The 288,358-nt window shown below is 46.2% G+C and overlaps 9 protein-coding genes across 20 annotated transcripts in view; 6 read left to right on the forward strand and 3 right to left on the reverse strand.

Annotated features, from left to right (window-relative positions):
• Positions 1-483, forward strand: part of SMIM13 (small integral membrane protein 13) — a 10,845-nt gene extending 10,362 nt beyond the window's left edge. The window contains exon 4 of the mRNA XM_078855594.1: positions 1-483. This exon is cut by the window's left edge and continues 1,452 nt beyond it. The gene's annotated coding sequence lies outside the window, so the exon portion shown is untranslated.
• Positions 484-5,988: 5,505 nt separating this feature from the next.
• Positions 5,989-28,220, forward strand: LOC144931295 (aldo-keto reductase family 1 member B1-like). Of its 2 annotated transcripts, XM_078855100.1 has the most exons (10): positions 5,992-6,259; positions 8,435-8,602; positions 10,219-10,335; positions 11,731-11,808; positions 13,203-13,319; positions 14,499-14,605; positions 17,438-17,525; positions 19,967-20,050; positions 21,675-21,763; positions 27,595-28,220. In XM_078855100.1, exons 1-10 carry the CDS (start codon positions 6,182-6,184, stop codon positions 27,629-27,631), a joined length of 963 nt encoding a protein of 320 aa, XP_078711226.1. In that variant the 5' UTR covers positions 5,992-6,181; the 3' UTR covers positions 27,632-28,220. The 2 variants fall into 2 exon arrangements, with proteins under 2 accessions (XP_078711227.1, XP_078711226.1); XM_078855101.1 differs by lacking the exons at positions 14,499-14,605; positions 17,438-17,525 and having other exon boundaries at positions 5,989-6,259.
• Positions 28,221-34,790: 6,570 nt separating this feature from the next.
• On the forward strand, positions 34,791-61,922 carry LOC144931579 (uncharacterized). 3 transcript variants are annotated; one of them, XM_078855596.1, is made up of 10 exons: positions 34,791-38,107; positions 40,597-40,696; positions 45,109-45,205; positions 52,096-52,151; positions 53,238-53,297; positions 55,603-55,726; positions 56,659-56,686; positions 58,510-58,608; positions 59,413-59,493; positions 61,407-61,922. In XM_078855596.1, the coding sequence occupies exons 1-10, from the start codon at positions 35,537-35,539 to the stop codon at positions 61,470-61,472; spliced, it is 3,282 nt and encodes a 1,093-aa protein (XP_078711722.1). In that variant the 5' UTR covers positions 34,791-35,536; the 3' UTR covers positions 61,473-61,922. The 3 variants fall into 3 exon arrangements, with proteins under 3 accessions (XP_078711722.1, XP_078711723.1, XP_078711724.1); XM_078855597.1 differs by having other exon boundaries at positions 34,791-38,101; XM_078855598.1 differs by having other exon boundaries at positions 34,791-38,005.
• Positions 61,923-68,821: 6,899 nt separating this feature from the next.
• TNIP2 (TNFAIP3 interacting protein 2) lies at positions 68,822-84,714 on the reverse strand. 3 transcript variants are annotated; one of them, XM_078855617.1, is made up of 6 exons: positions 84,121-84,714; positions 77,995-78,231; positions 76,899-76,994; positions 75,530-76,117; positions 73,518-73,622; positions 68,822-71,335 (listed from the first exon to the last, which is right to left on the reverse strand). In XM_078855617.1, the coding sequence occupies exons 1-6, from the start codon at positions 84,616-84,618 to the stop codon at positions 71,162-71,164; spliced, it is 1,698 nt and encodes a 565-aa protein (XP_078711743.1). In that variant the 5' UTR covers positions 84,619-84,714; the 3' UTR covers positions 68,822-71,161. The 3 variants fall into 3 exon arrangements, with proteins under 3 accessions (XP_078711743.1, XP_078711742.1, XP_078711744.1); XM_078855616.1 differs by having other exon boundaries at positions 73,512-73,622; XM_078855618.1 differs by having other exon boundaries at positions 71,175-71,335; positions 73,438-73,622.
• A 4,020-nt stretch (positions 84,715-88,734) lies between these two features.
• XPNPEP1 (X-prolyl aminopeptidase 1) lies at positions 88,735-124,216 on the reverse strand. Of its 3 annotated transcripts, XM_078855601.1 has the most exons (21): positions 123,987-124,120; positions 123,729-123,868; positions 118,033-118,161; positions 115,360-115,423; positions 113,152-113,256; positions 110,302-110,394; positions 109,121-109,264; positions 106,489-106,584; positions 104,591-104,672; positions 103,577-103,793; positions 102,389-102,478; positions 101,240-101,290; positions 100,697-100,755; positions 99,792-99,869; positions 97,877-97,948; positions 97,316-97,376; positions 94,971-95,040; positions 93,997-94,170; positions 92,460-92,536; positions 90,290-90,388; positions 88,735-89,360 (listed from the first exon to the last, which is right to left on the reverse strand). In XM_078855601.1, the coding sequence occupies exons 3-21, from the start codon at positions 118,147-118,149 to the stop codon at positions 89,244-89,246; spliced, it is 1,866 nt and encodes a 621-aa protein (XP_078711727.1). In that variant the 5' UTR covers positions 118,150-118,161; positions 123,729-123,868; positions 123,987-124,120; the 3' UTR covers positions 88,735-89,243. The 3 variants fall into 3 exon arrangements, with proteins under 3 accessions (XP_078711727.1, XP_078711725.1, XP_078711726.1); XM_078855599.1 differs by lacking the exon at positions 123,729-123,868 and having other exon boundaries at positions 123,987-124,216; XM_078855600.1 differs by lacking the exons at positions 106,489-106,584; positions 123,729-123,868 and having other exon boundaries at positions 123,987-124,216.
• Positions 124,217-132,295: 8,079 nt separating this feature from the next.
• Positions 132,296-180,728, forward strand: LOC144931581 (attractin-like protein 1). Of its 4 annotated transcripts, none has more exons than XM_078855602.1 (29): positions 132,296-132,919; positions 134,163-134,246; positions 136,562-136,675; positions 140,564-140,692; positions 142,320-142,525; positions 142,982-143,156; positions 143,395-143,485; positions 144,612-144,873; positions 145,820-146,003; positions 147,425-147,579; positions 148,289-148,373; positions 150,178-150,395; positions 152,047-152,162; positions 152,918-153,056; positions 154,232-154,413; positions 155,645-155,855; positions 156,863-157,054; positions 158,666-158,884; positions 159,467-159,604; positions 168,306-168,399; positions 169,141-169,193; positions 170,494-170,588; positions 171,563-171,638; positions 173,562-173,710; positions 174,394-174,455; positions 176,736-176,814; positions 178,689-178,796; positions 179,075-179,189; positions 180,135-180,728. In XM_078855602.1, the coding sequence occupies exons 1-29, from the start codon at positions 132,705-132,707 to the stop codon at positions 180,236-180,238; spliced, it is 4,050 nt and encodes a 1,349-aa protein (XP_078711728.1). In that variant the 5' UTR covers positions 132,296-132,704; the 3' UTR covers positions 180,239-180,728. The 4 variants fall into 4 exon arrangements, with proteins under 4 accessions (XP_078711728.1, XP_078711732.1, XP_078711730.1 ...); XM_078855603.1 differs by lacking the exon at positions 132,296-132,919 and adding an exon at positions 133,880-133,987; XM_078855606.1 differs by lacking the exons at positions 154,232-154,413; positions 155,645-155,855; positions 156,863-157,054; ... (10 more) ...; positions 179,075-179,189; positions 180,135-180,728 and having other exon boundaries at positions 150,317-150,395; positions 152,918-153,029.
• A 5,468-nt stretch (positions 180,729-186,196) lies between these two features.
• SUPV3L1 (Suv3 like RNA helicase) lies at positions 186,197-206,922 on the reverse strand. 2 transcript variants are annotated; one of them, XM_078855607.1, is made up of 16 exons: positions 206,816-206,922; positions 204,408-204,717; positions 201,998-202,075; positions 201,035-201,142; positions 198,897-199,011; positions 197,796-197,964; positions 197,213-197,324; positions 196,152-196,229; positions 195,132-195,223; positions 193,237-193,417; positions 192,383-192,476; positions 191,048-191,267; positions 189,658-189,738; positions 188,793-188,969; positions 187,879-188,027; positions 186,197-187,436 (listed from the first exon to the last, which is right to left on the reverse strand). In XM_078855607.1, exons 2-16 carry the CDS (start codon positions 204,688-204,690, stop codon positions 186,920-186,922), a joined length of 2,454 nt encoding a protein of 817 aa, XP_078711733.1. In that variant the 5' UTR covers positions 204,691-204,717; positions 206,816-206,922; the 3' UTR covers positions 186,197-186,919. The 2 variants fall into 2 exon arrangements, with proteins under 2 accessions (XP_078711733.1, XP_078711734.1); XM_078855608.1 differs by having other exon boundaries at positions 206,791-206,832.
• A 2,404-nt stretch (positions 206,923-209,326) lies between these two features.
• Positions 209,327-229,663, forward strand: KIFBP (kinesin family binding protein). The gene is made up of 7 exons (XM_078855609.1): positions 209,327-209,842; positions 210,761-210,859; positions 211,014-211,093; positions 212,514-212,697; positions 214,359-214,440; positions 216,869-216,981; positions 221,921-229,663. Exons 1-7 carry the CDS (start codon positions 209,327-209,329, stop codon positions 222,845-222,847), a joined length of 2,001 nt encoding a protein of 666 aa, XP_078711735.1. The 3' UTR covers positions 222,848-229,663.
• A 5,499-nt stretch (positions 229,664-235,162) lies between these two features.
• Positions 235,163-279,408, forward strand: SH3BP2 (SH3 domain binding protein 2). Its single transcript, XM_078855189.1, has 14 exons — positions 235,163-235,248; positions 257,197-257,333; positions 258,304-258,406; positions 262,364-262,481; positions 264,674-264,744; positions 266,032-266,138; positions 269,663-269,701; positions 270,015-270,080; positions 271,739-271,913; positions 273,881-273,914; positions 274,619-274,680; positions 277,147-277,213; positions 278,444-278,503; positions 279,211-279,408. Exons 1-14 carry the CDS (start codon positions 235,163-235,165, stop codon positions 279,406-279,408), a joined length of 1,323 nt encoding a protein of 440 aa, XP_078711315.1.
• Positions 279,409-288,358: the final 8,950 nt, after the last annotated feature.

Raw genomic sequence — 288,358 nt, forward strand, 5'->3', positions numbered from 1 at the left:
CTCTTAACAAATGTACAGGATATACGGTACTGTATATTGTTCGTCACGCACACCCAATTGATACATTACCTATACTGTATTTGCATTTCAATGGTTGGTTGAAATGGGGATATTTAGTGATTTTTGGGTCCATAGGACTGGAGTTGAGAACCACTCATGGTTAAATAATTTACTTGGCAACCTATTTACATGGCTATAAACTTTGTTGGATTACTGGAGGATCATGTGCATCTACAGTAAAGGAAAAGCTGCAAACCTAGCAATTGATTGAACACTCAGGCTGTGATATAATTACCTCAAGTTGCACAATATTTATGTATTAACCCTACGTGTAATATGAACTACTTGGCTAACTGGTAGCCTTAACATTGTTGCAGCTGTTAAGATACTTGTAAAATGAGAATGAGTTCCAAAGTGAAGAAACAGTACATGATGTTCAGATGTGCATTTTCAAAGTCATGGATACGAATGTACATAGCTGTGGCTTTGACAAAACATTTGGCGTTCTCCTGATTTGTGCACAATGAATGGTTTGTCTGTGCGTACCTTCGGCAGCAGGTTTAATTCATGGAGGGCCATCTCCTGACAGAGCCGTGTGTCCCCGGCATTTCAAAACCATGCTTGAGCGGAGCTGTAATCCTCAGAGCAACCTCGTGTCTCCTTAAAATGTCTGGAGACAAAACCCGGACCAAACGTCCATAAGCACACAGCAGTTTGTTTTTACGGCTGATGGCAAATGAGAAATCTGCGACGAAGAATTCTTACATTGAAAAGAATTACGTGCAGTAATAACTTTAAAATAACCAATATGGCGCTTGTAATGTATTAATCTGTAGCAACTATGATTTAATGTTTATCCAGTTTATAAAAGCACCCCCTCGAACGTTTTTAATACGCAGTACATTGTAGAAGAACAGGATAAAAACAGTGTTATGCAAGAAACAGGCTCTAGTTGCATAAAGTAGCTTATCTCATAAAAAAGAAACATGCTTGGCCATTGCAGGGTTAGTTCCGGCTCATGTTGGCCAGAACTTTCTGGTGGATCGTGCAACCCATTGAGAGCTACCAAAATGGATCCCACTGCGTGGTGTATTGGCCACCGCGATGGAGTTCCACAAGGTTTAAGTCTTGGGCCTCTCAATCTCTTAATATACAACTACTGCCATGCCGGTTGCAAACCAGTGGCATATCTCGATTGATTGTCCGTTCTATCGTCATGCATTTATCGGTATCTTGGATTTGTGCTCAGATTTTCACCAGGTGATTTTTTCCAATAACTGAATCTCCTCTTGGAGGAAGAACACATTATTAAAAGTGATCGTTGGGCAGGTTTCTCTTTGCCATGAGCCTTGACAATCACCACCAAGAGCGTGTGCCCCCCCCCCTTCGCCTGCAGTGGAGCACAATTCATGATTATTGATGCAAGGCCAGTAATAGCATACATGGTATTAGAATGCAAAATAGCCATGTCCGGATAAAGATACCATGGCATGTGCAGCACTATGTAGTGCACCCCCCCCCGTGGCCTGGTGCTAGCACGTTCACCGCTTGTTGCAGAGGTTCACGGTTCGAATCCAGCGAATGCCACGATTTTACCGCAGCTGTAAACACGTTCCTTCGGAGTGGGCAGGTAGGAACTTGGTTGGACAGCGCATTCGTGCACGACAGACAAATAATCCCTGGTGGGCAGTGTGGAACCTGTCGTTCCTACCTGTATAACCGCGATATGATGACGTTCTGTCTGCGTCACACGGCCTTGACACAAGCCGAACAAGGCGGTGGGACTGACTGCCATCGAAGCCCGGGGCCACAGCAGCACCGCGTCCACGCCAGGGGGCCCTACGGCCCCTCCAGAGCACGCGGGGTCGCGGCGCTCTTGGCCCCGTGTGTGCGTGACCGCGAGCGGTGGCCCCAGCAAGAGGCTGTGTTCTCAAGCAAGTGGCCTTCCGTGTTTGTTGATAAACGAAGCTAATGGCAATATATAGTCAACCGTGTATATGTATTTTAAGGCAGTGTTATCCACGATTGTGTTGGCTTCAATGACTTCAGTGGTGATTTATTTTTCTCTGTACTGAAAAACTAATTTCTTCACATCATCATCAACCATGATCAATCCACTGCTGGATGAAGGCTTCCTCCAAGAGGCCGCTATCTTTCGTGATTATAGGAAACCAGACGAGTGGGAAGGCAGCCAGAACCGGCGCCATCAATTGCCCAAGCTCTGTGGCCCTATATTGTTAGGATATTTGACCAACTCCATTAATACGTTTTTATACATGGAACAAATAGTGGCACCTATCCCATACAGATGGAACAGCTGGAGTCCACATTTTTGCTGTCCTGGCCAGTCAGGGATACGGGAAGCAAGCGTCACGACGTTTGTGTGATCCACCAACCCTCTCTGCCCCCCACAGTGCTGGGTTACAGGCGCCCAGAGCCACCATGCCCCGGCATAACGAAGAAAACGGATCGAAAAGGTTGAAAAGCTTAGAGATGTTGCATGCTGGGAATTATACTGAGAGAAAGGTTAACTCATGGAGGTATTGGCGACATGCGCAGGTTAGAAACATCACTGAAGAAAAGTGGTCATGGCCAGAAGCGATGGACCCCGACGGTTGTTGATAATGACGGAATGGCAGCCAGAGGATAGAGGAGCGACTGGACATGTGAAAAAGCTTCATAGCTCACCGGATTCCTCCAGTATATAAATATATATTCTGATAGTACAATTCGTCCTGGAGGTGACGTACACGGTGGAGATGGAGCAATGAAATCAGCTTGTGTGCAGGTGAGTATCGTATATTTACTGATAAAGCAAAATCGGACCAACGACTCAGCAGGTGCCATGGGTTGACTGCTGTGCCAGTCTATGCGCAGGAGGTCACGGGACAGACCGAGGTCCCATGGGTTGACTGCTGTGCCAGGCTAGGTGCAGGAGGATGCCACGGGACAGACCCAGGTGCCATGGGTTGACTGCTGTGCCAGGCTAGGTGCAGGAGGAGGCCACGGGACAGACCCAGGTGCCATGGGTTGACTGCTGCGCCAGACTAGGTGCAGGAGGTCACGGGACAGACCCAGGTGCCATGGGTTGACTGCTGTGCCAGGCTAGGTGCAGGAGGAAGCCACGGGACAGACCCAGGTGCAATGGGTTAACTGCTGTGCCAGGCTAGGTGCAGAAGGAGGCCACGGGACAGACCCAGGTGCCATGTGTTGACTGCTGTGCCAGGCTAGGTGCAGGAGGAGGTCACGGGACAGACCCAGGCTCCATGGGTTGACTGCTGTGCCAGGCTAGGTGCAGGTGGAGGCCACGGGACAGACCCAGGTGCCATGAATTGACTGCTGTGCCAGGCTAGGTGCAGGAGGAGGCCACGGGACAGACCCAGGTGCCATAGGTTGACTGCTGTGCCAGGCTAGGTGCAGGAGGAGGCCACGGGACAGACCCAGGTGCCATGGGTTGACTGCTGTGCCAGACTAGGTGCAGGAGGAGGTCACGGGACAGACCCAGGTCCCATGGGTTGACTGCTGTGCCATGCTAGGTGCAGGAGGAGGTCACGGGACAGAGCCAGGTGCCACAGGTTGACTGAGATCACTGCCAGATGCAACTTGCTGCACTTTATCCGCCCGGCATTCCGCTCGTTGTTGTGAGCGTCGCTCCTCAGCCCTTTGTTGTTGCTGGAGGGCGACTGCCTCCAAACTGTCCGGTGGCAGTGTCCTTTACGAGCCTCCTTGTCCACGGACCGTGCACAAGTTGTGTGCTGCCGCAACAACAACGACAACAACAACAACACAGGTGGGGACAGCTGCCACTCGACACGGGCCCATCAGGATGCTGAGGAAGATCGGCAGGCAGCCTTCACGCGGCCCCCCTCTGTTGAGTAACGAATTCCATGAACAGGACGACTCGAACAGCGATGATCATCGATCTCTGCAACAACATCATCAGGATGCGGTGACGTGCATCGGCAGTTAGTGAATTATCATGGGACCTTTTTTGCCAGTATCAAAAATTAAAGAAAGGTTTTTACCCTTTCTGGCAATAAAACAACAGGTGTTCAGAAAGTCAACACCAAATAGATCGCCTTTTGCAAGGAATCAAGTCTGCATCGACCACACACAGTGCGTGTGGTGAACGTGCACGCAAAAATGCGCTGATAATGATGGGCGTTGTCTTTGAAACTATTTGGCCACCACCAGCAGAGACAACCGCATTCTTTAGGGCCCAGTCTGGCCATCAGTGGCAGGCCAGAGAACGCCAAGAGGCAAACAGTATAAAGGCATACTCTTTGGTTATTTCGGTAATGTCACGTAGGTAGAAAATAAAAATTTATTTTTAGGTATAAAATAAAAAATTTAGGTAGAAAATAAAATTGTATTTTTAGGCAGAAAATAAATTTTATTTTTAGGTAGAAAATAACATTTTCTTTTCTTTACCGAAAGAACCAAAGAGTATGGATCATTGCAGTCACGAAAACTTCAAATCTCGAAGGGAGTACAAAGGCAATGCAAGTATTAGAGGATGAGACCTCCTTTACCAGTGGCAAAATATAGTGATAGGTTTTTACCCTTTCAATTGGTACAAAAACTGACACCTTTATACAAGGCATCATGTTTGCAATAACCACAACACAAGCAGTCAAAATGCAAACAAAAATAAACAACTCTGATAATGGTCCAACACTACGCGCCTTTTGGCGTCATCTGGTCCAACACCAATGGAGTCTAGGCTCTAAGAAAAGCTGTCTCGGGTGTGGACCAATCAATTTCAAGGACAGTGCATATCATTATCAGAGTTGTTTCTTTTTGTTTGCATTTTGACTGCTTGTGTTGTGGTTATTGCAAACATGATGCCTTGTATAAAGGTGTCAGTTTTTGTACCAGTTGAAAGGGTAAAAACCTATCACTATTAGAGGATGACCAGCTCGGGTTGAGCAGCTATAAAGAAGGCTGTCTCTGGTGTAGGACAATCACTTTGAAAGACAATGGCAGATATTACCAGAGCATATTTGTTGGCATGTTTTGCCACAAGAAGCATGTGTGCTTAATGCAGACTTGATGCCTTGTATAGCTATATAAGGTATCTTTCGTGGTGTTTGAACATCTTTACACCTCCCGTTCTATTGCCAGAGAGGGTAAAAGTCTAGTTTTATTGTTCAGTCGGGGAGCTACTGGCAAAATGATTCCCCCAGGACCCCATTAGGGCTTGAACAAGGTTGTCTGTCGGTGGCCAAGTGGAGTGACTCATGCTGCCAGCATTGGCTGCAAAGTTTGGTCGTACATGTTATGTCTATAGTTTATTGTTACATTTGAATCACAGTCCCTATTATCACTGTTACATTGTTTTTATAACTTCCTTATGGTGATATTCCAAAATGTATGGTTAAGCCATGTTTGTGTTGTTGAAGTACGGAGTTCGCCTGATAATTTTTTCTCAATTGTCTTATGGTTGTTATTGTTCGACTTGCATCCCACTGGGATCTTTGCACACAGCGGTGATGTACGGTTGTTTCTTGGATGTTTCTGTTGCGAAACGTCACTTTAAGGTGTTTCTTTGTTCACGATTTGTTTTGTTGCGGTTGCACCCGAGTCAAGAGCTTCACGGCTCACAGGGCTCCACCTCATAAATAAAAACTGAAAAAGTGATGAGAGCGGTGAGTGGCAAAGCAGCTCGCTCGTGAAAGGTTCGGCACTGTGGCACACACGTGGTGGGGCGGGGTGGCCAGCACCACGCCCGGCCGCCTTTGTCTCCCCGATGCTGACTACACACCGCAAACAGCTACTCATTCCTAGAGGGGAAGCCGGTTCGGATCATCGTCGCCGGTGTTGGGTGGACCACGAGCGGGAATCGCGGCGCGCTAACCGCTGCACCACCGCTCCCCCACACCGCTGCGTGTCATACAAAGCCAAAGCTCCCCCGTGTAGCCTTTGACAGGATGTTGGGTCAAGTGCCCTAAGCAAGCAGCACCCGGCGACTGCCGCCCTTGGGAGCGGTGAAGGGTGGAGCCGCGGTTCAGGGCGGAGCTGTTCCGTGGTTGTTCGCATTGAAGACGCGATGATTCAGAGAATTGTGTTTCATTGTTAGCAGGCCAACCCAGAGCGTTGCTCGCTGATTTTGACTTACTCCACAAGTGATAAGTAAAGTTTGACTTTCTCCCATCTCTCTCTCTCTGTGCACTACGTGGCCATGACCAGCGTGACCACAGCCGTCACGCGGCTCAGCAGCGGCGTGGATATCCCCCTCCTCGGCCTCGGAACGTGGAAGGTACCGATGGACAGAGAGACACTCTCTGCTTGTGTGTCTGTCTGTGTGTCTCTGTGTGTGTCTCTCTCTGTGTGTCTCTCTGTGTGTGTCTCTCTCTGCTTGTGTGTCTGTCTGTGTGTCTCTGTGTGTGTCTCTCTCTGTGTGTCTCTCTGTGTGTCTCTCTCTCTGCTTGTGTGTCTGTCTGTGTGTCTGTGTGTGTCTCTCTCTGTGTGTCTCTCTGTGTGTCTCTCTCTCTGCTTGTGTGTCTGTCTGTGTGTCTCCGTGTCTGTGTTTTGTCTCTCTCAAATTTAGCATTCTTTGGAAGAACGCCATCAACCAGGTGGGGTGTTGACTGTTGCGTTAGCTGACTCTCTGTGTTGTATTGCATTATATTTCTAAGTTTATTTTGTTTACACTATGAGACCTCTTTTACCAGTGGCAAAGTAGTGATAGGTTTATACCCTTTCAACTGGTACAAAAACTGACACCTTTATAGTGTCAGTTTTTGTACCAGTTGAAAGGGTAAAACCTATCACTTTACTTTGTTTTCTCAGTCATTCTTACCTGATGACGGTTGCTTGTGTTGCAATAGAAACGTCGTATTCTATTATTATTTAATTTCTTTCTACGTGACTTTACCGAAAGAATCAAAGAGTCATTCCTGCAGTCACGAAAGCTTCGAATCTAGTTTGAATGTATCGTTCAACCCACGAAACGTCGTACTCGAATGGTAAAGGTTGTGGGTTTTTCTCTCCAACACGCAGGTGTGCAGAACCTGACTGATTGGCTGTGTCGGGTGGTGGCGGGTTTAGCGACGGATTTATATTCATGCGATCTAACCGAAAGTAAATCTATTATGGTGAGAATATTGGTCGCGAAAGTCTACGTGCTAAGCTGTGCAAGGTTGACTTGAGCTTGCCGTGGGGATGGGGCCCTGCACGCGTGGTCGTCACAACTCGTTGTGCCACTTTTGAACGAAGCAAAGCTTATGGAGACATCACGCTTGCACTCTTAACTGCAGAAAGTTGGGTGGGTGCGAGTTTTATCATTTACACCATTCCTTTTTGAGACTGCACTTTTCTGCAGCAGAGATGCCAGACCCTGAATCGTAGCATGGCCAAGGTTTACACTTACCTTCTTGGTGTTGTTAAAGTAACGATACATTCTTTTTGCAAATGATGCTTGCTATTCATCATTGCTAGTTTTTCTGATAAATAAACTGGGATGTTTGCCCACGTGACAACTTGATTTGATTGACTCTGTCAGATGGTGCAGGGTTACATTTAAATAGTTGAAATGATTCCAACATATAACCTAAAATAAAACTGATTACGTACCATATTGTTGACGAATACAATATATGTTTATTTAAATAACAGTTGCCGAGCACGGTGACCAAGATGCCCAGAGGCCAATAACAAAAGAGTACGATTATAGTTGTGTTGTTCCGTACTTGATAAAGAGTGAACGTGAGTGTCCTTAGTAGTTGATGGATATGGATTCTACTGCCCGTACTGCATAATCAGGATTGGAAACTCATTCCTTTCAAACTAATTTTTGTGCTTAGCTTGTTGTCCTTCCCCCGCAACTCCGATTAGCACGGTTGGCTAAGTACGGTGCGAAAGAAGTTCAACATACGCACCACACAGCCCTTGTGTCCATCCATTTCTGGATGAGGGTTTCCCAACCGTGGTGGGTCCTGGGGTCGTTGTCTGACCATACTTCACCATGGTGGGCAGGGCAGGTTGTGGAAGGTGGGGAGCATAGAAACTGGAAGTTAGTCCAACAGTTTGCTGCTGCACTGCCCTCTGCGGACAGGTAACCCCACGTCTATTAATTACCGTCACGTCGTAAAGTACTCTACAAAGTCGCATATCCCACTTGCAAGAGACTGCGGTATAGGCACAAATGTAAACATATCTAGAAATGTAAAGTTATGTCAGTGAGTCTTCAGCTCTGACATGACGCACAAATGCAAAGTATATGGAGGGGGTCCTTCGCCCAAAACGTCGACTATTAAATATTTTTCCCATTTTAAGGCTGCGGTGGCCTTGACGAATGTTAAATTTGGCGTTAATCGTGCGCCAACGCAGCAGCGAGGGCAGCATCGGCATCGCCAACCGCACAATTTGTTTTTGAGCGATTCGGATGGCGAAATTAGGAGACCCCCTCTCCCTTTCCCGTGTTGTTGTGCAGTCCAAGCCAGGAGAGGTGCGCGCCGCGGTGGAGGCGGCCATCTCTGCCGGCTACCGCCACGTGGACGGCGCCTTCGTTTACGAGAACGAGGCGGAGGTCGGGGCCGGCATCGCCTCCTGCCTCGCCAAGAAGGTCGCGTCGAGGGAGCAGCTCTTCATCGTCAGCAAGGTGACGTGTGGCCCACGGCGGTAGCACCGGTGGCCCCCTCGTTTCTCGTGGAGGCCGCCCCGCCCAGGATTAATCCCGCGAGTGTGTTAACCGTGGTGGATAAAGGGACACCTCTACATACGAACGAGTTAGGTTCCAGAGGTCTGTTCGTTAGTCAATTTGTTCGCAAGTCCAACTTTACTCCGGTCGATTCCAAACATGTTGTATGGCGTGTACACTCAAGAGGGGGGATGGCTTTAAAAGTTTTATAATCTCCTGTAGATGTAGATGCCACTGGTTCTGCAGATTTTGCAGATGTAGATGCCACTACTGCCATCTATTGCGCGGTAGTTGAACATCGACTCATAGATGGCGGCAGTTGAACTTACGAATCTCGGTCCGAACAGGCAACTGGACATATGGACAGGTTTGTTCGCATCTCGTAAGTCGAAAGTTCGTAAGTACCACAGTCCCTGCACTAGGCCGGCACGGCACACGAGGGGGTGAGGGGTCAACGCTGTGCCAGGCCACCTTTGTCTCCCCAATTCTGACGCTTCCACATTGCATTCAGGATCCCGTGACGCCTTTAACGAGAGTGGTGCCATTGCGTGCCGGGGTGAAGGTGCAAATTTGCCACGTTTAAAGAAATTGTGCCTGCAAATTTCTCAATTAGCATTGTACATGGCAGCGGTCAACCCTCACTCCTGCAAAAGCTTGGCAGCACCTCTCCTGAAAAAAAGAGTCTTTCGTCTCGGTGAGGTTTTTCTTGGCAAATAAGTAGAATCATAAATAGTAATAATAAGAAGAAGGACAATTGGCCAATTGTTTTGCTCTCAAAATGTGTGTATTTTGAACTTCTTTCGCACAATGAGTGATATAAGTGCGCTTCAGTTGTTTTAAAGTAACTATTCAATCCACTTGTTTACATTTACCATGCTTCCAGCTCAGCACGAGGAGAGAGGTTCATTCCGGTAATGGGACACAGAGAGAACCAGTTCAACAACCAGTTTCTCGTGTCCTGTGTCCCTGAAGCATAATATCTTAAACTTATGCAAGGGGCAAGCTGAGCCGAGGCCATTTGGTTTCACAGGGAGAAGCGTAGCCTTCCCAGGTCGACTCAGCCTTAAATGATTACCTGGTGCGATGCGTAAACATCACCACTGGGGAGACAAAGGCGGCCGGGCGTGGTGTGTGTTGGCCACCCACCCCTTTGTGTGCCGTGCCGGCCTTCATAGGTGCTCGCTAACAGCACTTGCCCCTACAGTCTGTTAAGGCTGTATGGGGGATCTTTGTTTTCGTTTTCTGGGGTGGAGCGGTTGCCTGGTGGTTCAAGCACTGCGCTACAAACCTGGTAGCCTGCATTCTAATACCGGCCATGGCTAACATCGGTGGCGATTATCTGAACCAGTCCTTGGCCAGCCCTGCGTCGACTCATCCTTAAATGAGCACCCAGTGCGGTGTGTAAACATCACACTGGGAAGACAAAGGTGGCTGAGTGTAGTGCTGGCCACACCACACTTCGCTCTCATGCTCCATTCTGGCATTCATGGGTACTACTCGCTAACAGCACTTGCCCAAATAGCCTGTATGGCTACATGGGAGATCCTCGTCTTTGTGTGTGCGCACGTGTTATGCAGCTCTGGGGCAAGTTTCACGCCTCAGCAGACGTGAAGATCGGGTTCATGAAGACCCTGACGGACCTGAAGCTTGACTACCTGGACCTCTTTCTGATGCACTCCCCCATGGCATTTAAGGTGAGCACCTCTCTCCGTCAGTGTGGTGTGGATCTGTGCGTCTCCTGTGCAGCAGCTGCGGTATCTGGCGGAGGGTAGAAATCGTTGGCGAGGTGCGGTCGCCTCAGCGACTGTGGCCATGGTGTATTTGTTCTTTATTCGTGAAACGTTGCCTTCTCGAATATGACCGCATCTCTCTCTCTCTCTGTTTTCATGAATTAAAAAAGAAATGTTTTAATTTCGTTATCTTCACTGCGTTTTTGTTATTATTGTAACATACATTTTTTCACGTAAAAAAAAACAAGTGTGCTATTTGTCCTTCACTGTGACTTGGTCCGATACCCAGTAGCTTCTCGGTATTGAGCCGAATAGTGGTGCTGCTGAGGTGTAATGTGTATGTATGTTGAATTGCTTTCACCCTGTACATAGCCAACTGTGCTCATCACAAGTGCGGGGTAAGGACAACAAACTAAACACGAAAAGCAGTTAGAAAGAAATGAGTTTTCAGTCGAGATTTAAAAGTGCAAAGCTCCAGTGTTTTCCTAATATCAGAAGAGTGTTCCATCAGAAGGAAGAACGATCCAAATAGTCAGCACGCTGGACACGAGTAATCCAGTCGGCCGCCTGTTCAATTCAATCTCCTGGCACGGAAGTTGAAACAATTGGGGCAAGTTACTTGAATCCCCCTGCCTTTGTCCACTCAGCAGTAAAAATGGATACATTGGAGTCAAGTCGATTGGTATGTCGTGTGTGGTGGGGTCAAATGTGAGTCCTCCCACCTCTTTCAAGATTCATACCCTTAGGTTTTTCGGTAAAGTCACGTAAGTAAAACATAAATAATAATAAATAATAGAAATAATAATAGAAATAAAATAATAAATCACGACGTTTCGGAAGCAACACGAGTCTCCGTCATCAGATTATTATTTCTATTATTTTTTTATTTTTTACCTACGTGATTTTACCGAAAAACCTAAGAGTATGAATCCTCCTTCAAGATGTCTGCCCAGCATAGAATAGACCCAAATCGCCTCTAGAGGAGCTTTATAGCTCCCTGTGGTGGAGGCCCTATTGCCAGCAGTGGCTTGAGCAGGAAATTGCAGGGCTGCACCTTTTAACTTTTTACGTGAAAAATTATAGCTAAATGAGATTTATTTTCATAATTATATTGTAAAAAAAATTGGACCCACACATCAAATTCTTGCGTTCAAAAGTTTGACTGTGTTTGTTATGTCTGACCGATACATGATCGTATTCGTGATGGCTTCTGTACAAAACTTGCTATGGTATTCAGCTGCCTTTGGCTGCCAAATGGTTGATATTTCCCAACAGTTTGATACATGTGTTTCAACGTAGGACCGTGTGATGCTTTACGTGTGTGGAGTAGATGTTGCACGTTGGTTTCTGTGTCTGCAGAATGAAGGTGATGACCTCTGGCCAACTAAGGATGGAAAAATTCTGGCAGCAGATGTGGATTATGTGGACACTTGGAAGGTGAGGGTATATGACTGGTAGGAACCCACTGGTTCCACCAACCCACAGGGGATTATTGTGTCCGTCCATCGTGCAGGGATGGGCTGGGTGGGGAGGGAGGGGCTGGGTGGGGAGGGGCTGGGTGGGGAGGGGCTGGGTGGGGAGGGGCTGGGTGGGGAGGGGCTGGGTGGGGAGGGGCTGGGTGGGGAGGGGCTGGGTGGGGAGGGTGGGGCTGAGTGGGGGTGGGAGGGGTGGGGCTGGGTGGGGAGGGGCTGGTCACCCCGTGGTGTCCTTTTAAAACTCAACCTTTAACCTACTCACGCCGGCTTGTACCCGCCCTCACAGTCGGCCATATTTGCGGAATGCACCACGCCGCCGTTGACCCTGGCCATTGACCGAGCAACCCAATGTTCCTACCAGCTCTCTCCGCAGGAATGTGTTTTCCCCTGCTTTAATTATCTGGACTCTTTACTTAAATTATAATAACCAGAACAGAAACAGGCCATCATCCCTTGCAGGGTTTACTTGATATAACCTGTGAAGAGTATATGTTTTATATGTATGTTGGTGGATGGGCGCGGGTTAAGGATTGTGACTGGATCGGCCTCTGCTAGGCTGTCGAGGCCTCATGGGGCCCTTCCTGCTTGCCTGAATGCCACGCAGGTATATGGGTGGAATGGAGGCAATTTCACACTCATAGCATCGGCAATGCCTTGTAATGATGATTCTGGCTACGTGATATCAACCTGACTTCCCATTCTTGCAAGCTAAATTTGCCAATGATTGGTTAAGCTAAGCATAGCCAAAGCTGAACGAAGTTGGATTTGCAATATAACTACAATAGAATCCAAACACTTTTCATGGCAAACCCCTGCCAGAATACTGTTAATCTCAATGAAGATTTTAATATGGGAATCACGCATAGAAGAATCGCGATTCCTGCAGGAATTGTGCTGATGGAGTTATATAGCTCCTTCTTGGTCTGGGCAGATATGTGATGGTTGGATATGCAACATGTTGCTCTGCCAGAGATGTAGACTATCTGATATTTAGATTATTATTTGGCTGCTATAAATTTCCACGTGATAAGCCACTTCGTTGAGCTATAGTTTGTGGCCAGGTCGCTTCTGAAAAAGAAGCGAATAGCTCAGTGAGCTTTACTTGGTAAAATAAAAATAGTTTATTTTTATTTCTTTTAGTGATTTGCTTAAATGTTGTATACTTTGCACTCCTATCGTGTTTTGTGTTATTTGCTATTGTAACGTTTTGACCCGCCCCTACTGGACATCTGTAAAACAGAGCTTCATAGCTCATCAGAATCATCCAGTATTCCGATATCACACAATCTAGCAACCTGGCGTCACGTGGGCTGTCGACAGCGCATGTGCTGAAGGCGGTGGTCATGGTGTGCGCAGGCAATGGAGGTGCTTGTGAAGGAAGGCCTCGTGAAGTCCATTGGCGTCTCCAACTTCAACATTGCGCAGCTGCAGCGGCTGCTCTCAGTGGCCACGATCAAGCCAGCGGTGAACCAGGTGAGGCTGAGGAGTCGTCAATACAACGCGAGTTACGACTCGCCACGTGATGAGCGGCGTTGCCACCCCTGAAGTGTAAAACAACGGGGACGTACCGGGAGGGAGAAGAAAATATCACAATTACAGAAGATGGGAGAACTACGTGTAAATGACAAAATAATTAGGCGGACAACATTTCTCCTTCACATATTCGTCTGTCCACATTCAAAATACATCCCATCAGCCGCCTGTGAATGCATTGTCTTGATTGGTGTATTATTACGTAGTTGACAATAATCAGGACTTTTACTGTCCTGGGAATACGTACAGATTTCCCAGCGTAGCCACCTTCACTAAGAGGACGATCCTGGGAAAAGCAGGACAGGTGGCAACCCTAGATGGGGGTGTGACATTAACATTGAGGGTCCCACGGACCCTTCATTGCTTATTGAACATAGGGACCTGAGCCAATGTTCATGTGATATTTTTCTGGACTGGTCCTAAGTTGGCAGAGTCCAATTACGATAATTTCACGTGGCCGCCGATGCAGTACAACAACAGTTCTGAATGATGTAGCCATTGAAATGTTTTCTGGAGGCCAGTTACCAGGGGGCACAGGAATACGGCATCACGTGGTCATAGCTGGAGCCCCAGAGGTACAAAAGTCAATTGGCTTTTTTAAAGTCGTAAAGTGAAGTTGTGAAATCGAGTACAATATTCTGACTTTTTACAATGTAACGTAATGCACATTTTCTCTTGTGGACAGACCCTTAATATTCTCATTGCTCAATAGGGTCAACGGTTTGTGTTTGAAGACTGCTCTGTTTTGTAATAATTTCCAACTCCGGTTGAAAGCATTGATGCATCAGCTCTCTATGTCCGTGTGTCCATCTGCAGCATGGGGTCACAAGAACCCTCCTGACATTAGCATACAGTTCCTTTGCTATGAGCTATTTATCCTTGAGGAGACTGGCCAAATTGTTCAAAGGGTGGCCCCAAACTTGGAGATGCAAACCAAAGCTTTTAAGTACTGTGCTAGTATTTGCAAATAATGCCAACGTGTTTTGCCTGACAGCTGCCCTTTGACTTCTGCACTGATCCATCACTGCTGCCGAAGACAGGCGCACGGTGGAAAGTGTTGCAGAATCCATGCGTACGCATGATTTTTCCAAACTCGTGTGCGTTTTATTGCCTGTGCAGGTGGAGTTGCATCCGTACCTGCCGCAGCCCGAACTGATCGAGTTTTGCCAATCGAACAATGTCGTGCTGACAGCCTACAGTCCGTTTGGCTCTCCTGACAGGGAATTGTGAGTGCTACCCTAATTGGTGTCTCTTAAGCTGCTCACATCTTAGCTTGTTCATAGTCTGGTTTCGAAATTGCAAGAGACCTTTTCCATGTGTAGTGATACACTCAGAGATACGAGGATTATGAGGCACTCCATTTATTATAGCCTTCACAGGGTACAAGGGGTTACTTCACTTTCAGTCAGGACAGCTCACAGACTGCCTGACTGACAACGCCGAGAATGTGAAGATGGTGACGAAGACTCCAGCAGCCCGTCAGGATTCCACTCCCAAGCAACAGCCCTGAAGCTTTGCTCGGGGTCCCCTTTTATCCTCCTGGCGTGGCCTTGCTCCGCCCCGGCCACGCTCCCCTTCTAGAACCTACTAGTGGGTTTCCGGGCTTCCCTCACGTGCCCCCCCCCCCATCACCTTTGCCCTACATCCCTCTTTCTGCTTATCACGTGACCTGCTGACAGACAGGGCTGCTGCAACCACAGATCCCTTTCTCTGCCAGCAACCAGCGCTATGCACCATAGTGACCCATTCCATGTCACTACACATGTTTCGGATACTTTTTGCCAGCGTAATATCAGAGTTAGGAGGAGCACACTTAAACTTGAATCTCTTTTCACAGTAGACTTCTTGCCATCGAAGATGACTTTGGTTTTGTGAATTTGGTTTTGGCAATGTCTAGCTGGAAGAGATTTAAACCGATCCGAGATGAGACCCATTCAGGGCAGGATGCGAGAGTGGACCCTGAGGTTGAGTCTGTGATCAATGGATGTGTGGAGCCTGGTGGTCATGAGCATGAAACTAGGGTCGTTGGTAAAGACGAAAATACGCTCTGTCAAGTGGAGGGAGACAGAATGAGAAACGAAACGGGCTGAGGATCATCCCTTGTGGGTTTGTGGGAAGATAACCCCTTGCAGAGACATGCAGGCATAGTAGCACTTTTGAAAGGGGAGAGTGGAATCGGGAGAGAATTGTGCCAGACATGCCTGCAGAGTTGTGCGGGCATTCCAGTAAGATGGAATGATCAGTGGAGTCGAAATCAACAGGGAGGTTAAGGAGGAGTATGGGGGACAGAGATCCGTAGCCATCTTGATCTGGTATCGAGTGTCTTTATGAAGAGATATATTGGGCAGGTGAAATTGTGTGCCTGGTCGAGAGCAACATTCAGAGTCTTGATTTAGACTGGAGGAGGAATCCGATGAGCTATGAAGCTCTTTTTCACAGATGTCCAGTAAACGATACAACAAACGATAGAAGTGCAAAATAAAGCAAATGGTAAGTTACTAAATATAAATAACTAATGCTTGTATTTATTGTATAAGTACGATTTATAAAAATTGGGCAAGGCTGCAAAAACAACAAACACAGTACCAGACCACACCAAGACAACACACAGTCCCTGATGTAGATTGTCGTACTCTATATAAATATTACAGTTTGCTCACCTGCTCTAGCAGCTCTGTTCACACGGTTTATTTGGATGTATACAAATCTCACCTGCTCATAATTATCAGGTTATGTGGTGATGCTGCTGCTGATGCGGCCATGGCGCAGGGGTGCACAAGCACAAATAATAAAACACTCCCAACACATTCAACAGTAACACTGCTGCCTTAAAATGAAAACAAAAATATAAAACGTATATAAAAGACAACATTTCAGGCAATGTCCTTTCTTCAAAGCCTTAAAAGTAAAAAAAAACCGTAGGGTCATTGCACAAAACGTCGCACATTATAATATATATTGTCCTCGTTGACTAATGTGAGTTGTTACCTCATTACAGGGACTCCTCTACTTAGGAACGAGTTAGGTTACAGAAGTCTGTTCGTAAGTCGATTTGTTCGTAAGTCCAACTTCTGTCGATTCCAACATGTTGTACGGCGTGTACACGAAAGAGGGGGAATGGCTTTAAAAGTTTAATAATCTCCTGTAAATCTAGATGACACTGGTTCTGCAGATGTAGATACCACCACCGCCATCTATTGCGCAGTAGTTGAACTAATGATTCATCGATTGGGTTTGGTTGAACTTACGCCTCTCAGTCCGAACAGGCAACTGGACATACGGACAGGTTTGTTCGCATCTCTGAAAGTTTGTAAGTCGAATGTTCGTAAGTAGAGGAGTCCCTGTATAGAGATTTCAGAGTGCATACACCACCCCCCCTTCCTCACCCTCCTTCCTCCGCCCCCTTCCTTCCCCTCCTCCTCCCCACTTGCCCTGCTACCATGAGGTGTCGTGCCCCACCAATATATTTACGCACCGGCCACCACTGAATACCAGCCAAGCGTGTGTGCGTGACCCAGTGTGGGGAATGGGGAGCGGTAGTGTAGCGGTTAGCGCGCTGCACTACGAATCTGGCCACCCAGGTTCGATTCCCGCTCACAGCCAACACCAATGACGATTATCTGAACCGGTCCTGGGCCCTCCCTAGGTCGACTCAGCCTCAAATGAGTACCTCGTGCAATGTGTAAACATCGCCACGAGGGAGACAAAGGGGGTGGTGTTGGCCACCCACCGCCTCGTGTGTCGTGCCGGCCTTCAAAGGTGCTCACTAAAAGGAATTGCCTCAAGAGTCTGTTAAGGCGATACGGGAGTCATTGTGTGTGTGTGTGACCGTGTCTGACACAATAGGGAGCACAGGTTGTGCATCTGCCAGTCGTCTCAGTCGGTCAACCTATGGCACCTGGGCCTGTCCCGTGACCTCCTGCCATCGAGCCTTCGAGACAGTTCACGGGGTCTCAAGGGGGCCCTAGCCTGGCATAATCGCTGTGGTGACGTCACCGCCACTTGGTGGCAGACTTTGGTGGTTATTGCGGTGTGGCCGTGTGGCGTGCTGCGTGCAGTAAGAACGAGAAGAATGACCCGTGCAGCCTCCTGCAGGACACCGTCGTGGAGGCCATTGGTAGCAAACATGGCAAGACCAGCGCCCAGGTACCGGGGCCGTGGAAATACACGCACTGTATGAATAGCCTCGATTCAGAACCCAAATTACAGCCGATTTTTTTTTATACGAAAATTGTGGTATTTGCATCGTGAATTTTGAGATGAAGAATCGATTCGGAAGTCTCTCAGAAATATCCCGGCATTGTTTTGCCCTTGTGTCAGAGAACGCACCGTGGAAAGTGATCGCTTTTGGCAGGAGTTGTAAAAAATTCTAATAGTGCCGCATGCGTCAGTTACACGGTCAGGAACGCACTCTCTCACGAGCTGCGCCCGCCGCGCGACAGCCAAACCAGTCTCAAGTGTAGTGGCCTTCGTTCACGTCAAGCGTAGTGAGTTGATGGTCTCAGCTAGGCTACCAATGGCCACGTAGAGAAAAAAAACATTAAATTAGATGTTTCACAATGTGGCAACATTTCATCTGATTTATTTTATCCTCAAGAGCTAGATTAGCAGATTAAACGAAACATAGAATTAACCCTTTCCTGTCCTGATGACGTTACGATTACATACGCTTACGCCATCGGAACGGAATCGATTCTGAATGGAATCAGAAGTAAACGGCCGTGCGTGTGGCTCAGTTTGGCGCCAGCTATCATAGAGTGCAGTGGTCGTGTCCCTACAGTTCTCTGCGGTGAGTACAATGTCTTTAAAGACGGTGCTACGCCTCTCTAAATCAATGTAACGCTAACCGCTTGTGCGTTTCGAGATTCAGCGATGAATGGGACACCCACACCTTGCAACTTGCAGACGTCTCGCAACGGGAAAGGGTTAAATGATGAAGAAAATCAATCAATTGATTTCATACACAACAATCTCGCAACATTCTGGCTTTAAGAATTATAAACATGTGTTGGTTTGGCTGTCGTAGAAGGAGCAACTCTACGACAGATGCCCCGAGTATGGACGAGAGGTCACTGCAAGGATCTCGGAAGTCGTTCATGGGATCATCTTGATGACGAAGTCATTGGGGGGAAAAATGTGGAAAAGTACTTTATAAAGTTCTAATCCACATCGCCTCCCATTCTTGAATGTTTTAGTTCCGTTCTTTGATTTTTTTAGTTGCTCTGGAAATAATAATTACAAATTAATTTCTCATCCGTGGTTATAAATCAGTGTCCTTCATTGCAAGACCCGCGGGGCCACTGGCGGCCCCTGATGGCATTTAGTGCCGCACCTGACGTGCGGCCACCGACAATACACAAATGGTAAAAACATCATCATCGTGGTGCTGTCAAACCCCCAATGGTTTCAAATGTGTGGTGGCTCTCACACTGATGATGTCTTATTGGCGAACGTGCCCCCACCCCTCCCCCTCCCCCCCCGAAAATTAGTAGAGAAAACTTATAACTCATGGTGGGATTAAGTGAAATAGACGTAGGAGTAGCGTCGTATAATGGGGAAATAAATTCCCTGATAGTGCATCGTCTTTGTCGTCTTCGCCTTTTGGTGTTCTCTGGCCTTGACACTGGTGAGACAAAGCCCCAAAGAAGACCGTCTCTGGAGTAGGCTAATCAGTTTAAAAAACATTGCCATGTATGACCAGAGCATGTGTGCTTGCATGTTCACCACAAGCACGTGTGGTTAATGTGAACTTGATTCCTTGCTAAAGATATCTATTTGGTGTTTGAACATCTTAACACCTATACTCTTTGGTTTTTTCGGTAAAGTCACGTCGGTGAAAAATAAAATAAAAAATGAAAACAACTAAATTAAATCACGACGTTTTGGGCGCAACGCAAGCGTCCATCTCTTAGACACACTTAAGCGGTTGTGCTTTCGCTACGTTGTCCCCACCTGAAGACGGACGCTTGTGTTGCGCCAGAAACGTCGTGATTTAATTTAGTTGTTTTTCTTTTTTCTTTTATTTTTTACCTACGTGACTTTACCAAAAAAAAAACAAAGAGTATGGATCCTTGCAGTCACGAAAACTTCAGATCTAGAAATTTAACACCTCATGTTTTATTGCCAGAAAGGGTAAAACCTATTTCTTATGTTTCCATTCAATGGATGTTGCTGTGCTGCCCTCTGCTGACCAGCACGAAGCTCCGCAGCAGCCAATGACAGCAGTGGATGTCGTCACATCCCGTCAGCGACGCGACGTTGAGCCCGGGTAGTGATTGGACAGTGTAGAGGGTGGCCAAAAACTCAGTACACATAGGGTGATGTTTCTTTTAACAAATCACGTGGGATTATTCAATTTACCTCCGATTGGCACGGTTGGCTGCATACGGTGCAAAATAAGTTCAACGTAAATACAACAAATGTTCAAACTAACTCCCATTAAACATTCATACGTGCATCAATTCATGGATGGGTTCAGGCCACTCGCAACTGGTTACCCTGACTAGTTGTGGTCACCCTGACTAGTTATGGTTACCCTGACTAGTTGTGGTTACTCTGGATACTCATTTTTGTTCTTTCTTTTTCAGGTTCTGCTTCGTTACCACACTCAAAGAAACATCGTGGTGATCCCAAAGAGCGTCACTCCCTCGCGGATTGTGCAGAATGCCCAGGTGGGTTGACACCCTGGGTATGCACCCCCCACCATCTGTGATCTGTGATGGGATAACCCTCATGAGATACCCTTTACAAGCAACAATCAGAAACAAGGTTCACAATATCCACATATACCCCTGTTCCAATTGAATCACGAGACCCAAACAGGCCCAATATACCATCGTGACAAATACTGTTGAAGCCACCACATCTCAACAATGCTTTCTTCCTTCTGTTAGATTCTTAAACGCATGCACTGTTGCAGCCTATAAAACTATAAACTTTATTTATTTTACTAGGCAAGGCCCCACTGAGCTATGTAACTCTTTCAGAAGTGATCTGCCAACAAATGAAAGCTCAACGAAGTGGCTTGTCACGTGGACATTTATAGCAGCCAAATACTCTAAATGCGTGTTTATAAATGCGGAGGAAAAAACCGGAAGACCCGGAGAAAAATCCACACGACCACGGGTAGAGAGACACGCAGACTCCAAATATACAGCAGCAGCAGTCATCAGGGTCGGGATCAAACCCACAACCTCCTCCTGTATACCAGGCGAGGGAGACAACATCTCCTGGACACCGTGACGCCCCATGAAGGGCCTCTTTTACAGTATACTGCCATCTGTATTTAGCTCTTCTCCATTTTACCGACCTCTGCGTGCCCACCCGAGGGCCTGTCCCTGCCCTCCTACTCCATCTTCTGCACCTGACTCACCAATCACAACCTCCTCTTACCGATCACATTCCACAATGCATTCCTACCACATTCCATCTGCCTAACTTTAAAGTTACACGTCTCTCTCACCGTGAAATTATTTTCATCCTCTGCACGCAAAGGGAGCCTACTTTTTTTTTACCACTGGTGGAAACTCTCATGTCATGCCACTCCACTTGCGAGCGTAGTTTGGCACCGATTGGCTGGGAGGAGTGGGCGGAACCCATATCTGCTCCGCAAATAGCAGCCAATCAATGCAAGAGAGCAGCGTGGGGCTGCTGCCACAGCATTGTGACATCATCCCCATCTGCAGGCCTGGCTGATCAATCGGGCCCAAGTCCTCCAGACACACGCGCACAAACATGGGCGTATAGAGGGGTTAATGCACTGCGCTACGAACCCGACTGATTGGAAAGCTGTCTCTGGTGTGGACCAATCAGTTTCAAGGACAATGCATACATTATCAGAGTATTGTTTTTTGTTTAAATTTTGACTGCAAGTATTGTGGTTAATGTAAACATGACTCCTTGCAAAAGGTGTCAGTTTTGTTGCCAGAAAAAAGGGGAAAACCCCTATTAGTATGCCTCTGTCTACCCAGCAATAGATATGCACAGACTTAAGTCAACTTCTCTTACTCTTGTTTTCGGGTTGTGTCGCGTATTGTTCGGCACGATGTCCGACATTTTGCTCCACATGCTGCGATCGAAGCTCCCATTGCTATTGCTATCATGCTCAATAAAATGAGGTACAATCAGAAATCACACGAGACAGATATTCCTCCCAGCGGCGAAAACCTACGCAACAGTGCGATAGCATCATAGTAGTATTTCGTATTTGCCATAAAAAATACAATGTCCCTTTTTACACAGACCCGAATCATGGTTGATCTTCGTATTTCTGCTGCCACTTGCTTTGCGCTTCAGAGCTTTGACTTCACGCTGGACGGGGAGGACACGAAGAAGCTGCTAGGCCTGCGGAGGGACTGGCGAGCCTGTGACTGGGACGCTGACACGTAAGACAGCACCTCGGTGGCCACCTTTTAATACCTAAAGCATTCGTGTGCCCCCTTTCAGCCAGGATGGTGGTGGCGCCAGTCTGTAATCCAGCACTGTGGGGGGAGTGAGGGTTGGTGGGTCACACACACGTTTTCTTCTTCTTTCGTATGAATTAATAGCAGCAGATTCAAGATGACATTTTAGATCTTGTTATCCACTCGATTATCTGTTCAGACGCAGAGTGGATCTCTTCCATTCCTCCTTTAAAGGAGTGAAGCCGGCAGCAGTGGCGAAGTGTTTACGATGCGGTCGATGGTTTGGGATTCGTGGCCGCACACTCGCACGCCGCCGAATCTTTGATGCGCAATTTGTGCGTCGTCATGTGGCCACATCAGCCGCATGCCCGGTCCTGATTCGGTTGATGGTCGACCATTGGCGGCGTGGAAGGTCGAAACCGTGAGCTTCGATGGTAGGGTCGCTGTATGAGATGTTTATTTTTGACGTCGGCCGCAGTCCAGACTTGCTTCCAAGTGTTGTTAAAACTCCCTTTCCCGTGGAAGTCGAGGAGGTGCCTTACTCTAGCTTGCCAGCTAGAATCTCTACAGCAAATTTGGACTCCACCTGTTCCATCTGTAAGTGACGGCGTGCTGCACTTGCATTCGTGGGTTGCCTCCGGGTTCTCCGGATTCCTTCCACATGTAAACACCCATTAATTTGGCGATAAAGCTTTCATATATAGAGGACCGCAGATCTTGGGGTGGGGGGGAATTTTCCACCTGCTGCTACCTTCCCACTCGTCTGTGTTTACTCCTCGTACCTCCGAGTCGTTCTCTGTCTTCGTGAGAATACAGTGCACGGTACAACGCTGAAATAACTATAAATTATTTGGATTATTATTCCACCAGCCCATCTGACTGGTGCCAGTGACAAGAGATTTTATCAAATTTGATCCCAAGATTATTGAGAAAATCTTGCCCTCCTTTGATTATGTCAGGCTTCAGAACTTGGCTCTTTTGTTATTAACTTTCAATCAAATGATGACACAATTGTGTGGTCAATTCCAGTATACAGAATCCGAGTAATTGGACATAACTCGAGTATTAGAGGTGGGGAAGATGCGTGAAGGTTGTGTTTATTAGGAAGTGACTTTAGAATAAAATTGCGGTGTACATAACATCAACATTACGTAATATTATTCCTGCATTTTACTGTGGTACAATAGTCACCCATAATTGTCAAATTAGGTAATACATATGGACTGTTTGTTTACAGAATATTGGTGTTATGAGACTAATGTGATTGTGCAAATTTGAATATTGTTTACACTGAACTCACTCCCATTACATGTGCATATGCCCATGTTGTACACAACCACGTAAGTTATGCAAACTGTGTTGGCATGTAATAGCTCTAGAGTAAGTGTGTCCGTTTCGGTCATTTATACACAACTAGCTCACCTTTTTAAAGCCCCAAAAAGCTTCACATCGCCAGAATAAAATTTTATTCTGCTCCAAGCATCCCTCGGGACGTTTCCCCCACCATACATGTGCTAACTCTTTCTTATGTTGCGAGGTTTTTTTTAGACCGCAATGTGCCCCGTCTCTACTGTGGTAGCATTATCTCGCTCAACGCTTAGACGTCATTAGCGATACCTCACAGAGACGCGGCCATGGCTCCTCGCACCTCGTGCCTCTCCCGCATTACGTCTCTGCCTCTCTCACTCCACGGATCTCTTGCCTCTCGCTCGACAAATCTCCACGCCATGTCCATCTCCGTGGGCCGGCCTTTCACCAACACTACGTCGCCATGACAGCTTTTGCTTGAGGCGTCCCTCTGGCCGTGTCATTAGCGAGCGCTGCATCGCTGCGACTGAGGTGGAGGCGGGTGCAGAGTGGGGAACGAGAGGAGCAGGGAATCATTTAGTTACCTTCGCCATTCACGTCATTATCATCGTGCAAGGCTATCACCGAGGTGCTATGTTTCACAGCCATAGACTGTAGCAGTTTTAGTTGCGTGTATAACCAGTTGATTAACCTTTAAAACAATGTGGCAAATTTGGACCGTGACGTCAGCATACAAGGGCGTATGCATTTCAAATGACATCAGGGGATCTTGAACGCCCACTGTGAAGCAGACAGTGCACATTTTACGGTTAATACACATGCAGTATTAACCAGTGGATCTGTCAAGTTCGAACTGCGAATCTCTGGAACAAATGGTAAATGCGCTACCATTGGGGGTTGTGTCACGACCCCCAATGCAACGTGGGAGATGTGTTGAGTGGGGGGAGCTAAACTATTGTTTTTATTTTACCAGGCAACACTCACTGAGCTATAATATCTCTTTTTTCAGAAGCGACCTGGCCACAAATGATAGCTGAACGAAATGGCTTATCACGTGGAAATTTATCGCAGCCAAAAAATTTAAAAGAATGTTGATTATAAATGTGGAGGGAAAACCGGAGGACCCGGAGAAATGTCCGCTCGACCACAGGGAGAGAGACACGCAAACTCCAAATATACAGCAGGCGTCAGTGTTGGGATCGAACCCACAACCTCCTGCATACCAGGCGAGGGCGATAACACCACGGCGCTCCATAGAAGTGAAGAGGGGCACATTGTAGGAGATGTGGATTGAGAAGCCGGAGATATACGTGTTGAGAAAATTGGGCCTAAAATCCTAATATGATATCCAAATTTTTTTTATTTGAAACTTATCCAGAATAAACACCTCAGGGGGTGGGGGGGGGCTGAAAAACCGCGATCGTGAAAACTGAACGTTTCGGAGGAAGCTTTACTGTTAGACTGTCGTTAGGTTCAAGCCAATGCTAAATCGTCGAGAGGGAATTGCCACGTTTCAAAATACGTGATTTTGTCCTTGCCGTAGCTAACAAGACAGATAACACGGAAAACAACGTGACCTTCCTAGTAATCAATTTTTGATGGACATGAGTCGTCGCATGGAAACTGCTTGTCTGTGATTTTGCTGGTCTGCCATTGAGGTTACCCCATGCCCCGCTCCACCGATAGATAGGCTGTTCAACGAATACACTAGAAACCTGATGTGACGATCAATGGCAGCTGTGCTTATATCAGAAGTTGCCGTTTGCCTTCCCACCTACCTGGGCAAATGCAAGGATATGTTGCTTATATCACAACAAACAGAAAAAGTGACCGATATCTTTAATCAGCCAGCTGAAACGATATATAGTATGCTTACATGTTATGCATATATATTTCAATAACTTAAACAACAGTGACGTAAAGCATCGTAAAAATGACGTACAAAGAGATATTGGAAGTATGTATACATCCATACGCTTCGTGTATTTTTTTTTATCAGCGAGAAAGTGTGGTTGCTTATATTAAACAAAAACTCATTTACCTGGTAAAATAAAAATAAATCAAGTTTATTATAATAGTTTATATAAGCTTCAGGCGATTTAATTCATGAAGCTGCCGGGGTGGAATGGTAATCACAGTGCTGTGCCATCCAGAGGTCGCCGGTTCAATCTCCCGCCCCCGGCAGTTTAAATCATCAGAAAGTTTCTTAAATAACACTGGTCAACACACTTTTTCTGGCATAAGGTATTCCAACGGTGTTAAGGTAGTTTTGGGGTGCTGATTCCAAATCTGGCATCAGTTTTTGTCTATCACATCAGGTTTATGAGATATCAAATATTGCATTTTCAATAAAAATTGCAGAAGAAAAATATTAAATAAATGTGGATATCTACATAAAATGATATTATAAACACACTATCCTAAAAATACAGCACCATATTTTAACACTAAAGCAGTCACTGACTCGCAACAACTTGCAATCATTAGTGACAGAGTTAATTTCGGTTAAAATCAATGAAAATGGGGTATGCCGCTAGCATAAAAATGATGTGATAGAGCAAATCTGAGATCAGATTTGGAATCAGCACCCTGAAATTAGTCTAAAACAGCTGCAAAAGTCCAGCCAGAATTTCTTTTGTTGACCAGTGTAATCAGCAAGTTTCTTAAATCCCCCCCCCACCACAACGCTGTCCATCCACGAGTATAATTGGATACGCCACAATTTACATAACCATTGAGTAATTATCCGCTTTAAATACAGGTAGTGTTATTATTTGATAGTGCAGCATGTAAACCTTTAAGTATGCAATTGCCCGAATTGGCAAACATTGCATATACTATTCATAGTCTCGTATATACTGCCACAATTGATGAGCAGATACGAGAAAAATCATGAAGCACCTGGCGCTGATTTTTTATCCGCCGTGTTGATGTAAGGCGCTCTTGCAGTGCTGCTGTGTTTGCTTACTATGATTTACTCACTCTTCATATTCTTGCCCTTCAAGCTCAGTATCGTGTTCATGTTCTGGTACAATAATTGTAAGCTCTCTCCTGGGTGACTGGAGTGGTCAAACCTGTTAATTAAACGGACTTCTCGAATGTAGCGAGCTGATAAGTCGCCGATTACTCTGCAGACACAAAAAACCCATTACATAAAATGTGGTTCTGCACTGAATACCTTCCAGCTCTGGGTACAGTATGAAGCATACATCAGCGCGACTGTTATGCAACGAGCATTGCTACTTAGCACGCAGGCTTGCGCGACCAATATCTTACATAATACAGGTTTTTTGGGGGGGTTAGATCAAGGCAAATCTGGCTGTCGCCCGATGAAGCTAGTTGTAATTACTGGCGAAACGTCGTACTCAGATTGTAAATGTTGTGTATTTGCTCTCCAACACACCGGTGTGCTGTACTAGTAACGAATTGGCCACGTTCTGTTTACGTGACAACCCTTACTAGTTGGCTGTGTCGGGTGGTGGCGGGTTTAACGACACATTTATCTTTCCGCGATCTAACAAAAGAAACCTGGATCATGGGAGCATTGCTCCTCTTGGCGGCAGACCGAGTGGGGAAGTGCTGCCCCCTACTGCGTGTAGACCAGAGGTCACGTGCTCTGTGGTATTCCCCTCCCCGTGGACACCGTTCTGTGACACCGGTCGGAGCACTGCACCGCTGCAAGAGATCTGAATCGACGCTTCTGTCTCGCGGCGCCACGCCGAGTTGGGATGAAATTGTGGGAAAAGACAAGCAAAAATAAATAAAACATACTCCTGTTGTAAACACCAAAGTCAGAATTGGGATGCTAAATCCATCTATGTATGGATATATGTTGAACATCTTTCGCACCGTATGTTGCCAACCGTGCTAATCGGGGGTGCGGGGGAAAGATAACAAACTAAACACAACAACAATAAGTTCTGAAGAAATTGGTTTTCAATCTAGATCTATGCATCGGCTTCACAAATCTGCCGAACGTCCTGATGCCATTCCACTATATTGTCCCAACCCTGCAAGCTGTCCCCAGCTCTTCCTCCCATCCCGGCAGCTCGCCTTCACGTGGGGTGGGGATTAGAATCGGGTGGGAATGCCTTCGTGTGAAACTATCCGTGCTTCGTGGTCATTGCCTCCAACATTGGAATTGATCCCTTAGAGCAGCCGTGGCCAACTGGCGTCTCCCGAGCAGCATGCGTCTCTTTAATCCACCGACACGTGGCTCTGTTGAAGGGGCATGACGTGGAACGTGCTATCACAGTAGTGAAGAATGTCTCCCGTGCTGTGCCGAAAACTGTCAATATATACACACATATATACACTTTGCTCTTTGCAGAAATCCTGGGCACTCTTTAGCTCTCGGTCTGTTACAGGTTGGCCACCCTGCTTTACACGTTACGCTCTCCAATGTGGTCTGCGTGCATTTGGTGATCTTTCCCCACTTTGCCGAATGCTGATATGAATCCTCATGCACTAATACTGATACGATGTTTTTGTGTTTTGTCTTGCAGGGCTTCTGGCCACCCCAACTATCCGTTTGACAGTTGAACGAATGAATTCATACGGCAACAGCAAAAAAAATTCTCATTTGTCGTGTTAGCGCTTTCAATGCGTGACAATATGCTTCGTCTAAATACTTACATTTACAAAGGAAATAGCATTACAAGGATAACATAACGTTACATATTCACCTATGAATAAATTTGTCTTGTTATAAATTATATAAACGCCAACGTAGACAAAATCCTCTTCTGATAATGCTAATGTTTATTTTATTAACGGTCGAGTTGTTGTTTACCTCGGGAGGGCCCAGAAGTAGTTGTGATATCACTCGACTGCAGTGTTAGCCTCTGCTGAGAATCACAGAGGTCGCTGGGATGATGACACAGCATTAGCAACCAACCCCCTTGTTGCACAAATCCCACCTAAATGCACACAATTGCACGCGTCTGCATATAAGACAACAGTTCGCAACTGCACACGCCCGCACGCAGAAATCTAGACACACATCCGCGCTGACCTGCACGCATGCACCTGCTTATTCGACTGAATGTGCACACACCCCCGGGTACAATCGCATAGGTGGCAGTGGAGCGTTTGCACCTATTGAACTGTGACTTTACGACTTGTGGAGACATTAAAGGGCTGATGGCCTCTTCTGTGTTTGTGCGTGGTCGTGAGTGACATCTGTGAAAGAGGGCTTTATAGCTCATCGGATTCCACCGGTATAATACATATTCTGATTCTGAGTAAAAAGTGATCGTTAGAGGATGTTGTAAGTTTTTACAAGAGGCCCTGAATTAGAACGTGAACAGAGCCACCGAAGAGAAGATATAACCCTGCAGAGCTTACACATCTCATGAAACCCATTAAATGCATTTATTAACCTTGCCATACAACTGACATAGTACTCTCTGGTTCTTTCGGTAAAGTCATGTAGATAGAAAAATAACAAAAGAAACACGACGTTTCGGTCGCAACACAAGCGTCCGTCATCAGGTGAGAAAAATATCTGCTGTTGTGGCTTTATATAGGCACGGGAGTGGGGGGAAGGGGGGGGTGTAGAGTCGTGGCTGCAGAAGTTCACGGGGGGAGAGGGGAGAGGGTTTGTGGCGTGCAGGGGACGAGTGGGGCTGGAGAAATAAGCATGTCAATGAGCTTGAATTAGTAACCGAAAACCAAGACGACACGGGTGGGTGAGTGAAAATCACAGCAGTTAAAACTTGACGTGGTTTATCACGTCCTTCCAGTCCGGATGTCTATAAGCTGAGTTGTGTCTGCTGCAGCAGTTACATTGGATTCCTGCAGTCACGAAAGCTTCAAATCAAAACTGACGTAGTATTTCCAAAAGCAGTTTTTTTTAAATAGCTGTAGGAATGTTCGGAATTGGTTTGAACAATTTTATAACGCGGATATAATAACTCAACGATTACATTACCATCGCTGCCAATTCAACATCCCATAATTGCCTTCAATTAGTCAGTTTCATTTATTTGGTATAGCCCTGTGAGCCATTCGGCTATTGAATCGGGTGCAACCGCAACAAACAAAAAACAAAAACATTGAGGATTTGGGAAGGGGGAGCGGATGTTTAAAAGCAAGGTTAAGATGAAGCAATTACAATGACACACTGGCTATGACTGAAACTGGCTTCCTGAGCCGTGCGCCTTAACACTAAACCTGAGAAATTCACTAATGCAGATGTGTGTCAATTTAGCTTCGTGAGGGTTCAGCATAAGATCCGTGTGCACGCCTGTGCAATCTGCTGCGCAACCAAATCGCTCTCAAAATCGCGCAACTTCCATCACCTGCAACTGCTTTGTCCACATCTGGGCGAATAGTTGCGCGACGAGGAAATGCGTTCAGGATTGTTCCAACCAACCGCAAGATTGTAAATGTGCGTGCCCCACAAATCACAGCATATCGACACCTGCATGAAAGTAGAGTGTCTGGCTGTGAGCAGTTGCAAATGCTCGCAACCGGTTAGATCCGTCCACGTGCGATTCATTTGCATGCAATCAAGTTGCACAACGGATTGCTCGGTTGTGGAGCTGGTCGAACACGGTTCTGTAAGAAAACTGATTACATTTCCCCACAATGGTTTAGTGTCAAACGTCCATGTATGAACGATCCAGGCAATATGTACTTACTGCAAACTGGATTATTTTTTATTTAGGCATAAGGCTGCAATAATTGAGATATGTTAGGTCAAGGACGTGTTAAGGGGCCGTCCATAAATGACGTCACGCACCTAGGGGGGGAGGTCAGACATTTGTGACGATGTGTGACGAGAGGGGGGTGGTTTGAGAAATGTGACGTCACATCAAAATGCGCAACTTTAAATTAATATAGAATTGTTATATCACTAATTGTTATAACAACACTCCTACAACATCCGAGTGCAGCGCCACATTAAATACGCACTACAATGACAATAGTTTAAAGCGATTTAAAGCATGTTTTATTTTAAAAATGGAAATATAGTTTGGGGGGGGGCAGAGCTTTGTGACGTCATATTTGAGGGGGGTCTGACTTTTTGTGACGCCGTGTGACGAGGGGGGGGGGTCAAAAATCGTCCAAAGTCGATTGACGTCATTTATGGACGGCCCCTAAGAGTAGCAATACACCCATACAGTTAAACAACTGAAGCTACCAATCTGAGGGAACACAACTTGCAAACACAGCAGAGCGCGTATCCCTTGGGCAGGAAGATATTGAAGTTGGCCCGGGATCACAAGCGAGGAAATAAACACGCGGACGAAATCAGATTCGAATGTGTTTGGACATCTGAACTGAAAGATGATTAAAGTCTTTTCTTTTAAATACATATGTTAAACGTGCAAGTGTTATTATTTATTGCTTTTTAACGGTGACGGTAATAGCCGCTGTGGCGTTATCAGTTCCGTCTCGTGCAAGTGTCTGGAGGGCTCTGTGTGTGTGCTAATTGTTTACGTAATTATGCAAATGACATGCGCATTGGTATACAAGGTAAAGGTGTAGCCCTGCAATCGCCTGCTCACGCCACTGCTGACACTGCTAGCAGTGGCGTGCTCAGAACTTATCGAGAGAGGGGGCAATTGGCCTTCTCTTCCACCCTGGATAGGCGCATTGGAGGTAAGAGTACCCACACTTTACCCCACCACACTCGACCTGCCATCAATATACTTGAGTGTGAATATAGTTTAGCCAGATGGTGAATATACCTCATAGTGAATATACTTGAAAGTGAATATACAGTCCTTCAGAATGAGAATATGTATAGTGGAGGAATCCGATGAGCTATAAAATTATTTTTTCCACATATCCAGTAGGGGCAGGTAAGAAGGTTACGGAAACATGATATTACTCTTTGGTTCTTTCGGTAAAGTCACGTATAAATATAAAATAATAAATTAAATAATATTTTATACGTGACTTTACCGAAAGAACCAAAGAGCAATCCCCGCAGTCACAAAAGCTCCAAATTAAAACATGATATTCTTAGGTTTTTTCGGTAAAGTCACGTAGGTAAAAATAAATAATAAAAATAAAATAATGGAAATAAAATTTTAAATCACGACTTTCGGAGGCAACACAAGTCTCCGTCATCAGGTGGGACCGTCACAGATAAATTTACTGTATCAAGTGAGGCAAAATTCCACCTGATGACGGAGACTTGTGTTGCCTCCGAAACGTCGTGATTTATAATTTTATTTCTATTATTTATTTTTTACCTACATGACTTTACCGAAAAAACCTAAGAGTATGAATCCTTGCAGTCACGAAAGCTTCAAATCTAGAAGAAACATGATAGTCGTGCAAAGTACAATAAAGGTAAACAAATCACCCAGACACATTCAAATACAATTAAACCATCTCCATCCTTCCAGGCAAAGCCAACTGAGGTTCTTAATAGTTAATGCATTTTTCTTGGATCTTTCGGTAAAGTCACGTAGAAGGAAATAATACAATAATAAAAAAATATTAAATTCTCACGACGTTTCGGCCACGACACAAGCAGCCGTCCTCAGGTGAAGAACAGAGCTGTCGCAAAGACAGCGTCCTAATGAACGCCGCTAAGCTTGGCAGCGTATTTTAAGCTGGGTGGGAGGAGCAGAGCGCTTTGACAAAGGAGTTTACATATCAACAGAGGAATTTAGCATATTGACACTAAAGAACTGCTTCTACCCTACTACCATACAATAAACCGATGTGAAAAAAAACTAGGTATAAACTACAATATATTTTGATTTAAAGCTTTCGTGACTGCAGGGATTCATATTCTTGGTTCTTTCGAATTTTCTTGCTGTGGATTTCACACCTGATGATGATTGCTTGTGTTGCAGTCGAAACGCCGTGAAAATTTAATTGTTTTATATTTTATTATTTTATTATTTCCCTTCTATGTGACTTTACCGAAACAACCAAGAATATAATCAATATACTCTCCAATATATACTCAATATGCTCTCTTATTGGAGAGTATATTGATTATATTGATGTAGTTTATATTTTAGTTTTTTATCGGTTCACTATATGGTAGTCATTATATAGTGTAGTGTATACCCAGTTACTTAATGTTAATAGCTCAGCTTATTGGAGAGTATATTGAGTACATTGATTATGTTGATGTAGTTTATACCTAGTTTTTTCACATCGGTTTATTGTATGGTAGTAGGGTAGAAGCAGTTCTTTAGCGTCAATATGCCAAATTCCTCTGTTGATATGTAAACTCCTTTGTCAAAGCGCTCTGCTCCTCCCACCCAGCTTAAAATACGCTGCCAAGCTTAGCGGTGTTCATTAGGACGCTGTCTTTGCGACAGCTCTGTTCTTCACCTGAGGACGGCTGCTTGTGTCGTGGCCGAAACGTCGTGAGAATTTGAGTTTTATTTTTATTTCCCTTCTACGTGACTTTACCGAAAGATCCAAGAATATGAATCCCTGCAGTCACGAAAGCTTTAAATCAAAAGTTAATGCATTGTAATTGGTTTTTACCCTTTAGTCTCACATGGTGTTGGACCAGATGACGGCTCTAAGAAAAGCTGTCTCGGGTGTGGACCAATCAATTTCAAGGACAGTGCATACATTATCAGAGTTGTGTTTTTTTGTTTGCATTCCGACCGCAGGTATTGTGGTCAATGTATACATGACTCCTTGTAAAAAAATATGTCAGTTTTGTTGCCAGATAAAAGTGTAAAAACCAATTATCATATTTTGCTAGTGGGAAAGGAGGTTCCAATGGTGTTAATGCATTGTACTCGATAGCGAACGTACGTGAAAGTGAAAAAGACTTTGCATGAATGCAGAGTACTTGACAATATTGGTCACATTCAAAGTACCGTACTTGATCGTGAACAGACGAGTACTTAATAGTGAATACACTCGTCAAGACCGACACTGGAGGAGGAGGATGTATCCACAACTCTGTTGCCTGATGAAGCTGCTGCTGGTAGCAGTGGCGGCTCCTGCAAAATCTCTCAGGGTGGGCAAATGTCTGGATGATTGATAAGGGTAAAGTCCACCCATGCAATGGATAAATTAACAGCTTAAGCATGTAAAGGCAACTTCACTTCTTTAATATTAATGAAAAATAAAGTGACTCTTACAATACATCTTGTTTGTTTCTATACTCACTATTAAAACAAACCACTCAAGTTTCTTTTATTAAAGATTCCACTAGGTGGCGACAAATTATATTGTTGGATGAAACGTGCTTACGTATGATGACGTAAACACATATGATGACGTAAGCACGTTAGGGCGAGCCCTCCCGGAAGCCATAGAGAATGCATTGCAGCGCCCCCGTTCGAAAAAAAACATCTTTGAATGTAAGTCTATGGGACCACTCGGGGCGATTCTCAGCTGGAGGGAAATCGCCCAAAAAGAGGCGGTACTCCACAGAACGTAGCATGACGCTGATTGGACTATATCCAGAGGCACAGTGACGGCTAGCGTGACTCTGTGGTTTAATGACATTGGTGGTGCGTCGCCCAATCGCCCTAATGAAGAAACCGCCCCTGGCTGGTAGTTGTTGTAAGTTGCGGGCTACTTTAACTTGCATCCCACTGGGATTTTTGCACACAGCGTTGCTGTACGGTGCCTTTTCTGCAATATTTTGCTGTCTTCTTGGATTTTCTGTTTGCACAGTCACATAGTCACTTTAAGATGTTTTCTTGTTCATGTTTGTGTTTGTTGCGGTTGCACCCAATTCAAGAGCCGAATGGCTCACAGGGCTATACCAAAACACATTCCTGCGGAGGGAGCTGGTAGGAACGTTGGGTTGCTCGGTCAATAGCCAGGGTCAACGGCGGCGTGGTGTATTCCGCAAATATTCCAGACTGTGAGGGCGGGCACAAGCCGGCGTGAGTAGGTGACCAGCCCCTCCCCACCCAGCCCCATCCCTCCCACCAGCCCCACCCTCCCCTCCCCACCCAGCCCCACCCTCCCCACCCAGCCCCTCCCTACCCAGCCCCTCCCTGCACGACGGACACAATAATCCTCTGTGGGCTACGTGTAACCAGGAGGTTCCTACCAGTATAAATGAAACTGAAACTACTCGAATTGCAAATGTTGTAGTTCTGGGATTTCATCTCCAACGTGACGAACCCTTCGCTCATTGTCCTAGGCGGCGGCGGTGTTGAACGACGCCTTCATACATCACGCGGCCAGAGCCACACAACAAGAACCTCTCTCCCCTCTCTCTCGTGGCGCGGACGCACACGGCGCAGTCGACTCAGTGCCACGGTGCCGCTACTACGCACTCTGGGTCTTTCGGTAAAGTCACGTAGGTATAAAATAAATTCAAATTGTATTTTATTTAAAAATAAAATAAATACTTTTATTTTATACATTACATTTTTCTTTTCTTTTGAATAAAATAAATTAAAATTGTATTTTATTTTTTACCCACGTGACTTTACCGAAAGAACCAAGGAGTATGGATCTCTGCAGTCACGAAAACTTCAGATCTCGACTGCACCGCTACAGTCGTTGCAAGACCCCACAGCGGTGACATCGTTCGCTCGGCGACGTCACCGCGTCGTCTACGCAGTGACGTCACAGCACACAAATACGTCACCGCGTAATAAAAAATGACGTCTCCGCGCAAAATACAACGTCACCGCGTACAAATGACGTCACCGCGTACAAATCGACGTTGCCGCGCAAAATTCTACGTCACCGCGGTGGGCGGGGCCCCGAGAGGTGGGGGGGGAGGTGAAAGGGGGGGGGTCGACCCGGGCCATTCACGCGGCGGCCACACGAGGCGGCGGCAGCAGCAGCGTTCGGCGGTGAGGAGAGGGGGGCCACCACCATCATCATCATAAAGCCCGAGGGAGGAGCTCCAAGCGAGGCGAAACCGCCGCCCCCCCGACCCGCCACCTTCTCCTCCTCATCCTTTCCCCCTTGCGGACATCGCGCGCCGGGGGTTAAAATAAAAAGTATCGAAGGCGACGACGACGACGACCACCACCAAGTGTGTGGGGCAACTCGGCACCCTGATCGCGAGCGCCTTTGTCTCACCCGCACGACGGAGGCTCATTGTTGCGTTTCTTCTGCTCGTCACCACCACTACCAGTGTGGTACCCTCGCTCGGGTCTTTTTGTGTGTGTGGACGAGTGTATCGCTGATCACATCGCGCCCAGAGAGAGAGACAGCGAAGAGAGAGAGAGACCTCTGGCGACGTTACAGAGACCGATCTCTCTCTACGTTTCGGCTGCTGCTGGTTGTGGTGGTGGTTGTTGTGGTGGTTGTGGTTGTTGTTGCTGCGCAGTAGCGATGCAGGCCTCGCTACCGTCGGCCGCGCCGCCTTCTCGCCGCTGAAGCCGCCCTCCTTGGCGCCTCGCCGCGTGCGTGGCCCCCCCCCCCCCCGCGGGTCGCTGGTCGTGGGGGGCACAGGCCCCCCCCCCCCCCCCGCGGGTCGTCGTGGCAGGAGGAGTCGGCTGCCCCCCAAAGCTGCTCGGGTCGCGACTTCGAATGGCGAACGCCGCTCCAAGTAGAAGCGACTGCGGCAGCGGAACGATGGTGGTGGTGGCATCACCACCAGCATCACCACCACCAGAATCACCACCACCATCAGCAGCATCACCACCACCAGAATCATCATCAGCAGCAGCATCACCATCAGCAACAGCATCACCATCACCAGCATCACCACCACCAGCAGCATCACCACCACCAGCAGCAGTAGCAGCATCACCAGCACTCCAGGAGATGGAGGATGCATGCGTGTCCGAGCAGAGCGGAGACTCCTCAACCATTTCCGCTTCCATCACCTCATCCATCTCATCCTCGACCATCACCTCATCCATCCCGTCGACCATCACCTCATCCATCTCATCCTCGACCATCACCTCATCCATCCCGTCGACCATCACCTCATCCATCCCATCCTCGACCGTCACCTCATCCATCCCATCCTCGACTGTCACCTCATCCATCCCATCCTCGACTGTCACCTCATCCATCCCATCGACCATCACCTCATCCATCCCATCGACCATCACCTCATCCATCCCGTCGACCGTCACCTCATCCATCCCGTCGACCGTCACCTCATCCATCCCGTCGACCGTCACCTCATCCATCCCATCCTCGACCATCACTTCATCCATCCCATCGACCATCACCTCGTCCATTACAATAACCATCACATCATCGTCCATCCCCACATCTTCCATCCCATCATCTAACTCCACGTCTTCCATCTCATCCACATCCATCACCACATCTTCCAGTCCAGCATGCATCCCTTCCATCTCCATATCTTCCATCCCATCATCTATCCCTTCATCCATCACCACTACTGACATTACATCCTCAGCCATCACCACCTCATCCATCAATGCCTCTTCAATTCAGTCAAACATCATGTCTGTCCCATCATCCCTGACAACTTACATCCCATCTTCAAATGTCACCTCATCCATCACTTCCTCCGCTATCACCACATCGATCACCTCATCCATCCCAACAGACATCACCTCATCCATTGCTTTGTCATCCGTCCCATCATCTATCTCACCCATCCCGTCCTCATTCACTTCCTCATCCTGTACCTCACCATTCACCACCTCCTCCTCACCCGACTTCATGGCGGATGACAGCGAGGACCCACTGGCCATGGGCGGTGGTGACGTGCCACGGGGCACCGACCCGGCCTGGTGCATGACCAAGAGCGGCCACATCAAGCGGCCCATGAACGCCTTCATGGTGTGGGCGCAGATGGAGCGTCGCAAGATCATGCAGACGGTGCCCGCGGCGCACAACGCCGACATCTCCAAGCTGCTGGGCCAGCGCTGGAAGGAGCTCGGCGCCAACGACAAGGCCCCGTACGTGTGCGAGGCGGAGCGCCTGCGTCGCAAGCACAACGCGGACTACCCCGACTACAAGTACCAGCCGCGCAAGAAGATGCCGGCCCTCATGCCTCCACCGAGGAAGCCCGATAATGGACCTCCGTGCGTCTTCACCATCATCGCCACTGGGCCGCCACAGCCCAGCACCACCGTGGCTACTGCCACTGCTGCTACCATCACCAGCGTGCAGCATCGGCAGCAGTTTTCTCTGGAACCGGAGGATAACAAGTTCGACTTGAAGATGCCGGTGCCTACTTTCCAGTTTTCGATGCAGAATATGTTTAAGGCAAAGGGACAGTTCGACGGCAACGTTGCTATGGCCAACCCAACCAAACTTTGGTTCGGTTCGCCCGCAGAACTTGGGCTCGTTAAGGTCTCTGCCTCCGGCGGGGTGCAACACAAAGTCATTTCGCAGGTACCGACCAGAGCGATGATCCCAGAGATGATCTTCACCGAGGTCCCTACGTTCTCCCGAATTTCGGGCAGATTCCCGGAGACCTCGTGCGTCCGAATGCTGCCACAGAGGGCCCCAATTGAGCGCCAGCATATAGTATATCTCCCAGATTTCACGCTATCTCACGGCATTTCTGGGAAAATAATTACCAAGGTTGCTTCGGCCACCCTCGACTTCAGCGGCCAAAAGAGGCCTGCCACCACCATGATGATGCAGGGCCCCGCGTACCCCACGGTCTCGACCAGGTCTCTGGAGGCCCTTCTTCCTGGCCAGCAGCAACAGCAGCAGCAGGAGGATGATGTTGATGTCACGGGGCCAGGTCACCCAGCCCTGTCTCCCACCGAGACACCGGTGCCGCCGCGGTCCGCGTCCCCCTCGTGCCTGTCCTTCTGCTCGTCGTCGTCGGGCGACGAGTTGTACATCGACATCCCGGACGAGGAGGAAGAGGAGGAGATGGAGGAAGAAGCAGCGAACAGCGGCGGCGAAAGCGCCGGCGAAGCGCCCGTCAAGGAGGAGGATGTCGACGATGCCCCACGCCAGGCGACGCCGCGGGGTTTCTCGTCCCTGGAAGAGCAGCAAGGTGGCTTCCCCGGCACCGCCGACTTTTACAGCTCTTCCTCGCCTCCCTCCATTAAGGTGGAGTTCCCGGACAAATCCGCGGAGGGGGGGGACCCCCCAGAAGGCCACCGGCTGCGTGCCCACAATCTCCTGGACGACTGCTTCATGCCGGAGGTGCACGTGAGTTGTATGGTGCTTGTGTAGTGGCAATGCTAAGCGGGTACTTCGGTGCGAAGGATCGTTTGGCACCTCCTGATTAGGCCCCCTGTTTGGCTACGTACGGTGCGAAAGAAGTTCAACATACGGCACACGCGAAGCCCGTGCATTTGCATGATGTGCACATCCGTTGTCATTTCCATCGCGGGGCAGTGCACATTAACATGTGCTGTATCGGTGGCCTTCTGATCCGGATCAAGTGTTCATTATTTGGTTTGACCGATGCGCCAGATCGTGGAAGCCAAGCAGGGTAACGCATGTGTATGGGTGATCGCCATGCCGGAGAGACCAGACAGGTGTTGTATGCGATGTGTGCAGTAGAGGGCAGAGCAACACAATCCATTGTTATAGGCTGCTTTCACCAACCTGACCAGAGTGCAAGGGGCGGGGGGAGCCCTAATGGGCCGCCACGGTGGCTAGGAGATGTTAACTACTTCGCCTGATATACAGGAAGTCGTGTGTTCGAAGCCGACCCTGACGTCTTTTTTATCTTTGGAGTTTGCGGTGTTTCTCTCCCCGTGGTCGCGTGGATTTTTCTTTGGTTCCTCCGGTTTTCCCTCCAAATTTAGAATCAACATCATGTGTTTAGAGTATTCGGCTGCTTTCCATTTCCACGTGATAAGCCACTTCGTTGAGCTATCATTTGTGGCTGGGCCGCTTCTGAAAAAGAGCTATGTAGCTCAGTGGGCCTTACCTGGTATAATGAAAAAAAAGTTTAATATAGCAGGTCATTGACAAACGTGGTGTCCATGTACTGTGTATAAGAGAGATGAGAGGTGTTAGGGGAGAGAGAGCCTGATGGGTGACGTAAGGGTTAGGTGGGAGGTGCCGGCATGGGCTCGAGGTGCAGACGTTTAATGAGAATGGACTTGTCAATCGAGGTGACTTCAGTTTTGGGCCACGTACTTAAAATGGGGAAACGCTACTACACGAGAATGGACAGTGAAGTCGGTTGTTTTTGGGGTCAATGGCAATGTTGGAGCTGGGCTTCATCGGCACAAACGTTTGCGGTCTGTTTTAGCTAGAAATAATTTCGTTAGGTGGAAGGAGTTTAACACGTCGGAGGATTTCGCGACCAATATTATTCATAAGAGGTTGTTTTTGGGTTATAATCGCGTAAATATCAATGTGTCGTTAGACCCGCCACCACCCGACACAGCCAATTAGTAAGATTTGTCACGTGAACAAGACGTGGTAATTACTACTTCAGCACGCCGGTTTGTTTGAGAGTAAATCAACAACATTTACAGTTTGAGTGTTGTGGCGTTTTGCTGGTAATTACAACCGCCTTCATCAGGTGGTTTGCAAGAATTGTCTAGCGGTCTATCTTGTTCCGGCCTTAAATAGAGCAAATGTGATGGCATTTGGAAGGAGATAGAATATAAATGTCAGAACTGGTTATCGGTGAAGCATGGAGTTGATTTTGTCAGGGCTGAGGTGATAGATTGCCAACGTTCCAACCTTGTGGCACACTGGAGCATAGGGGTTTCCTGGAGAGGAAATACCAGTTGTACGTATGTATATTGAACTTCTTTTACGTAGCCAACATTGATAATAAAAACGTTGATGGAGAGCAGTATGATCGAGAGGACGTGTGTTTAGTTATGCAGACGTTCGAAAAGGATGGCATGTGTTTAATGGTGTCAATCAGGAGTCGGGGTGTATAGGAGTGAAGGCATCGACGATCGTAGGGGAACAAGTGATTGGCCAGCCTCGTGGACATCAATCGGTCTCGAAGCAGTCGGGCACCAGAAAGCCATTCCTGATTGGACTAACCTCCAAAAAATAGGAAGCAAATAGTTGACACTGTGCAGCTGACGGTGAAGCAGAGAAGAAGCCAGGTTCTTGGAACTTTGGAGGGAGATTACATCGATTAATTGTACTAGCAGGTTCACATATCTGTTTAAAACCTTAAACTTTATGTACAGTCCATATGGGCACACTCACTCAATGTTTGATGTGCATTTGCTGGTTCAACAGTTCAGAGATACAGTTTGATTACAATGCTCACTGAAATAAATTTTCATTTTCAGCACTGCAAACCGATGCTGGATTTGTGGCCTACCCTTGCCTTTAGGTAATGGGAGTTGTTTGACCATACTTCACCACACTAGGTCGTAATGGTTGGTGTGGGGGCCCCAGAACACATTTTAGATATATCACTTGCAATGTGCTAACCACTGCACCACCACTCCACCCATACATGATCGACACTCAATCCTTCCTTGCAGTGGCTTGTAAATAATTCGGGCAAAACATGCAGTTGTTATTTCACAGGAATAGCAGAACTATTTTATAAGCAGGATGCACGTAGACATGAAGATCGATTCCAAGTCAAATTATTGACTTGGATCAAAATAATGTCTTTGGGGTGATTTGTCTGGTTTACGTGCGGTTGTGATGATTGTGGGAGCGTGCTGCATTGTGTAATTTTTGCCGTGTGGGTTTTGCAGCGGGTGGTGAGTCTGGTGGACGTGAACAGCTTCATCACCTGTTACCTGTGTAAGGGATACCTAGTCGACGCAACCACCATCACCGAATGCCTCCACACCTGTGAGTATCTTCCATTGAAAGTCTTCCAACTAAGGTTGAAAGCATTCTTGCATTAGTTATGTCGTTCTGTCTGTCCGTTGGTCTGCAGTGAGGTGTCGGGGTATGTATGTACGTTGAACTTCTTTCGCACTGTATATAATCGGAGGGGCGGGGGAAGGACTACAAAGTAAAGTATTAAAGCGGGTTTTTTTTACACCAGGTAAGGCCCACTAAGCTATATGGCTCTTTTTCAGAAGTGACCTGGCCACAAATGATAGCTCAACGAAGTGGCTTATGTGGAAACTTACAATGGCCAAATACTCTAACATCATGTATCTAAATGTGGAGGGAAAAACCGGTAGACCTGGAGAAAAATGTACTCGACCAGCCGGAAAACATGGAAACTTCAAATATACAGGCATCAGGGTCGGGATCGAACCCACGACCTCCTGCTTATCCGGCGAGGTAGTTAACATCTTGCCACCAACCTAAATACATAAAGCAGAGTTAACATTGGTGAAGTTATCCAATATAAATAACATTTTTGTGTAAAGTTTTGATGTTTTAGGGAATTATTTTGTAAGAAACCAGCAAAAGTGATCGAAGGGTTGCCCCAAATAGGGTAATGAAAATCAGAGATACATAATAAGGCTTTTAAACCAAGCTGATGATGTCAGAGGCTTGTAAGTGTGATATCCTCAATGCTTTTATATGGCTTGCTCGTATCAGAATTATCTCTACCTCGTAAAGTAGATAAAAAGTTACGAAGTTTTGGGTGAGTATTAGATGAAGCAATTTTTGCAAAGTGTAACTTTTAAGAAATTCATTTACAGTGTCGTAGTTGTATTGGCAGATAGTTGTGTGAACAGGTGAGATTTGCATGTATGTTTATTTTTCCCCGTAGGTGCACTTTAATGGCATTAAGCTCCCAGAGTGTTGTATGTTCGAATTAGCCACCGCCAAGAAGCCAGAACCAGTGGTGATTCATAAATTCGTTTCCACATTGCAGCTTTGTTCTTCAATAAATGTCACTTGCGTCTACACCCTCGGAAGACGACATTTTTATAACGTCTTCTTGGTTCTTTCGGTAAAGTCACGTAGAAGGGAAGTAATAAAATAATAAAAATAAAACATAATAAAACAATTCTCACGACGTTTCGGCTACAACGCAAGCAGCCGTCTTCAGGTGAAGAATGAGACACTACCAAGCTAGGAGCTTATATATACAATGGGTTGGAGGTGTAAGAAGAGCGACTTAACAAAAAGAATGTGCATATGAAGAGGAATTTAGCATATTCATGGGAAATGCGTAGGAGGTGGGCGGGGGGGTTTCAAAGTCATATTATGCCCATGCATTATGCAGGATCAGCAGCACCAAGGGAGGGTGTACGGAGTAGCATTAACAAAGGAAAGGAATGTTAATAGTATGTAGCTGCAGTTACTAAACAACCACGTAGATAACTAAAGTATAAACTACATAAAAAACTAAAGTATAAACTGCATAGCACCATCAGTGTACTTACTATACTCTACAATAAGCTGAGTTACTCACAGCAAGTAATACATTACAATTTTACGTCGTAAAAAATTATATAATATGCTTCCATCTAAACTGTATTCTCTTACATCACACGAGCATACACCGTACTATATACTGCCATAGATAAACCCAACATTAAATTATATACTGTATTGCTGTAAACCACCCTATACTTTATACATTTTAATATAACACTATGTATTATTCAACTCACCCTAATGTGTATCGAAATGGTTTATTACGTCCTTCCAATGATTGCTAAGCCTGAATCCATCTTCTCGGTTAAAATTGTCTCTGTGTTTGTATATGTGGATCGCCTCATGAACGAATCTCTCATGATAGCCAGATGGCTTGCAGAGAACCTCCGTCTTGGAGAAGTCAATGTCATGTGAGCCCACTGAGTTGTAACAGTGGTCTGCCACGGCTGAGGTGTTTGTCCTACCGTGTTTTAGATCAGCTTTATGTTCACGAATGCGGTCTGAGACGTGTCGTTTGGTTTCCCCAATGTAACTGCTACCACAGAGGCAACTTAGTTTGTAGACGCCAGGGTACTGTATGTCTGGAATCACATCTTTTACAGATGGTACCAGATCACGGATTTTATGTACTGTGTTGAATCGGACCTGGATCTTGTGTTTAATCAGGATTTTGGAGATCTTTTTTGTGACCCCAGCAATGTAGGGTAAGGTGATGGTCTTGAAAGGCTCCTCAACAGGATCTTTCTTGATGGTTGGAGTGATGGCTTTGCGGATTGTGTAGTCGGAGTAACCATTAGCCTTAAGAGCTTGGCGTACGTGTTTGAGTTCACTGGAAATGTGTTCATGGTCGGAGATGCATTGGGCTCTATGATATAGAGTCTTGATGAGGGAATTCTTCTGGGATGGATGGTGGTGGGAATCCGGTTTTAGATAAGCATCCGTGTGGGTGGCTTTCCTGTAGACAGAGTGGCTCATTGAACCATCAGGTCTCCTTTTGATTAGAAACCAAACGACACGTCTCAGACCGCATTCGTGAACATAAAGCTGATCTAAAACACGGTAGGACAAACACCTCAGCCGTGGCAGACCACTGTTACAACTCAGTGGGCTCACATGACATTGACTTCTCCAAGACGGAGGTTCTCTGCAAGCCATCTGGCTATCATGAGAGATTCGTTCATGAGGCGATCCACATATACAAACACAGAGACAATTTTAACCGAGAAGATGGATTCAGGCTTAGCAATCATTGGAAGGACGTAATAAACCATTTCGATACACATTAGGGTGAGTTGAATAATACATAGTGTTATATTAAAATGTATAAAGTATAGGGTGGTTTACAGCAATACAGTATATAATTTAATGTTGGGTTTATCTATGGCAGTATATAGTACGGTGTATGCTCGTGTGATGTAAGAGAATACAGTTTAGATGGAAGCATATTATATAATTTTTTACGACGTAAAATTGTAATGTATTACTTGCTGTGAGTAACTCAGCTTATTGTAGAGTATAGTAAGTACACTGATGGTGCTATGCAGTTTATACTTTAGTTTTTTATGTAGTTTATACTTTAGTTATCTACGTGGTTGTTTAGTAACTGCAGCTACATACTATTAACATTCCTTTCCTTTGTTAATGCTACTCCGTACACCCTCCCTTGGTGCTGCTGATCCTGCATAATGCATGGGCATAATATGACTTTGAAACCCCCCCGCCCACCTCCTACGCATTTCCCATGAATATGCTAAATTCCTCTTCATATGCACATTCTTTTTGTTAAGTCGCTCTTCTTACACCTCCAACCCAGTGTATATATAAGCTCCTAGCTTGGTAGTGTCTCATTCTTCACCTGAAGACGGCTGCTTGCGTTGTAGCCGAAACGTCGTGAGAATTGTTTTATTATGTTTTATTTTTATTATTTTATTACTTCCCTTCTACGTGACTTTACCGAAAGAACCAAGAAGATGAATCCCTGCAGTCACGAAAGCTTTAAATCGAAATTTTTATAACGTCTTCCAGTATGCAGTTCTGCACGAGTGCCATCACACACAATGTCTGTGATCTCGTGGAAAGGCCGGCTCCAAGGCCATTGCGTGCTTCATTGCATTATTTGCCAAAATTGCACTGATCGTGCTACTTGGTGGTTGTGCTGTCCAGCTCTCAGATATGTTTTTTGGGGTCGTGCTGCGTGTTCACCATGATGTCCGATGTTTCGCTCTACATGCTGGAAGCTTTTTTGGGAACTGACGCTGCCGGCGAGATGTCGGATGTCGTGTCAGACTACGCGGGGCACAACCATAAAATACAATGGGGATGGGGGCTGTGCTGACATGATAATTAAAAGTCTCTACTTTTTGAAATCTAATTGCAAGGTTCTAATTAATTTAGTAAAATTTTAAACTGTTGTAACATTGGCCGAGACTGACTTGGTTGCATACTGACTTTAGCACCTCGACTGTGTTTCATCCTGCTACTAAAGTAGATATTCATCCAAAAAATGTATTTTATGTTGAATATTCTTTGGTTCTTTCGGTAAAGTCACGTAGATATAAAAATAAAAATAAAGTGAGTAAAAGTTTTACAAATAAAACAAAAACCACGACGTTTCGATCACAACACAAGCGATCGTCGTCGTCCTCCTCCTGAAGACGATCGCTTGTGTTGTGATCGAAACGTTGTGGTTTTTATTTTAATTTGTATTCACTTTATTTTTCTATGTACGTGACTTTACCGAAAGAACCAAAGAATATGAATTCCTGCAGTCACGAAAGTTTTAAGTCAAAATTTACGTTGAATGTTTTTGGTACCAGTTTATAACAAGGCTACGTTAAAACAATAACTTGAGTATTTTTGCCCGTTCTAATTTAATTTTAATTCTGTGTTTTCTTATGTACTTTTCAAAATAATAGTTTGCAAGAGCTGCATCGTGAAGCACTTTGACTACAGCAATAGATGCCCGCAGTGCAACGTGGTGGTGCATCAGACTCAGCCACTCTACAACATCAGGTGCGTATCTGGGGTGCCACGGTGGCTCGGAGATGTCAACTACCTCGATTGGTACACAGGAGGTCGTGGGTTCGATCGTGAACCTAACTCCTGTATATTTGCAGTCTGTGTGACTATCCCTATGGTCGTGTGGATTTTTCTCCCGGTCCTCCGGTTTTGCCCTTTCACATTTAGAAACGTGTGCATAGTCAGACGTCTTTGTGCTATGAACACTTCCTTAAAAGACACATTAAGACGGGCAATATCAATGTGAACACATGGGAGGACATGTTTGCCAACCGTAATTAGTGGGAGAAGTGCTGTAGCCGACTCGTTCAAGAGGGTTGAAGAAAAAAGGGAAAAAACCTCTCAGCATCGACACCAGCAATGGCACAACACAAATGCCATTTGGCAGTCGAGCAACTCTTGCGCACAGTGCAGCCGATGCTTCCGCTCAAGAGCTGGCCTCTCATCTCACCAGTGCGCAGGAAAATGCTAGTTCTCCGCAGTCATCAACGTTCACGATGGACAGCCGAAGAAAGTAGGGTATTTGGCTGCTCTAGATTTCCACATGACGTGCCATTTCGTTGAGCTGTCATTTGTGATAGTCAGGCCGTTTCTGAAAAAGATGTCTAGCTCAGCGGGCCTTACCTGGTGGAATTAAACAATTTTAGTTTAATTTAATCTGTGCTGCTCAACAGAGTAGGCAATGAGAGGACCTTTACTCAACACTTATTGGCTGGCCCCTTTTGGGTCATTTGTCAAAGCCTAATAAGATTAAATTTCACACGTAAAGTTTAAATGTAATTCAGGCATTTTGGATAACTGTAAGCATTCGTGATACTGCAACGTATTGTTGTGAGACTATCATCCTTGCCTCATTGTCAATCCGGCAGTTTTCATCCGAGTCTTCTTCTTGGTTCTTTCGGTAAAGTCACGTAGAAGGGAAGTAATAAAATAATAAAAATAAAACATAATTAAACAATTCTCACGACGTTTCGGCTACAACACAAGCATCCGAGTCTGTTTAGGCAACTTTTATAATCCAGATAACCCATTTCCTGTTGTTGGAGTTATTGTGGATCTTTTTTCAACTCATATTCCATCACAATAGAAGCACTGTGGCCCTTGAAGCTTTCACTTTGAGTCGTGTTAAGTTTTTGTCAAGCTGCAGATATGAATTTGGATTATGCACACTGCAATGGGCGTATGAGCACTCGCACTACTGTACAGTGTCAGTTGGGTGGGACAGGGGAGAGGGAGAATGGAGGCACCGTGGCAGCGTGCTGGATCTATTTATCCCTGTGGCTATTGCACAAACAATGCAAACTCTTGACCGTTTTCAACTGGACTGAGTTTGATCAGCATGGGGGTGGCCTGCATCTCTTGCGAATAGAAGTACATCATATACTGTGGATGTATGACATACTGAGAACAGAATATGCACATACTAACTGCCCACCATATATATGTACGCTTGCTGTATATTATCTCATGTCCTCACCAGCTTCAAACTGTGCCCATTCCCTCTCTTTACCACCGTTCCAGTCCTTGACTACCATATTTAGATAAGCCCCTCCCCCCTCCCCTTAACTTGTATTTAAGCTTGGATTTCTCCTCACTTGATACAGTAAATTTAGCTGTGACGGTCCCACCTGAAGACGGGAGATTTGTGTTGCCTCCGAAACGTCGTGATTTAATTGATTTATTTTCTTTTAGTATTATTTTATTATTTATTATTTTTTACCTACGTGACTTTACCGAAAAAACCTAAGAGTATAAATCCTTTGCCATCACGAAAGCTTCAAATCTAGAATTAGCAGTGTCCATTAGGACGCTGTCTTTCCGACAGCTCTGTTCTTCACCTGAGGACGGCTGCTTGTGTTGTGGCCAGAACGTCGTGAGAATTTTAGAATGTTTTATTTTTATTATTTTATTATTTCCCTTCTACGTGACTTTACCGAAAGATCCAAGAATATGAATCTCTGCAGTCACGAAAGCTTTAAATCGAAAGTTAACGCATTGTGCTCGATAGCGAATGTACGTGAAAGTGAAACAACTTTGCATGAATGTAGAGTACTTGACAATATTGGTCACATTCAAAGTACCGTACTTGATCGTGAACAGACGAGTACTTATATTGGTAGGAACCTCCTGGTTACACCACCCCACAGGGGATTATTGTGTCTGTCCGTCGTGCAGGGAGGGGCTGGGTGGGGAGGGGAGGGTGGGGCTGGGTGGGGAGGGTGGGGCTGGGTGGGGGGTGGGGCTGGGTGGGGAGGGGCTGGTCACCCCGTGGTGCCCTTATAAAACTCAACGTTTAACTTACTCACGCCGGCTTGTGCCCGCCCTCAGCCGGGAATATTTGCGGAATACTGGCCATTGACCGAGCAACCCAACGTTCCTACCAGCTCCCTCCGCAGAAATGTGTTAAGCGATTCCCCTCAAACCTGAGACAAGCTGTAGGCTTTCTGCTGTCTGAAGTTACCTGTACGAGTACAGTGTTTGACTGTTTCACCCTCGTATATAACGTAAACGCTATTGCCCAAAATTTGGTAGCCAGTCTCTCCTTAAGTGGGAGTCATAGTGTCTGACTTGGTGGGTGAGTATCTGTTGCTATTCCTATTAATTAACACTGGATATAAAGAACCGTATGGAAAACTCAATCTCTTTATAATTTTGTTATTCACTCAAATGGTATTCCAATCGCCGGCGGCATATGTTTAAGAGACAATATCCAATCGGATATCTAACAGAGCAGTTCAACCCTTTGTGTGAGTAAAAAGCGCCCATGACGAATTAAGTCCAGAACCTGATTTTATGTAACGCTTTGCTTTTGTGCAGTTGTTGGTGACTGAGTTGAGAACATAAACTCGCTGCATTGGAGAAGCCGGTTTAATAACATGCGGCTGAAGCCTGACTTCAAATCCTGGATCTCAGTGGTGTCAGCTCACTGTTGTCACCTCTGAGCCACATGGCCGCTTCCAATCCCCTCTATTTAAAAATGCTGTTCAAAGCAAATATTTCGAGCAAAATATACCAACGTAAAAAAAGAAGTTTATCTTGTCAGATTTTTCTAGATTTTTTTTTTTTAGAAGAAATCTGAATTTATTTTTATAATTTGTCATTGGTCTACTCCTCCTACCTCATGGTATATGAAGAGTTACTCTTCGACACTTCCAAGCCACAATGGATTTCTTATGTATCTATACAGAAATTACTCATTATAATTAAATGTGTATCCTAATATATATGTAGGGCTGCATTATTTTAGTTTTGACAAACATTTCATCTTCATTAAATTAATATTTTACTGTGACTTTTATGAATTTTAAAACTAGTCGGTTGACAGAGGACATGTGTGCCTTATAGGCCATGCATTCTGTTTAAATCATTCATCTCTCTTAATGGGTACATTGAACAAAAAACATCATCTACATCTTTAAATTTTTTATGTGGTTGTTGAATATGCACGATCATCATTGCCTCTTGTCGCTCATCCTTGCCTTTAAAGTGAGTGTTTTTGCATCCGGCTTGGATTGTTCAGAAAGGTAAAGCATATCTGACATTACTCGTTGGTTCTTTCGGTAAAGTCACGTAGAAAGAAAATAAATTAAATAATAGAGTACGACGTTTCGAGTGCAACACAAGCAACCGTCATCAGGTAGAACTAAATTTGAGAGAGAGACAAAACACAGACACGGAGTCATATCATATCTGACATGTTGAGTTATTTAGTGGGAAATGGCAGGAAAATAACTTGGTACACAAACTCATTAAGCGTTGCCATGGAGTATTATAGGTGAAAGCAAATATAAGCAGAGAACTCCATTCTTTGTCCCAGCGAAAAGAGATTTTTAGTCAGGTCAATTAGCTTTCCAGACCGATGTTGAAAAACAGCGAGCATATTCTCGTCTCATCGGCAGAGAGTGGGTGAGAGGCCGTAGCCTTCTCACACCCCACCTTTTCCTTGTTTTCATGTCACCTTAAACACAACTAATACCGTCATCGAGGAAGAATGGACATCGTTAATTTGAACGAAGATGTGATGAGTAGAGCTAAATGCCCTGATTAAGGGCCACAAACCGATGCGGACGAGGCCTTCTAGTGTTCCAACTACATTTTTAAGGACTCTTCAAGACTTTAATGCGACTTCCAGGCCAGAAACCTGAAGGAAATTAACACTGACGTCATCGCTTTAAAGGAGACGCACATTGATGACAGCACTCGAACGGCGAGTTAAAAAATAAATGGATATCCTTGTTTGTTGCCATCTACCACCCTAGATATGGCCTCGACACATTCATCAGGCAAGGCCTATAGATCTATGCTTTCAAATACACAGAAAAAGTACCCCCTGTATAGCCTGAACAGGGGGAGGGCGGCCAACACCATGCCCTGCCGCCTTTGTCTCCCTAGTGGCGATGTTTACATACCGCACCAGGTACTCATTTGAGGCCGAGTCGACCTAGTACACCACCACAAGCAAGGTCACATTGATGAAAACCGAGCAAGTTGTTAATGTGACCGTCATCAACTTATATAAACTCCTAAATAAGGAATGGCCATCACCACCTCTGCCAGAAGCCGCTCACCCGGCTATACTTGTGGGTGACTTAAGCAACCACCACACGCAGGTGGGACTGCTCAGAAAATAGCGAAGCCGGAGAGAAACTCGGGGAATGGTCGTCGGCAACAAGACATGTTTCTTATACATGACCTTAAACAGCCGGACACATTTCATTTGGACCGATGGAAAAAAAATACTCCATCCCAATCTTTATGGCTCAACTCACAGGACAAGAATGCACAGCCGTATAATTGCTCTGGGGAATTTTCTGAAGAGCCAAGAAATATGAGCAGTCACTAACGTTGGATTACTGTTGCCGGTCATAACCTCAAAACCACAGCCACTTTTGGGGGCCTTCAGTCCACCAATTGGTCCAATTGAGAAAAATAAACCGAAACCCAAATGAAGAACCGGGAGCCAAAGCCTAAACATTTTTTACATTCAATCATTAAAATTGTCACATTTATTGAGCAAAAAGAATAACATCCCAAGTTGTATTGGAATAGCCACACACCATCTTGGCAACCAAAAAGAGAACAACTCTTGCAAAAGTTCATGATAACTAGTGCCCGAGACGAGAGGACCTCACTGCTAGCATCCCTGAATTCTGCACAAAGAAAACGTTGGGAAGATTGTCACGACAAAACCTGGCAGCTCCTCCAGAACCTAGAAGCCTCAACTAAAGGGGCACAGGTCATGAAAAACCACAGTAATTGCTGTGGCCTCCCTTATGCTTTCCTGCTCAAAGGCACCCAGTGGACATAGTGCGCCAAACAAGATGTCCAGAAACAACTTTCCATCACCTTTAGCCGATTCTCAAAAGCGACATATCTAACTAGGCCATGCACTGTCACTAAAGTGGAAATGGCCCTCAAAGGCCACAAAATCCCAATAGGCACTAGAATATGATGACCTACATCCCAGGTTCCTTAAGAACCTGGGACTGTATGGACAATAATGGCTTGTAAATGTCTCTGCGCAGGTTAGGCAAAATCCTGAAAGCATGGAAGCAAGCAAAGTCAACGCCATGAAACCCAGAAAGACGCAAGACTCGCCCTCCAGCTACAGGCCCATGTCCCTCCAGCTGCAGACCAATATCACTCCAGCTACAGGCCAATATCGCCATGCTACAGAAACGGGCAGGAACGATCTAAGGTGCCTCGACTGATTTTCTGTGAACTGCAGCCTTATCGCTATATCTACGCGGTAGCAGAGTACTGCGCTCCAGCCTGGCCTAGGAGCTTCTACATAAACTTGCTAGATACAAAATTGAATAACAAGATGTGCATCATAACCGGAACACTGAAACCGACACCAAACCCTTGGCGAGAACATTCTGCTGCCAAATATCCGAAGGTTCCACGTTTTCTTGCCTTTGACAACCTTACACATCAACGAAGACCTCAACAGCACCACTCCACCGACTAAAGTCCCAATCCCGCTTCTGGGATCGCCCTGCTGTCGACATTTTAGAATTTCACCCAGATCCGGAAGAACGCTGGAAAACAAAGTGAAGCAATGCGCAAGTCCGGAATAATCACCTAATTTGAGACCCAAACATCGCACCACTTGGTTTTGACGCTTCTCGAAGACACCGCTGGTGGAACCATCAACCGCATCAAAACATCAGCCGGCTGATGACCACATCTCCTTCATACCTGGAAAATTTTAGACACAGCCACGGTGCGATTATGGCCATGCAACCCAAACTATGGACCAGACACATTTATTTTCTCTTGCGTATCTGTCTGTGGAGGGTTGTTTTCCTCTTCCTTTTAATCTTAAGGATATTTTTTTACTGGGATTGTGTTGTAAAGCCCTGTGACGCCTCTTGTGTGAATGGTACTATATAAAACTGGGGTTTACTTACCTATAGTAAACCACTAGTCTTTGCTTCAATGGAGGAATAGAAAAACTACAAAGATTCACTCCTGAAGCCCGCTCATGAATATTAGACTGCAAAATTGGCATTTAAATACTGGACATATTGCCACATGCCAGAATACAATCGGCAGTCAGGCGTGTTATATACAAAGTGCCGCTGAATTACCAGATGCTATTGGCTACAGCAGTCCATGTAAAATATGAACCCCGGTTCAGCCCATTTTTAAAATCAATATACAACTTGGACATTGTGCACTTTTCAATTAATACAAATAATTATCAAGCTTGTTTTCACTAGTCTTGTAACTAGTGCATTGTAGTTATGGAAAGCAGGATAGGTAAACATAAGTAACATGTTTGTAATCTTTAAGTGCTATGTGACCTTAACTTAATGATTTATGTGTTGATTATACTTTGATGACCTCAATGGTGCACCTTTTATTGCTTTCTGACACAGGTCGGATGGAACTATGCAGGATATCGTGTACAAGTTGGTGCCGAATCTGGAAGAAAGTAAGTGTGCGTGTGTTACAAGAAATGACTATGCAGAGTAGTTCTTTGGAAATTTGTTTTAATTTGCCCGAGACTCATTTTACATGTGGCTATAGGGTTACTTCGTAGAACACTTGTTTTTTTACTTAAACTTTTTTCAATTTCAAAGTATTCCTAGTAAATCTTGACTTAAAGCTTTCGTGACTGAAGAAATTCATATTCTTTGGGTCTTTCGGTAAAGCCACGTCGATAAGTTGAAAGAAAATAACAAAAAAAGAACAAAAACGACAACGTTTCGATCACAACACAAGCGATCGAAACGTCGTAGTTGTTGTTTTTTGTTATTTTCTTTCAACCTATCTACGTGACTTTACTGAAAGACCCAAAGAATATCTATTTCTCGTAAGTCTAATACTTTGTTTTGGCATACAAATTATAATTGCTATATAGTTATGTAATATAAATGTATTCTTTTGATATTTGGCTTGTTGCTGCTTAAGAAACCGCTGCGGTTTGAATTTTGTCTTGGCATTTGCAGGCTGATAGCCACATCGCATAAAACACGTCCCGCTTTATATATTTCACCCACAAGCTTGGTGGCTCATAACTCAGAGGGCTGAGCTGGCACCACTAGGATCCTGGGTTTTCGAACCAAGGCACTGCCGGTGACACACTGCCGGTGATTAAAAAGAGGCGCTTAAGAATCTCGAGTTGATGGTCTCAGCCCGGTCACCCAAATGCTTGCACAAAAAAAATCACGGCGCTAAATTTGGTTGCGCTTTTAGTTCATTCATCAACGTGGCGAACATTACTCGCAGTGGCAGGCCGATTGAGAAAGCGCTGCCCCTCCTAACTTGTGGAGCAGTGGTCCTCTCAAAAGGAATTTGGTGACATCCGCTACCGTGGGCCGTGCTGCGCGAGTGATCTGCACGGATAATTAATCTCTTCACGTGACATCGATAGCACAATTTGGATGAAATTATGGAAAAGGACAAAAAACGGGGGGAGGTTTACATTCTTTTTAGCCCTGCGGTTTCTCGAAAGGAAGCGACAGCGGTCTCACATGCCCCTGGATGTGCTAAGAAGGACGTGCCGTCTGCTTTTCAGATGAGAAGCGGAGCATGAGAGATTTTTATCTTTCAAGGGGATTGGAGCTTCCAAAACCAGGTAACTGTCATCTGCTCATTCCTTCCTGCTTAGTTTAGTTAAAGTGCTTACAAGAAAACAGCCATTGTTTGCAGGTAACGGTAATCAGTATTGTGTAAACAGCGATCCTGTTCCAAGCTTTAATTGATGTACAGTTAGCATTGTACCTTTGTATGTTGAACTTCTTTCACACCTTACGTATCCAGCCGGAGGTGCATTGCAGGACAATTGGGGGATAATTGCTTATTAATTTAATTTCACCATCTATGGACTGCATGTAGGACTAGTTAAGTACATCTTTAACCTATTAAAGGTATTTTTTATCTGTCTGTCTGTCCGTCTGTCTGTCTGTCTGCATGTGGCTGACACTTGCGAGGGATTTGGCTCACGAACCGTGGGGTTAAGTTTTAAAAAAGTACCCAGGTAGCACGGCGCTATTCCGATTTAACGTCCATCACCTTTAAAGTAATTTCATTAGCGATTTAGTGCTGTTTTTTGTTATTTATCTATTCCGTTGCGCCTCCGAGCGCGTGCCAAAGCACGCATCTGCGCATGCGCATCCCTCGCGGTGGTGGGGGGGGGGGAGTGGCATTCTCGTTAAAAATGCAACAAAAAATACGCACAAGACAGGTATATTCTTCAAAGTGTGATGTCCTCTTCTCCCCCCCCACCCTAATGTGTGCAATTACTACTATGTGGTCAGGAGATACTAATATTATAGAGCTTACGTACTATTACTGTAGAGCGGGCGGCAGAATGGTTGGGGGGGGGGGGTAGCGGCCCAGCCCCAGCCTGCCAAGGTGCCATCTCGGCTGGCTGGGCAATCTAGGCGAAAACTAATATTAAAAAATTAATGTGTGTGTGTAAGTCGATGTGTGTGTGTAAGTAAAAATACAAAAAATATTGCGTGTACGTATAAGTCGGTGTGTGTGTGTACGTCGATGTGTGAGTCTCTTTGTGTGTGTGTACTTCGATGTGTGTGTTTGAGTCCATGTGTGTGTGTCTTTTTCGCCCGGGCAACGCCGGCTACTTGCCGCTAGTCCTCAATAAACGCTTCCCTTTACACAAACAACAGCTTTGAGGCTTGGTAAGATACCTCTAAGATGCTCTGTATGCAGAGAGCTATCTAAAGCAACTTGTATATTAATAAACATGTATTAATAAACACGTATTTGCATATTGAAACAGCCGTGTAGTACACAAACCTACATTCGCGTACACTCAAAATCACATAATAGTGCACATAGAAACACAAAGATCTGCCGTGTAGCCTTTAACAGACTGTTCGGGAAAGTGCTGTTCGTGAGCACTTATGAAGGCAGGCACGGCACACAAGGGGGTGGGTGGGTGTCAGGCACCACGCCTGGCCGCATTTGTCTTCCCAGTACTGATACGCCTCAAAAGATACTACATTTATGGCTAAGTCGACCTAGAGGAGGCCCACGACCAGTTAAGATATTCGTCACCGATGTTGGTTTGCGAGTGGGCGAATCTAGGTCCCGAGGTTTATAGCAGCACAGTGCCACAGTGCACTCACCACTGCTCCCCAGAAACACACGTGCACACTCACACAAACACACTCAAGAGGTTGTCATGGTGAACCGCATTGCTCTTACCACACCTGGTCATTGCTTATCTTATTTACCCACACATTGCAGTCAGCGTGAGTCACCGGCTGCTGCTCTCTTCCTAATCACCCATCCTGCCCCCCTCTGTATTGTTACTGTGCCAACCCCCCACACTTCACATCCTCTCTTGCCTTATCACGTGCACCCTCACACATTGCTTGGCTCCAGGGCTGGGGCGATCAATCGGTTAAGTCCATGAATTGACTACAAATCGAAGGTGCCAATGGGGTTATCAGGCCTCGCCCATCGCCCCCTTGTCCAGCGTCACACACAAAGTTTTTGCCACAAGTGAACCACAACACCTTGCTGATCTCGTCAAAGAGCATAAACCATAATCACGTGAACTCTGGTCATCCTCGCAGCGGCTTTTGGCTAGACATCGAACAAAGATGGTCACTGCATCGCGCGCTTTCAGATCTGCTTCTGAGGCCATTTGGAACATTCTACCTTCCAATATTAGGAAGCCACTGGAGCTATGCATTTTTAAATCAAGATTGAAAACTCATTGCTTTAGAACTGCTTTTTGTGTTTAGTTCTTCTCCCGAACCTCCAATTAGCACAGTTGGCTGCGTATGGCGCAAGAAGTTCAACATACATGCACATGGAAGAGGAGATGATACTTTAAATATCTCCTGATGTCGTGTTCTCTCTCATATGCTGCCTCTTTGTAACCGCAACGTCCCCGTGTCCCCCTGCAGCGGTTTACTACGTGGCGGCAGGACCCGGAGAACGAGGCAAGAAGGCGGACAAGCGCAAGGGCCTCAGCTTCACAGAGCCCAGCGCCACCCTCGCCTGCGTCTCGCTCGTGCTGGAGTGCGGACGGTGCGTTGTCCCAACGTCTGGTGGGCTTCGTTTGGTTAACTTTGCATTCGAGCTGGGCCGTCTACCTTGCCTGGTATACAGGAGGAGGGCGTAGGTTCGATCACGACCCTGACCATGCCTGGGTTCGATCCCGACCCTGATGCCTGCTGTATATTTGGAGTTTGCATGTTCTCTGTTCCTGTGGTCGCGTGGATTTTTCTCCGGGTCCTCCGATTTTTCCTCCACGATTAGGAACATGCCTTTATATTGTTGTCCTTCTCCCACACCTCCGATTAGTATGGTTGGCTACGTACGGTGTGAAAGAAGTTCAACATGGTAAAATAAAACTAGTAAATATTACTTGAGGAATCGATGACGCTCTGTTCGATTACTCTATTTTTTGGGCAATTTTTTTTACAAAAAAAGTCACGGGTGTTACCATGCACGTGCCGCTGGACGCGAGATGATTGGCGGGCCTTGGTGATGTCACCGGCATCGTGAGCTATGTCACGCTGGGTGTGGCTTATTGGGGGTTTCCTGCCTTTGGGGAGGTGGGGAAGGTAGTCAGGGCTGCCACAATTGTTTAAAGGGGCCCTGGTAATCGACCACAAAAAAAGTAGTCAACTGCAATATTTAGTCCAGTGATCGAGTTCGGTGATAAACCGTCCCGGCTCTACTTTTAATTCCATCCGTGTAGTCTGTAAGACATTGTTGTAAAGTGTTTAATGTCTCGGCCGTATAGGTTAATCTTGTACCATTGTCTTAGCCTCACCTTTTATTCAATAGTTTAGAGTTTATTAACAAACTTTGATTTTAAGCTATGCACCTGTCCTAGCCCAAACTTAGCTATTCATCTACGCCAATATATCTAATGATAACTAAACAAGCAGTGGTAGATGTAATGCCACCGACTTGTTCTTCAGACACTTGATCTCTACTTTTCTTTTGTACAGGGTGGAGGCTGGGATCCTCAACTATCAGGTATGAAATGACTTTTGGCTCCACATGACTTATACAAATGCATCAATGGGTCATTGTTACACCATATTGTTCCCCATTATCCAATGGTGCTTTATTTCTGATGCTGGTGTCATGTTATGAGATTAATTAGGATTTCGCCCTTCATATGATTATGCATTTAATGATTGTACAGTGTTGTGCGGATGCAATTCGCAAAACAAAATCTGTAATTATGATTATGATGTTATATCGGATCTTGCACAGCTAGCAGTGCATCACATTGTGTCAAAGAACATCCCTTGAATATAGCATCAGAATCGCTTCATAATTCCCTTGAACGTTATCCATACCCAGGGGTGCAATTAAAAAAGTGCCTGTCGCATGGTCATTTGCGATGAAGCCAATGTTTGTTTTAAACAGCAAAAATAATCTGAACTAAGCAACACACCACATTTAATGATGGGTTTCCTGAGCATTCATTGGTGACCAGAATTATAACATTCACTCATTACACTTAAGATCCCAGTTAAAACAATCACTGTTTGCTTCGATTTCAACCCAGGATGTCATTGGTTGTACTTTGGGGTGCTGCGGTGGCGAGATGTTTGCATTTTTTCTCTGTGGTCGCGTGGATTTTGGGTCCTCCAGTGTTCCCCTCCACATTTAGAAACATGCGATTTACAGCGTTTAGCTGCTATAAATTTCCACATGATAAGCCACTTTATTTGCGCTAACGTTTATGGCTAGGTCGCTTTTGAAAGAGAGCTACATATCTCGGTGGGCATTCTGGTAAAATACAAAGTTTCGTTTTAGTTTAGTAACAACACTCTGAGCCACCCATCATTTCAGACCCAAAAATAAGAAACTTGAAAACATAAGTACCCATAAAGAAGTGGCTGAATGACTCATGCTCATAATCTGGTTATTTACAAAATAAAGCTGTTTGCGGAAGGGTGTTGCGGTGGTAACACTAATGCTTCGGAGCAAGAAGGCCCAAGGTTCGATGTCCTATTCGGGAAACTTTTTGCCTTGAAGTCCACACGTTGTCGGACACCCTGTTCTGCAGGGTGTGAGTGTGCATGTGTGGAGAGCAGTAGTGTAGTGGTTAGCGCACTATGCTTCAAAATCAGCAACCGAGTTCGATTCCTACTCACAACCAATAACAGTGGCGAATACCTGAATAGGTACTGGGCCCTCTCATAGGTCGACTCAGCCTTAAATGAGTTTCCTGGTGTGGTGTGTAACCATCAGCACTAGGGAGACCCAGGTGACTGGGCGTGGTGTTGGCCTACCACCCCCTCGTGTGCTCATGACGATGGCTTTAATAGGTGCTCGCTAACAGTACTTGCGCAAACAGTCTGTTGAAAGCTATCTTTATCCTTGTGAATGGTGAGTAGGAAGGGCTTATGAGCAAGTAGGTGGGGCCAACATCATAGAGTGAGATTGTTTGCTGTATGGATGGTCCTCGTGACTGAGTAGGCGTGACTTTTTAAAAGTGCCAGCTTGCTCCGTGTCCTGCTCGAGTCTGCCAGAAATGTTGGTAGCTTTGTGAAGAACACAAGCTGCATCCTCATGAAGTGGAAGTTTGTTAAAGTAAATACATGTTTTTTACATAAACTATGTTCAAAAGAAACATGATCAGAAGTCCCATAATGCAACGAAAGACTGCCAATTGGAAAAGCATCGTAGGCTTAAAATAAATCATCATATTGATGAGAAAACATTGCATTCAAAAAAATTACATCTAATATGTAAATATGCTTATTGTTTCAAATGCGATAACTTTTTGTTCAGGTGAGTCCTGAATTCCGAATGTCTTAGAGCCGGTGTTTTGTCCGTTTCAGCCACTTCAGAAGAAGTACGTGCGGGTGTCTGGAGAGGCCACGATCCGACACGTGGAAGCCTTCCTAAGGAAGAAACTTGGGCTGGATGCCTTCTGCGAGGTGAGCGGCGCGCACGTCATTTCACAACAGTTCCGCAATGTTACTGTTGCAAATCCAGGATTGCATTGAAGATATTTTCGCAATGTAATTATTATTTTATTACAAACAAACCGGTGACATGTAACATGTTTATAATGTGCTGTATTCAAATAAACTTAAATGGTAACTATACATAATTTGTTAATCAATATTTAAACTTTTAAATACTTTACTCAAGAATTGCCGTTACTCATCACACACCCTGTCACCATACACACTGCCACCACTCGCCACACACCCTGCCACCACTCGCATGGTGCGGGTGACCATAGGAGTGGTGGCTGTTTACTTATCACATATTTGTTTTTATTCACCCCAGTGAGATGATGGGCTGTATTGACTCAACTGCAATTTCAACTGATGACCTAATTATAAGTCAAGAACCTCAAGCCACAATGCCAACTATTACCAGACATTGCTACCAACCATATCACTAAAGTGCCACATTTGCTTATTAAAACGTTTTCAGCAACGTTTGTACCGTTTTACAAGTTAACATGATTTAAAAATGGGGTTCACGTCATAACAACACGAATACATGATGCCCTCACCTGCAAAATAAGTGTTGGTAAAAACAATATTATGCTTCTGTGTTCATGTAATTGTAGTGTACGGTACAGGATAATGAATGGGCTGTTTTTTGTGGTGCACTTTGAAGATGAGTTTTTTTTGTAGGTTGCCGGTGTTGCCTCTGCTCTGTAAACCAGCTTCATTTGCGGCGGTGTTGTCAGCTCACTCAGTCGTGGTCTTTGTCACACCATGCAGGTCAAAATCACGTGCGGAGAGCGCGTTTTGGATCAGGATTGCACTTTAAGCGGCCTTCAGTATTCTGGAAACACCAGTGAGGTCAGTACTATTTTATATATATACACACACCTTGACTTAAAGCTTTCGTGACTGCAGGAATTCATATTCTTTGGGTCTTTCAGTAAAGCCACGTAGATAGAAAAAAATCATTAAAATATCACGACGTTTCGATCGCAACAATCGTCCTCGGGTGAAAAAATAGCGAGAGAGCTGCTGAGGCAGGATGTTGTAAAGGTTTGAGATGCCTACTACAGTAATTTGTGTTTCTTACTGTGGTTGTCCCACCTGATGACGGAAGCTTGTGTTGCTTCCGAAACGTCGTGATTTAATTTAGTTCTATTTTTTTTATTCTTAATTTTTTTTTCACCTACGTGACTTTACCGAAAGAACCAAAGAGTATATAGTTTGAGATGGGTGTAGCCCAAGGGTCATAAGCGAAGTGGCCGGGGCTAGTGAAGAAATTTGCATGTAAATGTAAGATCGGAGAGCTGCGCGACCTCCACGACGACGAAGCTGCGGAGGTGGCCCTTGTATTGTGAGAGATTAGCATGTCAATGTAAGATTGTAGAGCCACGGCCACATCAAGGAAAATGAGCAACGATGGCTGTGTTAGTGAGACATTTAACCTGTTAATGTAAAGGCATTTAACCTGTTAATGTAACACCAGAGAGTCGAAAATAACTACTGAACATCACAGGCAGTTATGATTTAATCTGGTTAATAACGTCCTTCCAGTGATTGCTCAGTTTGTACCCATCTTCTCGGTTGAAATTGTGTCTGTGTTTATATATCTGGATGGCTTCATGAACGAATCTTTGCTGATAGCCAGTGGGTTTGCAGAGTACTTTCGTCTTGGAAAAATCAATTTTGTGTTTGCCCACAGCATTAAAACAATGATCAGCCACGGTTGAGGTATTGGTCCTACCGTGTTTCAGATCTGCCTTATGTTCACAAACATAAGGAGATTGATGTGTAGACTGGAGGATTCTCAGTGAATAATGCATTTTATTAGTAAAAGCCTCTATTTGCTTCACTTGGAATTTGCATTTACGGAAGTTGTTTTACATGCACATTTTGGTTTTAGCTTTTAATATGATGAGAAATGTGCAAAAGTGAAGGCATTTCAGTGTGTGTTTGTTCAATGTGCATGAGTTGTTCATATTTGGTTTTGAAGTTAATATCATTACATTTGTAGTGGGTTGAATAACTAGAAGAGAGCTTCTCTGAGGCAACACAGTTTTTATTTAACAATTAACACTTAACACAGAAGGGTAACAGCCCCTCACACCCGATACTCTATGGAGGGTGCCCCTCCAGACTAATATGCCTCTCACTGGCTAATCTACGAGTCCTCCTTGAGTGAAGCTTGGATTTTCACTGGTATAAAAGCTGGAGCCGACCCTTGCCAGGGGTACGGCTCTGCCCTTGGGCTCTTCAGTCTTCAGGAGGCTTCTTGTCTTGAGCTGGACGACGACTGACCCGGACCGTTCAGGGGTCCGGCATTTATGCAGGGCCGTGGCTCGCCCCGGCCACACCTTCCTTCCCGAACCTTCGAGAAAGATCTGGGGATGATGTCATCCCCCAGCCCCCCCGCCTGGGGTCTGTCGCTTTAACATACCGTTCCATCGGGTAACCGTTTGGCCCTATGGCCCATAGTCTCTGGGCACTGGGGCTCAGCCCCTTTGTTGCCCCCTATCGGCATGTGGCCGGTACTGCTGGCAACTGCATGGGAACGGCGCATCTTAGCCCAATAACGCCGTTACACATTTATAAAAAACAAACTTTGCAGGAGACTGATGTCCAGCCTATTGTATCTTACATATAACCACACGGATGCGTTCGGTGATGTTCGCACGTGACGCGCTTGATGCTTAACGTGATATTTTTAACAATGTCAAGTTTCCATGTTTGGTGGTTGTTCTGTCACTAACACAGCTGTTTCTCTTCTCCAGGATGACCTGTTGATTCTGCACTACTGTCTGGCTGCACCTCAGCAAGACAACTATTACTCCGATTAGAAAGAGTACCCAGTTTGAAAGGTCTAGGCGCTGTAATATTAAGCGACTACACTTTGTTTTGACAGGACCACGCAGTGTAATATATTGAATGGGACGTAATGGGACCTGGTTGGAAGCAATGCTTTCTATTTATGGCTTTTACAGCCTCCTGTGCTTTAGACGCAGAATATAATTGCGTGATGTTAATGCAGTGGTTGAAATGTCATTACATGCTCTGCTAAACAGTGGGAAACACCCAAGGCTTCCTACAAAGATTGTTTTTTATTGTGTTTGATATAGGTGCCTTCCCCCGATATTTCATTGGAGTTCACAGTGGTTTTTGCTAGTGATCATTCCCACAACTGTGCATATTAATTATTATTTGTTTCTTTCGGTTAAGTCACGTCTAAAGATAAAATAATAAATTAAATTAAATAATAGAATACGACGTTTCGATTGCAACACAAGCAATCATCATCAGGTATAATGAAATAGCGACATAAAATCTAACCAGAAAACTATAGACAGACATATTAGCAGACAGATATCACCCAGATACATAGCGAGAGCAACACAGGTAACAGAGAGGGGTGATCGTCTCTGTGTGGTGGCCTTAAATAGACAGAGTGGGGGGCGGAGGCAGAGAGAGGGAGGAGGGTTAGAGAAAAAATTAGCATATCAATGAGTGGTCAACAGACGTGGTGCTGCGAATGCGATGGCACGGCAAGCAAGCCTGAAAATCAGGAGAAGGACACACTAAAATTAAATAACCTAGTAAAATATCGAAATGTAATGTAATACAACACAGAGGGTCGGTCAACACACAATTAACGCATAGCCTGGTTGATTACGTATTTCAAAGATTGCTAAGTTAGAATTTAAGTGTGAACTCTGTGTTGTATTACATTACATTTCGATATTTTACTAGGTTATTTAATTTTAGTGTGTCCTTCTCCTGATTTTCAGGCTTGCTTGCTTGCCGTGCCATCGCATTCGCAGCACCACGTCTGTTGACCACTCATTGATATGCTAATTTTTTCTCTAACCCTCCTCCCTCTCTCTGCCTCCGCCCCCCCCTCTGTCTATTTAAGGCCACCACACAGAGACGATCACCCCTCTCTGTTACCTGTGTTGCTCTCGCTATGTATCTGGGTGATATCTGTCTGCTAATATGTCTGTCTATAGTTTTCTGGTTAGATTTTATGTCGCTATTTCATTATACCTGATGATGATTGCTTGTGTTGCAATCGAAACGTCGTATTCTATTATTTAATTTAATTTATTATTTTATCTTTAGACGTGACTTAACCGAAAGAAACAAATAATAATTTCTGCAGTCACGAAAGTTCTAAAATTAAGATTGTGCATATTAACATTTGCATTGGCGATGGCTTTTTTGCTGTTAAACAGTAGGTTTAAGTTATCCGTCACATAATGCCTGTGCCAAAATTAAAAATCCTTTCCACCCACTGTTTGTCAACATTTATGACATCATTACACTTTCTGGGTAACATTTAGTTTTTATTTTGCCCTCCCGCCCCTTGAAAATATTTTGTCTAAATATTCAGGTGATATTTTGGAATTTCTGCACCAATGCTCGTTTGAAATGTGTTTTTTTTATATACAGGATGTCCATATATATGCATTATTAAAGCATTATAATTAGACAACTGTTTTATCCAAGTTGATAATATTCTGTTCATGCATTTGGTCGGTCATATGTGTTATCATTAAAGCAGTTACTTCCGTCTTAACCGTCACATCTCAACTCAAGCATTTGGTGACCCGGAATTGATATTTGAGAGCTCCTGGTGTTTAAGAACATCTCGGGTGTGATTGACACTACAATATAATCCTGTCTAATTGTAATTATTTAATCATGAAAGGAACCTTTATGGACACCCTGCAGGATAAATCACAACACACATTGTTATACCGCTTACGGTCAGAAGAACGTGGACTTGTGTTTGCTTTTTCTTTGCAGAAGAGGCTTAAAATTTACCCTTCGCTCCAATTAGTGCGTTAATCTCATGAAAATTATAATTCCTACCCGAATAAACCATAAGTCAACAATTCTGCTCTGGTACAAATGTACACATTTAAACTATTGTTTTCAAAGTAACATACAGTAAATTGGAGAACTTGATATGCTGTAATATAATTTGTTGTACAATATCAACGTGTTTTTGCCTTTTTTGTTAACGCAATTCGTGCACGGTTTGTGTTTACTGAGTAGCTGCTGCATGGCATGGCTAGTGAATACATAGCCCTCAACAAGGCCAAGCACACGATCGGGGAAAAACACATTTCAAGAGTCGCAGTGGCATCTTTTGGCCCAACCATCAAACAAAGACGGTCACTGCATGGCGCACTTTCAGATGTGCTTCTGCGGCCATCCGTAATCCTCTTCCCATATTTGAACGCCACTGGAGCTCTGTGCACTGTTCCGAAAGTATTTTACTGAACAAACTATTCGGGTACATAGACGGCATGCATGGATGCACTTTTAAATCTAAATTGAAAACATGTATTTAGAACTGCTTGTGTTTAGTTTGTTGTCCTTCCCCCGCACCTCCGATTAGCACGGTCGGCTACACACGGTGCGAAATAATTTCAACATACAAGAGTGGTTAAAACAGTTTTTCTTGCAACTTTGCTCGGCACAACTTGTTTAAAATGTGCACCTCAAATCAGTTCACACTAACGGTGACAAGCCACTCCAAGAGTGTACAACCCCTGGAGCATGACTTTATTTAAATGGTGGGAGGGGGGTCATACAAAGCTCATGACACATTAAATGTCAAACTTTAAACGTGTTCAAATGCTAAACTTAATGAGAAGAAACTAAACTACTATTTTTATTTTACCAGGTAAGGCCAACGGAGCTACATCGCTCTTTTTTAGTAGCGACCTGGCCACAATTATAGCTCAACGAAATAGCTTATGTGGAAATGTATAGCAGCCAAAGACTATAAATACATGTTCTTAAATGTGGAGGGGAAAACTGGAGGGCCCGGAGAAAAATCCACGGGAAGGACATGCAAACTCCATATATACAGTACAGGCGTTCCGGTCGGGATCAAGCCCACGGACCTGTATACCAGGTGAGGTAGTTTACATCTCACCACCGTGGTGTCATAGAAGCAGATGTTGGTGTTGATAAAACATCTGAAGGAAGAATCCTGAGAAAGTATTTCGACTGTGTGGCTTTGCTGTATCGGTGTTTATCATGCATTTTGCTGGAGCTTTTGGCCCCTGCCAAGCCCGTCGGTTAATTTTACTTGAATTTAAGCGTGCATTTTTTGTTGTTGTCTAGCCCCATCACGAATACTGCACTTTGTGTATTAAATAGATTTGGCTAAATTTAGGAGGGGCTGATCCTTCGGCAAGCAGCGATTGGCTGAGCCAACCCCGGCGCCAATGAGTTTTCAATTCGCTGGATCTCTCGCTGAACTTTCGTTCCTGTCCATTGCGAGTGGGGTTCGTGGGGGGTGGGGGGGTGGAAACGCGACGAGGATCGCGAGGAAGCTGCCCCCTAGTGGACGCGTTGTGGGAGCCGGCCTGATGGACGCGAGCCAGGGGCTGAGGTGGAGCAGGAACACGGGAGGGAAGGGAAGTGGGGATTGGAATCCCATGTGCTATACCTGGACTCCGGGTGCACCTCGACAACATGCAGTGGTCCATGATATGAACTATTTATTTATTTTACCGCGTAAGGCCCCGACGAGCTATATAGTTATTTTCGTCAGAAGCGACCTGGGCTACAAGCGATAGCTTAACAAAGTGGCTTATTGTGTGGAACTTTATAGCAGCCGAATACTCTAAACGCATGTCGAGAAATGTGGAGGGAAAAAAACCGGAAGACCTGGAGAAAAATCCACAGGACCACGGGGAGAGAGAGACACGCAAACCCAAAATATAGAGCAGTAATCATAGGGAATCGGGATCTAACCCACGACCTCCTACATACCAGGTGAGCGAGTTAACATCTCGCCATTGCCGTACCAACTTCTGGGCTTTGCATGCTGCTTGGTACAGCATTGGGCAGCTGGGGATGCAGGTGCTGTGGCTCGATAAAGTTAGTCCGTGATGTATGGGTGGCATTGTGCATGCATGCCAATGGGAAGTGTCGATTCCTTGATCGCTGCATGATTATCGCTGCATCGATTGCAAACAACCGCAACACCTAAAATCCAATGCTCGACTTCGTGCTCAAACCCACAGCACCTTGTACCCCATGCCTGAACCCACGAGTTCCTGGGTTCGTACTTAAGATACGTACACACCCAGACAAAGATCCCTCCTATAGCCTTAAACTCTTGTGGTAAGTGCGTACCGAATAAAGCCGGCACGAGGAGGATGGGGAAGGCCAACACCATGCCCGGCTGCTGTTGTCTCCCCAGTGTTGATGTTTATGTGGTGCCAAGCACCGTGACTCCCGGCCCCTGCACTAAACACACACCCACACGCAGCACACACATGTAGTGTCCTGGCGGGGGATTGCCTGGCACATCGGGTTTTAATCCGAATGGCCCCTAGAGGGAAATTCCCATGGTTTCCCAGTGCCAGGAGATTGGCCGACCCTTGCAGGACAGGTTACATTTCGGTGCCCCTAAAATTGTATGGGTGCAGCCAGAAAAGGTTCCCTGGGCCAACCACAATGAGTTACAACATTGGGGGGGGGTGACTGAGGGTGGAATATTAAGCAAGAAGAGTGTAAGGTCAGGAGAATCGCCGCCCTACCGCCGCCCCTCATCTCGGCCTCACCGAATACTCTCGCGGGGTTTGTGTTCGCCAGCCGGGCGCCTTTCTAGACAATGGGCAACGAGGGACAATGGGTGGCCGGTAACAAGGGGGCAGAAACCACAGGTAGGCGCACGATTGGTCGCATGGGACAAACGCCATCCCGGCCCTTTGAAGTGAGGGGATTAGGCCACGGGAGAAAAAGCTCCAAAGCCGCAACAGCGCAGGTAAGCGCACGATTGGCTGCGCGGTGCGACGTCACCCTGGGCCGTTGAAGTTTAAGGAATAAAAGAGTGACCCAGGACGATTTTCGGTCTCTTGTCCTCAACCTCTGGGCCGTCAAGACCCACTCCCTTGCTCCCAGCATCCATGTGATGAGTGCTGCTACGAGGCAGTGATAGGTAAAGTTCTCTCTCGTCCTCCCTCTGACTCTCACAGCGTCCGTGCGACGCCGTGAGTACAGCTTCGAGGTACGTGGTAGGACGTTTGAGTGCTTGGGTAGGTAGGCAGAGTTAGGCGAGGCTCTTCTCGCGAAATATTTCCTCCGGGCAGTGCAGAGTTTTTTGCGCCGCGAATAAAGACATTAGCACAGAGCATCGGTGCAGTGTGATTTGTGTGTGTGTGGTGGAGCAGCTGCGTGGGCGGACGAGCGGCGAGAGTGAGGGCAGAGCCGCAGCCTGAGCGCTCGTTACAATAATCGCCTACAGGTGCGCACGTGTTCGCGCCGCTGTAGCATTAGCGTTGGTGTGTGGGTGTGGAATAACCCCACGCGGCGGTGAGCCAGCGATTTAGCGATGTCCCTCAGAGGGGGCGCTAACGCAGGGGGGCCCGATCACCCGGTCGGCGGGGGCCGATCGACGCGGTGGAGGAGGGAGTGGAAAGGGCGGACGTCGGCCCCCACATTCACACACCAGGCACTTATTTTAAGGCTGATGCCCAGAAGCGGTTCAGATATTCTTCACCTATGTTGGCCGTGAGTGGGAATCCAACTCGGGTCGCCAGGTTCACAGCGTCGTGCTCTCACCACTGCACCACCACTCCCCACTGATGTACACACAAAGATCCCCCATATAGCCTTAACAGACTGTAACAGCAAGTGCTGTTAGCGAGCACCTATGAAGGCCGGAACGGCACACGAGGGGGTGTGGCCAGCACCACGTCCGACCGCCTTTGTCTCCCCAGTAGTAATGTTTGCACATCGCACCAGGTACTCATTTGAGGCCGAGTCGACCTAGGGGAGGCCCAGGACCGGTTCAGATAATCATCACTGGTGTTAGCCATGAACAGGAATCGAACCTGGGTCGTCAGGTTCATAGCGCAGCGCGTACACAAAGACACACACCAAACGTACACAATGGCTCCCCATTCCCCACGAGTTGACGATGGTGGCATTGACTTTGCTGGCCACCCAACACCCTCGTGTGCCGTGCCGGACTTCACAGGTGCTCGCTAACAGCACTTGCTCCACAAGTCTATGAAGGCTATATGGGGGATCTGTGCCCGGTGGTCGACCATCCAACCACTATCCAGGTTAGCTCCTGATCTCCGATGGGATAAATACATTCCTGGTGACTTTATCATGGGTAGTCACTTTCAAACATTTTTTTAAATGAAAATGGTTATATATAGTCACAAATCAATATTACTTTTAAAGGATTAATTTTCTACCAAATGTCTTAAAAGGTGTTTACATCATTTACAAACATTAAATAATCTTTATTATACACCACAGTGGAGGAATCTTTGAGCATGTTACATAAAATAAAATTTAGATGAATTCCCAACACTTGTAATATAGAGAACTAGCATAAGTACCCGGCGTTGCTCGGGTGAAAATTATATTTCTTAATAACCTTACATATATATACACAGATGGGCTGCTACCCCTGCCCCCCCCCCCCCAGCCACGATCTCCTGGGCCGCTGTGCAGTAATATGTACGGCCTATAGTGTGGTGGGGTGTCGAGGCCTAGTACCGTGCAGAGCCTCCGGCCTCGCCTAAATTGCCCGTTCCGGCTGAGGCTGGGTACAGGGGCCGTTACCCCCCCCCCCCCCACAATAATGCTGTCTAATCGCTATAATTTTATTATCTACCGACCCTATAATAGTAATTGCACACATTGTGGTGGGAGGGGGAGTGAAGAGGACGTGAAACTTTGATGAATTTACCTCAGAGTCGCGTGGTGGGTGTCGAGGCCTAGTACCGTGCAGAGCCTCCAGCCTCGCCTAAATTGCCCACCCGGCTGAGGCTGGGTACGGGTGCCGTTCCCTCCCCCCCCGCGCTACAATAATACTGTCTAATCGCTATAATTTAATTATCTACCGACCCTATAATAGTAATTGCACACATTGGGGTGGGAGGGGAGTGAAGAGGACGTGAAACTTTGATGAATTTACCTCAGAGTCGCGTGTTAATGCGTGCGCATATTTTTTACGGGAATTAAAAATGGCGTCCACCCCGCAGCGAATGCGTCGCTACCCGTTGCCAGGGGCAACCGCCGTGGAAAACCAAACAGACCAATCGTGTTTCGCAAATCCCTCACATTTCGTCCAATGAAACTGCGTATGGTCCGGCGACACACAGACAGACACACACACAGACACACACACAGACAGACAGATTTGCGATTTTATATATATAGATACAAGCCATTTTGTTTAAAATATCAATGTAACTAAGGTACTATAATTTAAAAGTAATAAAGCTGAATATTATAAATAAGACAGATTACTACAATCGGGGAAAAAAACACGATAACAGTAGATACCCAGAGCTCCCCTCGTGGAGGTGGACTCGTGTACGGGTGAATTGCAGAGGTGTGGGTGGCTTAGACGTGAACATCTCATGTGCTCCTCTGGCAGCCATCTTTAACATTTTAACTTTCTCAATGCCACCACACTTGAAGTGTGATTCTCCAACCACAAAATCGATTTATCCCCCTCATCTGAAGAGAGGCCACCACCAAAACATCTGATATCTAACTTCGTGAAGGAAAAGGCAGAAAGAATATACAATTTCAATCAAGAAACGATCAAATCAGATTCTGTGATTTGGCCATTTTGTTTGCGAGCTCAATAGGAACTTACTCCAACTCATCGATAATAATACCCTTGATCTCGAAGATGACCCGTGGCTGCTTCGCCCCCCCCTCAGCTCTGAATAGCATGTTTGGCTATGTACGGTGCAAAATAAGTCCTACATACATTGCTCATGATCATCATCAGAAATGCAGCGTCCAACGAGACGCGTGGCCTCGGCCGATGGCGGCGGATTTCTCGCTTCCACGGGGGGCCCTGAGCAGGCCTGGACACTGCACCGGGCCCAATTATAACAGCTCCTTCCGAGTACTCCAAGCGCACGTTCTGAAGAGATCTGCAGCAATATTATAGACTTGAAGCTTTCGTGACTGCAGGAATTACTCTTTGGTGCTTTCGGTAAAGTCACGTAGATATTTTCTTTCTACGTGACTTTACCGAAATAACCAAGGAGTAATTATAATAGATATTGCACACAGAAAAAAAAACCCAATTTGGATGCTTTTATCAAAATGCACAATGGTGTTTTGAGTACAGCTTTTCGCTCTTATTCGCGACGAAGGATACGCTCCGGAGATGCTTGTGAATAGCAAATTCCGCGGTAAACGATATTGGCCTATGGTTATCGTACACGCAACGTCTGCAGACGCTTCTAAAACTTTGAGAAGTTCTCTCTCGCTCTCTCATCACTTTATCTCTTTCTCTTGATGCAGTTGCCGTGTAGAGTTCCAGATGCAATTCACGGATAGCCAAAATCGTGGATAGCGAGTTCGCGAATAACGAGGGAATACTGTACACATCACAACATAAATGACGACGTGCAAAACAAGCATTAACTATATGCTAACAGGAAAGTTAAAAGATAACTTTTTTTTACATTGAAGTTTGTAAAATCACTTTTTTTCAAGTAAATCTGAGTCTTAAATAAACATAAAGTCTTTCAAACCACACATATGATGCTTATTTTTGAAAGAATATCTATTTCAATCCAAACTTGACAAATGGGGTGGTGGGGCACTGCGTCGGAGTTTAAGATCTGCGGATGAGTTCCCCTGGGGCTCCATTCCGCAACAAAGTCGAACTTGAGAGATTTTATACCCAGAAATAATTAGTGTCGTGCTTTTTAAAAGTGAGCGAATGTTGGGATGAAATGCAATGCTACTATGTTTGCTGCTGGTCAAAGGACATGGTTGGCCTCCCAATACATGTCACACAGTAGATCTGAATATTTTAGCATAATTCTAAATATATAAAAGGGAAATTTGTGAATAGGTGTGTCTGTTCGAAATCTGTGATGTCACCCGCATGCGGCAGCGTGACGCTCTTTGCCTGCTGACGTCAAGCATCCCCCCCCACCCTCCGCGTAGGCCGTGTATTAATCCAAGACAAGTATCCTAGGTCTTGGGTGAAGCCGGGTAGCAAAGCTAGTGTATTATATAAACATTTAGTATTGTTGGTGTGTGTGGACGATACACTGCACTTCAGGAGTATATGTAACACGATATACACTTAAGACTTTGCCCATCGCGGGTTTTCTCATTGCGGATTTGACCAGCACGTGGAGCAAAACCTAGACGTCTTTCTTCGTTCGTACGGCTGATGTAGATACAGAACGACTAAAATTTCACATTCAGATGGTCAATCCAGACGTCAGGACGAGCAGGGTTGTATCGCTGCGATGTCTCCTTCGTATTTGTGGATCGGGCATTTGCATCGTTATGCATTGTACGGTCTGTTCTGGATGACCTCGGTCGCACGCTGCTTCCACGGTTTGTGCAGCAGATGCGGTTTAGGATGGAACACGAAGCTGTCCAACGTGCGGTTCGACCCGAACGCCATCGGGAAGCTGGGTGGCTGGGAACCTCGAACGCTCAAGACATGAGAGCTCGCTCGCGCACCCTCACTCGCCGAGGCTGGGCCAATAGCTCAGCCTCAATACCTCCGGGCGCCCTGCCAGCCCAGCGCCTCATCTCTTGGTCTTGGCGTGGCGCCCTCGGGAGACGCCTGCCCAGCCACACGCTCTGCCGGCTCGATGTCAGGGTTGAGCCTGTCCGATCGATGGGGCCCACCGCCCTCCATAGCTCTGGGGCTCATCCTCTCCAAGCTCTTATGAGGCCACACGTACGCAAACACAAACGCACGCAAACACATCCATACGCAGATTGAAAACCTATTTGAAAAAATATTCCACCAAGTAAGGTCCACTGAGCTATGTAGCTTTTTGTCAGAAGCGACCTTGCCAAAAATGGTAGCTCAACGAAGTGGCTTATTATCACGTGGAAATCTATAGCAGGCAAATTACTCCGAACACACGTTTCTAAATGTTGAGAGAAAAACCAACAACCCGGAGAAATATCCACGAAACCACGGGGAGAGAGACTTGCAAACTCCAAATATGCAGGCATCAAGGTCGGGATCGAAAACATGATCTCCTGTTTACCAGACGAGGCAGTTCATATCTTGCTGCTGCAGAGCGCACACATACATGCCTCATTGCCATTCGCACACACTAGCGCCTAAAACGTTGACATTCGGTACTGCTGGCAGAAGGGTATTTTGTCCCACTCTTCCACACTGGCCAGTGTAGCCATCGATACCGCTGGGTGAACATGGTTTTCTACTCAATGAATGCTGATTCACGCTACATTTCACCAGGCACAAAGTCACGATCACCGTGCAACTATAAAGCCATAAAGGTTAAATGATGTTTGGCAAACAACGGCGAATTATAATGCTTTAGCGTTGGGAACATCAGCCAAGGACTAACGGCCAGTAGGTCACGAAACTCCAAAATTTCGGACAGGTGATCAGTGTGGTGACCAGCTGCAGGGGATACTGATGGCAGGAACAGTGGAAGGTGCTGATGGACGATAATGTTAACTACCTCGCCTGGTGTACAGGAGGTCGTGGGTTCGATCCCAACCCCTGATGCCTGCTGTATATATGGAGTTGGCATGTCTCTCTCCCCGTGGTCGTGTGAAATTTTCTCCGGGTCCTCCAGTTTCTCTCTTCACATTTAGAAAAATGCGTTTGGATTATTTGGCTGCGATAAATTGCCACGTGACAAGCCACTTCGTTGAGCTATAATTTGTGGCCAGGTCGCTTCTGAAAAAGAGATAACTATCTCAGTGAGCATTATCTGGTAAAATAACCAAAGATTTTTAGTCTGAATGGACATCAAACATTAAATGCTGGACGGGATGGAAGCTGTCTGCGTTGAAAGACGCAGCGACACACAGGCCACTGGCTATTAGGAAGCTACTGGAGTTATGCACTTTTAAATCTAATTTGAAAACTAATTTCTTTCGTACTGCTTTTTGCATTCAGTTTTTGTTGTCCTTCCCCTGCACCTTTGATTGGCGTGGCACGAAAAAAGTTCAACATGCATACGTACAAGTTAATGTTTTGACACTTTTTAAATCGAACTGGAACCTCAGATGGATTAAGCTGGAGTTGTACATTATCGTCGATCAGATCAGTAAGTATGCGGACCTCTTGCATATGTAGTGAGTCCAACCGAGTCGCGGACGTTGTCTTGGGAGCAACACAATTTATCACATCAACACAACACAAAATAACGTGACCTACACTCGGGTGTTGAACGCCCATCTCACCACGCTACGGCAATGCTAGACACAGTCCCGCTATCCCGGTCCGGACCACGAGCTGGGTCCCTGACCCCGTCGCTAGAGGCTTCTTCAACCCGACGTGGATCTTCTTCACCAACAACCCGAAGAACCCCGAGCCCCTCATGGCCCCCCCCCCCCGTTATATCGGCCCGGGCTGGGGCTGGCTCCGCCCCTCGCCGCGCTCAACTTCTAGATCTCTCGAGCTCTTTCCCGAAGGCTCTCGAGAGCTCTTTTAGACCACGTGACCACCCAGCGGCCCCCGTCCACCGGTGGCCCCCCTCCAATATCATCCGGTCACGTGTCAGCAGGTCAACCAGCGTATCATGCCCCAATGTAACCCTGGCTGGCTGACACTCCCTCTCGCTCCCTCACCGGGAGCCCGCACCGCACACTGTACGTGGTGCCTCTGCACTGTCCAGCGGTCACCTAAGCCCCGCTGGGGCTGGTGGTACTACGCCCAGTAACCGGGCTGCACATAATGACAACACACTATCCGCCGTGGCCTCGCAAGCCCGGCACCACACAGTGACATTCACAGTCACTACACATACATTACTGTACATAAATTACTGTACATACAGAGAGAAGCGGTGACGCGGCAAGGAGATATCAGTGAAGAACACGGCTCTGGTGGGTGTGGGGCGGCTTCTTACGAGGACCTGCTGGCGTAGCTTCGCGTTTTCATCTTGCAGCTTCTGGATAGACGCCTGTGCCCTCTCGCGGTCGTTCCTCTCCGACCTGAAGTCCTCTTGGTATATGATCATCTGCTCTCACGGTCAGCATACGGGGCAGGCAGAGGTGGTCGTCATCATCATCGTCATCCATAAGGTTTTTTTTTGGGTTTAATCGCGTAAATATAAATGTGTCGTTAAACCTCCCACCACCTGATATGGTTAATGAGTAAGTTGCGGTGGTTCTCTTGCGTTGACGCGCTTGCCTCTCACAGCGCAGTTGGCAGCGCCGCAGCTTGTGTTACACTTAGACATGACATTAACTTGCCAATCTCCCCAATCCCTCTGCCTAATCTCTCCCATTAACATAGTGCTAATCTCCCATTAACACTGCTGCTGTGCGCATATGCGGCGACGGTGCTCTTGTGCGGCGACGGAAGCTCATTTACCTTGACATGCTAATCTCTCTCCCTATTCTCCCCCATTAACACAACTGATGTGCTTGCGTGCGGGGATGGGGACTTCTTTCCAGCTCGGACCCCGCCTGCTTGCCCTTGGCCAACATCTATAACCTCTTGTTGTAGCAGCTCTCTCGCTGTATTCTTACTGGTTCAGCAGTTCCACTGCTGGATTCGTTTTTCCGCCTGAGGACGATCGCTTGTGTTGCGACGAAACATCGTGAAAAATATTTTTTTTATTTTTATTATATTTTTCTACCTACGTGACTTTACCGAAAGAACCAAAGAGTATAGTAAGGTTTGTCACGTAAACAAAACGTGCACACCGGATGTGTTGGAGAGTAAACCCACAACATTTACCATTCGAGTACGACACTTCGCCGGTAATTACAACAACCAGCTTCATCAGGTGACAACCAGAATTGTGCAGAAATCCTCCTCCTGTTTCGGTCTTAAATAGAGGCAGGGGTAAATGTGATGCCGTCATTTGTGAGCCAATTGGGTGCGAAGCTCAGAGGGGGGGGCGGTTAAGTTAGTCATATAAATTACAATGTATCTCTATTATTAGTTGGGTTATTCACAGTTAATCAACATATGTAATATGTATGTACATAATGTATGTACATTACCGACCAAAAAATCATCTCAAAAGGTGAGCCTCTCTGCCGTTTTTCATTATGAGCATCATCATCGCCCTCTTTATACATACCACCGACAACTTGATAAATTTCAAGATCGCCGACCAACTCTTCAGAATTTTGGAAAACTTGTAAACACCTTGCCTGGAATGTCGACTAAACCCATTGCTCGAAAATGAGCACAGGATTTTAACATCCCTCCTTGTATGTAAATGGTATAAAAGATGTAATGCACGAAACGCGAAAGCCAGGAGTTGGCACACGATCGTCAAGTCTCGTGCGGTCAACGTTGTGGATGTAATAAAGCACGGCAGGTTTAGCGCAGCTCAACACACATGCATTTGTACAAAGCTCTGCCACACGTCGCTTTGGTGCATCCCATGAAACGTACTGCATGCAGCTGTATTCAACCCTCTGAGCAGCTGATCAAATCGTGCATCAGCCAGGAAATACAGGAAGTGATAGTGTATACACTGCATTCCACGTGGCCACTGTAACCAGGCTTGTTGAATGAAAACAGAGGAAATGACATGAGCCCTCCATTGTGCTTGTGTTGTGCCGTGCGTTGTCCGACGTTTCGCTCCACGTGCTGAAGCAGCCGCTGGCACGTGGAGCGAAACGTCGGATATCGTGCCAAACAACAGGCGGGACCGACTTGAAAACACATCGCCGAGCTACGCAGCAGCAGCACAACCACGGATAACCTACACAACCACGGATAATCTACACAACCACGGATAGCCTACACAACCACAGATAACCCTACGCAACCACGGATAACCCTACGCAACCACGGATAACCCTATGCAACCACGGATAACCCTACGCAATTACAGCACATTCATCAAAACGAGCGCCACCATCATCGTTGACCGCGAATGTTCCAGCTACGAGGATCACTCACCTGCTGCTTCAGCAAGTCGATGTTTTCCTTGTAATCTTTTGAAGACTTGCGCTCATCCGCCCGCTCCACCTCAACTTTCCGCAACATTGCGTGCAGCTCCCTGTGAGCAGCGTCCTTCCTGTGCAGCTCCGCCTGCAGCCTGGCGATCTTATTCTCCTGGGATCCCACGAAGGCCCTCAGCGAGGCCAGCTCCTCCACATCCTGGCCTCCGAGAATCTCCTCCAGCATGCCCTTCAGTCTCGCTACCTCCGCCCGCAGAGCGTTCAACTCCTCCGCGTCGAAATGCCTCTGCAGGGCGTCGCCGCAGCACACGGACCTCGCCTCCCCGGGGTTCCGCCACTGGCTCGAGTCCAGCGCCTCCACCGGCACGGCCCTGGCGTGATCCGGCCGGCGCCAAGACGCTTCGGAGGCCGCCGGTTCGCCGCCGTGCCGCGGGTCCGCGGGGTCGCTCGAGGTCGCCGCGCCGCCGCCTTCGCCGGACGCGGCGGCGAGTTGGCCGTGCAGCTGCAAGACCTGCGACTGCAGGCTCTGAATGCACTCCTGCAGCGAGGCTTCGTAATGTCTCCAGCGCACGTTCTCCTCCCTCTCCTGCTCCGCACGGCACAGAGAGGGGGCAGCGTGGGCCGTGTGGCGGTACAAAAAACGTGTTGTCAAAGTAACGATGAACTTCTTAATAACAACGTGCTCAGCGTTGGCAGAGAATATGCAGAGGAGTAAAATATTGAAATCTGACATGAATACAATATTTAATCTTAAACGTGTACCTAAACTATTTTTTTATTTTACCAGGTAAGGCCCACTGAGCTGTATAGCTCTTTTTCAGAAGCGACCAGGCCACAAATGATAGCTCAAGGAAGCGGCTTATCACGTGGAAATGTACAGCAGCCAAATACTCTAAACACCTCTTGATTCTAAAATGTGGAGGGAAAAACCAGATGAATCAGAAAAAAACCACGCAACCACGGGGAGAACACGCAAACTCCAAACATACAGCAGGCGTCAGGGTCGGGATCCAACCCACGACCTCCTGCAAACCAGGTGAGGGAGTAAACGTCTCGCCACCTCAGCACCCCTGTAATGTAACAATCAATCTAGCGCCTGCACGTGAGACAATTTCATCGCTCCATCATCTCCACGTCCTATTGGACATGATCGCTCCATCTCAACCACCGGCCTTCGTCTCTCTTGGCGACAATGACCTGTAAAAGTCCCCTCTCGCACCTCGTCAACAAGACCTGCGTCATCAATCGGAGCTGCACGCACATTACAGTGTTCACCGAGGCCTCATCACGGAGTCCTGTGAGGTTTTCAACTCGGCACCTTGGAAAGCTGAGAGTAGGCGTCATGCGCCGCGGCGTTTTGTGCTTACGTGACCGAGGTCGCTGCGCAGTTTTTCGTTCTCCTCTTCAAGTTGAGCCAATCGCTGCAACGCCTTTTGCTGACGGTCCTCTTCACCTGACCACTCCTGTCTCACGCAAGCACGCACACAGGGCTCCGGTTTAACCTTGATTTGACTAACAACAAACAGTGTATCAGCAAGGCCACGGGTGGAAGTCAAGGCGAACGTGGGTATGCAAGTAGCTGCTTTTGTTTTATTGCACTTGTGCAACGACCGGTTTTCCACGCGTGTCCCACCGCTCCTGTTGGTTTCTGCAAACCTGCGAGCGCAGTAGTAATGGTCACAGCATTGGCAAAATCTTGTTAAATATTTGATTCGAAATTGAAAGCCCACGGAGCTTTTTAGCTCTTTTTCAGAAGCGATCTGGCCACAAATGATAGCTCATTCGAAGTGGCTTATCACGTGGAAATAGCAGTAGTCAAAAACTGGAGGACCCGGAGAAAAATCTACACGACTACACGGAGAAAAGGCAAACTCTAAATATACAACAGGCGTCAGGGTCGGGATTGAACCCACAACCTCCTGCATACCAGGCGAGGGAGTTCACATCTCGCCCCTAAACCCGCAACCTCTGGATTGCAAGTCCCGTGTGCTCACCAGTCCATCGTGAAATCTAACCAGCGACCCTCTGAATTGCAAGTCCAGTACAAGCAGAATCAGAATCTTAATTTATCCTGAGGAAATCCGATGAGCTATGAAGATCTTTTTCCAAACATGTCCAGTAGGGGCGGGGTCAAAAAGTTACAAATACGCTCACCGTTGCACCATGGCAGGACCGTACATTATTGTAGAGCAGGAGTTGGGCAACCAAAATAACAGGAAGAGCGATTTTTTTGTTCAAATTCGGTATAAAATAATAAATATTTCAAGAGCCGCAATGCAATGTGAATATGACACGGTGCTCCTTCAAAAATATCGTCACAAAGCAGCCGGTGAAGAGGCGGCACGCGGCATTCCGGAGCCGCAGGTCGCCAAAGCGCCACAGCGGCGCAAGACAACTTACGGCAGGCATCGCGCGCTCACGATCGGCGCGTTGGGCACAAAGGCGGGGGGACGGTTATTATACCTCCTTGACGGCGTCCCGAACTCTAGTGCTGCCCGGCCCGTCCTGCCGAAGCCTGCGGCTGAGCTGTTGGCACATCTCGGTGGCAGCAGCGAGGCGCACGCGCAGCTCGTGAGCGGGCACGTCACCGCGCTCCCCATCGCCCGGCAGGTCCTTGCCCGCCCCGTCCTTCAACGCCTCGGCCCGCTTCACTTCCTTCTCCGACAGAGACCGCTCCAGCACCATGATCACATCCAACAGCTGTACAGGTATAAGCGCGCGCACACACGCACGTGAAAATGAAGACAAGGAGACCAAAAGAACACCAACACAATCACAAATATATTATCATTTACAGCACCTTGTCAATCCATGAATAGATGAAGGCCTCCCCCACACCCTGTCGGTCATGGAGGCTGTTTGACCATACTTCACCACGCCGGTCAGCACGGGTTTGGTGAAGGGGGGGAGGCCCCGAACCGATTCAGATAATCACTTGTCACTGATTATAATTATGATCCGGGCTCAGAAATAAAACTCTTAGTGCAATGTGGCTACTTTCCCCCAAATCATAAGCACACAGGTAACAATATACACTTCTATCTTTGTTAATATAGTTAGAATATTGGTGCAAATGCGCTCATAAGCACCTTTGACGATCAGTAAGGCATATATTTTATCTCCTCGTAAAATAAATTATACTACAACAACAATAATTGGTAGAGCCAGCAGTGAACGTCGGCAGACTATTTTGTTTTCCGAGCAACGGTGATATTGAAACCACCATGCCAAGCACTCATTTCACACTTCAGTGACCACAATGTGAACTCTCAGCTGAAATAAGCGATGGGGTGGCTGTCACGACCGATGAGGGGTAAACATAGAAAATTCCTTTGGTGAGAGCCATTCTACCCACAGAGTAATTGAGACTTTCCACAAAACGGGACTAATTTGGCATCCAATGGCTTGACCTCGTCATGAATGTCAACGTTGCATCTGCGCCCGTTCCTCCTCGCGATCGAGAGCTTAGTTCGAGAGGGAGACAGCTGTCACTTTGTGGACACGCCGCCCCGTCTTGACGCGCAAGCTCCAGCAGATTGCGCACTTCAGTTGGCGGTCGACGTTCCAGGTGGACTGTGACCTTCCAAGGAGTGGTGCCGCCCTCCCCGTGGTCGCCCCCCCCCTGCCCCTGTGGATCAAACAAATCACTCGAGATACGCTGGTATACGGCAGCCAAGAGCTGTGTATGCGAATGCTGTCACATTTGACGCAATGGTCCTTCGCCGACTGTGCATGACAAACGAGTGCCAATTTTACGAACCCTGGAGGGACAACAATAGCCTTCAGTCGTACCCCAGGTAGGATTTCAACTCACAACCATCTGACTGGACAAGAAACTTGGCCCATCATTGGAACCGCCACGGTGGGAGATCGAGCAAACAACCTCTGGACTGCAAGTCCGGCGCGCCAATCGCCATTACAGGCTGGCAGCATCTCTGTACGTGCATGCGGGATAAGTGTTTGCACAACATGCTGTATATATGAAAGTCACGCAGACTGATGTGGTTTTCATCCTGTGAACACTTCATTTCTGGTGTCATATATGTGACCCAGGTCACTCTTGCAAATGACTCATCCTGATCTCTCTTCAACTTGAAGCTGTCGTAGCATAACACTCATCACGTGGTAAAAAAAAAACTTGCTTGGTCCACAATTAAGTTGGAAATGGGATAATTAATTGAAAAATGCAAGTTGTTGCTTGGGTGTAATCGCTCTGGGATCAATTGAACGTTCCGTACACCGCGCCGCTTTCAATTCGGCATCCCCGGAGGGGAAAATACTTGATTTGTACACACGGTGAAGCGTAAATCGGCACTCACGATACACCAGGGTCCACGCATAACGAGAGGTACAGAGACTGCAAATTATTAATATCACATGACCGTGCGATGTCAGTTAAACGTTGCAGCGAACAGGCGTGGACACGATGATGTATGCTGTTGTTTTCTAGTCGTGTCCCTTCCACAAGTTCTAGTTCCCTTAGCAAACCTGTGCTCGACTTTTGTTTTGTTCATGAATAACTCAGTTCAACTTTAGGGCTTCTTTCTACAGTTCTTCAATCATTTACTGTAGTTTTCCATTGGTTGCCACGACGACTATATCATAAACATGTTAAATGCTCAAGCTTTCTACATCCATGTGTTTATTTCTACAAGTATATTATACTGCTGTAAAATAAACCTTGGCACCAGCGCATCTCCCAGTTTGCAACTGCATTGTGTGGTAATGGTGGTTCCTGAGTTGCAAATAAGTTGCGATAAGTGTTTTTCAAATGAAGTAAACGATGTGTGACAGCTTAGATCTTCGATGTGTGACACACGCATCAATTTTTCAGTGAACTAAATATATTTACTCCGCTTTCAAGCAACGATCCGCTATTTACGTCCGTAACCAACATTGCCTTACGTTGCCCTTCCCCCGCACCTGCGATTAGCACGGTTGACTCCATACGGTGCGATAGAAGTTCAGCACACACACGTAACATATGCCCTAACACAATCAGCTGTCATAGTCAGCACGGGACCGTCAGATCACGCGCTGAGCTCGTGACACACACCGTCTCAAAGTTGGGTCCAACATCTGCCGCGGTCGTCTGTACTACTCAGATGCGTGCATCAGAATTGCTCACATGTGGACGCCTCTGCGACAAGTTGTGAGCAGTTGCGCAACTGGTTGCTCAAAGCAGAGGCATACTCCACTTTCAAGCGACGATCCGCTCAGCGATTTCTAGTGATGGACTTCATCGCGTTGCGCGTTTGTGAACTGCGATTGGTTGTTACAATCCTGAACATGCTGTTTAATTTGGCTGCTGAGCAACTACTCGCTCAGATGTGGACAAAGCAGTCGCAGGTGGTCGAGTTGAGTGATTTTGAGAGCGATTTGGTTGTCCAACAGATTGCTCAGGTCACCCAGCTCTATGCTGACACACAAGCCACACACACACCCACACACATCACACCGACACACAATCACAACCACACTCACACACAATCACACTCACACATAATCACACCCACACACATCACACCCACACACAATCACACCCAGACACAATCACAACCACACACATCACACTCACACAACAGCCGCCATTCGGTGATAAGTGGCTAGGAGCACTTTGAGGCCAATGTGAAGTGTCGAAGGCCCTTGTCGCTGATAGGTCACGAGACGGACCCAGGTGTTATGGAATGACTGACACCCAGGCATCACACACACATCACATGCACATCACACCCACAAACCAACACACAAACAAGACTGAACTTGCAAAACGGAACCAAAACTCCTCAAATGCATCCCACGCAGGCCGTTGTTTGCATGAAGGCCATTTAACACGTAATAGTAGGTTTTCGCGACCAATATTATCTATAATAAAGGGTTTTTTTGTTTGTTCGATCGCGTAAATATGTGTCGTTAATGTAGTCATATGCGATGCTACAAAAACACTTTATTATGGATAAAAAAACTATTATTACCACTTGATTTGAAGCTTTCGTGACTGCAGGAATTACTCTTGGTTCTTTCGGTAAAGTCACGTAAAAAGAAATAAAATAAAATAATAATATAATACGACGTTTCGATTGCAACACAAGCAACCATCATCAGGTAAGAATGACTGAGAAAACAAACCTAGTAAACTTAGAAATATAATGCAATAGAACACAGAGAGTCGGCTAACACACCTGGTTGATTACGTTCTTCCAAAGATTGCTAAATTTGAGAGAGAGACAAAACACAGACACGGAGACACACACAGACAGACACACAAGCAGAGAGAGAGACACACACACAGAGACACACACAGAGAGACACACAGACAAACAGAAAGACAACGCCTCTGTGTCGAGCCCTTAAATGGAGAGAGAGGGGGTGGGGCAGAGAGAGAGGGGGGATTGGGGTAGAGAACAATGAGAGAGTTGTGTGGAATTCCTGCCCATAGTGGCTGGAGGAGAGACAATTGACTTATAAACAAATAATTGTTCCGTGCTTGTTTGTTTATAAGTCCATCGTCTCTCCCCCCCCTTCGTCACACATCGTCACAAATGTCTGACCCCCCCACCCCCACTAGGTGCGTGACGTCATTTATGGACGGCCCCAAAAACAAGCCACAGTGGTGCGATTGTGGCCACGCAAACCCAAACTATGGACCATATTCAGTCAATCTAAGGATACACAAACTGTACGTAGATAAATGTAGAGACACATACTCAGATATAAATAAGAGACAGGTGATCGTACAAGAATGGATCGTAAGATCGGATGGAGAGTCTCCATCCAGCAGTGGATGGAGCAAGCGCGCGTGTGGAGGGAGCGGTGGTGGAGCGGTTAGCGCGCTGCGCTACGAAGCCGGCAGCCAGAGTTCGATTCCCGCTCACGGCCAACACCACAGTGACGATTATCTGTACCGGTCCTGGGCCTCCCCTAGGTCGACTCAGCCTCAAATGAGTACCTGGTGCGGTGTGCAGTCAACATCGCCACTGGGGAGACAAAGGCGGTCGGGAGTGGTGCTGGCCACCGAACCCCCTCGTGTGGCACAGTGCCGTTCTTCACAGTCGCTGCTACTCGCTAACAGCACTTGCCCCAAGTCTGTTAAGGCTACACGGGGGATCTTTGTCTGTATGTGACAAGGACACGCCGAGTGGACACCTTGGTGAGTGAAGACCCCCGACAATAGACAGCAAGTGACAACAGCCCTCACCACCATCGTGCTGCTGCATAGCTGTCAACCCAGCCATGCAGCAGTATAGCTGGGTTGGCAGCTAGGCAACATCATACCTGGGTTGGCAGCTATGCTGCAGCATACCTGGGTTGATCAATAAGGTCTGAATTGGGCTGTAATAAGGTAGGGCACTGACAAGGGGTTGACAGGTATGCACTAATACACTCCTATATCCTACTGTACACGACTACTATACACTTCACTACTATACACTACAATATCATACTCTACACTACTATACACTACACTATCATACACTACTATACACTACACTACTATACACTACACTATTATACACTACACTATCATACACTACTATACACTACACTATTATACACTACTATACACTGCACTACTATACACTACACTATCATACACTACTATACACTACACTATCATACTCTACACTACTATACACTGCACTACTATACACTACACTATCATACACTACTATACACTACACTATCATACTCTACACTACTATACACTACACTATCATACACTACTATACACGACACTATCATTGCCGTCAACCCATACGGTTTACCCTATATTCTTGTATAGAGAAATCGACTTTTCAGGTCCATACGGCGAACAACCGTTTCCGTAGATGAATGTTGAGGTTTATAAAGGCACGGGGAGACCATCAAGGTCTGAATTGGCCTGTAATAAGGTAAGGAGTTGATACGGAGTTGACTTACCAGGTCTGCTGGTGTCAAACCCCCAATGGTTTAAAATGTGACGGGCCCCTCGTCCCACCGGTGATGTCTTATCGGCGAAAGAGCCCCCCACCCCCAACTCTCTCTCTCTGAACACGAGAGAGAAGAACACCGCACACTACACGTCTCAAATTCACAAAACACCGCACACACCAACCACCACCACCACAAACACCACCACCACAAACACCACCACCAACACCATCACCACCAACACCATCACCACCAACACCACCACCATCACCACCAATACCACCACCACCACAAACACCACCAACACCACCATCACCACCACCATCACCACCAACACCACCACCACCATCACCACTACCACCAACACCACCGCCACCACCACCACCGTCACCAACACCACCACCACTAACACCATCACCAACAACACCATCACCACTACCACCAACACCATCACCACCACCAACAACACCATCGGTAACTCCCCCTCGACATCCCCAACCAACAACTCCCCAAGTACGCTGCAGCCTCTTGCGAGGCACGCCACCACCAGCAGCGCGAGGAAGAGTAGGCCAAAGCAGCCTCGTACTGAATCACTCTCCGTGCCTGGACAGACGAGTAAGAAGAAGAGGAGGAAGAAGAGGAGGAGGAAGACGAGGCCTCCCCAGCCCCGCGGCTCACCTCGTCTGTGCCGAGCCCCGCGGCGTGCGGCTCCCTCCCCGCACCACCACGACCACCACCGCCGCCGAGGCGCCTCGAAGTCAGCCGCGCCACCTCCAGGGCGAGGCTCTCCACCAGGTGACGGCCGCTCCGCACGGAGAACACTGCCAGCGGCTCCTCTCCTCCTCCTCCTGCCCACCGGCCGTCGTCATCTCCCCCATCACCGCCACCATCACCGCCCCCTCCGAGGCTGACCACCCGGCAGGGCTCGTAGCGGGCGAGCCGCGACTGCGTCTCTCGCAGCTCGAGTCGGGCCCGCGAGAGACGCCGCTGAGCGAGACCCGACTCGGTGCGGGCCTCGTGGAGCAGCAAAGTGAGGGTCTCGTGGCCACCACCACGACCACCACCACCCTGCTGGTGGTGGCCACCCTGGTGGTGGTGGTCGTGGCCACCCTGGTGGTGGTGGTCGTGGTGGTGGCGCGCCGGCCTCGGGGCCGCCTCCTCGGCCTCGTCGTCCATCGCCCCCAGGATGTCGCCTCGCACACCACCACCAACACCCACCCACCACAACCTCCCGCAAAGATGTTGAGGTCTCACACCACCACCAACACCACCCCCCACGTAAGACGATGAGGTCTCACAATCCCCCCCCCACCCCGCCGCTAGAGGATTGAGATCTTGCGCCGCAAGATTCGCGGTCTATCGCCGCTGCCACAACCCCCGTGGCCTAACACTTTTAAACCGCTTAAAAGTCACCAACAGCAGCAACAACAACAGCAGCAGCAGTAGAAGTTGGTGTTTGTTGTCGCGGCGTGCCCATCGATCGGGGAGCCGAAGTCCCAAACGTTGCTCTTCTTCGTCTGGCAGCACAACACCCACAACCCCCCACCACCACCACCACACCCACAACTACCCACCACACCCACAATTACCCACCACACCCACAACTACCCCCCACTACCCACCACACCCCCCACCACCACCACACCCACAACACCCCCCACCACACCCACAACACCCCCCCACCACCACCACCACCACAACACCCACAACACACCCCACCACACCCACAACACCCCCCCACCACCACAACACCCCCCACCACCACAACACCCCCCCACCACCACAACACCCCCCACCACCACCACACCAAGACGCCGCCTCCTCCCTTCGTCGACGGGGGGGGGGGCCTCAGGGCGAGAGAGCAAGAAAGTCGCCACGTGTTGCAGACGCCAGGTGTCGCTAGATCAACATGCGAAGCGTGCCACCACGAACTTGTCAATGCCGTGGGTTTGTTTTTACTGTCACAACGACACGCCGATGTGCTGAAGTTGATCATCAATTGGCACGTTGTGTGTACGTGGCAAATCTTACTAATTGGCTGTGTCATGCAGCCAGTTATGGCTGCAGAGTTTGGTGGTACATGTTGTTTATGCCGTTTATTGTGAAAATTCGGTCACAGTTCCTATGATCACTATTTCATTGCTTTCATTGCTTTATTTTGGTGATTTTCGAAAAGTTTTTCGGTTTGGCCATGTTTGTTTGTTGTAGTACAGAGTTAGACTGATGGCCTTAATCTAAGTTGTCTTGTGGTTGTTGTTGTTTGACTTGCATCCCACTGGGATTTTTGCACACAGTGTTGGTGTACGGTGCTTTTTCTGCAATATTTTGCGGTCTTTTCTTGGATTTTTTGTTTGCACATAGTCACTTTAAGATGTTTTCTTGTTCATGTTTTTGTTTTTTGTTTGTAGCGGTTGCACCAGATTCAAGAGCCGAAAGGCTCACAGGCCTATACCTAATAAATGAACTTGAACTTGTGTCGGGTGGTGGCCTGTTTAACGAAACTTTTGTATTGACGCGATCTAACCCAAACTACCTTTATTATGGACATTGGTCGCGAAAGCCTTCGTGTTTATACTGCCGACACGAGAGTTTACAATTGTAAACAATACTTTCATTGTATATTCACGCATGCCAACAGCATCCCACAACGCTGTACATTAATCATATATAAGGACAAAATCCCATATATGCGGTTGGCTACGTACGGCGCGAAAGAAGCCCAACACACACCAAGCAAATGAAAAGCCTACTACCAAGCAAAATAAAAAATGAATAAAGAAATTAAGAAATAGCACCAAAACAAAATAAGTTATCACAGAAAGGTCTACACATCTTAGATCGCAATCCCAGCTTCCCAACCAATGGGAAATAAGAATATGTCGTCAGCTGAGATTCCTTAATTGCACATCGTGTCATTAAACAATATTGACTGATTGTGACACACCGTGAACTGATTATAAAAGATGCTCGATACGCACCGATAAATCGCTCCTAATTCTGAACGATGTCCCGAGTCCCCACCCAGAGAATCGCTACAATTTGTGCCACTACGGCGGATAAAAAATGCTGTCGCCCGGGGAAAGCCCCCAAAAGGTCACACAATCTAGGATGCAAATTCGCTCAGAATATCCTTACTGCAGGGGGGAAATAGTGACATCACCAGAGAGAGAAGCCCCAGAGAAGTCGTGTCCACAGCAGTGGAGTCACAGCAGTTGTCAAGACGGCGTGCGACTTTACGCCCACACAAAAACCCCAGAAAAGTTCGAGGTGAATAGGCCACACGATAGGGTCCCCCTGGCCTGTGCCGGGTATTTACAATCGCACGCAGTTGTGCACTAAATCGTGACTAACATTTTTTTTAAACGCGTTCATGTGCAGTGCTGCAAGTTTTTTTTTTCTAGTTGAGGATGCTTTTCTCGTTTATTCAAATTGTCTCTTTAATTTTACGATTGTCTTATTCACTCTCTGGAGACAGAGGCTTTGTGACCATGCTGATGATCGGTGCACATTTGCATGAAGAAAAACCCCAATCGTTTCTGGTATATCTACACAAGATTTGCATTTGTGTAAGGGCATATCAGTTGTAAAGGGTGCATTAAATTCGTGTAAAGGTAGAGCTGAAATGAATTATAAAATTCAAGTACACCACCACAAACATCACCGTCACCTCCACCACAACCATCACCACAGTTTATCAGACTCGGTGCACTCGGAGACCACGTGAAGTGTTGAAGGCTTGCAGGCAGTTAATGGGCACAACCAGATCTGTCCCCTCCACACAGTATGCTCCAGCAACCAAGGATTTGTAAGCCCCAAGTTAACATTCGCTCATTCTTTTTGCTCCAATATTATGAAACTCATACCCGTCAACCCATACGGTTTACCCGTATTCTTGTACATGAAAATTGAGTTTTCAGGTCCATACAGTGTACAGTCGTTTCAATACGGGCAACATTTTTTTGTCTATTTGTGTTTCTCCCTTGTGATGAAACTTTGTTGGATGAACGTTGTCTGAATTGGTCTTTAATAAGTTAGGCACTAGACAGGTATGGAAACTCTTCCCAACCATCCAATCTGTAAACTCCATGGCCCTATGCATGCCCAGGCACTAGATATATTTTTTTTATTTTGCCTATGGCTCCCCGTCATAAGAAGCCAGCGGTTTCTGTCCTGCGTCTTGAGATGCAGTTGTATTTAGCTGTTGTACAGTATTATGAAAGTGTGTATATGTTTAATGAGTGCGGGGCATGTGGGATGTCTCTTTTCCAGAGCATCTCATAACCTGGTTAAACCCAGGATGGGCATGAGAGCCTGAATGTTTCAAACAGACAATATAAAAACCCGCACACAACTCGGCACGTCTGGCTATAATGTAATGGACCAACCATGAGCCCAAAGCCTGGAAGGCAGCCTTGGTGGTAACATTATGGGTATTCAATGAGAGTCCGAAAGGGAATTTTTAAGCTAAAGGTGGAGCAAATATAGTGGAGTGGCCATGGACATTGTACAGTGTATGTAGTGTATGTACATTCCCACGTGAGTTGTATTGCTCAGATAGGTTCAATAATGGCTTTCTCACGGGCCCAGGTTTTTGGGAGGCAGCGCAGACGTTAGTTGAGGTTTTAGTAGGCAACCCAAGGGGCAATGGGATATTTGTAAAATAATAAAGATGCTTTTTAATTATATACGTCATCCAGTGTGAAGGATGGCTGGATAGCTGACTGTGCGCATAGGCTCTGCGACAGTCAGTCCCCAGTTAAGCATTTCTATTCGTGAATGTAGTTGTATGTTGAACTTCTTTCGCACCATACATATTCAACCGCTTTAAGCTGTGTGGGGGAAGGACAGCAGACTAAACACAAAACGCAGTTCTAAAGAAATTAGTTTTCAATCTCGATTTAAAGTGCATAGCTCCAGTGGCTTCCTAATATCAGAGCGTTCTAGATGGCCGCAGAAGCGCATCTGTGGTGTTTTTGTATATTAAATACAGTGCGTGTATACAGTACGCATTAAAAAAGAAAAACAAAATCACCCTTCTTTAAAGAACAATACAAATAAATTACATAACAAAACAGTAACTGAAAAATACTAATGAAATATGCATATTTGTAAAAACTGCATTCAGTTTTGAATGTATTATCCTAATGTTCAGAATACTTGTCAGCTCTTTTACACACACACCTCCATGTGATTACATCATCCAATTTTACTACGAGGCTGTTTTTATACCATGACAGACCATTATTCATCTTATGGTTGCAACACCCAGATGCTAAAGAGACAAAAGTGATCAAAGATTAATAAATCATTTATTCCAACTTGCCACAGTACAACCAATGTAAGGATTGTTATATATTCGTAAAAAGTTCACATTCAAACTTTATTTCAGGGGTAAAGTGGAGCGTACATCAAGGTCATTTTTGGTTTTCATTTGGCACAAGACTGTTGCCACTTGGATTTATGACTCGATAACCATCTGAGTGTCAGGTTACATCCTTGAATATCTGGATTGTAAGTTGGTTATCTGGCTTGATTTTTGATCGGTGAGCTGACATGCTAGCTGGTTACGATGACTCACAGCCAGTCTTTAAAGGACTTTCCACTCATAACTTGCAGGTTTATTGATGTTTATTTTCCTGGCCAAGAGAGAGTGGCTATTCTGCATGGCTGGCTGATTTATTAGCTTGGTCAGCGATATTTAAAAATCTGGTTGAAAAGATATTGGTTGGGATGACTCACTGCCTGCTGGATTAGACGATTGTCCAAGATGTTTTTTTTTCTGTATACGCCTCGAGTGAAATCTAAAAAGGCTTCGTCTCTTTAAGTAACCATTTTAAGGCATCCTCTCGGCCCTGCTTCTTCAGCTCAGCCCCCACCACCTCCTGGCAATGTTCGTGGTACTTGTTCACCCAGGAGATCTGTGGACACAACGGTAGAAACATCACCGTTTACAATAGAACATGAGCCAAGTCGAGTGGAGGCACAAATTGGCCAAAGCTACAAGCAGAACACTTAAGGGCGTAACAATCCTGAAGGGTATTCATTCGAACCGGCACGATTGGTCACGTAAAACACTTTATCCACTATGACCTATACCAGATTACTTTGTGGTCAATTACTTGAGTCTGATTCTGAGTCTATTTAAAAATGGCACCTGGACATTCTTCCTCCCGAAAGCAGGAAACCACTCCCCCCCTCTGGAGAGCCCCGCCCAGCGTGATGTGGCTGATCATAACATAATAATAACCTCTATTTTATAGAGCGCCGTTCATATTGAAGTATCTCAAAGAACTGTACATAAATATAAAACAACACTCACAAGTACAGATTAAATCTAAGCAAAATAGAAAGCTGATAACAATATCAATGACTACTCTTTAAATTCCAATAAAATGAGGAACTGATCAAAGCGAATCATAATAATAATTCCAGAGTTATGCAATCAGGCAACAAAATTGTTTTTTAAATGTTAAGTTGCAGGGAAAGCCTTTATAGAAAGGTGAGTTTTAAGACGTGATTTAGAAAGTGAAACAGACTCAGAATCCCAAACATCATTGTTCGCATACATTATCATAGTGTGTTTTTTGTTTGCATTTTGACCACAAGTATTGTGTTTAATGCACACATGATTCCTTGTAAAAAGGTTTCAGTTTTGTCGTCAGAAAAAGGGGAAAAACCCTATTATCATAAAGCAACATCTCGCACAAACTCAGCATGCGTTGCTGTGCAGCATTATGGGCAAAAGCATATATAACCAGAAGTTCGTTTCTCTGTTTCCACATTAACACGTGTGAGAGTGCTGTGCGATGAATGCTTCTGGTGTGCCGATTGACAGTGAGCACCTCACCTCACTCTCTGTAAGCAACGATCTCTCAATCATCTTGAGCTGAATTGGTACCAGGGTAAGTGGCTCAAAGGTCAGTGAGCCTCGGTCCTTGAAGTTGTACTGTAGAAAACACACAGTTAAACTGCAATCCACTGTACAACAATGGCCATTATTAAAATGTCTTATTTTTTGTAACTGTCAGAACTCAGGTAGGCCCAGGAACTAGGTTTACACAATGATACGAGACCATGCCAAATGTTCTGCAATCCATCAATACAAGACAATGCTTGCTATTTCATACCTAGTCAGATCTTGCACAAACTGTTGGAACAATTTAAGCTAAATGCGGTTTGGGATGAAAAATCGGTATATGAAGGAAGGCTCAAACTTTGCACCTCCGATTAGCACGGTTGGCCACGCACAGTGTGAAAGAAGTTCAACATACACACGTCCATGCAGGCCCAGATGAAGGTTTGTTGAGATACAAACTGTCTCATGAGGAACACCCAGGATTTTGATTCCAGAAAGAAACAGTAATTTCTGAAATTTGTATTACAGATCATTTTTGGGCCATGGCAAGGTCAAGAGGTCATCATTAATGTCACCATGCCTTTTCATTGCTTCCTACTTCTGGAAGATCCCATAATTTCACAAATTAGTTGTCGATGCTGCGTTGGCAGTGATGCACAAAAGCACAAATAACAAAACTCCTCACACTTGTAAATAACACTGCCTGAAAAGGAAAAAACATAATAAATAAGTGCTATAAAGAAGGGCCATTGTCAAAAATTCTGCCTGTTATATATTAAAACATTTCAGGCAGCGTTTTTACAAATGTGTTGGGATTTATCTTCATAAAATAAATTAAACCTCTAAGAAGGAACCTTGAACATCAACGGCTGACTTTAAAGGTTCCCTCTTACAAGACCCTATACCATCCTGTTTACAAAATGCCCTCATTTTCTTAAAATTTCTCCATAGAATAATTCTTGCCGACCTCTGCCCATTCACTTTGTTTTGCTCTCCTTCGCATTCTCTCTGCTTCAGTACCCAAGGTTTAACTACAAAAATAACCACTCAAGTGGAGGTCATTCCTTCTCTGCCACCACTTCGGTGGCCTGGAGTTTCCTTCCCAAACCTCGGCACTGTTCAAATCCCTCCCGTGGTTCAAATCCAGGTTCAAGACTCCCCTCTTCTCCATAGTTGATAAACCGTCTCTGAAATGCCTTTAACCTCTCCCGACCATACCACCATCTCACTTTCTTGCCCCTGTCGCCTGCAATGCAACTGCATTTCCAAGAAAACCCCCTCGCTTTGCGGATTGCCTGTCATGTGAATTTCCACCTATTTTGTACAGCGTTTTAAGATGCAGTTAAAGTTGACACTCTACACCTGGGGTCGGCAACCAAAATAACGAGAAGAGCAATTTTTTTTTCGAATTCGGTAAAAAAAACTCAATACTTAAAGAGCTGTCATGCACTGTGTGGGAATAAGAGACGATGGCCCTTAATACATAACGTCATGAAACAATCCTTAAAGATCAAAATGAATGAAAATAAAATAAAATAAAAACAAAAATCACGACGTTTCGGAGGCAACACAAGTCTCCGTCATCAGGTGGGACCGTCACAGCCGAATTAGCTGCACTTGATGCAGCTAATTCGGCTGTGACGGTCCCACCTGATGACGGAGACTTGTGTTGCCTCCGAAACGTCGTGATTTTTGTTTTTATTTTATTTTCATTAATTTTGATGTTTTACCTACGTGACTTTACCGAAAAAACCTAAGAATATGATGCCTTGCAGTCACGAAAGCTTCAAATCTAGAATCCTTAAAGAGCCACATGTGGCTCCGGAACCACAGGTTGCAGACCCCTGCACTATACAATCAATTTGTACCGTGTTACAATTGGGGTGAAACTCATATTACTTAATGGTCAATAGGAACATCATATACGCAAAAAACTTGACAATAATGTAAAGCTTTCATTTATACATTTGCCATAAAATGTACAATTTCCGTCCTATCCGTCATGAACTGAGAAATGTGTTTAAAAGCCACATTAGATTGTGGGTGAATTTCACTTGTGTGTAGTAAAGAGCTGCCTTGAATGACCCCGTTCACGATACCCTCTCTCTCTAAGCCAAGCGATGATGGAGTCAATATGAGAAAGTGCACAAGCTTGCTGTACCCGAGTCTTGGCTGGGATCACCAGGAGAACATTTTCAATGCGAATCCCAAAGGCACCCTCCTCATAGAAGCCTGGTTCTGTGGGCATAGGAAGAGGGAGGCGGTGACCAACAGACTCCAAATGGATAACTATTTTCATCAATGCCATCAGACATTCATATATAATAGAAATGTGTAGCCATGTATATTTAACTCAGTTGATTGTTAAAAAAATGTGATTTTCCTAAGGTTTAAAAATGTGATCAAAAATAAAATGTAAAGCTTTGTCAGTGCACTGTTGGATCAAGGTCTCTCCATGCTGTGTCAATCATAGAGGTTATTTGACCAGGGCACCACAGTGGCAAAATGTTAACTACCTCGCCTGGTGTGCAGTAGGTCGTGGGTTCGATCCCAACCCCTGTATATTTGGAGTTTGCATGATCGCCCTGTGGTCGCGTGGATTTTTCTCTAGGTTCTCTGGTTTTTTATCCCTCCACATTTATAAACAACATGCGTTGAGAGTATTTGGCTGCTGTCAATTTTCACATGATCAGCCACTTCGTTGAGCTATCATTTGTGACAGCCAGGTCGCTTCTGAAAAAGAGCTATATAGCTGTGGACCTTACCTGGTAACATAAAAAGTTTAAGTTTAGTACAGTTTTTACCACGCTGGTCAGTTGGGGTTAGTAAAGGGGAGGCCTAGGTCTGGTTCAGATGCTGCTCGCCATGAATGTTATCCGTCTCTTCCCAACCAAGCAAGGAAGTTGGGATTGTGGTCTGGGATGTGTAGACCTAACTTTTGTTTGTGCTTTTAGTTTTGGTGCCATATCTTTATTTGCTTATTTTTGTAGTTTGATTGGTAGTAGTATGGTTTTCATTTGCTTGGTGTGTGTGTTTGGCTTCTTTTGCACTGTGCGTAGCCAACCGCATATATGGGATTTGGTCCTTGTATATGAATAATGTACAGTGTTGTGGGATGCTGTTGGCATGAATGACACTGCTATATAAAATGTAAGTTTTATTTTTATTATCTCTGGGAAGCAAACTCAAGTTACCACCACTGCTTCGACCCTAGGTTGGTCATATTTAAAATTAAATCGCATATTTTATCATTTTAGAATGACGTTGCATGCGCTTTAAAATAAACAGAGTGCAATTATAAAACAAATATGAGTGATGTTACAGGCCACAGACTTTCTACGAGTGAACAACGGGCATGGAACCAATCCTGCAGGTGTGACCTCGTTTTAAAAGGAGGGGGCCCCATACAAAAACTCAGAGGGTGGTGGAGGCACGACCTTCAATATTAAACAAACCTCAACCGTTAAACATTAATCGCTACACAACGCAAGTAAACAATGCGAGTTGCTTTTGTCTGGAGTGCATTCGGCTCCAGCTCACCCGCTGTGTGTATACGAGGAACGGCTGCAGTGCAGCAGCACCTTTTTTAGCCTTCGCTAAGAAGTCAGAAGGGCCACAGCCTTCAGCTCGGGGTAGCGGGGGGGGGGGTCCTCGTGAGCCAGCAATGCTCTCGCTGTCATTCACGCACGCGGCGTTACCGTCTGTGATGATCATGTTCGCTTCCAGGGGCTCGTCCGCAAAGGTCTTGTAGCTGATGCCGCACGGGCCCTCGTGCACGTTGAGGAAGGAGCCCACGCCGTGGCCCGTGCCGTGCAGGTACTCCAGGCCCACCTGCCACAGCGCCATCCGTGCCAGCGTGTCCAGCAGGTGCCCTATGCAAAGCGCAAGCGGAGGCAACGAACACGTTGCACACCATGTCAATGTGGTAAATATGAGCAAGATATACATTCTTAACCCTTTCCCGTTCTGATGACGTAACGTGTACGCCATCAGTTTTTCTTTCAGCTCCTATCATCGGTACGGAACTGTAAGAAAAAATCAAATAACTTTATTGATAGCGAGGCTCCCACAAGGCCATGCGGAAGGTCGTGTGGCAGTTTGTCGAGTGCGGTTGTGTCACGACAGTTATCTGCGGTTAGTACAATATCTTTAAAAACAGCGGCGCTGGGCCTCTACATTAACGCTAATCGCTCGCGCGTTCCGAGATTCAGTGGTGAACAGGACACCCACCCTGCAACTTGCAGATGTCTCGGAATGGGAAAGGGTTAACTGCCTGCTCAGGTTTTCACCCTGCGGGAGCTTCTATTGCCTGCCTCTTCTCCCGTCACCATGCTCACATCTCATTCCACCGCGTCCATCTCAAGCTCGTCCTCCCCCACCTCATGCCCTGCGCTCTGGTATATTCCAATAAAAAAATCAGTGGTGAAATGTATTTTAAAATGCATTGGGCCGACTTCAATTCATTCCGTGTTGTTGTTCAGCTATGACGTTGAGCTTTCTGCAACATGTTGACGAGTTAATTACTTGTGACGATTTACAGTGTGAATATTCTCACCCTCTTTAACCAGTGCAGAAATATATCTCAAATCTTCCTATAAACAAAGGGGGGAGTCACTTTTCTTGAGGTGGCATAAGCATGCTATACGGCGGTGAACTTTATCGTTGTCCGTACCTTTGGTGCCAATGGGGAAGACTGCTGTGTTGACCGCGATGTAACCTTTTAACACCCGGGTAAAGCACTCCTGTAAAACACCATCAAAACACACGGCGCAAGCAGGTCTTGAGCTACACAGAGGCACACACTCGCGGTGGTCGCGATGCACGTGGCCTGTAATCCAGCAATGGGGAGGCGGGGATTGGTTGGATCGCACTAATGCTGCAAAACTCCCTTCCCATGCATGTCAAGGTGCTTCTACACCCTGGTTTGCCAAAAGGCAGCACAGCAAAATGTGAAATATCATCTTTCCCTTCTGTATGGGATTTTTGTTGCCCCCATGTACATTTTTCTCCGGGTGTATGTCTGTTTGTTGTATGTATGTTGAACTTAATTCGCACCGTATGTAGCCGACTGTGCTAATCGGAGGTGCGGGTGGAAGGACAACAAACTAAACACCAAAAAGCAGTTCTAAAGAAATTAGTTTTCAATCGAGATGATTTTAAAGTGCATAGCTCCAGTAGCTTTCTAATAACGGAAGGAAGAGTGTTCCAAACGGCCGCAAAAGCGCATCTCAAAGTGCGCGATGTAGTGACCGTCTTTGTTCGATGGCGAGCCAAAAGCCACTGTAAGGATGACCGGAGTTTGCATGATGGTTTATGCTCCTTGACTGAGATAAGCAAGGTATTGTGGGTGCTCCAGTTTCCACCCACATATATGAACGTTCATTCATTAGCTGAAAACATCTTAATATATAGAGAGGACTGCAGAACTTTGGCAATTGTTGGTAGCACCGACTCACCGCCTGGCTGCCTTCCAGCTTGTCTGTGGTTCCTTAGCGATTGCGAGATGCAATTTGTATTTAACGACGCCGAATAAAACTAACATCTTATTATATGTCCATTCATCATCAGAAACACAATTTATTTCGTGACACATTCAAGTAAGTTAAGATGACGTTGGCTAGCTCGGCAGGACATAACTGGTACCAGGATGACATGAAGACAACCGGGCTGTCTTCTCGTCCACTGCAGATGCCGCACTCACAGCAGAGGCATTGCCACAGGGGGGACCAGGGGTGGCATGGCCCTCATAATTTATGTAAAGTAGTGCCCCCTCCCCTGCTGGAATGGGATCACCAACTCATACAATTTTGGACGGTTTCCTAAAAAGACGAGATTTTAAAACGCTAAACAGTGGTGGGAGCCAAGGGGTGGCTTCTGCAGTGATAACCCATTCGGGACTTCTTACATTTATGTCTGCATTACACTCCGTGGCTCAATGTTGTTGGATTACAAATATTAAAAACCGTTCAAGGCTTTGATATAACTTGACAAGGTAAAGCACAACACGATGAAATATATTTTGGTTCGATGTGTTTTTGAGTTAAAGTGAAACAAAATAATAAATGCAGCACTCCTTGGTCGTGTTTTTCTGTTTTAGTGTGTCACCGCCTGCATTTCATAGTTTACAGTAAATAAAAGCAACAAAATTATCACACGCACCATATTGTGTACCCTTGTTACGAACGTGTGCACGCAAGTGGAAATCAGTTTATTTGCCACCCTTGAATGTTTATCACATTTTCCTTTCACCCGCTGTGAATATGCTTTGCTCAAACTTGTTAAATGACTACGTCGCATCATTTGACACATGGCACTGATCGGTAAACAAGAAAACGTAGCCCTAGTGGGCAAGTGAAGCAGTACGAGTGACAACTGTCATTTAATCACTTCTACGGCATGATTGCCCCGGCACGGCCACTCAACTATTCAAAACGCCAATATCAGAAGCAGAATGTTTATTTGTACCGGAGGAATTTGATGAGCTATAAAGCTCTTTTTCAGAATGTCCAATAGGGGCCGGCTCAGAACGTTACAACAAGTAATACAAAAACAAGATAGGAGTGCTAAGTATGGGAAAGGTCAACAAATCACTTTACAAAAAAAACGATAAAAAAATAACTATTTTTATTTGACCAGGTAAGGCCCACTGAGCTATTAGCTTCTTTTTCAGAAGCGACCTGGCCACAAATCATAGCTCAAGGAAGTGGCCTATCACGTGGAAATTTATAGCAGCAAAATAATCTCGAGGCATGTTTCTAAACATGCAATACAAGCCTGCAAGAGGCTTGTGTATTCACCGGGTCGTTAACAAGAGTGAAGTACAATGTGCAATCCCAGTGCGATAGCAAAAGTATAAGGTCTTGCCAAAAGAGCCGTCTATAATGCATGACCAACCAAGCACTGTCCTAAACACTCCTGTTTACGTAAGCGCTGTTCTGCAATCCTAAGGGGTACTGCGGCAATATGAAGAGTAACTGAGCCACTCAGAGTTCGATGACTGCATAGATGGAACGCTACCTTTTCATAGGCACTGGGGGTTCCAAAGTGCACAGTCCTGGTTACATCGGTTGTTCCGTCCCTGTAAAATAAGATTATTTTTACGATTAATGATGATAATATATAGGGCGTGCAATTACATACAAAAGGGGCATTATAACTACACAAGAGCATTGACTCTGTTTTAAAGACGAGGGTAAGGCCTCCCCATGCTTCACCACGCTGGTCAGTGTGGGTTGGTGAAGGGGATGGTTCCCAGGACAAATTCAGATATCACTATCCACCGATGTTATCCGTGGATGTAAATCAAACCCATGTCTCTGGATTTACAGCATAGTGCGCCAACCACGGCGCCACTGATCCAGCCTCGAGGCATATTATGTATAATTACTAAACTAAACTATACATATTTTTTCTATTTTATCAGCTAAGGCCCACTGAGCTATGCAGCTCTTTTTCAGAAGCGACCTGGCAATCACAAATGATAGCCCAAAGAAGTGGCTTATCATGTGAAAATATATAGCAGCCAAATACTCTAAACGCGTGTCGATTCTCAATTGAGTCACAGCGTGGTATTCTCACCTGTACTGAGCACCTGAGTCACAAAGATACACTTCGTTCGTGGAAAGGGGTCTGTCCGAGTCCTTGGATGGTCTGAAAAACGCACGAGCACACACACACGAGTGGATACACAGGCACACGCTCACGGCAGCTGGTTTGACTGCCCATGCTGTGGCAGAAGCATTGACTCAGATCTGCGTGGGCAATGTGTGTACGATCGGAGTGTAGGTAACGAGTCAGTAATGCTTCAGACCAGTTTAGTTTCCCTTTTGAACATAAGACTGAGGATTAATTACTAAGTTTCGTCAAGTGGTCGCACTTCTTTGATGATGTCCCGATGTTATTTCACCTGGTCCAATAGCTTTCCTTTTTTCACACTGCATGGGTAGTGTGTTACTTATGTGTGGAAGTTAGGACATTATCCTCACCTGAGAATGTTTTTGCCCTGTCGAATATACATACTTTGCTATACACGCCTGTGTAAAATTCTTCCACTCGTATAATTGACTATCATGCGCCTTGGTTTTATTTTTCTCTCCTCGTAACTAACACTTGATATATGACGTCAGTCAATTATGTTTTTGCTATGCTCCCATTGTTTATTGGTATCCTAATTCACTTTGGTGCCGTGTTCTCGGATTTATGTCCTCATTGTGTTACAGAGGTATCAACGTTTTTTGTATTTTTAATTTTTTAAGAAAACAAAGTAATAGATATACCATATATACCAGATTAGATATACCATATTAGAAAAAAGTTATTGTCCAACTGGCTCATAACTTTGTGGCCACTCCACCACCCCTCCTGTGAAGGTTTGGCGAATGTTGGGATTGTGGTCTGGGGTATGGAGACCGAACGAATTTATTTATTTTTTCCGAGATTTTTTTTTGTTATTCTTGTCTTGTAATGTGTATTTTTTTTCTCGTTATTTATGTATTAATTTTTTTCGTTCTTTATTTGCCAAGTAGTGGGGTTTTGTTTTTGTATTATCCTTATAAGCAACTGGCTAATTGATGTACAGTGTTTGGGATGCAATTTCATGATTTACGCTCGATAAAATGAAATTATTATACCAGACTGGGAAAAATATGTTCCTTAGTAAGCTCAAGTCTAGATCGGTAAATATAAATAAAACCCTACAACACCATTCCGCCATTCGGAAGCAAACTCTATTAGTGAACGTTCAGATCCAAACGCGGCTCAGATCCCATCGGCTCCGATTCGGATTCAGGATTTGCCACATCCAACGTGACCCCAGTCTCACCAGACGTGAATGCAGCAACTCTCGTATATGCACTTATCTAATTAGAACACCTATCCCATATTACAACCCGACGGTCAATGGCATTTCTAAGCCTTGGAATATCATTCATTCATTCATCATGCACAGTCAGCGAGGACCGTTGGTGCCAAACGTGCGGCCTCTTGCCACAGCATTAGCCCAAACTGTTTTTGGCTGCCGTACACCGGCGTGTCTCGAGTGATTTGTTTGATTCATGGATCACGGGGGGGGGGGGGGGGCGGGGGCTGACCACGTGGAGGGCGGCGCCACTGCTTTGAGGGTCGCAATTCTCACTTGGAATGTCAACCGCCCACTGAAGTGCGCAATCTGCTGGTGCGTGCACATCGAGACGGGTGGACGTGGACCAAAAAGTGACGACCGTCTCTCCCTCTCGAACTGAGCTCTCGGACGCTAGGAGACCGGTCGCAGATGCAACTGTGACATTTCTGACGAAGTCGAACCATCGGATGCCAAGAAGGCTTCTTTGCCATCGCATGCAGAAGGACTGCAGCCGATCCAAATCAGCTTGAAGCAATGTCCAATCTAGGAATATCCCAGAACTTAATAACCATTGAATAAAAATTAGAAGCACTGCTCTGAGAAACGACTGAACGAAGGAACGAACGGAAGCACGAGAGCTTTGAGAGGGCGTACTTGTAGTGGATGATGGCCCCATTAGGTCCAGAGCCTGAAATGGTGGCAAAGCTGGGCTCCACAAAGTCCTCTTGCTGCCTTGGAAGAGATGCGAGAAGGACAAAGATTCATATAACATTTTAAAACTTTAAAATACAAAAACCGTGACGCTGTACACAGTATTTACCTATGCCACTGCTGGAATGAGTAGCAATATTGACACTTAGCTCCCAGTAAACCAAGAGACTTGCAGTCGTGAGTGAAGAAAGGCAATCATAAAACATACCCAATACTTTACCAGCATTCGTTACATATAGTCACATTTTTTTTACATGGATAACATCTTATTACTCTTTTTGAGAGACAAAATGGGGAAAAAACAGGATAGGAGCCTGTATTGTCAGAGACAGTTAAAACAAAAATTTAGAGCATTTAAAACTGAGCCTTACATTTATCAGCAGATGTGGAATGTTGACCACAAATCCTCAAAATCTGCCACTTCACCGCATCCACGAGCCTCTGCGGCTGCTCTAGGCTCCGAATAAACCTCGAATTAATATGAGTGTGCAGAAAACACAGCTTAACACTTTCCCATTCAGTTTCTCTTCCGATATGTACGTGTACATTATCTAAACGGAACCAGAAGAAAAGTAAAATAAAATAACTATCGGTTCCAAGGCTCCCTTAAGGCCATGCGGCAGGCCGTGTGGCACAGTTTAGCACCATCTACCATAGAGTGCGGTCGCCAAAATTCTCTGCGGTGAGTTCAACGTCTTTAAAAACAACGGTGCTATGGCTCTAAATAAAATAAATGCTGAACGGCTTGCGTGTTCCGAGATTCAGCGATGAACGGGACACCCACCCTGCAACTTGTAGTTGTCTCGGAATGGCAAAGAGTTAATATTAAACACAAACTATGCCCTTACTTGCGGAAGAACTCTGCCTTGTCAGCAGCCGACACCTCAGTGACACCGCCATTTGGAACCTGCAAACAATCTCAAAATTAATTCGTAACAATTTGTGGATTGTCAAGACACATTTTTTTGCCAATCAATATCAGAAAAATGGTCCAGTCACCGCTACGTTCTCTTGATTTTGGTCATTCCACCCTGATAACTTGCAGCACATGAAAGTGGTCATCGGTCTTCTTATTCATACGCGTTATTATTATGTTACACTGAATTGTCCGCAAACATCAAATCTAGGATGGCAGTTGATTCGACGATGCATTGGCAGCAGACACACTTGTGATGTCATTATTTTGCTCGCGGTTTCAATTGACTTAGCTCAGTCGGTGTTAGCCACTGAGGTCGTGACAGGTTTCTTTTTTCATTCCTGTTGTTCCATGCCCCCTGTACCATTCCTGTTCCGATGTGATGTGCACCGATGCCTACTTTATTCAGGACAATATTGGCGCATTAAATTAAGATTTATTGATTGAGCATGGGCCATACGCAGAGTTTATGCACCTCTTTCTCCAGCCAACAGAAGAACTCGCACAAGGCCACGGCATCCTTCACCTGCAAAACAGGAGACAGCACATAATTTTTTTTGGATGCTGTGGTAGCGAGATGTTAACTACCTCGCCTGGTATACAAGAGGTTGCGGGTTCAATCCCGACCCCGATGCCTGCTGTATATTTGGAGTTTGTGTGTCTCTCACCCCGTGCTTGCATTAATTTTTCTCTGGGTCCGGTTTTTACCTTCACATTTACAATCAACGTGCGTTTTAGAGTATTTGGTTGCTATAAATGTCCACATGATAAGCTACTTCATTGGGCTATCATTTGTGAAGGCCAGGTCGCTTCTGAAAAAAAGCTGTGTAGCTCAGTGGGCCTTACCTGGTAAAATAAAAACAGTTCAAATCGTAGTTCATTAACGTTGGTAACGATTAATAATATTTTTTATAATTGCAAACTGTAACGCGCCGCAGAGCGTTATCTCAAAGCTAGTTAACGACTCAGAGGAGCGAGGAGGAACCACGGACGAGCGGGGAGGCAGCAGCCATGCGCGTGAGCCGGTACCAAATTCCCTCCCAAGCTCTGCGGTCCTCTATATACGAAGGTGTTATCGGCTCTTTAATTAGCGTTTACAATATTGATATCATGATAAACGCCTTAATCTGGGCTATGTATTGAGTGCAAATCGGGCTGGTTTCATTTACACAACACACCCAGTGTTATTTTGTGAAAGCTGATATTGTAAATTACTTTTGTTGAATGATAATAAAGGACCCCCCCACCCCCCCAAGTTAAAAAAAAACATCAAAAGGCCCACAACAAACAAGTCATTCGCGAACTTAACAATTACAAAACTAAACAAAAGCAGAACTTTTTTTTATAAATCGTACAACGACACCCCACTGCACGGAAGGGCATCAAGTCAAAACATTTATCTTAATTATGTACAGCAGGAACGTGTAAGCACATGTACCCATGCTGCACGGCTCGACATATTGCCAGCTGCTTTCATTTTACTCGCCGAGATTACACCGTTACAATTCTATCCGAAGCGCAAGTAGGCAATTAGAGAATGAACAAATGCAAGCGCTGCCGCGAGTATGGCAGCCCCTATTGGTTCGTCCGCCGTGCGATGGCGCCGCGTGGCTGTGCGACGTACGTGAGCTCGTCTCATGCCCTCCACCTCGGTCTTGTTCTTGACGGCCTTTGCCAGGCAGATTGGAGTGTAGGGCATCTGCATTCTCTGGGACTGAGATGCGCAGACGCGGCGCATGAGTAGATGAATGCCACCCCACATGCAAAGCGCCAAGCACAGTTCAAAATCGAATTTTGACGACGAGACCGGTTTTGTGTGCGGACTGTGACAAGAAACTCGTTTCAGCGCCCTTGTAATGGGCTTGCCGCGTTACGGCGATGGAGAAATTGTCATCATTGTTCTTATAACACTTAAGAAAACTGCTTCAATGAAGGGAAGGCACCTTTATTCGACCCTAGGATCTCAACGGTGCCATGCTGGGCTTGGAAGGCATCTGGCCACGCGACATTTTTTTGTTTTTGGGTTTAGAACAAAACAATCCTCTAGTAAATTCTAGATTTGAAGTTTTCGTGACTGCAGGGATCAGTACTCTTTGGTACTTTCGGTAAAGTCACGTGGGTAGAAAATAAAATAAAATAAATTAAATCACGACGTTTCGGGCGCAACACAAGTGCCCGTCATCAGGTGGAACAACACAGCAATAAACAATTGCTGAAGCGGGCAAGAGGAGGCTGCTGGTAACAAGAGGCGATATATAAGTAAGAGAGGGGGGGGGAGAAGCCAGGGAGGATAGAGAGGGTGGGGGTGTGGGGTAGGGGGAATGGGGGAGGAATGCCTACTCAACACCGAGTAAAACACAATGCCGGGGCTGGGAAGTGAGCGGGGCTCGGGGGTCTTGTAAATGTAAACTTTGTACAATTCGCCAAAGCCGAAACTGTTCAACTAACCACGTATATACGGGTAGAAACGCAATTAAGCGAGTTACCCAAATCATCCTGAAGCCTTTCCCGTTCCGAGACGTCTACAAGTTGCAAAGTGGGTGTCTCGTTCACTGCTGAATCCCGGAACGTGCAAGCGGTTAGCGTTAATTTTATTTAGAAAGGCGTAGCGTCGTTGTTTTTAAGGACAATGTAATTACGCCTAGAACCTTAGCGGCGCGACGGCACTGTGATATTTGGCGCCAAACTGTGCCACACACCCTCCCGCATGGCCTTGTGGGAGCCTCGGTACCGATAAAGTTATTTTATATTCCTTTTTCTTCCGATTCCATTCCGATGACGTACGTATGCATAGGCTCGCATAACGCGATACCTTTGGAATGATGGCGTTGAGCGCGAAGCTGGACTTGTCGCTGATCCACACGCACTGCCCCGCGGCCAGCTGAGTGGACGCTTCCTGCAGCGAGGCGAGCACGTCCGCGTAGGGCAGGACCTCCACCCTCATGCCCGCGTGCGACGGCACCGCCAAGTCCAGCTCCAGGTGCGCACGCACGGTACCATCCTGCAGCCGACACTCGTCCACAAACAGCCTGCGCGCGATCACGCATGCGTTCGCGGACGCGCACACGCGGATACGCACGCACGTGAACGTGGCTGTGAATGCGCGCACAAGAGTAGATTTCCAGGTCGCATTGCACGGCTCTCCGACGTGTTTTTGGGTTGTGCCGCACGCTGCTTCGTGCTGGCAGCTTCGTATGTATTATACATGTATGTTTAACTTCTTTCACACCGTATGTAGCCGACCGTGCTAATCGGAGGTGCGGGGGAAGGACAAAAACAACTAAACGCAAAAAGCAGTTTTAAAGAAATGAGTTTCCAATCTAGATTCAAAGTTTCTTCAGCAACTCAATTCAGTTCCTAAATTCCGAAAGCCAATCACTTCTTTAAAAAGCTCCCCCCAGCACGTGGGGAGTGGAACGTCAGACATCACACCCAACAAACACGCGGCACAACCAGAGAGCACGGAGTGCATAACCATTCACGCAGAGAGAACATGTCATTTTAGGTCAAGCTTAGGGAACGGGTTATGTGTGTGCCAAGATGTGGAACGATATCATCAGTTAATAGTACACGCCGGGATGATGTTCAAAGGTCACGCAGCATGTCAGCAGTCAGTTCTGGAAACAGAGCTATCGGTAGACACCCTCCGATTAGCACGGTTGGCTACGTACGGTGCGAAATAAGTTCAAAGTACACACATACTAAACCCTTCTTTGAGTAGCTTAGTGACCAAGTTGAGGGGTGGGGAATAAAGAATTTGAAACGCACGTACACATTGCGTATGTGATTCCCCCCAGAGATCTGCGAGGAAACCAGGGGGAATTACCTGATGGTTTCGAGCCCCACCATTGCATAGGCGAAAAACACCGGGTTGTATTCGACGTCCCCTCCACGCATGTTGAACAGCCCTGGAAGCGCAGACACAATGGGGAGAGGGTGTTTTGTGAACACACACGCGCGATTAAGAGGCCACTGGAAGAAGCGAATACAAAACACGGACGGGCGAGAGAATTAAATGTAAAAACTTCTGACAAAGAAAAGAGAGAGAACGTTCCATTGTACAAGGGTGTTGCGAAAAGTAAGGAGACAAATTTTATTTTAAGCGAACGTTCATTTTCCGCAAAGCCACAAAGAAAATGTGCTGTCCTGCTCAAGTGAGCATTGAGGCTGTGCTCATATCGTGTTAATAGCCCTTAGCCCATGGTGGAAGTTCCGCATTTCTACGGCGGGGCGTGTGTATCCATAGGACAACCGCTGTTTAATTCCCCCACAAATTGGCACTTGTTTTATCGACACCCCCCCAGCCCAGAGGGATGATGGGCCGAGTCCACCCCCCAATCAGGATTTGAACTCACGGCCTTCCGAATTGTGAGTTGGTCACTCTACCGCTTGACAAAGCCACGTCCGACTCAACTTACAGCAGCCCATGCACTCCCTAATGCATGCGGCACACAAACGTCCCTTCGCAAGTGTGTATTTTGAACTTCTTTCGCACCGTAATGTAGCCAACTGCGCTAATCGGAAAGGTCCCTAGCCATGACTGCACCGCTGCCTGCACACATTTAATATGTTGCAAGTCCAGTGCAGACAAAATTTGAATATTTAATTATACTGGAGGAATCCGATGAGTTATAAAGATATTTTTCACAGATGTCTAGTCGGGGCGGTTAAGAACTTTACAACAACAAACAATACAAAAATATTATAGGAGTGCAAAGTACAGAAAAGGAAAACAAATCGCCCAAAAACATACAAATCAAACTAAACAATCCCCATCCTACCAGACAAAGCCCACTGTGGTATTAACTAATTTTTCAGAAGCAACGGGGCTACAGATGATAGCTCAACAAAGTGGTTTATCATGTGGAAATGTAAAGCAGCAAAATAATCTGAATACAGTAAAACCTTGGATTGCGAGCATAATTCGTTCCGGAAACGTGTTTGTAATCCAAAGCCCTCGTAAATCAAAGCACTCGTATATCAGTTGTGATCACGTGACGCTCGGCAGACAAAGCGTATACTGTACGTACTAAAGTACTCGTATTGCAAGACCTCGGTCGTTTATCAAATTAATATTTATTTTAAAAAATTGCTCGTCTTGCAAAACACTCGCAGACCAAGTTATTCGCAATCCAAGGTTTAATGTAACTTCCTTGATGGTGAAACTCTAAATGTGAAAAAGGATCCCGAGTGTGCTTGTTTAAACAAATACTGCTGCGTAATATTAGTCTGGAAAACCTTTATGCTATGGAACTAAAGCATCTGATTTTATGTGGTGAGATGGAGCTCTGTTAACTCACTGTATCAATGTCTTCTACTACTCCATACCCATCCCGAACGTCTCTCTCATCTCACTACACCTCTATCTCATGGCTTTCTACTGTCTTTCCACTACTTCTGCCTATTGCCTAGAAATGTCTCAACTCCTGCCATCTACGACGTCTTAATGTCTCTTCACCCAGGAAAGCTTAAGTGAATCTCAAGACTTTTTCAAGCAGACCCTGCATTGCGATGTTTGTAAAACAAATTTTATGTGGTTATCCCCTGCCATCTCGCATCGCTGTGTGTTTGTGAGTTTCACAATCCTGCATGACCCACTCACCCTTGCCTCCAAAGTGTTGGATTACAGGCGTGAGCCACTACGCCTGGCAGTGTTCCCCTCGTGGTTTTAATCAGTGGTGTAGATGTTATTTCTGTGTGGCTGAGGGGAGCTGTGTCTCATACAGGCTATTTCATCCAGGGCAGTGATGACGATCCAAGCCGCTTTCCTCTGTTGCATCTTGGTTCTTAGCATCTCCACCTTGCTCTGCCAGCTCAGTCCTACCAGGGCACAGCACAGCGATGCAGAGTGGACATACGGTTCACATGAACAAGTGACGGGAAGATCCTGCAAAACACTACAAAGTGGCAGTGGCATCATTGCAGCAGCTGTGCGAGGCTCGGTGAATGTTTATCATGCAAAGAAGAGCGACCAAGGCTGGGTGATACAGGCTGTTTCAAAATCATGGACCCAATTTCAAAGCAGTATATTTCACGATGGCAACATGCTACAATTACACAAAAAGTTACAAACGGTTTAATGAGTCATCAAATTTTAATAACCATTTTATAAATGCTCTATGTGCCCTCCACCTGCTGTACGGACAACATCGAGACGATAGTTTAATTCGTCCCAAACGCCTCTCAAAGTGTCTTCTGCCACTGAAGTCACTGCTGCCGTGATTCTGTTTTTGAGTTCATCCAGATTAAACGCTAATGGTGGCACAAAAACACGGTCTTTTGTGCCACCATGCTCTTTGACATTGGCGGATCAATGCCAAAACGCCGTTGAAACGCACGCTGCACCGCAATAATGGATTCAGTCTTGCTGAACTGCAGAACGCAAAACGCCTGGTGTTGCAGGGTCGCCGTCTTGCGAATGACTGAGGCTAGGAGCTGTTTGTGCGCTGGGAGAGGTATCTAGCGGTCATCATTTGAAACTCTATGCCCCGCCCTTTCAAGTGGTAAGAGTTTCATTCATGGGCAGTTCGTGGTTGCAGAGATATAGCGATTACAAATCGCGTCCCATTTTTGAAACACCCTGTATTTTTACAGGACAGATGGAGGTCTTGGACACACGGCCTGCAAAAAACACCTGTAACATTAATACCGTTGATCCAGAAAATGTGTGCCAAGGATTGGAGTTCTAGTGTGAACTTCTGTTATTCATAGGTCACTGCTAAGAGTACTCTTTGGACAAACAAAATATGGGCACTTTATAGGAATGTTAATTATTTTTTATAATACGAATCAGGAGAGCAATGTGCCTGAAAAACAATCTTTTAATTGGGTGAATCCTGCAAGCAATGACAGATCAGAAGCATGGACAAAGACAAACAAAATGGAACAAAAGTAGAAAAATCATGCAAACAAAAGATGCACATTTGGAAATACGAGGAGAGAACACACACGCCCATACACGTCCACACCTTATGGACACTGGCGAGCGATGTAGGCTACATGTGATGTTTCAAACAAGCAACCCCTCTATGATCCAACTGTCAAACAATAGTCTTTCCATTTCCCGTAAACTGTGGCTCACATTACGTCTCGCATTAGAACGTCCCACTGTAGACGCAGTTACCTCTTGCACAAATAAAGCATCAAGTGACATCCTTTCTGTGACTTTCAAGCTGCCCAACTATGGCTCACATCATCAGTAAGTGTTGTTGGCTAGTGGTAATTCAATTCGCACTGTCGCTCAACAATATACTGACCCAATGATGAACCTGGTCCTTCATTTATAATAGCTATCACTCGAGTCACAGTCATACGGAACTCAAATACCGCACACAAGCCCGAGTTCCATCATCCAAGTTCTTAAGCAGTCATCTTAACTTACCAGGGAATCGTCAACAACAACCTATGGCTCTTCCTTTGCAAACAGAATCACAGAATTGCTTAAATTCTACAAAACAGTCTTCCCTGTATATCCTCGGATGTTTCCTACTCTTGGAAGGCTCTTCTGAAAATCATTCCTTTCGCAATCACCGCGTTATTTATTTATTTTTATTCCATTTTATGTAACGGTATGATGACAGCCCCTTGCATGTGGCGAAAGCAATTCACTAAGTACAGATAGATCTTACGTAACCTGTCGGGCACATTGGCAGCCGTGTGTACAGCACAGCGGGCTGTAACGTCAAGAGGGCTGCATTATAGCGTAGAGCAGACATGGATATTGATGCATTTCATAAAACACTTGTCAGGAACAGACGCCAACTTGAATGCCAAAATACATCCGTGTGATAAGACAGAAGTAATACATTTCACAGGACACAGTGCCCTTGTACTGGATGGAATGACTTGCCATGTTACAGCGTATCAGAAATGTAATAGGTGTCTGTTTGGTGTTTGAACATCTTAACACCTGTATTTATGCAATAAAAGGAAACGCCTTCTTATAACCTTAATAGAGTACTGGCAAAGAGGGACCCATAGGAGTAATAAATGTCAAAGGCCCTTGTACTGGCTGAAATGGTTTGCAATGTTACGGCGAACCAGAAATTGTCACCGACATTATTTCCAGGTGAAGTAGCAATTAAGAGTAGAGTTTTCACATGATATTTCACAAATGTCGCCGTACGTATGCGTGTTGAAGTTCTTTCGCACCGTACGTAGCCAACTGTGCTAATCGGAGGTGCGGGGGAAGGACAACAAACTAAACGCAAAAAATCAGTTCTTAAAGAAATTCCTTTTCAATCTCTATTTAAAAGTGCACAACTCCATCGGCTTCCCAATCGCTCCAGTGGCTACGTAGCTCACCTGTGTAGCTCACCTGTGTAGCTCACCTGTGTAGCTCACCTGTGTAGCTCACCTGTGTAGCTCAGAGGCAGCACGAGAAGAGGGCTCTGTGGCTGGGGGGAGCGGTCGTCCCAGATGGCGTCCACCAAGTTGGTGCTTGTGGACACCAACTGGATTCCTCCTCGCTTCAGCTGCTTCGAGCTGGACTTCCAGGTGCCTGCCAAGGTTTCAGGAGAACCATCAGGGGTGTCAGTGGCGAGGACGTTAACTACCTCGCCTGGAGTTTTCACGTCTCTCTCCCCGTGGCCGTGTGGATTGTCCTCCAGGTCCTCGAGTTATTCCTTCCACGTTTTGAATCATGCGTTTGGAGTATTTGGCTGTTATACATTTCCACATGGTAAAAGCCACTTCGTTGAGCTATCATTTGTGGCCAGGTTGCTTCTGAAAAAGAGCTATATAGCTCAGTGGGCCTTACCTGGTAAAATACAAAATAATGTAGCTTTTTAGTTTAGTATAAACCGTTGTTTGTTACATGTTCAACCTTGCTTGTTTGTGGCTACTTAGTGTTTGGAACCTTTATACCTGTGCTCAGTAACTGTGATTTTTTAAAGAAAATTGTATTACTTTTCCCTCATCTCCACACAAGTATGAAAATATTTACATGCAAAACTCTATTCTGTATCTCCATATGTACATAAAATATATTTTAGTCCATTAATCTATTGGCTTTCCACAGCAATATTATGCAGCAGCATTTTGTGAAAGCAACTGTCATACATACCCATGTATCCATAGTTACATTTGTATGTGAAATTTTGTTGAGGGACTGTGCGTTGTCTTGGTGTGGTCTGGAACTGTTTTTGCTGTTGTTTTGCTGCCTTGCCCAAGCTTGGGAATTGGTGAACTTATGCAATAAGAACTTAAATATACTTGATCTATTGTATTTATTTATAGTGATTTGCTTTCCTATACTTTGCACTCCAATTACGTTGTTTGTTGCTGTAACTCTGAGACCCGCCCCGACTGGACATCTGTGAAAAGAAGCTTCATCAGCTCATCGGATTTCTCCAGGATACAAATAAACATTTTGACGATTCTAAAAGATTCCGATTCTGAAATGCTACCCTCGCTGCGTCACCAGATGTTAACGGCAGAGAGCACCCCGAGGGTTAAACGCCGTTGGAACTCCCAACGTGAGCGCGAGGAGCGTCCCACGCGCGCGACACCCCGCCGTGAAGGAGACGGTGGACTCACTGGCAGGGACGAGGAAGGGGTCGACGCCCACGCGCGAGCCGTCGGGCAGAACGCTGAGCAGCCAGTCCTCCCACGTGGGCGTGTCCTGGATGCCTGCAGGCAGTGCCACGCAACACACACGCGCGCACGCACATACACGGGTGCAAAAGATCGGAGGGCGTCGCTCAAATACGAATCAACCCACGCTCGCGGCAATTGTACAGCCGTTCTCCAGATTAACAGACGCTCCGGAAAGTAAGACAAAGCCCAAACTTGTGCCCGTTATCAATAAAGTCATACACAACTCTGGTCACACACATACATACACGTACATACAAAGATCCCCCATATAGCTTTAACAGCCTGCTGGGGCAAGTATTGTTTGCGAGTATATGCAAAGGCCTGCACACAAGGGGGGGGGGGGGTTTGTAGCCAGCACCACTCCCGGCCACCTCTTACTCCCCAGTGGCGAAGTTTACTCATTGCACCAGGTATTCATTTGAGGCCGAGTGGACCTAGGGGAGGCCCAGAACTGGTTCAGATAATCGTCACTGGTGTTGGCCAAGAGTGGGAACCAAACTCAAGTCGCCGGGTTTGTAGCACAGCATCCTAATCGTTACACACCTACTGAATTGTAAGACACACCCTCCAACCTTTGATTTAAAATACAGGGGGCACAAAAGCACATTTTTTATTGTGAAGAATACGGTCATTGGTCTGGTTCATGAATACTTTTTCTAAATTAAAACTGACCAGTGATGTAAATGATGCAGTGCTGTCATCTCGTTTGGTGAGTGTTCGTGTGTGTGCACGTATTTTGAGAACACAGTGTACATTGTGTAAAATTAAGCAGGGTAGATCAAGGCAATCGGTGCACCAGCAATTTTTTTACCTTTCGGCCAATTTCTGTTGAGTTTTATCCCTTAAGGACCTGAGTCCATATTTTAGATTGCTCAGATTCTATTAAGCATGCGAGAGTAAGTAGACCACTGCACAGGCTGGTATGTGAAGGAGAAGACGCTGGTCAGGATCACAAGATAGGAACAGGACACCTTGATATGATCACCGTTACATTACAGCTCTGTCAAACTTGAGACAGAAATAACCTCATAAAACGTGAACACATCACTCGGTGATACTGCTTTGGCGGTGGTGCACAAGCATGGGAGTCCAGTTTACCATGGGACTGCGGTTTACCATGGGAGTCCGGTTTACCATGGAGCAGGAGTCGGCACCCTGTGGCTGCAGAGCAGCATGCGTCTCTTCAAAGGACCGCTTCGTGCCGTTAATTTATTAAGGACCCACCATCTTGTATTTACGTTGCATTGCCCCTCTTGAAATACTGAGTTTTTTTACCGAATTTTTTACACAAAAATGGCTCTTCTTGTTGTTTTGGTTTTCTGACCCCTGTTCTAGGCCAAAGGGGATATCAGCCAGCTCAGTGGCCGAAAACAAACACCTCAAGCCATGCGGCAGTGTGCCCCCTTCACGAACACTGGCCCATACCCTACTTGAGTCCCTGCCCCACCTGTGGATGAACACCAACTTGGGCAAATAACTTGGTTTCCGATAATTGGTTCTTTACCCTTCTATCTGGCAACAAAACTGACACCTTTTTACAAGGAGTCATGTTTGCATAGACCGCAATACCTGCAGTCATAATACAAACAAAAGAACATAACTCTGATAATGTGCACTGTCCTTAAAGTTGATTGATCCACACCCGAGACAGCTTTCCTTAGAGCCTAGTCTCAGATGACGCCAAAAGGCGCACTTTTGGCGTCATCTGGTCCAACCCATATGAGACTAGGCTCTAAGGAAAGCTGTCTCGGGTGTGGATCAATCAACTTTAAGGACAGTGCACATTATCAGAGTTATGTTCTTTTGTTTGTATTATGACTGCAGGTATTGCGGTCTATGCAAACATGACTCCTTGTAAAAAGGTTTCAGTTTTGTTGCCAGATAGAAGGGTAAAGAACCAATTATCATATTTTTACTGGCAAATGAGGTTCCCATAGTGTAGAAACTTGGTTTCCACATAAAGTAAACAGAGATAATAGCAGAAGAACATTGATGAGAGTGTTGCTGCAATGTACATATGTATGTTGAACTTCTAGTCAACTGTGCTAATAGGAGGTGCAATCGTTTCACTGATGCAGCGTTTTTCTGCCACACAGCTCTGTTTCTTCACCTGAGGACGGCTGCTTGCTTTGTGGCCGAAACGTCGTGAGAATTTTATTTAATGTTATATTTTTATTATTTTATTATTTCCTTTCTACGTGACTTTACCGAAATAACCAATAATAAGGATATCACTTTTCATGAAGATAGGACCTTCTACACGGAGTAAAAGATTATGTAAAATACCCTGCATGAATAAAGGCACTCGTTTCACTGTTAAACTAGATGGAGATTCACGTATGTATGTATGTATGTAGAATTTCTTTCGCACTGTACGTAGCCAACCGTGCTAATCGGAGGTGCGGGGGAAGGACAACAAACTAAACACAAAAAGCACCTCTAAAGAAATGAGTTTTCAGTCGAGATTGAAAAGTGCAAAGCTCCAGTTGCTTCCTAATATCAGAAGGAAGAGCGTTACAGATGGCCGCAGAAGCGCACCTGAAAGTGCGCGATGCAGTGACCGTCTTTGTTCGATGGTTAGCCAATAGCCGCTGCGAGGATGACCGGAGTTCGTGTGATGGTTTATGCTCCTTGACGACATCAGCGAGATTTTGCGGCTCATTTGTGGCAAGCACTTTGTGTGTAATGAGTGTGACAGTAGAGATGTTCACCCAGTTGACAAACCAGAGCGGCACCGAGTAAAACACCCGAGTTATCGTGGCGAGGAAAAAGGAGCGAGCGGCAACGCACCGACTCTCATGAGGGTCCAGTTGCTGTCCATCTGCTGGGCGGCCTGCAGGAAATAGCGGCCGTCTGTCCACATAGCCGCCTGGGCCTCTGTGACCACCGCCATACCTGCATGCAAACACATGTATCTTTAACAGACTGTTGGGGCGAGTGCTATTTGCGAGTAGCACCTATGTACTCTTTCTCACCGTACGTAGCCAACCGTGCTAATCAGAGGTGTGGGGGAACGATAATAAACTAAACACAAAAAGCAGTTCTAGAGAAATAAGTTTTCAAGGCACTTGAGGGGGTGGGTGCCCAGCACCACACCCGCCCAGCCGCCTTTGTCTCCCAAGTGGCGAAGCTGACACACACCGCAACATGTACTCTTCAGAGGCCGAGTCAACTTCGGGGAGGCCCAGGATTGGTTCAGATAATTGTCACCGACATTGGTTGTGCGCGGGGCCAATATCAGTGACGGGTTCATAGCACAGAGCGCTAATCGCAATGCTACCGCTCCCCACACACAAACACAAACAAGCATGCATGTACTGTACGTGTATATACAGTACATATAAATAGCAGTTTTCTCCTTGGGTGCCAACTTTATAGACACAAATGAGTCGTGACTTTTGCTCCCAACATTTGTGCATACCGCAAGCCACCTGGAGGCACATCCACCTCCGCTAATCATATAATATACGTTATATTAGCGAGTCCCATGCTATGGATTATAATACTATTTGCTATTACATTTTCTTCTTTCGTATGGCTGATGTCGATGCAGAGAAAGAACTAAAATTTCACATTAAGGTGGTCAAGCCAGATAACCGAGTCAGGAGCAGCGGAGTGGTGTATCATCGCTGTGATGTCTCCTTCATATTTGTGGATCGGACTTTGCGTAGTTATACCTTGTACAGTCTGTTCTGGATGACCACTGTCGCACACTGGAGAGTTTTTATTTTTCCATTTGTACATCAGCATTTGCTGCCATGGTTTGTGGAGTGGGTGTGGTTTAGGGTGGATCATGAGCTTCATGGAAGATCAACACCAGGCATCTTTTGCGTCGGATGTTTCAAAATTAGGTACTTGCTTGTGTGCTACTAAGTTATGAGCGGTAATAAAAAGAGATGTGTCCATGTCCAGGGGTGACGAGATAACAAAATATAAATCCCACGATAAACGAGTCGACCTCTCTGCCCTTTCGTAACTCTGGGGAGGGGGGTATTAACAAAGGCCTAAAGTATTTTTACTTGTTATAACAAATTGTGTTAAGTGAATGTGGCTAGCTTCTCATTATTTGTGCTTGTACACCACTCTCAGCTGGACACTGCCACGGTGTAATGGTCAGCAAACAGGACTTGCAATCCAGCAGTCGCTGGTTTGATTACACCTCTTAGCGCACGCGTGGCATCTGAAACAATGGCACAAGTTTCTCAAATCCCCACCGCCTGTCCACCCAGCGGTATAGATGGCTTCACCGCAGTCAGTCGATTGGCGGGTTGCACGCCAGCTCGGAAGAGTAGGCAAAATGTCCTCTTACAGGTGTAGTGACATAAGAAGGGAGGGGCTGCTGGAGGCTCTGGGTTCCCGGGCGGGTCCAGACGCTTAAGCCTCTGGGCGCCAGGCGCTGAGTTCCCAAGGGGTCCAGACGCTTAAGCCTCTGGGCGCCAGGCGTTGAGTTCCCAGGTGCTTAATCCCCTTTGGCGCCGCCAACGGGGGGGGGCTGTGTGTGCTCTGTGGGATGTCTGGTGGCGCACATGGCCCCACCCCTCGTTGGACTAGGCATAAAAAGGGGAGCTCCCTAGACGATCGGGGCCAGTTGTAACTCAAGACCCAAGACCCACGATCAGCCATCTGAAGACCCTGGGATGTTGTGAGAGCGAGTGGTGGGACTCTGGAACTCCCGACTCTACGACCTTGTGAGGGCGAGTTCCAGAGCGTAGCCAGAGTAGAGTATCTAGGCTGTGTACCTAGGCTGTGTACCTAGGCTGTAACAGAATATCAGGACTGTTGGAGTGTTGTATTGTAATAAAGAAGTTACCTCTACAAGTGTCTCCGGAACCCGTTACACAGGGGTTCTCAAGAGCTTCCCATAGCAGAGGCCCCTTCTGCCAGCAGTGGCATGAGCGAGCAATTACAGGGCTGCGCCTCTATCAGCTTTTACCGCCGTCAGCACAGCTTTTGGTTGTCATTTTAAAAATTCTGATTAAAGTGAAAGACTCAACCCACCTGCAGAGCCGTCAAAACCAGAGATGAAGGCGCGACGGCAGTCACAGTCGGCCACGTACTCACTCTGCAAAAACAACGAGGAGAGCACAGCCATTACATAAGCAGTGGAGACTAGCACATTTACCCATGTACCACGCTTATTCTCGTTACATAAAACACGTGTTCCTCTTGTACTCAATGCCTTGCTCCTGTACCGTCATCAATAATAATTTTCTGTGCCATGAAAATGTGGAGACAAAGCATCTCTCCAACCAGTGTCCAAATTGAATGTTCTTAAACCAAAAAAATCTGAACAAAACCGTTCGTTATGTCACAAGATCCATTTGTGGATTTTATTTATTCTGGATGAATACTTTTTTATGCTAATTGAAGTCAAGGATGAGCACTCAGGGAACCATTTTTAATGAGCCTTCTGGGGTAGGTTTCCTTCCGCATAATTTATTTTTTCCTCCAATACGGGCTTATAGCGTGTCTGAATGATAGTTTTGGTCGGCAATACTATTTTCATGCACCCCAAGAACTTAAAACATTGTCAAATCACATGAGCTTCTGACATTTCACCGATACACTCCGGTTTTTTCTTTTCTTCATCTGATAGACGTATTCTAGAGTGACAATGAACACACCTGCAAGTGAAATGTTTCATTTTAAGTAACATTTTCCGTCAAAATGGCTTTTAAAAAGTGAATAAAATTGTGTTTGATGCAGGAGTCTATCTGAACCTGTGTACACACTATAGGGAGGAGCCACGGGACAGCACTTAACGCGCTGCGCTTTGAAACCACCGACCGAAGTTCAATACCCAGCCATGGGTAACATCAGTGGCGAGTGATGTCCGAACTCGTCCCTAGGCTTCTGTCCCCACAGTGAAAAGTGCGAAGTATCGTCCCATAGCCAACGCTGCACGGGAAGGCCTTCATCCAGTAATAGACTCACAAAGAGTTGTTAATACTAATCTGCTTTATTACACATCTACGGAACTGCTGCGTATAGCTCTGTGGCCCTCTGATATGCATTTTGTTTCAGTCCACAAGTCCAGTGTTCACGCATGGCCAACACTTCGCTCAAGCTCGTCGTGAGTACCCAGTGCAGCAGACTGTTGACTCAACAGTCTGTTAAAGGCTATATGGGGGATTTGTGTCTTTATATATGTGTATGTGCATGTTTTTACATGAATAAGTGTATGTATGTAATTGCACAAAACCTGGAAACTGAAGGATGCAGTTATTACATTACATATAATATCTAATTTTAAACAATAATTTTTTTTTACTTAACAGTAATACAAAAAAATAAGAATGACTAAATAAACTCATTTTGATACTGGCAAAGAGGTCCCATAGATATAACTGCTCAACCTGAGCGAGTATACTTTGAAACATTGCCCTTGTACCGTTCACCATTGGCATTCTCTGGTCTAACACGAGGAGTGAGACGAGGACATAAGGTCTCTGGTGTAGGCCAATCAGTTTCAAAGACAATGCATATGTTATCAAAGCATTCTTGACTTGATGCTTTCGTGACTGCAGGAATCCATACTCTTTGGTTCTTTCGGTAAAGTCACGTAGGTAGAAATAAAAGAAAATGAAACAAATCACGACGTTTAGATCGCAACACAAGCAATCTTCATCAGGTGTGACAGCCACAGCAATAAAATTGCTGAAGTTGGCGAGAGAGCTGCCGTGGCAAGAGGTTATATAGGTAAGAAAGGGGGGAGGCAAGGGGGGAGAGAGAGGGGAGGAGAGAGAGGGGGGTGGAGTAGGGGAAGGGGAAGGGAGGGGCTGCGTGAACGCTAGGTGAAGAGGACGTGAGGCTGGGGTTGGGAAGTGGGCGGGGCTGGAAGTGGGAAGCTGAGTGTGGGACACGGGGAAAAAATGTACTACTATCAGAGCACGTTTGTTTGCATGTTTTGCCACAAGTACTGTGTGGTTGATGCAGACTTGATGCCTTGAAATAGGCATCTATTTGGTGTTTGAACATCTTAACATAACTGTTGTATTGCCAAGAAGGGTAAAACCTATTCCTATTTTTCATCATTTAAACTAAACTATTTTTATTTTCCCAGGTAAGGTCCACTGAACTATATAGCTCCTTTTAAAGCGACCTGGCCACAAGTGACAGCTCAATTCAATGATTTATGTTTGTAAAATGTGGAGGGAAAAACCGAAGGACCTGAAGAAAAATCCACGTGACCACGGAGAGAACATGCAAACTCCAATTATACAGGCGTCAGGGTCAGGATGGAACCCACAACTTCCTATATACCAGGCGAGGTAGTTATAACATGTAGCCACCATGGTGTCCCTACTATACAAATCAAATTTGTAAAGTCACCACATAATGTGTATGCAAGCACTACCACGCGCCAATATGTAGGTACGAGGCATGATTAAAACATTTCATATATTTTTTATTTGATAGGTAATTTACATTCTATAATAAAGTAACGTGTCTTTGTACTAAGATTAGTGGTGTCAGTTGATGCCATGTGACGGCACGTGACAATTTCCGGTGATGTTATACTTTCTGATCACTCCAAAAACAAAGATTTTTGGATCATCAAAAATTACTTATCAAAGCCAGATTTTCAGATTTGTTGTATCGATCCAAAATGGGCAATACAACCCTAGGAGGCACACACGTGTGCGCAAGCGTCAAATTTGCACTGGGTACCTGATGTGCATCTCCCGATGGCACGATGAGTGCTTGAAGCGGCTCCGCTGTCAGGTGGAGGTCCTTCATGGCATTGCGCAAGCGCCTGAGAATCTCCGTTGTTACCTTGGCCTTCATACCGATCCCTTTCTGTTCAACAGAATGTGCACAGATGTTTGTGTGTTGAACTTTTTTCGCTCAGTACGTAGCCAACCATGCTAACCGGAGGTGCGGGGGAAGGACAACAAACGAAACACAGAATGCAGTTCTAAAGAAAATTAGATTTAAATATAGATTTGAAAGTGCATAGTTTCAGTGACGATGAGAGCCGCTCCCCCCGTGCCACAGTGCCTCCTTGTTGGCTCGTCCTGGCGTGGTGCGTTGGTCCACGGTGGTGTCGGTGGGTGCCGTGATGACAGACGGGCGGAGGGGTAGGGGGCATCTTGCCCAGCTCAAGAAAACGTTTAGTTTACCAGATTAGGCCCACTGAGCTGTGTAGCTCTTTTTCAGAAGCGCGACCGGGCCACAAATGATTGCTCAACGAAGTGGCTTATCGCGTCGAAATTTATAGCAGCCAAATATTCTCAAAGCGTGTTTAAAATGTGGAGGGAAAAACCAGAGGACGCGGAGAAAAATCCACACGACCACGGGGAGAACATGCAGACTCCAAATATACAGCAGGCGTCGGGGTCGGGATCGAACCCATGACCTCCTGCGTACCAGGCGAGGGAGAATAACACCTTGTCACCGTGGCAACGCACAGCGGCAGACTTGAATCGGCTTGACTCTTCTCGGAAAGAGCGTTCCAGATGATAATAGAAGCGCATCTGAAAGCGCGTGATGCAGTGACCGTATTATATTTGCTGACTATTCAAAAGCCGCTGTGATGATGGGCGTAGTTCGCGTGATGCTTTATGCTCCTTGACGAGATCAGCAAAGTATTGTGGTTGATTTGTGGCAATCACTTTGTGTGTAATGAGTGCAACCTTATAATGTATTCGTTCGGCGACTGGAAGCCAATGCAGCTGGGCAAGCACCGATCAGGAACTGTTCAACAACATACCTTTTAGAACAGGGGTCAGCAACCAAAATATCAAGAAGAATTTTGTTCGAATTCGGTAAAAAAAACGTAATAGTTCAAGAGTCGCGAATGCACGACAAAACGAGACGGTCGTAAATAAACGTGACGAAGTAGTGCTTAAGCAGCCGCATGCGGCTCCGGAACCGCAAGTTACAGACCCCTGCTTTAGAAGATGCATATTTACATCATTAGACCTCCTTTGCCAGGACCAAAATATTATAATAAAAGGGGTTTTCCCCTTTTGTCTGGCAACAAAACTGAAACCTTTTTACGAGGAATCATGTCTTCATTAACCACAATACTTGTGGTCAAAATGCAAACAAAAACACACTGATAATATATGCATTGTCTTTGAAACTGATTGGTCCACTCCTGAGACGGCTTTCTTTTGAGCCTCGTTTCAATTGGTGCTAGACCAGAGGACGTCAAAAGGCGTACAGCTCAAAGACAATGCACTATCAAAATAATGAGGGCTCGGGCTAAGCATCTACATCATTAGATCTCCTTTGCCACAAGTATTGTGGTTAATGCACACATGATTCCTCGTAAAAAGGTTGCAGTTTTGTTGCCAGAAAAAAAGAGGAAAAACCCTTTTATTAAGATGCATTTTGTTTTAAGCAGTACGAACCTTCAATGTGCCTGCCAATAATGGTAATGAACAGGTGAATGGAGCATGTTTTTTTATCAGCTAATGACCAATTCAAATGGCTGGGTTTCCCTGCTTCCACTGAAAGCGTGGGGGGGGGGGGGTAATGTGATGCGCATATCCTTCACCAAATAAAAATAAAAATGTACAGTGTAATGGATTAAACAAAAGTGCAACAGTCAGCATGCAATTAGTTAAAGGATGCAGAAGCAGTAGCCAAGGCGTGGGGGAAATAATACAAATTAAAGAAGCAGTGAGATTTGAAGCTTTCGTGACTGCAGGAATTAATATTTGGTTCTTTCGGTAAAGTCACGTGGGAATAAAATAAATAATAGAATACGACGCTTCTCCCCCTACCGCTCTCATTGACATACTACTTTCTCTGCCCCCCCCCCTCTCTCTATATATAATGCCTCGTCACAGAGGCGTTGTTTCTCTGTGTGTCTGTGTCTCTCTCTGCGTGTGTCTCTGTGTCTCTCTCTGCGTGTGTCTCTGTGTCTCTCCCCCATGTGTCTCTCTCTCTCTGTGTTTCACTCTCTCTGTGTATGTCTCTCTCCGTGTCTGTGTTTGTCTCTCTCTCTGTATAGGTGTCTCTCCCCCATGTGTGTCTCTCTGTGTCTCTCTCTCTGTGTCTCTCTCTCTGTATGTCTCTCTCTGTATATGTGTCTCTCTCCGAGCTTGCATTCATTCACACCTGATGACGGTTGCTTGTGTTGCAATCGAAACGTCGTATTCTATTATTTATTTTATTTCCACGTGACTTTACCGAAAGAACCAAAGAGTAAGCAGAGAGATCTAAGAGAGACACAGCAAAACCTGCGAATGATACACAGCTGGGGGCTGAGAGGCATGGTGGAAGGAGGTGTGCGGAATGAAAGGTGTGCGGAATGAAATAATCGGAATCTTTTCTCAGAATCGTTATTTATCCTGAAAAAAATCCGTTGAGCTATGAAGCTCTTATTTCACAGAAATCCAGCATGGGCAGGAAAGACCAAATCACGCAGGAAGAGGAAGGCAGAGATTATTAGCGATGCATTGGAGATGCATGGGAGGAGAAACCATCGTGATGTACAAGAAAACGTGCAGGGAGATGAATTAGAAACATCACAGATTTGAGATGTGGAAAGAAAACTTTGCCAGAACATGCATCCCGCACACCATGTTGGATGAGAGGAGTTGCACTGCATTTTAATCTTTACAGCCGTCGTTTACAACGAAACAAGTACTTTGCATGGCCACTTAAGTCCCCATCTTCTTGCACTACGTTTCAAAGTGCGCATACAGAATTGAACTTAAACCCTACATTTACGTAAGAAGAACATGCCACTTAACGACGTGACCTTTCATTCCAAAAGACCCTGGCCCTGACAAACACACAAATAACACCCTCATCCAAACCAATGAGAAGTGTAAAGTCCCTATGATTGATGCTAAAAAGGTACACAAGTCATTCTTGAAACATCCACAAATTATAGCTCAACTTAGTGGCTTGCCACGTGTACATTTATAGCAGCTAAATACTGTAAAAACATTTTTTCTAAATGTTGAGGGGAAAACCGGAGGACCCGGAGAAAAGTCCACACGACCACTGGGAGAACATGGAAACTCCAAATATACATCAGGCATCAGGATGGAACCCACAACCTCCGGTATACCAGGCGAGGGAGACAACATCTAGCCACCACGGCGCAATCAACCGGCGGGAGTTTACGACTGGCGCGCCAATGGGGAAGAATCAAGCCGACCCAAGTCCGCCGCTGTGCATTGCCACGGTGACAAGGTGTTATTCTCCATCGCCTGGTATGCAGGAGGTCGTGGGTTCGATCCTGACCCCGACGCCTGCTGTATATTTGGAGTCTGCATGTTCTCCCCGTGGTCGTGTGGGTTTTTCTCCGCGTCCTCCGGTTTTCCCCTCCACATTTTAAACACGTGTTGAGAGTATTTGGCTGCTATAAATTTCGACGCGATAAGCTACTTCGTTAAGCAATCATTTGTGGCCCGGTCGCGCTTCTGAAAATAGCTACACAGCTCAGTGGGCCTAATCTGGTAAAATAAAAGTTTTCTTGAGCTGGGTAAGATGCCCCCCGTTCGCCCGTCTGTCATCACGGCACTGTGGACCATCAACGCGCCACGCCAGGACGAGTCAACAAGGAGACACTGTGGCACTGGGGGAGCGGCTCTCATCGTCAACGAGCAATCTGCTGGAACATCGGTGAAAAATAGCTTGATAACTCATCGTATTCCTCCAGTATGAATAAATATTCGGATTCTGATCAACCCGCCCAGGGTTTGTTTGATCTTTGGTCCCGTGGCATGGCCCCTCCTGCTGAAACAAGTCCAGATCCGGCCAAGGCCTGCTGCTGATGCTGCTGCTGATGCTGCCGCGTGCCTGCAAAGTGACAACCTGAACCGTGTTGAGCGGTCGTGCACAAAGAGACGGGGATTGTTGAAGACCCAACTTCACATTCACTGCATTCTCTGCAGATGACGATAGCTGCTGCTGATGCTTGTGGCTCGGCACACACACCACACACACGTGCCAGATAAAGAAGTCAACCACCGATAAATCCACTGCTGGATGGAAATCTCGCCAACCCTCTGCCATCGATCTCCCCCGCGGTACCATTTTTAGTGTCGACTATCGGCAAACCAAGCCCCTGGAAGTCCAAGCCGACTACTGGTGATCATTCCGCGTGACTTGTCTTTAACAGGAGTCAGCGAGGTCGCTCGCCCACTGCCGTTCTGCTCTCTCGCTGTAATTCAATACAATCGGGGATGCCAGCAAGTGCTTAAACGTACCACAATGATCTATAAACGAAGCTGTAACGCTTAACCTCGTAACATTTTACAGAACACAAATCGAAACCGTATCCTCAAACCGAAAACGCATCACCAAATGCAATAGCCCTTTGTATTATAAGTCGCTTGCAGCGACATGACGAACAAGTCAACTCCTTAACTAGAGCGTCAACGCGTTACACAAGAGACGTAGGCATTCCTGTCAACCCCTTATCAGTGTCCTTACCTTATTACAGACCAAGGCCGTAATTATAATAATATATATGGTTGTACTTTATTAATCCCTAATCTCTGCCATTACATACAATGAAACAAGAAAAGGTAAAAAAAGAAAAAACAGAGCAATGTATTACAATACACTATTATGCGTTATTGTAAAAAGATAAAATAAAAAGTCCAGCCCATGTGTTAAGTGAATTTTTTAATATTTTATGCAGGAAATTCGTTTTCAAATTTAGATTTTTTTTTTCTGGGGGGGGACCCCCAGACCCCCTGGAAGATTTGATCCCCCCCCAATGTTGACTCCATGGCTACGAACTTGTTATAGACCAATTTCAGACTTTATTGGTCACCCTGTAACCTTATAAATCTCAACGTTCATCCTACAAAGCCCCATCACAAGAGAGAAACACAAATTGACACTTTATTTTCCTGTACAAGAATACGAGGTAAATCGTATGGGTTGACTGCTCTGCTATACAATATACTATACTAAACCATACCTGTCAACCCCTTATCAATACCTAACTTATTACAGAACAATTCAGACTTTATTGGTCACCCCGTGCCTTTATAAATCTCAAACGTTCACCCTACAAAGCCCCATCACAGGGGAGAAACACAAACATGTTTTAGTTTACCCTCAATCGAAACGTCTGGACATGAAAACTCAATTTCCCCGTACAAGAATACGGTGCTAAACCGAATTCTTGAAACGGAAGGGGCTCATCCAGCAGTGGATCGACACGGAAGTGGGGGGGGGGCACAATAAACGCTCACAGAGGCAGCAATGAGCCCCCCACGTGTGCAGCATTGACAGACTGTGGGGGGCAAGTGCTGTTAGCAGCGAGCAGCAGCAGCACCTACTAAGGCTACCGGCGCTGTGGCACACGAGGGGGGGTGGGTGGCCAGCACCACGCCCGGCCGCCTTTGTCTCCCCCAGTGGCGGTGTTTACACAGTGCGCCGGGTACTCGTTTGAGGCTGAGTCGACCAGGTGGAGGCCCAGGACCGGTTCAGATGCTCGTCACTGTGGTGTTGGTGGCCGTGAGCGGGGATCGAACTCGGGTGGCCGGGTTCGTAGCGCTGCGCCACCCTAGTCACAGATGCACCGCTGACAGGCAAAGTGGAGAGAGAGAGACGAAAGATGTAGAGAGATGTAGAGACAGAGAGATGTAGAGTGGTAGACAGAGAGAGGGGGGGGGGTGTGTGTGCCCGGCGTGTGTCCGAACCTTCAGAGCAGCTGAATACTGCGCCGGTGGTGACCGTGGAGCGTGGCAGTAGCTGAGGGGCTTCCCCGGTGTGACCGAGGCGGAGACGGAGCGGAGATCAGTGGCGGAGAGAGCGGACAGAGCGCGGGGAGAGAATGGAGAGAGAGCGGCCAAGAGAGCGACCGCTTCGCCACTGTCGTGAGGACGGAAGTCGGCGCCGGTCTCACTTCCCGGCACGTGGGGCAGCATCGCCGCCTCAGCCACACACGTCACGGCCATGGCCCCACCCACCACCCCCAGCCCCCACCCACCACCACCAGCCCCCACCCACCACCACCAGCCCCCACCCACCACCACCAGCCCCCACCACCAGCCCCCACCACCAGCCCCCACCACCCACCACCACCAGCCCCTACCACCCACCACCACCAGCCCCCACCAGCCCTCACCCCCACCACCCCCCACCAGCCCCCACTAGCTCCCACCACCCCCACCAGCCCCAACCCACCACCACCCCCACCAGGTCCCTCCACCAGCCCCCCCCCACCACCAGCCCCCACACCCCACCAACCCCTACCCCCAACTACCACCCCCCACCAGCCCCCACTAGCCCCCACCACCCCCCAACAGCCCCCACTAGCCCCCACCACCCCCCACCAACCCCCACCAGCTCCCACCACCCCCACCAGCCCCCACCAGCCCCTACCCCCAACCACCACCACCCCCCACCAGCACCCACTAACCCCCACCACCCCCCATTAGCCCCCACCAGCCCCCCCACCACCAGCCCCGACCCCCAACCACCAGCCCCAACCCACCACCACCCCCCACCAGCCGCCACCCACCACCATAACCCCCACCACACCCCACCCACCATCAGCCCCCATCACCACTCCCACCACCATGCGATCGCCTCCTCCTCCAGCACGTGCACGGCAACAACCGGGGCTGAGTGGGTCTGTTGCCAAGCGGCCATCTTGTTGAGTTCAAATTATGGCATAAATGATAACCCATGCAGTTTACCCCGTATTCTTGTACAGGGAAATTGAGTTTGTAGGTCCATACGGCGTAAAGCCGTTTCAAAGTGTGTCTATTTGTGTTTCTCCCTTGTAATGGGACTTTGTCGGATGCGTGGGGTGACCAATGCGGTCTGAAATGGTCGAATAAGGTAGCCACTGATAAGGGGTTGACAGGTATGATAATGCAATACAAATTATTTAGCGGAATGCTTTCACTCGTGACTTTTACACAGAGCGCCGAAGACATAATAACTAATTGATTAATGGTTTATGTCGTACGATAAAAGCTGACTTTAAATAATAAAAACGGCGCCTATCCAATCAATGAAAAAGGAGGGTGAGTGCCACTTGACCACGACGTGACCATCTCGATCCACGAATGATTCGTTGAGCATTGATGACATGTTGCTGTTGTTTTATTATATTTCGCTCAATGAAATCGCCCGCGGAATTGGAAAAATGTTAATGACATTTTTTGTTTAACTGAAACTGAAAGTTATTCATCACAATCTAAATCTTGATTTGAAGCTTTCGTGATTGCAGGAATCCATACTCTTTGGTTCTTTCGGTAAAGTCACGTAGGTAGAAAAATAAAATAAAACTGTCTCCAGATTATTTGTTTGTCAGCTTCGATGTAGTCTTTGAGTTCCCCAAGGTACCTGTACCTGACACCATAGCAATCATTGAAGACTTGGTCCAACAGGGACTGAATCCTGATGTACCAACTTTGGTGAGGAACTGCCTGATCAAAACTTACTTCATCTGGAATGGTACATTCTACAAACAAAATGAAGGTACCCCTATGGGTTATCCCTTATCACCAGTTGTAGCGAATGTTTTCATGGAGAAATTTGAATCAGATGCCATCCTGACATCCACCCTACATCCTTCCCTGTGGAAGAGATACGTAGATGACACTTTCGTCATCTGGCCACATGGCCAGCCAGCACTGAACCAATTTTTCAACCACATCAATTCCATACACCCATCCATCAAATTCACCATGGAAGTGGAAAATGGTGGCAAGCTACCATTCCTTGATGTTTTGATCGAGAAGAGGCCTGATGGCTCGTTGGGACATTCCGTCTACAGGAAAGCCACCCACACGGATTCCTATCTAAAGCCTGATTCCCACCAGCATCCGGCGCAGAAGAATTCCCTCATCATATCACTACAGCGCCACCTAGCCAGTGAACTGGAGCACGTACACCAAGCCCTCAAGATGAATGGCTACTCAGACCACACAATCCGCAAAGCTTTATCCTCAACCATGGGGAGACAACCATCTGAGGACCCAATCAAAACCATCACCTTGCCATACATAGCAGGTGTTACCAATTTTTTTTTACTAAATCTTAAGCAAACACAAGATCCAGGTCCGATTCAATACAGTACACAAAATCTGTGATTTGATCCCATCTGTGAAGGATGTCATTCCTGACATGCAGTACCCTGGTGTCTACAAACTAAGTTGTGTCTGTGGCAGCAGTTACATTGGGGAAATTAAACGACATGTCTCGGACCGTGTTCGCGAACACAAGGCAGATTTGAAACACGCTAGAACCAATACCTCTGCCGTGGCTGATCATTGTTATAACACAGTGGGCTCACACGAAATTAACTTTTTCCAAGTCGGAGGTACTCTGCAAACCTACCGGCTACCTTCAGAGATTTGTTCATGAAGCCATCGAGATATATAAACACAGACACAACTTCAACCGAGAAGATGGGTACAAACTGAGTAATCATTGGAAGGTCGTTATTAACCAGGTAAAGTCTTAACTTACTGTGATGTGTCCATCCTACCTGCCTATGTCAGCTGTTATTTCCGACTCTCTGTGTGTCTCTCTCTCTCTATGCCTCTCTCTTAGATTTCTCACATGTCCTTTGGATTGCACCTCTCAGGCTCACTTGCCCTTTGGATTGCACTCCCTTCTACGTGACTTTACTGAAAGAACCAAAAAGTTGCACTTTCATGTTCACGTCCTTTGGATTGCACTCTCATGGTGCTAATCTCTCAATAACACTGCTGTTGTGCGCATATGCGGGCATGATACTCTTATGTGGCGATGGAAGCTCATTCATGCTAATCTCCCTTCCTTTATCCCTCTCTCACTAATCTCCCCCATTAACACAACTGACGTACTTACGTCCGTGGATGGAATTCCTTTCCATCTCAGACCCCGCTTGCTTGCCCATCGCCACATATATAACCTCTTGTTGTAACAGCTCTCTCGCTGGTTCAGCAGTTCCACTGCTGGATTATATTTTTTCCGCCTGAGGACGACCGCTTGTGTTGCAATCGAAACGTCGTGATTTATTTTATGTTATACCTACGTGACTTTACCGAAAGAACCAAAGAGTATGACAATCAAAAGTTCACATCTGAAAACAATGGTGTTGTATGCACTCACGGATTAAATAAATAAAACAATGAAACACTCCAAGTATCAATTTGAAGGGAAATAACATCAGAACAAAATGGTCTTGCGTGCACTCAGTGAATAAAGGTTTGTACAAGATCGGACGAAAAAGAAAGATGTTTAAGATGAATTAAAAATAAACCTGGATTCGAAATACACTGATCCATGGCTAAGATAAAATCGGACATCAGCATGCAGCCTTGCTTTAGTCACTGGATAAAGTATTACACAGAATCAAGTTGAAACGAAATAAGACATCGGAAAAATAATAGTCGTTTGTGTACTCACTAAATGAAATTTAATATAAGATCTGACACTTCACAGAATCAAATTTATTATGAAATACAGCATCAGACGACACTTAAACGCAGCTGTGATATAATCAGACATCGTAAAAACTTTTTAAAAGCGTAAACTGAATTGCATAGCGAATCAACATAGTCTAGTCTCGTGTTAGAACACTGATATCAACAATCTCTTTAAGAACTCTTACTTTTGCTCCGTTAACTGCAGGTTTTAAGTTGAAATAAAAGCGGACACCATAATACAGTTACACGCAGCTATGCAATGCGCCAGCAACATTTCACGAGTTTAGCTTTGAACGGAAATTGAGTTTGTTTTTCAATATTTATTATTGATCTTTGAATGGTGTGTCTGTTTCTCAATAACTACTAATATGTAACTATTAATACACCAATTTCAACACTCTTCAATCAGGAAACAATTTAAATGTAGTTCTCATCAGGTACAGTTTTCAACTCTTATTAACTCTTTGGCCTCTCTATTTATGCACTTTGAAGGAGGTACATTGCCTGAAACGTCGTATATTACAGTTGTCCTTATAAGGCAGCGTAATGGACGAATGTGTTGAACTTGGTAATTGTATGAATTTACTTGACTGTTCATTTCATGCGCAGGCTGTCACGACGAATCTGATTCATAATTAGTTTTTTGGGTTGTAATCTCCTGCGAAACCTAGCATGTAATGACTTAAAACTTTCGTGACTGCAGGAATTAATATTCTTTGGTTATTTTGGTAAAGTCACGTAGATAGAAAAAATAGTAATAAAAATAATGAAAATAATAAATAATTATTTTTCTACGTGACTTTACCGAAAGTACCAAATAATATAACTGGCATGTAATGATCAAATTTTGCTTCATTTTCAATGCATCGGTTTGCTAAAAAACAAACTCAGATGATACAGTTGTTCAAGTAAAAACGTCAGAATCTTTACTTATCCTGGACAAATTCGATAACCTATGAATCTCTTTCACAGATGTTCAGGATGAGTGGGTTAGAAAGTTTGAACAACAAATAATACAAAGGAACCAAAGGAGTGCAAACGACTTTATCGGAACGATAAGAAAATAGCAAAAAATAAATATCCTAAAACTTAACATATTTTATTTTAGCAGTTAAAGCCCACTGAGTTGTACAGCTCTTTTTCAGAAGCGACCTGGCCACAAATGATAGCTCAACAAAGCTTACAATGTGCAAATTTATAGCAGCAGAAATAATCTTAAACATCTAAACGCATGTTTCTAAATGTGGAGGGAAAAACCGGAGGACGGGAGAGAGACACGCAAACTCCAAATATACAGCAGGCGTCATGGTCGGTATCAGTAGCGGAACTAGCTGGTGGCCAAAGCTACGAATTAGGCCCTTTTGAAACTGTAGTTGGTAAATAAGTAGAGAGTTCTCTGAGGCAACACGTTTTCATCTAACAATAACTGCGTAACACAAAGGGTTAACGGCCACCTACACCCGATATGCTAGGGAGGTAGCCCCTCCGGACTAATACGCTTCTTACTGGATAACGTACACCTCTCACGAGTGAAGCTTGCGTCTTCACTGATATAAGCTTGAGCCGACCCTAGCCAGGGGTACGGCTCTGCCCCTTGGGCTCTTCTCTTCAGGAGGCTTCTTCAATCGTCCGGCGAGCGACGACTGCCGAAATCGTTCAGAGGTCCGGCTTTTATACAGAGCCGTGGCTTACTCCACCCCGGCCACACCTTTCATCTCGAACCTTCCAGCAGTACCTGGGGGTGATGTCATCCCCCAGCCCCCTCCTGGGGTTTGGGGACTGCACCTCTGGTCATGCAGTTCCATAGGGGTTACCGTTGGGCCATCGTCCCTTAACACTGGGGCTCAGGCCCTCTTCTGCCCCCTATTGGCACGTGTCCGATACCACCGGCTAACAAAATGGGAGATGCACAATAATACCTCTATACAACCACCATGAGATGTTTTCAACAGTGTAAAATAACACAAACTGATTTCAAACGCGGCTTTCATTTATTGTATGAAAATGCTTTCATTTACGTTACACGTTTTAATTTAATTAGAGCAGTAACGGTTGGCTTCCACAAATTGCACAAATCAAATAGTGGGGACCCACCTGACAGATTACAGCACCCCCCTGAGCTGATAACATAGTTACACCACTAGTCGGGATCGAACCTCCTGGACACCAGGTGAGAAAGATACCACCGTGGGACTCCTTAAACAAAACCAACAATAAAGCATGTAAGTTCAAATTGCATTAGTGCAATACAGTACCTAAATTCCCAGGCTTGGGAAATGCAGTAAAATAACAGCAAAACAGTCCCAGACCACACCAACACAACACACAGTCCCTCAATAAAATTGTAGCATTTCAGCAGTGTTGGGATAATTAATTAAATACGCAATTTAATTGCTTAAACATTTACTTTAACGGCTATTTGGACCCTAAACAAATTTCCTTTGTTAATGAAAAACTCAGCTCCCCCCCCCCAGCATTTAACGAATGCCAAGTCATGTACCAATTATGGATTAACCTCTGCAATGGGTTTACATGCTTCTAAAAAATGTGACCTCTGGTTCACTTCTGTCTGAGCCGGGGTATTTTTTTAAAGCGTGCAGTACGAAGAGTACAACGTCAATTTTACTCGTGATTTTTTGTTGTTGTGTGAATACAACCAATATTACTCACACGTTGTGTATAAATAACTGCTGTAAAAAGGGCCTCCTATAGAGGAGGCTCTAGAGATGCCCCTCTAGAGGGAATTTGGCCGACCCTTCCATGCAGGCCAGTCGTCATTAACCGTGATGTACCCAGTTTTATGATGGCTGGACAGAGGGAGGGGGATTTAGGGTACTTGTTCGGCGTTTCAACTGTCGCGTTGAGAGATAAAACTGACGACCTCAGGATTTGCAAGTCCAGTTAGCTAACCACGGCATAATCCCTTTTTATATAATGCACGTTTATCGCTAAAGGCGGTCTAGACAAATCCCTTTCAGGAACACTTTTTTAAAAAGCCAACAAAACACACATGAGTGGTGTGGCGAGAAACAAGCACAGCGTGATTCACATCCCAAATGCTGATCAGAAGAATCAGAATCGTTATTTATATTTAGACTGGAGGAATCTGATGAGCTACGCAGCTCTTTTTCACATATGTCCAATAAGACGTACAGTGTGGTGTGTGATGTTCACACACAACACTCCACTATCTCAGCTTCAGGTGCAGTGAAGCAGCCCTATGCCCTGTTAAAATAATCATTATCACCGATGATCATGGCCAGAGATCAAACCTGAGTCTCTGGTTGAGTACCATATACTAACCTCTACATCACCAATCTAGGCATACAAGTACATGCACAAAGGTTATATACTTATATCCCACATTTTTTGGGGTGTATATATATCCTCTTTAATTCAGAAACAATATTATGAGATCTTTAGAATTTTTATAAAAAAGATGTAATATAATCAAATAAATAAAAGCTATTTTCCATACCTTCTTTACTATCAGGAGAATGGGGTGGGTGGGTAGGTAAGCCGTTGTCTAAATGGAGTTGTAGGATTAGGAAATCTTGGATGATACCAGATGACTGCCTCCTCCATGACAGATCTCTCCAGGCCACCGATGTGCATGCACACACGACAGTTCACACTTCATAAGCATATTCACTAATATTTAACTTCCACCGTTTATATTATTATTCTTGATTATTCTGAAATGTGACCTTCCCGCCCCACATTCCTACCCCCCTGACGCCTCCGGCCTTAGCAGAGATTGTGCCCGTGTTCAAGAAACGTATAACCACCGCTGGTTGAAGACACAATGTATAGTAGTACCTGTACGTATCTAGCTGGGTCCTGGGTATTTTCCTGTCATGCCAAATGCACGACAACGTTATTTGCCAAATGCATGAGACTTGACATTTCTGCATTTAAATTGGTGTGAAATATTTAAAGTAAAAAACGCGTGAATGAACACCGAATGCTAGTTTTAGAGGTTGCTCTATACACATACCACACACAGAGCTCAACACCTGGCCATGGCTTGAATCAATCATCCATCCCACACTCTACAGCACCGCAAACTCTCACCAAACAACGGCTTGGTCACACTGCATCTCCGCTTATTGGTGGTATTGGTCCCACACCTCCGATTCGCATGGTTGACTACGAAGTTAACCATACCTACTGCGTTGATAGTGATTCACAAGCACAACTTACACGGTACTCGACACATTCACCAATAAACACTGTGGCCTTTAAAGGAAACATAAAACGTATACCGTATCGTAAAACATATATTAAGCAACGTTTCGGGGAATGCCCCTTTTTCACATGCTATGAAGAATTGCGATATCCCAAAAAAAATCACCTATATGCTACGAAGAAGGGCCATTGCCCGAAACGTCGCCTATGATATTGTTGTCCTCTTCAAGGCCACACACAAGGCTACTGACCAGCAAACAGCGACAATGTCACACACACAGAGAGAGAGAGACGAAGAGCAGCGGGAGACGCGTGCATCTCACGGGTTAAGGCGAACAGCAGCACCGTGGCACGGGGCCGCCGTTACAGACGCACGGGCGGAGCTTAAAGCGGCGAGCCGAGGATTTGCGGTGGGGGGGGGGTCCTGCGTTGCTCATCCACCGGCTCGGCTGGCCAGTGTCGTGGTGGTGGTAGGGGGGTTACTGCACTCACCAGCACACGCACCAGCACCACCACTGTGACATTTGACGCATGCTGCTCCTGCTGCTGCATCATCATCATTTTCATCATCATCATCTAGTGTTAATGCGCACCGGGCCAATCGACACTCCACACAGACCCCACGGCGTTGCGCTGCTGCCGTGATCTGACCATCGAAGTGTGGGGGTGCTGCTGGTGGTGCAATCGTCTGTTCGAGGTCATTCAGCGCGGACCCCCCTCGCTCTGCTTGCGCCCCCACAACGCGGGGAAGAGGCCAGGGGGGGGCCGGGGCCGGAGGTGTTGGGGAGCTTTTCACTGGCGATGTCGACGCCGCGGCTGCCGATCCTCCTGCTGCTGCTGGCGCTGGGGGTGCAGGCGGCGGGCAGCAGCAGCCCCCCCTCGTCCGGGGCTGCGGGAGGCGCAGTGCGCGGATGTCCCCGCGCCGCGTGCATCTACGGCCGCTGCGTGGGCAGCGCGTGCGTGTGCGACCGCGGCTGGGTGGGAGACCAGTGCCAGCACTGCGCAGGGCGCTTCAAGTGAGAGAGATCGTGTACACGTGTGTGTGTGCACGTGTGTGTGTGTACACGTGTGTGTGTGTACACGTGTGTGTGTGTGTGTACACGTGTGTGTGTGTACACGTGTGTGTGTACACGTGTCTGTGTGTGTACACGTGTGTGTGTCTACGCATGTGTGTACGCGCGTGTGTGTGTCTACGCGTGTGTATGTGTGTGTATGAATGTGTGCGTGTGTACGTGTACGCACGTGTGTGTGTGGTCGCGTGTGTACACGTGTGTGTGTGTCGTCCTTCATAGGTGCTCGCTAACAGCACTTCCCCGGACAGCCTGTTCAGGCTATAGTGGGGATCTTTGTCTTTTGTGTGTGTGGACGTTGTGGCGGGGACCTCCTGTCAGCAGCGAGCCTTCGACACTTCACGTGGCAGCCTCAAAGTGCACCTAGCCTGGCACAGGCGCCATGGTGACTCCACCGTCAATGGTGGCTCTTGGGTAATGGTGTTGGTGCTGGTTTTGGGGAGCGGTGGTGTAGTGGTCAGCGCTACGAACCCGGTGACCCGAGTTCGATTCCCGCTCACGACCAACACCGATGACGATTATCTGAACCGGTTCTGGGCCTCCCCTAGGTCGACTCAGCCTCAAATGAGTACCTGGTGCGGTGTGTAGTAAACATCGCCACTAGGGAGACAAAGGCGGCCGGGCGTGGTTCTGGCCACCCATCGTGTGCCGTGCCGTCCTGTATAGGTGCTTGCTTACAGAACTGGCCGCCTCAACAGTCTGTGCAAGGTTATATGGGTTGGGGGGGGATATTTGTAAGTGCTTGAGTCAGTTCATTAGGCGTGGGATTGTCCCGTGACCTGCCACAAGCGAGAGCCTTCCAGGTGACGGCCTCAAGATGCACCTAGCCTGGCACGAACGCCGCGGGGACGTCGCACTACGATTGTTCAAATAGGAGGTGCCACTCTTTCGCCTCGGTGTGGACACGCGTGCAAGCACTCGCCAGGCTCCAACCTGCTTAGCCGCCGAGATCTGACGAGATCGGGGAGTGCATTCCGGGTGATTGGAGCACAGGCAATAAGGCGGATGATATTGGTACGTATATTGATAAATGTAGGCGTGCATTTCAGAGGACATCCGCTTGGTTCCAGTTCACGCACCTCCGATTAGCACGGTTGACTGCGTACGGTGCGAAAGAAGTGCAACACACGTGCATGATACAACGGAGGCAATTAATGGGACTGTGCTGTGTGTCTTGTGGATATCCCAGACTGACGGAGCCTTCGGGGATGATCACAGACGGCCCCAACAAATACAAGTACAAGACGAAGTGCACTTGGCTCATCGAGGGCTTGTGAGTGAGGGCCGCAGAGCCACGTCGCACGCTTCATGTCACATGTGATGTGGTGCGAGCATCTCTTGTAGATTAGAAATTAAAACCCGCTCAATGGAGTCACGGATAAGCACGACTGCGTTGATGATCGGCACTGCGTTTTTCAAGTGAATATGAGGAGTTCTCCCGTCAAAGGAAGCTACTGGAGCTATGCACTTTTAAATATAGATTGAAATCTCATTTCTTTAGAACTGCTTTTTGTGTTTGGTTTGCCCTTCTCCCGCATTATCATGGTTGGCTACGTACGGCGCAAAAGAAGTTCAACATACATACGTATAAACGGTGATTTTGTTACTGCGCCGTTCGGAGGAAATTGGCTGAGATATCAGAATTAGGCCACAATGTTCTGGGCATGTAGTAAATATTTAATTATTGAGCCATGTTGTCTGTGGGGGCCTACATGATTCTTCCAGTTATCCACACAACCAGAACCGCTAATTGCAAGGGGACACGATCGGGGCCGTTTCTTCAGTTGTATAACGTCTGCAAGAGACATTACACATGAGGCAGGACCTTTGAATTTACAAGCCCGAGATTAGTTGCAACTTCTTGCACCCTCATGCATCTGTGTAACATTTGCGAAATATAAAGTCCAGTGAGGAAAGTCTAATTTATAAATACGTCGAAATAACTCCCATGAGAAATGCTTGCCCTCTCTGTCAGATGAATTGGCATCCTGGCGCAGATGTATGATTGCACGGCGCAATACTGGTGATGTTCTTTAAGAGGGCATGTAGATAATATCCACTTGTGTTGCCCAGTTCAGCCATAGTCTATATGATTTGCAGGTAAATTGAAAACAATCTCATGTTTGTTTTTCTCAAGTTAATAGAAAACCAGTTCAGTTATTAGCTGTGGTTGTCTATTCATCTACTCGTGTCCTGGTTTTAACGTGTTAATGATAATTGCTCAATCAAGTATGATAACATTAGATTGTGCTTCAATTTCAACAGGTGATACTAATCCATCCAAAAGGTTTACTATTAATACCGTATTGACATTTTATATTGGCATTATACTGATAAGCAGAGGCAGACCTTTTCACTTTGCGTTGGATCATCATCTGGATAGATAGTGTGATGAGTGGAAGTTGCAACCAGAAGTGAAATAAATTAACTAAACTATTTTTTATTGCACCAGGTAAGACCCACTGGGCTATATAGGTATAACTACAAGTATTTTTTTGTTATTTTCTTTGAACCTATCTACGTGACTTTACCACAAGACCCAAAGAATATGAATTCCTGCGGTCACGAAAGCTTTAAGTCAAGAATTATATAGGTATTTTTCAGAAAGACCTGGCCATGAATGATAGCACAACGAAGTGGCTTATCGCGTGAAAATTTAAAGCAGCCATATACTCTAAACGCATTTTTACAAATGTGGAGGGAAAAACCGGAGGACCCGGAGAAAAATCCTTGCGAGCACGGGGAGAACATGCAAACTCCAAATATACAGGCATTGAACCCACGACCTCATGTATACCAGGCGAGGTAGTTAAGATCTCGCCACCGTGGCACCCCCAGATAAATTTCAGAGACACCATTGTTTTCCTCACACAATTTCAAAATGTATACATTTCAGCCATGACACTAAATATGATTTTGAAAGTTTTTTTAGGTAAATATCCACTTTGTATAGAACATTGCATTGCTTATTTGCTTTTTTAAGCAGAACCAATTCTGTTAACCACTAAAATTTTCAGCCACTGCGAGAGATAATGAGATAACTTAACCTACTCTCCACGAGGTTTATTTTCATTCGAAAATTTCATTTTGTACTCCATGTAATTATAAAATATCGTAACATATATTATTATTACGTTAGAGAGAAATGTCGAGTTATTTATGCAGTGTGTATTCATGGGCACTCTAATTGTCCTGGGGACTAATCCTGTCTGGCAAATGTTCTGCCACATTTGGAGAACTTCTCGATGTGCGCGTGTGGGGTAGCGATTGGGGTCACTTGTGGTGTCGCTCGCACTGGTGGAGTGGAAGCGGAGTGGTCAAGGCGCAGCGCTACGAACCCGGCCACCCGGTCACTGCCAACACAAGTGACGATTATCTGAACCGGTCCTGGGCCTCCCCTAGGTCGACTCAGCCTCAAATTAATACTTGGTGCGGTGTGTAAAACATCGCCACTAGGGTGAGAAATGCGACCAGGCGCGGTGTTGGCCACCCAACCCCTCGTGTGCCGTGCTGGCCTTCCTTCATATGTGCTCGCTAACAGCGCATGTCCCAACGGTCTGTTTTTTTGTCTTTGGGGTCGTCGTGCAGCCCGAACGCCGTGCTGCGGCTTCGCTTCAACCACTTTGCAACCGAGTGCAGCTGGGACCACATGTACGTGTACGACGGCGACTCCATCTACTCCCCGCTGCTCGCTGCGTTCAGGTGCTGCCCACTGCCACGCATGCCCGTGCCAGAAGGACGAACGACCTTCATTCGTTGCTGCAAGTTGAACTTTAAAAGGATATTCAGAGGCGCGGGAGAATAAAGTTATATATAGAACAGGAGATAGAGAGAGAGAGGAGTCTTCAGATTCTGGGAGAAGGATGACACGGACACGGATGTGCGGCGCAGTGAGAGACGAGGAGGGAGTGAATTTCAGATGTCGTTCATCTTGCCTGGTTTAAGAGACGGGCTTGATGGGGAGGAGGCCACTTGAGGCATTTCAATCAATTACCTCCTCCTCTTTTAATTGAAACGTATTTGTGCTGTGTCGTCTGAATATATTTTTTATCGTTATTTTTAATTGATGCTGCTGTGATGTAATGGTTGGCACACTGGACTTGCAATCCAGAGATTGTCGACCTCCAAGGCACGGCAGTTGAAACAATGGGGCATGTTACTGAAAATGCCCCTGCCTCTGTCCATCCAGTAGTATAAACGGGTACACCATCGTCTTTGGTTCTTTCGGTAAAGTCATGTAGGTAGAAAAATAAAATGAAACCAAAAATAAAATATCACGACGTTTCGATCGCAACACAAGCGGTCGTCCTCAGGCGGAAAAATAATAATAATCCAGCAGTGGAACTGCTGAACCAGCGAGAGAGCTGTTGTGTTGCGATCAAAACGTCGTGATATTTTATTTTTTGTTTCATTAAATTTTTCTACCTACGTGACTTTACCGAAAGAACCATAGAGTATGGATTCCTGCAGTCACGAAAGTTTCAAATCAAGATTGAGTACACCATAGTCGATTGGAATGTCGTGCATGGTGGAGGTAAAGTGTGGATACTCTCACATATTTCTATGGCCAGTGTGGAAGAGGTCGAAAATACCCTCTAGAGAAGTGGTGGGCAGCCTGTCGTCTGCAGGCCACATCTATCCCGTAGAGCCCCTCGTGGTGGCCTGGTCTCAGTGTGTTTAGAGCAGCGGTCAGCAACCAGCGGCGCATGCCGCTCTTTGGTTTCCTCCCTTGCTGCTCTTTGGCTGCCCCCTTTGCGGGCAGCAGTTTATTTTGTTTGAAACGTAAATCTTAAACATGATTTAACGCAAAGATAACTGATTAAATATGACAGGGAATGGGTCACTATGGAATGTCTTGGTGGCAACAAAATGTACAGTCAAACTGTATTGTTAAATCTTAATTTTTGGAGCTTTCGTGACTGCAGGAATTATTCTTTGGTTCTTTCGGTTAAGTCACGTCTAAAGATAAAATAATAAATTAAAATAATAGCGACGTTTCGATTGCAACACAAGCAATCATCATCAGGCATAAGAGAAATAGCAACAAAAATCTAACTAGAAAACTATAGACAGACATACGAGCAGACAGACATCACAAGGACACACAGAGAGAGGACACATATCGGCACAGAGAGAGGGGTCGTTTCTGTAAACAGCCCCTTAAATATAGGGAGGGGGGGCGGGGACGGAGAGAGGGAGGGGGCAGAGAAAATTAGCATATCAATGAGTGGACGGCAACGTGTTGCTGCTGCGCAAGTAAGATGACGACGTGGAACGGCACGCAAGCTTGAAAATTAGGAGAAAGACACACTAAAATTAAATAACCTCGCAAAATATCGAAATGTGATGTAATGCAACACAGAGAGTCGGTCAACACACAATTAATGCATAGCCTGTGTTGCATTACATCACATTTCGATATTTTGCGAGGTTATTTAATTTTAGTGTGTCTTTCTCCTAATTTTCAAGCTTGCGTGCCGTTCCACGTCGTCATCTTACTTGCGCAGCAGCAACACGTTGCCGTCCACTCATTGATATGCTAATTTTCTCTGCCCCCTCCCTCTCTCCGTCCCCGCCCCCCCTCCCTATATTTAAGGGACCGTTTACAGAAACGACCCCTCTCTCTGTGCCGATATGTGTCCTCTCTCTGTGTGTCCTTGTGATGTCTGTCTGCTTGTATGTCTGTCTATAGTTTTCTAGTTAGATTTTTGTTGCTATTTCTCTTATGCCTGATGATGATTGCTTGTGTTGCAATAGAAACGTCGCTATTATTTTAATTTATTATTTTATCTTTAGACGTGACTTAACCGAAAGAACCAAAGAATAATTCCTGCAGTCACGAAAGCTCCAAAAATTGAGATTGAACCACTTCTACGGGGAAGTTTTAAGCTTATCTTTTTTCTCTCTCTGGCTATTTGTTCTCTCTGCCTGTGTCCTCTCTTTGGAATGTTCACGCTTAAATTCTAACTTAGCAATCTTTGAAATACGTAATCAACCAGGCTATGCGTTAATTGTGTGTTGACCGACTCTCTGTGTTGCATTGCATCACATTTCGATATTTTGCGAGGTTATTTAATTTTAGTGTGTCTTTCTCCTAATTTTCAACCTTGCGTGCCGTTCCACGTCGTCATCTTACTTGCGCAGCAGCAACACGTTGCCGTCCACTCATTGATATGCTAATTTTCTCTGCCCCCTCCCTCTCTCCGTCCCCGCGCCCCCTCCCTATATTTAAGGGACCGTTTACAGAAACGACCCCTCTCTCTGTGCCGATATGTGTCCTCTCTCTGTGTGTCCTTGTGATATCTGTCTGCTTGTATGTCTGTCTATAGTTTTCTAGTTAGATTTTTGTTGTATTGTTAAAGAATAACTAAAGGGGGAAAACAATTAGGCATAGTTTATTCCATCACCTATATTAGTTTATTTAAGTCATAATGTGTTTGTCGTCTGCTGTACACCCACTGCTGTGTTTGTGTACAAGTAGCTCTGCGTGTGATGCATCTCCCCAACTATTTTGGTCAGAGACAAAAAAAAATGTTATTTATTTATTTATTTTAAACACGCTTTAATGAAATGTACCGTACTCGTAATGGCAAAACTCCACGACTCCAAGAAGTGGCCCCGAAGCTTGCCATAACATAAGGGACCGTGATGATTTACAGCCAACGTCAGTTGAGCGTAGACAATTAGACCCAAGCCGAAACATAACGTATAAAAAAGATGGTTTAATTTTTTTGGTATTTTTTATGATAGAATATAGTATTGTCATCAGTAAGACATAAGTATACGAAGTTTGCAGTCTATACCACATTGGGAAGTGGGTTAAAATTGAGTTACAAGATTTGAGGATACGACAACAACAACAACATACAGAGTGAGGGGGGGTGGTTTGAGAAATGTGACGTCACATAAAAATGCGCAACTATATAGACAACACGTTCTACTTAATGAAATAGACTTTTTAATAAATGTTTTCTCCTACATCAGAGTAAAGCGCCACATTTAATACACACTACAGTGACAATAGTTTAACGCGATTTGAAGCATGTTTTATTTTTTTGGGGGGGGGGCAGAGCTTTGTGACGTCATATTTGAGGGGGGGGCCTGACTTTTTGTGACGCTGAGTGACGAGGGGGGGGTCAAAAATCGTCCAAAATTGCGTGACGTCATTTATGGACGGCCCCTAAAGAGCCGCAGGTTGTCGACCCCTGGTCTAGAATAATGAGTCTCTGCTAATGTCACTTGTCCTGGCAATGTAACATTACAAATAAGAGGATCACCCCTTGTGTGTGTACAAGTTTATGTCGTTTATGTCGTGGGGAGCGGTAGTGCAGTGGTTCGCGCACGGTAAAATGAATCCGACGACCCAAGTTTGACTCCTGCTCACAAACAAAATTGGTGAGGAATATTTGAACCGGTCCTAGACCTCCGCTAGGTCGACTCAGCCTTAAACGAGCACCTGGTTCTGTGTGTCAGCATCAGCACTGGGTTGACAAATGTGGCCGGGCCAGACCTAATAGGTGCTCGCCAACAGCACTTGCCCTGACAGTCCGTTGAGGCTATATGGGGGGCTCTTTGTCTTTGTGTATGCAGCGGACTGATTGTACCGGAGGCACGGCGCAATGAAACCGTCCCCGAGGTGGTGGCCACTTCGGGGTTCGTGTTCCTGCACTTCTTCAGTGACGCTGCCTACAACCTCACGGGCTTCAACATCTCCTACTCGTGAGCTCCCCTACACAGCGGCGGCAGCGAGAGCGTTTAAAACAACAGTGATCAATGCACGATCAGAATCAGAATATTTATACTGCAGGAGGAATCCGACGAGCTACTCTGGGTTTTTTTCGGTAAAGTCACGTAGATAGAAAAATAAATAAAATAAAATACGACGTTTTGGTTGCAACACAAGCGGCCGTCTTCAGGTGTTGCGACCGAAAACGTCGTGTTTTTTTTCTACCTACGTGACTTTACCGAAAAAAAACAGAGAGTATGGATTCCTGCAGTCACGAAAGCTTCAAATCAAGATTGAGCTATAAAGCAATTTTTTCACAGATGTCCAGTAAGGTGCAGATAAGAACGTGCCAACAACAAACAGTACAAACAAATCACTAAAACACACACAAACACAACTAAACCATCCCCATCCTACCAGGCAAGCCCAGGATAACGTCAGTAATAAATATAATTCCAGCAGCAATAGCAAAAGCAACGTCGCATAGTGCACATGACAACAGAGGAGAGAGAAGTGCACGATCTTGATTTGAAGCTTTCGTGACTGCAGGAACCCATACTCTTTGGTTCTTTCGGTAAAGTCACGTAGGTAGAAAATGAATCACGACGTTTCGGGCGCAACACAAGCGTCCGTCATCAGGTGGGAAAGCATGGCCTGCTGCTGAGGCAGACTGTTTGAAAAAGTTTGAAATGGGTGTAGCCCAAGGGTCATAAAGAAGTGGCCAGGGCTGGTGATGTTAATGTGAGAAATTAGCATGTAACTGTAAGATAGGAGAGCGGCCTCCTCGACGAGACCACGGAAGTGGCTATGTTAATGTGAGAGATTAGCATGAAGTAACAGCTGACATAGCTAGGTAGGATGGAAACATCACAGTCAGTTAAGACTTTACCTGGTTAATAAGCACGGTAAAACGTTTTGAAGCCGGACTGTGAACGAAGCCAGAAAAAATGATAAAGTCTACCAATAAATACATGCGAATAAAGATGAATACAGCATTTCGTACGATATTAGGAAGAAAAAAAAAGTTTTGCTGGCTGCCTGCATTCATGGCTGGCATGCGTGCATGCAAACGCGACGTACGCAGTGGCGACGTCACCCGCAACCCACAGCGTCAAGCCGGGTTCGTGCGTCGCACTGACGTCACGCGTCCCTCTCCACCCACACACCCACCCACACACACACACCCACACACCCACCCACCCTCTACCCCTGCGGGCAGTGCTAATTCATATACAGACCAAACAACCCCGGTTCGATCACTGTTGGCCCGCTCATTTTATTGTGCATGGCAGATTGTGGTCTTCTACAAATGCAATGCAAGTGGTGTATCTGTTTAAACTGTGGAGAAAAGTTCCTGGTACACTGCTATTGCTGATGTCGCATGTAGACCCTCGCATCAGCGTGTCTCAGAGATTGATGTCGCTGTGGATTCCATGCCTTATGAGGCTCTTAGGATTCTTTGCCACTTCAAGGCGGTAGGTAACCCTTTATTCCTTTGGCCCTCCAAAATGTCTCTAAGCATTACTGTCGAGATAGTCCCTGGCTGTCAGTGGGTCTTAGCTGGCAGTGTTATTTGAAATGTTCTGACGTTTATTATGACCTTGTTCTGTCTTGTCACAGGATGAACAGTTGCCCCAACAATTGTTCAGGCCATGGACGGTGCGTGGCATATGGGCCCCAGAGACGAGTGACTTGCCAGTGCGAGCGTGGTTGGAAGGGTGAGGCCTGTGACTTCCCCTACTGCAACAAGGACTGCGGAGCCCCGCACCATGGCCATTGCGAGTGGCAGCACCAGCGAGGCTGTGTGTGCCAGCCTGGATGGCAAGGTACGCAGTACACGCTCAGACATCTAATCGCCACTAAGTGGTGGTGATGTCACCGCAGGGCTTGTGTGCCAGGCTAGGTGCACATTGAGGCCACGTCGCACATTGAGGTGCCATGGGTTGACTGACAGAGATGACTAGCTGATGCACCAGCTGTGCTCCCTACTGTGCCAACTTGCTGCGTTTTGGCCGCCCAGCCCTAAGCTCGTTGTTGTGAGCGTCGCTCCTCCGCCCTCCATTGTTGGAGGGCAACTGCCTCCAACTGCCCAGTAGCGTCCTTTACGAGCCTCCTCCCCAGAGGTCGATCTTGACACGGCTGGTAGCGGTCTTTGGCAAGTCCACTCAGTTCCACATCCTTGTACCACGCACACGTATTGCCCATAGCATTGCTGTACACTGCTGGGGGTGTTTTTTTCAAATGGTCCATTACCGATGTATGGCTGTGACATCTCTTACCAGGCCCAGACTGCTCCCTGGAAGACCCCTCGGAGGAGGCGTACTGGCTCATGCCGGACGTAACGCCACCTCGCCCGCTGCCCCGACGTGCCTCGCACAAGGCCGTGGTGCTGGGCGACTACATGTGGGTTGTGGGCGGTTACACCTTCAACTACACTGCCTTCCACATGGTGACCAGGTGAGACACGGCTGCATCGAGTTTCCTTTTTACGGATTGCACTGTAAAGCTTCGTGGCGATGGTTGGTTGCTGCAATCCTAAATGCGCCATTCAATTTTGCGGTCGCACGACTGCTCACTGAGATGTGGATAAAGAAAGTTGCAGGCGATTGAGTTGCGCGATTTGGTTGCCTTCAGGTGTGGACCGGCCTTAGCGAGGCCAGAAAGGGATTGTTTTGTTGTATTTGTGTGTTCCAAGGTACAATCTTCGGAAGCACATGTGGGACCCTCTTCCTGACAGGAAGACAGGCCCTAGCCAACGCTACGGACACTCTCTTGCTTCTCATCAGGTGACCCATTAAAATATCATATTGCTTTGATTGAACAAAACGAAAACGGTTCCAAACCTTCATAAAAGGAAGTTTATACGGCATTCAAATAAACAAAAACCGTTTCCAAAGATGCCTTGCATGGCCTACAGCCCCCTTCTCAGTTTATACGCATGGGCCTTCTGCAGCTTTGTAGCCACATATATACCGAACCAGTAACCAAGTTCTGTGCTCAACATAATGACCTCAGCTTGGTATATATACACCAGGCTCTTCTCAGCTTCAAAATAGGCCCACTTTTCAATTTTCCCGCTATGCCTAAACATCATCATACTGAGTAGTCAGTGGCAATGGGAGCGAGATTCCTTGAATAGAAATTCTAAGAATTTGGGAGCAGCTGGGGGGATAATTTATTTTCCCCGGTGTGAACATGCCTTGTAGGAGTCTTTGAGCTGCAGTGAACCAATGATTGTGCCGATGAGATGTACTAATGTCTGATATGGCTGTTCTTCACAATTGCACCCAATAAAACAAATAATAAAACGGTGGCGCCCCACCCTAGGCGATTTACGCACACACGGAATGAAAAGTCACGATGCTAGCTAACGTCGAGTGACTTCTGAAGCTGTACACTAGCTGCCTGCTCAACTCACACAACTGGCATCTCAACCAACCTCAAATTCACATTCAATTTAACACGCAAGCTGGAAGCAGGAAGACTCCTTCATGATCCTGGCAAATCGCCTGATGAATCACCAGCGAAACGCCGTACTCAAATTGTAAATGTCCTGGGCTTACTCACCATTACACCGATGTGCTGAAGTAATCGCTAATTGGCACATTTTGTTCATGGGGCAAACCTTAATGGTGGTTGTGTGGTGGGTTAACGACACACTTACATTCACAACAACAACCGCCATTCGCCACTAAGTGGCGGGGAAGTCACCACGGCGCTTGTGCCAGGCTATGTGCACTTTAAGGCCACGTGAAGTGTCGAAAGCCCGCTGGCAGGAGGTCTTGGGACAGACCCAGGTGCCACGGGTTGACTGGCTGAGATGACATTCACGTGACCTAATCCAAAAACACCTTTATCATGAACAAATTCACGTCGTCGCCATTGCCGCCCCCCCCCACACCATCCGTGCAGAGCGGCATCTACATGTACGGGGGAAGAGTGGAAGCGTCGAGCGGGAACGTGAGCAGCGAGCTGTGGTGGCTGGACGTCACCACTCTGGCGTGGACGCGGCTGGTGCCTCAGGTGGCGCCGGGGCCCCGCCGGCAGCAGTTTGCCGTAGTGGGGCACTCGGCACACATCGTGCCGCTGAGCGCCGGCACCTCCGTGATGCTCGTCTTCTTCGGACACTGCCCCACCCACGGCTACGTCAACTTTGTGCAGGAGTACAACCTGAGTACGTTAGACAGTACCCATGGGCGCGTGCGTGCGTGCGATGAGGGTGTCATTTGCTTGGCTGTGGCTACATCACCCTTTGTGCAGGAGTATAACCGGAGTACGTTTGACGGCGCCCATGGGTGCTCACGTGATGAAAGCGTTGTTTGTTTGACTGTCGCAGCGGTGGACTAGGGACCAGGGGTTCTAACTAATGAGTAAAGCTTTTCCTGTTGGCGGAAAAATGTCACTACACTCCAACGATGAAAACATACAATTCAGTGGGGTAAATAGGTATCTCGGGTTTTATTTTTTCAGCTCGTAAGGCTCAGACTGTCAGTAGTGGTGGTAGTTACAGGACAATGCAGGGAGGGAATATGTGCAAACTAACAAGAGAAAAAGTAGTATTTTACACGAAACGTACACCAGAACTTAGTGCAAACAGGAGAAACAATAACTAGCGTTTTTCAAAAACAAATTAAAAGCAGTGTCCAAAAATCCTGTCACGTTGTTGTACTCCTGCACACAGTACGTCATCAGCTTTTCTTCAGACTCCGTTCCGATGATGAAAAACTAAAATAAAATAACTTTATCAGTATTGAGGCTCCCACAAGGCCATGCGGGAGGGTGTATGGCACACTTTGGCTCCAGCTATCGTAGAGTGCGGTCGTGTCGCTACATTTGTCTGCGGTGAGTACAATGTCTTTAAAAACAACGGTGCTACGCCTCTCTAAATAAAATGAACGCGGAGCTACTTGCGCATTCCGTTTCAACGGGAAAGGGTTCGGGAAGTTGCTTGCACCACTGTTTCAATGGCCGTGCCAGGAGATCGTACCGGCCACCTCTGGATTGCAAGTCCAGCGCACTAACCATGAGACCACGGCAGCGTCATTTTCCTGTCTGTGTGCACGTGCAAACGTATGCGCGCCCTTCTTCAGTAAACGTGCACTTGCCCCTTGTGTTCTCAGACAGCGGTAGCTGGCGTATTCTGGAGTTCAGTGGCGCACGGGTGCAGGGCATGTATGGGCACAGCAGTGCCTTTGACCCCAGCACGCACGCCATCTACATCCACGGGGGCTACAAGGCGTTCAGCCCCAACAAATACGGCCTGGTCGACGACCTCTACAAGTACAACGTCGACACGCGCACATGGTGTGTGGGCAGAGGCAACGGCGTCGGTGGGAGGGTATGGGATGTGGACGTGCACTTTGGGAGGGCACACATATCCCGCACCTCCACGGTTGGCTACGTACGGTGCGAGAGAAGTTCAACATAAATATAATCGGAGATATATTTCAAACATATGTTTTTTAGTCAATGCAATACAAAAACTAAACAGAATAAACATCTCAATTCTCAAATGTACCCTGCGGTTTAAGACAGTATCTTAGTTATTTGTTTTTGCCGTATTTAATAACAAAATTAAACCTTAAGTAAAAGTCTCTGAGACACAGTATTGCAAGGAGTGGCATGAACTTCCCACCAGCATTTTGCTGTCGCTCCCTTCTTTGAAATGTTGAGCTGTATCTTGATCGACCAATGCATGAAGTGAATATGATGATTTCTTTTTTTAAAGACCAACATAGCCAGCATTTACTTCTCATTGTCGGAGTTGAGTCTAGAATTATGAATGTGGAACTTCCAGTCAGTAATACAATTCTCCTTTGGTTTTCACAGTATCCAAAATCCAAATTGATGAAAAATTATAATAAAAATATTAAAGGCAAATTAATCATACATCGTACATAACGGGGAGGCGCAGTGATACAGCGATGAACACAATGCACTCTGGACTCCCGATAACTGCGCCTAATTCCTCACCATGGCTATCATCAGTTGTGATCGATATCTGACCCACTTGTTTCGCTCACTCGCTTCTCTCCTCCCTCAAAACACTTTTTTTTCTCGAGCTCACCCCGCGACCTCTCAGTCTCCTTCTTATAACCACCACCGTTCCTGCTCCCTCTCTATAATCTCTCTCCATGGCTCCCATTCATTCCCCATGCATCCAATCCATTCATCATCATTCGCTAACGTCCATTTTGTTTTTATTTAATTGACGCATCACAGGTTCGCCCATTACTGTCTCTCATCTATTTTATTCACCTCATCTTCACCATTACATTCATAAGCACCATTGCTAATTCTCTTTAAAATGCCTTGGTCAAGGCGAGATGTTAACTCCCTTGCCTGGTATGCAGGAAGTCGTGGGTTCGATCCCGACCTTGACGCCTGCTGTATATTTAGAGTTTGCATGCTGTTTCTGTGGTCGCGTGGATTTTTCTCTGGGTTCTCCGGTTTTCCCCTCCACATTCATAAACATGCATTTATAGTATTTGGCTGTTATACATTGCCACCTGATCATAAGCCACTTCTTTGAGCTTTCATTTGTGATAGCCAGGTCGCTCCTGAAAAATATCTCTATAGCTCAGTGGGCCTTACCTGGCCAAATAAAAAAAATTGTTTAGCTTATACATGACGTTAAGATGAGTTAAGAACCAGTTCTGGGGCCCCCTTCACCAACCCGCACTGACCAGCATGCTGCTAAGATGTCCTCTTGTATACGACCGCAGGATGGTACTCAAGGACAGTGGCTTCTTCCGCTTTCTCCACTCATCCGTGGTGATTGGAGGCACCGTGCTGCTGTTCGGAGGCAACGCTCACAACGACACGTCCATGAGTAACGGCGCGCGCTGCTTCTCCGCCGACTTCCTGGCCTACGACATTGGTGATGGATTCGTGGCGGCACCTGAAACCTGCTCTCACGTTATGGCAAACGGTCGTAGCAACAGGAATTCATGGTCATTTTTCGGTCCACTGAAGGACGAAAGGCCTCCCTACTTTGTCGGTTTTGGTCATTGCATTCACACGGAGTTCTCTCCTCTTCCGCTGTCACGAGAGATTCCTCTTCCCATGATACATCACAGATTTGTTTGTACTTTACTTTTTATAATTTACAAGATAAGGCCCCACTGAGCTATATAGCTCTTTTTCTGAAGCGACCTGGCTATCACACATGATAGCTCAACGAAGTGGCTTATCATGTGAAAATTTATAGCAGCCAAATACTCTTAAACGCATATTTCCAAATGTGGAGGGAAAAACTGGAGGACCTGGAGAAAAATCTATACGACCACAGGGAGAATATACAGACTCCACATATACAGACGTCAGGGTTGGAATTGAACCCACGACCTCCTGTACATCGGGCGAGGTAGTTAACATCTCCACAGAAGGTGACCCTAATGGTTGCTCATGAAGATGTTTCTTGCTACTGTTTCCTAGTTGAACTGATGTTCTGATGTTGGCATTGGTGCACAAGCACAAACAGCAACAAAAACCCAACGCATTCTTCAATAACGCTGATGTTGCACTTCTTCTGTGGCTGCTGACCTTGGCGGTGACGGCGGTGGCGGTGCATGTGGCGCTCGGTGAAGCTTCTGACGAGTGGACCGTGCTTCCCAAGCCCAACCTGCATCGCGATGTCAACCGCTTCGGCCATTCCGCCGTCGTGAGCAACGGGTAAACTGCAGCATCGGTACACAGCGCCATGTCGCACGCAGAATATCATGATGTGCATAAGGGCGCTACGCTTGCAAGATGTTAATTGCCTCGCTTGGTATATGGAAGGTCATGGGTTTGATCCCAACCCTTTGGAGTTTGCATGTTCTCCCCGTGGTCGCGTGTATTTTTCTCAGGGTTCTCTGGATTTTCCCTCCACATTAATGGACATGCCTTTAGAGTATTTGGCTAAATTTCCACGTGATAAGCCACTTCGTTGAGCTATCATTTGTGGCCAGGTCGCTTCTGAAAAAGAGCTACGTAGCTCAGTGGGCCTTACCTGGTAGTCAGTCATACTTGACTGCGGTAGGAACGTTCTATCCATGACTTGTTCAACATAGAACTCATCAATCTGCCACGAAGATATGGAACAATAGCTGAAAAACATTCACTAATGGCACCCGAGAATTATAAGCAGCCCTGATGCCTATTGGCGATCCACCGCATCACCACCAATATTTATTGCTACATTTTACAACAGGGGTGGGGAACGTTCGGCCCGCAGGCCGTATAAGGCCCGCAAAATCATTTGGTCTGGCCCTGCCAAGGCAACCGCAGGCGGGACTCGAAATTCAATAAATCTAGGAGCAAAGCTGGAAAAGGAGTTGCGAGTAGCAACATCATCAATACCAGCTAACATCTCACGCCTCACCAAAGAGAAGCAGTTCCAGCCATCACATTAGGGGTGAGTTAATTAAATGTTTGACCAAATATAACAGGCAAATTTTTAAGTTGATAATTTTGCATGGCTCGCGAATTATGTTATAAATATGCAAATGGCTCTTGGCAGAAAAAGGTTCCCTGCCCCTGTTTTACAACGACCGACATTGACTGTGACTTGCGGAGAGAAGACGCTGGGCAGACACAGGCAGTGGGTAATTGATTCTACCTCGGAGAGACAGAAACACCGCATAGGGAGAGGAAGCGCGAAGATGCGAAGTGTGAGGTGCCGGAGAACCTCGAATATCTGTCACCACCTCCTCCTCCTCCTTATATTTCCCTGGGCCTCCTTCTCCACAGTCCGTTGAGTTTGAATCTCACCGGTCCACCTCAAATTTGAATCGCCGGCCAAACGGAGAGAGCCACTGGCCGGTCTTTTCCTTCCACTTGATTGGCCGCTCTCAACCAATCAAAGTGAGCCTGGGCCGCCGCTGAGCCAATTGAAGATTGGCTCTGTGGTGGATATCTGTGAATAAGAGTTTGAGAGCTCATTGGATTCCTCCATTATTTATAAACATGCTGATTCTGAAGATTCTCTGTGGTCAGTTCAAGCATCAACGCTGGTGAGTTTAGACACTGAAGGATTGCAGCATTCATACAATTCATAAGAAACGTCTTTCGACGTCCCTACACTTAAATTGGTGTTCACATATATTCACAATTGGTGTTCACAAAGAGCATTTTAAATGTGTGCCTCTTCAGATGTGAAAAACATGTGTTGGTCATCGCAGGCCATGTTTGCCCTGTGTCCTGTTCCCCAGTTCTTCGCATTCTGACATGCATTGTAATCCCAATGTCCTATGATCAGTTTTTACCACGGTGACTCATTTCCCTGTGTCCATGTGCCCTCTGCTTTTGGTGCCCAATGCTCCATGTCTTCTTTGCCCATTATGGCAAATTCCTCTCATGTCCTGTGCACCAAAAATCCATCTACCCCGCTGTATTATCCAACGTGTAAAAGTCCCACGTACCCTTCTGTATTATCCCACGTGTAAAAGCCCCACGTACCCCGCTGTATTATCCCACGACGTGTTTTCCCTGGCAGGTCCATGTACATCTTTGGGGGATTCAACAGCCTGATGCTGGGCGATGTGCTGGAGTACCGTCCCCCGGGGTGTGGGGCGCAACGCAACCAACACGCGTGCCTGTCCACTCACCCCGGCGTGCGCTGCCTCTGGCTGCAGGAGCGCTGCGTCTCCTGGGAGGAGGGATACGCAAGAGCACCACCCGAGCAGCTGTACCGCATCAACCACACGCGGCCATGTACGATGCAGCGGCATAGCGAGTTTTATTTCACTTCTCAGCCGTGTGGATAATTAAACGAATAAACTAAACTATAAACTAAACTAAAGAATTTTGTATTTTACCAGGTAAGACCCACTGAGCGAAATACAGGGTGTTTGATAAAGATGGACCCGATTTGAAATCGCTATATCTCTGCAACCACGAACCGCCCATGAATGAAACTCTTACCACTTGAATGGGCGGGGCATAGAGAGGGCGGGGTATAGAGAGGAAGGCGGGGCATAGAGAGGGCGGGGCATAGAGAGGGCGGGGCATAGAGAGGGCGGGGCGTAGAGTTTCAAATGATTACCGCTAGATGCCTCTCCCAGCGCACAAACAACCCCTAGCCTCAGTCATTTGCAAGACACACTGCCTCAACATTGGATAGGTCACACGGGACCCCAAGACTTGGCGCTACACTCTTGGCCCCCAATATCTCCAGACATCACACCCTGCGACTTTTTATTGTGGGGATATGTAAAAGACCATGTTTTTGTGCCACCATTAGCGACTAACCTGGATGACCTCAAAAACAGAATCATGGCAGTGGTGACTTCAGTGGAAGAAGACACTTTGAGAGGTGTTTGGGACGAATTCAACTATCGTCTCGATGTTGTCCGTACAGCAGGTGGAGGGCACATAGAGCATTTATAAAATGGTAATTAAAACTTGATAACTCATTAAACCGTATGTAACTTTTGTGTAATTGTAACATGTTGCCATCGTGAAATATACTGTTTTGAAATTGGGTCCATATTTTGAAACACCCTGTATCTCTTTTTCAGAAGCGACCTGGCTATCATAAATGATTGCTCAACGAAGTGGCTTATCATGCGGAAATGTATAGCAGCCACATACTCTAAATGCATGTTGGTTCTAAATGTGGAGGGAAAAACCGGAGGACCCGGAGAAAATCCACGTGATCACGGGGGGAGAGACAACCCCAAATACACAGGCGTCGGAGTCAGGATAGAACCTACCACCTCCTGAATACCAGGCGAGGTAGTTAATATGAGTCCCCAGAGTACATTGTCAACTTGCAAGTTTAAGTATTGACATTGCCCGCTGGGGACTCTGATAGGTGGAAGTCTCAGACGTGTTTTGCAGGTCCTGTTTTTTTCATTGGTCTTTCAAAATGTTGAACAGACGGTGCTGAATTCTCACTTGATACTTTCTGGAAAGCTGCTAGGGGCTTGGTTGGAGTAGGGATTATCGGCGTAATGCACTGCCGTAAGAGTGGACAAGGCATGCCTATAGCGAGGTGGATGTGGCCTGCCAAAAATAATTTGCCGGAACAGTGTACCAGACTCTTCTCGCTGAGATGAAGCACTGTGAATGGATCAACTGAATTTACAGAAGAATGTGAACAATGCTGGGGGAAACTGAGGGAATCATCTACAAAATCAGCGTGTGGTTCTATGGAGGCTGTAAACTGTTTCGTGCATTTTGGTGGATCCTTACTGAATTGTACATTTACCAAACTATGTAATCAATTGTATGAACCATGTCATCGAACAATGCAACCTATTGTACGAACTATTGATCGATTGTACGAACTATGTAGTCCAACTATGCAGTCGATTGACCTGCCTTGGCCTCGTGCCACTTGCTCCGCTCCCCTCTACTCCAGCGCTGGACGACGAGCGGTGCGACAAATACACGGACTGCGCCAGCTGCACCTCCAACACCAACGGCTGCTTGTGGTGCGAGGACCAGTGCATCTCGGACAGCAGCAACTGCACGGAGGTTGTCCACGTTCACTCTCGCCCTTCTTCATTCCAGCGATTAATTGGATTTTTTTGAATATCGAAAATTGGCGATTGAAAGCATCGATAAATACAGGAGGTAATAGTTAAGAGATTGAAACAAGTATGTGCATATGATGATCACCGTTAACACTCCTGGACATCTGTGAAAAAATAGCTTTTTAGCTCATCGGATTCCTCCAATATGAATAAATATTCTGATTCTGACTCCTTTGCGTTGCACCCTGGTGGCACGAGCACTTTGCCAGCGAAAAATAACTTAATTGGAATCTGCATAGCAATCATTGCCCCCTAGTTTGTAGAAATGTATGATGAACTTCTTTTGCACGGTACGTAGCAAACTGTGCTAATCGGAGATGCGGGGGAAGTTCTAAAGACATGAGTATTCGATCTCGATTTAAAAGTCCACAGTTCCCAGTGGATTCCTAATATTGTAGAGAAGAGCGTTCCAGACGGCCGCAGAAGCGCATCTGAAAGCGCCGCACAATGCGATGACCACCGTTTTTGTTCGACGGCGAGCAGCCAAAAGCCGCCGCCGCTGCTGCGAGGGATGACCACCGGAGTTCGCGTGACAATGGTTTACGCTCCTTGACAAGGCCAGCGAGGTATCGTGTGCTTGATTAGTGGCAAGTACTCGGCGTGTAATGAACTTTGAAAAAAGTCATGTTAATATTCCACTCAAATGCCCCTCAATCCTTTGTGCCGTGTGTCTCCTGACCCCGTGTGTCCGTCCAGGGTGAAGCGGTGATGAACCTCACAGAGTGCGTGCCCAGCACGGAGGAAGTGTGCAACAAGCTGACGAGCTGCACCACCTGCCTGCTCGAGTCCAACTGCCAGTGGGATGCCAAGGAACAGGAGTGCACCACCATTGCAGGTGCTCGCGCGACAGGAACGGTGCATTTACATTTATCCACGTTACTCGACTCGAGTGATTAATCCGAGGAATAGGATTCGTCATTGCGTAGAGAAGTCCCGGACATGGTGCAAGAGACTCACTCAGTCCACGGAACGACGTACGCTTTGAACTCAACTGAACGACGAACGTGAACGAAGAAAGACCGATGGATTCCTGTGAATGACATATACTGTAATGGAGGATGGACTCCACTCACCGCTCACGCTGCAGGGACGACTCTAACAGACTCCACTCACACTGCAGGGACGACTCTAACAGACTCCACTCACACTGCAGGGACGACTCTAACGAACTCCACCCCTCACTCACACTTGTGCCTCACAGCAACAAGCGCCTGGGTTCGATTCCTACCTCGGGCACCTTTGCGTGTGAAGCTTCTACGTTATCTCTCTCCCTCTGTTCTCTCACGGGCTTACTCTGGTTTCTCCGGCTTCTTCCCCATCGCTAAGACAACACACAATGTAACTGGCATTGTCCTAAACATGCCAGCGCCGACAAACATACGCCGCAAATGACTCATTTCGGATTATACATAGCAATGTTGTCCCCATAGGTGCTCGCTTACAGCACTGGAAGCCTGTTAAGCTGAACATGTTCTCTTGGTGCTCTGTCTCAATAGCAGGCCCTTGGCTGTCATCTTCTCCATCCTGTTCTCTGGCCTCCTCTCCGTTTACACAAACGCCCCCTCACTTCATCTCAGACCTCCCAATCCTCGTAGAATGTGCCATGGTGGTGAGATGTTAAGTACCTCGCCTGGTATACAGGAGGTTGTGGGTTCCATCCCGACCCTGACGTCTGTATATTTGTAGTTTGCAGTGTCTATCTCCCGTGGTTGTGTGGATTTTTCTCCGGGTCCTCCACATTTTTCTTCGGGTCCTCCGCATTTAGAATCAACATGTGTTTAGAGAATTTGGTTTTTATAAATGTCCACGTAATAAGCCACTTCATTGGGCTACGAATCTCAGTGGGCCTTGCCTGGTAACATATAATGTATTTTATAGTTTAGTTTAAATGTCCAATCCAGTTCTTCTTTCTCCTTCATGACGACCTCCATATTCGTCGTAAGCGGTGGGGAGTGGGGGGTATATCTCTCCGTCTTGTTCCCTGCACGTGAATGTGCGCGTGTGCCACAGCGCACCTATGCGGCGAGCGCTGGATGCGCATGGGCGCCCAGTGTCTCCGCGTGCTGCCCGAGGCGGTGAGCAACGACGACGCCAAGCTGCAGTGCTACAACGAGCACGCGGCGCTTGCGTCGCTCACCTCGCAGCGTCACGTCGACTTTCTGCTCGCGTCCCTGCGCCGGGACCATCCGCAGGTATTACCCGCGGGCAGCGCCCGCGCGCGTCCTACGGCTAGGTGGCAAGCTTCCCGTGAGGCGACAGTTCCTGGGTTGACGTTGCGCGCACTTTTCGTGCGTTTTGAGAATTTTCGTGCAAAAACAACTTGACCCTTTTTTGTGATGCTTTTTTGGAGTTTGCGTGTTCTCACTGTGGTCGCGTGGATTTTTCTCCGGGTCCTCCGGTTTTTCGCTCCACATTTAGAAACATGTGTTTAGAGTATTTAGCTGCTTTAAATTTCCACGTGATAAGCCACTTCGTTGAGCTATCATTTGTGGCCAGGTCACTTCTGAAAAAGAGCTATATAGCTCAGTGGGCCTTACATGGTAAAATAAAAAAAGTTTAGTTTTTAGCTTAGTTTTGAATTAATATTGCTTTATTGAAATAATATCCCCTCAATTTGTGTTTTCGTGTCACGAGATCAACATTCCATGAGAATCTCTCGCCATTTGTGGTTGAGAACAGCCCACGGAAAAGTGGATATCACCGAGCTACCTTTGAGAACCGTTCAAGTGACCTCTGGTCTACACGGTAGAGGGCAGCGTTTTTCCACTTGCTCTGCATATGAGATAGGTTTTTTTTGTCACGACATTCTGCTAATTTCTATACCACACAATGTGTTCGCTGTGTGAGCAAGGGTTAGAGGGCAATGCTCAACCAATGCTGGTGGGCACGCGGGAGCAAAGGAGGTTCGGTTCGACCGTTGGGAGTGAGGGGAAGCTGGTCTGGGAGGAAGTTGACTTTGAATGTCAGAGGTAGAGGAGATACGTTTACTTTGTTTAACCAGGCGAGGATTCAAAAGGTCGCCATCATCTCAATTGCAAGAGCGACCTTGGGTCACCAAAACTTACAAAAGCAAAGCAAATAAAATGCAGCAATAAAACAAATCATAACAACTGTGTCTCGTGATGCGTCTCATGCGTGGAATGGCAAGTGGTAGGGCCTCGCCTGGCCTTGGCCATCAGATCTCGGAGAATCTCCGGCTTCACCACGCCCTATGCAAGTAGCGTAATTGTCTGAGAACCCCTACACTGATAAGTAAGTTGCCAACTTTTCGGTGGCGCTCAACTCTGCAATATCGCCAATGAATTAATTTAGAATGCTATTTCCCCTTCATTATGTGTCCCCCACTCCGTAGTTTACACCAATGCGGATACCCTTCTGTGTTCCTCTCACCACTTGACCGCTCCTCTTGTCGTGTTTACACAGCTGACTCCCTGGGTGGGGCTGCGGAAGATTAACGTCTCCTACTGGTCTTGGGACGACATGTCACCTTTTGCCAACTCCAGTCTGCAGTGGCTCCCAAGGGAACCGAGCGACTCTGGATTCTGTGCCTATTTGGACCAATCGACCATCGCTGGGCTCCGCGCCCACCCCTGCACTAGCAAGGTGTTTGGCACTGTGTGCCAGAAGACCCTTGGTACGGTTCCCCATAGTATGTGTTGAGGAGTGAAATACGCGGTGCGCACTGTTAGCCGAGGGCAACTGAGGGCAAACGGGTGCGCGGGTGCAAACGTGAGGTTTGCACGGACAAACTGCCAGTTGTTAAGGGGCAGAGCGGGTGCAAACGGGGTCGACCGGTAGTGCAAGTCAAAGTCGGAGATGGGAGATAAGGGTTGATTGATGGGCCAACAGGCACCAGCCTGGCGAGAGCTTAAAGAGACGCACGAGGGGTCTCGGATAATTGGCAGGGGGATATAAGGGCGTGTGCGTGAGCGGAGCGGGGAGTTGTTGTTGGGGACAAGAGTGAAGACATCTTGCCGCTGCCACGTGAGCCGTCATCGAACCTCAACCCTCACGCGTCGCCGGGCGGGTGTTGGCTGATCCCCCCGCCCGGGTCAGACGGGTGAGCGGGTCTGAGGGAGCGTAGGTGAGGGCAGCGGTGTGCAGAGACGCTGTTGCGGAGATGCTGTGTGCGGAGTAGCTGTGTGCAGAGACGCTGTGTGCAGAGACGCTGTGTGTGGAGACGCTGAGTGCGAAGACGCTGTGTGTGGAGACGCTGAGTGCGGAGATGTTGTGTGCGGAGTCGCTGTGTGCGGAGACGCTGTGTGCAGAGACGCTGTGTGTGAAGTCGCTGAGTGCAAGATAAGTGAGGTGTAAAGTAGATACGAGGGGGAGAAGTTAAGCCTAAGTGACCATACAGATAGTTATAGGAGTGCCTACAACTGGTGCAAGAATAGGCGAATAAAGTATAAGCAGGTGACTTGTTACAACGTGTCGGTGTGAGTAATTTTTAAAGACACTCCATATGGATGTATATATTTATTTAAATTCATGCTATAAATGCAATTTGTAATATGTGTGTTGAAGTTCCTTTGCACCGTACGTAGCAAACTGTGCTAATCGGAGGTGACGGGCGAAGGACAAATCCGAGGTGCATTTCTCCCGGCCCAATCCTCCCCCGACCCACGCCCCCCCCCCCCGCAGTGCATCCTACTCCCTCGTCGCTGCGCTGCCGGCCTCCGTGCGCGCTGCGTCGCACCTGTGGGGAGTGCACCAGCAGTGGCTCCGAGTGCATGTGGTGCAGCAACGCCAAGCGCTGCGTCGAGTCGCACGCCTACGTGCCGTCCTTCCCCTACGGCCAGTGCATGGAGTGGAACACCGCCAACACGTGCCCACGTGAGCTGCAAACTCCGGGGGGGGGGGGGGGTTGGGGGGGGGTGGGATGGGTTTGGCGGAGGTGCGGGTGGTCTGCGCCAGCCAGCCATTTAAAGGAGAAATATTAATTTCCGCAGGCCACTTGCAAAATGTAGAAAACTTTTCGGTATACTACATTGGCAGTGGTGCACAAGCATAAATACGCAACATATTCATGAATAACACTTCCCTAAGGAGAATAAAATATAAAATGGGCATAGCATAGAAATCATCTTTATTATGAGGTCATCTCTGCTCCAATGGAACAATGGAAGAGCCTTTGCCCAAAATGTCATCTAACACGGTTCACATTTTGTCCCTATTTAAGGCGAACGTATTATATACACTTCTACAGCCAACACATTCCTGCGGAGGGAGCTGGTAGGAACGTTGGGTTGCTCGGTCAATTGCCAGGGTCAACGGCGGCGTGGTGTATTCCGCAAATATGGCCGACTGTGATGGCGGGCACAAGTCGGCGTGAGTAGGTTAAACGTTGAGTTTTATAAGGGCACCACGGGGTGACCAGCCCCTCCCCAACCAGCCCCACCCCTCCGACCCCCCACCCAGCCCCACCCTCCCCACCCAGCCCCTCCCCACCCTCCCCACCCAGCCCCTCCCTGAACGATGGACGGATGGACACAATAATCCCCTGTGGGCTGGTGTAACCAGGAGGTTCCTACCAGTATTATCTAAACACTCAGCTCTAGTCAGACCCTGCTGATTGTTGGTACCAGGGGTTTTCAAGGTTTGGCCACAGTGAAGGGAGACCGGTGAGGTACTCCTGGGTATCTGGCAGCTGCTGGGCTCAAAGTGAGGAGTGGCGCTCAGGGTGTGCGGCACTTTGCTGCCGGTGTTGTCTCCTGGCCGAAACGCATTTGGAAAAGAAAGCGCTGTAGCTCATTGAGCTTCACTTCGCAAATACACTTCCGACTTCTTCTGAATTCTGCGTATGAGAGTTGAGTGGTTCACACATGATATCCGGATCTGTCCCGTGACCAAGCGAGCCTCTGCTACTTCACATGACCTCAATATGCACCTAGCTCAGCACGTGCCGTGCCGCAGTGGCAAGATGTTAACTTCCTCGCCTGGTACACAAGAGGTCGTGGCTCCGATCCCGACCCTGACGCCTGCTGTATATTTGGAGTTTGCATGTCTCTCTCCCCGTGGTTGCGCGGATTTTTTTCCGGGTCCACCAGTTTTTCCCTTCACATTTAGAAACATACGTTGAGAGTATTTGGCTCCTAAATTTCGATTTAAAGCTTGACTGCAGGGATTCTTGGTTCTTTCGGTAAAGTCACGTAGAAGGGAAATAATAAAATAATAAAAATACAACAATACAATAAAATTCTCACGACGTTTATATTTGGCTCCTGCTCTACATTTCCACGTGATTAGTCGCTTCGTTGAGCTATGATTTGTGATAGCCAGGTCGCTTCTGAAAAAGAGCTATATAGCTCAGCGGGCCTTACCTAGTAAAATAAAAAAAAATAGTCAAAGTTTAAACTACCACTGAACGGCAAATGGTTGATTGCACGAAAAAAGCGCTTCAGCCCTGTGCCCTCGCGTAAACCGCCGACCGGCACGTCTGTGCAGCGGAGAGCTGCGCCGGCCACCGCACGTGCAGCCGCTGCCTCGACGAGCCGGGGTGCGGCTGGTGCAACGACGCGAGCCGCACGGGCCGCGGCCTGTGCCTGGAGGGCTCGTCGCGAGGCCCGCTGCGCTTGGGCAGCGCCCCGGGCGCCGACTCCGCCGTGGACCCGGCGCTGTGCCGCGCCGACTACGGCCACGAGTGGGCCTTCATACAGTGCCCACGTGAGTCTTCGCTTGCATTCCCCACGGCAGGGAGAGGGTTTCCATTGGAGCAGTGTGGTTCTTAACCTGGGGTGCATTGCGCACCCTCTGGCGGTGCGAGATGCCCTTTCTGGGGGTGCGAGACGTGGACAGATTTGTTTATAAGGTAAATCATCGAAAACACAAATTAAGCACGGGCACGTAATTACTTTGTTTCATGAAACCTATGTATTTATTAACATTATTCATTTTTTTATGATTGAGAACCCAAAGGGTGCAAGGCTGCAGTGAAGGTTAAGAACCACACTGCCTCAGAGCAGAGTGATTCTTTAACCGGGGTGGGGTACACGGACCCCTGGGAGTACGTGGCAATGTCCCTGGGGGTACGTGAGGTGATTTATACATGCGTGAGATTATATCGTGCATGAGAGTCATTGTTGAATAAACACCTATGAATTTGCCACTATAAAATAACTACGATAACCACCCACCCACCCCCTCGTGTGCCACGGTACCAACCTTCATAGGTGCTACTTGCTAACAGAACTTGCCCCAACAGTCTGTCGAGGCTGCATGAGGGGGGGTCTGTGTCTTCGTGTGCAGCCTGCCAGTGCAATGGACACAGCAACTGTGTCAACGGCAGCCTGTGTGAGAGCTGCCAGGAGCTGACGACGGGCAAGCACTGTGAGACCTGCATGTTCGGCTACTACGGAGACGCCACCAACGGAGGGAAATGTCAGGGTGAGAAACGCGCGCACGCACGCATCAAACTAAACGATGTTTTATGTTACCAGGTGTAAGGCCCACTGAGCTATGTAGCTCTTTTTCAGAAGCGACATTGACAAATTATATCTGTTCAACAAAGTGGCGCATCACGTGGACATTTATAGCTGCCAAATACTCCGAATGCATGTCGATTCTAAATGTGGAGGGAAAAACCTGAGTTACCCGGAGAAAAAAATCCACGTGACCACGGGGAGAGAGACACGCAAACTCCAAATACACAGTAGGCGTCAGGATCGAACCCACGACCTCCTGCATACCAGGCGAGGTAGTTAACATCTCGTCACCGTGGCGCGTGCTCAGTGGGCCTTACTTGGTCAAATATATATATTTTTAAGTTTACTGGCAAGTGTGGAGAGCAGGGTGTCTCCACGAATACGTGATGAGAGCTGCCCCTCACGGTCCACACTCCACCCTCGGGCCATGTTCGTTTTGCGTTGGCACAGAGTACGGCTGCTGTATGATCACTGGACAAAGAATGAACTCTGGGATTCATGTGTATGGCAGTTATCCACCGACTGTATGCACACAAAATAGATGGGCGACTGTGATTAATGCCATGTTAGTGAAGTATTGGAAAATGACGGCAGGAAACTCCTTGACGGGAACACACTTCTTTTATTAAATCTTGACTTGTAACAATACAACGCGTGGCCTCTCTTCTTCACAATGCGCTTCTCTTGACTCTGGATTCTGTGCTGCCGGCTCTCTGTGCCTCGTGTAGACTCCGCGCCTCGGCTACACTCCTCTCTCGCCTCGTGTAGACTCTGCGCCTCTGCTACACTCTCCACTCGCCTCGTGTAGACTTTGCATCTCTCTCTCTGGCTACACCGTATGCATACTCGGCTCGTGTAGACCTTCCTCTCTCTCTGGCTACACCGTATGCATACTCGGCTCGTGTAGACCGTTCTCTCTCGCTGGCTACACACTATACATTACTCAGCTCGTGTAGACCGTTCTCTCTCGCTGGCTACACACTATACGTTACTCAGCTCGTGTAGACCGTTCTCTCTCGCTGGCTACACACTATACATTACTCAGCTCGTGTAGACCGTTCTCTCTCGCTGGCTACACACTATACATTACTCAGCTCGTGTAGACCGTTCTCTCTCGCTGGCTACACACTATACATTACTCAGCTCGTGTAGACCGTTCTCTCTCGCTGGCTACACACTTATACCTTACTCTCCTCTACTCTCCATTACTCTCCATTACTCTCCTCTCCGGGCTCTATCTCTGCACCTTCGTCTTCCTTTCTTAGATGGTTCCACTTCTGCCCCTGCTCCTCTGTGCATCACCTTATATACCCCTTCTTCCCGGGAGACGGAGCGGATGCGGACCTCAACGTCGGCACCGCTCCTCAGTTACCCAATCCCCACGCGCTATCCCTACGATCCGGTTCCGCTCAGCGCGTGTTTCCACTCCCCGACCAATCACACCGCGCTGCTACCCGATCACTCCCTCTGGGCGCGTCACCGGCACACAGCCAATCAGCAGCACTACCCCCACCCGCGCACTGACGCCTGCTCCTCCCCGTCAGCGCGCGTCACCACACACACACCCGTACATACGCGCTGGCACACGACATATACACCCAGCGCGGATCACCACTACATCACCCCCTCCCACATAGCTCGCAGCCGGCCCGGCTGCTAACAACAACCAACCGCGACGATAAAACGACAACCAACAAAAAAAAAACCCCGTAACCCCCCGAGTGTGCCCCGTAACATAACACAACAACAACAACAACAAGAATAACTATGTACAGATTGACAATGAACCCGAAAAGTCAACCATAACACGATACGAGCAAATTCGAAACGAACGCGCCCCACGTCCCTGCGACTACACGCAGTGACGAGGCGCTCCAACTGCCCCGACTCCTCACGAGGCAGGTCATGCAAAGTAGCACGACCTGGCGCGAGTCCGTCTGGCTGGTCCATCGTATGGGGCGGGACACTGACGACCGTCCGGCGGTTCCGGCTGCTCCAGACGGCGCGGAACGGGCCTGAAAGGGCCGGCCCCGCCGCGGAGATCCGGCCGCCGGTGATCGGCAGCTGTCAGTTCCGAGACACCTGGGAGCAGATCAGGCGAAAATACGTGTGGATCAGGCAGAGACATTTCCCCCTCTGGGTCGCCGGTCACGTCACACGCCCGGCCATCACGACACAAGGGGAGGCCATATGGAGGCGAGAACGGTTTCAGTCGGGAGGGGTGAACGTACCACCGGCGCTTTCCCCACTTTATCTGAACGCACTGGGGCCGTGCAACGCGCACGACCTCCACGGGTCCCCTCCACGGTCTCAACAATTTAGGCGACGTAGCCAAGGGTGCCTGAGGGCAATGCAGCCAGGCCCTGTCACCTGGTTTCCATTCGTGCATGGACACCTTCCGTGCCCGCAACCGTTCATTAGCAATTTGGCGAGCCCGCGAATTAAGCCGCGCGGCCTCCCTCGCCTCTGTCAGCTTGTGAATATTAAACTTAATATGTTCTGCCAAATTAGAATTAGTTCGTGGAGCGGACAGGCCAAGTTGCGTTTCTATTGGCGGGTCAGCTTCCCGACCGTACATCAAATAGAATGGGGAAAACCCCGTAGCTGCATGGGGGGCCATTCTATACGCGGCAAGGACTCCCGGGACCTGCAGGTCCCAATCTACATGTGCCTCGCACACCTGCTGGCACAGCATGGAAGTCAAGGTTTTGTGGAGTCTCTCCACCATCCCGTCAGTCTGCGGGTGGTACGGGGAGGTACGCACCTTCTTGGTACCCAACAGATCGCACACCTCTTGCAACAATTTACTCGAAAAATTTTTACCTTGGTCGGTCAGCAGGCGTTCGGGAGCCCCCTTGTCCAGGACATAGCCCTGGACGAAGGCATCCGTCACAGCCGCTGCCGACTGGTTAGCGAGAGGCCACGCCATAGGCCATCGGGTAAAGTATTCGACCCCCACTAACAAATATTTATTCCCTCTCGGCGTGACTGGGAAGGGCCCCAAAATATCGAGTGCAACGAGCTCGTTGGTACGCGAGACCTGAATAGATTGCAGCGGTGGATTAGCTGCCACGGCCGGTGGTTTACGCCTGGCGCACTCAACGCACCCCTTCAGAATATGCACCACATCACTTCCCATTCCCGGCCAGTAATAGTCACGCTGAAGCAGGGCAAGCGTCTTGTTAACTCCCAAGTGCAAGAGGCGTTCGTGTGCCGCCAAGACAACCCTCCCCCTCACAGCGGAAGGCACCACGAGTGCGTTCCGCCGGGACAAACTGTCCCATTTCAATAACACGCCCCGCTCAAGTACATAGGAGCCGGTACGCTCCTGGTCCCCCTCGGGACCCCCAACCTTGCGGCGCAATGCTAGCAGCGAGCTGTCCGCCATCTGGAGGCGGCCCCATTCGCTGAGCGACAGCGAGAGCAGCGAGTCCCGACCCTGAGAGGCAGTGGAATCATCCCCGATCGGTGCGCCCGCTGTCGCAGCCAGTGCCCCCATCTCCCCCGCAAGCGTCGGTTTACAGCGCGCCGATCCCGACAAACACGCGCATTCATCACAAGGCAACAACCGCGACAAGCAATCGGCATTCGTGTGTCGCAACCCCTTACGGTACGTAGTCGTAAACTGATAGTCCTGGAGGACTTCCAACCAACGCGACAACTGGCCCGAGGGCTGGGCGACCCTCAATGAATACTGTAGCGCCGCGTGGTCCGTTCGGACTGTAAAGTGACGACCATAAAGATATGGCCTAAACTGCTGCACAAAAAAAAACAATGGCAAGCAGCTCGCGACGGGTGACACAGTAGCGCTGCTCCGCCGGAGACAACACCCTACTACCGTAGGCGACAACTCTTTCGACACCCCCAACGACTTGGGATAGCACCCCCCCAATGCCCGTGTTGCTAGCATCCGTGTCCAGCAAAAAGGGACTGGCAAAATCGGGATAACACAAGGGTGGGGCACCCACCAAGGCGTCCCGGAGGGAGCGAAACGCGGCCTCCTCCTCCGGTCCCCATTTGAACTTCACTCCCTTCGCCGTTAGAGCGTGCAAGGGTTTTGCAATAGTGGCGAAGTGCTCAACGAACCGCCGATAATAAGAAGCAAACCCGATGAAACTACGCACGTCGGAAACGGACGTAGGTATCGGCCACGAACCGACACAATCCGTCTTCGCGGGATCGGTGGAGATCCCCGAAGAATCGACAATGTGACCCAAGTATCTAACGGACCTACGAAGGAGGTGACATTTGGCCGGTTTAAATTTCAACTTAGCCGATCGCATTCGCAAGAACACCCCTCTCAATCGCCGGAGGTGTTCCTCAAACGTTTTACTGAAAACAATGACATCGTCCATATAAATCAAGCATGTATCCCACTGTAAGCCCGACAAAACCAACTCCATAAGTCGCTGAAACGTCGCTGGAGAGGAGTGAAGTCCCATGGGTAACCGGTTAAACTGGAACAGCCCCCCTGGAGTCCGAAATGCTGTCTTAGGTTTCGACTCTTCGTCGAGCGGCAACTGCCAAAACCCCGATAACAAATCAAGAGTCGAAAAATATCGCGCACCAGACAATGCATCGAGGGACTCATCCATCCTGGGGAGCGGATACGCGTCAGCCACAGAGATCTTATTCAGGCGACGGAAATCAACGCAGAATCGCAGGGACCCGTCCTGCTTCTTAACCAGCACAATAGGCGCTCCCCACGGGCTAGAGGAGGGCGAAATAATATCGGCTTCTAGCATATCGTTAACAGCCGACTGAACATGTTCCTTCTCCACGGGACTCAGTCGGAAGGGATTTAGCCTGACCGGCGCCGCATCGCCCGTTTCAATGTGATGGTGCAACAAATCCGTGCACCCAATGTCATACTTATGTTTACTGAATACATCAGAGAATTCAATGAGCAACTCGCGCAGCGCACCCAACTGCGCCGCCGACAAATCGTCCGAGGCGGCACATAACGAATGGACCCACTCAAGGTCTTCCCTTGGCTCAACGTTCCGCGCGGGGCTCGAGCCCACCTGCGCAACCAACCCATCATCCCCAGGGACCTGCGCCGCGTGAGCCAGCACGGTGCCCTGCGGAATGACAGCTGGTCGCGACCCCGCGTTCAAAACCATCACAAACGGATCCCTGTCAGCCCGCACCAAAGTGTGAGCCACCGATAAATCAAGACCCCCGACAGCCTTGTTAGAAGGACCCAAAAGCATACTCTGTCCCGAAGCCTCCCTCACCCATGGTTTCCGCAACCGGAGGGGAATCAACATCTGTGAACCCGGGGGCACTTGCACTGTCTGCGTCGCCACCGCTTGTATCGTAGCGCACGCCGTCCGAATGTCAGTAGGGCCCGTCAAAAATGAAATCCGGCGACCCGATGGCAGTTCAATGCATCGTTGATCGATAAGAATTTTAATGGGCATTTTAGCCAAAAAGTCAGTGCCCAAAAGACACGGAACTGCCAAAGAAGACGAAACGAAAACGGGTCCCGACAATTTGATATCTCCAATGCAAATGGACGCCCTAACCTGACCGATAATGCCCAACGATCCCCCATTAGCGGCGTAAAATGGCACATCCACTGGAAGCAGCGGACGACATTGGACCGGAAGAATATTATAAATGAGGTCCGATATAATAGTTGCCGATGCCCCCGTGTCCACTAACACCCTAATCTCAACCCCATCAATAGATCCCGTAACAACGGACGAACCTGCCGAAGCAGCCACAATTCTATGCCCCAATTCCGCCCATTCAATGTCTCCCTGGTCCCGGCCGAACCCCCCTCGCCGAACCGAATCCCCGAACCTTAACCGGCCCTCCTCCGCCGCAACGCGGCGTCCCATGTGTGCCGAATAAACAGGCCGAGCGTGTGAGGTGCCGCGACTTGCCGGGGATTGTAGAGATGACTTGGGCTCTCGGTCGTCGTCCAGCCGAGCTCCCATGGCGCGCTGCCGCGGAGCGCGGCACCCGGACGCCACGTGGCCCCGGAGGCCGCAGTTATAGCACGTGACGAGGGTCGGAGTAGATCTTGGTTGCTCCGACTTTCGGCCCGATCGCAGAGGCGACCGGGCCCCCGGCCTCCAGTCCCCTGGTCGTCCCGTGGCGAACGCCTCCTCTCGTGGGCTGACGACTTGGGGTTCGGCGACCACCAAACCCGGGGCTGCGACGACAGCAGCGTTGCAACCAACGCCTTGCTTCCGTTGTAGGGCCTCGTGCGCTTGAATACTCGTGGCGACTCTCAAAGAAGAAATATCAATCTCGTCAGCTGTGTTGATAGGGACCCCCAGGTCCTGCGCCAACTTGAGCAGCTGCTCCAAAACCATCGCGTCTTGGCCCTCCTCGTCCATCCGAGGGAACGCAGCATCAGCAAGAGCCAGCAACGCCGTGCGATAGGCCAGCGCGGTCTCCGTGGCCGCTTTCCGTCTTGCGTAGAACTGATGGCGGCACGTAGAGGGAGGCCCGTAGACCCTGGCCAACAAACCCAGCGCATCCTTCAGCGTGGAGCGGTCCGACTTCCGTGCAGCCCTGAAGGCCGCGAGCGCATCGTCGTCCAGCATGGCGGGCAATGCCCGCAGCGCCGTAGCATCGGACCACGCTGACATCTCTTGATGCGCCAAAAACCTTCGCTGAAATTGGCCCCAGTCTCCGCCTTCCGCCTTGAAGGCTGACAACGTGGGCAGGCGCTGCTGAAAAATGAAGTCATCCGCCTCGTGGTTCCTCTCCGCCTGTCCGTCGGTGTCTAAGATGGCGGCTCCAGCAGCAGACGTAAGATGGCGGACCCCCTCGCGCGCTGATGACGTCGATGCGCGCGCTTGGGAACCCACCACCACGTGGCGCTCGCCGTTCCCGCCAAAAGTAGGCCCAGGCGCAATGGCGGGAATCCCCCATTCGTTTTGGCGGGAATCTGCGGGGCGACCTTGTAAAATGTCCCCCACCGTCCCCGCTCCTCCCGACGAGCTGATCTCCGCCAAGATGGACGCGGCGGCGAGCAGCAGCTCCGCCAGTCGGGAGTGCGCCTCACGAAGCCCGGCGTCTGTCCCCGGTCGCTCGGCCGGCGCCGTCGACGGACCCTGCAGCGTGGGCAAGTCCTCTTCCTCACCCCCCGCCACCAGCGGCCCCGAGTCGTCCAGGTCTTCCTCGCGGTCAATCCCGTGGGTCCTACGGGTCTTCCTCGTCTCCATACTTGGAAGCCCGTTTCACTTCTGACGCCAGATGAAGTATTGGAAAATGACGGCAGGAAACTCCTTGACGGGAACACACTTCTTTTATTAAATCTTGACTTGTAACAATACAACGCGTGGCCTCTCTTCTTCACAATGCGCTTCTCTTGACTCTGGATTCTGTGCTGCCGGCTCTCTGTGCCTCGTGTAGACTCCGCGCCTCGGCTACACTCCTCTCTCGCCTCGTGTAGACTCTGCGCCTCTGCTACACTCTCCACTCGCCTCGTGTAGACTTTGCATCTCTCTCTCTGGCTACACCGTATGCATACTCGGCTCGTGTAGACCTTCCTCTCTCTCTGGCTACACCGTATGCATACTCGGCTCGTGTAGACCGTTCTCTCTCGCTGGCTACACACTATACATTACTCAGCTCGTGTAGACCGTTCTCTCTCGCTGGCTACACACTATACGTTACTCAGCTCGTGTAGACCGTTCTCTCTCGCTGGCTACACACTATACATTACTCAGCTCGTGTAGACCGTTCTCTCTCGCTGGCTACACACTATACATTACTCAGCTCGTGTAGACCGTTCTCTCTCGCTGGCTACACACTATACATTACTCAGCTCGTGTAGACCGTTCTCTCTCGCTGGCTACACACTTATACCTTACTCTCCTCTACTCTCCATTACTCTCCATTACTCTCCTCTCCGGGCTCTATCTCTGCACCTTCGTCTTCCTTTCTTAGATGGTTCCACTTCTGCCCCTGCTCCTCTGTGCATCACCTTATATACCCCTTCTTCCCGGGAGACGGAGCGGATGCGGACCTCAACGTCGGCACCGCTCCTCAGTTACCCAATCCCCACGCGCTATCCCTACGATCCGGTTCCGCTCAGCGCGTGTTTCCACTCCCCGACCAATCACACCGCGCTGCTACCCGATCACTCCCTCTGGGCGCGTCACCGGCACACAGCCAATCAGCAGCACTGCCCCCACCCGCGCACTGACGCCTGCTCCTCCCCGTCAGCGCGCGTCACCACACACACACCCGTACATACGCGCTGGCACACGACATATACACCCAGCGCGTATCACCACTACATTAGTACTACTGCTACAGACAAGGATAATGATAATTAATTAACCCTTTTCCGTTCCGAGACGTCTGCAAGTTGCAGGGAGGGTCTCGTTCAACCGCTGAATCTCGGAACACGCAAATGGTCAGCGTTCATTTTATTTAGGGAAGCGTAGCACCCTTGTTTTTAAAGACATTGTTCTCACTGCAGAGAAATGTAGCGACACGACCACACTCTATGATAGCTAACACCAAACTTTGTCACACACCCGCACGCATGGCCTTGAGGGAGCCCTGGTACCGATAAAGTTATTTTATTTTAGTTTTTCTTCTGATTCCATGCACTCCACGCTTGCGGAGTGAATGGTGTGGACATAGTGGTGATGATAATGGCGATGCTGACGATGCCGATATTGTTCTTGCAGAGTGTTTTTGCAATGGTCATGCGACCAACTGCAACCCACTGACGGGGAAGTGCTTCTGTACCACCAAAGGCATCCGTGGAGACCAGTGTGAAGTGTACGTGTATTCACACAATCGCACTATTGCACCTTCACGCACACATGAACACAAATTCTTGGTTTGTTTAACCGCCTGAAAAAGACCACATCGTGCCTCTACCATTTATTCAATGGCTTGCCACACACCTGCTCAGCATCACCCAAGTGTCGATCATTGCCTGCAAACGCCTTTAATGTGTTTATTATATATAGCTTTCATGTTATAACCTTATTCTCTTCCAACAAACATCCCTCTCCAACAGTGTGCATTCTCAACCGACTGCCCAACAACCACCACATGATGTCCCCTTTTCTCCTCTGGCGCTTGGATAATCTCACCACGTGTATCGTCGCACTATCAACATCTCAGAGTTCATAATAAAGGTTTTTGGGTTAGATCGCGTTATTTATAAATGTGTCGTAACCCTCCACCACCCGACACGGCCAAACAGTAAAACATGTGTCACGTTTACAAAGGACAAAATAATTCACTTCTTTAGCCCACCGGTGTGTTGAAGAGCGAATCAACATCATTTAAAATTTGAGTACGACGTTTTGCTGGTAATTACATCCAGCTTCATCGGGCGATTTGCCAGAATGGTGAGGCTCTCCTCTTGCTCCCGGTCTTAAATAGAGCAGCAGCAGCAGGGTGACGTCATCATTAAATTCAATAAGGTGCAGTGATTTGAGGCGGAGAGGGGGAGTTGTTCAAATTTTAAAGCACCTCAGAGTGATAGCGACTTGTTGTTTGTTTACCCAGGTGTGAGACGGAGAACCGCTACCTGGGCAATTCCCTGAAGGGAACCTGCTACTGTGAGTACTCGCTCCGTGACCTGCTGTCGAACCCAGCGATGTGTGTCGACTACATCCCTGTCAACCCCTTGTCAGTGCCCTACCTTCTTACGGACCAATTCAGACTTTATTCATCACCCCGTGCCCCTTATACATCTCAACGTTCATCCTGCAAAGTCTCATCATAAGGGAGAAACAATTTTTTTTGTCCATATTGAAACAGCTGTACGCTGTATGGGCTTGAAAACTCAATTTCCCTGTACAAGAATACAGGTAAATCGTGTGGGTTGACAGCTATGAGAATACTTACAAGGACATGGCCAAATTAACAGTAAATGGAAAACAAAAATAGGGCACTGGAAATTTGTGAACTCTTATCTACGAAACAATCATAATATTAGCTCACGATACAATTTTAGTGCATTTACTATTCGCACCGTTCTCATAATGGCGCAGGGCTATTTACGAAGGCGTTATATTTTACAAACAGGCATCGTCTGCCAATATGGAGCGATGCTGCTACGATGTGTAATCCCATTTAAGTGATCTGCAGCGTCATTTGTTCAATTTGGACCATGACGCCAGCACACGATGGCCTGTGTTTTTTATGACGTCAGGGGACCTTGAACGTCCACTGTGAATACATGCATGTGGAATTTCTTTTGCACCATACATAGCCAAACCGTACTAATCGTAGGTGAAGCAGACAGAACTCCATTTGTATGGTTAATACACCCGCGGTATTAACCAGGGCGGCTTTCCAGCTAATGCGCTACCGCTGAGCCCCAATAAATATTTTTTTGAACTTAAATGGCGTCACGTGACCTGTGGGGTGAGTGAATGGACAGCCTCAAGTTAGTTTTGCCCTTTGTTGTAACGGGAGAATATACGGATATCAGTACTGTATTTAAATTGGAGCCCAGGGAAAATATAAGAGATGGGTGTTTAATGCACAACAGTTGCAGGATATCACTGAAGCAATAGTGAGGTGAGGTGATGTTGGTGACATTGGGCTGAATGAGCAAATGACGTTGATATCGTATACATGTACATTTTGGCTTTACGTTTGTGTTATGAATAAACTTATTTAAACGTGAACAGTATTTCGTGCAAGGAGCGTGGCATGAATTCATCCGTTCTGCCCTGGAAATGTAGACCGTCATTAATGGACGTTGAGATCATCGGTGCTTTTCTGTGCGGTTCAGGCCTTCCCATGCTTCGGCGCTTCATAAACTCTCTTTGTTAACGTACGACGGTCTGCCTGCAAGCACACGTGCGTGCACTGTGCGTTACAACAGCGTGTCTGTGCCCCATGTTACAGACAATCTAATGGTCGACTATCAGTTCACATTCAGCCTCTCTCTGGAGGAAGACAGCCATTACACCGCTATCAACTTCAAGGCTAACCCCGATGAGGTGCGTCCACAGCTCTGCTGCCGCGAGAGAGCTCGCCACACAATACGCATTGCCGTTTGTAACAATGATTATCATCTCGATGGCTTTACTGAAACTCTAGGATTTCTTTCAAGGAACATATTGCTAAAATGGGTTTCCTCAAACAATGCTTTAGACGTGTAAAGATTACCCAAAAAACTGGGCTTAAATTCCCACGGAATATGTTGCTGGTCGTGAGCAAGACTGGAGGTGGCAACATGACGAGCGGCCGCGGGAGTCATGAGACGTGTGTGGGTGGATTTTGGTGTCCCACCGGGTGGTGAGTGGTGGTGCGGCGGTTAGCGCTACGCTGCGCTACGAACCCGGCGACACGCGTTCGATTCCCGCTCATGGCCACCAACACCGGTGACGATTATCTGAACCGGTCCTGGGCCTCCCCTAGGTCGACTCAGCCTCAAATGAGTATCTGGTGCGATGTGTAAACATTGTCGCTGGGGAGACAAAGGCGGCTGGGCGTGGTGCTGGCCACCCACTCACTCGTGTGCCGTGCCGTCCTTCGTAAGTGCTCGCGAACAGCACTTTCCCTTACAGTCTGTGAAAGCTATATGGGGGATCTTTGTGCCACTGGGCATACACATTTTTTATGGGTTTCTGACTCTGACATATCCGACTTGAACTTAAGCCCTGCGAAGAAGATTGTAGCAACTTCAAGGACAGTGCATATCATTATCATTATCAGAGTTGTTTCTTTTTGTTTGCATTTTGGCTGCTTGTGTTGTGGTTATTGCAAACATGATGCCTTGTATAAAGGTGTCAGTTTTTGTACCAGTTGAAAGGGTAAAAACCTACTACTACAAGATTGTAACAAGTTTAAATAATGATACAATTTTACGTAGATGCGTTTGAGAGTATTTGTTAATGTCTAAGTCTACCTGGATTTTTGGTATGAAGGAAATACTGTGCTATAGTTGTGATCTCATCTCATTGCTGGGCAGAACCGAGACATGGACATGTTTATCAATGCATCGAAGAGCTTCAACCTCAACATCACGTGGTCCTCGCGTTCCTCCGGTAAGATCGCCGTGCACTGTTCGTACGTTTGTGTGAACGTCAGAAGGGATTACTTTCCAGGAGGGTTGAGCAGTGGGGAGTAGAATGACCCCCACGTAATTCCGTCTTCCTCAGAGGTTTAAAAAAATAGTTTTTTTTACAAAGTACGTAACCCCGTGCCAGATTGTCCGCAACATCGTCATACCGCCCCCACCCGCCCCTCCCCTAACACCATCGCCTCCATCCACCCAGCAGTCTAAATGGATTCATCAAGTCAATCAATTGGCCGGTCGCGTGTGTGGAGGGGTAAAATATTGGTAGGCCTCACCTTTTATGTGATCCATTCAAATACGTCTGGTCAATGTGGAAGAGAAGCCCCAATGCAGAGAATTTGCTCTATAGCAGTTGTGTGAGCAGAGCAATTGCAGGGCTGAACCTTAACAATTTTTTTTGTTCTACCCTTTGAGGGTTCTGCATCACGCACGCTCTCCCTTGTTACGCGTTTCCCACTGAGTGTTTATATATTATAGTTATTTGTCTACTGTATCACCCTGGTTTACGTGAAAGATGTGCCAATGAATATTGAAATGACTTAAATCAAAGGGATTTACAGCGTAGGTGGTGGAGACGAAGGCTGAGAGGCGACGGATAACGAGATAAGGACGGACGATGATCCTGTGCGGGTTGAGGCAACGAAAATCGGGTAGCAGTGTTAATAAAGTGACGACGTATTTGAGAAATGACGTAAAATGGGGAGACATAAATCGGGGTATTACTTTATTTAAAACTATTTCTTGAAAACTCTTTTTTTTATTTTACCAGGGAAGGCCTGGTAGTTAGTTATATAGTTCTTTTTCAGAAGCGACTTGGCCCAAAACTGATAGCTCAACAAAGTGGTTTATTGCGTGAAAATGGATTGCAGCCAAATACTCTAAACGCACGTTTATAAATGTGTAATAAAAGACTCCGTCAGGCACTGCTGGTCTCCGCTTGTCTTTTATTCAGGTTTTTCTCCGCACCCCACTGGCCTCCTCCACGGACCAGCGTCGTCTCGCGCGCGCCCCGCGCACGCTCCCTCTCGCGTGCCACGCACGCTCCTCTGTTAGCTCCTCCACTCGTCCTCACACCCCGCTGGTCCTGACAAGGGACCAGCATCTCCTCTCGCGTGCCCCACACGCTCCTCTCGCGTGCCACGCACGCTCCTCTCGCGTGCCACGCACGCTCCTCTCGCGTGCCACGCACGCTCCTCTTGCGTTCCCCGCACTCCTCTCGTGTGCCCCGCACGCTCCTCCGTCAGCTCCTTCTCGCGCGCGCCCCCCACGCGCTCTCCCGTTAGTCGCTCCGCTCCTCCCCGCTCTGCACACCGCTGGCCGACGGTGTGCCGAAGCCCCATCAGCCACGTGGCTGATGGCGCGGCGGCCTCCCAACATGGTCCCGCTTCTTCACTCCATCAACTGGCCTCGATCTCTTCCGGGCTCCCCTCTATAACCTCTCTCCCACGTGACCCTGATTCCTCCCTTCCGGATCGTCAGATCCGGCCTTCCCATACTGCCCTGCTGGCTCCACCTCCATTCACCTCGCTTCCCATTGGAGCCGAGGTGAACGGTGGCCCCTCTCACACGCCCCCCATACCGGGCTCCGCCCCCAATACCCCGGGTCGTGTGATTGGGCCAGAGTCCAGCAGCAACCCCATTTACGCTCGCATTACAAATGTGGAGGGAAAAACCGGAGGACCCGGTGAAAGGTCCACGTGACCACGGGGAGAGAGACACGCGAACTCCAAATATACAGGCATCAGTGTCGGGATCGAATCCGCGCCCTTCGTACCAGGCGAGGCAGTTAATATCTCATCACCGCCACGTTTGTAAACCGATTTCGACGTTCGAGAACCTGCGCTACCCACGTGGATACTCGTGCGTGTTCGTGCACGTTGTTCTCCGACAGAGAGCGGAGAGGAGGTGGTGGTGGTCTCTCTCTTCAACATCAAGGAGTACGAGGACAGTTTCTCGGACGAGCAGTACGACTTCGAGGATAACCCCAACATCACCTTCTATGTCTACGTCAGCAACTTCACAGCCCCCATCTCCATCCAGGTGCCACTCGCGTTTGTGCCCGCATTGAAAAACATCGAATTTAACACCGTTATCTTAGGTTGAGGTGCAAATAAATAAATAAAACAGCTGTCTGTCAATAATAATCCACAGAAGAGTGGCCGAACTTTTGAATAACTATTTTCGGCACGAACCGTGTCGGGGTACTGCAAGATCCGACTGTGCCCCACTCGTGCTCGCCAAGCTGCATTGGCTTCCAGTTGCCGAAGGAATTCATTATAAGGTGTTTTACTCGGGGTGTTTTACTCACACTCATTCCACGCAACCACAAATGAACCACGATATCTCGCTGATCTTGTCAAGGAGCATAAACCATCATCACGCGAACTCTGGTCATCCTCACAGCGGCTTTTGGCTAACCATCAAGCAAAGATGGTCACTACATCGCGCGCTTTCAAATACGCTTTTGCGGCTATCTGGAATGCTCTTCCTTCTGATATTAGGAAACCACTGGAGCTATGCACTTTAAATCATCGAGATTGGAAGCTATTTTTTTTAGAACTGCTTTTTGTGATCAGTCCTTTGTCCTTCCCCTGCACCTTTGACTAGCACAGTTGGCTACGTACAGTTCGAAAGAAGTTCAACATTCATACACACTGTACATGTGATTGACAAACTAAAAATGTTATTTCATTTATTAATTCAGCACACTTCCATTCTCTCAGATTTCCTTCTCGCAACGGAGTAACTTCATGGATCTGGTTCAGTTCTTCGTCACTTTCTTCAGGTATGGTGCCAGACGAAGACACGACCCACCATCGCATCCTCGCACGCAGCCCAGGCCACGCCAGCGGCTGCAGTCGTAATAATAAAAATCACAGTTGGTGCCCGCTCCGTTATAAAAGCACGATGCCCAAACGAAAGCGCTAGGTTTCACAGACGAGTGTAGCCTGCCAGTTTGGGGCCGACGTTGCAAAGTGGGAGGCCAGAGTGAGGCGCCACGTGGCCACCAACCCTCTGGAAAGTGGACGGCACCAGATGGTGGCTTGGGAAAGACATTGTGTTGCCTTAGCTGAGACAGAGTGTGTGCTTTGTGATTGTAAAACACGCACTCTGGCGACTCGGTTATTCTGGCCGCACGAGAGAATCGTTTGAAATTTGTCAGAACTTTGCGAGGAGGCATCCAGCTGATGTTTCTAATGAGAAACTACAATAAATGTACGACCATCGTTAGCATAAACATGGATATAGTGGATAGACATGCGTTGTCAATGCCGTCATTGGCCACTCCTGCTTTCAGTCGTGGCATTGCCAACACGGTGACATGTAGCATGGCATTGACAAGGCTCGATTATTGCAACTCACTATTCTCTGGGACATTTGGTAAAAACAGCAAGCTGCAGCATGTATAACATTATTTAGTACGAGACGTGACGGGTACTGCAAGATCCGACCATGCCCATTCAGTGCTCGCCGAGCTGCATTGGATTCCGGTTACCGAATGAATACATTATAAGGTCACACTTATTGCACACAAGGAGCATCAACCATCGTCACGTGAACTCCGGTCATCCTCGCAGCTTCTTTTGGCGACCCATCGAACAAAGATGGTCGCTGCATCCTGCGCTTTCAATACTAGGAAGCCACTGGAAGCTATGCACTTTTAAGTGATCTCGATTGAAAACTCATTTATTGAGAACTACTTTGTGTTGTCCTTCCCCTGCACCTCAAATTAGCACGGTTGGCGATGAAAGTTGCGAAAATGGCAACATACGTACTTAAGGATATTGATGACTGTTGGCCACATATAGCCACGTGCTTAATTTGTAACCGCTGTTAGCTGCTCTTGGTTCCAGTATGTTCATGTTGCTATCCCTCTGGGGCTGACATTTTTTTGTTTTGATTGCCCTACTTCACTGCTATACTTTGTTTTGATAGTTTTTTACATTGTCATTTTGGTGATCCAGGTCACCTGCAAGTGAGACTCATGTTCTCTTGAGTTCTCACCTGGTAAAAAAACAAAACAAACTTGACCTTAACCTCACCTATGCGCACAATGAAACCGCGTGGAGTATTCTGTGGCCTCGCTCCGCCTCTGGCCACGCCCCCCTCGGGATCTTTCCCGAAAGATTTGGGGTCAGTGTCACGTGTCTCTCAAGCCCCCTTTTGGGCCCCCTTTGCTATCCTGTGCCGGTCACGTGCCCTCTCGGGATCACCCCAAGGCCACGTCCTCACGTGTCCTCTCTCTACCTGTCAATGGAACATGTCCTCGAGGGCCCGCTTCCTTGCCCTACCTTCGCCGGTGCCAGAGACAGACCGAGACACCCAATTCCGGCTTGTGACCCGAGATGGCGCACACGCCATAGTGACCCTATGATCGTCTCTTCATGTTTATTCACATCTGAACTATAAAGGCCTTTTTTATTCTTCATCGAGGCATACGGTGAAAAATAGGAAATCGCTTATTGGACATTTGACCGATTGGTATAAATGAGTCGTAACTTTTTGGCCACTCCACCGCCGCTCCTCCTGTGAATGTTTCCGGGCGAGGTTGGCAAGTTGGGACTGCGATTTGATCACTTTTTTATTGTTCGTGCTTTTTGTTTATGTGCCATTTCTGAATTTTTTATTCATTTCTTTTTTATTTTTCTTGGTAGTAGTAGTGTTTTCATTCGCTTGGTGTGTGTGTGTGTTGGGCTTAGGTTAAACGTTGAGTTTTATAAGGGCACCACGGGGTGACCAGCCCCACCCCACCCAGCCCCACCCCTCCCACCTCCCACCCAGCCCCACCCTCCCCACCCAGCCCCTCCCCACCCTCCCCTCCCCACCTAGCCCCTCCCCACCCACCCCACCTAGCCCCTCCCCACCCTCCCCTCTCCACCCACCCCCACCCCTCCCATTTTTGGATGCACGACGGACGGACACAATAATCCCATGTGGGCTGGTGGAACCAGGAGGTTCCTACCAGTAAAATTAATGTACAGCGTTGTGGGATGCTGTTGTCATGAATGATGCCGTGCATAAAATGAAAGTCGTATTAATATTATTATTAAACGTTGTGTTGCAGCTGCTTCCTTTCCCTGCTGCTGCTGGCAGCCGTTGTGTGGAAGATCAAGCACAGCTGCTGGGCATCGCACAGGAGAGAGGTACACCCATTGGAGAACTTGAGAACAGAGAGGGGATTAGAGGTGCCACGATGGGAATGTTGGGTATACAGGGAAAGGATGAAATGTGTGCAGGCATGCGGAGTTACATTGGTAAGGAGCGTAATGTAATTTTGACGAGTATTTGGCTGCTATCAATTTCCACGTGATAAGCCACTTCGTTTAACTCTTATTTGTGATAGCCAGGTTGGTTCTGAAAAATAGCTATATGGCTCAATGGGCCTTACCTGGTAACATAATTTATTTTTAAATGGTTGTAACAGTACAATAACATTTACAAATGATCCATATTTGTTGGGTTAACCCATGTGGTAAATTTATGCCAAAATTGTTGTCATTAATCCACGACCCGACAATATTGTCCCTTTTACAAAGACATCATTTTTACGTCCCAATGTACTAATCAAACTGAAACCAATCCAGCTCATCACCGGTGACTTAAGAATCGTGGGATGGAATCGTAGGACGTAGGACGAAGAACCAACAACTCGTTGCTGACCTAACATCACAGTTCCCTGGCTTTGACCTCCCTCCAAGACAGTGGACAACACTCAACAGACTCCACATGGAGGGACAGGACACGGTAGTGGGGGGGGGGCATGACGCAGTCGGCCCCCCGGCTTTACGAGCGGACGACGAGGGATGTGACCTCCAAGTGCGACTGTGGCCCCCGAGTCCCGGAGCGTGGAACTTATCACAGATCGACCGGCCCTGCACTGACACAGGTTGCGGGAGGCGCTTTATTTGCCCACTCGGCATCTCGGGAAGTCACCGAGCGCGGATCGCCAAAACTCGACGCGTCCCAATGTCCTCCCGTCATATGAAAGAAGCAGACCGGCGACGAGATTTGTCACAACTGAATTCAACAACAACAACAACATCGTCGTCGCCACGCGGCGATGTTTGGCTCAAACCGTGTATGAGCTCTTATCAGGTAGTGGACACGTAACAGTGGTGCACTGGTAGTTTAATGACAAGGATTTTGGCATGAAATTATTGTCATTAATACCACAAACAAATATGGAGTTTTGCATTGGCTTTGAAAAATTATGTTTTAAGTTCATATTTAGATATATCCCTGTCACTCATTTTCATATTCAGTGCCTACTCATATCCCTCTCTCTACTCAGTTTACAATCCAATGCATTCATAGCATATTGATCGCTAATATGCCTTGTATCCTAATCAGATTAAAATCGCGTAATCAAGGTTGCAGGTGGGGGTGGGGGCATAGATGACAGTGGAAAGCAGGAGGCACAAAAAAATACATCGAATTCGAGATTGGACAGGGCTTGGCCTTTCAGAGAAAATCCAATTGTGGACAGAGTGGACAAGGAAAGTCTCGAGCGTGGACTTCATTCAAGACGGAAGTCAGCAGAGCTGACGGACAAGGAGAGATTTGAAAAGAAAGCATCGGAGAGTATAAGGCCCCCCCCCCCCGGGGGATGTCAACAGAAATAATTAATTCTGGAGTGGATGGCACAACATGAGATGGGAAAGACAGGTGTAGGAAAGTCCGTGTATTTCGTCGCAACGCTGAGGTCGACCGCTTGTAATGTATGAAAGTTGATTTGACGCCAGTGGGAGGGAGATGTCATGAGTGATGATTTTTTTTCCAAGCGGAGGCAAGATCGAGATGATTCGATGGCCATACAATCCTGTAGATCATTGCAGACAAGTACAGCTCTTGGGTTTCCCAAGAACACCATAGGGGATATACAGGTTAACAGGAATGCAGAGCAGCCAAGGAGTGTGCCGGAGCTACCTACACAGCCTAGGAAACATTCGAAAGCGGCATATGTCATCACAGGTGACGGTGAGATCCAGCGTGAGCGCGTATGTGTGTGCTGGTCCAGATGCTGGTGCGTGAAAAGCAGCAGATGGGAAGCCGCCCTGTTGCCTCTGTCAGCCTGGTGCTGCCCCTGCGGGAAGAGCCATTCCTCACCTTCACGGAGCCATTCCCGGTTCGTCTCTCACACCCCTGCGACGTCCAGGGTGTGGAATGAGTTGATCAGTTGCTCCTGGAAAAGTCTTCCACCACAGATTTTAGCGTCGGTGCTTAATTATGAGGTCAAATTCATGGTAATAAGCATTGCCATCCTAGACACTTGGATGTTAATTGCTTGACTGTTCCCGCAATACATTTATAATGCTGAATGTATACAGAACTTCTTTGGCACCGTACATGTAGCCTACCGTGCTAATCGGACAGACAATGCCACTGCTGCTGTTGCACCAACAGATGCTGCCAAAGCCCATCGCCCTGCAGCCTTGTACCGACAACCGCGCCACCATCGTCTCCATTGCTATAATGCTGCCACACGGACTCAACAATGCACCGCCCCCTGGACAGTCGGGTCTGTGGAGCGTGCGCACACACACAATGTTTTTGGCTCGCCATCAAACAAAGACGGTCACTGCATCACGCGTTTTCAGATGCGCTGTCTGGAATGCTCGTCCTTCCTTCATTAGGAAGCCACTATGCACCTTCATCTAGATTGGAAACTCATCTCTTTAGAACTGCTTTTTGTGTTTAGTTTGTTGTCCTTCCCCCGCATCTCCGATTAGAACGGGTTGCTACGGAAGTTCAACGTACATACGTACATGTTGCATATTCAACTCACTGGGGACTGAGAAATGGGAATATTAGTGAAAAGGTGGGACTTGTGAACACCTCTAAAAAATGAGTTACACGATGCACAAACACTTCACTCATTTCAGCTGGTTAACTGGTCTTGGCCGACTTGTGAAGGTCGGATAAGCGACACTGTACCCTACATGAACTTACAGCAATTAATGTACATGTGCATACGCATGTAAGAACTGGGTCAAGTCTTCCTCATCAGCAAATCCTGCAGCAGCTGTCAACAGTTGTGGCTGCTAGAGCTCCTTTTGGTCCTAATGTTCTCAGCAAGTTTGCATGCCGTTCATCTGAATTGTTCAACTGAAGTTAAGGCCAACCAACTGACCGCTTGCTCAGTGACCGGCACTTTCCAGTGCCAGATGCCTTATTTCACCGTTCCCAGATGTCTGAAAGTTGCAGTGTGGCTCCCCTTCACCGCTGAATATCGAAACATGCAAGAGAGTCATAACGTCGTTGTTTTTAAAGACATTGTACTCACCGCAGAGAACTGTAGCGACACGACCGCACTCTTCGATAGCTGGCACCAAACTGTGCCGCACGCCCTCCCGCATGGCCTTGTGGGAGGCTTGGTACAAATAAAGTTATAGTTTTCTTCCGATTTAGTTTTGGTGGTTCCAATGCTTGTGCGTGATTTGTCTCTGTCCGTGTGTGCGCGCAGGGTTGGCGGTGGGCAGTGCCTTGATTGATCTGTTGCATCAACGCGCAGCTGAAGGCAGGGAAAAGGCGCCGGCCGCGCGAAGCCGCAAGCACCAAGTGTTGTGAACCATGCTCTGCACTCGTCGGCAAAGATGAAAACCACTTTAGTACACTATGTTTAAACTGCGGTCACGTGAGCGCTCAAATCGATACGAAGCTGCATCAATTCGTTCAAGGACCCATTTGACAGCAATGTGATCTGCCATGCTTGATTCACATGTAACCTCCGATTAGCACGGTTGGCTACATACGGTGCGAAAGAAGTTCAACATACATACGCACGTACATACGCGAGGATAAGGAACTGCTGAGACACAGTACGCGACACTGCATTAGACCACGCAGGTTTAGAATTGTGATTCTGAATGCCACCACGCGGAGCTGTCAGAGTTTGTGCTCATGCCGAGAGTAAATTGAGTGTGAAGATGTGAGAGCTCAAGGAGCCGTGCAGGAAGCCTCGGCCGAGTTCCGTTTATTTGCTCATATGCGACGTGCACATAACCGTCATGAGACGTACTTCATAGTCTTAATTTTTTCGGTAAAGTCACGTAGGTAAAAAATGAATTTAAAATTAATAATTTATTTTATTTGTATTAATTTAAAATTCATTTTTTACCTACGTGACTTTACCGAAAAAACTAAGAGTATGAATCCTTGCAGTCACGAAAGCTTCAAATCTAGAATGAGACGTACTTGCCAGCTATACCCGTTCACGTGGTAGGCTGCAGATGTGGAAACCTCTATGCTCTACCCGCATACCGATATTCAAAGCAGAAAATTGCTGACGAAGTTTTTTGTTCCCACCAAAAATATTCCAAGTGATACGATGAGCTTTGAAAATCCATTTAGGGGTGAAAAGAGTATTTTTTAAGCGGTCACCTTTGACTAATATTAGGAGGCAAGTGTGATTCATACAGGCAACATCTTTAAAGAGAATGGGAAGCGTTCATGTCCTATCAGAAAGTCGTCAAATAAATGCCAGGTACAGTGATGGAAAACAGTATTTGATCCCCTGCTGATTTAGTACGTTTGCCCACTTACAAAGAAATGATCAGTCTATAATTTTAATGGCAGGTTTATTTGAACAGTGAGAGACAGAATAACAACAACAAAATCCAGAAAAACGCATGTCAAAAATGTTATCAATTGATTTGCATTTTAATGAGGGAAATACGTATTTGACCCCCTCTCAATCAGAAAGATTTCTGGCTCCCAGGTGTCTTTTTTACAGGTAACGAGCTGAGATTAGGAGCACACTCTTAAAGGGAATGCTCCTAATCTCAAGGGCAGGTGAGATGTGATTCATGCCACAGGCAGTGGCACAGGAGGAGGACACGATGAGCTCTTGTCCCTTCCTCCACCTGGCAAGACGTGCGTGGTTAACAAGAGACTTTCAATAAACACATTTTTTAAAACGTTTTTCCCCCCACTAAAAATCCCTCTGGGCAGGGGAACGATGAGGCAATTGACTTGTATTTTCCGAGTACAATTATATGAATGCATACTTGGTACTGTTAAATAGATATGCGTTAAAAATATAATTAAAACCATTCGCAAATCCACAATAGCATGAAGGTATCCCGAGACATCGCGTTGGCCCTGGTGGTTTTTGACCCAAACTTCCCGCCAGACCATTCCTGCGACTTTTAACTCTGGTTCACCGAGTTCACTGCTCCACCCTAAATATCTATAGCACGTTAAAACATATATATATAGCACATTGCAAAGGTAAAACATGGCAAGGGTGGAGATGGCAGCAGTTGGTAGAGAGACTGTGGCTAAGGGAGCGGTAATGTAGTGGTTCGCGCATTGCGCTACGAACCCGGTGACCCGAATTCGATTCCTGCTCATGGCCAACATCAGTGGTGATTATCTGAACCGGTCCTGGGCCTCCCCTAGGTCGACTCAGCCTCAAATGAGTACCTGGTGCGGTGTGTAAACATCGCCACTAGGAGGACAGACGGCCAGGCGTGGTGCTGGCCACCCACCCCCTCGTGTGCCGTGCCGGCCTTCATAGGTGCTGCTTGCTAACAGCACTTGCCTGTTACGGCAATACGGGGGATTGTTATGTTTGAGTAAAACATTCAAAATTTGGCTACGCAGGTCGGACCTTTTTACCCAAACGTTTCTGACATTCACACTCCAAATTGTTTCTGCCACTTGGAAGTCTTAGCCAATTGGAAAAACGCCGTTTTTACTGATATCGTGTTTATTTCCTTCAACCAGGCGTGACCCAAGAGACCAGGGGAGGCTCAGTTGCAGACAGTGACCTGGGTCGGTTGTTCAATCAGAAAAATGCAGGGTCCTGGCTGGTCGTACCAATAGCAGCATAGGTTATTTTGGCGACTCGGGTTACTCTTACAAACGACTCTCTCCTGGTCTCTTCAGTTCTCAACAGGTCACTCAACATAAACTTGACATTTGAAGGTGTCATGTCTATAAGAAGAGAGGGTAGTGTGTGAAGAGTTAATTAGTTTAACACCGACTTCCTTTTATGTTGTCTTTTAATGTTACATATGATCCACACCATGATGTAAAGCTGCAATGAACAAAAACGTATATTCACAGCACTTGAAAATATTTTAAATAAAACACAACTGATAAACCACAGCACTGAGATGTATTTTAATGATTTGCTCTATAGTTTGGCTGCGAGTAGTTGCACTGGGTGTGTGACGTGTACAGTATCTCTTTGGCCACAGCAGAACTTAAGCACCGACGCTGCGGCAAGTGCGTATGTACACACACCAGATCAGGAGCACATTTGGGATTCGTACCATTCTCATCGTGCAAAGCCATCACAAAGTGTGGGCGAGGATTCAGTCCTGCCGGCTGAACGGTATTCGGTATGAGAGGCGGCCTTCTGTCCATTTTTTGGTCTCAAATTGTTTTATTATCAATTTCTCGACAAATCTTGTCCTGTATGAGGTTCTTAAACTAAACTATATTTTTTATTCTACCAGGTAAGGCCCACTGAGCTATGTGGCTTTTTTAACAGAAGCGACCTGGCCACAAATGATAGCTCAGCGAAGTGGCTTATGTGGAAATGTATAGCAGCCAAATACTCTAAATGCGTGATGTTGATTCTAAATATGGAGGGAAAAACTGGAGGATCCAGGGAAAAATCCACGCAACCATGGAGAGAGAGACGTACAAACTCCAAATATACAGCAGGCGTCGGGGGTTGGATCGAACAAATGTCCTCCTGTATATCTCACCACCGCGGCACACATTTGTTTACAAAACTAAATAAACTATTAAAACTTTTTATTTTACCAGGTAAGGCCCAATGAGCTATATAGCTGTTTTTCAGAAGCGACCTGGCAACACATCGGATTTCAAAGTAAAATGGCACGAGACCTAAAAAAAGAGACACAATCCTGACAAGATGAAGGAATGTAAACCAATTGAAAGCCCCCTTTGATCCTAACATTTCTTGAGCCTCTTTAATCTTAATTTGATTGAAACGATAAATGCTGCCAGGAATGAGTCACTAAGTGGATTATGCTTTTTGAAATTGCGTTAAGTACATAATGAGAACACATTGCAATAACGTTACCAATAATGCACTGCCAGCAACATTTGACAATATTACTTTTAATTTAAATGCGTTTATGTATGTTGGTTACTCATGACCTAATACGTAATTATGCATATGCCAATTTAACTGTTCAACGGGAAACATTTTAACAATTCTTATCAGCCCCCATGGTGTACGGTGCAGTCTCCAGCTCGAATTCACGGTCTCTCAGGCACCTGTGACATGAAGAAGCATTGCCCAAAACGTCGCCTATTATATATAAAATAAAATTACGCCAGGGTTATTGACGAAAGCGTTGAGGATTTTTTGTTCATTTCAATGTCAGCTCTTTACGACCACGCCCCACACTCGAGCACACTTGGGGAGAGGCGACGGAAAATGGCTGGGTGAGCGCATGCGACAATATACTGAGGAAACGGGAAGCGTGACATACTCCTGGCATCGACCCCGCTACTCATTCCGCAGACATTTCCAGTGGAGGTTTCCGATGCAACACGAAAGTAATCGAGACAAGGGATCATATTAAGTGGTGTGAATGGTTGAGCTCAAATTGTAATGTTAACGTTAAAATAACACGTTCCTTCGGAGTGGGCAGGTAGGAACTTGGTTGGACAGCGCATTCGTGCACGACAGACAAATAATCCCTGGTGGGCAGTGTGGAACCTGTTGTTCCTACCTGTAAAAATCTTTTGTAATTCCCTTAAACAATATTATTTGAAAATCTGACCACATAACGATGGTTTATGTTACTATGCACTTCAATTGATTTCTGTTCAGGACTGTTTCATATCATGCATGATTTTAACCACCATATTGCAACTCACCCACTCACCACACTGCAGGTCAAACACTTCTCTTTCTACTGGGTGCAAGGCTATAACAAAGTTAAGTCCAGATGTTATCTCCCTCGCCTGGTATGCAGGTGGGTTTGTTCAATCCGCACCTTGGCGATGTCTGTATATTTGGAGTTTACAAATTCTCCTCGTGGTCGTGTGGATTTACTCCAGGTCCTCCAGGTTGTACCCTCCACATTTATAAAGCCGTGTCTAGATTATTTGGCTGATACTACTATACATTCCCACTTTGATGAGCTATCAACACATGTGGCCAGGTTGCTTCTGAACAATAGCTCATAGCTCTAAGTGAGCTTTACCTGATAAATTAAAGTTTACTTTAGTTTTTTGGCACTGCTCGACTTGTGAATTCCCTCCCATAGTTTATTTTCCCAAGTTCTCACAACCTTGCTGAATCCACGAAAACGTACTTAAAACAAATTGATGACGCATTAAGTAGTATGCATGTTGAACTTCTTTGGCACCGTACTTAGCCAACCGTGCTAATCGGAGGTGTTTGGAATTTTGGGCCTTTGAGCCCTGTGCTCAGCGACCATAATACAAAAAAAAAATCTGTATTTTGGTATTTTATGTTCATAAATAATGGTTTAATTCCCCATTGTACAACGTCATTTGGGGGAGGGGAAGGCGGCATTTCTCAGGTAAGTTTTTAATTTAATCTAGGATTGAAGCTTTTGTGACTGCAGGAATTACTATACTCATTGGTTATTTCGGTAAAGTCACGTATGGAGAAATAAAATACAAATAGATCACGACGTTTCGAACGCAACACAAGCACTCGTCCTCAGGTGAAAATGGTGTAAACCACACAGCGAGGGAACACAGAGGGACATCACACATAGAGCACACCGAGAACGGCAAACTGCAGACGCAAATACAGCAAGCAGATGGGAGACGCGAACTCAGCAAACCTTAGAAATATGAAACTAGATTACCGTAATGCACCTCTACGGGGAGGTTGTCCTTACAATTCTGTCCAAAACATCTTTGCCTGTGTTGTCTTCTCTGTGTATGTATCTCTACTTGTTGTAATTTTGCTTCGTTTACCGAGGTTGGGGTCTCCGTTTGTTTCCCATGTGCTTTCTCCGTTTACGTTTCCCCATGTGTTTCCCCCGATTTTTTGCCTGCATTGGTATTTGCATATCCATGCATGGTTACCCTTCCCTTCCTCCACCTCTACAGCCTATATAAGTCCCTGTGTGTTGCTCTCCATGTGTGTATGTCTCTTGGTATGGTGTTGCTCGTTGTCTCTCTGTACTGCCCAAAACACCTTTCCCTGTATCTTCTCTGTCTATGTATCTCTACTACCTTGTACCTCGTGTCTGTTCACGAGTCCTTATCCTCTGTTTACGTTGGTGTGTTCAACCTAGAAGATGAACACAAGATTTAGCAGTCTTTTGAAATACATGCTCAACCAGGTGTAGTGTCTGTGTTGTTGGCCGACTGGGTTGCATCGCATTATATTTCTAAGGTTTGCTGAGTTCGCGTCTCCCATCTTCTTGCTGTATTTGCCTCTGTGCAGTTTTCCGTTCTCGGTGTACTCTGTGTGTGATGTCCCTCTGCGTGTTCCCTCGCTGTGTGGTTTACACCATTTTCACCTGAGGACGAGCGCTTGTGTTGCGTTCGCAACGTCGCGATTTATTTATATATTTTTTTCTTTCTACATACGTGACTTTACCGAAAGAACCAGAGTACAAATTTTTAATTTCTGTATAAATGCTCGCACACAATCAAGCAACTGTCATCAATATACACGTACGTGGTCTGGCTGGCATATTTTAGTCAGTAACATGTAATTTAAGCGATCTTCAATACTACGCAAGCATGGAATAATAACGCACTTTAGCTTTATTTAATGTTATTATAATCAGTTATACTTAAAATGATACTTAATATTACATTCAACATCCTCCAGAAAACACAATCATCCAACCGCAATTTAAAAAAAGTTAACGTGCCAGTGAAAATTAATTTCACCTTTGGATGGCATTTATTGTCTTCGACCCGCTGAGTCCACAGTCAATGTTCCTGTATTATGCAGTCAATGCAATTAAAACCAATATGCATGTGGATCACTTATGATGCATCCCATGATATATAAGTCAGGGCACTGCAACAACAAATCCGAAATTAGGCAATCGTCAGATTAAAGTTATCAGAAGGCAAAGTGACAACTTCAGTCGCCTTTTACACTTTCAATAGGGTAAAAATCAAGCTGTCGACGGCACAGATAATACTCTCCATCCATTTGAATTGACGACAACTTGCCCCTACCAATATCTACAAAGCGAACGCACGACGTTCCATTTAGTCAGGAAGATGTCAAAGCGACAACATTCGCTCCTCTTCGTGTTACCCCTGAGGTCCCCTCGCACCTCCTGGCGAGTTTCCCCTGTCGCCCGGTTTGTCACCATCGCCATCGTCACCCTCAGCGTTGCTCCGCGATTTCTTGTCGCGCGCCAGCTCTCTCCGCAGCTGGTTCAGCATCTGTTGTGTCAGAAGACCCTGTTGCAGCAGCTGCTCGGACAGAGAGCTGCCCTTGGTCGCCTTCAAAGTGGTGTTCGTAACCCGCATGTCTGCTGCTCCCCCGGGGCCCTGGTTCTTGGCCCCTTGGCCCTTCCTCCTGTACCCAGTGCTACCGGCGCGGTCGGGCCCCTGGGTCTGGGTCGACCTGTTTGGGCTGTCGGGGGAACTGCCGTCGTCATCGCCGCTGCCTTGCTTGTGCGGCACGCCGCCGCCGGCCCTGCTCTCCTCCGTAGCACGGATGAGGCGCGTGATGTTGCGTACCCCCTCCTGGATTGCGCTGTCCAACTGTTGCTGGAGGTCGCGCACCAGTAGGGCGTCCGGAAACATGTCCATGAAGCGGTAGCTGTGGCGTGAACATTGCGGACGCGGGAACGTCAAAGCAAAGCAATGGCTGGCATCAAGGTAATAATAATAGTATAATGGCCTGCCAAGGCGAGAATGTTGATAAATGGCCGAGCAGTGTGGCTCTAACCAGCATTCAACAAAGATACAATGCAGGAATTTGTTTAGGTGGTTATGCCTCTCAGAATGAGTTACCACCAACAAATAAGTCATGCAATTGATATTATAAATGTATGATAAATGGAGAGGTAAAATTATCGACCTTTCATATGATACAAAGCTCATGCTGCAGTTACGATAACAGGGACATCAAAACATAAAGCGATTAATTTTCAACAGCTTATATCGTCAGATTGGTAATGCTGATTGCAAACGATGATTCAGGGTAGAAGTGGCTCAGCAGTCTTATAGTGCAGCAACGCAGGGCCACGTGGGCTGCACACCTGAGCCACAGGTAGAGGTCGAAGACGTCGTGGACGGCTTCCAGGTGCACGAGGTCGCGGATGTTGCGTGGCTCAGCCAGGGGCCAGCTCACGTGGCGGCACAGCCAGCCGACCGTCAGCGGCTCGTTGCGGCTGTACTGCCGCGCAAACTGCAGCGTGCAAGGAACAGTTCACACGTACACGCACGCAATCGTAATCGCCCTCTCGCAGAATGGGACACACATGCACACAGGCATTCATCCAGGAAAACACCTAGCCACCAACACACGAGGATAAATATCCCCCGTTTTGCCTTAACAGGCTGTTGGGGCAAGTCCTGTTAGCAAGCACCTATGAAGGCCGGCACGGCACACGAGGGGGTGGGTGGCAAGCAATACGCCTGGCCGCCTTTGTCTCCCTAATGGCAATGTTGACACACCGCACCAGGTACTCATTTGAGGCTGAGTCGACCTAGGGGAGGGCCAGGACCGGTTCACATATTAGTCACTGGTGTTGGCCATGATCGGGAATCGAACTCGTGTCGCCGGGTTCGTAGCGCAGCGCGCTAACCGCTACACTCCCGCTCCTCCCATCAATCGCTCAGCCAATGACAGCGACGTACGCTGTGAGCCAACGTAATGTTCTAACATCCATCTACGAGTGCACGTGCGCCAAGTTACCGTGTGCATGTTGAACTTCATTCACACCGTACGTAGCCAACTGTGCTAACCTGAGGTGCGTGCTCTCGTTGCGGTTGTGCCTGTGGGGCTGTGGTTGTGTTCGTGGGGTTGTGGTTGTGTTCGTGGGGCTGTGGTTGTGTTCATGGGGCTGTAGAAGCTTTGCGGCTGTGTCCGTGATTGTATCCAAGGGTCATGCCAGTTACTGCTCCCGCACGTGTCCTTGCGCGACACCGAATGCGCCGCGCGTGGACGTGCCTTGAGGAAGGACGTGCACACGAAGGGCTGCTTGCGGTTGATCGGCGCCGTGCAGAAGACGTAACGCACGCGCAGGTTGAGTGGGATGTGCTGGATCATGTCAGCCAGGAATTTGAAGTCATCCACGTTGCAGACAAAGTAGAGGCCGTCCACCTGCGACAAGCTCACAAAGATGTCCTGCAACCGGACGGGGTGGTCAACAAAAACACACAAAATCAAAGTTTTTTTATTTTACTCTTTTTAGATTTTACCAGGAGGCCCACTGAGCTGTATAGCTCTTTTTTTAGAAGGGACACTGGCTGTCACAAATGATAGCTCAGCGAAGTGGCTTATTACGAGGAAATGTATAGCAGCCACATACTCTAAACGCATGTTTCTATATATGGAGGGACAAACTGGATGATCCGGAGAAAAGTCAACGCAACCACGGGGAAAACTCTAAATACACAGCCGACGTCAGGCTCGAGATTGAACCCACAACGTCCTGTATACCAGGCGAGGTAGTTATCAGCGGCCATATCGCAGATAGCCACACGGACGTGAGTGCAAGATGACTCCGATTAATAATTATCGGAGCACACGCACAAATAAGGGCCAACTCGTGACGGGCTGCCCACATTCACAATATCAGCAGATTGCACGTCCGGACACACAACTCTACGTTTGCCGATGTTCTTTGGTTTCCTACGCATTACACACACGGCTTCCATCGTCTCTTTCCTCATGTGCTTCTCGTATATCGTGCCAGCGCGCGGTATCCACAGCTTCTGCTGGGTGCTGTAGGAGAATCCGTGTCGCGTAGCTAGGAGAGAAAGCTGTGTGCGACCCAACCAGCATGTTCCTTGTTACACAATGCGTTACCTACGATAATATTGGAGAGGGTGGCTTGAGGTAGGTTGTACGTAAACAGCTCCACTTGCTCCGCTGTGGGATGCAGCCCAGCCTCCTAAACCCAGCGGGGTACAAAACAGCAACAGTTGTCACAGATGAACATGAAGAAATGTAACAGCAGAGATCGTAATGCTGTGGGCTCTTCTCCAGATCAACAATGCGTATACTATCCAGCAATGTAGTCGCCAGTGATGTACGATGCGTTGCTTTACAATGACGGAACAGGAATTAATCAGTTCCTGTGAGAACTTGCATCACCAGGGTGTGAAAGCGAGGATACGGCATCACCAAACCTTTGAGTTGACCAAGCACCATATACAAAACCACCACCTGCCACCATAAGCAGTGTTGTAGCTCCCTGTTTTCAACCCAACTAGTAGATCCCTCTATAATACAGGTTTTTTGGGTTAGATCACGTAAATATAAATGTGTCGTTAAACCCGCCATGTCACGTAAAGAAAACGTGCCAATTCGTTACTTGTTCAGCACACCGGTGTGTTGGAGAGTAAACCCACAACGTATACAATTCGAGTACGCTGTTTCACCAGGAATTACAACCAGTTTCATCAGGCGACAGCCAGAATTGTGGAGGTTAGTGCAATGTCGTCACTTGTGAGTCAATACGGGGCTTCGAAGGCCAGAGGGGAGGGGGTGGATTATTATCCAATGGCTTTAAAAGACAAACGCTTGCTTGTGTAAATTATGTTACGTCTATGCAACTGTGATGACAGCATGGAACATGGTCCACATTGCTAAAATTCGAAAATGGAGCCGCAAATTACTCAATTGGGATCACCCGTAGCATCATCGGCGGGCCCCTCCTGTCAGCAGTAGGGGCTGGTGATGCCGAGTTACCTTGTGCCCACAAGGAACAGCTGACACTGGGGTGGCACCCTTTAAAATGCGTTGATGAGATCAGATGTAGGTCGTTCGTCGCGTGGAACGCGCTCCGAGACGAGTAAAGGGCGCTCTGCCAAAAACAAACTCTCATCGCTGATACTTCTTCCGCTTCTTCTTTCATACGGCTGCTGATGTCGATGTAGAGCAACGACTACAATTTCACATTTAGGTGGTCAAGCCAGATAACCGCGCGTCAGGAGCAGCGGAGTAGTGTATCATCGTTGTGATGTCTCCTTCATATTTGTGGATTGGGCATTTGCGTCATTATACAATGTACGGTCTCTATTCGGGATAACCACAGTGGCACACTTCTGCAGAATTTTTTATTTTCCATTTGTGCATCAGGTTTCCGCATCCACTGCCACGGTTTGTGCGGTGGATGCAGTTTAGGGTGGAGCATGAGCTTCGTGGAAGATCAAACCCAGAGATCTAACTGCGTTGGGTCACTTGCTCCTGTTTGTTACCTGAATTGGCTCCAGTGGGCGCGCCATGATGGCCTTCAGCACCGGTAGGTCGTCGCGGTGCATGGTCGTCACCAGGCCATGGCTGAAGGCCGAGCCGAATCGGCCGGCGCGGCCGCCGATTTGCAGCGCCTGCGACGTGCTGATGCGCTCCATCGACTTCTCTCCCTTCTCGTTCATCGTGGGCTTGGTCAGCGAGTTGAATATCACCCGACGGATGCTCCTGAAAGTGCACGGGAGGAAACATCAGGAAGGACCTGAATAGCGTGTCTCTCTCTCCGTGGTCACATGGATTTTTCTCCGAGTCCTCCAGTTTTTCCCTCCACATTTAGAAACACGCGTTTAGAGTAATGAGCTGCAAAAGATTTCCACACGATAAGCGACTTAATTGAGCTATCATTTGTGATGGCCAGGTCGCTTCTGAACAAGAGCTATATAGCGCAGTAGGTCTTACCTGGTAAAATAAAAATTTAGTTCATTTAGTTCAGGTCATGCCAGTGCACACAATAAGGTATGTCCCCAACACAATATCGCAAAGTAATATCTACGGGACCATTTTTGCCGGTATCAAGATGGTGAAACAAGAATAGGCTTTACCCAAACTGCTTAACCCGAGCCATTCATGCTTTGATATTTGTATTGCTTTTGTGCCGTTTGCCTTTTGGCATTCTTTGGTCTAACACCGCTTTCTCTGCTCTAACACCGGTTTCTCTGGTCTAACACCGGTTTTTCTGGTCTAACACCGGTGAGACAAGACTATAAAAGAGGCTCTCTCTGGTGTAGGCCAGTCAGCTTCAAGGATTTGCATATATGACCACAATCATCTGTGGTTAATGCAGAATATATGCCTTGCCATAGGTGTCTATTTGGCGTTTGAACATCTTAACACCTCCTTTGTGATTGCCGGAAAGGTTAAAGCATTTTCATCATCACAATTTAAATGTGAATATGGCAATTTATGTCGGGTATAACACGTAGGTTTTCACGGCCAATATTAATGATTAATAATACATTTTTGGGTTAGGCCATGTAATGATTTAGGCAAATATGTGTCATTAAGACCTTTCACCACTTGACACAGCCAAATAAATGTAATTGTCGAGTGTACAAGCATTTCTAACACACGGTAGTTATTGTTTAAGCTCACCGATAAGTTGAGGAGTAACCCATACAACCAAATTGTGCAGTTAAGGAATGGCACTTGTGTCGATGATACGCCATCGAGAACATTTCCAGTGTAAGGTCTCCAGTGTGACGTGCATCGTGAATGGCCGACGGATGAACAGTGACACGATTAGGGAGGGATTGGCTCGCTGTTAGTCCCCCCAGGACACTCACAGGTTAAGGCCCATGCCAATGGCGTCGGTGGCGACCAGAATCTTGCACGGGTCGCTGGGATCATTGAATTTCTTCGCCTGCGCCAGCTTAGTGCCTGAGAAGACGGGGCAAGCATGTGAGAAATGACCGCGCTCATCTGCAAGTTTACATTTGACCTAGATCTTACTGGACATATGTCTAAATACAATCATCCTTAATCAGCATGGGGCCAGTTGTCACTCGTCAATTATATTAGCCGTGGCCAGGAATTTAGCTCAAATAGCCAGCTTCATAGCGCAAAATGCTAATCACCACTTCTACCACACCTTAAAAAACATATGTGAAATGTAAATATATTATAAACCTTGCTTGTTTCAAAACGGGAAGTTAGCCATTGTAATCCATGCTGGTTATTTATAATGGAGGATTCCGATGAGCTATAAAGCTCTTTTTCACAAATGTCTAGTAGGGGCGGGTCAGAACGTTACAACAAACAATACAGAAAGACGATAGGAGTGTAGGAAAAGTAGACAAATAAAAAACTAAACTATTTTTATTTTACCAGGTAAAGTCCACTGAGATATTAGCTTTTTTTTTCAGACGCAACCTGGCCACAATGTATAGCTCAGCAAAGTGGCTTACCATTTGGAAATTTATAGCAGAAAAATAATCTAAATAATCTCAACGCAATGCGCAGGTCCACTACAAGGCATCAACGGGACCACTTACACATCTCCCGACAATACACAAAGTGTTGCTTGAGCTGCAAAGCCCACGGTAGAGACACGGTGTATGTATGTTAAACTTCTTTCGCACCGTACGTAGCCAACCATGTGAATGAATTACGGCATCGAATCTACGCGGGGAAACCTCACCTGGGGGCAGGCTGCCGTAGATGACAGCGCACTCTTGGCCGCTGGCCTCAATCTGCCGACTGATGGAGTAGATGTCGTTCTTGTTGAAGCAGACGACGCAGTCGCCCGATTGCAGCTTGTCCAGCGACTCCAGCGCACGGTCCTCGATGCTGATGGGAGTCAGCCGCTCGTACGTGTGCACCTGTCATGCCACACGAAACGCGAGCAGGGCCTTCAGCGTAACCGCAGCATGGTGGGATAGTCTCCGGCACTTACGATTAGTGCGGTTGGCTATGTACGGTGCGAAAGAAGTTCAACGTACATACATACGTCTTGTGTTGCAGCGTATCTGTCGCCGGTAAAACGTGTGAATTTGGATTTCATTTCATTCTTGCCAGATATACCGGTTGACAACAGAGTTAAACCGGTAACATTAAGTGTTTCAGCCAGTTTTGGGTTTTAAGGTCAATTATTATCAGCAGCCATGATCAATCCACTGCTGGATGAAGGCCTCCACAAGTCGTGACCATCTATCATAGTTCTGTGATCTACCAATCTACCTCGCCTGCACCCGAGATTATTTCATGGCTCCATCTCCCATCATGGATGTCCTCTCGGAGCGCATTCCATTTCTTACCTCAATATAGAAATTATTGAAGGAATTACATGCAGCCCTCTATCGCAAAACAAAAAAAAATTATCCACAAACGAGACCGGCTCTCAGATATAGAGGAGGTTTTACACTTGAAGAATTTTACTTATTATTCAAGGAAGATCGTGAAATCCACAGATGGAAGTCTCTCCACATAGCCTAGCGAAATTCACTTTGACCTCATTACAGCCGCCCTGCTTCCCGCTGTGCTGCCACTGAAGCAGTGGAGCGTGGTTTGTGATTGAGTTTTACTTTATGTCACGCGGATGATCCCCTTTGGCCAGTTGCCCTGACTATTTTACAAGGGAGATCCATGCTGCATGAGTAATGCAGCAACAAAACAAAGACAACAACATCAACGTTGCAAGAGAACCAGTACAGGGTCCTTAAGCAAGATTGCACAACTAATAACGGAGGTATTTAATGGATGTAAACGAAACACAATAATACTAAAAAAATCGGAGCATATGTGAGAGCAAGAGGTGCCAGAAAACAGTTAGGTACAGGTGTGAGTAAGTAAAAAAATTTACATTGTCCAACAGTTGCATAAACACACAAATTGAAAAGGACAGTGCAAATGTGGGAGCACGAGGCACCAGGAAAAGAGTTACAGGGAGACGTGCAAGTGAGCTCTGTGCTTTGGTTTAACAGGAAACTAAAGAGGGGGAGTGAAGAGGGAGAACCATTAAATGGTTCACGTCATATCCACAGCAGGTTTTAGATTTTATCGACAAAAAAACATAAATGACACGTGACTAACATTTACTAAATATAAAGCATCTGCCTTCAATAATTTATGTGGGAAATCCATGTTATCCCAACAGTTATCCAGTATAAATAAACATTCATATTCTGTTAAGTGTAAAAACATAAAAACTATTTTAACCCTGTTTATCCCCCCCCCCTTATTCATTACAATAAAACCATTAATTACAATAAAACCATTTATTGTAATGAATAACTCTGTCCTAAATACATTGGTAGCTCAGTGGTAAAAACAAGAGGTCAGGTTTAATGTTTTAAGTAATCGATCATTCTCCATTCATGATTAACGTCATCTAATTTTTCCTTAATATTTCTCCGGAAAAAAACCCAGTCAGTCAATCCCTTCTTCTACAGTAAAGGTGATCTAAGGTCCAAAGGCATTACGCTTCCCTCTCTGCTTCATGTTAACGAAACTCGGGGGAGACGATGGGATGAGGGAGCATTATAACAGCCCGACCGGCGCGAGACTTGTTCTTATTCACTGGGCATTGCTTCTCACCTCCACCTCCTCGCCCGTGGTGAACATGAGGTCCCTGACCAGCGCGATGGCAGCTGGCTCCCCGCACACATGGACCTCTTCAGCACACAGCCCTGAGGGTGCGGGGTAAGAAGCGGTACGACAAGGCACGCTTACAGGAGGCGGCACGAGCGACACGACACGTACGTTAAGTTATCGGGAAAAAGCCAGAGACAAAAAGCGTGAGAAGACAAAGTTGTGAGTGCGAGGAACAACAGAACAAAGGGTATCAAACTAAAGGTCTGACGGGCCAAGTAATGCGACGTGTGTTTTTTGTGAGAACAGAATGTTGAGGGCACAGACACTTGAAAACAAGACAAAGACGGCCTCTTTGGGTTCATGATGAAACTGAAATGTCATCTAACAAGGGAGTTGCTCTTGAGATTGTTGATCATATTGCTCAGTGAAACCCAGATCTGTCTCAACATCTACAAAAAGCCAAAGCCAATCCCCCCCCGGATACCTTAAGTCACCTTCACTTCAAACTGACGATTCAGCTCATGGCAATTCGAATCATGTGATCGCTCCTGGCTATCTTAACCCTTTCCCATTCCGATGACTAACACGTATGACGCAATAAAAAATGATGACGTACATGTACGTCATCAGTTTTCATTGTGTCATTGGAATGGAATAAAATGAAAAACTAAACTAACTTTATCGGTACCGAGGCTCCCACAAGGCCATGCGGGAAGGCGTGTGGCAGTTAGTTTGGCGCTAGCTGTCAGAGTGCGGTCGTGTCGCTACAGTTCTCTGCCTCTCGAAATAAAATTAACGCTAATTGCACGTTCTGAGCTTCAGTGGTGAATGGAACCCACCCTGCAATTTGCAGACGTCTCGGAACAGAAAGGGTTAAGAACTGAGCCACCTAGTTCGATAGTGTATATGTCCTTCTTTGCACGTGCATACTTGATGTAATGTTCTGCTTAACATCTACATTCTTTCATAATTCCGTCGTCGTGGAATTGGACGCGACGCTAGGGAGGCGCACGTGCATCTTACCCAGCAACGCCCTGGTCCACGCCCATCCTCGTCCGGGGTCCCTTATCATCTGGATCTCATCCACAACGGCCACCTCATCTAGCGGGCACATTACACACAGTCGTCGCTCGGGCCAAACAATTCACAGCCGTCGATGCCAAATACGTGAAAAAACACCACCACTCACAGCACATATTTGCATTTCTCATATGTATTATTAAATGTATGGCACTCTTCTATCCAGATCTGGATGATGGTCTCGCAATGCTTTGTCAGTCGTGAGGGTTGATTACTGATGATGACAAAGGAAACGATGATGCAAATGATGATGATGATGATGTTGGTGAAGGGATGGTGAGGGATGGTGGCATCACTGTCACCAATGACACGTGCTATTGTTGCCACGGTTGATGGATGACGATGGATAACCATGATGGTGGAGGACGGTCACTGCGCTCTGCGGTACACGTTCTAATACCAGAGCTCCCACTTACATCAAAGTTAATGGATATGATGCTAATTTTGTGCAAATAGTGATGAATCATTTACATCATAAGACTTCCTACTATCTATAAGTAAACTGAGAATGGACGATTATCATCGATATATGTTGAACTTTTTTTGCACCGTACGTAGCCAACCGTGCTAATTGGAGGTGTGGGAGGAAGGACAACAAACTTCACACAAAAAGTTCGAAAGAAATATAGTTTTACATCTACATTTAAAAGTGCATAGCTCCAATTGGCTTCCTAATAATGAGGCAAACCACGGAAATATTGAGCGTCTCAACGTTGCCAATGTTTTCACTGGGACTTCTTACGCACACACGTATCGGGCCGACACTAGTGGTGGCCAACTGGCGTCTCCTGAGCTGCATGCGGCCCTATAATCCACCCACATGTGGCTCTATCGAAGGGGCATAACGTGGAATGTGCTATCACAAGAGTGAAGAATGTCTCCCATGCTGTGGCGAAAACTGTTGATCTACAAACACACTTATACAATATACACCTGGCTCTTTGCAGAACTCATGGGTACTCTTTGGCTCCTGGGCTGTTACAGGTTGGCCACCCCTGACTTACACATTATGTTGGTGCTGCACATTTCGATGGTGCAGGCCACGTGGGAGGACGGCCGACCCTCCTCAGAGGCAAATAACCGCTCCTCACCCGTCACCAGGTCACATGGTACGCCCTACCACCCAGAGACAGGTCAAAGCCACACACACAAGAGCACGTGAGTACAGCTTCTGTTTTGAGCTTATAATCTGGTGATGTTGCTTTGGCAGCGGTACACAAGCATACAGAATAACAAAAAACAAGCCACAACATATTCATCAATATCACTGCTTTAAAAGGAAACATCATAGACCATGTTTTGGATAATGGCCCTACTTCATAGCAATTATGTGCTTTGTGCTCCGAACCTGGCGATCCGAGTTTGATTCCTATTCGCTCATAATAAATATGTGAACCAGTCCTGGGTCGTCACTAGAACGAATCAGTGTTACATGAGTACCCGGTGCGATGTGTGAACATCAGCACTGGAGTGACAAAGGGGGCTGGGCATGGTGTTAACCATCATCCACTCGCCAACACTTGCCTCAACAGACTGTTAAAAGGCTACACGGGAGATCTTTGTTTGTGTGGCGGTGCGCACACCGACCGCTCCTTTGCTGCGCTCGTAGATCTCGTGAGCGAGCAGCCTCAACGGGCCACAGTAGACGGCCGAGCGTGCTGCCAGGAAACGCTGAATGGCGTGGTGAGTCTTGCCACTGTTGGTGGGGCCCGCGTGGAACACGATCTTGCGCTGCATGCTCCGTGCCTCTGGGTACCTGCAAAAAACATGGGAGCGGTCGTGTATTTACAATGTTGAACTTCTTGGCACCGTACGTAGCCAACCGTGCTAATCGGAGGTGCGGGGGAAGGACAACAAACTAAAAGACGATAAGCAGTTCGAAAGATATGAGTTTTCAATCCAGACTTAAAAGTGTATAGCCATTAGATAAGCGACATTGAATACGTCATGCATTGTCAGAACAAAATCCAGAAAGTCAGAATAAAAATCGAGGAAATTTGAATAAAAAATAGCTTTCTATTTCTGAGCTCACAACAAATGTTGATGTTGAATTAATTCATGAAGAGGCTTAAGCCACAAAAAGCAGTTCTAAAGAAATGAGTTTTCAATCTAGACCGAATAGTGCATAGCTCTAGTGGCTTCTCAATATCGTATGGAAGAGCGTTCCAGACGGCCAAAGAAGCGCATCTAAAAGCGCGCAAATGGAAATTGCTTATGATGCGACCCTGGATACTACTGCTCTTGAGTATTCATTTTGGCCAAGTGATATATTGCTTCTTTCATTTGATCATTCACTGCGGCAATTTAATATTTGAAAGCTGTGGTTGATTATGCGAAGGACTGTTATGAGTAATGTAGAACAGGTCTCCTCTTAGAAATTTGATGTCACAGCGTCTTTTGTGTAGAGTATTACATAAGCAAATTCCATTTTTGTTATGGAGGATTATAGGTTGATGGCATAATTTGAACGTAGCCACATTTAGTGGCTTGGCAATAACGAAAAATATCTGTGTGCTCCAGTAATGCAAAGCAGTGGTGTGTTAGTTGTACAATTTAGAAGTATGCCGACAACTAACGTTGACATTCACAGCACGAATACATCGATATGCATCGATTTGTTTAAGGAAAAAACAACATACTTTAAATAAAGAGAATGCACACAGGGGAATTGGATTTAAAAGTACAAACCAGTTACTGGGGAACCGAAGGTCACTGATCTTGCGCAGCTCCTCCATGCACTCCAGCATGGGGAAGATCTGCCGGGAGTGCTGCAAGAAGTAGGGGAAGATGTCGTCCACGTGTCCTGCGATCAGACAACGGCCTCATAGTCACGAATGTGCTGGGGAACTCAATCTCCTAACACCCTGCAGGCACACCTGTGCCAGTAACACTTTAATCAAAGTGGGTACAATTCATTAGGGTTATCAAACCGGTAAACTGGTAACCATTTCTCATAAGTGATTACCACTTGTCAAAGTCAGGAACCGGTAACAATTTCCAAATTTATCGTAGTCATGACTGCACGGAATGGCACGCAAGAAGGCACAAATGGTACGGTGGTCTAAGTTTCCTATACGTGCGGCGAACCGGTCACTTTCTTTTAGCTGTTTTTTTCCAATTGGTTACCGGTAATGCAAAAAACACAATTTTAACCATCTTACAACACAGCCCAACTGCGTCAACGGAGCGATGCATGACGCCAATAAATTTAAAACTAATTACTCCAGAACTGTTTTTTGCGTTCAGTTTGTCGTCCTTCCCCCGCACCTCCGATTAGCACGGTTGGCTACGTATGGCACGGTGCGAAAGAAGTTCAACAAACATACAAAACAAGTAAACAAACATTTTACTATTCAAGAATAATTTTTTGCCTCTATCATAAAAGTGCCCCCGATACCGATGTGCGGCACAGTTGGAGAGGAGGGAGTGAATATCAGACGGCCGCAGCCACGACAGAGATGCGACGTTCGCCTTGTCTGGTTCACGAGATGGTGGGCTTGCCAAGGAGGAGAAGGGCACTGGTGGCAGACTGGAAGTTGCGAGATGGAACCTACGATGAGACCATTTGTGACCCAGGGTGTGAGACTGTGTGTGCTTTGTAACAGAGGGCAGCCACTTTGGACAGGTGCATTGTTGACCTATGAAAATATTTTTATTTTACCAAGTAAAGCCCACTGAGCTATGTAGCTCTTTTTCAGAAGCGACCTGGCCACAAATGATAGCTCAATTAAGTTGCTTATCACGTGGAAATTTATAGCAGCCAAATACTCTAAAAGCCTGTTTCTAAATATGGAGGGAAAAACCGGAGGACCCGGAGAAAAATGCAATCAACAATGGGGAGAACATGCAAACTCCAAATATACAGCAGGCATCAGGGTCAGGATCGCACCCATAACCTCCTGCATACCAGGCAAGGGAGTAAACATCTTGTCACCGCGGCACCCTGGATGCCAGTGGAGTTAGGTCTGAGGAATGGATGAAGGAATCACGTCTAGTGCCGAGTAGTGTGCGGGGCAAGGCACTTGTGAATGTGCTGGAGATGCTTGAGATGTTTTGTAGATGTGCCGGAGAACACGGCGTTGCAGTGAAGTCCAGTCTAGATCAGACGGTAGGTAGAGTAGGAGGCAATGGCGTTTGGCAACTAAGTGTTCAGAGGAGAGGGAAAATATTACGAAGCCTGGTGAGGTGGTGATTGGAAATGTGGACAATGGATGAAATGTGAAAGTCCAAACTCAGGTTCTGAGCTAATAGGACACGAAGCATCTTGGGATGGGCGGTCGGTGTGATGAGGCACCCAGCTATGGCAGGTCAGGGGTAGATGGCATTCGGGAAAGCCTCTCGACTGCCTATGATCATGACTTCATATGTTAACGGATTTAACAGGAGACAGTTTTCCCAGAGGCAATGCTGAACTGACAGAGAGAGTGGTCAGTAAGATCAGGAATAACTGACTGGGAGCTTGAAGGGGGGGTTGTAGAAATGTATGGAGTAATGAACACATTGCAATGTATGCCAATGAAATACAGTATTCCCTCGTTATTCGCAAGGGATACGTTCCAGATATTCTCATAAATAAATAAGCTATAAAATATATACAAAATATCATAACACAAAAATTGGTGATAATAAACTAAGTAAAACAATTTTAAGCATTAAATAAAAGTTTATCAAATAATTTACCTTATATTATCATACAGCGCATCATCAATTTATCTCATTACTTTATCTCTCATCACTTTCTCTCTCATCATCAAATCGCAGCGTGATGAGGCAACCGTGCCGAGCAATGCAAAGACATTGTCCCAGGCTAGAGCGCAGCTGCGTACCTGCTCCACAGGAGATGTCACTCAGTGCGATGTGGAACTCGACGGGAAGTGCATTGGACTCCATCACCCACTTGCGGAAACTGATGAACGCTTGGTGAAAGAGCCGTGCTGTGCCCGTCAAACAAGCACACACACACCAAGCAGTAATTAGCAACTGTTGTCATCGGCTGCCATAATCGATCCGCTGCTGGATGATGTTGATCGTAAAATATTTTTAACGTCACGTTACGCAATTCCCGTTTAGCGACCTTGACAAACATGCTGAGCGAAATATTTTAAGACGCTGAACACTTTGTTTGTGGCACGTTTTGTTTATGTGACAAACCTTACTATTCGGCTGCGTTGGGTGGTGGCGGGTTTAATGACAAATTTATAATTTATGTTAAAGTGATCTAACCCAAAAACCTCCATTATGGACTTTGTTTGTAGTAAGACGGAACACTGGTCATAAAATAAAGGACAAACATTTGTTGATTAGAGTATTGAGTTGTTTATCAAGATACTTATCAAAAGATAAATAGCACATAGATGGTGTAATATTACTTATATGAAAACCAGAAATATGCATGTGAGATGTATAATAATCCCAATTGTAGACATCTCTTGATTTAAGAAACTGTTTTTTGGCAAACTTTAGAGATTGCCAGCTGTAAAATAACATTTTAAAGCTATATTATAATGAGTCATACTGTAATATTTATGTTTTAAAGGATACTCTTTGGGTCTTTTGGTAAAAGGATAATCAAGAACCCAATTATCTATGTACAATTATTTTCGTTTAAAATAAAATTACATTAAAAAGGCTCCGTCTGTGTTTATAAAGCAATGTGAAAGACACATAATAAAAGAACGTGATACAAAAAACAACTGCTCTTTATTTAATCCCATTGCTGCTTCAGTGAGCATATCAGGTTCATGTTTGGTGAATACATTTTATAAATGTGAAAAAGGCAAAAGAATTACCATCTAAGCCATTGTCCACTCCCAGTTTCTGCATCTCCTTCCGCTTGTAGAATTTGTTCAATATTTTCAAAACCTCATCTAGGAGCAGAAACAATAAAACACAAGTTAGGAAACGCACCAAAAACATTCTGAGAGGCGTGCATTAAAACTATCTACATATTACCAAATACAACTTTTTTGAATTTCTAGAAAATAAGCTCTAAAACCCTCCAATTTCACCGACATATTATTTATAGCAACATATCGGTTATATATTTCTCACACATATTTGAAATAAATACAGAGAATCAATTTTGACCAGTATCTGAAAACTGTGGTGGGGAATTCGTAAGGATCGGTTACTGAGTGATAGTCATGAACCAAATACCGAGGTAGAAGTAATACCAGCAACATTTACAAAAAAGACGTAACAGCAAGTCATTCTCGTTTCCCTTCGACCAGATTTAAGTACGAATTCACAACTGTTGAACTGATGGACAATGACATTCCATCCTTGCCTCGGTGAAACCCGACTCCTCAGTCGATGTGAAATATTGCAAAACGTCCATCACATTCTGCAGTGGAACTGCTGTAATTAAAGCTCTTTTTTTTTCAAACGGGGTGCAGGGGTATGCAACAATTTTTTTTAAAATAAAAATTTACAATATCCAGTCGCCATCTCCACAGTTGTTACGTTGAGCGATTTCCCTCCTTCGGCTGCCATTACAATCTTAGTCTCGGCCACTGGCCATTGTCCCTTCCGGCGACAAGTTTACTTTTTTTGAGTCAACTACGCTGTTTCAAACTTGCATGCATTTCGCTTCCTGTATCTCAAAAGTAATTAAAACTTCAGAGCGTTAATTCCTCTCTCTTTGTGCTTGTGTCTTTGTGACCATATTTCTCATCCATATTCCGTGAGCAGATAATATGTACTGATTGAAACCGCGTGTTCTGTAGATCACACTACAGGGATCGTTACTTTACATTATCAAGTTAAGCTTCCAAATGCATTTTAATTCTGTCCCCACTTCACTACCTGGCCAAGTTACGCATTCTGATGCATTTCCCAGCGTCACTCGCACAGATTATAGTCATATGTTTCGAAAATATATTCCTGAGGTTTTTTTTTATTATATTGCGTAAATATGTCGATAAACCCGCACCCAACCTGACACGGCAAATTAGTAATAAACAAAACATGCCAGTTCGTTAATAGTTCAGCACCCCAGTGTGTTGGAGAGTAAACTCACAACAATTACAATTTCAGTTGATTGCTATACTGCTGAAAGCAAAAGGCATTTGAAATGACGTGGGCAAGGCAAAAACACCATAAGCCGGGCGACATACAACCGGTTAGTGCTATGCTAGTGACGAATTGGCCATGTTCTGTTTACGTGACAAACCTTACTAATTGGCTGCGTCGGGTGGTGGCGGGTTGAACGACACATTTATACATTTATACGCCATCTAACCCAAATAACCTATGTTATGGTTGCCTTAATCTGCCTGTAGAATTCCAATGCACTGCGTTTGCAGTCTCCACGTACAACTCCAGCCGGACCAGGCACGTTGGTTCCCACTGCTTCTCACGCACCAGCACCACCCCCCACACACCCCAACCCATCAACACGATTTGCTCCGCCGTCAAATTGTTGTCGTGATGTTTAAGCCAAGCCACGAAATACACTTCCAGATCTCGTGACTGATTTCATGAGAATATATTTGCTTTGAAGCTTTCGTGACTGCAGGAATTACTCTTTGCTTCTTTCGGTAAAGTAACGTAGAAATATTTTTTTTTCTCTCAAATTTAGTTCTAGCTGACGACGGTTGCATGTATTGCAACCGAAACGTCGTACTCTATAATTTAATACATTTTCTTCCCACGTGACTTCAGGCGAAAGAACTCAATGATAACACATTTTCTTGGCTCTTTCGGTAAAGTCACGTAGAAGTGAAATAATAAAATATAAATATAAAACAATAAAAATTCTCACGACGTTTCGACTGCAACACAAGCAATCATCATCAAATTTTCTTTCTGTGGATTTCACACCTGATGATGATTGCTTGTGTTGCAGTCGAAACGTCATTCAGATGCTGTCTTTTCCGACAGACCTGTTCTTCACCTGAGGACGGCTGCTTGCGTTGTGGCCGAAACGTCGTGAGAATTGTATTTTATTTTTATTATTTTATTATTTCCCTTCTACGTGACTTTACCGAAAGAACCAAGAAGATGAATCCCTGCAGTCACGAAAGCTTTAAATCGAAACGTCGTGAGAATTTCTATTGTTTTATACTATTATTGTTTTATTATTTCACTTCTACGTGACTTAACCGAAAGAACCAAGAAGATGAATCCCTGCAGTCACGAAAGCTTTAAATCAAAAGATAACACATTTGTTTAAAATCCCAGAGTTTCCTCTCGGCTCACTCTTGTCGAGTGACTGCGTGAGCTCGGCTCCGATGTTCTCCTCGCTGCCGCCGACCGCCGGCTGCACGACCAGCGGCACGAACAGCGACGTGTCGGCCGGCCTCGGCCCCGACGAGAAGGCAGAGGCAGGAAGGCAGCGACCACCCCAGGCCACTGCCGACGGGGCCAGCCACGCCGGGCCACGCGGGGAAGCCGAGGAGGAGGAGGAGGCGACGACTCGGCGACTCCAGACGCCGGCGCGAAGCAGCAGGAGCCCGGCCGAGCCGCGCCGCACCACGCTCATGCTGCGTCTCTTCAGTGAACACGGAGCCTGCGGACACACACGGGGAGCTCAGTGATGGTGTGTCCCCCCCGTAAGTGTTGTGTGTCTCTTCGTGAGCGTGGAAGTCAGTGGACACGGAGGGGTTAGGGAAGTCACCGGAGCGGCCAAGCGGAATGCGGCACCTGAGCGCGGTGGCTGTCGGTGTGTAGCGAGTGTGTTGGGGTGTGGTGGTGAGTCGAGTGAATGCGGTGTCTAACCAGCCTGGTAAGTGTGGTGAGGAGTGAGCCTGGTGAGTGTGGTGAGTACCGAGCCTGGTGAGTGTGGTGAGTAGTGAGCCTGGTGAGTGTGTTGAGGGGCGAGCCTGGTGAGTGTGGTGAGTAGCGAGCCTGGTGAGTGTGGTGAGTGTGGCGAGTGTGGTGAGGGGTGAGCCTGGTGAGTGTGGTGAGGGGTGAGCTTGGTGAGTGTGGTGAGGGGCGAGTGTGGTGAGTGTGGTGAGTAGCGAGCCTGGTGAGTGTGGTGAGGGGTGAGTGTGGTGAGAGGTGAGTGTGGTGTGGGGTGAGCTTGGTGAGTGTGGTGAGGGGTGAGCCTGGTGAGTGGTGAGTGTGGTGAGTAGCGAGCCTGGTGAGTGTGGTGAGGGGCGAGACTGGTGAGTGTGGTGAGTAGCGAGCCTGGTGAGTGTGGTGAGTAGCGTGGGGTGAGCCTGGTGAGTGTGGTGAGTACCGAGCCTGGTGAGCCTGGTGAGTGTGGTGAATAGCGAGCCTGGTGAGTGTGGTGAGTAGCGAGCCTGGTGAGTGTGGTGAGGGGCGAGACTGGTGAGTGTGGTGAGTACCGAGCCTGGTGAGTGTGGTGAGCAGCGAGCCTGGTGAGTGTGGTGTGCAGCGAGCCTGGTGAGTGTGGTGAGTAGCGAGCCTGGTGAGTGTGGTGAGTACCGAGCCTGGTGAGTGTGGTGAGTAGCGAGCCTGGTGAGTGTGGTGAGTAGCGAGCCTGGTGAGTGTGGTGAGTACCGAGCCTGGTGAGTGTGGTGAGTACCGAGCCTGGTGAGTGTGGTGAGTAGCGAGCCTGGTGAGTGTGGTGAGTAGCGAGCCTGGTGAGTGTGGTGAGTAGCGAGCCTGGTGAGTGTGGTGAGCAGCGAGCCTGGTGAGTGTGGTGAGTAGCGAGCCTGGTGAGTGTGGTGAGTACCGAGCCTGGTCAGTGTGGTGAACAGCGAGCCTGGTGAGTGTGGTGAGTAGCGAGCCTGGTGAGTGTGGTGAGTAGCGAGCCTGGTGAGTGTGGTGAGCAGCGAGCCTGGTGAGCAGCTAGCCTGGTGAGCAGCGAGCCTGGTGAGCAGCGAGCCTGGTGAGCAGCGAGCCTGGTGAGTGTGGTGAGTACCGAGCCTGGTGAGTACCGAGCGTGGTGAGTATCGAGCCTGGTGAGTGTGGTGAGCAGCGAGCCTGGTGAGCAGCGAGCCTGGTGAGTGTGGTGAGCAGCGAGCCTGGTGAGTGTGGTGAGCAGCGAGCCTGGTGAGTGTGGTGAGTAGCGAGCCTGGTGAGTGTGGTGAGTAGCGAGCCTGGTGAGTGTGGTGAGCAGCGAGCCTGGTCAGTGTGGTGAGCAGCGAGCCTGGTGAGTGTGGTGAGTAGCGAGTCTGGTGAGTGTGGTGAGTACCGAGCCTGGTGAGTGTGGTGAGTACCGAGCCTGGTGAGTGTGGTGAGCAGCGAGCCTGGTGAGTAGCGAGCCTGGTGAGTGTGGTGAGTAGCGAGCCTGGTGAGTGTGGTGAGTACCGAGCCTGGTGAGTGTGGTGAGTACCGAGCCTGGTGAGTGTGGTGAGTAGCGAGCCTGGTGAGTGTGGTGAGTAGCGAGCCTGGTGAGTGTGGTGAGTACCGAGCCTGGTGAGTGTGGTGAGTATCGAGCCTGGTGAGTACCGAGTGTGGTGAGTAGCGAGCCTGGTGAGTGTGGTGAGTACCAAGCCTGGTGAGTGTGGTGAGTACCGAGCCTGGTGAGTGTGGTGAGTAGCGAGCCTGGTGAGTACCGAGTGTGGTGAGTACCGAGCCTGGTGAGTGTGGTGAGTAGCGAGCCTGGTGAGTGTGGTGAGTAGCGAGCCTGGTGAGTGTGGTGAGTACCGAGCCTGGTGAGTGTGGTGAGTACCGAGCCTGGTGAGTGTGGTGAGTACCGAGCCTGGTGAGTGTGGTGATTAGCGAGGAGAGAGCCTGTCGAGCGGCAGGATGCGCACGTGTGACTCTCTTGACATCCCAGCCAGGTCCAAGCCAGCTAGGACCCCCCCATCCACAAACGGGGTGTCCGAAGACGGCCTGATTCGCGTACATTCAAACACTCTTAATTTACGCACGACATTGCGCAAGCATACATTGTACAAACCCCATCGTATTTGCGATGTTATAAAATGCTCGTTTTATAAACACCTCGAAATTACAGAATCGCAGTTCGCTTTTCCGCTAAGCCCAATGGCGCAATGGGACAGGCAACAACTGAGGACGCCCAATACCGGGCTGCGAGAGTCGATAGCCGATACGATCGATCGCAGACTGAGCGAGGCGACCAAGTCGACAAGAGTCGATAGCCGACGCGAGATCGGCAGTGGCGACATCACTCCGTCGCTGTGCTCGGAAGTGACATCCCCTGTGACGTCACCACGCTCGAGCGTGGTGACGCGCTGACGTCATCGCGCCCACCGCTCGCCCGGGCCGTGTTGACGTCACTGTGGTTAGGACGTCCACGCTGGGCCGTGATGATGTCATCAAATCTCCTCGCATGGGCCGTGGTGACGTTATTGGCACCTTCTACAAACAGAATGAGGGTACCCCTATGGGCTCCCCCTTGTCACCAGTGATAGCCAATGTGTTCATGGAAAAGTTTGAATCAGACGCCATCCCGACGTCCACCCTGCGTCCTTCCCTGTGGAAGAGGTATGTGGATGACACTTTCGTCATTTGGCCACATGGCCTCCCAGCATTGAACCATTTCCTGGACCACATCAATTCCAGACACCCATCCATCAGATTCACCATGGAAGTGGAAAAAGATGGCAAACTACCATTTTTAGATGTGCTGTTTGAGAGGAGACCTGATGGATCCTTGGAACATTCTGTCTACAGGAAAGCCACCCACAGATTCTTACTTGAAACCTGATTCCCACCACCAACCGGCTCAAAATAATTATCTCATCAAAACACTATACCAGAGCTCATGGCATCTCTGACCAACACCACCTGGCCAGTGAATTAAGACATGTACATCGGGCCCTCAAGATGAACGGATACTCTGACCGCACTATCCGCCAAGCTGTTTCTCCCACCATACAGAAACAACCACTTGAAACTCCGATCAAAACTATCACGTTTCCATACATAGCAGGCGTGACCAAAAAGATCTCCAAAATTCTAAACAACACATAAGATCCACGTCCGACTCAGTAAAGTACATCAAATCCGTGATCTAATCCCATCTGTGAAAGAGGTCATTCATGATTTGCAATACCCTGGAGTCTATAAACTGAGTTGCATCTGTGGTGATTGTTACATTGGGGAAACGAAACGCCATGTCTTCGATCGTGTCCGCGAGCACAAGTCAGATCTGAAACACGGCAAAATTGAGTCTTCCGCCGTTGCCGATCATTGCTACAACGCTGTGGGCTCTCATGTCTTTTTCGAGACCAAGGTGCTCTGCAAACCTTCTGGCTACCATCAAAGGTTTGCACACGAAGCCATCCAGATATACAAACACAGACATACCTTCAACCGTGATGATGGGTACAAATTGAGCAACCATTGGAAAGTTGTTATTAACCATGTAAAAAAATTTAACTACGCATATGTGTACCATCTTATTTGACAGGTACTAGTCTACTTTACGGAGTGTTGACATATCCAGCGTTTAACACTACTGCTTTTTATATTTTGGATTTGGCAGCCAACATCGGCCGTAACCCCGAGTTGAGGTGCACCAATTGTTCCCTTCTAGCCCCCCCCCCACAGTTCCATTCATTGTCTACCACATTCAGATAAGCCCCTCACCCCTCCCACTTGACTTGTATTTAAGAGCTTGTCTCTTGGATTTTTCCTCACTTGATACAGTAAATTTAGCTGCGAAGGTCTCACCTGAAGACGGGGACCTGTGTGGCCTCCGAAACGCCGTGAGTTAATTGATTTATTTTCATGTATTATTATTATTTTATTTCTATTATTTAAATTTTTTACCTACGTGACTTTACCGAAAAAACCTAAGAGTACGTTTTTAAACGTAGTGACGTCCCCATGCTACGCCGCGATGATGTCATCGTATCCCATCGCCCTGCCCGTGGTGACGTTTTCGCGGTTACGTCACAAGAACTCAAGGCTGTAGGGGACGTCATTAAGTCACCCTCGCCCGGGCCGCGGGGACGTTGAACGCGGGTGCGTTTGACCGACATGACGTCATCACATCACCCTCGCCCGGGCCGCGGGGAGGTGCTGTGAACGCGGTTGCGTTTGACCGATATGACGTCATCACGCCACCCTCGCCGCCCTGCTGTGAACGCGGTTGCGCTGGGGCGTGATAACGTCATCACGTCATCCTCGCCCGGGCGGCGGGGACGCGCTGCTGTGGACGCGGTTGCGCTGGGGCGTGATGACGTCATCACGTCACCCCCGCCGCGCTGCTGTGGACGCGGTTGCGCTGGGGCGTTATGACGTCATCGCGCCACCGCGTCTCTGCAATGGAGCACCGCGATGGAGGAGACGGCGGTGGCGACGGCGGCGGCTACGGCGGCGTTGGCGGCGAGGAGTTCGCGCAGTGGCGCGTCAAGTACGCGGAGGCGCGCCGCCTCTCCGAGGTTGAGGCGAAGCGCGACCCGCCCGGGGAGCCCTTCAAGTCCAAGTACGCGGCGCGGGAGCTGCTCTACGAGCTCAAGCGGGCGCTGAGCGGGCGCGGTGAGGGGGGAGGAGGAGGCGGCGACGAGGAGGAGGAGCAGCGGCAGCAGCAGCAGCGGGAGGAGGGCGAGGGGTGGGAGGCCACCGGGGCTGCCGCTCCGGGAGGTCGCGGGGAGCGCCTGCTGAGCGCCGCGCTGGAGCTGCAGATCGGGGTGAACCTCATGGAGACGGAGGAGCTGGCGGGCGCCGAGGAGCACCTGGAGGCGTGCCTGAGCGGCCTGCGCGCAGAGGGGCTGGCGCCCGACGCCGTCTCCGTGCTCATGCACGCGCAGGTGGGTGGTCACTTGCCATGTCACGCACCTTCACGGCCCTCTCATCGATGGAGAGCCCACGCGCGATCATTCAGTCCCATCCGTGGAGAAATCCGATGAGCTGTGAAGCTCTTTTTCGCGGGTCAGAGCGTTCCAACAAACGGTACAAAAACACGATAGGAGTGCTTTTTATAGGAGTGCCAAGTTTCGGAAAGGTAAGCAAATCATTTAAAATATACAAATAAAACTAAACATTAAAAAAAGTATGACCAGGTAAAGCCCTATGATGTGAACTTATTTTTCAGAAGCGACCTGGCCACGTGATAGCTCAACAAAATGGCTTAATATCATGTGGAAATTCATAGCAGCAAAATAATCTTCATAATCTCAATGCACGTTTCTAAATGTGGAGGACCCGGAGAAAAAAATTCATACGACCACGGGGAGAGAGAGAGAGACATGTAAACTCCAAATATACAGCAGGTGTCAGGGTTGGAATCAAACCCCCGACCTCCTGCATACCAGGCGAGGAAGAGAACATCACGCCATATGGGTCGGACATGCGACGACGTTCTACTGAATCTATTCGTTTTCCCAATCATGCATAACACAGGTGTTATAGGTTGTTGCATTATCAGCAGACCGTCCAGCAACATTACATTTTTGGACAAACTCTATACTCCGATAGCTATGGTCCCACTGACCAGAGTGGTGAAATATGGTCAGAATCAGATGTTCAGTATGGGTTGGTCAGAAAGTTGGTCATTCAACCCAAAATATAGATCAACCAAAGCCTGAATTAGTCCTTCAAAGTATATGGACCTAACTTTATAAAGCACCATTTGGACCGTGATATTTCTTTACCTTCTACATTTCTGATTTTGAGGGAAAAAGACATTGCCACTCTTAAATAAACACGTTTTATTGTCCATTCCACAGAATCAGCTGGGCATTCTGTGGGCAAACCGGGACGACATGAGCAAGGCACGAGTCCTTCTTGAGAATTCCGAGGCCCTTTACAAGACCTTCATGAAAGAGGTGAGCACAGACTGCCTGCGTAAAAACAGGGTTTACTACAGGTCAACAAATCGGTGGTGCTGTTTTTCTCAGTTAAAGTATTGATAAACATTTTTTTTTATTTTGGGTACTGCTTTGCCTTTTTATTCAAAGTGGTTGTTTTACTTTATTGCAGGTTGGAACTCCTCCGTTAGACATCCACGACTTGTTTACAAAAGAAGATGACAAATGCTCGGAGCAACAACGAAGATTAAGGTAAATTGTCCCAATGCCAGGTACTGTTGTATATGTCGTAAACTTCCTACCATGGGACTCGATAGTTCAGGGATCGGCAACCTGTGGCTTCGGAACCGCATGCGGTTCTTTAAGGACCGCTTCGTGACGTTACTTATTAAGGACCCACCGTCTCGCATTTACACGCATTGTGGCTCTTGAAATATTGATTTTTTTTACAGAATCCGAAAATAATAGACTTTTCTTGTTATTTTGGTTGCCGACCCCTGGTATAATTCCTCCCACTGGTTCAGGGTCAACCAAAAAAAATGAATGCTATAATATTGATAATCCAAGCGGGGAAACTTTATATGTGCAGAGACCACACAAGGAATTTACCATTGCCTAGGAACCGTTATGGCTGACAGCTGGTTCTCTGATGAACCCCTTTGAAGGTAAAATGCATCCATGTTTCCCCTGCTGCGGACTACCATTAATGTCTTTCTACAAGGCGTGTGAGGTGCAAGATTGAGTAGCGTTTGTCAACATAAACACATTCAATTGTGAAATTGTTTTAATTACATTTGGGGAAAATGTGTTTAAAAAATGGTATGCATATATGGGGTGCATATTTTGAACACTTACCCTGATTATGGCCTTCTGCCCCTGTCCTTAAATTTCATATGACCAACATGATGAGTAGAAAACCAGATGAAAGTGGGGCCCTGGTCTAGGCATGTGTCATCTCTATAGTACAACATTCACTACCACTGGCAGACAAGTTTCCAGTAGGTCAATGGAAATCACTATAGTATGGTGGTATTTGGGTGGTTGTACATTAACTGAAGGCAGATGAGCTTCCATGAGACTAATTCTCATCCACAAACACTGGGAGGAGAGTGGCTCCCTGCCACTAACTACCACATCATGATGTAAGTAAGCTGTTTTAGATATTCTCCTAGTTTGAGAATTGTGTTCAGTACAGTCAGGTAACCATTGTTGTTGTGGGTAGTGGATTAATTGACCCATGTTCACCACCGTGCACGAGTAAGCAACATTAAGACTTGATGAGTGGAGACATGCTGGGCAGCGTGGAACGGGAGTGAAAGGTGGTGGACACTTTCCATGGCAGTGCAGGTGAAGGTTTCTCACGTGGGACATGATATCTCAGAACCAACGCTTCTCTACAACATGTAGCTTTAACCAACGTATGGCGTTTCTCCAGCATTTTTCTGCCACTCTTTTAACATCATGGTAAGTATTACGGCGCACATTGCTGCCTTATATGTAAGAGTATTGCAGAAACCAACTTAAGAAGTTTTTTTTTAAAGTGTCGTATGTATGTAGAACTTCTTGTGCACCGTACTTAGCCAACCGTGCCGATCGGAGGTTACATGTTTGATGAACGATAGATGATGAAGTGGCCGTGGCAAACCCAAACCTGTGTGTGTTTCTGGTCCAGGTTTGAGCTTGCGCACACCCACACCCTCTACTACCTGGCTCAGGCGTACAAGAGCGGCGAGGAGAACGAGAGGGCTGCACGCTACTGCCATTTGACACTGCAGCGTCAACTCCAGTGGCAGCACTACGACCCTGTTGAGTGGGCGACCAATGCCGCCACTCTCTCCCAGTACTACGTGGCCCACGTGCGTACATTTATGTTTTCAGTAATACTCCCGCATGTCCCTTGATCTAATCTACAATCTCCCTCTTTTTTTTTTCCTTCAAAACCTCTGATCCACATTAGTTTTGAATTCGGTCAAGTGGTACCTGCCTGCTTTGAAAAATCTATTGTTTATACAGTTTTGCCTTAAATGTAAGCTACATTTTTATCGGTGAATTAACCCAAAGAAAATAACTAGATTGAATTGTTATGTCTGTTACTTAATGCGGGGTGGAGCAGATGTAAATCACTTTTATATATTTAAAAATAATACATTTACAAAGTAATACGGAATATTTTTCTATTGTAGGTTAACAATACTTGATGTTAATTTTGATGTTACCAGGTGGCTTATAGGTCCACACGCTCACCTGGCACTGATAACATCACTGAACTTGGGTTTTAATCCAGGCGGCCACGGTGATTAGACATGGTTCTCAAGTACTGTATAGTGAGAGTTTGAGGGTCTTAGCCCAGTCACCAATGGCTGCACACAAAATTTAGATCTGCCCTTAATTTGGATGAATTCCACCACCTCTCCAGTAATATTTACCATACATCTCTCATTCTATTTTTAGTGATTACAATTCTTTGCATGTTAAAATCTCAATCTCGTATGCATGAAATCAACTGAACCACAAGAGGGAATATAATGACATACACCTCTTAATCTCTCCACATACTTCTTTTTTTAATCCACCAGCATATTGGCTTTTCAGACCAATATTATTCAGCAGCATTTGTTTAAAGAAACTCTGAAATGGTTATTTGCTCTTGATTTGAAGCTTTCGTGACTGCGGGAATTCATACTCTTTGGTTCTTTCGGTAAAGTCAGGTAGATAGGAAAATAAACAATAGATCACCTAAGCCCTCTTTGAATTTCACCCCCACCCTCTCGCCTGTTACGGCCTCCCCTCCCCCTTCTCGGATCGATACAATGCCTCGTCACAATGGCATGCTTCTCTCACCTGAAGACGATTGCTTGTTGTTGCGATCAAAACGTCGTAAACTATTATTTATTTTCCTATCTACGTGACTTTACCGAAATAACCAAAGAGTATGGTTATTTGCTGTTATGGTTTCATCAACAAAATCTAGCTTCTTGACTTAATGCTTTCGTGACTGCAGGAATTAATATTCCTTGGGTCTTTCGGTAAAGTCACGTAGATATGTTCAAATTATTAAAAATAAAATAAACAAAAAACTATGACGGTTCGATCATAACACAAGCGATCGTCATCAGGAGGAAAACAGAGGGGGAAAGCTGCTAAAAGCAGACTGTTTTAAAGGTTTGAAATGGGTGTAGCCCAAGGGTCATAAACTAAGTGGGCGGGGCTAGTGATGTTAATGTGAGAAATTAGCATGCTAATGTAAGATCTACGTGACTTTACCGAAAGACCCAAAGAATATAAAAATGTAGCTTGTTTTAAAAATAGGTTGTGAAACAAAATGAAAACACTTTTTTAAAATAAAATTTTCATTGAACCCATTTTAACAATCACAACAGGAGCATTGCGCCCTCAAGAAATATAATGTTTAATATGGAGAGACGACCGGAAGTATCTTTTTTTTGTAAGGACAAACTCACGCTGGTCAGCGTTGCAGGAATTTAATGCACATGTGGTTTTCTTGTGGTTGTTACAGCAACGGTACCGCGTGGGGCGGCACTGTTTGGCAGCCGCAGAGGTGGTGTTGGGTCAGGCCAAGACTTCTGTGGACACCGAGGGTAAGTGTGCCAAATGTTCTCCACTCTGTATTCCATTCAGGTTCTTCATTCATTTTTATCCAAAATAACAAACATAATAGTGTTTTTTTGGGTTAGATCGCGTAAATATATAAATCTGTTGTTAAAACCCGCCACCACCCGACACAGCCAACTAGTAAGGGTAGTCACGTAAACAGAACATGTCAATTCGTCACTAGTACAGCACACTGGTGTGTTGGAGAGTCAAGCCACAACATTTACAATCTGAGTACAACGTTTCGCCAGTAATTACAACTAGCTTCATCGGGCGACAGCCAGATTTGTGGAGAAGTCTAACTGTTTTGTTCCTTATATAGAGGCGTGGATATGGTGACCACACTTCTGCGCTCTTGCGCAGAGGCAGGGGGATTAATGAGTCAACGTACATTATGCATGTGCATTATGTGAGCCCTTTGAACTTGTCCTTCCTGCCTATTGTGTGTATCAAAATATCCGTGCCAACGGTAATCCCTGTTGAAGTATGGTGCCCTTTATAGATAGGCATGCATTTAAATAATGTATTATTTGATGATTTGCTTCCACGCAGCACGAAGGCGGTAGCTATTCGAATGGTTAAGAGTATTTTTTATTCCTTTCAATTTCGATAGATTCTCTAATTAGTCTTGGTTAGTAGTAGCTAGTTTTGCACAGAACTTCAACATTATCAAAATAAATTGTGTCCTTGTTGGCACGTGTGTTCTGCTACTGCTGACAGTTGTATTTGGAATGAAAGTGTTTGTCAACCACAATTGTAATCACATCCTTTGCCAATCATGTTTACTGTCCATTAATTGTTTCAATGTGATACAAACATTTCTACAAAATTATAATTTGCACTTTGATAATTGTGATATTAACTTGATTCTAACCACAAAGCTCAGATAATCTGAGGCATCGCTGTCCCCATTAAACAAGGTTTCTGCATTCTCTGATGTTTTAACCCAAAAAAACCTCTTATGGATGATATTGGTCGCGAAAGCCTACGTGTTAAACCAAAATAACAAAGAACAAAACTTGTGCAATCCTCCCAATACTCCTTCTGCTCTTGGTTTCTCCCACTGTTTGTAAGATTGAGCTCATTCGGTCGACCCTTGTGTCTACCCCTCTCCCCAAAGCTCAAATTTCTGCACTTTCCTCTCCTCCATGCTCCACTGTCCCTCCTCTCTCCGCCTTCATGACGTCTCGAGTTGAGCTCTACCATTGTTATTTTCAAAACTCACCCTGCCTCTTACCCCCTTGACCCCATTCCTGCATCCCTTTTTCCTTTCCCTCTCCCCTTGATCATTCCCTACCTTGTGTCTCTTTTCAACTCCCCTCTCTACATTGGTGTCTTCCCTCCACCTTCAAATCCGCCATCATTTTTTATCTCCTCAAAAAAACATCCCTTGACCCCACCATTCCAGGCAATTACTGCCCTATATCTATTTTGCCTTGCTTTTATACAATTCTGGAATGTCTTGTTCATTACCGGCTCTCACTCTACATTTCTTCTCATTCCCTCTATCCCCAATTCCAATTTGGGGTTTGTCCTCTCCATTCCACCGAAACAGCCCTTTTCAATGTCGAGGACCATCTTTTAAACTCATTCCATGCTGATGTCACTTCAATTCTCATTCTTCTTGACCTTTCCGCCGCCATTGATCACGACAATTCATAAATAATACATTATAAAGAACAAAGTGTTTTTATTACCTTTGATTATGATGATTTGACGACGATCGAGGTGGTGTTGATGGTGAGGAATTCAGAAGGATGACTTCTTGAGAGATGCAGGTGTTTGATAACGCACAGTTGTTATAATTTTTGTACAATTGGGGAGCACTCGCCACAACAATTTCCCTGATTTCATTCGCCTCCTTTTTAATAGACCTCACAGTCAGCCCGTTTATGCCAAAATGTCCAAGTCGACTGAAGTACATGGAGAATAAAAATGCACAATCGCTAGTTCGGAGCGCGATTACTGTGAGACTAAGGACTAAGCGGGCAGCCGAGGGGTCGTGCCTAATCTTCGCAGACAGTTTCAAATGTAACAACATTCTGCGCACACCTCCCCGGTGTCGGTGGTCTGGCACGTCGTACACTCGCGAATACTGGAGTCCGACGAGTTGCGAAAAGGAAATTAGTAGTATACATTTAGTAACTCGTGAATATGCGAACCGCAGAAATTAATAACTCGCGCATAGCGAGGGTTCACTGTATATTTATAGTGGCCATCCTGTGGAAAGGTTTGTCCATAGTATTGGAATGCGGCCTTTCCAATGTTGGCTCTGCCAATAATGGAACTGTGCTACATCAATGCATATTACTGAAAGGGCAACTTTGGTGCCTGAATGGGATTTTAGTTTTAAATGAAGGATGTGCACTGTATGCATGATTTTTGTAAATACACTGATATGTGACATTATTGCAGAGGCGGAAGATATGGACTGCGCGCAGAGGATTGCCCAACGACAGGCGGAAGTGGCGCGCTGCTGGATCAAGTACTGCCTGAACCTGCTGGAGGACTCGCGCAAGCAGCTAGAGGTGGGCCCTTAACTAAAACACACGCACACAATTAACTTGGCCACATCTCTCAAATACATGATGATTATATCATCATTGATCTCTGTAACAGAGTCTACAATGATCCGGGTCGCTTGGGGAGAGTGGCATTGGCGTCACCAGGAATCGTACCATGGTAGTGCTCGTCGGCCCTGTTTGTATGAGTGATGGAACATGCCGTGTGCGCGCCACGGGAGGGACGAGCAATGTGAGCACATTGAATTTGGTCTCCGGGGTCCGAATATGTTATCCGGACGTCGGTGTACAAGTGTAGAGAAGTTCCGACGGACGTACTCGGAGACGGAGGTAAGTTAAGGGCTTCCACCAGGGTTTATTAAAGCTTATCAATATTACACAGGGTACACAAATCCCTGGGGCTAGTGGTCCTACTCTGAGTCCGGGTCCCTGCTGGCTAGCTCCGGTCTCTCTCTCTCGTGTCGGATCGTGGACTCTGCCGACTCCACCGACCGGAGAGAGAAGCACCTCTCCTGCTACCACCGGCTTCTCCCCAGACTCGCTATTCAATCCCTCTCTCTACCCCTGGTTCCCTCTTCACCCTGCTTACTCTACCCGTTCCCACAGTGACCCCGCTTACGTCACGGGGTATCCCTTAAGTACCCTAGGAGACGTGACGTCATCGCACTAAACGGCACACCTGACGTCACGTCCCCATTTTACTCCTCTACACAAGTACTCTCATAGCAATTATGAGGTTTAGGTAAGAGTCAAGGTTTGGATAAAGATTGGTGTCAGGATTAGAGACAGGGTCAAGTCTGTCGTTAGGATTAAGGTTCACTTTGGGAGTAACTCATAGTGTAATTACAAGTTTTAGCAAAGAAGAATGATGTAAACTGCCGGGATGGTTAAGCTGCCACAGGGTGCTGCGGTGGTGAGATGTTAACTACCTTACCTGATATACAGGAGGTCATGGGCTCGATCCCAACCCTGTGACGCATGCTGTATATTTGGAGTTTGCATGTTCTCCCCATGGTCGCATGGATTTTTCTCCAGGTCCTCTAGTTTTCCCCTCCACATTTATAAACGTGTTTAAGAATTTGGCTGATATACTTTTGCACACGATAAGCCACTTTGTTGAGCTAACATTTGTGGCCAGATCGCTTCTGAAAAGAGCTATATAGCTGTGGGTCTTACCTGGTTAAATTAAAATAGTTTCTTTTTTTTTAGTTTGGTTTTTCTTTTTTAATAAATATTGTAATAGAAAACTGTACCCCAGCGTCAGAATCATATGGAATGTCAAATACTGTTCTACACTGACATCAGGTGCTTGCCAATAGCACTTTCCACAGATACTGTAATATGAATAAACAAGGGAGATAATTGGTTTTGTACAAGTGCTGCTTTGTGCATCATTTAGGAGAATGAGGTTCACGAATGCATCAGTAGGTGGCATTAGGGTGGTGTGAAAATAATGTTCGGTTGTGCTAAAGTCAACCAGCATCTTTGTTACTCAATATGCCCATCGAGGTCACAATGGTAATATGAAGGCTGCTTGGGTTAGCTTTTCAGATATGGAGAAGTCCCTACTATCTGCAAAAGTAATCTTGATAACACTTCGGTTTCGCACACTTGCGATTTCCCCCTGGCCTTGGTTTAGACTTTAAAGTCTGAAGATCAATGTGGAGCCCTCGTGGCCTACTATCATCACTCAAACCAAAACTGCCACTCCACTCAACACCCACTTGTCATCACGAAGATTACCTCACGCACCACCTCCACAATCCACCAGATGGCACCCCACACCAACTACCTCATCCCACAATTCAGCACGCAATGCCAGTTGCCACGACAACTCCACACCATCGAGCACCACGCTTTGCAATATCCAGTTCACCAATGCTTCATCCCCCCCAGTCCACAGAGAAGAAAAGGGGTTCCACAATGCAAGTCGGGTAACGCCGCATCTTCTTTGTCACCGGCTGGTGTTCGGGGAGCAGCCTTCTGCTGCTTCCACTTAGCCCCGCCCTGTTCCTTCTCTGCTTTAGACTTGATCTTGGCCCTCGCCTTCATTTTGGGAATCCCTATTACTTCAAGGACGCTGGTGTACAGCACAGTAACCTTTTCCCCGTTCCGAGACGACTGAAAGTTGCAGGGTGGGTGTCCTGTTCACTGCCGAATCTCGAAACACGCAAGCGGTCCAGCGTTAATTTTACTTAGAGAGGCGTAGCGCCACTGTTTTTAAAAACATTGTACTTGCCGAAGAGAACCGTAGTGACACGACCACACTCTATGATACCTGGCACCAAACTGTGGCACACGCCCTCCTGCATGGCCTTGTGGGAGCATTGGTATCGATAAGGTTATTTTATTTTAGTTTTGCTTCTGAATCGGAAGAAAAACTGATGACATATTTTCGACGTACTTGTACATCATCGGAATGGGAAAGGGTTAAACTATACCATCAAACTACTGTGTAGTGCAGGATCGTAATCGCAGCGTAAAGCTGTGATTACAGTTTCGAGTGGATGTTGAGTTTCATTCAGCTCTCTTTCGATCCCCACCCTTGCTGTGAACATTATTGGTGGTGGAACTCACCTCCACTGTAGCTTGGTGTCTCCAAGTTCAAGTTCATTTATTAGGTATAGCCCTGTGTGCCATTCGGCTCTTGAATCGGGTGCAACCGCAACAAACAAAAAACAAAAACATGAACAAGAAAACATCTTAAAGTGACTATGTGACTCAGTGCAAACAGAAAATCCAGGAAAAAAATCCAGAAAAAAGCACCGTACACCAACGCTGTGTGTTATCTGTGCTGTGAGGTCTCCTTTTAGACACATCCCCTGGTTATCCCTATCTCCAATGAGTGAGCATCTCCACCTAATTCCATTACACCTGGTTGAGTACCGAATTCTTCTAAATTATAACTCTGCACACAGTTCTTAACAATATCCTGCTTGGTCTAAAATGCATGCCAAATCAATCAGTGGTGTGCAAGCAATGGATCGCCTGCTGGGGAGATGTCATTCCCCCTCCATGTGTGCAAGTCCCACCAATCTTAAGGTGGCAATTCTGCCACTCCACGAGTGATACTGCACTTCTCCACATGTGCACGCTAAGCCTATCGCAGCTCAGTCACTCCCAATTGATTGTCGCGCATGCACCGTGACTGAATGCTCGATTTTGGCAGTCATCTCATTATCTGCATGTTCGACAATCTGCCCACCTGCGTAGGTTACTGCACCACTTCACAGAGAAAATGCTCGAACTTGCACCACTCAAACAGCTCGCAGTTCTCATCAGCCACTGCAGCGTCGACTTATTACAATAACAATTACATTCAATAACATTTTATATAAATCTACCTTTAGCTGTAATGCTCTATTTGACTTAATGAGGTAGGCACAGCGATTTGGGGGATACTTTATTCCCAGGCCTGCATGCCAGCAACTCTCATCTCTGTAAACCAGCAAGGCAAGCAAGGCAAGCAAGCTAAAAGCTAAGCAAGAGTAATTCATTGCTCAGTGTTTCACATTTTTAAACATGCATTCTATCGTTTTATTAAGCTATGCCATTCTTGATTAGCAAGTATATGTCATATATCTTCTTGGTTCTTTCGGTAAAGTCACGTAGAATGGAAATAATAAAATAATAAAAATAAATCATAATAAAATAATTCTCACGACGTTTCGGCCACAACGCAAGCAGCCGTCCTCAGGTGGAGAGCAGGTCTGTCGAGTAGACAGAGTCCTCAGGTGGAGAGCAGGTCTGTCGAGTAGACAGTCTCATTCAGACTCTGTTTACTCGACAGACCTGCTCTCCACCTGAGGACGGCTGCTTGCGTTGTGGCCGAAACGTCGTGATAATTATTTTATTATGTTTTATTTTTATTATTTTATTATTTCCATTCTACGTGACTTTACCGAAAGAACCAAGAAGATGAATCCCTGCAGTCACGAAAGCTTTAAATCGAAATATATGTCATATAGTTTAACATTATTATCCATAATAAAGGTTTTTTGGGTTATATGGCATAAATATAAATGTGTCGTTAACTCACCACCACCCAACAGAGCCAATTTAGTATGGTTTATCACGTAAACAAAACGTGCCAATATGTGACAAACCTTACTCATTGGCTCTGGTGGGTTTACGTCACATTTATATTTACGCGATCGAACCCAAAAACACCTTTATTATGTACATATCATATATTTAGGTTAGTGTGTGATTTAATTAAATAATTTAAATTATTCTTAATGAATGTATGTGATTTAGCAAGAATAATGTTTGTGATTTAGCAATATCATCATTATGTAGCAATAAAAATGAATATTCCTTTAAAATCTGGAAATTGTTCATGATCTGGTTACAGTCCTCACCGACAGCCATGAAATATCCACTACAGGATGAAGCCCTCCTCAAGCCATCGCCAATCTTTCACAGTCTCGCAACGAAACTATCATGCTCTGACACATGAGCTGATTCCATTGCTCCATCTCCATAATGTCTGCCCTCTTGGGCACGTTTCCTCCTTTGTCTGTCTTCATCCCTTCTAGCGACGTGTCCTACCCAAGCTCACTTTTCTTAACAGGCAGATTCTCAAATCCACGTGTTCCTCTTCCCGTGCCAGAGTTATTCCAAGCGTGCGCCTGCCTCTTCATGCTTCTTTGCAAACTTTTTAGATGTACATGTCGGGAGATGTAAATTGTTTCGGGAAAGAGTGAATTAATTTCTTTAGTATGAGGAATGCAAACCCTTTGACGTTTGCTGAAATGCAAAATTTGGGTCAACTTGATTTGAAGTAACATGGTTAAAAGCATTGAGTCGAATTTTTTTAAATGTAATCATAGTGCAGGGAAAATATGTACTTAAACGTTATGGCAGTTAGTAGGTGATGTAGTTCTTGAACTCATTGTTTTTTAAAGTAAACATTAAATGTGACCTTTTCTACATGTATCTGCAGGATGACATCAGCGAGCTGGACACTGAGCGGCAGTCAGAATTGCACGCAGAGCGTCAGCGCCAGCACGAGCAGGGTAATGGTGACATGGACGGGGACTGGAATGGAAACAATGAAGGTAGCGACGGTGCAGATATAAAGTTCAGCAGCCTGGTGAGTGTTGCCGATATGTTGGAGGCCTTGGCGGGAGCAGAAGAGCGTGTTCCATGCCGCAAAGCACTCAGTTTCCAGGAGGCGCGAGAAATATTCCTGTTTGGGCAGGCACGTGTGACACAAGCCAAGGAATTCTTCGTGCTGGACGGCCATGCCAGCGACTACGTGCAGATAGTGCGTGATCAGAGTGCACTGTTCAAAGCACTCGCCTTCTTCGAGGAAGATCTGGAGAGGCGCTGCCGCATGCAGAAGCGACGTGTGGACATGCTGGAGGGCCTCTACACGCAGCTCAACCCCCAGTTCTACCTGACGGCGTGTCGCCAGCTGTGCTTTGAGGTGGCCGACACGTACTACGACATGATGGATCTCAAGGTGGCGTTGGCGAACCACGCGGAGCAGTTGCAGCCACACACCGTCAAGAAGATCAATCTGCTGGCGCGCGCGGCCCTTACGCACTACCAGAAGTTCCTGGACTCGCTCTGTAACTCGCGGGGCGAAACGCCAGCGACACTGGACATCGATGTGGTCCGCCCGGCGCTTGTGGCAAAGTTCCGCATGGGTCGGCTGCACAGCAAATTGATGGTGTCCGACACGGCGAGCAGGCTTGCCAACGCGCGCCTGTCGCTCGAGTGTTACCGTTATGTGGTGGATTACTGCGACCAGAATCCAGACGTCGAGGAAGTGGCACAGCCCGAGCTGGAGCTCAGCAGGGAAATGGTCACTCTGCTGCCTGCCAAGATACAGCACATGGCTGCTGGCAGCCAGGTCTTCAACTAGAGCCGTCACATGTGTGTGTTTCCTGTACATGACTGCAAGAGCACTATTTCCAATTATCTAATCATGGGGAACTACATCTAAGTGTTTGACGAGTCTGTAATTGGAGTGATACAATTTAGTTTTTATTTTCAAGTGAGGGTTTAGTTTTTTTGCATGCCAATTTGTTAATTTAAACGGGTCAAAATCAGCCTCTATGTTCTCATTCTTTTGACCGCTATTATTTCCAATAAGTGCTCCAATACAATGTAATTTTGTTTTTTATCATTTGCAGAATGCACGGTCCTCAGACCACCTTAAGCTTGGTTGGTGGATAGTTTTAAACAATGTGCTTCATTGTCTGTATTGTGCCGCTGTTACAGTTCTAGTTGTTGCGTAAGCCCATCCAGTGCAGGCTTGCTACAAACAGGCCTTGGCCAGTTTGGAACCTGGTTTGAGCAGAGTCAAGGCACGGCGCCGAAGTTCAAACCCAGCTGGGCAGATCGTGGGGTCGGCCACGAGGATTCGGTTCCTGTTGACGATGCAAGTCACTCGTGCCACGAAGACCTTGCTGGTACATCCTGGCGTGGCACGTTGGTCCACGGTGGGTGCCGTGATGACAGTGCAGCAGTAGGTGGGCTAAAGAAAGCAACGTGCAGCACAGACTTTGGTTGTCGCAAATCCTCTCCCGGTAGCGTACCATTCGCAGCCTTCCGACGGATATATGGAACTGGTGGCTAAGGGGGATGGGAGTTGGTTAGCTCCTGAGATGACGCGCATTGCCTAATATGCGGATCGTGTCTCACCCTCTTGTCTTTTGAGGCAAATCTTCAGTTCGTGGCAGCACTAGCATTGTGACGATGTAACACACTCGACGCCATCTTGGTAACACTCGGCAGAAGACGCTGCATCTTCCAGCAGCCTGGCAGCCTGTTGATGTCATCGTTTAGTGGGTGTGTGGGAGGTTGTTGGTGTAGTGGTTAAACAAGGTAGCCACAAGCATGTGGCTAAGGATTTACCTCCTCAGAGCATTTGTTTTTTCCCCATGTATACTCTGAACCACCTGTCATGCAGAAGTAGTTTGATGATATAAACCACACATCTCAGCAGGATTCTGAACATCTTAAGGAGGCCACTGTTCCCGACTGTCATAGGTGGTTGTCAAGTTCAGTAAAGCTGCCAATGTCTTCAAGTAAAAAAAAAAAAGTTCTCGATTCATGTTGTAGGCATCAGCACTTGTTCATATGTGCTGTAGCCTCGTCAGAAGCCAGCTTTGTTTGACACTCAGGATATCTTCCACTTCTGGTGATCTATGTTGGAGGATTGGACATTGCAAGACTTTGAAGCACACAGAGGGCAGTGATGTTGGCCACTTGCCCGCAGCAAGGGTTAAGTCTTTGTCCAGTTTGGGAAAGGGCGACGACTTTTAACTTGTGGTAGATCTTGGTTTCACGTGAACGTTGCGCAACTTTGTACCGGTGGCTGCCGAGCCGCTTCCAGGTCGCCGAATTAAGACTCCCCATTTCCGACTAAATCTGGTGAAGCCAAGCTCCTCTGTTGCCGCCTCCTATCTGGGACGTCTGGTGATTCAGTGAGATGGTCTGATACCACTGGGTCGCCGGATGACCCGTACCACTCGAGTAATGCTTGGAATGAGGGACGCTATAGGGGCGGGATGTTAACTCCCTCGCCTGGTATGAAGGAGGTCATGGGTTCGATCCCGACCCTGACGCCTGGTATATATTTGGAGTTTGCGTGTGCCTCCCCGTGGTCACATGGATTTTCCTCTGGGTCCTCCGGTTTTTCCCCCCACATTTAGAATCAACATGTGTTTTAGTATTTGGCTGTGATACATTTCCACGTGATAAGCCACTTCGTTGAGCAATAATTTGTGACCAGGTCGCTTTACATCTCAGTGGGCCTTACCTGGTAAAATAAAAAAAAGTTTTACTTTAAGTTGAAGGCATCGACGTGTTTAATGGATGGATTCCTCGGTTGGAATGAGTTTCCTGTAGACAAATTATGTTAGCGGTATGTTGAAAAGTGATAAATGCTGATGAAGCTGCTGACAGAACCTCGACATTGCGTTTTATAACTGGGAGTGCAGCCCCAACGGCATGCACACTGGATGGTGGTTGCATCATTGGCTTCCCCCGGTGAGACCTGGGTACTGATGGGAGGTGTGATGTGAACTGGTGAGCGTCTCGCCAGCAACTAATTCACATTTGGAATGTTATAATGTAAAATTCCAGTTCGAGGTGGACTTGGGTTTTTTTTCCTTGTAGAAAGTTTGAATACGTTTATGGAAAATATTAAATAAGTTTATGGATAATCAACAGTAATTCAATGATTATAATCATTATTATAATCATTGAACAATAACACTATGTAACACACTTTTTGTTCCTAGGTAGTAAGTGTTATTTCGTAATTGCTTATGCCTCAAAATTACAGAAAATGGCTATTATTTCCCACAAACTTTGCTTTTGTAACCAGGACAGTGATATTTTTAAATTTATCTATTTTCAATGAGAAAATGGGTGAATTTGTGTCTTTTCGTTCACATAAAGTCAGAAAAACAACATATGAATCAAAATGAACATGTAATACAACATTTACTACAAAAGGTTTAGACACCAAGGCGCACTACCACAGGCGGGACTAGCCCCAGCAGACCGAGTTCTCTGTGGGGAGGAACAACGTCAAGTGAGAGCCACTGATGGACCCCCACTGCACATCAAATTGGGCCTTATGAAACAATTTGTCAGAGCCGTAGATAAGGAGTTGGCAGCCTTCAAGTACCTTCAAGACTTCTTCCCTAAGCTGTCTGAGGCAAAGGTCAAAGCCGGTGTCTTCGTCGGACCACAGATAAAGAAGATTCTGGAGTGAAATGAATTCCCCAAGAAGGTCACTAGTAAGGAGAAATCGGCTTGGAACAGCTTTGTCGCAGTGGTTCGTGGCTTCCTGGGTAATCACAAGGTTGAAAACTACGTGGAGCTGGTTCAGTTTCAGTTCTAAACTTCAACAAACAAACATGGCTTAACCAGACGTTTTTGAAATCACCAAAATAAAGCTATAGAAACAATGTAATAGTAATCATAGGAACTGTGATTCAAATTGAACAATAAACGATATACATAACATGTACGACCCATCTGTGCAGCCATAGCTGGCAGCATGAGTCACTCCATAACAGCAGTAGTATCAAACATTTTCAATGCACCTTTAAAGATCAACACACTATAATCAAAACTCAAGATCATACTTTGCAGTGGATATCCGGAGAGATGCATTTGATTTCAGGCCACTCAGCATAGCAGTGGCAACAGGGGGTGTACAGCTTCTCAAGAGCAGTTTTGAGTGCAGATCTCACGGGTAATGATCCAAGTTTCAGTTTATTGGCGATAGCATTCCAGACTCTGGGGGCATCAACAGCAAAGGACCTTCCTACAGTATTTTTACGGCAATAAGGAATGTGAAGCTGGTAAATCAGCGAGGACCTTAGGTCACATTTGTTCTTAAAACACCATCGTAAATAAATAAGATCTGATGCACAAGCCATCAATCATTAAGAGATGTTACGTTTGACCCAATGTAGAGATCGCAGTGGTGGGTCCTATATGAGCAGTTAAATGCAAATCTTAAGGCCGAGTGATACATTTATATTGGCTGGGTAATTTCTGGGGAGTTGCAGGGTGCTGGGTATTTGCTGGGTAGTTGAGTCGGTGAGTCACGAAGCCTGCCTCTTGCCTGAATCGCCCGCCTTCTATGCATCTACGCTGCTATACACTACAATACACTACTATAAACTACTACTACACTACTATATAAACTACTATATACTACTAAATAAACTACCAAGTACTCTATAAACGACTACATTTAATCTAACCTGATTCCTGCAGTACATACACTAGAGAGTGGGGAAGGCGACCAACCGCCATCTTTAGCAGTGTGATGAGACTGGTGAAGAACTATGGGAAAATGGGCTGTAGGATGCCCCTCAGTCCATATCCTTGATGCTCATCTTTATAAATTCAAGGAGAACATGGGAGCGTACTCAGAGGAGCAAGGCAAGCGCTTCCACCAGGATATACTGGACTTTGAACGCCACTACCAAGGAAAGTATAACGAGAACATGATGGGGGCTGATTCATCAACGTGATTTATAGTATATTCGTAAATCTCGAAAAACTACTCATAAATCTTTTGTTGTCATTTTTGTATAACTTTAGTATAAATACATGCTAATTTTTATTCACATGTTTTTTTCTGACTATGTGAACGAAAAGACACAAATTCGCCCATTTTCTCATTGAAAATGGGTAAATATCAAAATATCACTGTCCTGGTCACAAAAGCAAAGTTTGTGGGGAATTATAGCCATTTTCTGTACTTTTGAAGCATAAGCAATGAGGAAATAACACTTATTACCCAGGAACAAAAAAAATTGTTACAGTGTAATTACTGGTTCCTGCCATAGGGATTGCCAATGGAGATAATCACCACTCAATGCTGTTTAAATACAGGGACATTGAATGTGATCTGTCAATTTAATTAATCAATCAGCAATTCAGGATGCGACTTGATAGTAATAGTCACTTTTAGATACATCTTTGGTTGGTCAGGTTTGGTTCATCCAATAAATAAATCTCGTGCTCATTAATCGTATTTTGTCATTGAAATGCCTGACTATGCATGGGACATTATATAGCAGTTGATATAATGTGGTGGTGGTTGGTGGCTGAAAGGATAGTAGTAACTTGTTGAAGTGTCTGTGAATGTCGTTGAAATACTAAAGACCAAGCAGCTTTTGGTAGTTCTTATGTGTTTGTGTCGTCATAAAGAAGGAACAAATGGAAAGGTGTGGTGGTATCAATTGCATTGGCGATGATCTCATAAATTTACCTTCAACGGACTGTTGGAGTTTGTCAAGGCTGAATGGGAGACTTGGTATACAGACAAGCTCATTCGCTCGCCTATAAAATGTGGAGCCTCAATAAAAAAAATAAACAATTGTGGCAGTAGCTCAGTGGACCAGCAAATTCTCAATCTTGACGTTCCACATATAATTACTGGCTAAAATAACAATATTGTTATATTTTAATACTGGCAAGAAAGGACCCATATTAATTACTGGTTAAGTCTGTTCATCCATTCGTCTCTTCGAGGTCAATACAATTAATGCCTCTAGGTGTGCACCGTTTTGTGGAAAGTTCAAAGTTGGTTCATGGATCGAGTTGTCCACCATGTAAGTAATTGGAATGTACACTGGCTTAAGACGATCAAAGGAAATTGATACTGCTTGTTGTTCTTCAAGGCATGGGAGGCACTGATTGGACGACGCTATGCTCGCCCAATCCTCTCAAACTTGGTAAGCTTAGCAGTGTTGATCCTGGAGAGTGCTCGTGTGGGTGACCACCATGCATGAACAGGCGATCGAGGGCAGTGCAGCAAATTCCATGTCCTCTACTGCGCACACCTTTACCAACCCACACCGACCGGTGCGGTGAAGTCTGGCCAAATAACCCTCACTGCCTGCACGGCATGGGGAGCCCTCATTCAGCAGCGGATTGACAAATGGGTTGTTCGTTAAGGTGGAATTAGCATGAAGTAGAATCGATGCTATACTGAACTTTAATATTTAACAACGTAATCTGTAAAATGTCAAATATATTGTCTAGACTGAGCTGCTATTTATATACTGTAAATACTTTCTGTTAGGCTACCCTGTGAGTTCATATTTTCCCATAATGCTGTGAAATGTTAATATTGATATATTTTTCATCTTGGCACATTTTTTAGCGGTTGCCGGGTGGCTTAAGAGTGCCGAGCCAGCACTACCGAGGGCCAGGCTTTATTAGAATCAGATATCCAGGGCAGTGTATGATCTCACCCTTGGTTACCACTGACTGTACCCAATTATTTTTATTTGGTCTTGCACTGAATTTATATCGGGTTGACTGTCACGCAATGAACATTTACTCCCTGTAGTAGACTGGGTGGACAGGTGCCCCCTCCAAAGATATTTGAGAAGTAGTTCTGTGACGGCTCTAACATGGGGTGAAGGATTCATCCAGGAGAGTTCTCAATTAATCCTTTGTCAATTGACATGAAGTTGAAAGTGTCATTGAGATACAAATAGAATTGTGTCATCAATGTTTTTTCACATTGTGCTCGTGTTTTCAGATGGTAGGAATTCTATCGTTGATGTTTTTGTTGCAAATTGTACGTTCTTTCTTGTGCACTGGATTCTCGTTGATTATTAAGTAGCATCACTTCATCATGAACAGACATTGTCCAAGCATCATAATTGTTTCTCATGTTTGATTAGTTTATTTTTCAAACACCGCTTAGCAGCCAGTATTAACCTATTATCTAAATGTGTAACGTCAAGGGGATTTAATATAAAAAAATATTGCAAGTGCGTTTAAAAGTAACACAAGTACTGTTGTTGCAATGTCCTATTTAATTACATATTGGAAAACGTGTACGTGGGGTTTAGTGTTGTGGCTTTGTGTCTGTGCTCGGCTTGTACAATATTACACTTGTACCCCTGCCTCAAGGAAGATGCAAACCCAAAAACAAATAGCTATTAATACAACAGATACTTACCAAGACTGTGTGCTGGGCTGTCCAAAATAAGCTTGAAGTCATGTTAGTAAGGAAAACAGACTTTATTTAGAATTATAGTGACATTCCTTCAGTGAGAATGCTTAGTTTAAATAAAATAACATAGTTTGGTGTTGCTTCTTCCTATATTCTCCACAGGAAATAATATTTGTGAATGCTTGAATGCAGCCTTTTTTGTTAAACGAATAAAGAAGTCGCATGGCACAATCATCGTGTTGTCTGTGATTGTCACTGCAACTATCAAGATTCAGGCGATGAATGTTATTGAATGATTTGTAGGTTTCGAGTGAGTTGATAGGGGTGATAATATTTACAAGTTATTTTTCTGTACCGTTTTCGGGTTCTCCATTACGCATTTAGTTGGAATAAGGAGCTATTCTAAAATGTAAAAAAAGAAGATATGATTGGCCAACAATTAAAGGCAATCGGGGACATTGTGTTTGGACCAAACATAGCACAGCACATTATCTGCATGGCATACCTGTCAAAACTAATAACAGTTCATACTTACAACTAAACTTCCGACTGTTTTGGCGTTCCATGACAAACACTATAAGCAGCAAGACAAGAATACATTTTTAAAAATCCCATCTTGAGCAAAACATTTTATAAACACTATTTTAAAAAGATGTGGTCTAGCTTCCAGTAAGTTACGTCAGGTGGGTCCACCATTGTTACTCCATTGTGGTCTACGTTCCAAGATTCGTCATTGCCTACAAAGGAATGCATACTTGTGATAAGCTATGAAAACCAGCTTGTTAAAAAAATACTGGGGTCGAAGTCAGGTTTCGTCAAGAAAACGAAGGCATTGAGGAGTGTATACCAGCAGTTATTTCATGTTCTGTTTTATTCACAAGGACTTGAGGTGCAGTCGTTGCACAGTGAGAATTACGTTTATCAGGGGTGACGGTCATGTGGGTCTTTGAAATATCGCGTGCATTACAAAGTGAATTACTGTATGATTATTATTTATTAAAATATGTGCCTCAACAACAATTGGTGAAGACCACATTCTCTATATTGGCGAACTAAAAACACATGTTTAATACATTCTGTACTTCCCGCAAATTGTATTGTAAGTGATACATAGGCCAATACTCTGAAATTCAATAGTTCTTTAATATTTATCTAATATTATTACGACGTAAAATACAACATACAAAGGAAATCATTGTACAGAAGTATGTGTGCCGCGTGTAAGTTCTTGGAACATGGTTTTGTGGTACTCATTGCAGCATGGGTAGATGGCTATCGTTTGGGTACACCTTTAACCCTGCTGTTTGTAGTTTCCACCACGTACATGTCTGGGTGTATGGTTGTACGTGTGGATGTGGAGTGATGTGTGTGATACGTGCGCCCATTTGGTGGCATGGTCTGGGGAAGCGTTCAAATTCAAGACTTGAGTCGAACGACAGTTGGTGTCCAATCTGGAGCCACGATGGGCGAACGAATCGTTTGGTTCGAGTTTTGAGTGCTCGGATTGAATGATCATTTTAATCGGCTGGAAACCGTTGAACAAAGGCAACCGAAGCGGTCAGACACACCACACGTTTCGCCCCAATCAAATGACCCCACAAACCATCGTCACGCGAATTCCGGTCATCCTCGCAGCAGCAGCGGATTTTGGCTCGGCCATCAAACAAAGACGGTCACCGCATCGCCGTGCGCTTTCAGAGGCGCTTCCGCGGCCGTCTGGAACGCTCTTCCTTCCAATAGTAAGAAGCCACTGGGAACTATGGACTTTTATATCTATATTTAAAACTAATTTCTTTAGAACTGCTTTTTGTGTTTAATTTAGTTGTCCTTCCCCCGCACCTCTGGCTAGCACGGTTGGCTACGCACTGTGAGAAAGAAGTTGAACGTACCGCGAATACTTAGTTGTGGAACGTAGCTTGGGTGACTCAGGTCAGAGGTCACAGAGCACTGAGCTGGCAATCCTGGGCTCAAGTCCAGGTCAGCCAGCCAGCTGCCTGTGCTTCCATCGGGTTCTCGAGTGCGGTGGTGAGTTCCATGGTCTCTGACCAAGTCAACAATTTCTCTGGACAAAAAGACAATGGACACTGTAAACGCACTTTGCCACTGCTCTGCGAGAGTTCCAGGTATGAAAGATTTGTCTCGCTGAGAGCAAAGCGCAATGTGGATATAATCAGGTTGTGGCTGGGGTGGCGGGAAAGATTGTAAAATGACAAAAAACAACATTGCAGCGCGAATAGCGTCCATGTCATTGGGAATTAACGTAACCTGCATTGGCACTTATCTCCCTCGCCACTGCCCCTGCCAGCTCCCGTCAACTCGTCTGGACGTCTGTGAAAAATAGCTTTATAGCTTGTCGTATTCCTCCAGGATAAATACATACAGTATTCTGATTATTTCTGGATTAGGGATACACCGCAATATTGTTGCATCTCCAAACTTTATTTTTTATTAATATGCACGAAATGTGCTGATTCTGCACACAGAACACACGCAAAAAATGTGTACACATAACACGCGTACAGAAACAATGCAATGTTGGCTACGTAAAATGTTCAACATACATATGTCATACACTGATATATAAAAAAATGCACTGTCTAAGTCGCACACAAATTCATTTACATATACTTTATTGTTTAACCAAAATTACTTAATCTACAAACTGTTTTATTGTTCCAGATTAAGGGCCACTGAGCTTTTCGCTCTTTTTCAGAAGCGACTTGGCCACAAATGATAACTCAACGAAGCGGCTTATCACGTGGAAATGGAGAGCAGCAGCTCAATACTCTAAACGGGTGATGTTGATTCTGAATGTGGAGAAAAATCCGCGCGACCACGGGGGAGAGAGAGATACGCAAACTTCAAATATTCAATAGGCGTCAGGGTCGGGAGTGAACTCACGACCTCCTGCATCCTCGACGAGGTAGTTCACATCTCGCCTGTAAACACATTGAGACTTCTCTTATTCGCAAATATTGCTACTATCGGCGGGGTTGACTTTTTCTCTCATTCAAGAAAAATGATTACTACTAAGGCGAGTCTTGTGGTAACGTTGCTGTTCCCGCAGGGAGAAGGGTTATAACATGGGACCTTTTTTCTAGTATCAAAGTGTAGTGACTAACTCGGAGACGATCAGACTTGGAGGCACTTCTTTATTTAACGCGCACCATCGGGGTTAACACTTTTAAAATTTAGTCCGTCTATTATCGGCGACGCCGCTTAGTTGGTAGGCTGTCTGACTGGCAGCGCCTCGAGATGGTAAAGACGAAGACGTCGAGAAGAACAGTGACGATGTAAATCGGCAGCACGACAGTTATCCAACTACGAACAACAGCCCCGAGGTCCCTCTTATACTGTCAGCGTGGCCTCGCTTCGCCCCGGCCACGGCCCCTTTCTGGAACCTACTAGCGGGTTCCTGGTGGGCCCCTTCTGTGACCTTTCCCCTAGATCCCCCTCTCGTGTATATCCTGGCCTGCTGATGTCAGAACTGCCGTACGCCGCAGATCCCTTTTCTGCCAGCGGCCATCACTATGCCACTACAAAAGTATGAAAAAAATAAGAATAGGTTTTATCCTTTCTGGCAATAAAACAGGTGTTAGGATATTCAAGCACCAAATAGAAACCCTTTGCAAGGAATCAAGTTCTAATTAATCACACGTATGTGTGGTGAACATGCAAACAAAACATGCTCTGATAATTATTTATGTATTGTCTTTAAACTGATTGGTCTACACCACCAGTGTTATTTCCATCTCCAGCTGTGGGGGGAAGGCACAGCTGCAACATCTCTGCTACGTTGCGGACACTGTCCGAGAAGTAAGTGGCATCCAACTTGTACCGACTCACGGATGATTGTCGGCAATACACTGCACATTTGTATGGTAAATGTGTAATGACAATAGAGCCTGCATGCGGTGTGAGGGGACTAGTGGCCACGGGAGGTAATGACAGAAAATTCCTAGTGGCCATGGGAGGTAATGACAGGGGTGTCGGTTGTGAGTGCGAAGGGACTGGTGGCTATGGGAATGTTCGAGAAGGGAGCGTGGTCAGGAGACGGAAGAGGACGGTGGAGTCTGCCGGTGGAGCGAGCGTCCAGAGTCCGTGAGAATGATCGAGAAGAGGGGTGTGGCCTCGGTTGATATATACGTGTCTTCAATAAAGTGCCATTTCAAGATAAGTGTGTCAAGTCATTATAAATGTATCTGATTCATGATTTTCCATGGATAAGGCATACCTGTCAACCCCTACTCAGTGCCTACCTTATTACAGACCAATTCAGACCTTATTGGTCACCCCGTGCCCTTATAAATCTCAACGATCATCCTACAAAGTCCCATCACAAGGGAGAAACACAAACAAATAGACAAACATTGTTTGCCCATATTGAAATGGCTGTACGCCATATGGACCTGAACACCCAATTTCCCTGTACAAGAATATGGGGTAAACCGTATGGGTTGACAGCTGTGATGAGGGGATATAATCAACTCCACGTCTCCTTCCATGTTCCTTCTCATCTCGTCCACTTGGTTCCCCATCCTGTTTCTCTCTACCCCTCCTCCCCATGGCTCACCTCGTGTTCGGTCTTTCTCCCTCCTTGCACCCCACCACTGGAACGAACTTCCCCTGCACATGAAGCAGTCCCCCTCCTTAACCTCCTTCCGTTCATCTCTTAAAGCCTCACCTCTCTTCCATTGTCCATTCTCTTCCTCATCCCTCCCCTCGCCCCTCCACTTCTTTACATCCCTCCCCTACCCTGTCGTGACCACCCTATATTGCTGCCACTCATGCATCAGCCCTTGCACACGCCCCTGCCATCTAAATCATTACTTTACTGTACCGTTTTTATTTTGAAACCAATGTTAGTTAAGCGCCTTGAGCAAAGGCGCTCTTTAAATATAAATTAAGATAAGATCGTAATGTGGATACTGTATAGCTATGCGGATCGGGTGCACGGCCCCAGCATTTCCACCTGGTGAAGAGACGATGCCGTTGGTGGGACATGTCCATCTGCCAGTCGTTGCTGACGATTGTGGAACAGACTGGGAGCACAACAACATTGATTTCCACCCACCACCGAACCCCTCCGATGAGCACGTTTGGTACGTGCGGTGCGAACGAAGTTCAAATATACCCACGCGCAAGGTACGTAACCATGAAGCAGCTGTCACCGTGACCGCGCCAAACACAAGCGAGGGGCTCGCCGTATAATCATCAAAATCCACGTCTCACGAATAGAGGGGACAGCCTGGGGTTGGTGTTAGTTGGGATTGATAGGGAAGTTGCAAAGAGGACTGCTCTGCCGCGTGCGGAGCACCTATCTGTATTCTGGCGCTGCTGTGCAAGCCGAGAGGATTGTCACAATCGCTCGATCGCCCCTCCGAGGTGTTCAGATGCGGTTCCAGGAAATGTCAACTCCACGTCTGGTTTTATGAGGTTCCAAATCTTGACACAGGGACGCTGGCCTCCCCCCTCCATGTCACATAGTGGTTACTTTTGAATAACTGGGACAGTGGCAAAAATATTCCCATTGGGATCCTTTGGCGAATTAACACGGCTACTTTCACCATGGCCAACTTCAAAATCATTTCCCTTGTCCTTCGGGGAATGGGGAGTAAGGATACTGAACGATTTGAACGGGATATTTATTTAGTGCAAATGAACTGTCGCCCTGGCAAGATATGAAGTTGAGGGACAAGGTAACCAAAGTTTGTACATGGCCTTATGAACATGGGGCGGCAGGCTAGCACGGTGCTAACGCTCATGCCCAACAGCAAGAAGGGCCTGGGCTCGATTCCCAAATCGGGCTCCTTTCTGTGTGGAGTTTGTACGTTCTCCCCCTTATTCTGCACGGGTTTCCTCCGGATTCTCCAGTTTCCTCTCATAGCTAAAAAAACACAATGTAACTTGTATTGACCAAACATTATTGGCAAATTACTTAATTTGGATCACACCATTGCAATATGGAAATCTATTTTTAAAACGTGGCAAGGACCCTTTTGAAAGAGAGTATTGAGACTCGGTAATCCTTTCCTGGGTAAACATGCATAATAAAATAAAATAATAAGTATGACACATACTTATGATAACGTGTATTGGGTTAAATTGTGTTAACGTAAATGTGTCGTCCACCCACGTCCACCCAACATAGCCAATTTGTAAGAATTGCCAATTGGATAGGCTTCTATCTAGTTATGTAGAACTTCTTTCGCACTGTACGTGGCCAATCGTGTTAATTGGAGTCACGCGATAACACTTACTAATTGGCTGTGTTGGCTGGACTTCGGTGTACGAGACATTAACATTGACGCAATCTCCCCCAAATTTTTTTTTTAAATATTGGTCGTGAAAGCCTACATGTGTAGTAGGTTCAAGGAGGCTTGGACGACGTAGTCGGAGGCACACTTATTTATTGAACGTTCCACAATATACAGGCCAAGATATACAACACTCGAAGGGGTATCGGCCCCTTCACCCGCCTAACAGGGAGATCCCACAATCTCTATCCCGGCTAGCCTACTCCCAGGTCCTCCACTACAGGGCTAGGGGAGGCTAGCTGACCCAGCTCTGGTCAAGCTGGGATTACGGCACCCTGAGTCCCCAGACCGGCTCTTATAAGAACATCGGCTCTGGGCTCTCGGGGCCACGCCACTGGCTTGCCCTGGTCGGTCCTTAGAAGGACAGCGATCCAGGGGAGACCCAGGGCCTCTCTAGCCGGTCTTCTTTCTTCGCTGGTTTAAGCTAAACAATGAACCCCGAGCCCACCGGCTCACCGCCTTATATAGCAACTCCCCCACCGAGGGGTGGGGCCGTGGGGGATCACAGCGCCGTTTTAGCCCCCCAGGCTAAACGGTGCGGACGTGGATGTAAGCATCCTTACGCGTGCGGGCATAACCACCCCTGGTGTGTTTGTTCGCCCTCCCGTAACACCTCTACACATGTTAAATTAAATGTCGGCAGTAAGGTTAATGATGGAAGGGGTTGTGAGGATGTGGAGACAAGCACAGTCTGCTCTCCTATGACGCGATAGTTGCGTTCCTGAAGAACACCGCATTATGGAAAAATCGCGTTATAATAAATAATATATAATAGAGGGTAAAGCACAGTCTGTGGTAACGCGTGAGATGCGTACGCAGGCCGAACAAAGACTGAGGAGCGTGGGTAGCATCTAGAAGCATCCAGCAGCATCCCACTGTCTTGTGTGATGATGATGCTTCGCCGAGGCAGCAGTACGACCGCTTCTTCCAATAATAATTGTTTTTTTACCCTTTTATCTGGAAACAAAACTGACACCTTTTTTTACAAGGAATCATGTTTGCATTGACCACAATACGTGCAGTCGGAATGCAAACAAAAAACACAACTCTGATAATGTATGCACTGTCCTTGAAATTGATTTGTCCACACCCGAGACAGCTTGCTTTATGCATTCCGACTGCAGGTATTGTGGTCAATGCAAACATGATATCTTGTAAAAAAAAAGGTGTCAGTTTTGTTGTACGATAAAAGGGTAAAAAAACAATTATCATATTTTGCTACTGGCAAATGAGGTTCCAATGGTGCTTCTTCCTACTCGCGCGACGTAGTTCCGTTCGCTCAATCGCGTTATATCAAATTCGCGTTATGAACACAACGCAGCGTTATGGGACAACATACTGTACAGTATTGCATTTCAAGGGTAGGTTGTTTATCGCTGGCTACATAAACCACAGTGGGGGTTTACACTGAAAAGAAACAGCAATACGTGGATTGGAAAAACACCAAAACTATGTAGTTTAAAGACATTATTTTGGCTTAAAGCGGAAGTCGAGCCTGGGCAAGCCACAGCGTGAGACGGGGATGATGTGCTGGTGGGGAAAGTAACAAGCGAGTAGCAGCCTAAGGAGGAAACGTGCCCAAGGGGCCATCTGCCGCGGAAATGAAGTGATTATATCGGCTTGTGTTGTGCAGCTGCTGGGCGTGGATTGCTACATTACAAGGCTGTCCAGGGATTGAAAAGGCTTTTGTGGGTTGAGTAGTTACGCAAAAATCTGTCAAAACTTGACCCCTCCCCCTTCCCTGTACGCACGCGGACTTTTTACACCCCCCCCCCCGAATCCTATATAACGGCCGATATTGAATCCACACAGAAACGATCAAGGATTAATAATATTAACGTGTTTAAGCAAACAGATAGTCCACCGCCGGCTGCATTAAAGAATTAAGTTGCGTACCCTGGCCATTTATTTTGCTGAGCTGCGTGATAGCTGCAGTCAGGGGTCACGGTGGCACATGAGTGACACCTCTCCCACAGTCCCACTTCTCCCGGTAGAACTTGACTGACAGCTGAAGACACTGAACTGTGGCTCATTTGAAGGCCAATGTAGACAAATTATTATCGAGGCTTCACCCCCCCCCCGTTTCCTATGCGTACGTACATTGTCAGTAGACCCCCCCGCAAGCGCACGCATTTGGGTTAACTCCCCCCTCCATGCGTACGTACTAAATGGATGGCCCCTTGCTCATTTTTTATATGGGAGAGTGAGGAATTGAGACCCATTTTCCCTTCCATACGGATTTTTTAAAAGCGACAGAAAGAAGGACAATAACTAGATCCAGAATACAATGAATCTTAACAATAATAGAAATTTACTATCTATGCTTTGATTCGTTATGCGCTATTGACACGCTATGCACAAGGACGCGAACCGACTGTGGCGGATAACAATTTCTTAACAACGCAGCACAACCAACTCCTCAAACCTCTTGGGCGATCGATTGCAAGGAGTGGTGGTAGTAGCATCAACATTACCCATCGTGACCTCTGCGCTCCGAGCTGACCTACGTTACTTCCTCTGCTTACGATTCCAGCATCAATTTCCGCTGACTAATAATGTGATGGCTCTATTAGTTGTTTGTAGCACCTGTTTTTTTCCCAATGCATATGTGGTGGGTATAAATGGAGACTCAGGCGTGTATTCACGCTACCACAAAGGGGCAGCTGCCCGTTTACCAGTTACGCCAAGGCGGTAACCCACCGGGCGAGCTACCCTAACACACACCCCGCTGCTATCCCTCCTTGGGTCCCACTCGGGTCCAGGGCCCCGGGATAGCTCCTCTTCAGACGTGGACGCGGCTTCTTCCGCAGCAACAACACCCCCGTCCCAACAGGGGACCCCCTTTTTAAATAATTTATATTAAGTTCGCTTGCTTGCTTACGACCGTGCAAATCTTTCGGTCGTTTTTTAACCCACTTCCCGTGATCCAATCCAGCTGACATTTTCCACACAGACTCGTTGTGCGTGACAATTAATGTTTGTGAAATTTTCCCCCCAAAATTTTACACTTTTTAGGACAAAAATATTATATTTAATTACCAATAGCTTAATAGTGCAATGCAATCATCTGACCCATAGGTGGCAGCCATCTCAAGCCAGAGGACGAGAGGACTCTAGCCGCCACGCATATAAAGGATTTATAGTGAAAAACTTTGTTTTTACGGGTTATAGTTGTTATCCCCCATGCTCGGTTTGCTCTGCCCTCAACCCCGCCCTCTTCCGGGGCCCCCAGTAGGGATCCCCATTTGGGCAGCACGTGGTCCCCTCAGCCCCCTTCGGGGAGGTAGTCCTCGGGTAGGACCCCCTTGCCCCCTTTCCTCTGGGGCTGGTACTGCATCCACCCCCAGCCTTGGCAGTACGTTTCGTGACGCACCTTAGGCAAGCAGGCCCCGCATCCAGGGACATGCGACCATGTCGCTACACATACATTTCCTCTCAGTTACTTACAGTGTTTAAGTATTTATGGACAAAGCACCCGGAAAACACCTGACCCTGTCATACCTCAAGCTAAACGGGGTTAGGAGATGTTAACTACCTCGCCTGGTATACAGGAGGTCGTGGGTTCTATCCCGACCCTGACGCCCCCTTAGGCCTCGGCAAGGTAAGGTAAAAGGTAAAAACAACGAGCCCACCTTTACCCTACCTTTTACCTTACCACAATACAATCATTCTACCCTACCTTTTACCCTTACCCCATACAAATTACCCGATTACAGGGTAATTACTGGGGTACTACACATGAAAAAGATTTATAATGGTAAATGCTAGGTAGAGCGCTGTATTAATATAGAATACTCTCGATTCCAATTTTACACGCTTGTTGTTGTCGTTGTTGTCGTTGTATCCTCAAATCTTGTAACTCAATTTTAACTCACTTCCCAATGTGGTATCGACTGCAAACTTGGTATACTATGTCATACTCATGACAATACTATATTCTATCATAAAAAATAAATATTTTTAAACATTATTTTTTATATGTTATGTTTCGGCTTGGGTCTAATTGTCCACGGTGAACTGACATTGGCTGTGAATGGCCACGGTCCCTTACGTTATGGCAAGCTTCGGGGCCACTTCCTAGAGTTGTGGAGTTCTGCCATTACTCATACATTTCATAAAAGCGTGTTTAAAAAAAAGTTTTTAAAAATATTACTTATTAAATGGAAGCCACGGACTGCGCCACGGAGCTTTTAGCAGTAAACAAGGTACCGTATTTACCGGGTAATACTTCGCGCTACCTTTACCCTCCCGGGTAATTCTTCCGAGCTACCTTTACCCTACCCTTTACCTTACCTCTTGGCATGTCGACACCTTTACCCGGTAAAAAGGGTAAATTACCTTACCTTGCCGAGGCCTACGCCGCCTGTATATTTGGAGTTTGTGTGTCTCTCTCCCCGTGGTCGCATTGATTTTTATCCGGGTCCTCCGGTTTTCCACTCACCATTTAGAATCACACGTTTAGAGTATTCGGCTGCGATACATTTCCACATGATAAGCCAATTCGCTGAGCTATCATTTGTGGCCAATTCGCTTCTGAAAAATAGTTATATAGCTCAATGGGTCTTACCTGGTTAAATTTGAAGGTTTTTTAGGATAAGTGCTCGTGTGGGTGACTGTGTATGAAACATGTGCAGTGGGTGATATGGGTAGTCGAGGGCGGTGCAGTCAAATACATGTTGTCCTATACTCCCTGGACCTACACCAGCCCAGTGACCAGCGCGGTGAAGTATGGTCAAATAACCCTCCCTGCCTGCACAGCAAGGGGAGGTCCTCATCCAGCAGTAGATCGACGACACATGGCCTGTACATATTCGTGTACGGGTTACAAAAGTTGCATATACAATTAGAATTAAGGATTACGTTTTCCCGTTTTAATCAAGTCGACACCATTGCTCATATCGTGCCATGAAAGAAGCAGTGGAGTAAAGTTTGTCAACGGAGCGGCGATATGATTTGCCAAAACAAGATTGTTTCATGGTTTAAGCCATTAGCTGAGTGTTGGCTGCAATACTGTACGAGGTTGAATCCAGCTCAAATTGTGTGGCCAACGTGAACGAGATTCGGTCGTGAAAAGCCACTTCCGTCTCTGTGCAGACCAGTTGCCGTTATCTCAATGTTACTGCATTTCCGTCTGCAGGTCAAAAAAAAACCACCCACCCATCCCCTTCTAAGAACCACCCAGTGGCACTGCGTCGTGTGTTGGCCAGCCAGAGCTTATGGGGCTTGCCAATTCGATGCCGCAACCTCTGCGCGTTCTCGTTTAATGGGAAATATCACCAGCGTGTTGGGAAGTGGACTTTGTTGAGACCGAGCGAAAACGACATTCGTCAAAGCCCAAAGCAGGTCGGTGATGTTTGTGACGTTGGCGAGAACGAATGGGATCGTTTATTGTGAAAGTGCGTCTCAAACGTGTCATGTCCGCGGCTGTAAATTCGTACGTAATTGTTAATTCGTAATTATGTATATGGGAATGTATTTTCAATTAAATTTTTTAAATTTAATAATCTCAATTTCGTGGATGGATTTAGAGTGCGGTTTGAGTTCAAAAGAGAGTTGTTATTTTGACCAGTGGCGTTTTACATGGATTGTCTGAGAAAAATCGAAATTATGAAAAGATTATATGGTTCCTTTCGATACGGTAATTATAATAGGGCAGTCATGTAAAACAGTTGGATGTGCAATTGCTGCTCTCTGGCTCTTCAAGCACACATAAATGACATAAATAATAGTCATACCAATCTAGTTGTGTTACCATAGTACTTTTCATATACATTTATGGGACTCATCTCATGCAGCTGACAATGTTCAGAAAATAAAATCGGAAAGCAGCCAGGGCCTGATCTGATGGTCCAACTCATCCCCACTTGAAACACAAAACGCAATCTCCGGTATCATGTGTTGAAGATACTTAAGTTGTAAATCGTAGAATGTTTTTTGGATAGTTTAACAGCCGTACAGTAGGTTGTGTTTTACTCTGAATGGACACGTCTATCTCCTTCATCACGGGCTTTATTTTATATTCGGCCATTGGGCTAACGTTTAAAAATATTAAACAGTTTGTGCTTTTCTTTAAAGGCTGTTGAGCACTTTTGGTTGATTTATATAAGATTTCCACAGTAGCATTACTTACAAATGTAGGTATGTATGTTGAACTCCTTTCGCACCATACGTAGCCAACCATGCTAATCGGAGGTGCGGATATAAATCATACCAGAACAAAGAGATTCAAAACAGTCATGTAACGAACAAGCAGACATTAACACAGTTTACACGTGATGTACAATATACACAATATATGGTAGTATATAAAGTTGTGTGTCGAGTAAGCCCCTGGTTACTCAGGGTAATAGGTACTGTACACATTATTATTGTGTTGGGAAACTTGGTTTATACAACTTAATTTACAGTCACAGTGACTGGGGTGCTGCTACAAGATCATAGGGCATCCATTCAATGGAGAACACAGATATTTGGATATTCTATTCCTCCCGTTTGCCCTCTCTTTTTCTCAAATATTCATTGTTGTGGACTTTGCGCGGTTAAGTCACACGCGAAGGTAAAATGGAAGTGTCACGTTTATATTTTGAAGCGTGTTCATTAATTTGTATGTGAAAAAGATGGAGGTCAGCTATGGGGAAAAAAACAAAATCAGTCATGTAACATTAAAGTTCAGTAATTTTGACAAAGAGAGAGTGACATTTGGATTATGTCAAGTGCTGATTACATCAACTTTTGGTGCAGCAAAATTTCTATTTCGCAAGTGAAGCATTTGTACTTCTGGAAATCGTCGTCATCAGTCTGAAATTTCCCCAACTTGCTGCGCCTGCTTAAGGCTATTCAGACACCGTGGGGAAATCTACGTTTTCCCAGCTGCAGAAAAAAAACACCGCACATTTTAAATAGAAGTTTGGTGTGCGCCAGCTTGTCGCGCTCATTCTTATTCCTGGCCACCCCCTGTGTGTGTGTGTTCATCGGGGAGAGTCTGAGATGCAGCAGTCGTAGTGGTAGATTTGTAAGCATGACCAATGAACATTTAGTTTGATGGGAGGTTGAGTAAGAAGGTCGTGTTTTTCTGGAATGCAGTCAGCGAGACGGGTGGCGTGGCATTGAATAGTCGTTTCAACAATATGAGTAAAAGTAACGGCAAAATGGATTTAGAAGTCGGTGATAAAAACATTAACATTTTCCGAAAGGCGAATGGGAGGCAAGAGAAGAGCCTGAGGATAGGCATGATATCCGTGTGAGGGTCTGATTGAGAAGAGTATCTCGCTGCGTCGGATGACGTTTGACCATTGCGTTTGCAACAATTGTCATATATCGAGATGAAAAGTATGGAAGAGTTTCAAGGGAGGGGGAATATAAATTTTGACAGATGACGACTTTGCCACATCTCAATATTTCTCATTTGTTCACAAATATATTTGTTTAATGCATGGGGCAAACTTCTGCAGCAGTTTATCACTAATGTCCTGCACCTCCGACTAGCACGGTTGGCTACATACGGTGCGAAAGAAGTGCAAGTGGGGGGGGGGGGGCTAGCGATCACGTTTCAGAACATTTAGCGTACACTATTAAGATTCTGGGTTAGAGTACAGAGGTTTGTTATTTGACCAGTCTCTCAAGTGTAACAAGTTGATGGTCTCACCTCAGTCCCCCCACCCCCTAACCGTGTGAAACATCGGATAGCATTTTGGATTTCACTTCAACATTTGGTGGCACACGGCTGTAATCCGGCGCTGTGTAGGCGAGGGTTGGTGACTCACACAAACGTTGAGAAACGTCCGTGGGCGACGAGGTGCCATAGCTTGCCAAGAGAAGGCGGTGCAGCAAATTGAGCACTAATATCATATGTTCCTTCTGCATGGGATACAGTGTTGCCCCCTCGCACTTGTGGGGTTTCTCTTGAGTGCTCCGGTTTATATTATATATTCACAAATTGTCTGAAGATATCATAACATATATGGAGGACTGCAGAGCTTGGGAAATTGTTGGCGCCAGCTCACCGCCTACTGTAGCTGTATTCCAGCAAGTCCGTGGATCATCAGCAGTTGCGAAATAGAATGTGCATGAATGATGCAAAATCAAACGAAATAATTATTTTTCCAGCAGGGAGGAGCGAAATGAGATTTTATCGCTGTAAGATGAGCATTCTTTACGGGGCAAGAGGAGCTCACCATCGCTAGTTTGTAATTTACCAGATTAATTATTTTGACCAAAAAGCAGATTGGTTTCTATGATCAGATGGTCATATACTCATTCAATCATGTGATCAGAATTAAAATTACATTAGTCAGTAATTCAAACAGTAATATCTGGATTGGATTTTGACTTAAAGCGTTCGTGACTGTAGGAATTCATACTCTTTGGGTCTTTCGATAAAGTTATGTAGATAGAAAAAAAATCACAACGTTTCGATGTGTTGAGATCGAAACGTCGTGATTTTTATTTTTCTATCTACGTGACTTTACCGAAAGACCCAAAGAGTATGGATTGGATTTTGTTTCGTATATTATTGTTAACGTGTATATATAGCACAGGAAGTATTTGACACATTATTCACTATGCCTGATAGCTTAATGCGCAAAGTTATGGTATAATAATTAATATAAATGTATAAAATGAATATTCCAAGTATTCCAATTGACTTTAGCAGATACGTAAATACTGTTATTAATTACGTGCCTTATTGAAGCGTAATGCCCAATGGTATAATAAGTCAAAATTACATTGCAAAATGTTGTTAGGAAGGTTACTAGGAAATATAATTTAGAAAAACGGGGTAATAAGTGAGGAAAATTAAAAGTAAAAAAGAAAATGTTAGGTGTGTATCACCTTTATGATGTCGATATTGTGTAATCTTTTTTTAGAACTGCTTTTTGCGTTTAGTTGGTTGTCCGTCCCCCACACCTCCGATTAGCACGCAAGGTGCGAAAAAAGTTCAACATATATACGTACATACGTGCGGGACTTCCAGATGCCACGGCAAGTTTCATGTTTTCCTGAAGATTAATATGTCGAAACAAATTATTATGAAGAATTTTTAAATGATTTATTTTGTATTGGAACCAATGGAGGCTGGAGAAACCACGATTTGATTTGCAAATAAACTACATTTTCCTATTAAGTATTTGCATCTATTAAGTTGCAGGAGTCAGCGTTTACTTCACAATTCTATTATTTTAAAAAAAAATTATTACCTCCAAAATATTCATCTCAATTGTGCTCATGAAAAATTATATCGCTCGACAAAGAATCGATTCAGCATTATCGGAGCTGTTCATCTCCCGTTTGTGAGAGAACGGTTCACGGAAATAGATATCCTGTCACTATATTTGAAACCCCGAGTGACCTCTTATCCACACGTTCGATGCATGGCAGTTAAACATATATTGTAAATCCTTAGCTGGAATTTAGTCAAATTAAGTCCAGGACCTATTGTAAAATAATGTTACGTGCAGTCGTTGGTGACCAAATTTGAGGCCATCACCTCGCTAGAACTTGAGAACCTGCTTTAACCATGGAGAGTTTTCCAAATTCGAACCCAGGTGCTCGGCAGTGTTAGCTCAGCGCTCTGCCACGTGAGTCACATGGCCGCCCCAAATCAATGGTATCGTTCATGGAACATTCTTTAGTATTAGTCGTTACAGAGACTAAAGGACGCACACAAAAAAACCCCACCACTCAACATTCTATCACAATACTGTCTAGTTCTATGGTGACGCATGCCTGTGACCCAGCTCTTTGGAGTCAAGGTTTGGTGGGATCGTGGCGATATTTTTGAAGCTCTCAACTTCCACTGTAGGTAGGGCTGTGGCTGGGAGATGGCAATGTAGCAAGTGGTGTTCACGAACCCGTCTGGACAGAGCGTTGCGTATTGTCAACTGTGGGCCAGTTTCCTCACACGTGAAAACACACCCAGTACTGGAATTGACCAAACTTCACATTGCAAAACCCTCCTAATGAAAGCGTCTGGAGACTCGGTGAAGCATAACGGATTAATGGGACTTTCACTCCGTTGTGTGGACTATATACACATGCTGCGGATAATGGTCGCCCCGACTTTAATTTAAGAGCATGAAGAATGTACAATGCCTGCATGTTCTCTATGAAGCAAGCACCCACGGAGCAATGCAACAATTGAATCAATAATTGTTTGGCAAAACGTGTAATTGTAATAGTGACGTACCATGGTGCATCACAAACGGACAGGGCAGGCCAATGCGCTCATCTTGTCTGCAGTGATGAATGTAAAACGTACCTCCACCTGCATCTGTGGAGCAATCCAAATAAAAAATGTTAAATTTCGATTTAAAGCGTTCGTGACTGCAGGGATTCATCTTCTTGGTTCTTTCGGTAAAGTCACGTAGAAGGAAAGTAATCAAATAATAAAAATAAAACATAATAAGACGCTGTCGCCTCGACAGACCTGGTTTTCACCTGAGGACGGCTGCTTGCGTTGTGGCCGAAACGTCGTGAGAATTATTTTATTATGTTTTATTTTTATTATTTTATTACTTCCCTTCTACGTGAATTTACCGAAAGAACCAAGAAGATAAAAAATATTTTTAGATCATCCACAATGTTGAATTTCAGCACGTTCAGCGTGCTGCTGCCCGGGATATGTCGGTGTGTATGTATCATCCCGACCCACGTTCAGAGTGCTGCTCCTAGATTGTTCAGTACGAGGTTGAAACTTCGTTCATGAAAACATCGTAAATAAGTAATATTTAAAAATACATTTTTTTTAAACACGCTTTAATGAAATGTACGAGTAATGGCAGAACTCCACGACTCCAGGAAGTGGCCGCAAAGCTTGCCATAACGTACGGGACCGTGGTGATTTACAGCCAACGTCCGTTTGGACGTGAACAATTAGACCCAAGCCGAAACATAACATATAAAAATAATGTTTAAAATTATATTTTTTTTTATGATAGAATATAGTATTGTCATCAGTATGACATAAGTACACCAAGTTTGCAGTCGATACCACATTGGGAAGTGGGTTAAAATTGAGTTACAAGATTTGAGGATACGACAACAACAGAGAGAGTGAGTTAAATAAAAGCGTGTAAAAGAGATAAAGCTCGTCTTCAGTGATGCCGTCATGAGGATGAATCGTGACGGTCACGGCACAGTTCAAGCATCTTTTGGAAACACGTGCGCGCGTGTATGTACGTGCGTGTGTGTCCGTGCGTGCTGAACGCCACGTGTGTGTCGGTGCGTGCTGAACGCCACGTGCGTGTGGAGCGGTGAGTCACGCAGCTGTCAGCGCGCTGTGCTTCTAACTTTCCCGGTCACGGCCAACACCGGTGACGATTATAATCGTCATAATTAAAGATGATTATCTGAACCGGTCCTGGGTCTCCCCTAGGTCGACTCAGCCCCAAACGAGTACCTTGTGTGGTGCGTCAACATCGCCACTGGGGAGATAAAGGCGGTCGGGCGTGGTGCTGCCCAACAACCCTCTCGTGTACTGTGCCGGACGTCATAGGTGCTCACTAATAGCACTTGCCCCAACGGTCTGTAAAGTAGGGGGGGGAATGTTGCGTAGGCATGAGGATGTGTGGGTGTAAATGTGTCTCTGAATATTGTGTAGTTATCGGGATGTGTGGTTGTAAATGTGTCTCTGAATGTTGTGTAGGCATCGGGCTGTGTGGGTGTGAATGTGTCTCTGAATATTGTGTAGGCATCGGGATGTGTGGGTGTAAATGTGTCTCTGAATGTTGTGTAGGCATCGGGATGTGTGGGTGTAAATGTGTCTCTGAATATTGTGTAGGCATCGGAATGTGTGGGTGTAAATGTGTCTCTGAATATTGTGTAGGCATCGGGATGTGTGGGTGTAAATGTGTCTCTGAATATTGTGTAGGCATCGGGATGTGTGGGTGTAAATGTGTCTCTGAATATTGTGTAGGCATCGGGATGTGTGGGTGTAAATGTGTCTCTGAATATTGTGTAGGCATCGGAATGTGTGGGTGTAAATGTGTCTCTGAATATTGTGTAGGCATCGGAATGTGTGGGTGTAAATGTATCTCTGAATATTGTTTAGGCATCGGGCTGTATGGGTGTAAATGTGTCTCTGAATACTGTGTAGGCATCGGGATGTGTGGGTGTAAATGTGTCTCTGAATATTGTGTAGGCATCGGGATGTGTGGGTGTAAATGTATCTCTGAATATTGTGTAGGCATCGGGCTGTATGGGTGTAAATGTGTCTCTGAATACTGTGTAGGCATCGGGATGTGTGGGTGTAAATGTGTCTCTGAATATTGTGTAGGCATCGGATGTGTGGGTGTAAATGTGTCTCTGAATATTGTGTAGATATCGGGATGTGTGGGTGTAAATATGTCTCTAAATATTGTGTAGATATCGGGATGTGTGGGTGTAAATGTGTCTGAATATTGTGTAGGCATCAGGATGTGTGGGTGTAAATGTATCTCTGAATATTGTTTAGGCATCGGAATGTGTGGGTGTAAATGTATCTCTGAACATTGTGTAGGCATCAGGATGTGTGGGTGTAAATGTGTCTCTGAATATTGTGTAGGCATCGGAATGTGTGGGTGTAAATGTATCTCTGAATATTGTTTAGGCATCGGGCTGTATGGGTGTAAATGTGTCTCTGAATACTGTGTAGGCATTGGGCTGTGTGGGTGTAAATGTGTCTTTGAATACTGTGTAGGCATCGGGATGTGTGGGTATAAATGTGTCTCTGAATGTTGTGTAGACATCGGAATGTGTGGGTGTAAATGTATCTCTGAATATTGTTTAGGCATCGGGATGTGTGGGTATAAATGTGTCTCTGAATGTTGTGTAGACATCGGAATGTGTGGGTATAAATGTGTCTCTGAATACTGTGTAGGCATCGGGATGTGTGGGTGTAAATGTGTCTCTGAATGTTGTGTAGATATCGGGATGTGTGGATGTAAATGTGTCTCTGAATACTGTTTAGGCATCGGGCTGTGTGGGTGTAAATGTGTCTCTGAATGTTGTGTAGGCATCAGGATGTGTGGGTGTAAATGTGTCTCTGAATACTGTGTAGGCATTGGGCTGTGTGGGTGTAAATGTGTCTCTGAATGTTGTGTAGGCATTGGGATGTGTGGGTGTAAATGTGTCTCTGAATGTTGTGTAGGCATCAGGATGTGTGGGTGTAAATGTGTCTCTGAATACTGTGTAGGCATCGGGATGTGTGGGTGTAAATGTGTCTCTGAATATTGTGTAGGCATCGGGATGTGTGGGTGTAAATGTGTCTCTGAATGTTGTGTAGGCATCAGGATGTGTGGGTGTAAATGTGTCTCTGAATACTGTGTAGGCATCGGGATGTGTGGGTGTAAATGTGTCTCTGAATACTGTGTAGGCATCAGGATGTGTGGGTGTAAATGTGTCTCTGAATACTGTGTAGGCATTGGGCTGTGTGGGTGTAAATGTGTCTCTGAATGTTGTGTAGGCATCGGGATGTGTGGGTGTAAATGTGTCTCTGAATATTGTGTAGGCATCAGGATGTGTGGGTGTAAATGTGTCTCTGAATATTGTGTAGGCATCGGGATGTGTGGGTGTAAATGTGTCTCTGAATGTTGTGTAGGCATCGGGATGTGTGGGTGTAAATGTGTCTTTGAATACTGTGTAGGCATCGGGATGTGTGGGTGTAAATGTGTCTCTGAATATTGTGTAGGCATCGGGATGTGTGGGTGTAGTTGTGTCTCTGAATGTTGTGTAGGCATCGGGATGTGTGGTTGTAAATGTGTCTCTGAATACTGTGTAGGCATCGGGATGTGTGGGTGTAAATGTGTCTTTGAATGTTGTGTAGGCATCGGGATGTGTGGGTGTAAACGTGTCTCTGAATGTTGTGTAGGCATCGGGATGTGTGGGTGTCAATGTGCTTTGAATATTGTGTAGATATCGGGATGTGTGGGTGTAAATGTGTCTCTGAATGTTGTGTAGGCATCAGGATGTGTGGGTGTAAATGTGTCTCTGAATATTGTGTAGGCATCGGATGTGTGGGTGTAAATGTGTCTCTGAATATTGTGTAGATATCGGGATGTGTGGGTGTAAATGTGTCTCTGAATATTGTGTAGGCATCAGGATGTGTGGGTGTAAATGTGTCTCTGAATATTGTGTAGATATCGGGATGTGTGGGTGTAAATGTGTCTCTGAATACTGTGTAGGCATCGGGATGTGTGGGTGTAAATGTGTCTCTGAATACTGTGTAGGCATCGGGATGTGTGGGTGTAAATGTGTCTCTGAATATTGTGTAGGCATCAGGATGTGTGGGTGTAAATGTGTCTCTGAATACTGTGTAGGCATCGGGATGTGTGGGTGTAAATGTGTCTTTGAATGTTGTGTAGGCATCGGAATGTGTGGGTGTAAATGTGTCTCTGAGTATTGTGTAGATATCGGGATGTGTGGGTGTAAATGTGTCTCTGAATATTGTGTAGATATCGGGATGTGTGGGTGTAAATGTGTCTTTGAATGTTGTGTAGGCATCGGGATGTGTGGGTGTAAACGTGTCTCTGAATGTTGTGTAGGCATCGGGATGTGTGGGTGCCAATGTGCTTTGAATACTGTGTAGGCATCGGGATGTGTGGGTGTAAATGTGTCTCTGAATACTGTGTAGGCATCGGGATGTGTGGGTGTAAATGTGTCTCTGAATATTGTGTAGGCATCGGATGTGTGGGTGTAAATGTGTCTCTGAATATTGTGTAGATATCGGGATGTGTGGGTGTAAATGTGTCTCTGAATATTGTGTAGGCATCGGGATGTGTGGGTGTAAATGTGTCTCTGAATACTGTGTAGGCATCGGGATGTGTGGGTGTAAATGTGTCTCTGAATATTGTGTAGATATCGGGATGTGTGGGTGTAAATATGTCTCTGAATATTGTGTAGATATCGGGATGTGTGGGTGTAAATTTGTCTCTGAATATTGTGTAGGCATCAGGATGTGTGGGTGTAAATGTGTCTCTGAATACTGTGTAGGCATCGGGATTTGTGGGTGTAAATGTGTCTTTGAATGTTGTGTAGGCATCGGAATGTGTGGGTGTAAATGTGTCTCTGAGTATTGTGTAGGCATCGGGATGTGTGGGTGTAAATGTGTCTCTGAATACTGTGTAGGCATCGGGATGTGTGGGTGTAAATGTGTCTCTGAATATTGTGTAGGCATCGGATGTGTGGGTGTAAATGTGTCTCTGAATATTGTGTAGATATCGGGATGTGTGGGTGTAAATATGTCTCTGAATATTGTGGAGATATCGGGATGTGTGGGTGTAAATGTGTCATCCCTAACCACGGGCATTGTGGGTGGCCAGGACATCGTGGCACCACGACCCTGGTGGACTCCCCACGACCCATCTCTGCCATGGGACTGGCTGCTGTTGCAGCAGAGGAAACATGGGTTCTAAGCATTGGCACAATAATGGGGGTTGTGTAAAGTTTCCATTTCGGAAATCTTCAGCCACAATACATTCCATCCAGGGTTGGGGTTGAATCATTGATGATTATCAAGTAAACAAATACAGTATGACTGTACCAGATTTTACAGTTCTTTACATTGAATGTGTCTGCAATGCTTCGGTTCAGTATTTGTTGCTTTAATAATGCGAGTACGATCCAACAGGCTGTCATTAAATGTGTAGTGTTTTTATTTCACGCAGACAACTTCTTCTTTTTCTTCTGTGTCACTTTTTATTGAACAGAACTCCATGCGTTCGACGCCCCCCGCAACTCCATCGTGATTCTCCCGCATATGCTCCTCGCCAGCATCGCTCCGCTCTCTCTTTCTCAGCCTCTCCACTGCTAGCCTGCTCTCTATCTCTCACTCTCATAGCCTCTCTACTGCTAGCCTGCCTGCCACGCTTCGCTCGCTCCGCTGCTGGCCTACCACTACACACTAGTAGCTTCCCACCGTACACTCTGCTAGCCTACCTATTACTTTACACATGGGTAGCTTCTCCACTGCTAGCCTCTCACTATATCTTCTGCTAGCTTCTCTACTGCTAGCATTTCTACCCTCGCCTCTCAAACCTCGCCCTTGCCTTCAGTGGGGGTTAAGCAATCACCGCTGGAGAGGGCGAGGTGTGGAGAGCGGGGCCTTGGACTTCTCTTGTCTTTCCTCTTGTCTTCACTCCGACCAACTCAACTCCCTCTCTCCCATGCTCTCGTTTATATCCCCCTCCTTATTAACTCCTCATTAATTAAGCAGGCGACCTCCCGTCCCCCCCCTCGTGGCTTTCGCCGCTATCGCCTCAATCTCCCGCCAACCTGGCGCCTGTTCCGCGCCTGCATTTGCAGCCAGCAAATCACTGCTATGCATCTTAATTGGCAGCCTGCATTTGCAGCCAGCCAATCACTGCTATGCATCTGAATTAGCTGCCTCCTTTCAGTTGCTTTCTCTCCACACTTGTTCGCCCCGATGCGACCTCACTGTCCGTAACTCGCACATGCGTGCACACCGCTTGCAAACCCCCACATGTTACTCCACTACACATGTGTAGTGAGTTCAACTGAGTCGCAGACGTGCTTCTTGGAGGCAACACATTTATTAAAACCAACACACAGGGTACTACCCCTTAACAAGATGACAACCTATGGTGGTGGATCACCAGGTTAACTGCACTAATTAGTCCAGAGGTGGGACAAAGTCATTGTTATGCAAGTCCAAGTCGAGTCGCAAGTCATCAAATTCATGACTCGAGTCTGACTCGAGTCCAAGTCACATGACTCGAGTCCACATCTCATAGGTGGGACAAAGTCATTGTTATGCAAGTCCAAGTCGAGTCGCAAGTCATCAAATTCATGACTCGAGTCTGACTCGAGTCCAAGTCACATGACTCGAGTCCACACCTCTGCTAATTACACTGGAACTAGATACGACGGACCAGACCCTAGCTTAGGACATAGAACGTAGATTCTTCAGGATGAACAACAGCAGCCAGTCCCTCTTAGGGACCCGGCTTATATCATCTGTGGCAGGGCTGGCTCCGCCCTTAGCCACGACCACCTTCTTGAACCCTCGAGCAGGATCTCGACCCTGACACGTGACCACCCCTAGCCCCCACCTGGGGGCACTGTGTAGACTTTACCGGTCACATGTCTTCTTGGGTCAACCAGAGTGCCATGGCCTATAGTAACCCCATTCCCTTGGCCAACACCCTGATACCCCATCCTGTAGGGGTCGGCACTGCACGCCGAGCGTGGTGCCATCCAGCGCTGTCAGTCAGCGCTCACCGATCCCCTTTAGGGCCGGTACTGCACCCACATATACGTGGTGCCTGCATTGTCAATACATCGCACGCCGTGCCTCTCTAGAGCCGGCATTACACAGTGACATCCGCAATGTCACTACACATGCATAGACACTGCACCTCCTTGTTGTGTGACGCATTTGAGCTGAGCCATCTATGCAAGCAGACAATCAGGGTTAGTATCGCTGCAATCATCAATATCCCCAGATGAAGAAGTTTGGCGGGGGTGTTAATGTGGTGGTGCCGAGTGTGGTGGGTGAGATGGTTACAGGGCCTGACTCAAACACGAATGGTCATGAGTTCACATCGTAGATGGAGTCTAACTGGCTCATCACTTTTTATGAGTACCTTTTTGTAGATTCGATGTATGTGTATACATGTTGAACTTCTTTCGCATGGTACGTAGCCAACCGTGCTCATCGGAGGTGCGATAACAATGGTTGTTCTACGCGTTAAATACCCCCGGCCAGAGGCACGATAAAAATCCACCGTTGGGAGCAGAGCCACTGTTTTTGTGTCATCCACTAACCGTATGCATGTGTATGTTTAACTTCTTTCACACCGTACGTAGTCAACCTTGCTGGCTTGGTTGAACAAGGAAGCATTTTCACTCTTCAATTCTTGTGAGGGAGAATGAGGCTTTGGAGGACTAATAAGGGCCCATAATATAAGGTTTTTGGTTAGATCACATAAATATACAGTTTTTTTTTGGGTTAGAGCACGTAAATCTATTATGGATGATATTGGTCATGAAAGCCTACGTGTTGAACTGACTAATAAGGGTGTCACTGCATGAGGTGGCTAATTGTGGAAAGCCGAGAAGAGTCGTAAACTTAGAATTTGTAACCCGCACAGTTTTCGTTCACGCTCAAGAGAGTGATTCAGAGGTGAGGTAAACCACAGACAAGTGGGAAGGCAGCCACACCCGGTCTACAATCAGATGTCAGTTCAACTCTATTAATGAGTATTTATGCACGTGGGAGGAAACCAGAGTACCTGTGGAAACCTACGCATGTGCAGGGGGGTGGCGCTCATTCCACGTATGGATGGAAATGTAATCGACTTGTTGTTCGGTCATACAGTGCCTGACAAGCCCAGAGTGGAGCTTCACAAATTTGTGTCATCCACAAACCATCGCCTTCAATGGTTCTGGATTCCAGCTGTGCGCGACCAGTTCCTGGGTTTTGGAAGGCCTCATTTGGAAGCGAGGGAAGAGGATACTGATGAAGGGTGTGCCGGAAGTGTGATAGCTGTGGAGGAATGAACCATGGCCGCCTTTTCACAGTGTAGAGATGGTGAGGTGCAAGGGGATTATCTGCAAGAAGGAATGAGTCCCTACTTCAGTGTTCTTCATTGCAAGGCCCACGTGCCACTGGCGGCCCCTGGTGGCCTTTCGTGTGGCCCCCGACAATACACAAAGTGAAAAACCCCCAAAAGTAGCATCTAAGTCTACGTTAAAATGCAATGCGCCATTGAGTAGTGTTGCCCCTTGGAGCTACAACACTGCTAGGGTGGGATCCACTTGACACAATAAGGATAGACTCTGCCATAACAAGTTAGGTCTTATATGATTCCATAAAAGAAGTGACGTGACCTCGAGCACAGAACTTGTGTCGTGCACATGTTAAATGCAGCTGCCCGTTCTGCTCCTTCCACGCAATGCCTCTGTGTATAGGTACCATTCAACATACGGTACATATTTGTAGAAGATGCGTTTTCCCTACCGAACAGCACTGAGGAGAATTACGTCACCAATTGCCGGCCCCCTGGTTGCCCGCATTCCCTCTCCCCTCCCCCGAGGAGCCAGTTTAGCTCCAATGTTTACAAAATTATGGTGCCACCCACAGTTCTAACCTCATTTCCAACCTTTACCTCCCACTTAGCTCAACCGTCGTTGTTTTGATTCCAACCACAGCTCACTCACTGCCTACCCGCTCAACCTGCGTTGATTCTGTCTCAAACAAAAATTAACAGCTATTATATCCTACTAATTGTCCCTAAAGACAGTCCTCTTCATTGGCAGAAAAAAACCAAAATCCCTCGGTAACGATTCCCGCCACACATTTCATGATAAACGCAGCCAAAATACTCAGTTTTTTAAAACCTAAATTTTGTCGCTGATCCCGCACTCTGTTTCCCCACATCTCTTGACACTGCAAGTTTTCCTCACTTCACCTTAACATCTCTGGCATCTGCTAATACTTGGCTCCCTGTTTTTCCTCTGTGATTTTCTCAAACCTCCCAACAACGAAACTGCAGGTTATCCGGAACGCCAAAAATCTCACTAACAACATCCACCAACGAGAAGGGACAGTCAGTCACATGCAGACCACAATACATAGGTATTGAGCTTAGACTTGAGCAGGGGCAGTGAATCGACAGCAGGTGAAAGGAATTCCAAACCATTCCCTGAACAAAGGTTGCCTGGGGGCTTTCTATTATAAAAAGCCGGTCATTCCATTTGTTTTAATGCTTTAATCACAGAGTTATAGAGGACCCCCCCCCCCAGATGTGAGGGTAAAACGTTTATCCATAAGGTCTCCAAAATTGTTGACACCCCCCCCCCCAAATGTATTTTATTTATTTTGTAGGAGGGGAGAAGAAGAGGACATCAGTGGGGGTCACGGGCGAGGTTTGAAGCGTTGAGAAGCCCTCCACAGGAGCTAGATTAAGGCAACCTAGGCCGCCGAAATTCTTGTCAACCCAGAGGCCTTGGCTTGTTGGGGTGAGTCGATGGGGCCGATCTTGAAAACAGTGAAAATGATCTGAAAGTTGGTGCAGGATTGGTTTGGGGGCCAGTGATGGGATTCGAGTCATGGGATGATGTGGTCACATTTAGGGATGAGGGTGAGTAAAACAAGCTAACAGTGAAATTTTAAAAATAATTTCGAGCTTCGAAGGGAGTAATTTGGGAAAACCATGATGTGGAAAGTTATATTAATGAGCATGTATGTATGTTGAACTTTTTTCGCACCGTATGTAGCCAGCCGTGCTAATTGGAAGTGTGGGACCGTGCTAATCGGAGGTGCATACATATGTGCTCACACGTGGAGTGATGGAAAATACAGTACTTGTTGCACTGTATAATAGGAACGCTCCGGTGGAGGCTTATTAGTGAAATCGTAACAATAGGCGATGTGGTCCTTAAACCAAATGTAAAACCACATTATATCTCACGTGCCTCTTCCTGAATGTAAAAAACATTTTATTCGATTTTGTTATTTGGAAATCCTTGGTGACCTTGTCTGTTGGTTGAGCACACCATTGGCCATTTTTATTTGCACTTCATTTGAATCCAAAATGAATTAATTTAATCTAAACATTCAGTATCGAGAAGAGATGGGTAGGTTAAAATTAGGCAACACACATCAATATATGTGCATGTGCATTACCATCATTTTAACTGGGGTGCCACGGTGGCGAGATGCCAACTCCCTCACCTGGTATGCAGGATGGTCATCGGTTCAATCCCGACCCTGATACCTGTATATTTGGAGTTTTCATGTTCTCCCCATGGTTGCGTGGATTTTTATCCACGTCTTCTGGTTTTTCCTTCCACATTTAGAAACATGCGTTTAGAGTATTTGGCTGCTATACATGTCCACACGATAAGCCACTTCGTTGAGCTATCATTGGTGACCAGGTCGCTTCTGAAAAAGAGCTGTATAGCTCAGTGGGCCTTATCTTGTAAAATAAAAATATAGATTTTAGACATTTACAGTCCGTATGCCAAAAATATAGGCGGGCTAAATAAACGCTCATTAATTGGCTTAAAACATCTTAAAATTAAAACCCAAAGCAGGACCCTTCTTAAAATTAGTTTAAGACTCAGTGTGGGTTTTCTGGATAAACAAAAATGTATATTGTTATTATTAATATTAATTAAATGTGGTCTGTTTGTGTAGTGTAGCGGTTAGCGCGCTGCACTACAAACCCAAGCACCACAGTTCGATTCCCGCTCACGGTCAACACCAGTGACGATTATCTGAACCGTTCCTGGGCTTTTCCTAGGTCGATGCAGCCTCAAATGAGTAGCTGGTACGGTGTGTAAACATCGCCACTAGGGAGACAAAGGCGGCCGGGCGTCGTGCTAGCCACCCACCCTGCTCGTGTGTCGTGCCGGCCTTCATACATGGCTCGCTAACAGCACTTGCCCCCAACAGTCTTGTTAAAGCCTCTATACCGGTGACCTTTATCTTTTGTGTATTTCCAACAGCATGGCTTCCAATCGGCCAGAGTGGCCCATCCCGCTGCGCCACATCAGCGCGCAGCACCTGCTCACGATGCCGGGGGACGCCACCACGTTTGGATACCTTCACAAGAAGGCCGAATCTTCTCTCACCCTCAACCGATGTACGCCACATCCCTGACCCCCCCCACGCCCGCCCATCACTATTCCTCGTTCCCCCGTGGTCACTTCAGAGTGAAATTTCTTGTTCCACAAATTTTTTTCCACGCTCGCTTCCTCTCGCCGTAGGCGCATGTTACAAGCAAGCGGCAGCATTTTGCTGGATTAGAACGTGCAAAGGGGATGTGTATATATTTGCAGAAGCTGCAAGAATATAATTAACATGTTAAGTGAAAAACAATTTTGGTAGTAAGACATTCAATGCTTGAATGTAAATATATGTCGTTTTCTTTTTTAACTTTCCAAACAAATGCATTTGTTTGTTCTTATTAAAACTATATCTTATAATCTGGAACTGTATGTGAAATGGTGCGTGGAAGACAGTATTTCAAATTGAAAGCAATAAAATCCCTCGTTACATAGCGAGGGTCGTGTTATATCTTAATCGACTCCACCAGAAGTACTTTCGTAATCACTGGGGCCACGGGTTCAAAGGATGGGACGGGTAGGAACACTGCACTGAGTAGGATGTTGTGTGCTTTGCATGCCACTTAAGATACAATTTTTAATACTGTATATGCATTGCTTTTTTCAATTGTGCATCGTTTTGTCTTGTCACGAACCCATCCGGGTAAAGCAGAGGCACTCCAATGAGACTCGCATCGTCACCCAGACTGGTCATCCTCACCACCACACCTCATCCTTTCTCTACTTATAGGAAGCATAACCCCCATTCATCTTCTCCAGTATTAGTCAGACTCGCTCGAATTCACTCCACACCACATTGCCCAAATGAGACAATTTCCTAAACAAATTTTGAGATCTGAGTTCCTTCAGTGACACAAAAAGCCAATTGAGCTCACAGATGCAGAAAACACATTTCACCACAAGACGTTTGGTAACGCCATATAAGAGCCATCAATATAACCGAGGTGGAATCAAATTAACCGGTGTGATTTTTTCCCCCTAATGCAGGGCAACTGAGATTCACGGTTCTGTACCGTGGCTGCATTTACTACTACAAGTCTTGCTCGTCCGTCTACCCGCAGGGAGCCTTCTCCCTGCGAGGGTACAACAGGTACGTGTCTCTCTGCATCATACCTAACCATATCACCCTCACCTTGGTTGTGTTGTATTTTAGAACTTAAGCGGGGTTGGAGTTCGTTGGAATATGGATGAATGGCCTACCATGGCCGAGCTTTTATTTCGTTGGCAGTATCAGAACGGTGGTGTGCATGTATATGTTGAACTTCTTTCGCACCATGCTAATTGGAGGTGCGGGGAAAGAAAAACAAACTAAACACCAAAATCAGTTTTAAAGAAATGGGTTTTCATTTTCGATTTAAAGCTTTCGTGACTGCAGGGATTCATCTTCTTGGTTCGTTCGGTAAAGTCACGTAGAAGGGAAGTAATAAAATAATAAAAATAAAACATAATAAAATTATTCTCACGACGTTTCGGCCACAACATACGCAGCCGTCCTCAGGTGAAAACCAGGTCCGTCGAGGCGACACAAAGTGCTTGCCACAAATGAACCACACAGAGTCTGTCGCCTCGACGGACCTGGTTTTCACCTGAGGACGGCTGCTTGCGTTGTGGCCGAAACGTCGTGAGAATAATTTTATTATGTTTTATTTTTATTATTTTATTACTTCCCTTCTACGTGACTTTACCGAAAGAACCAAGAAGATGGGTTTTCATTCTAGATGATTTAAAAGTGCATAGTCCCAGTGGCTTCCTAACATCGGAAGGAAGAGTGTTCCAGACGGCCGCAGAAGTGCACTTGAAAGTGCGGGATGCAGTGACTGTCTTTGTTCGATGCCTAGCCAAAAGCCGCTGTGAGAATGTCTGCAGTTCGCGTGATTATTTATGCTCCTTGACGAGATCAGAAAGGTTGTGTGGTTCATTTATGGCAAGCACTTTGTGTGTAATGATTGCGACCTGATAATGTGCTCGTTCAGTAACCGGAAGCCAATGTAGCTCAGCGAGCACTAGACGGAGGCGGTCGGATCTTGCAGTACTCATCATGACATATGACACAAGAGCTGATGCCATGGTTTTCCAGACTTGAAGTTCAGAATCTGATGATCTACCAAGGCAAAGGTTTTCTTTCATAAATCAAATTAGACGGCTCAAAATATGTAGTTTTTACGACTCTATGTTTTCGGGTAGTTGCTGTATGGCTGTCCAAACTGAAGCAGAAACACATAGGAGAGAGCTATATTATCTTTTGCATATAAAAAGCCAGAGCGATAATTGATAATTTCCATAGTGGTCGATATTGTATTGTGTCTCTGCCCCATAACTGGTTGTTTTGAGAAAACGTTTAATATTGCCCCCATATGAGGAACAAATTGTTTTTTCTTCGATTTTCCAGCAGTTTTAACAAAATGCACATGACTGATGCTGGTCTCATCATTTGGTTAGTTTACAGCCTTCATGTAGAAGACACACATTAGCAACTTTACAATAATTTGGCACATTATTTGGTGTAATTGACACGTTAAGAAGAAATGTAGATGTCAACACCGTTGCTGCGATGCGTTTAGGGACCCGCTGAGTAATTCATTTTCACTATCCATAGAACACAAAGGTCTGAAATCAAAGGAGACATGTGGTTGAATAAAAGCCGACTATGTGTGCAGTGGCCAAGGAAAGTGGTGCCAAACAGAGGCCACTGCTACCAAGCGGTATCTATTGCACACTTCAATAAAGCTAAGAAATTCAGAGCCTTCAAAATGTTCCCCCCACATATTTTTGGTTCTGTTTGTTTACGTTGTCCCTCCTCCGCCTCCACCTGCCCCTTCTTCCATCTTCGTCCCCCTGAAATGCACCACTCCCGATCGTCACCCCTACCACGGTAGGGCAGCGAGCTCAGACGCCCCTGTTTGATTGCTAATCTTGAGGGTGCATTGTGCCTGGCTCGTTACACCTCATCTGCTGTCTTTTTTCTCCTCTTATTGTTGAAATCCACACTGTATCCTGGGGTCTTTAATGACAATAAAACATGTTAATAAAAATAAATGTGAGAATGGCCCAGGCGCGTCACCGTGCAAACCGAGTCGCCCCATATTGAAACACTACAATTCTATTCTTGGTTTGTGGCTCTTTATACAGTATTGCTATTTACATTTTTTGGTAGATTTATGAATAAATAAAAATAAAAATGTAAACACAACTTTTTAGGTGTGGTATTGTCCCACCTTATTTGATCTTTCCTTAAATTATTCTTTTTTTCCCGCACCTTAGCCATGAATTGTACAAACATTATGTCAAAAATTTAGCCCAAATTATGTACACATTCGTGGTGTTGGAGCATTGATCCAGACATGGTATTAGGAATTCTTAAATAATATTGCATTACACTGTACATTTCTTGACCGCATCGAGTGGTTGGGTTTCAGGCTCAACAAACCGCAATCTGATAACCTTTTCCAAAACCCGTCCAGCTCAGCTTTCTCACAGCTTCTTGTGCAGTGGCCACCCACACTGCACACAGCCCCCCCGGATTCACCCAACCCACCCAAAATGCACCAGCCCCCCCCCCGGATTCACTCCACCCACACTGCAACAGCCCCCCCGGATTCACCCCACCCACCCACACTGCAACAGCCCCCACGGATTCACCCCACCCACCCACAATGCACCAGCCCCCCCGGATTCACTCGACCCACCCACACTGCACCAGCCACCCGGATTCACCCCACCCACCCACACTGCACCAGCCACCCCGGATTCACCCCACCCACCCACAATGCACAAGCCCCACCCCCGATTCACCCCACCCACCCACACTGCACCAGCCACCCCGGATTCACCCCACCCACCCACAATGCTGTCCGATTATAAAACCAGGCCCTGTTGTCCACTTCTATCGCGCTCCACTCATTAACATTATTTTGTGCCACTGCCTCAACTATTTAGGATTCCCATCACGTGTTGTTAGTCGGTTTAAATCAGCTGATTCGAGCGTGGGATTAATCTTCGAACATAATGTTTTTGCGCGTGTTTTCTGAATGAACCTAGGCATTGCCCTGGATCTCACTCTTACCCCATCTGCCTGTTGCATGGGCAGAAAATTACTGTATTATTTTTCCGTCAATAGTGTTCGAATGCAACGTTTCCACTGGCACATTAGTGCCAAACCACCGCATGGACCTTAAGGTGCGGGTGTTTTTTTTGCTGGCAAGTTACCGCGACAAGTCGGAGCCATACCTGGATATTGGTAGTCTTACGAGAATATATATAAGCCTGGCAAGGCAGGGTCAGAGGTAGGGCAAATGCCATTGCCCATTGCCCCCTCCTCTTCCGTTCCCTTTATCCCCTTACTTTTATTATCCTCTCCCCATCCTTTCCTCCCATATAAACTCTCATGCTGCTGCTCACGGTGGCCACCTGGGTGGGGCAGTGAGCCCAAATTGTCCTCCTTTCTTTAAACCCCAGGAGCACTGAGCCCTGGGGACTTGTGCTTTGTACCGGGCTCTTGTTAGTTACAATAAAACAAAATTACATGGCCCATTGCATGAGACATCAGTGGGCTATGACAGTCTTAATGATTGCTGCACATTGCCACAAACTACCCTTCTCCCTCCCACGTGCTGGCCACCACTTGGGGGGCAGCCAATCAGAATGCGTGCATGTTGCAGGATGGGGGGGGGGCCTTGGGGGCTCTGCAGGTTGGAGGTGCAAGGCGTGGGTGGGTGGGGGGGAATGTGCGTGGGAGGGTGGAGGTACTGAGTGGTCGATTTTCTGTAATTGGTAAGATCCTACAGCGTCACAGACACGCGTCTTCCGGTCCATTCATCGTGAGTGATGCCAGCGGCACGGCTCTCCTTCTGCAGTGGAAAACCTACCTGGGCACCTCCTGAGCCAGCCGTTCCAGGTTGGCTCAGCACGGCCTCAACAATGGCTCAAGTTGTGTAGCGGAGAGGCAGAGGAATTCATGCGGCGTCTACAAATAACGAATACACATTTGTTGCAATTGTGTCTGTGAATTGTGTCTCATTTTTTGGTCCGGTGCGTGCGCATGTGGCAGAGTCCTCCGCGCTCCAGAGGAGTTTGGCTCCCACGCCATCTATCCTTTCAAGGTGATGCACATGTGCAAGAATCGACGCAAGTGGTACTTCTCGGCAGCGAATGAAGAGGAACGCAAGGTGGGGGACGGGCCTTACCCTGTCTTCCCTCGTCCGTCTTTCTCTCTCTCACTGGTGTCGCACAATAAGCACTTGCAATTCTGTGGAGAATATAAATAACAAAATAGATAAGCGGACTATATGCATCCATAATATATATCTGTATTTCCCTGTAAATTAAAAATAATCTAAGTATTTTTACACATTTAGTTTTCATTTCATTTTTTTTACCTACGTGACTTTACCGAAAAAACCAAAGAGTATTTTTACACAACTCATCAGCCCAGACGAGAGCTGGCTCGTATTGAATCAATGCCGCTGAGATTATTGCGCTCCCGGAAGACCGCGGGGCTGATGCACTGTGAAAAAATACATTTCTTTTTTTACTTTACGTGGAGAGACATTCATGGGAAGGAGACATATCGTCAGCTCATCTGTTTTCTTACTCGTGGAGTTCAGTTCTGATGATGTAACCGGATAAGAAGACAGACGAGAGTTGCAAAGGCTGTGCTGAGTCGGCAAAGTGACAGCAGAGCACAGCATCACATTGGGGACAGCGTCTCGAGAGCTTCCTGCCAGCAGTGGTGTCATCAAGAAATTGCAGGACTGCACCTTTAACCATTGCTACAGGGACACGCTAGACATCCCAGAGATAATATTAAATATGGACATAAATTAACAAAATTAGGTAATCGGATGGGTTGTGTTCGGTTTTAATCAACTGATGCAGCTGCTTATATGCTTATGTTGTGAAGCAATGTTTGTTAATTGTGATTTATTCGTGTATGTTCATTGCGTGATTTATTTTGGGAAATGTTTTTTTTTACCGTTTGGTGGGGATATCAGGTGGAAATATGAGGTATAATATTACATATTTGAAGTCATTTAAGATCATTGTTATTTGTCCACTTCTGGACAAAGGCCTCCACCAAGGTGACGATATCTTAACTACGTCACCTGGTATACAGGAGATTGTTAGTTCGATCCCAACCCTGAATACTATATATTTAGAGTTTGCATGTCTCTCTCCCCGTGGTCGTGTGCATTTTCCTCCAGGTCCTCTACTTCCCTCTACATTTAGAAACCACATGCGTTTAGAGTATTTGGCTGCGATAAATGTCCACAAAATAATAAGCCACTTCGTTTACCTATCATTTGTGGCCAGGTCGCTTCTGAAAATTTGCTATTAAAACTCATTGGGCCTTACCTGGTCAAATAAAAAGAGTTTGGTTTAGTTTGATAAAATAAAATAGTTTGGTTTAGTTTGATTAAATAAAATAGTTAATCTCATGATTCTGCGATGATGGAATCCATCTAACTTCTGCGTACGCACAGATCTCATTATTCGACCTCTGCTGTTATCTTCTCGGGCTTCCAGTCGCATCACCAGTTTTATCCATCGGCAATCATCTCCCTCTCGCGATGAGTCCTGCCCAAGCCCTCTTACTCTTTCATAACACCCAATAAGATGTCTCCTCCAATGTGTGTGTTCGCTCTCCGATGCACATGTTCCTCTTTCTGCCCCCTCAAAGTAATTCTTAGAATTTGATGTCTCCACGTTTTTTTTCTGCGTACTTCTCAGCTTTGTTCCTTATTTGAGTTCACGTTACTGATCCGTTTCACGACGATGAACAGGCACTGTTCAAGGGTACACACGTTTGTGTAAGTTTTGACACGTTACTTACTTTATTGCCAGATGGCCACGAGTCTTTTTTTAAATACACAGTTGTACCAATTGTTCAGCCACGAGGGGAAAACCACTCGTTAAGTTGTACGACTGCGTCAGTGTTTGTGGTCGTGCTGCTCCGTAGCTCTCCATTGTATCTTCATGTTATGCCGCGTGCTGTGCGGCATGAAGTCCGAACGGTTCACTCCTCGTACCTGGGAGCTTCTTCACTTCCCAGGAGAAGCTCCCCGCAGAGAGCGTGACCCGTCGGACAACACTCCAGACGGCACGCGGTACAAACGTCGAAAACACATCGGAGAGCGACGTCGAAGCTGTTTCTGTCCAGGGCTGATGACCGCTGCTGTGCATTACTTCACTGTATGTACAGTGTGTATGTTGAACTTTTTTCTCGCCGTACGTAGCCATCCGTGCTCATCGGAGGTGCGGGGAAGGACAACCAAGCACAAAAATCAATTCCCGCAATCATCACGCGCCTCGTGCACCGACTCTCACTCCTTCACCTCATCAATCCTCTCTCTTTCTGCAGAAGTGGATGGGAGCCATCAGGAATGAAATTAAGGAACAGTGTATCATCACCGAGTTCTATAAGAGCAGCAGGTATACCACACAGACACGTAAGAGATACATTTACAGTTTCACATAGACCATCGCTGAGACGACAAATAGGAAATATCTATAATATTATTTTATTTTTCTACCTACGTGACTTTACCGAAATAACCAAAGAATATGGATCCCTGCAGTCATGAAAACTTCAAATCGAGATTCAGAATCTAGATCTATAATGTTGCATTTCCTTTATCAACTCGCATTATTTTTGGAGACATCTGTAAAAAAAAAGCACGGAAAACATGTATTCCTACGTGTTTTATATGTACGAGGAAGGGTGGTAGACGAGATTAACATCCTATTGTATAACCCACTGTGGACGTGGTAGAGGACTAGCAGAGCAAGGGCGCGAAATGGGCCGAGGTGGTGAGGTGCGACTGAGAGGAGTACACTGGGCAGCATCGTTAGTCGCAGTGCGATGAAGAGAAAAGAAGTCCAAACATTTATGGAGTGGCAACCTTTTTTTTTGTACGACGAATAGATTGCTGTTGGTATGGATTACGGAGAAGCTGTACTCTTGGTCCACAGTGTTTTTAGGGTTCAAGAGTGTTTCCCATCACGTTACCCAGCGAACATCGACGCTCCCGAAGCACGACAAGTCGAAGACGACGCAAACATTACATGCCTTATCCATTTCACTGGCGATCCCCACATCTTCATTCAAAATACCGGGATTCTCGTGGGGATTCCAGGAATCATCACTGGATGGCACGCGTCATTGATTGGCTGCCCCCAAGAACAACATTCGCCATGCAATGACAACGGATAGATTCTGTCATGAAAATCTCATCTGATGCTCGCCTATGAACACGTTCAATTGTGCAAGTGAGAATCAATCAATTGCGATTCATTCAAATCGTATTTCGAAATGTTCCTATTTAGGCTAATTGGATGAACAAAACTCTGCACATGAGATAGAACAAATGAGGAAAAAAACAGTTAAGGTTTAAAAAATTAAAGAAAAACAGAATTGCTGCTTGACTCACAGGCCGCACTGAATTGTGCCAATTTGTAGATTATTTACAAGCCAATAAACGATGTCTGGTTCCATCATCTCAACAATCACACGAACCTGTTGGGAACCGTATTCAGTCTTCATTACGAATCGAATCGTAATTCCTTGAAAGGTTATCGTCAAGAGCTGCCCGCCACTTAGCGGACAGGTGCACTTACAGGACGAATTAAAAATGATAATATTCCGTCGCGATTTATTGTGAAACAGAGGAGACCAGAACGGCTCTGATGGTCGCCCATTGTGTTCTTCGTGTTGTGTAGCAGTCGGCCCGACAGCCCGAGTGAGGTGGACAGTTTCTACGGGTCTGTGGAGCGGCCTGTTGCCATCAGCCTGAGCAGGGACGGTGGCCTGCAGCTCCTTGGCACCAGTCAGTCAAGCACACATTTACACTCCCACACTCACACAACGCACTTGCTGACATATTTGTTTTTTTGTTGCTCTGATATCTATTTGGTCAACATACCCTTACCCGTTCCGATGACGTACACGTAACGCTGAACCGCTTGCACGTACGCACATGTACGTCATACGTTTTTATTCTGATTCTGTTCCGATGACATACATTTGCATCATCGAAACGGAACCGAAAAAAAATAACTTTTTCGATACGGAGGCTCCCACAAGGCCATGCGGGAGGGCGTGTGGCAGTTTGGCACCAGCTATTATAGAGAGAGGTGGTGTCGCTACGGTTCTCTGCGGTGAGTACAGTGTCTTTAAAAACAGCGGTGCTCTCTAAATAAAATTAACGCTGAGCGCTTGTGCGTTCCGAGAAAACAAGCAGCTGTACGCTGCTTGTTTTTTGCCGTTGTTGACTTTTGCCATTTTGGTGTCTCTGGTCACTCTTGCGAATTGGAATCAAATCCCGAGTTGTCACCTTGGTTTTTAACAAAGTGAACCGACTAAACTGCACAGGGGCTGCGCTGCGGTTACAGTTAATGCTCACGCCGCTGCTGGTTGAAGGGCCTCCACTACAGGAAGCGCCAGAGAGCTCACGACGACAATCATAATCATAATAACGATCCAGAATAGTGGTCTTTGGGTTAGATCGCGTAAATATAAATGTGTTGTTAAGCCCGCCGCCACCCGACACAGCCAATTAGTAAGGTTTGTTACGTAAACAATACATGCCAATTAGTTACTAGTTCAGCACACCGGTGTGTTGGAGAGTAAGCCCACAACATTTACAATTATACTGGTAGGAACTTCCTGATTACACCAGCCCACAGGGGATTATTCTGTCCGTCGTGCAGGGAGGGGCTGGGTGGGGAGGGAGGGGCTGGGTGGGGAGGGGAGGGTGGGGAGGAGCTGTGTGGGGAGGGGAGGGTGGGGAGGGGCTGGGTGGGGAGGGTTGGGCTATACTCAACGTTTAACCTACTCACGCCGGCTTGTGTCCGCCCTCACAGTCAGGCATATTTGCGGAATACACCACGCCGCCATTGACCCTGGCCATTGACCGAGCAACCCAACATTCCTACCAGCTCCCACCGCAGGAATGTGTTAACGATGATGGCGATGAATCCTTCATTCGAGGGTCAGGAGAGATGCTCAATGTTGGGTGGTAATACTATACATTGCGGAGAAGAGAGCATTTATCGTTTGTAAACCTAACGAGGAACTATTTTTATTTGTTTTATGAGCTAAGGCCCACTGTTCTATACAACTCTTTTTCAGAAGCGACCTGGCCACAAATGGTAGCTCAACGAAGTGGCTTATTAGGTGGAAATGTATCGCAGCCGAATACTCTAAATGCATGTTGATTCTAAATGTGGAGGGAAAAATCGGAGGACCCGGAGAAAAATCCACACGACCATGGGGAGAACCATGCAATCTCCAAATATACAGCAGGCGTCAGGGTCGGGATCGAACCCACAACCTCCTGTATACCAGGCGAGGGAGCTAACATCTTGCCAACATGGCGCGCTAATCATCTACAAACACTTCTCACTTACAAACAATGTGTAACTTGTACCTCAACTCTTGTTAACATTATAGAAGGAGAACATGGAAATGTGATCTCTGATTCCCAGTACCAAGTTTGCATATTTATTGAGCATAACCTCCTGTGAATTGAGAGTCTCCCAAACCACAACCAGGGATGAGCTGCCCCAGGAGTGGTTGTGCATCCATCGACCCGTAGAATCATTAACCACATTCGGCTAAATGCACTTAGAGTGTCGAGGATAATTAGTAGATCGAGAATCGGAAAAGCAAAGATAAAGATTGCCTTGCCAGTGAATTTCGGAGACCGCATAGAAGGTTCCTCCAAGCTGTCCTCCGCGGCATAAAAATAAAGACTCGATGATGAAAACTACTGCGCATCTACGTGCTCAAATTTGCCGCCAGGAAACGTCACAGAGAGAGTTTTTTTCCAGGGATGGAAAAGGGATGACGTCGCTAGGGGAACGCGTATGTGCTGATCGTAGCGAGGAAAAACATTCCTTTATAGCACATATAGGCCTTCGCAACCATTATTATCCATAGAGGTTTTCTTGGTTAGATCGCGTAGATATAAATGTGACACGTAAACAAAACATGTCAATTTGTTACTAGTTTGGCATCCCGGTGTGTTGGAGAGTAAACCCACAACATTTACAATTCGAGTACAGTATTGTGATGTTGCTGGTTATTACAACCAGCATCATTAGGCGACAGCCAGGGTTGTGGATAATAAATGTGATTTCGTCACTGTGAACCAGTTAGGTTACGAATGTAGTGGTGATACGCGCTGGGGTAAGGATCGTGTGCCAGCGCGTAGTGATTGGCTGTGTGTGTTGGTGATGCGCGCTGATGGTGAAGGATCATGGGTCAGCGCGGGGTCATGGGTTATGAGGCGGTGATTGGCTGGGTATCGGTGACGCGCGCTGACAGCGAGGGGATCGTGTGGCAGCGCGTGGGGATTGGTCAACTAAGGGGGTGCTCACGTCGCGGTCCGCATACGCTCCGTCTCCCGGGAGCGGAGGCTATATAAGGCGGTGCGCACAGGCGCACGGGGAGTTGGTGACCAGTGAAGACAGAAGACGGAGGAGGAAGAGATAAGGCCCTGAGGCACCTAGTCCCGCTGTCCTTGTGGGGACCAGGGCCCTGTGTGGCTCAGAGGCGGGACCTTGGGACCCGGGGCCGAACGTCCGTGTGAGGGCCGGCCCGCGGGACCCAGAGGACGTGACCCACGCCCAAGCCGGGGTGGGTCTGTAGGCTCCACGGATGCTACGGGGCTGGAGTGCCCGTGAGCGTGCACCGTGAGCGTGCAGCGTGAGCCGTAGTCACCACACGTGTCAAGTGGAGTGTGTAGTGTGAGAAATAGTAACCACGCGTGTCAAGTGGAATGTGCAGCGTGAGTTGTAGTGACCACACGTGTCAAGTGGAGTGTGTAGTGTGAGAAATAGTGACCACACGTGTTATTGTGGAAAGACAAGATTTAATAAAGTGTGCTACCCGTCAAGTGGTTTCCCGCCGTCATTCCGAATACTTCACGAAGACCAGAGGGAGGATTCACGTATTCATATACATTACAACGGATATATATTATTAGTTGGGTTATTCACAATTTCAGGATATTTTTTGAAGGAAGATTTACGATCTGATCAAGGCCTTTGCTTGACACCTTACTTACGTATGTACAGTGTGTACGTTGAACTTCTTTCGCACCTTACGTAGCCAACCGTGCTAATTGGAGGTGCGGGGGAAGGACAACAAACGAAGTGGACAAGAAGCCAAGGCTATACGTAGATTGTGCTTCGTGCCTTTGCAGTCACAGACGCGCCGACCAGGGACCAAGATGGGGATTGGGCCCATCCCAATACACACTTGAAAGGACTCGGCACACTCATATTTAAACACAATACTGTACGTGACGCTCGCCCTCGAATGCTATCCCTTGTATCTGGAATGTAGATAATGGTGATTTTGAAGAACCAGATGATGATTCTGAAGGTGAGAGATATGCAAGTGCTCACTGTAATGCAAATAATTTCCTCGGGGCATTTTATATATAATAAATGTGTTGGTTATCATGCACATGCCATGCATCACTTTATTTTTAGCATTACTAGTAACGACTGTTATTTTCAGCATTCTATTAACTTGCAAGGAAATTCAACGCTTAATCGAAACACTACTTTGTGATAAAGAGGCATTACATGGAGGAGCTCGCCTTACATAGTTTGATGGTTGTACAAAGGTTAATCAATCATTAACTAATGTGGTCATACAAATGTAAACGAAAATCAATTCATATTTTTTTCAGACGTGGCACACGACTCAAGCCATGCCTCCAATGGCACATGCTGGTGCTGCTGCTGCTCAGCTCAAGGTACCAGCTCCAGGAGTGGACTCACTCATTCGCATTGTCTGTGACAGGGGTTCTCAACACCTTTTGTTTTCGTGAACTCTTTGGGGAGTCTTCTGGTATATTTGTACGTGTGTTGTATTTCTTTTGCACCATACGTAGCCAACTGTGCTAATCAGAGGTGCGGTGGAATGACTCATCCCCTCTACATCCCTCTCGAGTGAACATCCAGGGCCTGATTCGTGCAGCCGTTTTGGCGACCGTTGCACCAAAAAGTGGCGGATTGTGCGTAGAATCGGTAACATCTCGCAATTTTAGCATTCACCTGTGTCTGATGTCGAAACAAAAAAAACAACGGAAGCATTCCCCCCACCACTGCCCACTGCGTAATTGAACCTGTTGACCTGAGTTGATTCCCAGCCATGGCGAAAGTCAGTCAGTGGCGAGTGGCATCTGAAACGGTCCTGCGTCCCCACCTTCACAAACCCACGCTATGCAGTGCGGTGAAGTATGGTTAAACAACCCCACGATTGACGCAACATGAGGACGACTTCATCCAGCAGTGGGTTGGCAAATGGGCTGTACAGAACGTGACTTGGGCCCACGGATTCTCACCATGCAACGGTCTCTTAAGCCACGTACTGTATTGTGACTTTAACAAAGTCTCACAAATATATTCGGTGAAAACCATTTGATGTAGCATTCGGCAAAAGATTTAGTTTTTATTGAAATTTGCACGTGGAAGAAAAAATATACAACAGAAATGTCCCATTTGTTTTTTTCACCACAGTTTCAGAACCACGTGTGTGACTTCACACAGTCCAGCAATCGGCACATACCTGTACCGGGTACGACTGTCAAACGAGCCGTTTCAACGGGAGATAAGACATGAACAGAGCAGCATTTGTACGTAATAGTGTTGATACTGTTCATGTCGACTACAAATATTTGTTTCCATTGCAGCTTTAATGTTGTGAAGCACAATGAGCGCAGAAAGTAGCAAAGATGCGTTTTGTTTGTATAGGGGCGAACTGATTTACCATGGGTGCCATGGTGGCGATATGTTAACTACCTCGCCTGCTATACAGGAGGTCGTAGGTTCGATCTCGACCCTGACGCCTGCTATATATGTGGAGTTTGCATGTCTCTCTCTCTGTGGTCCCGTGGATTGTTCTCCGGGTCTTCAGAGTTTTCTCTCCACATTTAGAGTATTTGGTTGCTTGAAATTTCCACATGATAAGCCACTTCGTTGAGCTATCATTTGTGGCCAGGTCGCTTATGAAAAAGAGTTATAAAGCTCAGTGGTCCTTACCTGGTTAAATGAAAGAAAAATTGTTTAATAGCTTAATAGTTTATTGACTAAGGGAATACATTCGGCTTGACAGCGTTCCAATCACAGCTTTCCTTCCCAAAATGGCTTCTGGGCAGTGGGACCTTGAATGTCATGAAAAATGTCAAAATGGCGAGACAAATATGGACCTTATTTAACCTAAATCTGTCATGAATTCCAACTTTTATAATCAGCAGTAGGTCAATTGAGTCGTTTACGATGAACGTGCGTTTCATTTGTTTTCCGGCTCTCCTCCTTCCATAGACATTAGAACGTGATTGAGGTCAAATGAGCGGAGATGGACATCATAATCACTCTGAACACTGTGTTACTTCTCTCCGTCTGCCTGCAGCAGCGCTGCCAGAGAGCGAATACCCCACACCGCCCAGACGCTATGAGTCTCTCAAGAACTCCCTGTCTCCCGGCTACCCATTCGAGATGTGTGGCCAGGTGAGGGAGGAGCTCCCCACGAGCAGCTCCAAGCAGAGGACATCAATCCAACAGCAGCACTCGCCCCGTCCAGTGAGGTTGGTCCTCGAACACGTAATTTAATTATACATACATATACGGTAGAACCCCTCTGAACGAATACCCCGATTAATGACTAATCGCTAAATGATGGGCCTCCATAGAGCCAAATGTGTTCGCTTACCGACCATTCCCATTTTTACGACGGGCTCACGACGAGCACGCGACCGCCAATTCTGGCCAGTCGGCGAGCTCCAAAGTGGTCTGAGCAGGCCTTTGCCAATCGGCAATGTCCATTTATGAGCGTTGGGGCATTGTTTACATTCAGTGTCTGCTGCACTTTGAAGTGGAAACATCTCTTTTGATTTCTTGGTGTACTGTATTTCCTATACTCGCTTAACGACCAAATCACTTAATGACTTTTTGTTTGGAACCAATGACTGTCGTTAAGAGGGGTTCTACTATACAGTAGACTCTCAATTATCTACGTGTGGTTTATACAATTTGCGGATTAACCATGCATCTCAGATTTTGACATAAATTAATAACTTATGGATTTTTCCTTAAGCCCATATTAATCATCTAAAAATATTTATACATTGTTATTCATGAAAATGTTAATATTAAAGCCACGTGCTTAAACTGACCAATATGTGCTCCGGTTAATCCCAAATCAACGTGGTTGCCTCTACAATACAGTAGTTGCATATCTTTACAACAGTGGGCGGAGTTTGATTGATTTTGAGTGGCGTGGCTCCGCTGCTGTCCACTTAGTGGGCAGACTTTTCTGTACGCGAGCAAGAAAGTGTTATCGCTGAGCACGCGCATCGATCAGTCGATCGTTAGTATTCGTTCTAAATAGAAAGAGTAACAATTAAAATTGTCAGTTTAATTTTTTGTGATTTATCTGCTCATTTATATTGTGAGTTTTAATTGATACCTATATTAGTGCTTTTTGGCATATAGATCCGTGGAAACTGGATATTTGTGGATTATCCGCTTCTGTCCTCCCCTTCATTAGCGTGGATAATTGAGAGTCTACTGTGTACTGTTTATACAAAAGCAGACATTCACATTCGAATATGGAAATGATGATAAAATGGCAACTCAACAGAAACAATGGTTTCCGTCATTTACAGGTTTGAATTATGTTGGCATTCAGCCAAGCTCATGGGCTCCATCGGCAGACACTGCAGCAGGGAGCATTGGTGGCTATATCGTACTGATGAGTCCTAGCAATGACGAAACCTGTCAACGGTTGCCTATCACTGCATCACCGCTGCTGTCAGTCACTCATTTTTATTTTTTATTTGACGGTGACCCCAGACAAGAGGATAACAATTCAATTCTTCACGAACTGCTGATGGTTTTCTACATAATGCACAGACGCCGAGTTCTGTATACACGTGTCTGCGTGTTGTTTGGTATTCCAGCCTGTGCTCGTTTAGTGTTTATGATCGGGCTTGCTTGTATTTTTGCAGATTTGATTATGCAAATCTTGTTCAAATCTTGTTCATTGCCACCAACATACAATTTCGATTAATGTTAAGAGGTCGTTTTGAAAAAAATGACAGTAAAATGTACACTTTTCGCTTTATCCTTCAGAGAGACACACATGCTGTGTGGTTGCAATATGTATACAATATACTGCATATAGGTTTATCTCGAGAGAAGGCATACAGTCAGTCTACCACTGCGATGTTTGCCTCAAACCAACAGCTGAACACTTATTATTAGAACGAGGAAATTTCCAAATTATGTTTGTAGCTTTTGTCATGAAATATATTTTTTATTACGCCTGCTCGTACCTCTCGGGCAGTCTGGGCAGCGTGGCACGCACGGAATTATTGTCGGTCATTCATCTGCGCACGTAGCGATTTGTTTGCAGAAGCTAAAGTAGGTGCAGGGAGAGGAGGGGGGAGATGGCGGCAGTGGGGGGAGGATCGTGTGCAGAAGCACCGCTTAAAAACCACAAATTTGTATTATTATAAAGTGTTAACTTATCGACATGCACGTCTCTTTTCAGGTCTGTCGCAACGGAATCGAAATGGGCGATGGAGGTAAAACACACACCATACGCGCGCACACTGAGTTCTGGCAACATTGTATGCATGTATGTTGAACTTCTTTCGTACATAAGCAGTTTTGATTCTCGCGGAGTGATGGTTACATTACTGTGGTGCATGTGCAAGCAACTGCACAGGTTCAGGCCTCATACTCTTTGGTTCTTTCGGTAAAGTCACGTAGGTATAAAATAAAATATAGTAAATATTTATTTTATAACATTTTATTTTAAAATAAATGAAATTATTTATTTTATTTTCTACCTACGTGACTTTACCAAAAGAACCAAAGAGTATGGATCCCTGCAGTCACGAAAACTTCAAATCTAGATTAGGCTTAGGCCTGCTTAGCTTCTGGTTTCTGGCAACATTGTATGCATGTAAGTTGAACTTCTTTCGTACATAGCCAACCGTGCTAATCAGAGGTTGGGTAGATTGCAGAGACTTGTTCACGAGGCATATATTTGTTAGAATCAGAATATGTATTTAGACTGAAGAAATCCGATGAGCTATGAAAGTCTTTTTCATAATGTCCAGTATGAGTGGGTTAGCAAGTTACAAAAGCAAACATATCATATCCTTTCAAATAAAGGACAATATTGTGAACCTGCTCATGGTATAATGGGGTGTCATTCCCAAGTGACGTGTGCCACCCTTTGAATGCACACCCCAACCGCAGTCCGTGCGACGTCTCGTTTCAGATGAGGGACATCATGCCTGAAGACATGTTCTTTTTGACGTGTGATGGCGCCATGGTCGAAAGGTGCGACATCGGGGTTGCACAGCTCACAAGTCACGACCGCCTATACACGAAGTTTCCGACTTACGAACGCACGACTTGTGGACATTCGCACAAACGAATGAGCGTCCAAAAGATATTTATTTTTTAACCATCCGACTTTCTAACGTGAATTCGCACTTGCGAACCGAACTGCGGAACCATTTGCAGTGTTACACGCAAATGTACAATATTTATTCTTATTTATGAGTTTAACAATGCTTCTCTTTTTGTTGAATCGTAACACATTTCATAACACTGACCGTATGTGCATTTAAATTCAGTGCATCACTGTGTTACGACTTACGAACTATTCAACTTTTGGACCGCTCTCAGGAACGGAACCCGTTTGTAAGTCGAGGACTGCCCATATACCTCTCCGATGTCTGACATTGTGCCGAACAACACGCGGTGGACCCTGTAGACCAGTGGTTTTCAATCAGGGGTACGCGGATCCCTGGGGTACATAGCAATGTCCCAGGGAGTACGTGAGGTGATTCATAAATGTCTGAAATTATATCATACATGATAGTCATCGGTGAATGATCATGTATGAATCTGCCAATATACAATAACTACGATAAAATGTAAATCCATATGGTAACCTAAAACGATATCAAATACCTTTCTAAAATCATCGATTCTAAACAAAGCCGTTTCCAAGAGTAATCAGCGAATGTGAACAAATTACCCTGCGCATGCATTGCGTCCGTTTAATTTGCTTTTTTCCGCTTGCAGTTTATAGCATGTTAGGATACCTCACAAAATGGACAATTCACTCAAATATAGACGTTCATTATTCATACATTTAATTCTCAGTACCACGTTGGGTCTGGCAAGGTGCAGGGGGGTACTACTCGCTTGAAACAACATTCAACAAGGGGGCACAGTGGCCAACAAACAGGTTGAGAATCACTGCTGTGGACACCACGGAGCTGTACATCACAGCTGCGATCACCTGAGCAGGAGCAGCACTCGCATACATTGACTTTATTATTAGTTAAACTTTCCCCCCGTTATGCAATTTTGCAATTAGAATTTGTTTGATATATATTGAAAAATCCACTACACACGTAGTTACGTGAAGTACGGTATGCTTCGTAAAATTCGGAAATGGTATGGTCAAGCTGGAAGGAAGTCAGTGATATCAATATGGCAATGTGATTCCTAAATTGTTAGATTCCGTGTTTATTTGTTGCGGGAGTTCAGTTATGGAAAAGTAAGCGATGCTTCATTATTTACATACAGGGGGGCATAAAAGTTAGGGCGCGTAGGGTTATGAAATAAGAAGAACAGGCATTTACCCTTTCCGGCAATGGCAGAGAGGTGTATGAGGGTTGATCAAAGGGGCGCGAATTTACACGACTTTTCACAGCTTTGTGCCATGGCCTTTTTTTGGGCAATAAATAAAAATAAAAATCCCTCTCTGCAGGACAGCTACGTACGTGGGGACAGAAGTCCTTGGTCAGAGAGCCAACACCACCAAACGTGATGCGTGGCAACGACGATCGTACAGGAATGCAATCCTTTACGAAACATAGGCTCCACAGTGATGAAACGTTTCATAACTCTTTCTGACAATAACACAGAAGGCGTTAAGATGTTCAAACACCGAATAGACACTCCTATCGCAAGTCATCAAGTCTGCATTAACCACACGTATTTTCGGAAAAACAGGAAAATAAACAAAGGTCCCATAGATACACATAGGGTCACTTCATTTATTTTAACACTGGCATAAAAAAAAGTATTATTTATTTCATTCAGTTAATAATTTATCTGGTATCATTATTAATATCTATTCTTATTCATCCTGTGGGGTCACCTCAAATTTGCCGTATACAAAACTCGACCAAGAACCTGGAATGGATTGAGACACACATGTAATATTTAAAAATAAGTCCTAAATTAAATTCAAAAGATAATTCACGTATGCATTAATGTTAATGGTAGTCTGTTCGAACATTTGTCACAATAAATATAATAACCCTATGTGACCTGATTCTTGGGCCATCCTGTCCTGTAATCGATTTTTTTTAAGTACGATAAAATCTTGCCATGGTTTCTGTTTTAAATGAACTTGTTCCTGAACTGCAGCACTTAAAATGTCATTTGTGAGCTAATTTGGCTGGAATGTGGGGTGCTAGTGATGCTTGTTCATTTTTTTCTGGCCTGCATCATAAGAACGTAACAATTTTACTTTTGGGGGGAATAATCTGCTTGCCGAGAACTTGTCATAGCTGGATGTCTAATTTTTTACTCAGTATTTGGTCATTAATCATGACTACTTTACATGAACAGTTTCATTGTACAATGAAAACGTGATGATTATGAGAAACAATGTGATTTACATCTCAGATTCATTTGGAACCTGCCCCCCGACCAAATATATGTCAAGATTGTGTGACTATGCGTTGTTGTTGTTGTTGTTGTTTGGATACCCCCTGGCAGTAAAATCAAGTTCAGTTCTCCCAGGGATGGACTCTACTGTGTGCGGGAATCTTCTCATGCTGGACAGGTGAGACAAAAAAATCGCATTGCTTAATTTACACGTGGAATACTTTTTTCGTTTACAGAAAATATGTCAACAATGAAAACACGATGCGAACAGTAATTCTGCAAACATGCACGTTGAACGTCTTTGCGTACCGTATATAGCCTTCTGCGCTTGTCGGAGGTGCGGCGGAAAGGGCAACAAGCTAAACACAAACAGCAGTTCTAAACAAAATTAGTTTTCAATCTAGATTTAATAGTGTATAGCTCCCAGTGGCTTCTTCGTCAATTGCCGTCAATGAGCATAACTGGAAGATAAGTATCTATAATGACTGGTAGCAGCAAATATAATCGAGAGGTTTCAGAGGAGCCATTTGAATCACATCTGTGGCGGATGTGACCCACAGAGATGAAAGTTAAAATGGGTAAGCTCTAGAATGTTCATCTGCAGCCCATTTTTCTCCCTTCCTCATATGCATGATTTTTAGATAACAGCTGTTACTGGTCTCACGAAACGGGGAATATTGCAGATCTACCCAACTCCATGGAGAATTTGTAGATAAGGCCATGGAATAGAAGGTGTTTTATCATGTTAAATAATATTGCTAATTGTGAACATTGGAAAGCCCCACTGATTCCCAAAACTCATTGTCGAGAGTACCCTGCATTGAGACGTGTGGTCAATTCTGTGAATGTGGGGGGAAGAGCATAGCACTCACAAACCCCCACGCGTACGAGAGGGTGACGCTCGGCACTGGCCAATGCAGTGTTCCCTCGTTATTCACGAACTTGCTATCCGCCATATTGGCTATCCGTGAATCGCATCTGGAACTCTACACGATTACTGCATCGAGAGAGAGAGAGAAAAAGCTATGAGATAAAGTGATGAGAGGGAATGTGATGCGTGAAAGTGATGAGATCATTTTCATGTATTTAATCGCTTATGTATTTGTTTAAGGGAATTCATTAAAGAGATAGGTTTTCGTAGGTCAATGTCATTTTACGCGAAGTTTGCTATTCACAAGCATCCCCGGAAATGATCTCTCAGGAATAATGAAGGAATACTCTACGTGCAATGCATTCTCATGTTACAGAAAGCCCCATCACTACTTCTCCCCCTTGTACTCCTCCATCAGCCCCATTGTGCCTTCTGAATTAAATTGTATCCTCTTTAATGGTTACAGTTGCAGAACTTGGGATTATATTTTTGTCTTTTCTGCAGTAGAGTATTATGACTGAAACAATTATTCCATAGGTCCTCATGGTGTGGGATGAAAATTTCCAGAAGATAAGAAACTTCAAGATATATCAAGAGGTTTGACAATTACACTCGTACGCATTGATTTACTCCACGAATACTATTTGGACGACAGGCACAGCCCTCATTTGAACAAGTAAAGCCAGTTGTGAGTAACGGCTGTGTGAGCCGGCTATAAGCTCGCTGGTTTCAGAGAAGAATAAATGTGCTTTATTATGCACTGCGGTTTATTGTTGCAGCACATTTTAAAATCGCACCTGGTTTTTGCAACAAATCTCAGTGGATTTAAATATAACAGCAATTCCTCATTCAATGCAAACTACTTTTTTTTTCTTTTACAAGTGGGACCAGAACTATGTAACCTTGTCACCTACCGTAGGGTGACGTAAATGTTATTTCTGGCGAGTCTTGGCAGATTTTGAGTGTCAGCCCTCATTTGTGTGGAGTTTTTCTGGGCACTAAAGTTTCCTGCCATGCGTAACACACATTAGAGACTCGACCAAAATATTCCGATATTGAAAAACGAGCCTTTACGACCCTAATGAAATTAGCCGGCCATTCCATGCAGTAGGAATGGCCGGTGATTCCCAATGTTGAGGCGTCTTGAAGTGTCATTGTCATCACGTTTTCACCGCCGCTTCCTAAACCGTTTTCTCGTCTTGACGATCGGTGAGGATTTCCTGGATGAATGCAGCCTTTTATAATAAGTATTATTATTTCAATTTCAAGGTGAATGTTCACGCCTGGACGTTGTCGTCTTGCAGGGTCCGAAGATATGGCTGGATAATAAGTTGCGCTTGCACTTCAAGACCTTGCAGGAGCTCATCTTCTACTACATGGAGCACGTGCTGCCCAACCAGCCAGAGCTCAGGCTGCAGTACCCCTACCAAGCTCATGGAGGCAGCGCTCTGGGACAGCTTGCATGTTACTGTGCAGAATGTACCGACGGTAACTCCCTGTGACCCGGCTGGAGCAGAGCTGTCCAAACCCTGGTCTAATATGGCAGCGGCGGTACAAGCTCCATCCAACCCGGCCAGCGGCGGCATCATTCAATGAAGAACTTACTCGGAAAACTTACCACTCAAACTAACTCTTCAAAATTTCTGTTCCAGCTGACTAATCAAACGTGTCATGTAAACTTGTTATCCAAACTTACTCTTCAGGATTAACAATCAAACTTGCTATTCAAACTTAACATTAAAACTTAGCCTTTAAACGTAATATTCAAAATAACCATCGGTGAATATTAATTTGGATTGGGATCAAGCTGTTATCTGGCCATTAGTTTCACTTTACGGAAAGTCTGTTAACTTAAAGTGTATTAACTCCACCTTTTTTTTTTCTATCAATTGAATTGTTTTTCAAGGCTTCGTGATACCATTAAGTGCTTGTAGCCTTTGTAGGCATGTGGTGGGTGTATATTCGTGTTAATGATGTATGACTAAAATATTTTAGTCCTGAGTCAGGCCTTCAAATAGCAGGACATTTGATGAGTACTGTAACACATATTTTATTTTCATAGACCTGCTATCTACATTCTACATATTCTGAATAAACATCTCTCTCATTTCATCTCTATACACCTTATGGCCATGAGCAAATTAACCTGGAATGTGCCAGATATTGTCAGATCTCAGAATGCTAAGCAGGGTTGATCCTGTAAAGTGCTTGGACAGGTGACCACCATGAAAAATAGACGTTTTAGGTTGTGGAGCGACACAGTAAGCAGCAGACAGCAGTGCAAACAACATCCACTCTTGTACTGTTAGTAAGTACTATACTTCTGTGCTCCCCATATACATGCCCCCTACCTTAACTTTCAAAACTATTTGGTGATGCTGCTGCGTTGGGAGTGGAACACAAGCACAAATAATAACAAACTCACCTTCATCAATGACACTGCCTTTTGAAGGGCCACTGCCTGAAACGTCGCCTATTATATATTTTTTTCTCTCGAGCCAGTATTGTAAAGTATAGTTTTAATAGTGGCAGTGCACAAGTAGAACAATTATGAATGCAGTACATCCTATAATATGTCTTCCCATCTCTGCCCCTATATCTCTCTTCTCTATGCGTTATGAAGAGTCTCCTATCTCGTATCAATGCAGTGAAAATATCGCCTAGAATTTACCTTCTTCCTTATTTGAATACATTTCAATCGACATAATTTTCTCTAATTAAAATGCATCTCTTATCTTTCTTGTGAATACATCTATCTCGCATGTCTTCTGAATGCATCTCTTAATAATATTTTTAAACAAATATAGATTTCTCCTCCTGGCTTAGGAAATTTTCTAAACTAAAGTAAAACTAATTGTATTTTTTCTTTTACCAGGGTAGGCCCCACTGAGCTTTAAAGCTCTTTTTCTGAAGCGACCTGGCTATCACAGATAATAGCTCAACAACGTGGTTTATCACGTGGAGGGAAAAATCCACCGGACCACGGAAGAACATGCAAACTCCAAATTTACAAGCATCAGGGTCGCGATCGAACCCACGACCTCCTGTATACCGGGTGAGGTAGTTAACATCTCGCCAAAGCAGCACCCTCAATTTTAAGATATACCCTCGTTGAGTTTTGTCAGTAGGAGGTTATGACATTTGTTATAAATAACGAACCTTACTCTGCAATCCTTGAAATTTAGAACTTCTGCATTTTCAAACTGACTGTTGCACACACACACACAATTCAGTTGCGGGTGTCGCTCGACATTGACGTTCGTTATTTTCAAGGTTACGCCTCCTGGTTATAGTCGCTTGTTAAACTGAAACACTGCGAGTTTAAAGACAATCCCTCAGTATCTACCGGTTTGTTCAACGAAGCTGAACATCTATAACAGTAAATACAACAGGGCCCAGATACATTTCACCGTTTGCAAATGCCTTGGACAATGGTGGACTTCTTTGGGTTTGGATATTCCCCCTCAATGCTTAAATTTATGAATACAACAAATAATTGCATATATATTGATACATTACCGTCATACATAGTCATCGTAGAGTGGGGTAGTTCTCAAAATTATTTGGCCACTCAGCTAATGTGAACATTTACACGGACTACACAGCCCCCCACCCCTGCTGACAAGACGCATTCACTTATCTCTAAATATCACAAATAAGAAACATTTCATATTACCAGAACATACATTTTTTAGGGGGGCTGGGCATTTAGATCTTAGATTTAGGGTAGTTTAATCAGCATAGTTTACCTAATTTCATTTCTTTAATTAAATATGAGTAAAATATAAATTCATGTCCGAAACAAAATAATATTATCCGGATCAACCTCTGCGTTTGCATCACAGCCCCGTGGGCCACGTGGAGGACTATTGTGGACCACTCACCAGTGGTACCGGGGACTGCTCTCTGAGAACAGCTGCTGTCGTAGAGGCCTAGATGCAGAGAAGGATCGGAGGGGATCCCGAGCAAAGCTGTAAATATGAACCGATGCTAAACTGATTCTCAGCAGGTGACTTTTACACCAAAAGTAATAAATTGATAAGCACGATCCCAGAGAACGGAGACTTCACTTCTCCATGCACAGATTGAGTGGCAAAATAACACACAATTTGACGTGTAGGCATTCGCGACCAATATTATTCATAAAGGTGTAGGGGTTAGATCGCGTGAGTATAAAAGTGTCATTAACCCGCCACTACCCGACAGCCAATTAGTAAGGTTTGTCACGTGAACAAAACGTGATAATTACGACTTGAGCCCAGAGGTGTGTTGGAGAGTAAATTAACATTTCCAATTTGAGTGCTGTGACGTTTCCCTGGCAAGTACATACAGCATCTCATCGGGCGACTTGGCAGGAACACAACACACAACATGGACACATTCGGTGAACGTTTCAGTCCGGAGTCTTGTTGCATAGGCAGAGAGGGCAGTTAGACCAAGTGAATTATAGCAGGAGAATGCACTTTACAATCAATGGGTTGGGTTGGAGAAATAAGCAAACCTATTTGAATGAAAATTTCCTAACAAACTGTCGTTGAATGAGTCAAGTAGCTTATCATTTTCAACTTGTAATTGTTCAGGGTTTGTTGCAATAAGGCAATGCTACGAAGTATATGACTATATATCGTATATTACTATATATTAAGATTCACGATCATCGTATTGCCAATTATTGTATCTGAATATTACCGTTGCTCATTTTATTTTTCCAAGACATCCTGTTTTCTGACAAAATATTTATTAAATAACAAACGCAAATATTAAAGCTGTATATAAGTTGCGGTATTATCGGGTAAATTATGACTTTTCAATATTTTTTCAGAGTAATCGACGTAATGCCAATTGTATGATGTCGTTGCTGAAGTACATTTATATATTGTTTAATTCGTTTTGGTGCAACTAACAGCATAACATTCCCGCGTCAGCCGTTTTGGCCGGGTTATTGTTTAAAAAAGTTGCTTATTAGCTCAGTGGGCCTTACTCGAGATAAATCGAATGCCTGGCTGATGTGCATCATAAGCTTTCCAGATTGTGGCGTCACAGCGACTATAATATATATGGCAGGCTTGGGTTGAGTGAACTGCAGTTGAAGAACATTTTCGTAATCTTTATTCGTGCTGGAAGCATACAAGCGGAGCCAGTAACACACCTCTGATTAGCACGGCCGCCTATGTACGGTGCAAAAGAAGCTCAATACACATACGTACATCGACGTGAAACAAAGCCGAGGGGAAACTGATATTGCGATAATCGTCCGCTTATCGTGACATGTGATACTGTATCGCTCTGTGAATTGTTTTATCGTATTTCTTGCAACAACTCTAGTTTTGTACTTAAGGATGCCGGCATTCTGACGTTGTTACACGGCAGTGGAACGATGTCCAGCGGTCATAAATGGGAGAGGTCGTTGAAGACAAATGTGTCCTGGAAAGAGAAAGGTGTGCCGTCATTTTATTTCTATTTGAAATTTACAAAAGCTACACCCGATTTGAGCAACCAGTCGTAGTAGGACTGACGCCTGGAGGTGATCAGCACCTCAATTTGTCCTATATTTAATACATAGATGAAGAACAGAACTGAATACTTCCACGTCTTTTAATGCAATGCGATATACGAGTATTTGTATGTTTTATCATCTCCACTGGGTTTTATACAGCACATTAAACAGGATATAGCACATGCTCATGCTGGTTGTGCCGAGTAAAGATGAATGTGCTGTTCTGAAGCACTCCGGCACCAATCGGCAACACGCCGATGGCTGAATTTTGTTGATGCACAGTCAGCCAATCACAAAGCAACCTCGCCGATTTCTTTCAAATACGATATATTTACGTGGGATGCTGTTGTGGTGTCAAGGTTAGCGCCAGGGATCGCCATCTCACTGTGCTCGCGTGGGAGTTTAAACGAATGGCAAAGTTTTTTTAAATCCCCCGTATCTTCGTCCACCCAGCAATATAAAGGGGTACAGCCACAGTTAGTCGACCAGGAGTTCACCTATGGTGGGGTAAAGTGTGTGGGTTCTCCCACGTCTATCCAGGACGAACATGTATTCCTCAAAGGGGCTCTCTGGAGCTGTCTCTGGTGGAGGGCCTTCTGCCAGAAGTGGCGTGAGCATGGAGCTGCAGCCCTGCGCCTTTACCTTTTGTACTCCATCGTGGCCTATCAAGATTCGCACACTAGGGGAGGGAAAACAATATTCCTGCTCATGTTCACAACAACGAAAACCATTGTAATCAAACTCAGATTCATACAAACTCAACGTAATCTGCAGCTACTCAATTCAAACTCAAGTCTGCACTGGTGCCTACTTTTTTGAGGGCGACGTTGGCAAGTAAAATGCAGATTGATTGAAGTCCCCTGATTTTATCAAATCGTGGGTTGGCAAGGTGGCATTTGGTGTTTGGAATAAAGAGGATAGAGACACCTCCAATTAAGCATTTTTATGATCTCATAGTGATACACAATGCAGTATATATAAATCTCCAGATTTGTATGCGTTTTGGTTATCTTCACGACCAAATATCTGCAAACTAAACACTGTCAATATACAGTATTTCCCTTCTTGAAATGCGGCGTTTTTTTTTAGGCAACGCAATGGTGAAGTTATTTTCTCTATTTCAATGTTACCGCCCTCCATACTGAACAAGTGTACGTGCCCAGCACCATATATATACTCCTCCTTTCTAATGCACCATAAGTGACCAAAAGGTGCCCCGTTTTGCTTCGAAGCAGCAGTGTGGCACGGCTGCGTTCTGACCTATTGACCCTTGCGTTCAGTTGGGCCTTCGTCCAGCAGTGGATCGACAAAAGGGCGCGATTGCATAGTACGTGCATGTTGTATATACAAAGGGATGTATTGGTAACATGAAAATCAAAACGCGTGCGTGTGCATAAACAGATACGTGAATGTAATGTTTAACTGAAAACGTCTCAAACAGCTCAATTATTGATGTAATGATGTAAATATTATTTTGTTTAAAATGTATTTATTTGCCTTTTATGTAACACAAAAAAGGTGTACACACGTGCTATTTTGCCTTAACAGCTTTATAGGAATAATAAAAAAGTCATGCTTATTTGAGGTGAGGTGAGTTATTTCAGTGTGAACGGTAAGAGGGCTGGTTTAATGTGCGATGTTATGCAGTACGCGTGCAAATTCTAGCGCAGAATTTATATTCTCTCATCAAGACATCGTCGCCGGCCAAAGCCATCGACTCCGCCGATGCCACCGCTCCACGTCAACGATTTCCGCCATCCGCCAGGCCTCCACAGCGGCTGCACAGTCGACACGCAGCGACCACCTCGCAGTCTCCCACCATCTCGTCTTAGGTTCTTACCCTCTCCCCCTGATCGCTGGACTCGTGGAGACTGCTCCAAGGCCCGCCTCAACAGATGGCCCTCTGCCATTGCCGCACACATGGCCTGCAACTGGACATCTGTGAAAGAAGGGCTATAGAAGTCAGCGGATTGCTCAGGTGTAAATGAATACAGTTTTGCACGTATGCTTTTGCGATGAATATTATTCGTAATAATTGCCCGATGAAGCTGGATGTAATTACCAGAGAATCGTATTCCAATTGTAAATGTTGTGCATTTACTCTCCAGCACACTGGTGGGCTTAAGTAATAACTAATTGGCGCTTTGTTTACGTGACAAACCTTACTGGCTGTGTCGGGTGGTGGAGGGGTACGACACATACCTACGCGATATAACCTAAAACCCTTTATTATGGATACATAAATACAGTCTGTTTTACTATTACGGTAGTTGTTGCGTTCCTGAAGAACACCGCGTTATGGAAAAATCGCGTTATAATAAATAATATAATATAGGGGTAAAGCACAGTCTGTCGTAACACGTGAGATGCGTACGCAGGCCGAACAAAGACTGAGGCACGTGGGTAGCATCTAGAAGCATCCAGCAGCATGCCGCCTTGTGCGATGATGATGCTATGCCGAGGCAGCCGTACAACTGCTTATTCCTACTTGCACGATGTAGTTCCATTCACTCAATCGCGTTATATCCAATTCGCATTCCCAAAAACATTTATCACGTTATATACAATTCGCGTTATGAAAAACACACGGTACAGGAGAACACTGGATTCTGATTCCGCTGGCCTACCCAGTGCTATTGTTATAGCCTCATCAATTCCAAGAAACACTTGTCACGTTCTCTTCCAGACTTCTGCTTTGATGATCTTTCTCTTTTCACACCATTCCCAGAATTCATCTCAGACGCTGGTGCTCAAATTCCAACAAACTTATTTTCTAGTTTTTTTAACTTTGAGTCACCTTTTCGTCAGCTTTTTTTACTTTGAATTCTTGTAAAATGTTTTACATCATGTAAGAGTTTGCATGACACGAGCTTTTTAAACCTCAAAATTAGGACTTTGGAAAATTAAAAACCATGGCCGCCATTTAAAAAATCCCGTATAACATAAATTACGGTACTTAAAAGTACAGGAAGGTAACTACTAATGTTTCAACACAATCAAAGGAAGACACACACACAAAAACAACAACAAGAAGCAATATTCGCAGCTAGACGCGAGTCTCACCGCGGTGAGCACGTTTTTGCTTAGCACCCTTTGCTGGGGCTGTGTACCTTACAGACTGTATACATCCTGCGTGCCTTGTCACTGAGATTATTCCAAGGACGCTGTCCCTCTCTAATGTTTCGCACTCATCGATGCAGGCGGCTCGAGGCTATTACGTAGCACCGGGGTGTAGAGATGGCATTGAAAAGCCACTCGTCTGTGAATGTATGTGTGTGTACAGTATGTTGAATCTATTTCGCACCATACATTGCCAACCGTGCTCATCAGAGGTGTGAATGATTGTCAAGGTCAAAGGGTACCGAGTATTGAAGATGGGCAGGTGTCAACAACATGGCAACTGTGCATCTGACATACTTGAAGATAAATTGAACTACAGTATTTCATTATAGAAAACAGGAATATTTGTGAATACATGCATTTTGGGAGCACTCAATTTGACATGCATCAGCAAGCCATGATGAGGATGATGTTAGAGTAGATCAAATGCATGAATACATTAACCAAGTCTTCAATAACGGCAAAGATACTCCACCATCGTCAAGGAAGACTTCAATGCCAGCTAAAGGAGAATAGATGAGAGAACGATTGGTCTGGCATCGGTGAAATGAGATCTCATAGAGTTCTCGGCCAGCAGAGATATTAAAGTAATGGACACAAAATAATTAGGCTAGAAAATGAACACGGAAAAGCCCGATGAATCGTAAAATTTACTTGATGAATTTTAAAAAAATATTTTACCACGAGCACGTGCAGACTTGATGCCTTGTGATAGGTGTCTATTTGGTGTTTGAACATCTTCACACCTGGATTCCTGTCGGAAGGGGTAAAGTTTATTCATTCTTCCATCATCTTGATACTGGCGAAAAGGGTCCCATAGATATAAAAATTTACTTGATTTTCAAGCACCAACTTAAGCATTTCAGAATTATCCAAAAATGGACACTGACATAATAAATAAAAAACATCTGAAGCGCATAAACACATATACAGAGAGTTGCATACTGATAATGACACCTCCAATTTCCTTCGCCCGCACCTCCGATTAGCACGGTTGGCTATGTACGGTGCGAAATAAGTTCAACATATATACATGAATCATACAACATAAGCAAAAAGTAAATGGGCTCGGGCAGGACACACTGCACGAATTGAAAATAGCAGAAGAGACTGGTGATGAAATGGCAGTATAAAGGAGGAAAAACACATCCAATAGTGTGACGAACTGTGGAGATGCGGCAATGAGATTATCTAATGTACGGGAGCGAGATGGATTGTGGCATCACAAGTCTGTGTGGGATGGAGATGACGTGGAGAGGTAGTGTATGTATTATGGCTCGATGATGATATTGCAGCCTGCAGCATTTTAAAAAAATGTTTGCTAGAGACAAGATACTAAAAGGGGTGAATAAAAAATCGAACTTTATACTTTGTAAGTTATTACATTGCTTATAAATTAGAGCACTTACACTTTCACACTTAACATTGGATTTATCTATAGGGGAGCGAAACAATTCCACCCAGACAACAGCAGAGGAGAGCACCGCGAGTAGCAATGACAACATTAGAATTGTCCCCGCATTGTGTACAGCTTTGACAACCGGCTGTCTGCTTACGCATGGCCATGGCCTTTGCTTTTAGAGAGGTCTTTCTAAATGATGCGCTAGCGATGGACACGAATCAGTCATCTTTACAAAACACATGACAGACTTAGAAGAAAGAGAACGTCTCACAGCTTGTTTGCGACGCGATCTCTTACGTAACCGCATACACACGCCTGGTATTTGTTCAGGAGATGACGCCAGATGTGATATCAAAAGACAAAGCGTGGGCAACGTGAGTAAGCGCACGTGCTCACTTGTATTTTTTTTGTGCTGAGCATCGCGAGTTGGAGA

The sequence above is a fragment of the Lampetra fluviatilis genome, chromosome 4 (assembly GCF_964198595.1).
Source record: "Lampetra fluviatilis chromosome 4, kcLamFluv1.1, whole genome shotgun sequence".
Lineage (NCBI taxonomy): Eukaryota > Metazoa > Chordata > Hyperoartia > Petromyzontiformes > Petromyzontidae > Lampetra > Lampetra fluviatilis.

What these genes read in the sequence shown, in the direction of transcription:
- KIFBP (XM_078855609.1), top strand. Translation starts at nt 209,327, where the DNA reads ATGACGTCATCGCGCCACCGCGTCTCTGCAATGGAGCACCGCGATGGA. An exon ending in GAGCAACAACGAAGATTAAG is followed by an intron (nt 211,094 to 212,513) that starts GTAAATTGTCCC and finishes TTTCTGGTCCAG; the next exon opens with GTTTGAGCTTGCGCACACCC. An exon ending in ACTCGCGCAAGCAGCTAGAG is followed by an intron (nt 216,982 to 221,920) that starts GTGGGCCCTTAA and finishes ATGTATCTGCAG; the next exon opens with GATGACATCAGCGAGCTGGA.
- LOC144931295 (XM_078855100.1), top strand. Translation starts at nt 6,182, where the DNA reads ATGACCAGCGTGACCACAGCCGTCACGCGGCTCAGCAGCGGCGTGGAT. An exon ending in TCGGCCTCGGAACGTGGAAG is followed by an intron (nt 6,260 to 8,434) that starts GTACCGATGGAC and finishes GTTGTTGTGCAG; the next exon opens with TCCAAGCCAGGAGAGGTGCG. An exon ending in TGTGACTGGGACGCTGACAC is followed by an intron (nt 21,764 to 27,594) that starts GTAAGACAGCAC and finishes TTTGTCTTGCAG; the next exon opens with GGCTTCTGGCCACCCCAACT.
- TNIP2 (XM_078855616.1), bottom strand. Translation starts at nt 84,618, where the DNA reads ATGGACGACGAGGCCGAGGAGGCGGCCCCGAGGCCGGCGCGCCACCAC. An exon ending in TTCGGGACGCCGTCAAGGAG is followed by an intron (nt 76,995 to 77,994) that starts GTATAATAACCG and finishes TGCGTGAGACAG; the next exon opens with GAGTGGTCAGGTGAAGAGGA. An exon ending in AGCTACGCCAGCAGGTCCTC is followed by an intron (nt 71,336 to 73,511) that starts GTAAGAAGCCGC and finishes TGGCCTCATAAG; the next exon opens with AGCTTGGAGAGGATGAGCCC.
- XPNPEP1 (XM_078855599.1), bottom strand. Translation starts at nt 124,214, where the DNA reads ATGCTGCCCCACGTGCCGGGAAGTGAGACCGGCGCCGACTTCCGTCCT. An exon ending in CATCGGGAGATGCACATCAG is followed by an intron (nt 115,424 to 118,032) that starts GTACCCAGTGCA and finishes TTGTTTTTGCAG; the next exon opens with AGTGAGTACGTGGCCGACTG. An exon ending in CTGGACCCTCATGAGAGTCG is followed by an intron (nt 110,395 to 113,151) that starts GTGCGTTGCCGC and finishes CACTGCCTGCAG; the next exon opens with GCATCCAGGACACGCCCACG.
- LOC144931581 (XM_078855602.1), top strand. Translation starts at nt 132,705, where the DNA reads ATGTCGACGCCGCGGCTGCCGATCCTCCTGCTGCTGCTGGCGCTGGGG. An exon ending in CGTGGAGACCAGTGTGAAGT is followed by an intron (nt 168,400 to 169,140) that starts GTACGTGTATTC and finishes TTGTTTACCCAG; the next exon opens with GTGTGAGACGGAGAACCGCT. An exon ending in TTCTTCGTCACTTTCTTCAG is followed by an intron (nt 174,456 to 176,735) that starts GTATGGTGCCAG and finishes GTTGTGTTGCAG; the next exon opens with CTGCTTCCTTTCCCTGCTGC.
- SH3BP2 (XM_078855189.1), top strand. Translation starts at nt 235,163, where the DNA reads ATGGGGCGGCAGGCTAGCACGGTGCTAACGCTCATGCCCAACAGCAAG. An exon ending in CCTGCAGCTCCTTGGCACCA is followed by an intron (nt 266,139 to 269,662) that starts GTCAGTCAAGCA and finishes TCTGGAATGTAG; the next exon opens with ATAATGGTGATTTTGAAGAA. An exon ending in ACCAGATGATGATTCTGAAG is followed by an intron (nt 269,702 to 270,014) that starts GTGAGAGATATG and finishes TATTTTTTTCAG; the next exon opens with ACGTGGCACACGACTCAAGC.
- LOC144931579 (XM_078855596.1), top strand. Translation starts at nt 35,537, where the DNA reads ATGGCGAACGCCGCTCCAAGTAGAAGCGACTGCGGCAGCGGAACGATG. An exon ending in GCTTCATGCCGGAGGTGCAC is followed by an intron (nt 38,108 to 40,596) that starts GTGAGTTGTATG and finishes TGGGTTTTGCAG; the next exon opens with CGGGTGGTGAGTCTGGTGGA. An exon ending in CTCGTGCTGGAGTGCGGACG is followed by an intron (nt 55,727 to 56,658) that starts GTGCGTTGTCCC and finishes TCTTTTGTACAG; the next exon opens with GGTGGAGGCTGGGATCCTCA.
- SUPV3L1 (XM_078855607.1), bottom strand. Translation starts at nt 204,690, where the DNA reads ATGAGCGTGGTGCGGCGCGGCTCGGCCGGGCTCCTGCTGCTTCGCGCC. An exon ending in GCCCACTGGAGCCAATTCAG is followed by an intron (nt 189,739 to 191,047) that starts GTAACAAACAGG and finishes CGCTGGGTTTAG; the next exon opens with GAGGCTGGGCTGCATCCCAC. An exon ending in TGTGCACGTCCTTCCTCAAG is followed by an intron (nt 188,028 to 188,792) that starts GCACGTCCACGC and finishes TGCACGCTGCAG; the next exon opens with TTTGCGCGGCAGTACAGCCG.